The sequence below is a fragment of the Gavia stellata genome, chromosome 4 (assembly GCF_030936135.1).
Source record: "Gavia stellata isolate bGavSte3 chromosome 4, bGavSte3.hap2, whole genome shotgun sequence".
Classification (NCBI taxonomy): domain Eukaryota; kingdom Metazoa; phylum Chordata; class Aves; order Gaviiformes; family Gaviidae; genus Gavia; species Gavia stellata.
In genome coordinates, this window is record NC_082597.1 from 2992518 (window position 1) to 3272024 (window position 279507).

Sequence of the window (279507 nt, forward strand, 5' to 3'; positions counted from 1 at the left end):
GAGGGACGACACCTCCCCGCCCGCAGCGCGGTCCCGCAGCCAAAGCACAGCCCGGGGATGGAAAGAACTACACTACCCAGCGGGCACCGCGCAGGCGCACAGCTGACGCCCGCCCTCCTCCTGGCGCTAAGCCTTCTGGGACTTGTAGTCTGCACTCCCCATGAAGTTTAGACCGAAAAAGTTTCCGCACCCTTGCCGGGTACCTCGCCGCTCTTCAGCGGGAGGTGCGCGGTTTCCATGGCTACGGCCCCAGAACCAATAGGGAGCAGTGTTCTGCGCGCGGGGGGCGGGGTGGGGCGAGCGGCGGGCCAATGAGGGGCGGCGTTGTTGCAGGGCGCGCTGGCAGCGGGGGCAGCGAGTCTCCTTGGGGCCGTCCCTGGCCGCGGCCTGGTGGCGCCGGGCGAGGATGGGCGGCGGCGGGAGCACCACCCGGCGCGTCACCTTCGAGGCGGACGAGAATGAGAACATCACGGTGGTGAAGGGCGTGCGGGTGAGAGCGGGGCTCCCCCGGGGCTCGGGTTCTCGCCGGGACCCGCAGGGACACTCGGGGCCTGGCTCGCCCTGGGCTGCCCCGAGCTCGGCCCGCCCCGGTCCCTCTCTCCTCTTTTTGTGCCTCTGCGCTGCTGGCGCCCGTCCCTGTCCCTGCAGCTCCGTCCCCTCACGCCTCGCGGTTGCTCTCCTCTGTTTCCATCCCCTCTCCCGCAGTGACATCCACCCCTTTCCCGCCCCAGCTCTGCTTTTTCATTTGGGTCTCTCCGGGGACCGGCGAGCCGCGGTGCTCAGGGGCAGCCTAGAGACGTCTGTCTTGGCAAGAAGCACGCCGTGAATAGGAAGCTGCCATCGGGGAGCCTTGCCCTCAGCCTGGTTTCCAAAGACAGGCGGCAGAACAGTTGTAGGAGAGATGTGTAACTAGAAGAGCTTGTTTTGCCTTTCCCCGACCTCTACGTGTGAGAGCTCCTCCCTTTCCCGTATTCTGCTCTCTTACATGCGGCATAGCCGACTTCCTGTGTCCCTGCAGGAGCATTCCTGTTCTTTCCCTATTTATGGCATGCTGTTGCCTATAATATACCAGAAGATAGTTTGTGACACAAGACACTTTGAGAAATCTTGCAGCTTAGAAATTTTTCAATGGAAGACACCATGAAGTTCATACCAGGAATGATAATAAGTTGTCTTTTATTTTTCATTACTGCTTATAGGGAGGAGTGTTGCAGAATGAACCATGATAGTAACTGCTGCCTATTTCAACAGACTAATATTTTTCAGTTCTGGTCATTTAATGCTCTCACGCAAAAAGGTGACAGTAATGTAAGTGTTCACAGGAGAGTTCATCTGCTCTGAAACATGCTGAAATTTTGGGAAGGGCTATTGGAATTTCTCTAAAGTATCCTGGATCTGAAAATATTGGGAATAAAAACTGAATGATAACACACGTAATAGGAAGATCTAGCTTCACTAAATAATGTTAGTCACTGGGATATTCAAAAGTGGATCTGTTTACATATGTAGAACTAACTGAAGTTAAGTTGAGAGTTTTAGGGCTGGGTTAAGAAATATTATGCTGAAGGAATTTTACACTTTTGGTTGTGTTTTAGATTACAAATCACAGCAAAATCTTTGCAACACAGATTTCTACTGGCGAGAGATATCATGCTCCAGATTTAGTAAGAATTTGCTAATTAAAATTAATTCTCATGGGCAGTCAAAACAGTATTTTGATAAGTTGGTGTTCGAGGAAACCAATAGGAAGTTATAAGTTGGAAAACAAAAGCTTTCACGTTATTACTTCTTTAACTTCTGTTATTTTTTTTCTGTGGACTACAGTAGCTCTGAAAGTGGGCATTACTTTTATTCTCAGTTTGATTCTGCATAATTTGTGACAGTATTTTTGTGCGTGCATGTGTTAACGTTAGAATGAACTTAGTGGTTGACTACACGTGCTGTGACCACTTGTGTTGCACAAGTGTTTTGAGGGCTTTTTAAGAATGAAGTTCTTCCTGGGTTAAGTGCTGTGCACCTGCACAGTGTGATATTTGACTCTCATCCAAATAACTGAGAAAGGCAAAAAGGCTGATTAATTACAAGCAACGTGTCAAAGGATGTTGTTTCCTTTACTGTTCCCTGTGTCGTGTATTTTGTCATATCAGTTTCTCTTGGTCTGATAAAGCCGAAATGATGTTGTTCAGCCTGATTGTTTCCACTCAGAGATGAGTGCTCACCCCACAAAAAAGGGAAATGCAAAGTTTATTTTGCATTGTTGATAAAATTTTAGCAGCTGTCTTATCTTATTTTGGGGCTCTGTGCTTTTTTTTTGAAGTTTTACTTCATTTTGGGGGGGAAAGAGAGGGATGATGGGGAAAAAGAAGGAGATGCAGTCTGACTCTGTTTGGGTCATGGGTTTTATTTTTCAGCTGTCTGACAGTGTCATTGATCGTATGAAGGAACCGTCTTCACCCAGTGGAAGACCGCAGTCTCAGCACCGATCAGCATCTGGTGCAGGTACACCCACGTTTTCTGTTTTTTAATGAGAGGAAGAAAATCAAATGTGCCTTTCAGAGCGTTGTAATGAACTCGTTGCCATTTTGTAGAGGTGATTTTTTTGACCTTACCTTTTTTGCTCCTTTCCTTTTGAAGAAGGAAGTAGTTTGTAGGCTTTTAGAGGAGTTATATTGCTCTTTATTTTCTTCCGCCTGACATTAAAATGTAAACCGCAACTGTTTATTTGACTTGGTTTTCTAAGGTATTATCCATTGTTAAAGACTTTTTTTTTTTTAAAAAAAAAAAACAAACAGGAAAAGCAAATATCAGTTCCAAATATGTATTGAGTTCTGAAGTGAAAACTCTTGCATACTTAATCAACACTAATTTTTAGTATAGTCACCTTCTGTTGAAATACACATAAGCGAACATTAAAAGAATAATGCGCTATTTTCCTATCATGGAAGAGTGGAAATAAGTCGCATACAGTTTATACAGATCGATGGCTCAAAGTGATGGCTTCCTTCACATTTTATATTTCATTATTGAGGCCTGTTCAAATGCACCAAACGGGCTTCGTGCCAGGCAGCCTGTACTCTGATGTAAAATACTTCAGCACAATGAACACGACGTAGCTGCTGAAGGAGCGAAAATGAATGGCGGGGATCGGAGCATGTGATTTATGTTTGTCAACTGTGTGAAACCTGTAAGGTTTAAGTAAGGCTTCTTACCAGTGTTCCAGAAATATTAATGAGATCTGTATTCCCTAAGGGCCTTTTGCTTTGATACTTACGAAAAATCCCACCAAAACTCAACACCCTGATTAAAAACAATTCCTGTGGCAGTAGTGGGCCTTGCAGCAAGACCTGAATGAGGAGAGCATAGCATCTTTCATCTGAAGCATAGAAAGTTGATTTCCTGTTGCTTAATTGAAGGTGTCTATGGTGTAGGTGTCTATATCCAAGCTGGACTCCCTCTGTCATTAGTAGAAAGAAAAAAAACACTTTGAGGGACAATTCACCTGGCTTATTTGAGAATTCTCCTTCAGGATGAGATGAATTGCCCTTTAGGAATACCGGGGTGAAGGGGTCAGATGTAAGCATCCAACGGTCAGGCGAGTCCAACACAGGATGTTTTACAAATACTGGGGCTCCCCAGTGATGCTGTTTTAGAGGTTTGTTTTTCCACTTTATGAATAGGAAGACTGTGGCATAGTGAAGGCAAGGAAAATATCAGTGTTAAAAATTACTTAAACTGTCACCTGGCTTGTGAGATGTAGTTTGCCCAATAAAAACGCTTGGAATCTAATGCTTCCTTAAGTAAGGTTTGAATGGAGAAGGGCTGTAGTTTCATGCATAGACTGCCAATTTGTCCGCCTTTTTTTCCTTTTAAATAGTAGCCTTCTCATTATATATATGTATTTTACTGTGGTGAAGAAATTAATCTAGGTAAAGCATTTATATGAAATAATACTTGCACATCCTATCTACTTCCATGGCAGTGCTTGTTGCTTTTTCATCCTTAAACCTGGCTTATGGAAGTAGTTTTGTGAATAAGCATCTGTGATTTTTGGGATGCGGTGACTAGAGATGAAGGCTGTAATACCGCCGTAATTCTTTGCTAATTCACAGTATGTACATAGCTGATCCTTTATTTTGTTTCTCTTTGTGTGTTGGAAATAGTGCTCTTTTTTTTTTATTTATTGAAAGGCGTAATGAATTGCTTGACCCTTCGCAAGCTTGAAAAACCTTATGTGTATTTTTGCTTTAAGAACTAGTGATTTAGGTGAAGTGCTTGTATTTCCCCAGGAAGGCATAATCGGTGTTATACCTCAGTTGCTAGAATGATTTGTATTTAAGAGGATTAAATTATACTTAAGTACATGTTACCATACCATCCATTTCTCTTTCATTGAATGTTTTTTGATGAAGAATTACAAACTATTGAATTTCTTTGATGCTGTAAGAACAGTCAACCTATTTGTTTATTTTGTAGCTACATCTAACCTGTCAGAGTCTGTGTTTGTCTGATAAGGTGTCATTACTGGAAGGGCACTCGCTCCAAAGCTAGTGCTCTGATCACTTAATATTGAACTACTCTCTGTTGACGGCTGTGGGGGCTGGATCCCAAATCTGGAGATTTGCCTCCTGTGATGCAGCAGCGCTGGGGCTTGGTTTCTCGGCAAAGCCGCTTGCACAGTTAATGAGAGACCTCTCGCCAGGCAGCTTCTCCCCTCCTGTTCATGAATCTGGTGATAGTGACTTCTTTTTCACAGAATAATTAAGGTTGGAAAAGACCCGTAAGATCATCAAGTCCAACCATCAACCCAACACCACCGTGCCCACTTTTCTGACAGAGTGGATCACTCACTGCTTCTGAAGAGAGTTTTCCAAGGATGGTGGTGTTTGGAGGCTGGCTCCGGCTTTTGGATTACCAGCTGGGCAACTTTCGAACTTGACAGTTTGTTAGCCTGCATTTATATCTTTATATATTCTAGACAAATAACACTTTCCTACAAAAATAAAAAAGATGTCTAGAGGGAGAAACATTAGAGCTATTAAAAACAGCCCTTTCTTTAAGTCAAGTCTTTGATAGCTTTTGGTGGAGGAATAATGGATTACATTACATGAAGGAATGTGTATCTTGGTGCCTGCCAATATATGATACATTTATTGACTTCAGTTTGGGGTCGGAAAATGAAATTGCATACACTTACAATGAAATCCGACATCTAAATACTATGTCTTAAAGCATCCTAGCTTGCTTGGATCATTTTCTGACTTCTGAGTAATATTAAATGCACTAAAATATTTAACAAGTGTAAAATCTTTAAAGTATGTCTGTAATTCCTAAAGCAATATTGATGAAAAATAATTTGGTCAGACAACGAGTACTTTTTTTTTTCTGAGTGTGTATTATACCTAAAGCTTTAGTCATAACAGACAAAGGGAATGATTTAATTCATTTTAGCTTAGTGGATATCTGAAAAGCTAATAGTCTATTATGGAAAAAAAAGAACAACAAATGCTTAAATTATCAAGAGTCTCTGCATCTCAGACAGCCATTTTTTTTTCCCTTTGCAGAAACAGATTACACTGAGGATACAGAGGATTTTTGTCTGTCTTTTTTTTTTTTTAACTGTATTATTTGTTATTGTTACTATACTGTCCTCATGAAAACAAAGCAGTAAAGGACCCGTGGCATAAAGTACTATGTATTGTGTAGGTGTGTAATAAAGTGAGCACTGCTGAAGACTCTTCAGAAATTGGGTTAGACCTAGCATGTTTCCAATGGAGAAAAATATATTTCTTAGCCGTGCTCATTTGTGTGGAATGATGCCTTTTAATTGTGTACTCTGTTGTGTTGGTGTCCATGTATTTTGGTGGAGTTTCAGTGGCCCAGAGTATCTTGGCTCAATCAGAAACATACAAAGAAGCATTATTGAGATGTACAGGAACGAGTATTTGAATAATCGGGTTCTAATTTGAGATGCAAGCAGGATTTAACTGAACTTCAGGAGACCAAACTTCAGCTTATGAAGAGAGCTACTTGGTGGGATCCCATGGGAGGCAGCTCTGAGGGATAAGCTCAGGAAAGCTGTAAGGTCCTCAGGGACAACCTCTTCCTAGTGCAAGAACGGTCCATTGCAGTACTTGGGAAAATTAATAGATATATTGGGAGGCTGGTCTGGTTAAACAGGAAGCTCGTGATAGAGCTTCAGTGTATAAATGAGGTCATCAGGAGATGGAAGCAGAGAGAGAATGTGAAATGAGTGGATTTGTGGGTGAGGGGAAGGCAGTAGGTGTCATTTACCTCAACTTCAGCAAGGTGTTGGACACCATCTCTCCCAGTATTCTTGTATCTAAGTTAGGATGTTGCAGTGTGCGTAACTGGACAACAAGTTGGGTTAAAAAAACTGTTTTGGATGGTCAGGTTCAGAGGGTTGTGCTTAATGGGTCATACTCTACCTGGAGGCTGGTATCGTGTGGGGTTCTGCAGGAGTTTGTCCTATTTAACAGCTTTATTAATATCCAGGAGGAGGAGGTGGACTACATGCTCTTCAGTGCAGAGGACCACAAATTGGAGGCACGCAGTCAATATGCACGAGGGCAGGGTTGCTATCCAGAGAGACCTAGACCGGCTGGAGGAATGAGCCAACAGGAACCTCATGAAATTCAACAAGGGCAAATGCAAAGTCCTGCACCAGGGAAGAAGCAACCCCTTGCCACAGTGCAGGCTGGGGCCTGCCTGTCTGGGGTGTAACACTGCTGAAAGGAGATGAGCTGGGTGTGGGCCAGCTTTGTGCCCGGGTGGCAAAGAAGGCTGGGAGCATCCTGGGCTGCATGAACAGGAGCATGTCTAGGAGACAGAGGGAAGTGATTATCCTCTTCTATTCGGCACTTACAGATCACATCCCGAATACTGCATCCAGTTTTGGGTCCCCCAGTAGAAGCCATTGATCAGCTGGAACAAGTTCAGCAAAGGTCAGGGGCTGGAGTGCCTTCCCTGTGAGGAGAGGCTGAGGAAACTTGGCTTGTTCAAGGTTGAGCAGAGAAGGTTTTTAGGCGTCCCAATAGCGGCCTTCCCATACCTATGGGGCTTATTGAGAAGCTGGCAACAGGCTTTTCTTGGTGATGCATTGTGTGAGGGCAAGAGGCAGTGGACATTGAAGCAGGAGAAGTTCAGAGTGGCAATAAGGAAAAACTTTATCATGATGAGACCAGTCAGGTGTTGGTTTCCCAGTGAGGCTGTGCAGCCTCTGTCCTTGGAGGCTTTCAAGATGTGAGTGGATAAACCCTTGAGCAATCTGGTCTGATCTCAAGGCTGATCCTCCTTTGAGCAGAGAATTTGACTAAATGACTTCCTGAGGCCCCTTCTGACCTGAATGATTCTGTGATCCTGTGATTTGATGGTAGGGTGTGAAAATAAGTTTGCTCGGTGCAACAGAGCATTTTTAAAACTTACAATGTGAAAAGGGACTATTGTGACCACCTGGGCTGGTCTCTTGCAATGTGGAGCCCAAGAGAGTGTGGCTAAGAACTTTTACACCGGAGTCATTGCCCTTGTTCCTTGTCTGGCTGTTAGGAAGATATTTTTTTTTATTTTTTATTTAAAGAATTACAGCGTGTGCTGATGGCAGCAGTAATTGTGGATAGTCAGATGCTGCATGATAAAAAGTAAAACTCGAATACCTCATGATAAATGTTGTGGGAGGCTCTGCTTTATTGCTCGTAACTTTGAATTGTTTTGTATTTTCACTTTTTATGAGTATCTGGAAGTTTACAGATTTTGGCTAAATTTATGCCGGTTAAGCAAGAATTCTCTGCAAATAAATCCCGTTAGTTCTGTGCCCCTTAATGTATTAATTGTTTTCATCTACCTTCTTGTTGCAACAACACTTCTTCTCTGCAGAAACCTAAAGTAAACTGACATTTCTGTGATTTTATTTTGTAAAATTCCTCTTATTTTTAGAAAAGGAGAAAACCAGAGCTTTAGAAAGATGTTTTGGTGCATGAGTTTCCCTGCTGTTTATCTTGTTGTGAGACACCATAAATCTCAGGCAGTTCCTTTCAGCCACTGACACGGATTTGCAACCTTTCTTCCTGCAGCAGCAACCAGGAGAGCTTGGTGTCTCCATTTGGTAATGTTTATTTTGCCCTCCTCTAGGTACAGTTCTGTGTACTCTTTAGAAGGAGGTTTTAAAGTTACCTGGTACCAAAAACCTCTGTGAAATAATTCAAGTAGGAATCCCCAGTCAACAAACTGAGCTGGTCTGTGGATCACTGGTAGCCTGGAAGGCCATGGTTTGCATCTTATAGAATAATCACAGAATGATGGGGTTGGAAGGGACCTCTGGAGATCATCTAGTCCAACCCCCTGCCAGAGCAGGGTCACCTGGAGCAGCTTGCACAGGAATGCATCCAGGCGAGTTTTGAATATCTCCAGAGAAGGAGACTCCACAGCCTCTCTGGGCAGCTTGTTCCAGTGCTCTGCCACCCTCAAAGTAAAGAAGGTCCTCCTCATTGTTTAGGTGGAACTTCCTAATAATATTTGGTTTGTTTTTAATATTATACTTGTGGTTTTGTTTTGATTTCCCTCTGATGTCTGGGGAGGGAGGAAAGTAGTTTTTCAAAGGGATGCAGAGACATTTGTGAGAAATACTGATGACTTGTGATAGGCTTTTGGTCTGAAAATCTTGGAAGCCTCTAATGTAGCTGTCATGCCAAGAATATATTCCAAAGAATATTTGGCAGTTTTGTTGGGTAAGGTTCATCCTACTGTTCTTGATGAAGGAAGTAGATATATGGTGTAATACTTTGACATGTGGAGGAAGGGCAGCTTCATCAGAACATCATTGGTTCTGACACCAGGCAATAGTCTGCTCAGGGTATCTATTTTTTGATGCATGACCTAAATTTGAGCAAGCCATCTTAGGTATTCTTGCACATGTGATGCTGCAGTGCTTGCTTGCTATATTGCCACTTAGTTGTCACTGAGTTTCTTGGAGATAACTTTATTTTCAGTGATGTGTATTGATATTCTTTGGGTTAAAGGTTCAGTATTGATGGAAGTATTTTATTATCAAAAGGTGAAACGTCTTGTAACTCACTAGACTGCTAAAGACGCCAAACTTTTAATGCTGTCACTGTAACAGCAAATCTTTAGTTGAGCCTGACATTCATGTCACTAGATTGCAGGAGTATAGGGAAGATAGAATTATGCATGGGAGATGAAGCAAGTACTGCATAAATTAAAGTTCTCACTGTCTGTGTGACATGCAAGGTGTTCTGTGAATGCTTTCAGGTGGATGGGTATGTTCTTGTAAAATAGTACTGAAATTAGAAGGAAAAACTAGCAAATAATGCAACTTGTACAACTGGTTTTTTCTTTTAGTTCATAGTAATTTGGAGTTCAGGGCTGTGGAAGGGCTTAATTCACTCCATGTCCTCAAAGTACAGTATTGACCTCGCCAAAAAGATGGTGTGTAATTAATGGAGAGTTGGGTAGGCATGATGAGAATATTAGAGTAGGCAAAACGCCGTAATTTAATTGTTTAAAAGACTTGGATTGTTGAATATGGAAAAAGTACATCATTGTATAAGAGAACATGAAATGCTCATCTCGCTTATGAACAGAAATTTTTTAAGGTGCGAGTGAAAAAGCCTGGATGTGCCTGGGGTGCTCTCTTGTACTATATTCCCAATGTTTGTCCGATTCAAAAGTAGTGTTTTGATTCTTCATTGAAAAACTGTCTTTGAGATGTCATGAGGACTGCACCTTTGGGCTGCCCACTTTAATTGTATTTCGAGTGCTTATATATCTTGTGCAACAACAGACGTTTTAAACAAATGTCCAAAGATAGAACAAGAACAAAAGGCAAAAGGTGTTGGAACTTCTCATGCAAATGTCATATATTTAGGGCTATAGTCTGATGTTACAACTAATCTCATCTAACGGTCTCACATCTGATCATGTCTGTTGCTATAACAACTTGGTGTCCAGTGATCTAAACCATCCAGAAACGCCCCCCAAGACGACTTCTGTACCAGCTTAGCTCCCTCAGTTGAAACTTGTGTATTTAGAGGGGGGAAGCAAGGGGCAACGGCATCGCTTTTCCTTTTTCGTGATGACCACCTTTTGGAACAGCTTTGCAGATTATGTCAAACTTCAGTTTTTCTTTCCTGAATCAGCTGCTTAAGCAACTTCACCACTGATTGTCGAAGTGCCAGTGGAAGGGAGTAAGCCTGATCATGCAGTTAATGGAGCTGGAGAGCGCATGGCTCAAGCAGTCTGGAATACATCTTCAGAAGGAGAGTGTTGTGAGGTGAAACAATCCTCAAACTTTCGTAGACTAGAATTATTTTTTTTCTCCCTAATACTTACGCTGGTCAAGGAAGGATTTCCCCACCCCCCCCCACCCCTAAACAGAAAAGAACTTTTACAGGTAAATTAGTAATAACAATTAAAAAAATCCAACCCAACCAGCCCCCTGAAATACCTTATTTATATCTCAGTATAGTAGTGGACTGCATGAAATACATACACTTAAATACACTCCAAGAAATGACATTGTGTTAATGTTAATCCGGAGTTTGACATGATATAAATTTGGCTTAATTTTGATTGTGCTGTTGGAAGGATGGGCCAGATGTAGACGAGGTCTCTCTGTCTCTCATCTCCTCCTCTCTCTTTCTGTTTCTTTCTTTCATTGCAATGAAATGATCACGTTCAACTTTGTATGAAAAAAGTGGCCCGTGTGTGGGAGGCATTTAAGGCTAGAATTGCAGTAATTGATTCCCATCCCTCCTCCTGCTCCCACTATTGCTTTATTTGTTGTTATTCAGTGTTGTAAAGGGAACTAAAGAAACGAATTCCGAGGTTTTCAAGGGTTCTGCAAATGGAGGAATTAGATTTTAGAGAGCTTGTGGGATTGAGTTGTGGGGTTGGTTTTTTCCCCCCCTACGTGAGGGTTAGGGTGAGAAAGCCAATATATCCCATGAATATTGTCAAATACTGGGTGGACATTTGATTGATTTATTTAGGGGTTCTCATTTTATAACCGATAGAGAACTTGTGGTATTCCAAATGAAATTTAAAGAAAGACCACTTGATGTGTCAGGTCCTGTCCTCCTCGTATGCGTAAGTAACTAGGTCTCAAGTCGAGGTAGATTCATTGCCATGATAGTCAGCTTCTTTTATAGTTTTTTCTTTTACAAATGGTTTTCTGTGCGTGTGGCTTTTTGCAGATAGGCAGAATTTATCTTTCAGTGGGCATTCATTTAGAAGTGTCATTTTTGTTTCTATATATTCTTAGAAACAGGTAGTTCTTATGTACCGCATACTGTGTGCTTTTTGGTCTCTAGTGGATTTGTCGAAATTAAATTTCATGCTATTCTGCTTAAGGCTGTGTGTGCTCTATTAGGGTTTACTGAGTGCAGACGTTTGCTCTAAAAATCTTTCGGAGGAGTTGCATGGTACACATATAAAGCAACTTTTGTCATAGCTAGTATAACAAGCATATCCAAAGTACTTACTTAGAAATTGCTTGTGAGTTAGAGGTTAGAACCACCTGCTTTTTGATGTGGAAGCACAAGATTCATGCATGCTAAAACATAATCTTCCAGTAGTTAGCAGAAAATCATGTTGAAAAACAGCTGTTGGTGGCTGGTATGTGATTCTTGTATTAATTTCTAGTGCTGCAGTAAGCTTAATTAAGAAAGCCAGGGAAACTGTCTCTAAAAACAGAAAAAAATTAACCTGGGAAAAAGAGATTGTGCACAGTTCTTGGAGTCCTTTGCCAAACAGCATGTAATAATGAGTTTTAAGAACTAAATGGTTATGCATTTATGCATGGAATTGCTGCCATTGCCTTTTACTAGTTCCAAATACTGAACTGTTTTGTAGTTAAATCCTGGCAAAGTTTTAGACCTTTGAGCATAGACAGTCGGAGCCTCGCCTTAGGCTGAACTTTTTGAAAATGCAGCCAGAGTTTATCAAATGTTTATGAGGCAGACGCAGGGAAAGACAGTGTGGGGGGTTTTTTTTGAGTTTTGGTTTTGTTTTTTTTTTTTTCATGTTAGAATTAAATAAACATCTATCTGGCAACATGCTTCCCCCCTTTCATTTTTTTCTTAATTTCAGTTCCATTATCCATTAGAAATCTGAATTTGACAGAAGAAAATGCCTGTTGCTGAGACATATTTGTTGTGGTCCTTGTTAGAAATCTCCCATATATGTTCTTGCAGAAATCGGAGTTCATATGTGCTCAAGTTCTTGGTTCATATTGAGAGTTAAATATGCTGAAGATTGGCAGCAGTAGGCATTGAACTATTTAATATTTCCTCTGAAATTTCAGCCTTTGACTTCTCTAGTCCATGCTGCGTCTGGGCACCAGAATAAAACCCAGCTATTTCTCCTTTGTCCTTCGGAGACCTTCCTGGGATTATAGGTCAAAAAGACCAGATAGCTGGCTAAGATAAAAGGGTTTGTAATTGAAAGGATTGTTGGGATAGAAATCATTTGGAGCAGTTTGAGTGATTTTGCCATCTTAAAGAATAAAATAAAAAATATTGATAATTTTAATGAAATAAAACCAATGACTAAATTAGAACTGTTTGCTTTCACCAGTATTAGTCTTGACAGCACTGTGCAAGGAAATTGTCATTCTGCTATATAGCATCCTCTCTGGTTTTATAGTAAAATGCATTTTCATCCAAATTATCTCTCCACTGACTACAACTGTCAATGAAATGAAAAGAAGTGAGGGACTGCTATAAGGGGAGAATGTATCAAAATATGTCTAAACTAAGTCTCCACTGAACTGGTAAGAGATTGTTGTGCAGGACAAGGAGACCTCCAAGTAATAAAACCTTGTGGTTTTAATAGTAAATGCTACTTTCCATCACAATTTATTTATCTGTTAGAGAATCTTCAGTGTGATACTAAAGAATACTTTAAATGTATGGTTTATCGCATTAAGAGGAAAAGAAAAGCTTTGTTTTATTCTTTCATCTTCAGGCTGCAGCGAATTGTTACTAAAACTCTTCTTCACTTGTCAGATCAGGCAGGTTAAGTGTATTGTATAGTGTTGCTTCTTGAAAGCTTTGTACTAGTTGTTTTTTAGTTAAACAGGAGGTAACCACTCAGAGACTTTTTTTCTTCTGCCTCAGGGGAACAGTAAGCATTTTCAGCTACTGCTACGATTTTTTTTCTAAGACTGTTTTGCATGTGTACTAAACTCCTTGATTTTTCAATGATCTCATATTGAGATATATTACTAAATTTTTGGGGAACACCAGACTGAAAATTGCATTTTTCAGATATTACTACCTGTTTTTTGAAACCTAAATGTAAAAACTAGAGGGAGAACATTATTTCTTCCCTTGGATTGCAAGGTTTGTTGTGTACCTCTGTCAATGCTTCATGAAGCCAGTTTTTCTGATTCTCATTTTTAGCTTCATGAACCATGTTTGATTTCACCTAATGTTAATCATCTGAAAAATAAGCATCTAAACGAAGACAATCATTTAGGCCAGGGGTGAGATCATCATAGAATCATAGGATGGTTTTGGTTGGAAGGGACCTTAACGATCATCTAGTTCCAACCCCCTGCCATGGGCAAAGACACCTTCCACTAGACCAGGTTGCTCAAAGCCCCCTCCAACCTTGCCTTGAACAATTCCAGGGTTGGAGCATCCACAACTTCTCTGGGCAACCTGTTCCAGTGCCTCACCACCCTCATGGTGAAGAATTTCTTCCTAACATCTAATCTAAATCTACCTTCGTTCAGTTTAAAGCCGTTACCCCTTGTCCTATCACTACATGACCTTGTAAGAAGTCCCTCTCCAGCTTTCTTGTAGGCCCCTTTCGGGTACTGGAAGGCTGCCATAAGGTCTCCCCGGAGCCTTCTCTTCTCCAAGCTGAACAACTCCAATTCTCTCAGCTTGTCTTCATAGAAGAGGTGTTCCATCCCTCTGATAATTTTCATGGCCTGCCTCTGGACTCCCTCCAACAGGTCTGTGTCCTTCTTATGTTGGGGGCCCCAGAGCTGGTCGCAGTACTGCAGGTGGGGTCTCACCAGAGCGGCTTAGAGGGGCAGAATCCCCTCCCTCGACCTGCTGGCCACGCTGCTTGTGATGCAGCCCAGGATACGGTTGGTCTGCTGGGCTGCAAGAGTGCACTGCTGGCTCTTGGTGAGCTTCTCATCCACCAACACCCCCAAGTCCTTCTCCTCAGGGCTGCTCTCAATCCATTCTCCGCCCAGCCTGTATGTGTGCTTGGGATTGCCCCGACCCCCGTGCAGGACCTTGCACTTGGCCTTGCTGAGCTTCATGAGGTCTGCACAGGCCCACCTCTCAAGCCTGTCGAGGTCCTGCTGGATGGCATCCCTTCCCTCTAGCCTGTCGACCGCACCACGCAGCTTGGTGTTCGTCTCACACGGTGGTTTGTTCCATCCTGTGAAGGGCTTCTATTTCTCCTTAATCTCTGGAGCTTTATACAGAAAAAGTTGAGATGAGTGGTTCGTTGAAGATGCTTGACTTTTTTTTTTTTTTTCCTCTTCTTTTATTTTTTTTTGTTCTCTTTCTTTTTTGGCAAGAAGGAGGCAGCTTATCATGAGAAAGGACTGAATTATCCCTGATGTTACTAAGTGACATTTCTCTCTAGGGGGAGATGGCACTGAGTTGTCTGAAATTTAAGTAGAAAAAGTAGTGTCTGCAGAAATTGGTATAAAGAATTAATAAAGGCAGTGATTATATGGAAGACTGACTTCAATGCTAATCAGCAACCTAAGGTAACTAATTTTTGGAAAAGCAGCACTGGATATCACATCACTTTGGTCCTCAGTCAAAACTTAGTTGACAGTCTTCTGTTCTGTGCCAGTTTGTCTGTTGAAGAGATTGCTGAACACACTGGCTTCTTTTAATCTGCTCTGTCATTTGCAGAAGAGAGGAGAGAATGTTTTACTCAAAGAAAAAGTGAACCTCGTGTATTTCTGAATTAATTGGAAGCATCTTTGCTGACAGTCAGATTATTCTTTCTCCTTAGGATTTTCGTATTTGACCTCTTGCCCACTAGACCAGCCTCTTTCTTCTTCCCTGCACCTTTTAGTAAATTCCTGAATTCACTTTCTGGTATTTGAGACGCTACTAGCTCTTGCATTTGCTCGTTCATGCTGGGTTAACATGCGACTTGGTGACTGCTCAAGGCGGTTTATTCTCAGAATGGAATTTGATCTGCTTGGTTTTGGCAATACTGCTACTCACTGCATCCTTCTGTAGTATCTTGTTTTCCTTACTGCTGACAGCTTATAACACTAAAAAGATATCAGTGGTGGAGATGGTGTAAGTATTATATCAGTTTAGAGACCAGTCATTTGTAAAAGTTGTTTTTGTTAGCAGATCTCATTACCCGTTATTAAAAATGTAGGTGTTAAATTATTGTTGTTGCAGGAATTTTAAACATTTCATCATTTGTCCTTTATTTTTATACAATTTCTGAATAATGAAAATAGTCATAAACATCATAGTTCCATATTGTTTACAATCAGTTTTCAGTTTTTACTACAAGCAGTAATGGAGTGCTAAATATTGGGCTGAAAATACTTAAGTTACCGCATTTCACCGTTGACAATACTGTAGCTGTCTCCTGACAATTAAATACAAATAAATGCTGAAGTTGAAGGAAGATACGTTACAATGCTCTGTAAGTCACCTCCACTTTCCTCAACAGAAACATATCCTTGTTCCTGTGCAAGGAGTGCAAGTGCCCTTGATACTTTTGTGGTGCATATATTTGAAATGTATACATTGGCTATTTCTAATCTGACTTCTTGTGTCCTGCCATTAATATTACATGGAGAAAGTGTACTGTGACTTTGTTACTAGACTTTCAGATTGTTCTCTAGAATAAACATGTTGCTGTATGGAATGTAGGAAACTGGAAACGTTACCCTTGAGACATAAGAAAGTACTTAGAGATCCTCCTGCGCTTCCCTTTCTAACACTGATCCTGATTTACAGGACCTTGTTAGGAATGCTCTTTAAAGGTTCTTATACTTTTGACTTGCATTTAAATTCTTTTCCTTGTACCCTTCTCGAGTCAGCAGCAATGAGACCGAATGTGCCGAAGTTTGCATCTGAGCTGAAGAAACAAATTCTGGAATTACTGTTTTCTCTGCACTGATACAAAACATCCATGTATCAGCCTGTTGTTATAACTTGAATGAATGAACAGGAGATAAGATTTGAGTGCGCCACAACAGCTGTTAAAGATCCACTTATTTATCACCGCAGGCTTCTTTGTACCTAATTTTAGGTGAAGTGATTTCCTTCAGACTTTGTGCACAGTTTCAGTACCCATGTTATTGATAAATAAAATCATGACTTGATATGGAGATGGTTACACTTTTTTTTGCTGAATAGTCAGCCTCTACCGGAAAATTTTTACTCCCTTTAAAATTCAGGGCAAAGTTGTTAGATTGCTTTAAATGTACAAAGTAGAAGTTTGGCGTCTTGATTTATCTTTCCCTGCAACTCCAACCACTGAGAAATCTGGTTAATGGGATCAGCAGATGTATTGATGAGTGTTATCTTTGGGTGAAACACTTCTTATTTTGTCTTTCCTGAACTTTTGCCTGTAAAGGCACACTTTCACTGCTTGTTTTTTCACAGTGTCTTTTATAGAACTTGTTTTTATCTTCTATCTTTCCCAGAATAACTTTCAAAGTTAATAACCAGTTTTATCCATACAGGTCAGAGAGCTAGATTTCTCAAGGGTAATTAGTTTATTTACATGTTTTCTGAAAATTTGCAAATGGATTGGTGACACTGGTACTATGTCAATGTTTCCTGATATGATTATTGACCAGCGTTATATATCATAGATTATCTTCATACTGTTGAACTGATTTGCAAAGTGAAAATAACTACCTATGTATCCTGCAATGCATGTTGCAACCTACTTTATTTGAACATAGAGATTTTTGTTGCACTCCTAGAAATGTCCGCAAAAGGATGTGTCCAGGACAGAGGGGGGAAGCTCCTTGCTGGATGTGGATCTGCTGCCGAATGGTTACAAAGGTCTCTCTTTCCAGCAAACACCCGTACCTTTTCCATCGTTATTGTCCGTACTCTTTTTCCATCATTATTGTCTTATCCTAGTGTAATTGTAGATTAGCTTCTCTGGATCCCATATACTTCCCCTTCCACTTTATCAGTGCTTTGAAATTTCTGTATTCATCTTTCCATCCTCCTGCTTACTGGATTTCTTCACCAGTCCTTTCTTTTCTAAAGGGCTGGTCTCCTTGGCCAGGAGGGGAATGGTACCTCTTGCTGTGTTAGCCTGTGCAGAACCCTGTCTGGAAAAAATTCAGAGCATTACTGGTGAGAAAGGAAAGATGGTTTGATGATAGGGTTGAGCTTGGAGGAGATAATGATACATGGAGACTTGCAGCAAGAGCTTCTTGCAACCCTGCCTGATGCATATAGAATCATTTAGGTTGGAAAAGAGCCTTAAGATCGAGTCCAACCATAGAAAGGCAGAGGCGGGGGAATCCTGGAGAGTTACAAGACTGTGGAAAAGCCTGTGCATCAATCACAGAATCACAGAATCAGTACGGTTGGAAAAGACCTGTAAGATCATCGAGTCCAACCTGAAAAAAAAAAAGAAAAAAAAAAAACAAAAAACCCAACACCAAAAAACCCACAAAAAAAAAAAAAACCCCACAAAACCCACGCCACACAACAACAATAACAAGCCACAACCCACCCAACACCACACAGCACCATGTCCATCAAGCTACATCCCACAATGCCACATCCACACGCTCCTTGAATACCTCCAGGGAGGGTGACTCTACCACCTCCCTGGGCAGCCTATTCCAGTGTTTCACCACTCTCTCAGTAAAGAACTTTTTCCTAATGTCTAGCCTGAACCTCCCCTGTCGCAACTTGAGGCCATTTCCTCTAGTCCTGTCACTAGTCACTTGGGAGAAGAGACCAACACCCACCTCACCACAACCCCCTTTCAGGTAGTTGTAGAGAGCGATAAGGTCTCCCCTCACCTCCTCTTCTCCAGGCTAAACAACCCCAGCTCCCTCAGCCGCTCCTCATAAGACTTGTGTTCCAGACCCCTCACCAGCTTTGTCGCCCTTCTCTGGACACGCTCCAGCACCTCAATGAACCTGGGGGATTTGGGAGAGCTTGGGTCAATATTAGGGGGGGTGATGCTTTGGGGCAATGCATGCAAATAGGCCAGATTAGGTTTTGGAAGGCCCTGGGGCTAGTGGTTGTGCTGCTGTTCTTGGCATGCTTTCTAATGCTTGGCTGTTACACACATTTGAAATTCAGCAGCTGAAGGGAAGGAACTGGGTGCAGAAAGTCACCATTCTTTGAGAACAGCTGTGGGATAGGACAAACAAGCGGTTGCTCCCCTCTTCAGTAAAATTCAAAGACAGCTTCTTAAATTTGACATGTCTTGTGGTAGCCTTGAGTAGCAGAGTAGTTACAAGTTAGTGACTGATGCTAGTATCAGTGTGTGTTGATATCGGTACAGGATGGTGATTTGGAACCACAGTTTCACAGCGTTACCTATTGCGTGACCCCTCAGGAGGCTGGGAGCCCCACGAATTATGCCCTACTACAGGACAGGTAGGCAAAACTCTCCTGTAGTATGTTGTGCTACTGATCAGTCAATACAAGTGCGCTGGTGGGCAGTCGCTGCATGCGTACCTTTGGGCCAGCTGTAAAATTCACCTTCTTTGTTCAAATAGTACGGTGACATGAGAGAAGGTAGGGTTATTGTGTATACAAGAGGAATAGAACCTAACTCCACAAGAAGCCCGGTTATCATTAATTTAGTTGCTCATGGGAAGGAAAATACTGTTGGTTTTTAATTTCACAAAGCAGAGAGAGCATTTCCTTTGGCATTTGGAGTGGTGAGTACGCAGCTGGCTTTGGAAATCGTGTAAGCAGTAGCGAAGGGGTTGAATGTCAGGAGGCTGATGAAGCATCATCGTCATGAAGCTTTGTCCTCCAGCAAATACCAGTCTTTGGTTAGCTTTCTTTATGTTTATTTGCCTTGCCCTCTTTGTCCTGATCGATTGTTCAGATTGGTGTGCTACGAAAGCACAGGCTCTATCGTAGGGCATGATAAGATCATTTAAAGTTAACGATACGTGAGTGTGAATGGAACACAAAATTTCAGTTTAGGTTGAAAAGTTAGGTGAATAGAAATTTATATTTTGCAAACATTTATTTGTGAAAAAGAAAAAAAAGGAGGGGGGATTGTTCCTTATAAGTGTGTACAGTCATTTGCACTGTGTGTATAGATTGCATAATGTAAGAAAATAACATTATTCTTTATCCAGTTACCTATTCATGCTAACTCATCCCATTCAGTCACTTGTTGGAAGTCTTCGCTTACCTTCTTTGGGTAGCAAGGCCCGTACCCTGTGCTTTGAACCACATTTACGTAAAAGCAGAGCCTCCTGCCCCCCCTGCAGTAGGCACACGGACATTTGACAATAAAATTCAATGCTTAGAGCTACTCTGAGCTTGCATTCCCACCAACGGAAAGGTATGTGAAAATACCCTCAACAGAGGGCTTTCTGATTCCGAGTGAGGAGCAGCTTTGTGAAGCTTCTTATTCCTCTCCAAAGCGACTGCAACCCCGAGCTGTAATTGGGTAAAATTGACTTTTCAGTGCCACTGATAGCGTGCAATCACAGCTGGAGAATCCTCTTTAAAGATGATGGTAGTAGATGAACTGAACATCAAAATTTGCTATTTGTGTAGCCTTGACAGTACGGAGAGTCCCGTGTGGGAGTGCTGGCCTGTGCAATAGCAGTTAGTAATTCTTTGCAATTAGCGGTGTCTTCTAAATGTAAAACTAAAGAGATGTTTTAGTTTATAAACCCTTTTACCTAGCGATTATGTGCAGCAATACATGATTATTGTACTGTCCTCTTTAGTGATAGATGATGTTCATTGAAATTCATGTGGTGAAAGAATTTGGGAACTATTTTATCCAAGAGAATAAAAGGGGTACTAGTAAATTTCCCCATACTGTCAGATAAAATAGCTTTGCAGTAAACTTATGAACCATAAAGATCAGAAACTGGACAACTTAAATTGTTCTGAAAGAACACGGCATGCTTAATCCTGTTGAAAGCAGAATCATAAAATCCTTCCCATCATCGCTTACAATATGATTATTTTTTAAAAGTTGAATTACAGAATCCTGATGCTTTTATCCGTTGTATTCAGCAAGAAAAGCCTTACAGTGTATGTGTAGTAGGAATTACTAGCACAGACAGCTGAAATAGCAAGTCTCTCAACTGTTGTATCCAATCGAAGGGTATTCTGCCAGTGGTAGTCTTGTAAAGGTATGTGACACTCCCGTTTCATTTTTTTTTTTTCTGGTTATTTAAAACAAACAGGACAGTAAAAGACTTGTGGCTAAACAGCTGCTGAAATCAGTTATTTCATATATACACACAAATTACGGAGGGGGGTGAGCAGGATGGGTTATTAAGAAGGTTCGGTTGAAATGATTTACAACCTTGTGAGGCCACTGAGAACAATTTTAAAAGTCACAATAAAATGTGTAGTCATGTAGCTGGCAGAGCAGGAATTCCTAGAGAAAATAAGAATTGGGTACCTTTTTACGTTAACTGGCTTCTTTAACTCAATCCACTTACTGGTGGTAAGTGACTTATTTTATTAGCTGTCACAGGTTTCAAGATATATTGCCCATATTTCATGTTTCTTCTCTTGCAGTGCTTCCCTGTGTCTGTCCCATTAGTTCTAACTGAAGTCCTCTAAGACAGGATGCTGCTTCTGTGTCAAGCATGCATATTTTTTGTAACGAATTCTAATTTTCTGGAAGAAAATTCTTGACAGTCATTTTTGAGGTTTCACTATACTGCGTTGAAATTCCTGTAACTTTTTTTTTTTTGAATAATCATGAAGTCTGATGGAAGAATCACACAAACATACAATTTTAAATTTGTGGTGAGAACCTCCGTCTATTCTGCCACCGCGATTGTCGTGACTCCAGGACATTTCTGCCTGCCTGCATTCAGGGCTGACAGTCTGAGCTTAGCATGAATGAGGGAGAGGTTAAGGTGTTTTCTGGGCGATGTGAAAACCCAGACTGAGTGTCACATAAGGATTTTGTAGTGGAAGAGCTCACACACTTATTTTTAAGCGGTCAGTGACTGGAAGGGCTGGCTACTCAGGCTCTTTGGCACAGCAGGATGGCCTTGTCCTGCACAGAGCTTTGCTCATGTGTCCTTGCTTCTTAACTCCTACCACTTTATTCTTCCATGCTCCATTTCTCCTTTCTGTGTTGGTTAAAAGCACTGATTCTAAGTTTTAGCCTTGGGTTTTTGTATTTTTTTTGATTTTCTGTCTTTCTGCGGATTGTATACATCCATTTCTGTTTGTTTACTTACTTTTTTTTTTTTCTGTTAGCTTATTAGAATGTAACCTTGGACATGCTAGGGAGTAATGGAAATTCGTCTCTGCTTTTCTTGTTTAGTTGTGAATCTCAAAAATGAGTTATTCTTGTTAAATATAGCTGTTAAGCACAGGCAGATAGAACCCAAATCAAAGAATGGCAGGGGAAAACCTTGTAATCCTGCTCTCCCCTGTTTTTTCCAATCCCCCTCATAAGTTTGTTGTTGGGATTTACTGCTAAAGTCACAAAAATAATGGGATACTGAAAAGAGGATGTTGCAAATTTAATATGAACTAACTTTGCTTTGCTATTTCTAGATCATGTACCATCTTGTTTCTAATTTAAGTTAGTATAAATTGATTGATACCCACATTTACGTTGTAAAATAGGTAATGTAATATATGCAAGAGCACCTTTGGAAACTAAAATATTAAATATTTTCAGATTATGCACACTTAATTGCATTGTTTTCATATTTAATTATCTTATGAGCTTGTTTAAGTATTGCTGCACATTACCAATATTTAACAGTTGATAGAAATTTCTGTCCTTGGAGGCGCACTTTATGTTTGCACTGAATCCATGATCGCAGGAAGTGCCTGTAATTGTGAATTTAAATGGAAGAGTTGCTGTATGTGTTGGTAGCTAAATTTGTATGAGTCTGAAAATAGAATTTATTCTTAGGAATGCTAGTCTTTAAAAATAGTAATTAAATTAAAAAAACCCAAAAAACAACAGTTAAAATGCTGACTATGCCTTGATCCGTGGCTCATATGAAGAAATTTGAGAAATTTGTAATAAGGTCACTCATGAAAGCAACTGTTCTGGCATACGTAGGTACTTGTTTCTGATAGTTCACCTGTACATATATCAGAAAACTTCCCGAGGGTCTCTAAGGATTCCTTTGTTGTAGGGAGAGACAGGGAAAGAAACAGGTACTTTGGTCTTTAAGGCAAATAGCTTATTTCTGAAGTTTTTTCTTTAGTGCTGGTGGAATGAAGGGATGGTTCATTATTTCTTCCATTGAGTGTAAGGCTGTTTTGGACTATTTATAGGGTTAAAGACCAGCTACAACAGTGTTTGAAAATCATTAATTTTTTTAAAAAATGTATACCGGGAATACTGATGTACTAACAGTTGTAATACTTCCTTGTTTCCCTCTTGTATTGTGTTACCGGCAAATCCAGGCTCTTTCAAAAATAATAATTAGAGAAAGAAGAGTGTATTTAATGATGTCATTGACTTACCACCTAATTTAAGCACATGAAATACATTTGCTGCAGCTTTAATCAACATTGAAATCATACAGTTTGATTTCAAAACTAGTCTTAGTATTGAAAGTCTTAGTATTTTTTTTTTAGTGTGCAGTGAATATTTATATGGCTTTCTTAAAAACTCGTGGTTTTATGAGTCCAGGATAAGAGTTCCTTGACAGTGTTACTGCTCTCCAAAGCGAACTAAAGAATGTAATTCTACCAGCGAATTTTATGCTCGTAAGAGTGACCTGATTGACAGCTCTGATGAGCTGCAGCTTCTACGTATGCACAGACAGGTAGCGCAGCATGGGTACGTGTAGATGGACTGTCTCGCATTGATTTACCCGTGCACTTTAACCTGGACCTCAAGTAACCTATTTCAGGGGTGAGACAAATTGTGTTTCCATGGTTAGCCGCTTGAGACAACTTTGAGAATGTCCGGAAAGGTAACAACATTTTCTTGTTGCTTAATTGAATAAGAAATAAAGTATATACCTTTTTTCCCCTGGTCTAGTGGAAATTATTGTATGCTACTTGAGTGCCTGTCATTTGTATAGCCAGTTACTCTTTCTAAATTAATCTTAGTGGATTTGATCTTTTGTCTTTTCTCTGCTGTTCAATTTAAATGGCTACTGTTGATATTTGATGTTTTTTGTGTGATGTATGGAATTTAGATATGGAGCAAACCAGAGTGTTTATTAAGTAGAAAGAATAAATTGAGGGTATTTGCATGTTATAATATTTGTGTATTATGCATCTTAAATTGGAACGTGGGTGGGAAAAGTGTTTTAATTGTGAAAGACCCATAATGTGTTTATAAGCCCATAGTTCGATGTTGTGAAGGTACCGGGTTGCTGACCTGTGCTTTCTGATTCAGTGTTTATGACTGTTAGTGCGCAGTTAGGAATTTTACTTGTGACATCTTCATTAACTTCAATGTCTACAAAGCTGCAGTTGCCCTGCCAGCTACTGAGACAGATGATGGGTTTGAAGACAGCCCTAAGATATGTTGTCCCAAGTGAAGCTGGTTGATGTTCATGCTTAATGTGCACAGGGACATGAGAACTGCCTTGTTGGATCAGATCAATGGTTTGAATGCCCTGATGCTCTGTTGTCAATACCAGAGGCTACAGAGGTGAATGCAAGAAATTATGCAGTAAGTAATAGTGAAATAGTTTTTCCAGCAATAAAGAAGTCTTCCTGTTTCTGGCAATGGTTGGTACGTATCTTGAAGCAGTGTTCTCCAACTCTGCTTCATGTATTAAGTAGCCTCTTGGTGTTCTTTAGTCTTTTTTTTTTTTGTTCTCCCTTGATTTTTACTTACTTTTGGCTTCAGCAAAAAGAGTTGACAATATATTGTCCACTGTGCATTTCAAATACTACAAAAATAAAAAAGCTGCCCTATCAGCTTTTTTGTGAGCCTTTTTAACAATGTGTGACGGAAGAATGAATAAAAGCCCAGAGCTGCCTATTTTATGTTTTTATATTCTATACCATGTCTCTTCTGTGTTGAGCCATTTCAGGTTTTCTTTCCATTATTTCTATGTGCTTTCCCAAAGGAAGAGAGTTGTGTGGTAGTGCCATACATTCATCAGTTGCCTTCTGATGACTTCTGAATTTATTAATTGATTTCAGCCAGATCTGGCTAAGTGGGGGCTGAAAGACTCAAGGCCCTGATATTTCTATAGGTTTTGATAAATCAAGGGCTGGGTAGAAAAGAGACAGTAAGACAACTGCCTTTATGGAGAGAAGGTCTCCAGCTGCTGGGGCTGTTCTCTGAAGGTTTAGTGCTCCACACATACGCAACGGCTGGCAGATTGGCACGTGTTCCGTGAAAGCAACTACAGCCTGTGCTGTGTATCGCCAAGCCAAGCTAGAAGAGAGAGCTGAAGTGTAGAGACTAGAGAAGTGCTCAAGGAAGACAGTGTCGTAGGGATGAGAGAGACCAGCTTAACTTAATGTGAGGACAGAGAATGTGCAATGCGGATCTGTGAGAAACCAGTCTATGTTAGTGCTTCTGATGAAAAAACAAAACAAAAAAAAAAAGCCACCCCAAACTTCTCACTTTTTCTATGCTTTGTTTCAAAGACAAAAAATTTTGTAATGTTTCCCTTTTGCCTTGAGAGAAAGAAAATAATAACATAAGCTATTGGACAAAATAGTTTGGAGAACTTTTCAAAGTGATTATTGTGTTAAGCCCATAAATTTTGGTGGAACTGAAATAGATGTCGGCAAAGCTTAACCTTGGCTTTAACTGTTGTATGGAAAGACTGATAAAACAATGTGCTTGAGAAAGTGTGGAGGTGCATCATCTTATATCTATCTTTCATATTCTTTCTCTCTCATTCTTTACGTATTCTATACTTACGTTGGAACTTCTTTTCCCCTTCTACCTTCTTCCCTCTCATGCCCAGCTGGCCATTAAACAAATTTTCTTTCTGCAGTACTCAGGACTTACATGCGACAGTGGTTGATTTAAAAGCCAAGCAAAATGTGAGATAAAATCCCATTATGCTTTCCAGTGTGTGTGACTATTCGTTTTTCAAAACTGAATTTGTATACTATTGTGCTGCTCAGCTTGCTTGGCCTTATTTTCTCCCTTTTAAAGTTTTCCAGTCTTGCAAAGTCTTGATTAAATTGATTTTAGACTATTCACATGCAGAGTTTAAAGTCTCTGTCTAGCTTTCCCGTTGCTAGTGCTCTCTGTCCTCTGTTTTGTCTTAGCCTGTTTCTAATTCATGACAGTAACTTACCACTCATTTTATAACTACGCTTTCCTAGCGGCCTCTACTGAGTGCCCATGTAAAAGATGAACCGAATAGCATGTGTAGCTTCTTGTGTGCTGTCTTGTTGATGCATTCAGGGGCTAATTTGAAGATTGTGCATTCTGGTTTTGTGTATCTTACCCCTGTGTTAGTTCTCTGGATCGCAACCAAGCCATGTACTTAATTTAAACGGCACGAGTTGTCCTTCCTTGTGACTTATTTATCTGAAGGTAGAAGTAGCCAGTGTAGCACCAAACTCATTGCAGAGCTCCTTGGGTGAAGGAGTAGTGGTCTCAAACTTGAGAGGAGAGGCTCAGGGATCTGGACTTGTTAGGCTTGGAAGTACCCTTCCAGCAAGGAAGGTACTGAGAAGACAGAACTAGTCTCTTCATGGTGGTACATGGCATGAAGACGAGAAACAAGGGCAAACAAGAGTGCCTGTAAGGAGAAGCTTTTTTGCCATCGGGTCAGTCAGGCATTGAAACATATTACCCAGAGGCGTTGTGCTGTTCCCATTCTTTAAAGTATTTTTTGTAAAAGCAAACTTTTCTCTCTTTAAGGAAAATGGTCAAATGGCCTGGAGGACATCTGTGTGATTCTGTTCCGGCCTTTGAGAAGTTGCTCTCTGAAGGACATCCTGTTCACTGGACATAATTTTTTTTTTTTTTTTTTTTTTTTAATTAGCAAAGCTGAATGAAAAGGAAATGTGGAACCATTTTATTTTCCTTTTTTGGGGTAAATTCATTCTCTCAATGTTATTTACCTAAGTATTTTCTAAAAGACGTTTGATTGTATCAAACCTAAGTGTCTCTTCATTAATAACTTAATGCACCTGCCCTTTCAAGAGTGTTTAGTTAAGGTGCCTGATAATAAATGCTGTTTCCATTAATGATTTTCTTGAAAATGCAAGACTAATGGGTAGATTCCTAGCTCCGCAGGCTGGAGGCTATTTGATTAATTTGTCCATATTGTATTCCTGATTTCTTAGGCTAACCTTTTTGAGGCTGCGGGTGTCTGCTTTGCCTAACGTGTGTTGTTTGCAGCTTTGGATGCCGCTTTCTTGCTGTAATCTTAGTATCATGCTGAAGGTTTTTTCTATGAAGTGACTGCTTCAGAGTGAGAGGAAAAAGGTATGGAATTAGGGCTTTTGACTAGCAAGGGCAGAGGAGTTGGAGAAAAATACTATGAGAGTAGCTGAGTTGCACGTACCCTTATGCACCAACCTATAGTAGACCTAGGAGATAACATTGTGATTGCTTCTCAAGAATTGTTGTCATTGTGTGAAGCTCTTGGCTTTGCTCCAATACTGCTAGTGGATAGTCTTTGAAGTTTGAAGATGAAGTGCATATTATATATCTGAAACCTCAGTAACTGTTGGTAAGTGTGTAAGCTCTTCAGCACCCTTAGCTCCTCTGTCCTCATCAGTTGTCCCTGTAATTATTCAAAGCTTTTTGGACCCTGGGAAACATATCAGGTGTATGCTTTCTTATTAATTTGAATTAACTTTATTTTGAAGCACAAGTGGAGACTCAATTATAAGGGTTAAGCAGATGGCATTGCACACTTTTTTTTTTTTTTTTTTTTAAAACAGCAATCAGGTTAGTCTTTACCTGGGCTACAGAAAGCGGTATCATATCCTACGAAGAAAGGCTGAGAGAGTTGGGGTTGTTCAGCTTGGAGAAGAGAAAGCTCTGGGGAGGCCTTACAGCAGCCTTCCAGTACCTGAAGGGGGTCTACAAGAAAGCTGGAAAGGGAGTTCTTACAAGGACATGCAGGGATAGGGCAAGGGGTAATGGCTTTAAACTGAAAGAGGGTAGACTTAGATTAGATATTAGGAAGAAATTCTTCACCATGAGGGTGGTGAGGCACTGGAACAGGTTGCCCAGAGAAGCTGTGGATGCTCCAACCCTGGAATTGTTCAAGGCCAGGTTGGAGGGGGCTTTGAGCAACCTGGTCTAGTGGAGAATGTCCCTGCCCATGGCAGGGGGGTTAGAATGAGATGATCATTAAGGTCCTTTCCAACTGAAACCATTCTATGATCTCTACAAGTGGCTCCCAAAACCATTTTCATAGGTTTTGTGGCCTTTTTTAAAAGGTGGCAGAATAAGCCTTCTTCGGATTTGCCGAAGGGTGTTGGATGGATAGGAATCTCATAGTGTCTTCCTTGTTTTGAAAAGGCTGAACAGAAGCGTGTTGAAACACAGCTATGGGGAGAATGCTCTTACGCTTCCATAACTGCCAGCCTGCTTTGTGTGCTTTTCAAAATAAAACCCTGTCCTGGTGCGAGGTGCTGTCACACCCTTTCACTCTGCACATCTGTCTGATGGCATAAAGCCAACTAGAATGATTTGGTAGAAAACTTGAGTAAATGTGCTGTAACTTTTATTCTGGAAGTTGCCTCTCTTCTATTCGTTGGGCATGGTCACAGATTTTGGCCAATAAGATATGTATTGGATGTAACTTATAGTTTCTTCAGATGTCATCTTTGGCTGTCTTGTCCTCTTTCTTCCTGGCTTATAAAGTTCTGTTTTAAATGTGAAAGAAGCCAAATTTACCGTTCTGTGTGTGTACGGGGAGGGGAAGTTAACTGGACCAAATACCTATATTATCTTGTGCTTGCAGTACGTGAAAACAGTTTAAGTAATAACAATTGGTTAATTTATACGTACTTTTTTTTAATTTAGAATCTGTGCATGAAGGGGAGGAAATACATCATGCATTTGCACTATAATATTAGGCATAAATGACCGTGTCTTTCAAACTTTTCCAAAAGAGTAGGTGGACAAATAAGAAAGGTCAGGTTACTGCATCCCAGAGGCCATCAAAATGGCAAAGTGTCTGTGTCCGTTGATAGTCACGGCTTGGTCTGCCAATATGCAGGCAAGAGCTTTGTGTTTTGTATCATATACCAGTATTCTGTGTCTGTGGTGGTGTTAGATGGAACAGTCTGGTCACTCTTTTAAGCGTTGTGCAACCTGCTGCTAGATCTGAGCAAGGTAATGAGCCCATTGGCAATGCAGCTGGTGGTACTCCGTTTCCATTATCCTGAAGAGAATAATGCTTATCAGACACCTATCAGCATCCACCCTTCACATGCTAAGAGGACAGAGAAGAGTTATTTCTGGCTGTAGCTCTATGGCTTTTTGAATATAGTTCCCATTACTGACCATCTATCTAAATTGTCTTGTGATGTGAGCTGTGCATTAGCACATTCAGACTGGGGAAACAGTGGAGCTGCATTCATTTTATGCCCTTGTAGGAGCATGAGAAAGCACTGGGATTCACGTGTGACCTTTCTAAATGTACTTGACTGAAAATCTTCCAAGTTTGTCTGCTGTGGGATGCACTTACAATGAAGTTGACACTGATTTCAGTATCCTGAAGAACTTAAAATACTCAAGGGGGTGATGGTGGGAATGGCTGCATAATTTTTGGCAACTGCTGTATACGTATCATCTCCGGATCATGCTTATTTTAGCAGTCATGTGCCCACCAGGTTCTAATATTCGCCAATGGTCAGCCGTCCGTTTTTAATGCCGTGTAGTCTTAGCAGATTGCCATCGGAGAGAAATGTTACTGCTTTTATCCTTTTTTTTTTTCTGATCCTCTTTCTAATAAATTAACTTTTCTCTTCTTAAATGCTTCTTCCCCTAGAACAAATCCTTCCTACTTGTAGAACTGCAATTTTTTACTGAAACATCATAAAGTTCCCATTTGGGAGCTACCCAATTATATCTTACAATAATTCTATTGAATGATCTATAGCTCCACTTTTATTCCCTATTAGTATGTGGCTGATCGATGGGTAACCTAATTGATTGTTAAGGTCAAATGTCTTTATTGGCTGATGCTTGAATCTTTTCTCATTACGACTTAGAAGACTGTTCTATGGTCTGTTAGAGTTTTTGTACTCATATTTGCACACCAGAACAATAAACTTCGTTATGTAGATGTTGCGTACATATATTCTTCACCAGCATTTTGTGTATTATCAGGTGCAGTATTAGAAGGACATGAAATACTGAGGTATCTGGATTGAGCAGAACTGCAGTAAGAAACACTTGATCACAGGTTTTCAGATTGTTCTGTGAATGAGGTAGCTGTGATGTGAAATAAATTCTTTGCTTTTGTGACAGCTTAATCATTTCTAAGTGTACAAACGCAGAACCTTAACTGCTCTCGTTTTGGCTTGGCTTTGTGATGCTTACTGAGGTGTGGCGGAGATGAGTGTGTGCTGCAGTGCAGAAACGGGATCCTTGTGATTGCCTGATATTTGGCTAAACTTTTTTTTTCTTTTGGCAATACAGTTCACTGTGACGAAATGTACATTTGGAAATGTACGGGTGTGCTGTAACAACTCAGTACCTTCTCAAACAGAGTGTCCTTGCATAGTCTCAGAGGACAAAATCGTGGAGCAGTATCAATAGTCAGTAGAGATAGTCCCAATAAAATGGGTTTTTGCTTTTTTGTCCAGGGTTTGGGACAGTAGTCTGTTACAAGATTCATATTTACCTCTGGATTTTCATATGTGTTAATATGTTTTTAGGCTGGCGTCTTACTTGCCATTCACAAGTGTCCCCCCATTTTCCCCAATGCGACTGTGTGTCTGTCATCGAAGCATTTGCTGCGTCTGGCAGGATGGATATTGATTCATTCCACTTTATTTAAGATCCTTATAACTGAATTAGTTGGCTAAGACTCCCATATAGTTGATGAAGCCTCTTCATTCATTCATAAAATTCCCTATTTTAAAAGTCTAATTTAGAATGAGAAGAATTGCACGCTGGACTCTATTAACTATAATGGGAAAGTGGGCTAATGATATTGGATAATGTTTGCAGATAAAGCCAACTCCTGGAGACAAGTTCACTGAGATACACGGCTATTTGTCACTGTTTTTTTTATGTGACTTTTTTTTTTTAAAATCTGATTGCTGCCTAATGTAAAACAAATAACTGGTTTCACAAAGGGGGTACTAGAATTGGAGGCTGTCTCAGTTTTGCCTTCTAATCACTGGGCACCCTCTAAGGCACTTTTTCTTTAGCTTGATTTGTCAAAAAAAAAGAGAAAAAAAAAAAAAAAGGTGTATCTGCTTAAATTAGACGGTAGCTTCATGATGAGAGCACTTTCCTGGAGTGTATACGATGTGTGGACTCAAACTGGTCCATCTTAGGAGGATCTAAATTCCAGATGTTCCACTTTCTGGGCAAACTATCAGCTTGCTATGCAGAGGTGGCTGGTGGCTTTTCCCCCTCTGCCCCAGTATCTCCACAAGTTTCCGACTGCTCACAGTTGTTGAATGCTGTCTGTAGGCATAAATACTTAACACAAACGCAACCTCTAAAGAGACTGCTTGTCATCTCGCAATTGCTTCATGTCTTATATTGCCTGAAAATGTAGTTCTCCGGTTTTTAGCTACCTAAGCAAGTGTTCTTGTTACGGCTTCTGAGGGCACATGAGGGGGATCACATCACCTTCTTGAATTTAACGTCTATGTTATGTTCAAGTGTAGGCATTTTGCAGCGAGATTACATGGTGTTTTAGCTCTGTGGTTCCATAGAGTGGAATTTGAGCCAGATGCTTCATATAAGTAAGGGAATTATCTGTATGCCTATACTGGAATACTAGAGTATTGCAGAGTTAGAGGTACAGCTCAACTAGCGTAGGTGTACCCTTATTCCAGACAGGTGGGTCTAGATTAAGATTTATATTGGAATAAAGCTGGAAATAATTACTTGATTTTTAATCTCTTTCTACATCTGTACTTTACAGTTTTCCTCCTCTAGGAAAACTCACTCTTACTGACTGCTGCAAATCAACATTTTGTGCAAAGTTAACAGCAGTTCTACTGAAGTTGGCATAACTTTTGGTTAGCAAGCTACTACATTTTCCCAATGGAAAATGTTTCTCTTTCTTACTAAATGATGGGGCATTTTAATTTTTTTTTCTTTCTTTAATTCCTGCTCTGTATGTGTCAAGTTGTATTTGAATAGAGGTAAAACATACAAAATCATTTCCAAAGGTGTGTGTGTTTTGGTTTATCTTTGGTTAGGGTTGGGGTGTGGTGCTTTTTTTTTTTTTTTTTTTGTTTCTCCCAGGCTGAAACAACCTTTTCAGTATGGCTTCTATTAAAGGAAGTAACAACAAACTACTGATCTCCTTGGGTCAGCTTTTTCAGAAGCATGCAGTTGTCTATAGATGCGGATAGTTAATATTGAACGGTGTCAGTGTAGTAGCTTGGCATGACTGAGCCCTTGAATATCGGAGAGAGTTGGAAATGAACCTGTTTTGTGTTTCAAAACCTTATTGAATGGATTTTGGTACTCGTATAGATGTCTTTCAAGCTTGTAGGATTAGTGGCTCTCACACTTTCCAACTTTTATGTGGAAAGGTTTGTTCATAGACTTGAAGAAGTTGCTTCCCTGCTTTTTCATTTCTTAACCAGACTTTCAGCTCATTCATTTCACATAAGCTAAATGAAGAAAATATTCTTTCCACATCTGCTTGTTTAAAAAAAATTGGGAGAATTTGAGGCAAAATGTTTTTCTACCAATAGAAACTAGAAGTATGGATATCTAGGAAGTTGTAAGTGCTTTGTTGGGTAAAGTATGCATCTGAAAATACTTGATTCATTACACAGGAAGATCACAGAATCACTAAGGTTGGAAAAGACCTGTAAGATCATCAAGGCCAAGCATCAACCCAACACCACCATGCCCATTAAACCATGTCCCTCAGTGCCACGTCCACACATTCCTTGGAACACTTCCAGGGATGGTGACTCCATCACTGATGTTTCGCTTGGTTCTATATGAATAAAAAGCATTTTATGATGATTCTCAGTCCCATCCCACCCCCCCACCCCCTGATTTTACTTTATAAAATCATATTTCTTAAGAAAAATGTATTTAATTTAACATATATTGTATGTGTTTTTAATTTTCGAAAGATCCCACTAATTGGAAAGTTCTTTAATAAGAGTAATTTTTAAAGGCTCTCTAGTGTTGTATGCTAAAATTTGAAAGGTGTTTAAACCACAAGAAAGCACTCCGACCGCTTTATAGAAAAAAGAAAATAAATAAAATAGAGCACTGTATTATGCAGTTGTTTCTGTAAGTAGGAATATGTTGTGTTCTGTTAACATTTCATTTAATTTTCTTTTAATTGTAGTTAATGATGAAGAACTAAAGAAAAGAATAGCTGAAGAACTGGCATTGGAACGAGCCAGGAGAGACTCGGAAGCTCAAAAGAGAAGGTTGGTTTGTTAATAACAATATTTAAAACAAACATATACTTAATGCCTTTATTGCTGTTATTCATCTACTTAGGCTAAACAGTTGAATTTGGTACCCCAATACAAAATGGTAGGTAAGACCTTTGGGCTATATAGCAAGTTTTGATATTAAATACATGTTAAAACAACAAATTAACTGCAGTTTCCTTGTAAGAGCTGATACAAATAGTTGATCTAAATCCCTTTTGACCTCATAAGCCTGACTCTTTTTTGCAGTCTTTTAAGCTCAGTCTTCATTGATTTCTCCTGAGTCCAAATATTCACTTTGCAGTGTAGAGATAGAAATAGCTTGAGAGCAATGCAGAGGTGGGTTACTTATAACCCCTCTGTCTGATTGAAAGGTAAATTTAAACAGCAGTAGGAATGGTAATTCTCGTTATTTCTGTGAATTCTAGATATTTCTGTGAGCTGCAGTATGTTTTGAACTGCTTTAATGGTACAGCATAGTCCTTTGAAGATACAAGTACTGTATTAGAACAGTTTACTAGGAGAAACCCCTTTTGACATCCTTTTTCTATATTACATTGAAACATTACTTTCTTCTATCTGTCTTTTCAGAGATTGTAGTTATTGTGAAAGACTGGGTGGAATCATACAGAATGCAGCGGCAGGCTTTGGATGCAGTGTTTTTAAAATATACTCTGCAATGTTTAGTATGGTACTGTGGGTTTATTAGCAATTAAAAAAAATCCCGTTTGAATTTGAAATCGAGTTTGGCTGTATGGTGAGCTTGATGGACTTGTGTGTTAATTTGTACTTTCAGTGATTTTCCTAAATAGATAATATGATATACTGAATATAAATATTAACCTACACATTGTCCTCCATTCTGAGAATAGGAAGAAAGGCTCATTATGATGAATTAAAAGAATTAGAATGTAATTAGTACTGCTTAAACTGTCTGCATATATATCAGTTGTTTCCTACTCATCATTATATTAATTGAGTTAGGTTGATGGAGTATATAATTAGATAGGACTATATAAATGTCCCAGCAAAAAAAATCAGGCTTGTTTTTTTGAATCAGCAATAAAGGAAATCAATATGTTACAGTGAAATCTCTCCTCTTTTGAACTGGGCTTTGACAGGAAAACTTGCATTACATTTGGACTTAATGTTGATTGCTCAAGAGTTCACCTAAACATGATGATTTCAGTATGGAAATATTTGTTTTGTAACTTCAGTATTTAGTCATTTTACACTTTTCAGTAATTTTCATTAAGTATTCCATAATTCAGATTTCATGGGTTGTGCATTGATGTGTGAAAGGTAGGGAGCAGATTGGATTGTCGTATACCTGATTTTTATATTTTGTAGGGAATAATGCTGGCAGTCTTCCTTTTGTTTGACTAAGGATTAGTGAGGAAGATATTACCTATTAAAAGGATGCTGTAAAATCTTAGAATTGTTGTCTTAAAATTAGGTCTGTGCTTTTGAAATGTAAACTATAAAAATAAATTAAAAATATAAAAAGAATAAAATGACAAATATCAAGTCTTGTTAGCAGCTGTAATCCTTTTCTAGTTTTGATTTTTTTTTTTTTTTTTTAGCAATAAGCAAGGATTTCTTATGCTTTCTACAATCTGGTTAAAATATATATTTATACTGTGTAGAAGCTCTTTTCATGTTGGATGAAACAACTTTAAATGATGCAGATGTTTACTTAGCTATTACTTGAGGTCTTTATGGGCTGAATTCTGGTTGAGGTTTGTGTTTTAAAAACATTCAAGAAGCACTGTACCAAATGTGGAGCTGTTCTCCTCCGGATCATACTCTTCTGAGAACAAAGTGATCGCTGCTCTGGTGATTGCTTTAGGAACAGATTTATGTTGTTCAGGTTCAGCATACCTACCCCTCCTGTTTTCTTCTAGTTGAGAAAGCAATCTCTCCACAATGCAGGGGCATGAGAAATGTTTGTGCAATGTTCTTCTTCAAGTCAGGATCCATACTTTCAGGTGAAAAAAATACGCAGTCTTCTGTACAACCTCCTGTGCCAGTCTTCTGGATGCTCATGCACTTGGGTATAATTTTTCATCATTATCGGACTTCAATTTTCAAGTACCTACTTAAGAGCTAGATACACATTGTTCAGATAAAGTATTTTGTCTTGCGTGTCTGTCCAGTGCAGAGTGTTCTAGGTAATATAAACATGAAAAGATTACTGTCAGCTGTAGTTATTTGCAATAAACATACAAACACATTGATGCAGTGCTGGAAAACGGAACAAAACCTGAGTTTCCAGCTATACTCCACATAAAACATATAACGGAAGGAAACTGTTAACAGAGAACGGTTTATAGTATTCATATGTCAATAGTTGCACATGGAAAAAATGCAGGTTTCATAACCTGGAGGGATGCAGTGTACAAACGCACTGGTGCTGTCCAGGGCCCATTGGCCTGAAGCGTGATGGTGTCTCTGTGAAGAGTGACATGCAGAGCTGTGATCAGTGGCTCTCTCAGCGCCAATGTCAGGTTCTTTGATAGGGAAATGAGTATAATGAAGCCTGACCCGCTGAACGTAAGATTTGTGACTTGTATTTAGGAAAAACAAGTCAAAGTGCTGGACTTGCACAGTTTTTTTTTTTTTTTTTGGAAGAGGTATGGTAGGGGCATAAGTCTGTCATTAGTGAATTTAACTGGTATTCTGATATTAAAAACTACTTGACCTTGCACTTCTGATTTATTAACTGTTTAATTTGATAACCCACTACTTTTCTTTGTTGACAGTCTTTGAAGGAAAGATTTTTTGTTTCTGCATTCGTTTTATGAGATTTTTTTTTTACCATAGATGGTGTATTTTGCATGTGTACACTTTCATTCCTTTCTCAAGAACATTGTTTTTTCCAGTCTTTTAGTGAAACAGCACTTAAACATGTAAGTATCTGAAACTTGCAACTGTTTGTTGTGTTTGATTCCAACTGTCTAATAGCTAATTTCAGTACTGTTTCTGTATGCAGTGTATGACCACATTTCGATCTGATTGAGGTGTATTTTACTCATTTCAGACTGTGAAGGAAATTTTAATTTTAACTTGCTATATAATTTATTTATTCACACATACATGCACAGTACAGATGGACTACTCTTACTATATAAAGTGAAGATCTGTGCTTATTTCTGGAATTAGAGCTAAAGGCTGACTCTTCAAATTGTATTTTAATGCTGTCAATGCACTCACAATACATGAATTACACAGCTCTTGTTTAAAGTGACTTTGAACAGTTAAACATGAAGTAGTGATTTAGACGCAGTCTTAGAGCGTATGTCCAAAATGGTATGCCCATTGGTCTTTTGTATTATTTCTATATGCTTCTTCATGTATTTTCATCTCCTTTTTTGTGTGATGGAATATGGTTACAAACCCGTATGTTTCTTTGCTGAGAATATGAAGCTTGCCTAAGCTTTTGGCTATACGAGAGTAAGATGAAAACCAGGAGGCTCCTTGGGAACTTAAATTTCCCCACAAATAATGATGAACCTTTACGGGATTTTCTTCCCCCAGAATTTGAAGTCCATATAAAGGTTGTGGAAACGCTGTAAGCTGATGCGAAGATTAGTAGCTACCGTTATGGGAACACGTGTGGCTTCTAGTGTGTTGATGGATAATTTGAGCATTACCAATGGCTGAATTCCCCCATGTTTGACTGTCCTGGGCCAGGACACCGCCTCATCTCACTCACTGTTTTTGCAGTCCAGCTAATGGACAAACGTTCCTCGGAGTGCTTTAATAAAGCTGCCTTTCAGCTGATTGTCCGCTGGGAATATACCTGCTTGTTCGGAGGCTGGATGAATGCAATCACTGAGTTGTACATGAAGGAACGTAGTCTACTTGTCTTGTGTCTTACATTTTCTCATGTATCTGCTGGCTAGTGTTGGAGATGGGGTATATGAGTAGGTTGGACCTTTAGTCTGACTGATGTAGGTATTCTTATGCTCTCCAAACAATTGTGGGAAAGAGGAACGTGTTAACTCTGTCTCGCATTTCATAATAAAGTCATATTGACCACAAACCCTGCTGAAGAGCTTAAGTTGATTCTAGTTTATTCCTTCTTTTACTCAGCCCAACTATTGTTTCTCTTTGGTTTTTGAAATTTGAAATGTTTCTTCTTAAAAGTATTTTTGTTTAGAAAAGTTAAATTGATTATTATTTGATTGCAACAGAATTTGCAGTGACTGCATTAGCAGATGTGACCAGTTAATGTGCCAGAGCTACAATCTTATGATAATACTCAAGGTAGTGTACAGGTTGTAATACTATCAGTATTATAGCAATAATACTGTAATAATACTTTTATTATTACAGTTGGTGATACTAGAGAGCTTCTTCTACTTCTGTTCAGAACATAAAGGAAGGAGTAATGTGCCTTTTCCCCCTAGAGAAAATAGAGCTTTAGTATTCCTACAGTCTGTTTTCTGTTTCATGTCAGTACCTACCGGTACCTCCCCAAAATATTCCCTATTCTTGTAGTGTTACAGAGAGACTCCACTCACTATAAGGTGCTGGGGAAGATTATGGAGCAGATCATCTTAAATGACATCACGCGGTATGTACAGGTCAACCAGGCGATCAGGCCCAGTCAGCACGGGTTTATGAAAGGGAGGTCCTTCTTGACCAACCTGATCTCCTTTTGTGACAAGGTGACCCACGTAGTGGATGAGGGAGGGGCTGTGGATGCTGTCTATCTAGACTTTAGGAAAGCCTTTGACACCATTTCCCACAGCGTTCTCCTGGAGAAACTGGTTGCTCGTGGCTTGGACAGGCGCACTCTTCGCTGGATGGATGGCCGGGTCCAAAGGGTTGTGGTGAATGGAGTTAAATCCAGTTGGCGGCCGGTCACAAGCGGAGTCCCCCAGGGCTCATTTTTGGGACCGGTCTTCTTTAATATCTTTATCGATGATCTGGATGAGGCGACTGAGTGCTCCCTCAGCAAGTTTGCAGACGACAGCAAGTTGGGCGGGAGTGTTGATCTGCTGGAGGGTCGGAAGGCTCTGCAGATGGATCTGGACAGGCTGGATCGATGGGCCGAGGCCAATTGGATGAAGTTCAACAAGGCCAAGTGCCGGGTCCTGCACTTGGGTCACAACAACCCCATGAAATGCTACAGGCTTGGGGAGGAGTGGCTGGAAAGCTGCCCGGCGGAAAAGGACCTGGGGGTGTTGGTCGACAGCCGGCTGAATATGAGCCAGCAGTGTGCCCAGGTGGCCAAGAAGGCCAACGGCATCCTGGCCTGTATCAGAAATAGTGTGGCCAGCGGGAGTAGGGAGGTGATCGTGCCCCTGTACTCGGCGCTGGTGAGGCCACACCTCGAATGCTGTGTTCAGTTTTGGGCCCCTCACTCCAAGAAGGACATTGAGGTGCTGGAGCGTGTCCAGAGAAGGGCGACGAAGCTGGTGAGGGGTCTGGAGCACAAGTCTGATGAGGAGCGGCTGAGGGAGCTGGGGTTGTTCAGTCTGGAGAAGAGGAGGCTGAGGGGAGACCTTATCACTCTCTACAACTACCTGAAAGGAGGTTGCAGAGAGGTGGGTGTTGGTCTCTTCTCCCAAGTGATTAGCGACAGGACAAGAGGAAATGGCCTCAAGTTGTGCCAGGGGAGGTTAAGGCTGGATATTAGGAAAAATTTCTTCACTGAAAGGGTTGTCAGACACTGGAACAGGCTGCCCAGGGAGGTGGTGGAGTCACCATCCCTGGAGGTATTTAAAAGACGTGTAGATGAGGCGCTTCGTGACATGGTTTAGTGGTGGACTTGGCCATGTTAGGCTTATGGTTGGACTTGATGACCTTAAAGGTCTTTTCCAACCTAAACGGTTCTATGATTCTATTTACTGAAAATGGTGTAAGTTAGTACGTTAATAGTTCAGCAAACTGCACATGTATCATTACTTTGGGCATCTTTAAAAGGCTTTCTTGGTGTGTTTTCTTTTATTGCCTCTGGTATGTATGGTCCATTCAGACCCACTGAAGAAGCCGGCTTTTGCCCCCTGTGAAATATGTACCAAACCTGCTGTTACAGAACTCTGTAAGAAAAGACTCTTAAAAATGGGAGAATAGGCACAAGAACTTGAGTTTTACACTAGTGACAGGTAATAAATGATCATTGTTGACGTAGTTTCTTTTTTCACAATGTTGTTAATTTCATTTCCAGTGTCATAATAGAAAGAGACACAGAGTTCGTGAAACTAGTTATTTGCCATGACATGAGATGGTACAAAATATGTCAGTGAAACTTCTGAATCCTTTAGCTCTTTGGATTTTCTCCTGAGGTATAGTCTTACAAATGTAGATCACTACACTATGTCTTGTCACAGCTGTTGAACTCTTTTATTTTAATCATTTTGTTGATGTTGGTGATGAGAGTCTGAAATTGCTGTTCCTATTGAAATAATTGGAAGCATTTCTTCTGATAGCACAGAGGTGGCCCCGCACCATACCAGATGGTGCCATGGCTCATGAACTTCAGCGATGAGGAGCTGCTTCTGGTCAGCAAGATGCATCTGCTCCATCGAGTTCCGCAGAGAAATCTGCACAACTCAGTGGACTAGTAGGCATGTTCTGGGACAATACGACAGTAGTAAACTAGCACTAGGGATCACAAAATGCACATTCGGAGTAAAGAGGAGTGGTATTAGGCTAAAGGGGTTTATCGCCAAGAAATTAACTTTATCAGTTATGAGATTTTTCCGGTTTTAACTGTTGTGTCTCAATGTGTGTCTGGCTCGCTCGAGTTTGCCTCTTACTGCCAGAACGTGGTACTGGAACTGTTGTATTGTCCCTGTTAACCTGGATGTTTGAATCTAAATATGTAATAATAACTTAACTTTTGCCTTTTCTATGCTTATTCTGCACAAGCTCAGCAAATACTTATTATTTTTCCTAATTTCCCAAGAAGTCAATGAGTAAAAATTTTTAATGTTATGGCTCTGAAGAACAGGCATGGGGGCATTAGGTGATTTTCCTTCTCCTCCCATCTTTAATGTCTAAACTGAACGCAAGTTTATCTACTACATACACTAACTTCGTTCATGAGCATAAAACTATTCATTTATTAAGAGTCCACAATACTGTACTGATGGTGCTCGATAAATCTTTTCGTTTATAAAGAGTTTGCATTGTGAAAGGCATACACAGAAGAAAAGATTTTTTCAAAAAGCAAAAGTGAAGAACAACTTGGATCATCAGCATAATGGTAAAATTATAGCTACTGTCAACCCCATCAGACTGCTGGATTCCTCCACTAAAATATACACAAAACAATACTTAAGAGGCAAATGAAGGATGTGATTTCACACAGAAGTTGAACATTCATGAAGGATTACTTACCTTTTTTTTTTCCCCTTGAAAATGGGGGAAATTTCAGTCTTATTTATTTTGCTAATCATTTAGCTTAGCCTAACTATATTTGTGGGTTTTCAGTCTCTTGCTTGGCAAGTGTTTCCTAGCTTCCGCTTTTTTATATATGATTTCGTACATGGCAAATATTAATTATATTTAGAATGAGGTGTTTTGCAAAATGCAGTGCATGACAGTCCCTTCAAATTGCAGAAAGTTTATTTTGTTCAAGTCTTCAATACATACATGCATGTTTTTTTGTTAGCATGCCAAATATACATCCTTGTGCAGTTTGCTGATCTATGACTGTCCCAAGAGACCCAGATGATTGTTTTCCCTATGCTTAGGTGTACTTGGATTCTCCTATATCGGATCTCCTGTGATTCTGGCATTTGTTTGTTAAAGTACTACTGTAAGTAGGAATCTTACGGCAGGGAAAGGCTTAAAAGTAGCCTTTTGTTTGGTTTGGTGGCCCTTCAGTAACTCTGTTGCTAGGTCGGCTCTAAAATTGTTTAAGGCATGGCAAAGGTTAGAAAATTATCAGGACTAGTGCTGAGCATTGTGCAACTGTTGCTCAAAATCTTATTAAAAAGGATCTGACGTATGTAGAAGTTGCATAGTGTATCTTAAATCTTTTTTACAATGTCTGTTTAGACAGTCTTAACCTTGCAAGATTACTTCTGTTTAAATTAAGATCATGGACATGGGTTAACTTGATTTGATGAACATGCTTAAACTTCTCCAGCTGACTTCATCTGAAGCTGAATGGGACACATTCCTGGGATCCCTTGTGAAGGGAATTGAATGGGTGGCAGCTGTCAGTGGATGGGAAATGGTGGGTATCTGGAGATTAATGGTTTCAACCAGCAGATCCAGAAGAGAAGCGTTGCCTGCAGCTTCATGAGTGTTTCAGTGTCTCCTAACTACCTAGTACTATAGGTACAAGCCTGCATTTTCTTTTGTAGTCTTATTCAGTCCCTGTCCAGCTTTTGGGGCCTTCTAGTGGTTGCCTATTGGGATCCCTTTTATCCCTTCCCTGTATTGGCTTCTGCTGATTTCCCAGTATGGTCACCAAAAAGCCAATTAGCAGAACAAGAAAGACATGGACCTGTTAGAGCAGGTCCAGAGGAAGCCACAAAAATGGTCAGAGGGCTGGAGAACATCTCCTGTGAAGAAAGGCTGAGACAGTTGGGGTTGTTCAGCCTGGAGAAGAGAAGGCTCCGGGAAGACCTTATTGCAGCCTTTCAATATATAAAAGGGACTAATAAGAAAGATGGAGAGAGACTTTTTACCTGGGCCTATAGTGTCAGGACAAGGGATAATGGTTTTAAACTGAGAGAGGGAAGGTTTGGATTGGACAGAAGGAAGAAATGTTTTACGACAAGGGTGGTGAGGCACTGGAGCAGGTTGCCCAGAGAAGTTGTGGATGTGCCATCATTGGAAGTGTTCAGGGTCAGGTTGGAGGGGACTTTGAGCAACCTGGTCTAGTGTCCCTGCCTATGGCAGGGGGGTTGGAACTAGATGATCTTTAAAGGTCTTCTACCCCAAACCATTCTGCAATTCTGTGATGGCTTTTGATAACTCTTAGGTTTTGCTGTGTTTTGACTATCTAGTCTCCTATGACAACTTTGGTAACTTTCGTTTGGAAAGCCACATGAAAAATGCTTTTCTTGAGTAATATAGATGATAGATTTTCAAACATTCCCTGGTAATGAATTGCTGGAGTGTGTTCTACTTGGCTAGCTGGGCTCTATATGATGTGGCATTTTATCTGTCATTAGCTGGATAACTTATTGCAACCTGTGTATTTCTAAACATCCTCATCTGTTTAAAAAAAAATCTTTCTAAACTCTAAATCAGCTTTTAAAAATACGTACATGCTGGTGCACGAAGGTGGCTCTCAGTGGTAGGTTATTAGATTGCAGCCATTAGCTTCTTTATATTTTTTTTTGTTGCTGTTGTGCTTGTGGGAGGGTCCCTATATAACTGCAATTCACTTTACGGTTTAATTGATACTCTGATGCATCCTGAGTGCTTCCCCCTGACCTTGTTTTGTCATGTCTCAGCAGTACATTGCGTATGTGACAAGCTCTTAGTAAACTTCTTGGAGTAGACAGCTTTTGCAGAAGAGAACAACAAATTCACCAGTGAAAATGTAAAGTGAAAGAAGAATGAAGAACAATATTAGAGAAGAACCCTTTGGGAAACTACACACCAGAAATGTTATATTAAAATCAATACGGGGGCTTGACCTTTTTGTGCTACTGTATATTTTAAAGCTTACTATTGATTTCTGTTTTAATAACATGTTTATTCTAGTTTACTGGCATAGGTCTGAAGAACGTAAGGAAAAAATAAAATGATTATTTACAATATTCATTCAATATTTTACTCAAGTAAATTTATGAAGAGCATAGTACTATCTCTTCAGTTCATATGGCTAGTGCACTAAATGTGGTGTAAACTTTTTTGGAAGTAGATTTATTTTCCTCCTAAATGATTATGTTTTCCCGGGTAATTAGCTATGTTAAATTGGGAGACTGGCTTTTTCTTGCAGTAGTCTTCTCATGGGGCACAAGAAGCTACTTTGTTTGAAAACAGTTGTAATCTACTCTTCTGCCACGGGGACCTCTTGATAGGTACATAGCCACATTTATGTAGGCTATGGATAATTATTCTATCTTTGTTCATACACCTTTATACAGTATGACTTGTCTCCCACAAATGCTGGGAAGCTTAACCTTTTTCTAATATGACATTCAGTGTATCAGAAAAAAACCTGGTTATTGATTTGAGAGAGCAAAATTTGGATATTTTTTAGTGACAAACAGGTCTTTGAAAGATAAGTCATAAATTGCATATAAACTGGAAAGAAAGGCTAATGTGACATCTGATAAGGGCCTCCCATCTCTGAACGTGACATGTGCGTGTGCATGATGCTCCTTCCATATCTGAAGATGTAGAGTTGGTAGAGAGAGGACTTAAAATAGTAATTGGGTAAGATTGCAGAGTAGGCTTTTCTGGAGTGTAAAATCAGGTAATGCCGGGCAGTGGTGAGGGCTGTTCATTTACCGAAACAAAACATTCAAGTTTGCTGTGTATAACTGATTTTATAAAAATAAAAGTAAAACCTATTTCCTTTGGTGAGTGTCTAAGAGGCTGCTTCAGCCTCAGGGTGGCGAAAACACGCACGGAGAAAGTGGCAGGTTTTGGCATCACTTCCACAGGTTGTTTGTCCTATTCTCCCTTCCCAGTCATGTCATCTCACAGCAGAAGTTTCCCTCGTCCGATATCACACTCAGCAGAAGATTTAGAAGTGAATTTATTCTTTGACAGCTGTAATATTACTGAGGTCTGGAGGATTATAGGATAATACTGCTCTGTCACAGGAAAAGAAGGAATGAGGAGGGTCAGGCTGGGTCATGACTGTCCCTTTGCAGGCAAGGGAAGAGGCCAAGATTAAGTGTGAAGACATTACGGGTTCGAGCAGAGATTTACCTATAAAACAAGTTCTGTGATCAGGTGAGCTGTTGTAGCTGATGCCTCTTTGGAGAGCCCTCTGTTGAAAAGATAATTCTATTATGGAAGCTCAAGTCACCTTCTGGATGGGGTTGCTTTGTACCCTTTTTAAAACCATAAAAGTTTAGCACATGATCTTACCTACAAAATGCCAAGGAAGCATAAAAATGTTTGCAGCCATGCTGCTTAAGAGGTTGAGGGTTTGGAAATATCAAGCTATCTTAGAAGCCTGTTTTACTTCCCTTACTGTTTTCTGGGAAGAAAAAAAATAGTATTTGGCAATCGTTAAAGTTACTCTCCATGATTTCTGTTACTGGTCTGACTCTCCATTAATACCATTATGTCTAGTTCTCGGTATACATAGAGATGAATCTTGGAGACAGGAAGTGGAAATTGGAGAAAGCAGCGCTGTAATTCACTCCTACCTTTATAAACTCCAATTTTCAAGGGATTATTTTTCACTTTGATTTTAAAACTTGGCATCTCAACTGACAGTTTGTATACCAAGCTTTATCTTGATAAGCTTATTTCTAGGAGGGATGGGAAAATGACTTGAAGCCAGTGAGTTTATTTGAGAGAGCATCAACAAAAATAATATTGCTTCATAGTTTTAGATTCAAGTAGGGAGGAGAGAAATTATTCCCCCCGGCAATTTTAAATAAACCTTTGCTTTTAAACAGCTGAGCTCTTTATTTTGAAAAGTAGCAAATGAGTAGACATAGGAGGGAAACACTTAAAAATAATAATAATAAAAAAATTTTGTAACTGTCAGTTCATTTTAACGGATAATTAATGTTGTCGTAATTTCATGACTGCCTTTGTGGATCCCAAGGGGAGCGATATTAAGTTCGAAAGTAGTTTCAAGTGGAGCCATGTGGATATTGGGAAAAGTCTTATCTAAATACGTATACAAATAATGTAAACCAGTTTTATTATTCTGACTTAGGTTCTTTGCATGCCTCTGGCATAAAGGTAGAAATTTGTTCATCTATTCTGTCTTTTATATAATACTGATCCATGTGCACATATTTTAAAACCTGTGGCTTTATGAAGTGTAATTACAAAACCCCCTCAACCAACCTTCTTTCCCTCCTACTCACCCTCCTTCCTCTTAACACCCAACACCCCCTCTCCCCCCAAAAAGACCCCACAACCCAAGTATCTTAATAAAGAAAGTCAACTCAACTGTCTTCTGTAAGGTATGAGCAGCCTTCAGACTGACGAGAGTCAGTGTCCATATTGCGATACCTATTAACAAGCTGTCTGTGGAAGTTTTGTTGTTAAATTGAAGAGCTGTATATAATTACGAGTTTTGAAATGAGTGTCTTTGATCTTTTGATCAAGGACTGGCACATAAAATAACATGGCCATTAGCAAAGATTTTTCAATTGATGGGTGTTATGCTGAGGCTGGAAGGCAGCTGGAAAAAGGAAATGAATGAATATGTCAACTGAACGTTATTACTTGGACCTCATTGTTATGGGTGATTGGAGAAGTATAGCATTTGAAGTAGGGGGTAATTGAGAGAATGGAAAGAAATGGTTAAGTGGGGCAAGGTGGAACATAGTCTTAACCAAGATAATTTGTATGAAGTTCAGTGTTTTCTGGGTTTGGATAGCAGACTTCAGCCTAAAGAAAGAGTAAAGCAAAGCACTTGATACCTTGCCCTCCTTGTTATTGCTGCTGGACACGTCCGAAGGTAATGTGAGAATTGTAAGACAATTTGGGACTGACCAAAGAGAAGAGTGTAATGGGACCTATTGGAGGGAGGAGTTAACGTTATGGGAAAAGTTTACTTGCTGCTTAGGGATCAATTTTGGACCCAGTATCACTTTTATGTTTCCAGTAATATTGCTGATGACTGATGCACTAATTTATATGCGTGTATGACCAGCATTAAGGAGGGACAGGTCACCATGAGGAAGGAGTGGATACGCAATAAAGTAGTGGAGTTCTTCTTAAATTTAATAATATGAAGTGCAAGCATAGAGAAGTAACAGTAATATAGTGTAAGATTGTAGGAAAATCTCACTCGGATTGCTGTATGCTGTTTGAGGTAGGTAGTCCAAAAATCCCCCACATGAAACAGATACTGTTCATACTTGTTTTCCTTGCATTAATCGGCAAGTTCCAGAGATGCTGGTAGCTCCCATCAGAGGACAGAAAGACCTTCCCCACCCATATCCTCAGTGTGTAACTTGGCCTCTCTCTTTCCCTCCTCTTCCTTCTGATTTATTTCTTTATTTTAACTTTGCTCTGAGCTGTTGGAGGTTTCCTGACTTCTATGTTGTAGCTGTTTTAAGTCAGCTGGGATGATTGCAGCGGTACTGGCAAAGTGCCTGGTTGCGCTTTGCTTACGCAGTAAGGGGGGAAGCCAGTCGCCAGGTCTGGAGTACATCAGGTTAGAAGTGGAGGGCTCTCTTTTGCAGCCTGCCGGTGCGTAGAACAAGTTGTCTTACTCGGAGGCATTCAGTGGGACAGGGATTGCAAGCATTATTGGTCCCTCGATCTCTTCTCTCTTCCTGCGTGCACCATAATCATGAGAGCTCTTGATCGTTTGTAGTGAATTTGTCAAAGAATTTTGATTGTGCGTGTTGTGGTCTATAAAGTGGATAGCAATTTGGATCCATGTAGTCACGTTTGAATGGTTTTGGACTAAGCACTCATGAAATGATTGCAAATCTGGGTGTGATGACCTGCATCTTCCTTTTTTTTGACTTTATATTCCCACTTTTTTTAAAGCTTTAGCATTTTTGGTTTGCCTTGCTTCCTTTCGATTTTACCAGTCCTAATTCTCGTGTACTAAATGAATTTGTTCAGTACGTAGATGTCTCAAAGACCGCTTGGGTAGAACATAAGTTCAGGAAAGTTATATTCCAATCTTAAATTTAGAGGAGTTTTCTGCATTCCCATAGATGTTTTCTAGTAATGTTTTGGGTTCTCCCTCCAGCCCTCACCCAGGGCAATGCCTTATTTAAAACACAATTCACACAAAACTTTGCCAAAAGAGCAACATAAATTAGAGGAAAAAAAAAAAATATTTTCCTATTTGGGGCATGTGGGCAATATGAGTGCAAAAAAGTTGAAGGCAAAAAATGTCCTTTTTACACCATGGCATTACGGTGCAGAAGAATGACGTTTTCTGTGAACGTTTGCAAAATCTGAAATATGGGGTTTAGAAATGAAATTTTAGGACAGATGTTTCAAGAAAGTGGTTGCTACTAATGCTAGGAGTAGTCCCCTTCACCTGTAGTATGCAAAGTCTTATGTGAATAGAGAATAATTTTTTTAATGTGTAAATAGCGCAAGGAAATAACTTCAATTTAGAAGAACTTTTTTGTGTTGTCATTCTGAGAGTTTTGTGAAGAAAAAGACATTGCCTTTCAGATAATTTGTTTGCATATCTCAGTCCTTAACTATGTTTTGCAGAGGCAGATGAACTTTAGATAATTTATCTGACTTTGCAGTCAGGTGAATAATCGCTTGCTAGAAATTGAGTAGGAGAAATATCCATTTCACACTTCTCAGACCTCAGTTCAGGTTGAAGTTGTTTTTCTGGTGTCTCTTGCATCTTTTCAAATCCCTTGGCAGCTACAGTGATTTTCAACCACAGCTTTCTATGGCACGTTCAGCATGCGCTCATTAAATATTGAAACTCGGTACTCAGAAACATTATTCATTCATTAATATTGCATCATGGCCTAAACTGCATTGTTCAAAACATTTTTGGATGTTATGCAAGTCTGTCAGAATGCATTAACAAACTTGCTTGTGTCAAACTAAACAGAAAAACCTGATGAACAGTTTCCACTGTAAACACATTGTGCTTTTATTTTTAGTCAGTGTAAGCTTTTTGAGTTGAGGGGGTATCATATAGAAATGGAAGTGTTCGGAGATGAAAGATGAAGGAACCTGGATAAAATTAACATTGATAAAAAAACCCCAAAACCTCATCGTAAGAAAGCATACAGATATTTTCTTTTTCTTGATACTGAATTGTTTTAGTTTTATGTCTTCTTACATGGAGTTCATATTTAAGGATCATTTCCAACTTTGAAGCCTAATACCTCTTTATAGATTTTTCTGCTTTTTATAGAGAAGAGGAGAGGATCATTTTCCTGAGAGTAGACTTTGAAACAGGAAATGTTTCCATTTTGGTTGGTTGGAGGTAATGAAAAATGACACAGTTCATGCTTTGGACTTGAATGAGTTTATCTTGGATCACCACAGATCCATCAGATTGTGTAGCTTGGAGACTGTAATAAAGATATAACAACTGGCAAGTATTCATTTCCCTGAAAAGTAACAAAAAGAAAATGTTTAATCTTTGATAGCGTAATAAATTTTCAATATCCGGAATAAGGGCTGAAACTGATATATTGCTGTATTTGCGTTTAATATAGTATTGTTTACCAATATTAGATTTCCTATGGATTCTGGATTAATTTATAATAAAATCTGTAGTGGCCATCGAAGCACAAAACTAATGTTTTTTTTTAACATTTCTCAGTGTGTTGCTGTTGTCTGTGAATTAAAAGGTGCTTTTTCCGTAATGATAATCTTTAATACCTGCAGGTGTTTTTCAAGAATGACAGAAATGGATATTTTGAAGTAAACAATAGAGTGAATTCTTCTGGGTTGAGAATTAAATTATTCATCTTGTTAGTGGGGCTAACATGTTTCGTGCTGTGCAAGATTACAGTACCGTGTCATAAATTCACATGGTAAAATTAACAATTTTCTTCTCTTGAGCTCGTTTAAGAAATGGATCTGAAAAGGATGGGAATCTTTTTTTCGGTGTGCAGTGGAGTTTTATCACGTGTTTTTTAGAAAGTATTTTTGTGTTTCTTAAGAGATACAGAAAACAGATGAGTTGTCCCATCAGAGATGCTTGTTTGTTTGTTTCTTAAATTTCCAATGCTGCTGTACAGAAATTGGAGAGAGGAGCTAGCTGTGTATTTTGACTTCATTTATTTTGTTGGACCCTATACGATAGTTGCCAGTTATTCATTTTAAGTCCTTACATAATTGAGGAATTATTTTTGTTGTTACTATTTTATTTTGTATTATTTTATCTTGTTACTATTGAATACTAGTTTCATTTGAATAGAAATAGTGACTTTGTACTGATATATACAGAAAATACAAAATTCTGAAAATCTAAAGAGCAACTATCTGTGTAAGCTTTTAAATATAGATGTATTCAATCAATTTATTCCTTAACATGCATTAATTTAGGCACATTTACTTTTCCTCTACTCTCAACACTATTGAGATTATTATTATTTTTTTTCCATGGTGCTTGTGATGGTCAACCATAATTGATGAGACTGTTGTGTGCAAGCTGGGTGCTCTCACCTGTAGCCTGTTTGTTTGGTGGCAATGCATGGTACAGCGTCACTGCTATGAGATTCCAGCTGTTCTTCGTTCAAGTTGGGGCTAAATCAATACCACTAGCTTGGGGAAATGCCGTAATTGAATTAATCTGGGCTCTTCCATAGCTGCAGAGAAAGAGGTTTTGCTCCCAGAGATGCAGGGTAAGCATTTCAGGCTGTCTTAGATAATGCTCCGAAACGTTCGGTGTATTCACACGTAGATTCTCTCGTACTTCATCTTGCATGAAGTATGTTCATAGCTAGTTGAAAAACTGTATAATAACAAATACCACCTAGAATCTCACATTCACTGCTTTTATAGGAAAAAAAAATATGGATAAAAAAGAGGAATGCAGAAGCAGAAGGGTTATTCTGCTTAAATCGGGTATTCCTCATTTGGCTTTGGACTGAAGTTCTGCTTCAGGAGATGGTTGGGGCAGATGTTTTGTTCACGTGTATAAGTTATTTTGATTTTTGCCTCTGTCCCTCCTGCCCACCCCTCAGAAAATCTAGATCTAAGAACAAATTGGCTTATGTATGTGAGAGCATCTTTCAGAATTCTTTTCATCTGTCTGCTGGTGCAAGATTGTTCCTTGAGAATAATGTGGTAGGTTTTGTGTTCAGTTTTAATGGAATCTGATTTAGGTGGAGTGTACTGCAAACATTACTTTGATTAAAGTGACTTCAGGAATAAAACGGTCCAAAATTTGTCTTACAGAGGAATGTAAATATGATAATAAGGTAACAAAAGTATCCGAATTCTTATTATGCCTCTGTTTGTACTGAGATCCATAACTCTTTGGTGGTTGGTGTATTTTTTTTTTTTCCCCCTCTTGGTGACAGCAATGTTCAATCATACTTCTGGTTGTTTTTTTTTGTTTTGAGGAAAGTCCAGACTTTATATATTTAGGTCTGCTTCTTGAGTTCAGTAATTTTAATGCATGCAATGGTGTTCTGCTCTGAGTGACTCCAAGGGGCTGCTGCCTCCAATGAGATAAGAATTACTTGAATCTAGAAATTCTCTTGAGAGGAATCTGCGGTCAAGTTTTTCATTCAACTAGATAAGCTTCATAACTGTCACAGTATTCATTTACAAAGGAAATTAAATATGTTTGCAGTGCTGTGAAGGCTATCGGTACAAAGTGTGTCCAGTTTTAGCCAGTATAACTTCTTTTCTTCTGACAAAAGCTTCCCCCCCCCCCCCCCATTTTAATGCCCAAATATTGTCTATATGTATAATATCTATATTCAGGAGATGACCCAGTTCTCTACATGGAAAGCATGCTTTTATTAAAACATATATAACAAATGAATCTCTGCATCTTAGCACAAAAAAACCCCAGGAAGTTTTCGATCAGTTTTCCACTAATACATTTTTCAATTTTAATATTTGCAAGTTTGGGTTGTACTGAAAACAGATTTCCAGAACAAGGACAGGAGCTGATATGAGTATGTTGGTTTGAAGTATCATAGTTATAAGAAGTATGTCCAGTAGGTTAATTATGTCAGTCATTGACTGCAAGGATGTACTATTGCTTCCAAGATAAAAACAGGTTGAAGTACCACTGAACAAGCTAAAAATCGAACTTTGTGTGTACTTGATTGTTCAAAGAAAAATTTCAGGGTGGTATGCACACATTTTCCTGTCTTCAGTCTGTAAACTTTGTGTTCACATAAATGGCAAAATTGAAGATCTTGTTCATTATTTTTGCTATTGCTTTACTTAACTAAAAGTAATTAAGTCTTTACATTATCTACCAGCAGATAGATCTACGGATAGATGGAGATGTCTGTATTTAAATATGAATACCAGAATATAGTGTTAAAATCAACAACAGAAGTAAGAGTGGGTAAGTGTGGACACACTGCTAAACGGAGCAGGGTCGCTAGTGACAAAGGAAGTAGAGAAGGTGGAGATACTCTAAAGCCGCCTTTGCCTTATCTGCCTCTGTCTTTACTGTTAAGGCCAGCTTTCAGGAATCCCAGGACCCTGAGACCAGAGTGTCGGGCTGGAGCACAGATGAGTTAACCCATAGTGAAAGAGGATCAGGTTAGGAACACTTAAACAAACTGGATGTAGAGAAGTTCCATGGGGACTGATACGTTGCACCCATGAGTGCTGAGGGAGCTGGCTCATTTCATTGCGAGGCCACTCTTGATTGTCTTTGAAAGGTTGTGGTGATCAGAAGAGGTTCCTGGAGATGGTAAGAAAGCAAATATCATTCCCATCTACAAGAAGGGCAAGCAGGGAGATCTGGTGATTAGGACAAGAAGCAATGGAGACAAACTGAAACACATGAAATTCCACCTAAACACAAGAACACACTGTGAAGGTGGTCAAACACAGGATCAGGTTGCCCTAAGAGGTTGTGAAGTCTCCATCTGTGGAGATATTCAAACCCCAACTGGACACACTGCAGCCTGCTCCAGCTGACCCTGCCTGAGCAGGGAGTTTGAGCCTGATGATCACACGAGGTCCCTTCCAGCCTAAAGAATTACGTGATTCTGTGGGAGCTGTGGACTGCACTTTCTACTTTATAAAGTAAGCGGCAATCATCAAGCATTTGAAGGATGGGTGAAAGAAGTTACGTTGTAGAATTTACGAGTGCCAGAAGCTTTAGGGGTAATAAAAAGATAAATGAGTTAATCATTGGGTGTTTGTTTACTAAATTGCAAAAAGTACAAGTGTCACGCAAGAATAAATTTTCTTCACAGCTTCACAGAGCGCTGAAGTCCTAAAAGACAGTGCTGTAGAAAGGCAGGAGTTGTTGCTTTCTGTATATGATTGTATGCTATAAAACAGTTGAGAGCATGAAATACCGTGAAGTGTTAATCCAGACTTTAGTACATAGAGGTTCTTGTTAATGCTTTATGTGTATTTTCAAATGGCGCAATGGAAAAGTGATAGCTTTGCATACTTTATTTCATTAACTCAGCTACTGTAACTAAATAGCTGTACACTTCTTGAAACAGTATTTCATAATTATTTAGAAGTATTTTATTCAAACTATCAACTGTGTAGAAAAATGTATTAGCCAGCAGCCTTCTCTGCTGTTTCAGCACCTTTTTGTAAAGTACTTTCTTTCTGTATAAATGATCAGTGTAACGCATAATGTCTCTTGTCTGTTAACTGGAGCCTTGTGCTTAAACGTGAGAACCATTATATTGAGCCTTTATATTTGTTGTAATTAAAAATGTCATTTTAAGTGGTCTATTTATGTGGAATTTTTGGAGTAGTGGACTGTACTGACAAGTTGTGCTATTTAGCTCCTTATAAATTGCAGATGTGCATCCATCTATTTTTTTTACTTTTGGCTAGATAATACTATAATTTATTACTGTAGATTTAGCTGATGTTTGCCTTTATTCAGCAGCGGTACGTGCTGAATGCCAGTAAAATGAATTTGTAATGTCAAGGAAGAAAACTACTGTAAGTTGATGCAGGCAAATGTTTGAGATCAGCACGTATCTGCTTTGTGTTTGTTTCATTAAGCTCCTACAAGCCACCCAATTATGTAACTCAAATAAATGAAAATTACTTCAAAATCCTACTTCTTTTGTTAAAACTCCGGTGAATTTAAATCAGTTGAGATGAGTATTTAGGACTTTTTTGTGAATAAAACTTGCTCTAAGTGAGGAAGTCTAGTGGGTGCTTCAGGAAGTTACCTAGTTATATTTTTGTTCTGCAGGTATGATGAGATACATTCCTGATCACATGAATGAGGATTAGACTGGATAGGAAAGTCTTAAAATTTTTGCTTTAAGGTGCTGCTATGAGCAAGGCAGTCATGGATGTTTTTGAAGAACGTAAACCAAGTACCTTTTTGGCCTAAATTGTATAAAATTTGATCATGAAATGGTATACATTTCTTTTATGATAGAATGCCAGGCAAGGAAGGGGGGGGGCTCGGGAAATCATTAGAACGTTTGGTGTACAGCTTTCTTTGAGGTGACCTGAGTGTCTTGCTCTAGAAGTTTAATAAAACTACTCCTAAACACATCGGCAAAGCTGGATACACAGACGTCGCCAAGCCTTTGAGCTTGTAGACGCGGTAAGGTAGGGAACTACTTTGGCTTGCAGCTAGCCTCCTGTGAAGGACCAAGCTTTTGCGTCTTGAGAAGAGCACATAAATTGCAGAATTGCTTTGTGACATCAGCAAGTACGTCTTGATGGCAGGAGGCATCTAGGTAAGCTGGTTGAAATGGAGAGCTGATAAACTCTTCATGTAGAGGAGAGGAGGAGGAACGTAAAGGAGAGTTGGAAATTCAAAGACAAATTCAAAGAAGTGAAAAGACAAAGCTCTGAAAACTCTCTAGAATTTCAGGGCCAAACAAGAAGAAAAGTCATGTGGGAAAGAGCTCCAAATCTTGCTGGTTGAATAGCTGTCTTCTAAAAGGATTGCAGTTGAGCAAAAGGTCCACAAGACAGATGGATATGCAGACATATGGATCAGCAAAGAAAGCTTTATGGCAGCAGTCAAGGAGCCAAAGGAAGCCAAGAAGTCAAAATGAGAATTGCTAGAAGCGGAAGTTTTTGTTTTCTTTACTCCGGTATGTTTTAAACTAAATAGATGGTTTTTTGTGGTTTTCTTTTTGTTCACTTACCAAAGAAGGATGTTTTTGGGGGAGTAGAAGGAAATCCAGACAGCCCTGGAACTGTTGAAGTAAATTTAGTGGCAAAGATGTAACAAATCTTGAAGAGACGATCTGTTACTGACATAGAAGGGAATGGAAAATAAGAGACAAAATACACATTTACTAAAGGGAAGAAGCAGCAGAGAATAAATAATTTGATTCCCCAACATAAGAACATAGCTACTTGAAAACAACAGAAACACGGTAGGCCTAATCTTGTCAATGGCTACTAAAACACTTGGCATCCTTAGAAAATCACTGGTTAAACTGGAGAAGGTGGAGATTTGTCGCGAATGATAAATGGAGATTATTAGTCTGGAAGGTGGTTGGTAATGGGATTTCTCGGAAGGCAGTCTTGGAACTAATGTTAATAATATTTTTATTTCTGAAAGATGCATGTGGTACAAAATTTAGCGATACTATTGCAAAAGACAGGTTAAGGTGTCATATGCGAGGAAATAAATGACTGACTCCTACTATCTGGGAAGTGGTATGAAAGTGCAAGATACTTCTGCTAACAAACTAACGAATGTTTTGGCATTGTAAATCTTCGCTCTAGAAACAGCAGGGATTAAAAAAACTGGGAAGTATTAGTTAATCACCAAAGTAAAATCCTCTGGAAATACAACATGTAGTTGTTCAGCAGCTGCAGGGAAAAGCTGATGGGTTGATCAGAGAAGCAACATTTCTTATAAAAGGCTGAAAGAGTGGATTTTGTTTGCATGAAAAATGGAAGATGGAACAGGGCACAAGGCTGGTGTCTTAAAATGATCTTTGTTCCCAAAGTGAATGTGTTTAAATGGAGCAAGTATAAATTGAGTTTGGAGATTACAAGAGCATTCCTGAATCTCCAGAAGGTGAACTTCTGCCACAGCCTTGCAGGTGGAATAGGGACAGCGGTAGGGTTTGGGGTGGTTCGGTTTTTTTGTTTGGGTTTTTTTTTGTTTTTTTTTTTTTTGTTGTGGTGGTGGTTTTGGGGTTGGTTTTTTGGTGGTTGTTTTGGATGAAGTTGATCAATTTATGCAAGGCATTGCTGCTTAGTTGCAAAACTGTTAACTACCTGATGACCCGGTAAATGCTTTAACAGTTTTGTGTTTGGATATTTATGCTGACTTTTACGCCATTACAAGTGCATTTTTGAAGACATCAAGAAATCCCGCTTTAAGGAAGAAGGGCGGTCTGTAACTAAGAAAACTGAATTTGGATGAACAGTTATGAACAACATAGATAAAATCTTTCCATTTTTGATGTAAATATTTCACATCATTATTGGTATTGGTATCAATGAGCAAGCTTGTATTAAATACTGATTTTCATCTCCATATATTGGGAAAGAACACATCACTTAACTGTTTAGGAATATCATTTTACACACGGAGTGGGGGGAAAGAGGAGGCGGGCAGATAGTAATTTGTTAAAAATGTATAATGCATTATTACCAAAGGTGGGAGTTGGAAGTGAGGGACTTTCCCCCGTTCCTATCAGTTACTCCGTTGTGTTGGAAGTTCCTTGGGGGGGACCAGTTTGGCAACGACAGTGAGATGCGATTGCCAACAAAGGATGGCACAGAATCCTTTTTCTGGGATTTTTATCACATGGTGTACTCAGCAACCAGTAACTTACAGGGTTATACAACTTTGGCAGGGATTTTATAGGTGCCAATTTTGGGTGTCCTATCCCCATCCTTTCCTCTCTTCCTGTGGTAGGATACAGCTGTTCATGGCCAAGAATATATTCAAAACTGGAATGGCTACAAGGTAGTATTGAGACACCTGGACTAATTTTTAATGGACTGGTTAAGGTCGAAATAGTCTTGCCCTGAGTTCTCTGCTTGTGGGAAACCAGCGTTATACAGCCGTCCCTTCTGTCACTGGTGTGGCCGTACTCATAGCTCTGTCATTGTCTGCTAATTCTGTGGGATGTCAGAACTCCTGATGAAAAGCTTTTTAACGGCTCGCTGGAGGGCGGGGAGTCAGATGACTCGCAAATGTAGACGAGATTCTGGGTCATGGTCTTGTAGCAAGTTTGCAGCAAAGGACACACAGAGTTTTGGCAAAAGTAAAAAAGAACATCCCGTCCCTCTGTAGTGTGCTTAGCGGGGAAGCTGAATGTAACAGCAGTCAGGTTAAGCCATCAAAGGGTTTATCTTGACATTAGGAGCCCATTATTTTTAAGTGTTAGGAAAACTGACTTTCTTCTTTTTGCAAGAGAGGTTGAGAGGAGACCTCGCGAAGGCTTGTAATTCCAGGGGCAAGAAGGAGAAGACTTGAGAAGGCTAACTGAGCACGTGTCAAATATGGGAATAATTTGCTAAGAATTGGATATAAACATCTAAGTGTTTGTGTTTTGTTTTTTTTAATTTTGGAGAGTTTGTAATGTGGAAACCTCTGGCAGCCTTTTTCAGATATTATCTGATTTCATATACTTTAATTACTCTGCTAGGTACAGTATGCATCAAGAAGTGACATTTTTAGGGGAAAACCACTTGTGGGAAGTAAAATCCAGAAGGATGAGGAAGGATCTTACTTCAGTCTCTGGAAATGCTAAATGCTTTCTTTGCTGTCTCTCACAAGAAAAAGCTGCCGAGACTTCTATTTTGACACTTTTTTTCTTTTTAGACAAAACATGATTTCTCCAATCGAAAAGACAACCAGCGTGTTTTGACTGCACCCTTGATTGTGTGAAAGATTTGTTATATCAATGCTGCTGGAATAATTTGGGGGACCTTGGGAAATCACTTAATGGAATTTGGTCCATGTCTGCATAATCTGACTTTTTTGCTAGAGTAATTGAAGATGCTGCTTAATAAACTTTTTATAAAGATTCCCAGTTGGTTGCTGTGTTTCAGAGGGTTGCGTCTGAGCACAGAAGTAATACATCTTGTAATTGTCTTTTTTCCTCCCCTCCTCACTTAAATATTTTCCCTGGGGAAGAATCTAATGTACTGTAATGCTGGTACCTTTTACAAAGTGACCCTACTCGTTATGATTTGTTCTCTGAAGCTCCCTTGACAATGTATAAATGCACTGAGAATACTTAAGCTTCCTCTCCATCCCGCTTTCAAAAATCTATTTGAAAACCAGTGGTTGATACTGCCATTACTATTCTGAGTTCCCTAATGCTGACTCTGTGTTCAGTGTCAAAACATACATGCAACAGATAAGTTTTATTAGCTAAACCATTTATATCTATGTATTTTCATGAAAATTAGATGCGATGTGCTTATATCAAGTACTATAGTGAAGATTTCAAATATATTTATGGTTTGTGACATATAAATGTTGAGAATTTTCTGGGACTGGATTTGCCTTTATTAACTCTGTTGCAACAAGTTCAATAGCTTTTTTCATCTCATCCTCTCAAATCGCTGGGAAAGGTTTATTGTGGTTGTTCAGTCTTTTTGCAGCTTGGTAAATAGATGCAGTATTTGGGTTTATGTATGTCCAGAGATAGGAAAGCATTATCCCATTGCAGAAAAGAACAGAGCTTTGAGCTGGAAATTGGGTGCCCACTGGCTGGTAGGGAGAAGGGTTTTCCTGGAAAAAGCTTTCCTTAAAAACAGAACAAAACCAACCAACCAGCAGACAAACAAACAGAGCTTCTTGCATATTCTTACTCCTTAAAGATATATTTTCATAAAGCTCTTGAACGAATTGTATTTTGTGTGATTTAATAGTGTTACTAAGACTTGTTAAATTTGTGTATTCTGATTTTGACACTTTAATCTGAAATAGGCTTCTGGAATTTTTAGCAAATACTCATATTCAGGTGTCTTTAAGCCAATCGTAATTCATTACAGTGACTGCTTTTCACGTGACTGTGCCTATGTCCTTTTAAACTACATTTGGAAAATATCCCTTCAATCTAAATTTCCCTCCACCTTCTGTAGATTGAAACAAGAACAAATGTATGTACGGGATGAGTTTGGCAAACTTCTGGAACGAGAAAGGATTTCTTCAAATGAACATTTGACTCGAGCCATTCTGCGAGAGAGAGCTGCGACAGAAGAGGAGCGTCAGAAGGCACAGCGTTTTGTGAGTTCAGAAACTTTTATAGAAGTCTCAGATTTTTTCAAACAACCGTGTCTTCAGCCTTGTTTCAAACTATGGGTAGAGAAGGAAAGCAGATCTCTTCTTGTTATTTTTTTTTTCTTTGTTACTGGCTAATATTATGTCATTTTATTTTTTTTCCTTTTTTTGTCAAATATCCCTGTCTTAAGAATAGCTGATTAGAAGGAGCCTAACCTTTCTGAAGGTTGCAAATACAATATGTCTTCTTGTATGTGTGGATAATATTAAACATCTTTTTTTCAGAGGTTGGAAAAATACCGTGATAGTCCAAGTCTATTTACTACATTTGGTTGTTCTATGTTAAGAAGTTACAGAATACAAGAGAACTTTTCTAGAAATTAATTACTTCATATTTAAAGGAAATCCATAATATTTCTGGGCTAGAAATCTGGCTAACAATAAGAATTCAGAAAGTATCGCTTCTATGGGCTAGGAAACAATAACAAAAAGTCTAACTTTTGATGATTGTCTCAAACCTTGGAACCAGTTTAGTGAAAAATTCTGTATCAAAGAATCATATTTCATTAGAGCTGATGTATGGCTGGCTGTTTTCCTCTGGAAACTGACACTTTATATTTCAGTCCATTTCAAATGTCTGGCAGATTTATAACTTCTTATATATAGCGGTTGCTTGCTATATTGAGTCTGTATTGATGCTTCTTTGTAACAATAGTCATTATTCTCTGAGGTATGAATATGCCTTCTTTTTTTCTTTTATTTTTTTAAATTACTTGATTATAAATAGTGAATCAATTAGTATTTTCAAGAAAAAAGTTTAAAATACTTATGTGAGCATTTCTGTTAAAATAAATGGGATTACTTACGACAGCGACTATATAAATATTTGTTTGGCCCTCTGTATCTGAAATACAATCAAAGCTTTATAAGGTTTATTGGTTGGTAACATAGTAAACCAATCAATTTAATAAGCAATACCTTTATCTGTGCTGTGTAAGTAAAAAAAAATATTGCCCATGTTGTTTTTCCAAATCACAATTTAAAACCAAACAAATTTCACCTAAGTACACCTGAGTATTAGTATCTTTTGCAGTCGTTTCCCAATGCTTTTTCACCTCTATGGTAATGTTATTGTTGAATAATAACAACAGTGTGGTAAACAAATGTTTAATACTTCATCATTTTAAAATATGGGAACAAAGGAAAATTGAGAGGAATTATGACCAAGGTACAGCCTTAGTCTTATGCCTTAAACCCTTGGATTCTTAATACTGTGCAGGAGAGAAGAGGGTTTTGTGGCCTCAACCTAATGAGGAGCTGAAGATTTTTAATGGGGACTATTATTTGCATAATTACCAGGGGGTTTGCGTCTTTCACTTACTACTGTAGTTAGCACTGTGCTTTTGAGAAGCACGTGATACCTTTCTCATCAGCCAAATGCTTCAGAGATTTCTTATTACGGGTATCAAACTGGTTTATTTAGCCGTTATGTCAATTTTATTGTTAATTTTTACTTACTCTAGAATATTTAAGTTAGCACTGCCTATGTGAAGCAATCGGGAATTGCTGTTAACTAATTTTCAGCCTTACTATCCTGGGGAGTGGTGTTTCAAGGTGTGTGCTGTCGCTGCACGTTGAGTTGGAAGAACAACACACAAATGCTGCTAATGAAATGAAGGAAGCGCCTTAAAATCCTACACGATGTTCCCTCACGTGGAGGACAGCGTGACTTGCTGCCTTTTCGTGGTGACGGCATTGCTGCCTGGCATTTTAGAGCTGGCGACCAAAAATATGCTTTTGTGGAAGCATAGGCATGTCAGGGCATAGATACTGCGTGTCAGAAGAGAAGCAAGGTATCTGAGCTCTGCTAGTGACTTATGGATCCTGGCGTAGTCATCTCGTTTTTGATCCACTTACTGTTTTGATCCATGAAATTAAAATATCTTGAGGTTCTTTGGTAAAAAATTGCTATGCACATTTGCTATTACTACTGCAAATTTGTCATTTCCACTATAGTTTTTTCATTCTTTGAAGTGCATCGTAAGATAACAAAGTAGTAAGTAAGCTTTGTGTGTTTGTCTCTTTAAAATGAGTCTAAAACATTGAGTAGTTCTCACCTTCCTTGCAAGTCCTTCTTTAAGTGGCCGCCTTTTTTTCCTGTAACTGGTCAGTTTTTCAGTTTTTATTTCCTTGGCTTCATTGCTTATGCTAGCTGTTTATTTGTTTCGTGTGTCCAAGCTGAATTTATAAAATCTGTAACACGAGGGGAATATATCTGTGTGTACCATTTGTCACGTAGAATGAGTAATTCCATGTTCTAGTAAACTGCTACGGTAGGTTTGTATTTTATGTAGCCTGGGTTTGATCTGGCCTGTCAGATTCTTTTTGGAGAAAAAAAGAGTGTTTCTGAAATGTCAGTAGCATTATCTACAAAATTAATTCCTTTGCTGCAGCCAAATAGTTTAAATAGTAAACAGGAAAAGGAATTACGGTTAGAAAGGAAGAGTTTTATTTTTTCTTTATAAAAAGGCTGCTAATTCGGTTTTAATAAATAGACATAAAATTGTTAGACTGAAGTAAGATATCCCATTCTTAAACAATTTTAACACCAGTTGCTGCTTATAGTTTCAGAAAGAAGAAATTTTTAAGTGTTAACACCCCAAAAGTTAGCATTAATTCTTCATACAAATGAAAAAAATGGATAAAATGAAGTTCAACCGAACAGCTAAATGAGTAAAAGCTTTGCAGGTGACAAGAACTACAGAAAGACGTAATTTGTCTCTTCTAAGTGAAAGTATTCCACTTCTCAAAGAAAGAAACCTAAAAGAAGTCAGCAGAGCTTGGACAGCAAGGTAAGGTAAAGGAGGAGGGCATCCTTAAAAAGTATTGCAGATTTTTAAGTGAGCAGAATGAGGAGGATTATGACACTTGTTAGGCTAATTGTTAAAAAACCAACCCTCCCAAAACATCAAATATGACAAAAAGGATTTTAAAGAACAATTAACAGAAGGTATTTAAGCTAACACACACACACATGCATGTATGCACACTCACACCCACCCACCATGGATCCTACCAAAGACTGTAGACCCTGGAGAAGATCAGGGAATACGAGCAGCACGCAGAAGAGATGAGGCTGTTGCAGCAAAACACCCTTAATTATTTTTTTCACGTGTCTCTTCAGAGTGGAGGAACTCCTGAAAGTTCCCATGCCAAAACTTTGCAGAAATCTCCTCAAACAAGGTCTGAGATGTGAAGTTTCTGTAGAAAATGTTAAGGGAAATCGACAGTTTTACCAATAAAAGCTCTTCAAGCCTGGATGGTCTTCATAAAATCTCTGAAAGAAATTCAGAGGTGATAGATGAGCTAACGATAGCTGAACTGCTTATGTGCTGTGTAAGCTCTTAGAGAAAGCTCCCTCAGTACAAGTGGACTGGAAAGTGGCTGATGGGATGTCAACTTCTTCAAAAACAATTTTGGGGGAGATCCAGAGGTTTACAAACCAGTAATTCTGATGTTTGTACCAAGCAAGGTAGAAATTACAATTTAGAGTGGAATTTCCAGACCCTGACCAAAGCCCTAGAAATCCCTCGTGCAGTCAGTCTGAGGATTTGTTCAACTGTTGATGCTTAATTCCTCAGAAATAAATGCAGCTGCTGTTGATTCCTTTAGTAATGCCTTTAGATGTCATTGACTTCGAGGAGTATTTCAGACATAGCCTAACTTTCCTTATCCTGTGGCATTTGGTTCTAGCCTTTAAAATGCGATGCCAGTGACGCTCAATTCACTGAAGAGCTGGTGAGGTCTTGCTTCTCCTCTGGCTTCTCACCCGTCGCTGGCTGTGTGATCCTCCTGTCTACACGGCAGTGGGGCTGATATGGCTGAAACAAGCTGATGTGGTAGAAGTTAATTCTGTTTTGTTCCCCCCCCCCCCCCCCCCGGCAAGTGATGTGAACTAGCTTATTTTGAAGAGCCAGATGTACATCAGCGTTAGGTGTAAGGGATGCTTTGCTGATGAAGAATTTCTTTACCTCTTTTTCTACCCGTTTCCATCTCTGCACTGCAGTTCACCTCCTTTTCTGTTGTGTCAGTGTAGATGTTGTGGACTGAAACAAATGCATTACAAATCTGTCCTGGAGGCTTTTTTCAAATGCAGACGTGCCCACAATCTGCTTTATAGCTTGACTACAAAAATAGCTGAATTGAGGAAATTGCAAACTGTGTATGGAGCGCAAGTTGTTGGGGGAAGAAAATGAAAACTTCTTGAACTGGTCTTGCCACCAAAGAGAGTGTTTTTGTGCCTTTAGCTTTACTTACAGCTGGTTTTGAGATGTGGTATTTGCAAAGTATCTCTGAGTGTTTTCAGCGAAGGACAAAGTGCACTGTGTGCTTGAAGTCATACTTGTGAACTGCCTGTAGCAGTGCAGCTGGTAAAAAATGTTTCTTTCTTCCATACCCTTAGCATGTATATGATATATTTTTTTTTCCTGCCTATCTGTCTTGAAGGAGGACTTCATAATAAATGAAATCTTTTATTTCAGTCTAGCCATAAAGAATTTCGGTACTGGTGTGGTCCTCTTCAGCAAGACCGGTGCAGTTGAAGGCCCCATTCTTCTGACCGCTCCAAGAATACTTGTATTATGTTTTACTTGCATAGGGAGCAGACCTATCCTCCTTTGCAGTATTTGTTATTGGAGATCTTTGCTGCACATCTAAAAATTGTGGATAGTTGAGTTGGGCATAGTCTTGTTGAGTGGCTTTAAGTGTGGTAGCTTTGCCATAAATAGCTTATTGATGTTCCATCACTTGAGTCACTATGTGAGTCAGGGTGAGACGTAGAGAATATGGAGTAAAAAAATCAATAGTTATCCAAAGTGCAGAGGACCTGTTGTATTTCCATCTCCTTATAATGACCTGGAGTTTACTGTTAACATATGTGCTTCACTGTCTGGACTGAAACGAGCTGTCATTAAGACCCTGTATGTTAGAAAATGGTTTTATTGAGCTGCCAATGACATTAAAGTCTCATTTCCCTTTGAAGAGGCACAGAAATATTGTTCTGTTCATTTGCTGTAACCATAACATTAAAATTTGATTATTGCTATCATTAGAAATCTGTATCCATACTAATATAATTATATGTATTTCCCCATGTATTGTTCCAGGCTTTCATTGAAGTACCTGTTAGAGAATGAAATCTGTTGTTGCTGAGGTATTTTTTTGTTTTGCAAATTATTTTCTACACAAGAAGGTCTATTAATAAATTCTGTGTTCAAAAAATCAATTTGGTAGAAGTATCCTTATATTAAAAACCATTTTTTGCACCTTAGGTGAATGTGGTAATCAGATTATTGGATATATTTTCCTAGCAAAATCATATTTGAGATGTATAATTCTTCTTTTACTTTTCCGAGTACTGAAATCAATAGACAAAATACATTCCTCAATATATTAGAGCTGAAGCGTGTTGAGTTATGTCAGGAGTGAATTTGACCTATTGTCATAATTGAATACATATTGTTAAAACAGAGTGTTTCACTCTTCTGTGTCTCAACTGTTTAGATGTTTTCCCTATCATCCTTGGGTGGCTGGCCCAAGTCACTCCGTACACGTGCTGTGCCATGACCTTAGCTTTAGTGTTGCATTTATTTTTCCTGTCCTCAATTCATTAGCTTTGTCCAGAGGAGGTCCCCTATTTTCCATAAGCAGATTATATTCTGCCCCTTCCTGCTCCTTCCAAACAGTCCTGTGCTAACCATATTTTAAGGATGACTTCACTAGAAAATACCAGGGGGAAGAATTACTAAATGAGTTAAGGCATTAGTTCTCAAGAGAAAAGAAGTCTGTTTACAAACCTGCAGTATTTATTACATACCTCATTTAGCTCATTCATCATTTTAATAGAAAAATGAATCTTTTTAGATGATTCTGAAATAATTTGAGGTAAACTACATAGCCTGAGGCAAAACGTGATTGCTTACTGTCGGGAGGGCCAAGCTGTTTCTGAAGAGTACCGTGTGATTGGTGACTATAAGTCACAGTTTATGCTAGTAAAAATATTAAAGGCTCATATTTGAAAATTAGACTTAAGGTTTGGAAACTACATGGTACAAAATTAAATCTAGTGACAGTTGTTTTGTCTCTTGTTCTTCAGTTTGTAATTTAGGACGTAGAAATTTCTCTTGAAATCTCCTTGAAAGTAGGTAGTTCTGGAGATTTACTCAATTCATTCAGTTTACGTACATGGTTCTTTTTTGCCATTCACTGTTGTTACTGCTATTCAGAAATAGCAGTTTGGTTGCAGCAAATAGTCTTTTTGCATTAGTACTCTTGCGATATAGGCAACGGTAACTCGTTTGGGTTTGTTTCTTCCTGTTGTAGAAGACAAGGTAAAAGACAAGAATGGAGGAAGCAGTTATTTTTGAGTATTGAGGATGTGATCTGTCTTGTTTTGTTTTGAAGGAGAGAGGTTTGGTTGGTTTTTTTAGAGAAGGAAGTGGGATACAATGAAGAAGTAATTTGCATTTTGAAAATATTAAACTTCATTGCACTGTACATGCTCATCTTCGTTTGAATAAACATAATATCACGGATGTGGCTTATGTCTCTCCTGGCACACATTTCTTTTCTCACTGACTCCCTCTCCCTCTCTTTCTGGCATTTCTGCTGCAGTGGTAATGTGTTTGGGATAGGAATCAGGCTTTCTGTCTTTTCTGGGATGTTAAATAGATGATGTGAAACTCTACTGTATGAAAAAGAAGCTGTTGCTATGCAAATAGAGATTAATAATGTGTTTTTCCAGCAACGCAAGAAATAGGGCTTCCTACCAAATATTTGCGAATCATGAATGGTTTTCTTATCTGGACAAATATATGTGCCTTGAAGAAATGGTAAAGACCCACTTGCATGCCTAAAATTACTTCATTAATAGGAGTGAACAATTTCCTCCTTGCCCTTCCTTGATATAGTTAAACAGTAAAAATAATTTAAAATAGCCTGTGGGTGATAGTACTCTTCGTGCTGTAGGTTGTAATCCCAGTACTATCTCTGTCATATGAACTGTTAAGCAAATGTTTTATTTCCTCTCTGAAACTGCCATTAAGTGCCTGTGAACTAGAATAAGAAGTAGCTTACCTGTATCTCTCTTGTGTCCCTTTACAACGTCCATTCTGACATTTAAAATATTTGTTTCAGTGGAACAATACAAATAATCTTCTCCTTTCTTCAGTTTTTCACTTGGCAACATGTTATGGATGTATATTTTTAAAAATTTTTTATATTTAATGGTTAATTTGTTTGGTTTTTTTTTCCCCTCTGTCAGAGTTGGCAGGTAGGAAAAAAACAGTAAAAATAGAAAATTTTGAAGGCAAGTAAGGTACATACAGTGAGCATTTACTCTCTTTAAATATTTCTTTTTGAATGGTAAGAGGAATGTGTTTTGTTAGTCAAACAGCATTGCTATTTTTTTAATTCTTACATAGCAAACCCCAAGATATTTGACAGAAGCAAAATTAATCACTGTGTTATCTCAGCATCCAGATGAAGATCTAGTGCTTTACAAAGCCTGCTGCTCCATCAATTTGTTCTTTTGGTTGAATTCAAATTGAGTTCATTTTTATAGATTCACTGCATAATGCTCTCCTCTCTCCTCCCTCATTCATTAACCAATTTGTTCTTGCTACTCCCTTTTTATTGAATGGCTAACAAAATTGCCGTGCTATCTTTTCAAATGAATATCATCATTCCTTGTCATGCATGGGCAAAAAGTAAGCATATTAATTCTTTTTACGTATACCTTCCCTTCTTCCAGAGAGGAGACTCATTTCTGCCCTCAAGATATCTTGAAAAGAATGTTTTAAATAATGTTCTCCTTGAAGCTTTGAGCACAACGCTTGTTTATAAATATTCCTATCTAGACTCCTTTTGATTACTTCTGGGCCTTTGGAGCATGTACACCTTGCCAGTTGTATGACACAACAAAAGCCAAATCAAAGAGTTGTCAAGACTTGTCCTCGTACATGACATGGTACCAATACATGCAATGGATTAAAACCTGTTCATTTGACACAAGTCTTGAAACATAATACAGACACTCTCCTCCATTTCAACAAAACAATTTGCTGGGTCTTGAGACTCTCATTCTGACTTCATTTAATATTTGTTTACTCTCAGGTTAGGTTAATTTTGGCTGGGTAAATATTCCCCTTGTCTCTCCTTTGGAGTACTCAAGTTATCTTCCTTCCTTTGGGTTGAATTACAAGAGTTATGAGAAGAAAGGTTGTTTGGGAGGTAGGGGGGTGGAAATTACGAGCAATTTGTTTTGCTAATGACCGTCTGAACAATTAATGAAAATCCTTATTTCATGGTAGCTGTAACTTACCTGAGGACTCTTCACTGTGTAACGTGGGTATTTTGTTTAGGAAGCTGAAAGAAGGGGACCAAGCCATTGAAAGAGGACAGTTTGGAAAGGAATGAGCCACCTATATATATAAAAAAAAGTCACTATTTATTAAAAAGTCGCTGTATTGATTAGTGGTCTTGATGTCTTAGGATATTAACTCTGTGTATTGTTGTAGTATTTGCTGTAATCAGGGTTCTGTCTATTCTGTTGCAAGCAAGTTCTGAGATAAGTGCCCTTCCTTTTGAAATATTGAGCGGAAAAAAAAAAAAAAGAGGATTTGTTGTGAGTAGCAGTAAGGTGACAATGTGGTATGTATCATGTTCCTTATGGCTTAATTTGATAGTTTAATTTCGTAGACATCCCTTTTATTTTTGTGTAACTCCCCTTAATTTTGTATACCTCCCCTTTTATTGAGAGCAATTGAGAATCTGGATACTGAGTTTTGTTGACAGAGCCTGTTTAGGAGTGAGCGGGATATGTGCTTCCTACATCTCAGAAATCCTGAAATAATGGAAAATTTCTTTCCTCTGGGAGACATGTTGTCTCTTGTTTTCCAGGCAGTTTTGTTGTGACGGTATTTCTTGGGAACGGGAGGAAAGAAGGGAGGAGGAGGAGAGGAAGAAATCTTCAATTCTCTTGTAACTGAGAAGATGAACAGACTATGCCCCACCAACTTTTATACTCACAACTATGCCTAGCATTGGGTTTTAAACTTGAGGGTAATTAAGGGTGAGACTCTGGTGGGTAAATAGTTAATTACATGTACGTTGCCTCATTTAAGAGGAGCTGACTCTCCTGGCATTCTTGGGGAACTCGAAGTTTAGCAGTGGATGTCCGTTTGCATCTTCGATCTACTACTTGAAGCTCTTCTGCATTCAGGAGTCCCATTCCCACCCGATTTTTACATCTCCTTCCCATTTAGAAAATTATCTTCTTGATTCTAAGGACAAAAGCTTTTTACTTTTCTTTTTTTTTTTTTTTTTTCATTGAATGCTTATTTTGTAGTACCCTTAATTAGGGAATGGACCCTGTACCAGTTTCCTCTACCTCGAGTGCTATAAGGCATGGAAGTGACCTTCCAGCCATAGTACCACCAAGGCAATGTTAATAAGGTATTTTTCCTTATGGATTTCTGAAAGCTTAAGTCTGGTGCTGTGTTCGTATGAGGGAGAGAGAGAAAATATACTTTAGGAAAGCTCTGTTAGTATCTTCAAACAAAAAAGCACTTTGACTTTAATGTTGGTCAGGCCAAAGCAAGTGGCAGGACCATCTACATTATCAGCATTTGCAACAGTGGCATCATATTCTGCATTAACCAAAACAGAAATGTAAGTGATGCCTGAGACATTTTTATTGGTTTTGGTTTTTAATACTTTTTCTGCTCTATGTGCACTTTGACATATTCTTTATTTATTAGTATAAAATTGGATGACTTGTGTTTCTGCTATGAGTTATTGAAGTAGGGAAACTTCAGTGTCTCCATAGGAGAACTAAATGATGACTGTGAAATACTGTTGCATGCCATTTCTTTCTGTTGTGGTTTTTTATTTTATTTTTCCCCAGTTCAAATGCAGTTTATAAGATTGAAAAGTTCTGTTGCCTCTCCTTATCTGTCAGTTCTCGGTCTTACTTACCGTTTGGATAGCGAAAAGCGTACAACAGGTAATGGATGGTGTAACAGTCGCTTCAGGAAGATTGATTTAACCTTCACCAAAGACAGCAGTTCTTGAGAATTTGTGTAACACAAGTTAGAATGAAACGTGATCAAAAAGTGCCATCTTACACAATTACTATTAGTGTTCTCATAATCATTGCCATAGATTCACTTAGTGTCACAAAATATTCTGGATGGTTTAAGGTACGTTAAGTAGGCTGATACTGATGCTGCTGGAGTTGATGAGAACCTGAATTCTAGAAGAGGCATAGTGATAGGGAATGGTATTTGGGGAAAAAGGGAGAGAGGTGACAAATTAAAAAAAAAAAAAAAACTCCTCAGTTTTTGATGTAATTTTAAGTTTCCGTGTCTTTTCGTATCAGGGTCCCACTAGATGTCTGGAATATGTTGAGATGCTTAAGTATTATAGCAATAGGTGCCAATGTATCTAAAGCAGGTGTATACAATCTAATTAAAAAGGATATTTCAGAGAGAGGGTGAGGAAAGAATATCGAATGTCATGGTTAAGTCTGTGGGTTTGGTGTTTCTATATAGATGTTAAGAAATTTTTTGGTCCTGTTGTGTATTACTTGTATGATATATTCTGTGGTAGGCATGCCAGTGTGTGCATGGAGGAAAAAACAGTCTGCCTCCTTTTTTTAAGGAGGGAAGGGTTTAAAGCTTAAGGGTTAATAAATTGGAAATGTTAATATACCATTTTAGTTCAGTAATAAAAATTATTCTTTCGATAGTACAATCCTCTGAAGACTGAGGGCTGTTTAATTTCACTGTTCCCAATAGCACAGTATGTCATCTCTGTCCTGCAAAGTGCAGGGAGTTTGTAGCTGGAAGTTCAGTCTCCTTCCAAGAACTGTAGCTATGATAGCCTTTGTATGTACAATTGCACGTGTGCGTGCTGGTCTCTCTTTCTCTGAGGTTGTGTATTTGGGGAACCTGACATATGGGTGGCTCTGTTGCTCCTAATAAAAAAAAAATCAATACTTGATTTATACAAGTATTATACAAGTAATGTAGAGAATTGAAGCCAAGCCATTTTCTTTTCAGGAGGTACCACCCCCTTCAAAATACGCTGATTTCAATATGTCGCCTACAAAACTTTTTTTTTTTTTCTTCTTTATAATGGATTTTGAAAGCAGAAAATGGGTTTCATCTGTCAAGTCTGCTGTTTAAAAAATTTCATAGGAAGGCTATGGGAGAAGTTTGTCAACATTCATTTTTGGGAAGCCGTGGCAAAAGGAGGTGGTAATACATGCTTGCCACATTACTTCTGGGTTAATACGGCTGATACTTACAATTTAGTTGTGAGCTTGGAAGATCCACCAGTCTGTTAGCATGGTAAGATACTGCATTGTCTTTTTCATAGATGGTTGAATTCAAATCACGTTTGTAAATAAATAAATAAAAAAATTCATTACTTCTCATTTTCCTAATTATCATGCAGATAAACAGTGGGGATCGTGACATTAGGATAAGTAAGTGGCTTACGATTTTGCCTCGGAGAAAGAGACTCTTGCTGTTCCCCCTTTCCCCCCCTTGGGCTATGCAGCAGTAATAAATGAACAAGTCCAGAGTACTTTATGATAGATAGTTAATGGTGCTGTGCCTGAGCCAACAGGCTTGTTTCCGCAGCAGCTGTCACAATTCATAGTCGTTAGCATACCTTTAATGGTTGCATTTCAAAATAATTTCTACTAGGGCATTTAGCATACATGAGGGAAAAAAGGCATGACATTGAAAAAGGAGTTCTAGGTACAGGTGAATGTTTTTGGCCAAGTGTAATGTTGGAGTGTGTACACACGAATGCTGTAAGAATGAATTGAAAATTATTAAAGTAATTTTGGAGGGAAATACAGGTTGACTTTCAAGGTCTATTTGTGACCACATATCTGTCTTTTTAAGCCTGTGAATAACCCAAGAAAGATCCTTCTGCACAATTTTGTTGGGTGGTTTTTACATTTAGAGCAGCGAAAGACTGCTCTGAAATCTTCTCAAGAGGGAAGAGAATTACTGCATGCAACAGCGATAGCAGACTCATTTCTACCGCGTAAGGCAACTGAAGGGCTACCAAATAGTCAAGTCATGACAGCAGACTCATAGCGTTGGCTTAATGTACCTGCCATTTTGGTGCAAGAGAAGAAATACTTCTGTAGAATATCTATCAGATCTTCTTTTAATGCTTCTGAAGGTAGGCAGGAGGGATGTTGGAAGGAAGGATCATGAGTGGGTGTTGTTTCTGCCTTAGTAATGGGAGACCTTCTAAGAAGTACTCAGATAAATAGGTTAGTTGGATCTTTTGTTTTACATTGTAGTAACTCATGTAGTAACTCATGTAATATTTTAATTTTCCTTCTTACTTTTATCTGCCTGTTTGAAGTGCGGGGGAAAAAAAAAATCATAGTTATTTCTTTTGAAAGTAATGATGTTGGAAGAAGATACTGAACTTGAGAAAATCATTCTTTGAACATGCTACCTGCAAGTGAGCTATTCTACAGCAGAAAAATAGTGCATAGCATTTTCTCTTGCAGTTTGGTATGTCTTAAAAATTCATTTTAAACTTGTATATGAATGGACTTGACCTTAAGGAAAAGGGGGTATTAAGGCAAGCCTTCATTTATTTTAAACAGATTTTCTTGCTAGCCTATGTGGTTTTCCACTGCTGCCAGTTTTATTCCTATATTCCTGTTTGGTTTGGAGGCTCATGGAAAAATTAAGCTGTCTTTTCTAGAAGAGTAACTCAGCTTTCCTGCAGTGGACCAGTAGAAAACTGCTGACCAAGATCCATCAAGTATAAATGCAGTTAAGTAGTTTGTAACAAGCAAAGAGGGTGACCGCATAACTGCTGTCAGTCAGTATGGCAGGGGTGTGCGTTTGCCTTAAAGTGAGAGTAAGGTCACAACCCTTGAAGGATCTTTGAAAACCTGTCAAATGTTTGACATCCTTATTTTTTTGAGATTTTTTTTTTTTTTCCCCGATGGTCAGTCCTGGTATATTAGGAGAGCAGATCCATGTAGCCTTGAGGAGTAAGAGATTTTCTACTGGAAGATGGGCATGAAGTATTCTGATAAGATTGAAATCTGTGGTGATACAGATTGATAGTGTGCTAATGCTGATCAACATTTCCATCAACATTTTTTTGGACAAAGGAGATCCTGAAAAAAACTTCAGTGCCTTTTATGAACAGTAGCTAATATAGTTGTGGATATTATGAATTTCTGTCTTGTCATTATTGCAGAGTTTGAAAATTTGCTAGTTGCAACGTGCTCAGCCACGTGGTAACTTTCAACTATTTGAATTTTGCAGAACTAGTGTACAGTATATTTTTGTGTGTGCAACAGCACTTCTGGCTGCCCCAACAAGTAAATCTGTTAGTCTTTTAGGAGTATTAAGATTGCAAAATCTCTTAGAGGTGGTTAGTATCACAGAATCACTAAGGTTGGAAAAGACCTGTAAGATCATCAAGTCCAACCATCAACCCAACACCACCATGCCCATTAAACCATGTCCCACAGTGCCACGTCCACACGTTCCTTGAACACCTCCAGTGATGGTGACTCCACCACCTCCCTGGGCAGCCTGTTCCAGTGCTTCACCACTCTCTCAGTAGAGACATTTTTCCTAGTGTTACTTTTTATAGAGAGAAAAAAAAATTACATAGGTTTTCATGAAAAATTAGGCTCTAGTGATTTTTTTAGTTGGGTACCCAGATCTAGTGAACTCATTTGATTGCCTGTGGTCTTGATTTCTGTACTCTAAACTCGGTTTGTAAGGGATGTGATATGAAGCATTAATTTATCTGAAAGCACTATAATTTTTTTTTTTTTCATTCAGTATTTCATTTGAGTTGGTATGTTTCATTTTAGAGGCCTGTAGCATCTGTTGGACGTGGAATATAAGGGTAAAAGCTGTGTGCAATTATCTATTCAGAAAGTGCTGACAGTCTGGTGCCCGGAAAGCGTGAAGGTGATAAATACGTTAGATTTAAAGATTACATAAATACAGAGTTTGGAGCTGAAGTTCAACAGATAAGAGATATCAGATAAAATAACTTCTGAAATCGTGGTTTTGCTATGTTACTATTGCTTACTTGTTACTATAGCTTACTTGACTGCAATTTTCTCTGTTTTAAAAAACAAATCTTCTTCCTTCTCCTCTTCATCTTTCCAAAGCCCCATGAAAGGAAAGATGTTTACATTCATGTAAGTTTTTTAGATATTGGGGACAGTGATACAACTATTATTCCATGTGAACTATCGGAGAAACCCAGGATGTTCATCTTGTCATGTCTTCTGTAAGCTTTACAAGTTGTCCTGAAAACAAGAAGTAGTCTTGACAGTTGGGAATTCTGAGTCAATCCGTATTTGATATAGGATCTTATTTGGGTTTTATTTTTTTTTTTTTTTATGTGGATATTTTTTTCCCAAATTCTGTTCTTAAATTGTTTTCTTAGACATCGGTTTCTATCTAAACTTTTCCCAATACTCCAGTTCTTTCTCAAATCTTCTGCTTCTTTCCACCTCTGCCAACTGCTGTAGCTCCCTCCTGCCCTTAGTCACCCCGTTCTTCTTTTCGTTTTCTTTTTCTTTTTCTCCTACTTTCAACTCTTCATCTCTCCCTTTTTTCTCTCCCTGTAAAAGAACCACCAAGTCTTTCTGTTCATATCTTCAGGACAAACTACCGCTTCTTTGCCATGATGCCTTGGAGCTAATTGTCCTTTTCGCTTCTGTTGCCTGATGCTGCAGTGTCTTGGAGCTGGTGGAAGGAATAATTGCAGAAGGAATCGCCTCTAATCTCTGCAGTCCTGGGAGGATGCATGTTCAGCAAAGGTGTGGAGGTCGCTGGGCTGTATAAATTGGCCCGTGGGAGCTCTTGGCAAGGGAATGTGGATATGGCAGACGAAATTTATGCAGAACACTATTGCCAGGCTCTGACAAAAATGTATCAAATCTGATCTGTGTGTGGTTTTTTTTTCTTTTTTTTTTTTTTTTTTTTTTCCCCAGGCTTACGGACACGGCTAAGCTTAATTCGATTTTATTGGAGGTAGAAGGAGGAGGTGCCCTGAAATTGATGTGATGGGCACCATTCTCCTGGCAGGTATCAGATTCCTTGGAAACTACGTGAATGCTCAAACTTCTCAGCAGAACAAAATGAAATTTTTTTCATTAATGGAGGGTTTTCTCTCTTTTTTTTACGTGAATGAAATGAATTTGGCTTAGGCCCTCAGAAAAGCTGGAGATGAAGCATGTAGCATCTTTAACTCTTTTCTTTCTCTTGCTTTTGACACTCTGCGGCTTGAGGCTCTGTGGAGTGGAAAATGAATGGAAAGTAATTTTATTTTGTGGAGAGGATGACACAAAGCTTTTGTACAGATGGTGGAACAGTAAGGAGGCAACTGCTTCTTTTCCGGATAGCTTTCAGTGCAAGTCCGACCAATAAATTGGAGGAAAAATACAGGGGTTTGTTCACAATTATTCACAAAGTAAATTTTACTGTCAGTTCAGGTATGCTTTCAAGTGTGTGATGGTTAATTACGCAGAGGATGAACAAATCTAAATAGGGGAATCTTCAGTCTATGCTTCCTTAAAAGCTTAGTATTTAGGTTTTCTATGTGTAGTGATCTTGCTGTAAGCTTTGATCCAAAGTATAGCTGCACAGTCATTTGCAAGCAGAGGTACATTTTCTCTGCCCGCATTTTCAGCTAGTTACAGGTCTAATCAGCTGTGCCAGAACTTTCCACCCTAGGATCTCTTTATAACTGAAGAGCAATAGGTGCTTTTAGGATGTGATTCTGACCTGTTCCAGATGTCAACTTTATGATGAAGTGGATTGTCTTGTAGAAGTGTCCATTTCTCTGTGTATGACTGTCTGGGCTTGAGGGGCTCTAGCTGGAATGTGGTTGTCTTATTGTGTAGACATCTTATTCAATTAAGGTGATTTGCACCCAAACCATATAAGTATTATAACGGTACCCACATCCATGTCACACAAAATATGCTGATAATAAATTAGAAAACGAGTCACAATGAAAACAGCGTGTTTTGGTATGAGGGGTCTTCCTTCTCCTTAATTTTTTTTCTTGGAAAACTTTGCCTAATGCAAACATATAGAGAGTTGGGGTTGTTCAGCCCAAAGAGAAAGCTCTGGGGAGACCTTATTGCGGCCTTTCAATATATAAAGGGGGCTTATAAGAAAGACGGAGGAAGACTTTTCACCAAGGCCTGTGGTGACAGAGCAAGGAGCAATGGTTTTAAACTGAAAGGGGATAGATTTAGATTGGACAGAAGGAAGAAATTTTCTATGATGAGGGTGGTGAGGCACTGGAACAGGTTGCCCAGAGAAGTTGTGGATGCTCCAACCCTGGAATTGTTCAAGGCCAGGTTGGACGGGGCGTTGAGCAACCTGGTCTAGTGGAAGGTGTCCCTGCCCATGGCAGGGGGGTTGAATTAGATGATCTTCAAAGGTCCCTTCCAACCCAAACCATTCTATGATTCTAGATCAGAACACATTTATTCTTCATAATTTCTGAAGAATTGGTGGGAGTTAGTGGTTTTATACTGGCTTCCTTTCTTCCTTTGTGCTGTGTAGTACATTCTGTAGTTCTGGCTTTTTAAGGTTTTAACTCTTTGGTGTTAAAATCCCTTTGGTCCCATGGGGAATCACGGATTTCTACTCATTCACACATTCCCCGAGATTGGAGCATGTTCTGCAAGATTATGGAGTGAGTGATTGTTGCCACAGCGGGAAATGAAAGTTGATCGTAGTGCATCTTTCCACAATGGTGATTTTGATGATAGGATGTCAGGCTGTACGCAGGCTCGATACAAAGATTTTCCTAAATTTCTGGGGGAAGTGACAACAGTCCTGTGATGTACTTAAATTTCATGCAGTTCAACAGTTCTCTGCAGGATGCTATGATAGCACTTTAAGAAAATAATAAATAGGTGGTATAAGTAATTCCTTTAAGTTAGAGAGTTTATATAGAACAATTTTTAAAATTGTTGCATCTGTCATAATTGTAAATGGGTAGAGTACATTGCTGAGTGTGGAGCTGACAACAAAAAAAATCAGAACTTGTACTACTAGGAGGAAGAAAAAAAAGCTATTTTATACTCCATTAAACTGTTACACATCATAAATAATTTATGCTCAGCTTGCGCTGTTCTGTAGCAAAGATGATAAACTAGTCATTTTAGGAGCATTTTAATGAATATAATAGTTTTCCTGACTTTCTCTGTAACAGAAACCCCATTCCTCCAGTATTCCCCTGGTCATATATGTATGTAACTGGGTTAAGTTATAAGAATACATTTAAAAGTGAGTCCTTGAGTCTCACTCTATGAATGCCATAGGTATCTAGGAATGGATCAAAAATATATGTAGTTTTGTTCATTTTACTTACTATAGTAAGTTTATATTGGCTATTTCTGTCATTAACAAATGTGTGTAAGGACCTCATGTAATATTATGAGGAAGTCTGTATTCCCAGTCTGGAATATTCATAATTTTTCCTAGTTAATACTAAACATTTAGGTAATGCATGCATTTTCTCAGTCAAACTTACAGAGAGGTTTTTAGACTAATGAGTGGTTTATGTTTTTAAATATGTCCTTTGCTTTGTCAGTGAAAATTTCTTACTTCTTCATTAATTTAAAAAAACCCAAAGAAAATAGCATTGCAAAAATTGAAATTGCTGGCAGATTAAAAAAAAATAAAACCTTTCGGACTACAGCATTTTTAAAATACGGAATTTTAAAGTTGGGTTTGAGTCAGATTTTCAGAATTATAGCTACCTCTATATTCAGACATTTACGTTTATCTTGTATAGTGTTTGGTGCTTCTGAGCACATTACTTGTGTATTTTACTGATATGTGCTACGTGTTCTGAAAATCTGAATAGCTGAAATTGTACTTCACTTAGAGTTGCCTCATTTGCTTTTGATAATGAAAGTATAAAATGTGATATTCCTAACAGGTAACAGTCTGTTCAGATGAGTGATTCAGTAGAAGAGTCTAGGACTCATCTTTCACTTTCAGTAACACCGCGGGATTTAAGCATGAATCCAGAGAGTGCGGTTAATAGAAATTACAGTTCAGGTTCAAGTTTTGATAGTGTGAGTTCATCCTTAAACTGGTAATTGAAATACCATAAACTTTTTCTCCATTTTTGTGCGATGAACTGAAATATTTTCAGAAAGCATCTTCTTTCTGACAATTAATTTTTCGTGTTTATGCTTCTACACAAAATACAACGCCCCTTACTTCACTGATACTACTGACAGAACAATTGATACTTCTGTTTAATACCATTTTAGCGTATTTAGCGTTGAATTTAAAATGATGGCATAGATTTTTTGTTGTTTAAAATATTTTTGAATAGGGATTAGTGGGTCTTAGTATTATATCACCTTAAACTTATTTAACTTTAAAAGAATAATGAAGTAGTTTAGGTCTCTTTGGGAGAGAATGGATGTGTAATTATCTCTTAAAATTCTTTTTGTTATTACCTGCTCCTTTAAAACATTTTAAACTTTGCACATCGGATAAAATATTGCAGAAAATAATTTATAGAGAATGAAATTCATGGTACTCTGCCAGGAGATTACTTTGACGAGGAACTGTCCTCTGACAAATTAGTGATCGTTCCCTTTATGTAGTACATTGCAGAAACAGCAACCGCCATATTAAATCTTAATCAATAACAATGTTTCACTAATTACAGGAGCGAGTTTATATATTGGATAAATTGCTGTTTGTAAATGTTGTATTATATTAACTAAAACAGCTAATTACCAGCAGCAGAATAAACATAAGGTTTGCTAAAAGCTTCCATCCGTAGCTTGGAGCAGTCCCTGCTGCCTGATATTTCAGTCAATGTGGAAAATAAGGTAATGACATTATAAATACATTTATAATGCAGGACAATTTCTTCTGAAATGCATGTAAGTATTATTGCTTTACTATGAAATATGATTTATTTAATGCATTTCAGCCCCCATAATATTAAGATATAATTGAGATGGGGGAAAAAAAATTGCATGCAGTCAGAGTCTGCATGAAAGTGAATCATGGTCTAAATTGCTTGTAATTTTAAAGGCACTTAGGGGAATCATGAAATTTATATAATGCAGTCTTTGGTTTAAAAAATGTGAAGAAAACAATCGTCCAGTCTTTCACGTTTTATTTGACTTGAAATAATTTTTTGTATGCTAATGAAAGTCTGGCTCAGAATGAATAAACAGAAATGCTAAAATTTTATGTCCATATCATGATTAAGAAAGGGATCCAGATCTGTTGAGAGATGGACATTTATAGTGAAGACTCAGTAAAATAGCAGACAGTAGTGTGTAATTTGGGTAAAGCCACTGATGCAGCTGTAGGAAGGGAATGAATGATAACGCAAATGATGTCGGTGATCCTAGACAGGAATCATTTAAACGCTGCTGGGAATTCTGATGATTATTGCTTTCAGAAGACTGAAAATCACAGGTCTCGGCTGTGTGGTTTAATTACCTGCTAAACAATTGCTAGTGATTTCACTAAATCACAACGTTCCCAAACAAGTAACACCAGTAACTGCAGCTATGCCTGAGCAATTCCAATTTTCTTGATAATGGCCACCAAACTGTGTTTAGCCTAACGTAAACTGTCAGTTTGAAAGAAACTGGTAGTGTACGTTATCTTCAAGCATGTATTTTGGTCCAAAGATGTAATACAGAGTTCTTAGTAACCCATACTTCTGTGCAAGATTCACTATATCTCAGTAGATGAGAAAATCGGTGCTTGTAAAATAAAGCTTTTTTATGTTTTATGATATGTAATAATTAAACTTCTCTTGGAGAAATGACTTCATGCTTTTAGGACATCTGTAATTCTTTGTGTCAAATATATTAATAATCCCATAGAATATAAATATATACCATTGCACATAATTTCAGTTGGCAGCCAGAACATGACAGGGCTGAAGCCGAAATGGAAAGTCAGTCAGCGTCTCATCCCTATCATTTACTGCCTGGACAGACTCTGGTCTCTTTGGTGAGCATCTTCTTCTAGATCCGGTAATATTAGCGGAGAAAGTTAAAGGCTTCAGCAGCTCCTCATCGTTTCCCCTTGCCAGAGGTGAGCGTCCCTCACCAACTGACCTAGTAGCACGCGAACGCTTCCCTAATTTGCTTTGGGCAGCATCTCTTTGCTGAAATAGTTTAAAGGGATGGTGTGAGCTAAACGGATTCCCCCGCCGCTAGATTCACATGAACAGCTCCGTAGGCACGTCAGTGGGATCAGTAACCTTTTCAGTGGGAGCAGCTGCACCTGGAAGATGATGTTTGAGTCTCATTTGACCCAAATTAATTTAAATCTCTTTGAATGATTAGTTACTTTGTTAGTAGTATGGGCTGGAATATTCTATGAGTCTTTCTAATATTAACTCCAGATTACTGGATGTAATCGCTTTTTTAATAAAGGAGAACTTTGAGGCTGGCAGACCACATTGGTTTTATTTTGTTTGTTAAATTAAAAAGCATGGTAAGGCTGAATAATAAACATAAAGATTTGGTAGCTTGACTGAAACGCCACAACTCCCTTGCCTCTGTATACTTTCTGTACGCTGTTGCCAAGAGATTTTGTGAGGATTGATTAAAATAGTTTGAAATAAGGCACTGTCTATAGAAGTTCAAAGTAATTGGTATAAGTACATTTATTAATAAAGAGAGCTTCCATAGAATGAATTCTATCTTGGGGGCTCTCAAAGGGCTTTTTCAAGTTTAATATATAATTAAGTATATTATCTCACACTATTCACAGAAATATTTTTTTTTCTGTGGTAGCAATTTATGATGTGAAGATCTACTACATGAAATTTTGCTGTTAAATGAGAACAATTCAGTACTAGTATTGTTGAAATTCAGTGTACCAAGATGACATAGTGCAAGACAGAACAGAAAGACGAAGACCAGTATAAGCCCAGCCTAAAATGAATCAGCAGCATGAGTTTAGGCAGGCAAGGCAAGTATTGCTTTCAGAATAGAGGACGTTGAATTAACATCCATTATGTTCTGCAGTTATGTGTGGAGCTTTAATGACCTCTAGTCAGGGCCTTAACTATATCTAGAAGTAGTAATTGCAAGACTTTTTTTTTTTTTTAACATAGTGCTGCACTGGGTAACCATATTTTTGTGTTATGTCTGATCCAGTTTAGCAGTCAATATTTATTTGGGACCGGCTTTGTGTAGAAGCACTATACTGAGCAGAGTCGTTGCGTAGCCACAAAATTCTTCACTTTGAGTTAGTGGAAACAGCAGCAGCACGTGACGGAGGATGAAGTGGAAACTGGGGCTGCTTCTGGCAGGGAGCTGAGGTTGCATCAGAGGAACTGCAAAGTGATGTCCCCCTCAAAAACATTCTGCTCTGGCTTGAAATGTGCAAAAAAGGTAGGGTTGTTGTTCAGGGCTGTACCCATGCAAACGGGTGTTATGGTGTAGAAGCCCACAAAGATGCATGTTCTTTTAGTCCATGGGGGAAAAATAATTAAGTAAAAAAGAAATATTATCTTCAGTAGCCTTACACAAGTAATTTTTTGTTGACAGTAATAACAACAGGTTTTTTGAATAGACTGATTAGCTGCTTCTGTGGTCTCTCTTTGGTCTCATGTATCAGCGGCTTTTCCCTCTTTCGTCCACCCTGGCAATGCCAGATTCTTTGGTAGACACCAGAAGCGACGGCCCCTGGCTGCTCCTCTCCCTGCCCACCTTCCAGCCTTGCTAGGACCTGCCAGTCCTGCCTTATGTGTTACGCTTGATGACCTCGTTATTCTTGCCTGCCTGCTGGCCAGTCAGGCTGCTGTAATAGAAGTGACCTCACAGGTGATGTCACCTCTGTCTGCTTCCGCTCCCTCCTCCTCCCCACAAGCTGCTGTAGAACATGATGGGGACAGTCCAGGTATGGCAGCAGGAGGTTTCTTGCTCAGTGAGCAGCAAACGCTACAGGAGAAATACAGTTGATTGATGCCAAGGCTAATTTTCTTGGAAACCTCCACCTAATGAGCAAAGGTCTGTTTCAAAGAAAACAGAAGACTCTGTGTATTTCTACACTGAAACAAGTTTCTTAGAAATTATTTCTAATCTTAAAGCTTTTTTTCTGTAGCTCAAATATTTTTGGTGTTCTTCAAACCCTCAGCTGGTGGTTGTCGTGACTCCATGCGTAGCAGGAAAAGGGCTGCTTTTCTCACAACACCTCCTCGCTCAGTAGGAGTCTTGTTTTGCAACGTATGACCGTAGTTTGACGTGGTGTGTCTTAGTGTATGAGTGTCTATATTTGAGCTTCTCACTTTGTCATCATTGATGCGATACCCAAGTACATTGACTGGGGGAGAAAACAGATTTCTCTTTACTGGGTGAATTACGTTGTGCTGGATGAAATCAGTTTCTAAAAACAGGAGGTAGTTCTTACACTGTGTACCCAAGTGCTAGGTTGTTACTACAGATAATTTATTGTATTACGCTGAGGCTCGGATGTAAAATCCTGTTTAAAATAACGCAGAAGTGCATTTTTTAATCAAATAGTGGCCTTCAGAAAGATCCATTTCTGAATTGGTAGTACAGTGAAATAAATGGCCATTGATATATACAGAAAAAAAATAGTGGTTTTATCAATGTCTTCTATCACTTACCTTGTACAGTAAATGTTTTTGTACCTTGCCTTTTCATTTATTAGATGGTCTTTTTTTTTCTTTGTGAGAAGCTGACACCTGCATGCTGAGCACTGCTGAAGTTGCAATGGAAGGTGAAGGAATTGGGAATACAAAAAGTACAACTTAGTACCCAAATTATTGGCACTAATGGCAGTTACGGAAAAAGAACTGTTTCACCTTCCTGCTCTCACAGTCCCTAGCAGTATAGTGAAACAAAATTTAATTTGCTTAAAGAATGGGATTTCTGAAATGTAGTTTAGTTTAGACCTCAGACTTACTGCTAGGTGTGAATAAATCTGAGTTCCTGGAATAATGCTGAAAATACCAAGTATGGGATACAGATTTGAAATATGCGCTAACGTGCACGCATACATGTGTGTGTGTGTGTCTTTACATGTATAAAATTCTTTTCTAGTGCACATTTCTGCAAAATAGTAAAGATTCAAATACTGAAAATAGATAAAATTACGGATTTCTTTTTTTTTTTTTAATCTTTTTATGCTGCTAGAAGCAATATACAAATACAGGTCTTGCTTTTGGGGGGTGGAATCAGTATAGTTGTCTAGAGCAGGAGGTTAGTGAGAAATACGTAGGACATCTGTATAAATGCGTATAGTTTGACCTGTCATTTTAAAAATTAAAGACTGAGTTTTTTACCTTTTCCATGTTATGATCTCATGGTTTTTCCCCCCCCTTGTCTTTCTATGTAATTCCCATCAGTTTGGAATCCCCCATGTGGCAATTCCCTGCAGTGCAGCAACCTTGCTGCCTTAACTTTCAGGTTTCATCGTTAATATATTTTGTCAGAAATGGCAATGAGAAGGGATTGAGGGGGTATAAATGGACAGGCTTTACTTAGAGAGAAAAATATTTCAGAAAGCAAATAGAGAATGTTTTGTCTTTTTCCTGCTAGTAGTTGGGTTTTATTTCTTTTTCTGCTTAGGGGGAGAATAATTTTAAAGCTGGAGGGTGTGATAATATGCAAAATACAACCCCCCTATATTTAGCTATAATAAATATTTACAAAAAGAGGTATTTTAGCTTTTCTTTATTGTTTAAAATATTTTTTTTTCCTTTTGGAAATTCAAGCTGGGTGTAATAAAAACAGAGTGAAAGTGACCTAGACTAACAGTATCTCATACTTCAAAAGAAAAGAGTACTTTTTAACAATAAAAAGTATTTTTTGCCTAGCACTATGGAGAATCAAGGCACATGCATGACATTCAGCTTGGCAGTCTCAGTCCTGCACTAATATCTCTGGAGATTCACTTGCATCCCCAGCACAGGTATTTTATTTTTGTTTTATTTTTTAATGTACCCATGAAGAACTCTACATGCATGCAGGTTTATTTTGCGAGTCTGGAGGTTTTCTTTCGCACAGTTGCTTCTCCTACGGTACAGAAATGCGCAGAATTACCTGGAAGTGACTTTTTTCAGGCTTGTTGACTCAGTGGTTGGGGACGATGTATTGTACACAGAACTACTTCTATCATTTTCTTTTCTGTTTCAGTATTACATGTAATGGCAACTTAATTTTAAAAGATAGTTTTGATCAGCTGTTTTCACATCTTGTTTGTTAGCTCAGCAAAATTAATATTAAGGGCTGCACTTAATAACAAAAATTTCTTTGAGGAAACTAGACGTTTATCTTAAACTGGTGACTGCAGATGATAGCTCAGATAGTGAGTAATTTCAGAGACTAAGCTTCAGCAAACTGAACCTTCCTTCCATAATCATGTCTCCTGTATTTAATTTCCGTTTACGTGACCTTCCGTTATCATTTGGGTGTCATCTGTATGACAGTTGTCCATGTGGTAGGTAATCATCTAACACCAACTTCTGTATTTTGGAATAAAAAGAGATAAATTACCACATTCTAGACGTATGGGACTTGTCACGGACTCTTTTAAACCAGGTCCCCAATGCCTTCATAGGCAGAATGGCAAATGTAGTTGAAAGCTAGGAAGATTTTATCAATACTTGTTTGCATTTGGAGGGGAATCAAAGTGCTCAGAGGGTTTCTTAAGTAAGTGGCAAACTTCTGCTGTAGGGAAAGCTAGTCTTGCCCTCCCATATGTAGGCATCGTTGGCAGGGTCAGTAAAAGCTCTTCGCTAAATTGCGTTGCTAGAGCTACTTGTGTTAGTTCTTTGTGCCCTGAACTTCTCCCAGTACCTCCAGGCCATCAGCGAGTTGAGTTCACGTAAGGTTGAGCAGATGACAGAGATGCTTCTTTTTAGAAATGATGTGGTCTTTAATGGATAGCGGAATTATGCCCACAAAAGGTAATTAAAAAGCCCGTACAATGCGTAACCCTTGTGAAATGTCATTTCGTCTGGAAACCACCAGATTTCTGTCTCCTGCCTGCAACATACGTGTGAGAATTTTCTAATGTTACAGATGAAGAAAAGCTACCTTACAAGTAAACTCTACGCCACAGTTGAGGCCTCAAGTAATAGTATTTTGTTCTCCCTTTGGTTGTTTTGGGCTCTTGGTATATAAAAGTGATTTTTTTGATAGTGGAGCTAACGAAAGAACATATATTAGGAGCCTACCAAACGGATAATTTTGGACCTAATGCTAATGTTCTGTGGTCAGCTGTGGTTTGTTCACTAAGTTTATTTTAGTTCAACTGATTTGCTAACTTCTGCTTGCAAGTACGAGCTCATTTGTGATGTTTTCTGCTACAGAAGAAAGGTGTTCCAGAAGTAGGCAATAGTGGTGAGTTCCAGACGAAGATGTAGGCTTCCACAAATATTTTAAACCAAAACTTGATAGACTTACAAAAAAATCTTGAGCTCCTCTTGAAGATACTAATTTTTACCAGACCTGAGCTGAGGTCATTTCTCATAGTGTTTTGGGTTGCACTTGCGATTTTTGGGTTTCTGTTAGACTTGTAGGACTCGCCCCAAATGCTTACGTTGCATTTTGGTCTGGGTGGCGAAGCAGCTGGGGATTTTAGCGCCTCAGCATCTTGACTGCTCAGAGTGAATAATTTTTGAAGAGAGATACTTTTCCAGGGATGGCTACTGAAACAGGTAACCCCAAATTGCCAGTTACTTTGTTCCTCAATAAAAGAGCCATGTACTTGAGGTTCTAGGTGTTTAGCACAGCCTGAGGCATGCAGCCTCCTCCTAAATGTTACTGGAGCAAATAGAAGACTTGAGAATTCTGCAAAGATTTTGCAACATAATTTAAACACGTCTTTATATGTGCAATTATTAAGAATGAAATTATTATCTGGACTTTGCTGTAGCACATACGAGTTTTACGATTCTCTCCTGTTGGAGAAGCAGCCGATAAATCGCTGTGCTGCAGAACCGAGTGGTTTGGCAGCTAACAGTCACTGTACCCAAAGCTGGGCTGCTATTTCCGAAGGGTATATAGTTAAAGCAGTATATACAGTGCAGTCCTGACAACTTCGAATCTGCCAGAAATGAATAAAAATGTGAGTGGTAAGACTGCCAACTTTTAGCAGTTAATAGTTATTTGAAAAGAAAACAAAAAATATTTTCACAGAATAGCTGAGGCTGGATGGGATCTCCGAAGGTGATTCTGACCAGCCCCCCTTCTAAAAACAGTCTCAGCTAGAGCAGGTTGCTTTCTTGTCTCAAAATTTATTTTTAGCAATACTTCTAAGAAGATTAAAACAGTCAAAAGCTTAGTTCTGAAAAAAACCCACCCTACTGTATTTTGAATTACGATATTTTCATTGGCTTATGACGGAGATCTTAACGTAATCATCACTAAGACACTACTCGGAGCACACACAGCTGAGTGAAAAGGGGTTCTGAAAACACAAACTCTGTAAGGCACTCCGAGGTCAAATTATCAACATATTTTAATCTTAATGTGTGTCACATTACCTTGGTTGTATGTAAGAGTGAGCGTTGCTTTGCATTCATAGCATCTTTTTGTAGCAGCCTGTCAAATACTCTATTAAAAAAAGTCACATATCATTTTGTCTTTCTGGAAATAGAGACTGAAATACAGAGAAATGAGTTTAAGTTCACCCTGCAGTACTAATGGGTGGAAAAATGACACTCTTGTCCTTCCAATTTTTAATTTTACAACATAAAAATTCATGCTTCTGTTTCTAGTTTGATTTACTTGTTTAATCACAGTTGCATTTGAGTCAGCTACAGAATGACGTATTAGATGCAACCGATATTTTAATGTGCATTCCTCTTTTCACTGTGGTTTTCATATATGCAGTGATGAAAAGTAATTTTGGAAAGCAGGAGCTTGCATTTGAGAAAAGGATCTGAGATGGGGGAAGAAGGCTGGAGAAAATTGTAATTTTTATTTATTTTTCACCCTCTGACTCTCCTAACCCATTTAATCCATGGAGTGCTCTGCCCTGCTTTCATCTATTATAAATGATTTTCATTTGAGCATGTCATTTTGCTTTTTCTGTTACAATGAAGATCAAAGTGACACAGGTTCACTATGGGTGTTCAGCAGCTCTTTGCAGTCCTGGACCTTAAAGTAATAGGATTAAGTTAATTTGTTCCTGTCTTAGATCTCTCTCAAGGCATGTGACACTTGGATGCTTGGTTATTATTGCATGCCGAGTACTTTGCTTTGTTTTTTGTTATTTATAAATATAAATATACTCCATAGTTCTAAAAAAATATTTTTTTAAAGCGTAAAAAGAAGCTGCGCTAACAAGAATCACTCAAAACTATTACATAAGGAGTGTTTGTAACTCAGTTCTTAATTTTCTTTCTTTAATTTTCTTTCTCCATGAAGCGTTTCAGGAGTTTTGGGTTCACCACCGGTGATTTCAGAAGGGCAGATGCCTTCACAACTTCGTCTCTCAAGCCACAGGCCTGAAGCGATGTTGGAGGTCTCCTGTTCCCAAATGTAGGCGACGGTGGCATGTAGATTATTTTTTCCTGTGGGTTTATAAATAGATTAGCATTTTGTGGAGAAAGTAGTAGGGCAGAGTGGAGTCAGGTTTTATGATAATGAGTTTTATTGATTCACTGCCCTAATATGTTACTGCAAAGGGTGCTTGCATTAAGCCATGAGCACTAGTAGTGGGAATAGTTTAAAAATAAATGGGGAGATAGCCTCACTCTCTGCTGTGTTTCTGATACGATATTGTTAATAAGCAGATCATTAATTTTTTAAAAAATTAATATTTAGAACAGTGGGTAAGGTTCTAGACATAATTTCTCTTTTAAATCTAAATTTCCTTGCCATTATGGTTTTATAACTGTATAAACCTTAGTGATAAGATAATACAAATTATTAACCTATTCCATTTAACATAGTCTCTTAGATGTTTTTATTCCCTTTTATCCAGAGGGTTTTTTTAATACCAAGGCAATCTTTGAATTGCTTACAAGAGTAATTATGAATTTCTGAACATTTCATATCTTTTTTCTAGCACTGAAAATATTAGAAATAATTTTACTTCAGACATCATGAGGAAAATAGTAGCGTGATTCTGTCTTTCACTTCTTCATGCTGTGGGTGCATCTTAATTTAAGAAAATCCATCAAGATCTTACAAAAAAAAAAAATCTACCACAAAACAAGAAAACTTCCAAGAGGTCCACCTGCAATTGCAGTTCAGAATTATGCTTTCCCAAACTGACTTCTCAAGCCATGGTTTGGTATTCTGTTACCAATGTCCTTCAGCAGTGTCCAGCCTCATCTAGTGCTGCCAGGCACCCTCAGCTGAAACTTTTCTGCTGGCACTATCATCTTCCCTGCTTGATTTGCTCCTTTTTGGTAGTTTTCGCTGGTGGCGTATCATAAATCTCATTTGTAGAGCTTGTGTAGACTGAAAAAGTTTTTCTCATCTCCTGCCAGCAGTCTTTGAGGGGGTTAGTTGCTGGTGAAAAAGTGGAAGACGTCTTCTTCTGGCCCATCTCCTTACCTTGTCCAGTTCGCGAGCTGCATTACCATTCCCAATTTGTTTAATTTTACAAAATGACATCCCGCTTCTTTCCACTCGGTCTGCCCGTGTTCAGAGATGAGTATTTAGCCAAGCTAAGTCAGATACAGAGAAACCTCTTGCGACAGTGTGCCAGATCCCACCGTCCTGTATTGCTGCACAGCTTTGTTCTCTTTTTTACGTGATACTTGGTCTACCGGTAAGGCAGGGCTTGTTTTTCATGCCTATGAAATAGAAAATAATCTTCCTCACCTCTAGCACGAGTTTCCATTCCGCCAGTGGTGATGGCCAGCAGTAGTTGGACACTGGCCTCAGTTCTTTCTCTGACTTGCTTTGGGAGGAATCTGTCTTCTACCACCTCACCCACGTTCCCAGCTGTATCATGAAACTTTTAGATCTTTTCTAGCCTTCAGGGAGAGGATTATATCAGCCCTCTGCACTTAGCTGCAGGATCCTTCTGTTTTTTCCCATTTTGCCCTTAATAAATACTTCCATATTTCTTGCTTTTCTCTGTCTTCATAATTTATCACCGTCTTAATCTGAGAATAACATCTGAGGAGGTTCAGGTAGCCCGGAGTAGGAGATGAGCTGTGACTGCGGTTTTACCCAAGCCATCTCTGGTACTTGGCCTCGGATGAATGGCTTTTTGCTCATGGAGCCGTAAATGTCTACGAGCAGATGGAGGAATAAAATATTTGTCAGAATTATTCCTCCCATAAATATTAGACAGAAAAGCTAAGGTATATGCAGGGAATATGATGGTAAAAGCTATTGCTTTCACGTAGCTCAGAAGACCCTGGGTCTACCTGTGCTTGTACTCCCTGATCTGTTAATTTGTACTATTTCTGTGCCCGTTATCTTTTTGAGCCTGTAACTGCTAGGCCAGATCTTTGTCTATCTGTCTTTTTGGGTTTTTTTTGTTGTGCAAAAAGTGCATTTAAAATAGATACTGTTGCCACTTTTAGCAGTTTGGGAATGCTTGTGTTAATGCTTTGAAATTTTTTTGGGAGACGAACAAAGAGATTAGTCAAATATTTAGTGTCTTTGATACTCCCTATTATATTAAAAAACCAGAAGAAAAACTGCAGAAGTATCTAGGTCCTTGGTCCCACTAAATTCACTGGTAGATTTGTAATTAAGTATTTTCACAAAAATGCTGATGCTTTTGAAAATTTTGTCCCCTGTTAGTTACGTACACGATTCCTTCCCTACCAGCGCTCTTTCTGTAGTTTGATTCACGTACGATCCTGCTATAGTTTGGAAGCCTTATGCACAGGTGAGAATGAAAAATGGTTCAGGCTTCAAAAAGAAACCGCTTTCTAAGAAAGCGTCAATGAAAAGTTTTCACATGGTAGTTTGTAGCAACCTTTTACTTTTCTCTCAATACTTTACTTTTTGCGAATGAACATGTGAGGTCTTCACTGTATGTTGTAGTTCTTGAGGTCAAGGTATGAAGAAGAGGAAGGGTTTTTTATATATATGCATATATAAAAATGTATAAATACAGAGATATATAGATGCACATATACAAATTTGTATTAAGTAATATACTTGGGGTGGGGAAAACCCAAACCTGTGTGCCTAAAGCAGGTATATTTGCTTTCCAGCTGTAGCTTTTGATGTAATTAAGAAGTCCAAATCCCTGCCGGCATTTATTATGTCACGTAGCCACAACTACACTATTAGCACTACTTTAATGTGGGCATTCTGAATGTTAAATAATTCCAACATTCCCTGAAAATGTACTTGTTTGCTACTAGAATATTTATTTTGGAGTAAAAGTATGTTGTACAGAGTATTTCTCTGGTTCTTAGAGTAAGAGCCCCTTTGGCAGCAGGAAAACTCCTAAATGGCGAGACCTGTTTGCATAGGAAACTCTGGAATTTGGAGTAAGCAGCCTCTTTTGAGGATTTTTTTTTTTTTTTTTTCCTGAGGTCTGTATTCAGGAGCAAAACTGCAGTTCGGGAGAAAACACTTTGCCCCTGTACTCAGTGCTGGTGAGACCACACCTCGAATACGGTGTTCAATTTTGGGCCCCTCACTCCAAGAAGGACATTGAGGTGCTGGAGCGTGTCCAGAGAAGGGCAACGAAGCTGGTGAGGGGTCTGGAGCACAAGTCTGATGAGGAGCGGCTGAGGGAGCTGGGGTTGTTCAGTCTGGAGAAGAGGAGGCTGAGGGGAGACCTTATCGCTCTCTACAACTGCCTGAAAGGGGGTTGCAGAGAGGTGGGTGTTGGTCTCTTCTCCCAAGTGACAGGTGATAGGACAAGAGGAAATGGCCACAACTTGCGCCAGGGGAGGTTTAGGCTGGATATTTGGAAGAATTTCTTCACCGAAAGGGTTGTCAAGCATTGGAAGAGGCTGCCCAGGGAGGTGGTTGGAGTCACCATCCCTGGAGGTGTTCAAGGAATGTGTGGACCTGGCACTGCGGGACATGGTTTAATGGGCATGGTGGTGTTGGGTTGGTGGTTGGGCTTGATGATCTTACAGGTCTTTTCCAACCTTAATGATTCTGTGATTCTGTGACATTTTTATGGAGGCATTGGAAAGATAGCATCCAGTCTGTTCTTCCTCTAATGAGCTGGTGGTCAGGGGTGGGGGTAGTTACTGCTCTGACGCTGTGGTTCCATGGCAGGCCAGGCTGGAGAAGCACACCAGGCTGGAGGGGACCACCTACCCCGGTGCTGGTCCCATTCCCATCCCGGTGCCCACAGCGTGCCGAGCTGTTTGGGAGTCAGTGCAGGGGAGAAGGAGGAATGGTGACCACAAGTGCAGAAGACAAGACCAGCAGTAGAACGACCTGAAACTAGGATGGACCTGCAGCTTAGGTGGAAAAAAAAATTGTAAGGAATGAATCCAGAGGTCATCTGTCTGGTTTGAATAGGCAGATTCCAATTGGATAATAGCTGTCTTTATGTTATCTCTGATTTTTGGATATGTTTTTGTATTTTTAGGTTTTTAAGTCTTGACTGATGAAGCAGCTCTGTTTACATGGGCCATGGACGATGTGTGTTTTGGTCTTTTTGTTACAGATTTTTTAAAACATCCAGGTTTGTCTTAAAATTAGTTTTTTCTACCATAGTAAACCCTTACATCTCAAATTTCAGGGGAAGCTGCTTTGGCCTTTTTTATTGACTCCAGTTAAGTAAGAGGAGATATGAGGCTATTTCCCCATCATTAAAAAAAATACTGCTCGCTATGTGTTACAGATTAAGGTTTCATAAAAGCAAACAAGACTATCTTTAATTTTAGTTTATAGGAGCTGAATTTATGCATCTGTGGTGATATTATGTGTAATGTAGATTCATGCCTCCGTCTCTCCTTTGGAGTGTGTCTGAGCTGGGCTTGGACTGTATGTCACCGGCGGTAATAACGCTTGTGCTTCTACCACAGTTCCCTTGTCGGTATTTCAGTGCCCGAATACATTTTACCTTCTGCATGTAAATATATTGCTTCCTCCACCTATAAATTGAGGCTGTGAAAGAAAGAAGTGAAAAATAGTCATTGCCTGACACTGCCTATTGAATTTGGGAAGGTAGATTACACTTAACAAAGCTGCCGTTCAGTCAGGGGAATGGGGGACCCCAATTTTTACAGGAGGACTTTAGATGTTTTGCTGACATTTGGTTAGGACACCGGTATTATGTTCCGTTTGAAAACAGTCTTGCATTTCCTTAGCACCTTGTGAGGCACTGGTTCAGTACTATCCTAAATGAAACCATACCAGTTGCTGCAGTGGTCAATGTGGACTTCGCTGTGCTGCCTCACTCGATAACTAACTGAACCTCATCTCCTTAAGTCGTTGAAATCTAACAGGATCATACTACATGGTGGTAAATATCCCAGAAGAAGTCTGTGAGTATTTTCTCACATATAAATAATTTTTATGTAATCTTGAGTGGTCAGAGATTGCTACACAATGAGGTCTGTTCTGAGAAGGATGTGATTTCTGTTGGAAATTTGGTACTTTAGCCTCTCCATCCCTGGACATGTGTGTCAGTGTTAAATAAAGGTAGAATGCCACGTAAGCTTGAATAGCTGTGTTACCTTGCAGATAGATATGATATCTTGCAGATAGTAGCAAGACAATTAAATGTAATTATATATACATGTATTAAAATATATATTATTTCTTGTTTTCTGCGGTGCAATAATGTTTTTCTTTTTTTGAAATCTCTTAAGCTACATTGTATGTGTTACTCCGCTAGACCCAAAATTATAAAAAAGGAGAATCTCTTCAGAGTGGCTTTAGATGCTTGCACACGTGAATGAAGAAGAATTAAAAAAATATTCCAAGAAGAGCACATAGAAAGTCAATGATATATTTCTTTTCTGTTGTTTTGTCTCTGAAATCTGCCTTACCTTACCATTCCCAAGACAGTATGGGGGGGTAAAAAAGTGGGTAAAACAAGAGTTCATCCCTTTCCTGGCATTTTCAGTCAATGTTCCAGTCAACCTGCCTTGATCGTGTCCCTGTGACTTCTGTATTTATCTGACACCAGACCAAGGGCCTTGGAAGACAAAGGAGAGTCCTTCAATCCCTAGTCCAGGTTTTCTTCTTGTTTCATTGCAGATCCATATCTTGTTTAATAACCTGAAACCTCAACAGGGTGTCGTGTACTCTGTATTATGAGGGATGAATAAACATTTTATTAGGTCTTTTTGCCTATTTATGATCAGTCGCGTTTTGTTCTGCAAAATTATTTTTTTTCTTTCCTCTTTAAGGACAGAGAAAAGCTGTTACTGTTCTACCATTTCTGAATTAATCTCATTTTAACAATTCTTTGCTATTCGCAATTTCATGCAAATACAAGTGACATTACTTCTGCAAATAGTTGGTATGTCTCTCCACGTTTAGAAAATTAAGCACTAATTCTCACTGTGGGCTTGAACAGTCTGTATTGCATGACAAATAAGGTTTAAGCATGCATTAAAAAAAACCCACTTTACAAATTCAGAGAAGAGCTTTGCTTTCTAGCACTCAAAATGTTGGGCAGTACACAAAAGATTGTGTAAAATTGACATGTTTTAGCAACTCCCAAAACGTAAGAGCTTTTTTTTTTGCCGTTATTATAAAAGTACTTGGCAGCTCATGTTTTCCTGAAGCATTCTATTGACTGGGATGAAACTACTTTTCTATAAAGCACTTTTAAGTGCTTGCTTTCACTTGCAGACTTTCTCACCCACAACATAAAGTGGTCACGTAAAAATAATAATATTCCTTTATAAAATGTATGGATTGTAGATTCTCCAAGCACTGTACAGACAGCCCTCAGGCTCCCTGAAAACCTCACCGACGCCCTGAAAAAGGAAACGAAAAGGAAAGAAGTATTTTCTGAGGTTGCACAAGCAGTTGAACTGATGGCACAAATTGTGCTCCTGCACCCCGGGACGGTGCTTACTCCATTTTAGGGTCATGTTGCAGCAAGGGCACTATGTTGGACTTCATTGATAGGGAATGCCTTTGAGACAGAAGCTGTTCCCATTGGAATCCTAATTCTCATTTGCTTCAAACTATAAACAAACAAAAAATTAGTGAATATCAGGATAGTCCTGATGACCGATAACATTTACATCTCTGGAAGTTATAATAACCAGCAGCACAAGTTTAGCTTATTTGTTGTTGTGCCTTCTACCACTCATGCTAAGAACGGAAAAAATCCCGAAATATGGCTTATTGGATGTTAATTGTTGTCTGTGGTCTTTTTCTTACCTTCTTATCTCTTGAATATATATTGCATTACATCTCGCAGCTGTTCTTCCTTCCACTAATTGTCCATATTGCATTTGTGCAGTGCTGAACAGAGCTGAATCCTAATCGACGTCTAAGGTTGAGCTGCTCCTTTGTGATACAGCAATAAATAATAAGAAAAACCAACACAGTAATTAATAGTTTCTCTAGTGGTGGATCATAGTGGGACATTCTCATCCATTTCTGCCCAGCCCTTACAGTGGTAATATTTGATTTTCAAGTGATTGACTTCTTAATATTTACATAGAAATTACAGTCCGAATTTATACTCACCCTTGATAGTTATTTAAGTAGTTGCCGTGTCGAAGCAGAGTGTAAGTTATAGCTGTGACAATTCTTCTGGTTTTACGTGCATTTGGGAAGGTGAAGAGAAGAGGGAGAGTGGAAGTGGGAAGAGGCTGGAGCAGCCATCAGTGTTGGTTTGCTACGGTAAACCCAGAGCATGGATTCACTGTCCTTGTCTTCGATGTGCTTCTTGGCACTTTTTCTCTTCTTCAGGCTGGAAAATTGTGCTTTTTGCCGCACGGATTTCTGTGGCTTAAGAACAATAAGGCTAATGGTAGGAAATTTGCTGAGCAGAGAAACTCTGCAGTTTTTTCGTTCTGCAGAAGTCATTTGAACCGGTTTGGCATTCTGGTTTCTGTCTCAGCAGTATTTAAATTTACTTGTTAGCTATTTTTTTCCCTGCTGATTAGATATTTTGTTCCGTTTTATACCTTGAGTTTCATTTAATATCGGTTCCTTACACCGTTTAGCTGTTACCAACACACAAATGAGAGGCAGCTCTGCAAGAAGACTTCTTGAAGCTTTTGGTATGGATCTGTGTAATCCCTATATAAATTACCAACTTGATTGTGGGGGGGAAAAAAAAAAAGTTGGCAGGGCTTATTTAGGGCTTTTTTTTCATTCTTGGTTATGTAAATACAACATCACAGCAGCTGACTGAAAGCGGCTGAGATTTTTGACTCAAATAATGGTTTTTGTCATATGCCACAAGAAACAGAGTAGTTCTTTGGAGGCACTTTGTAACGTACAGGTGGTACAAAACGGACAGGGACTTTCCTCCTAATCTTTTATAATTCATGTGTGACAGATTTCAATAGTTTTAATTGTTGTCAGAACAATGAGGTTTATAGTCCTCAAAGGAATCCAGAGTCTCAGCTACCTTATAGGTATAAGTGCGGATGTTTTCAGAGTTAATACAAACATCTAAACTTTTTTGGATTTTGCTAAGCGATTGGCTTCACTGATAACTTGTGGCAACGAGTTCTGCAGGTTAATTATGCATTTAATTGGTTTCAAATTTGTTGCTTTTCAATTTCACTGTTCACTGAATATCTCCTCGGTCTTCTATTATGAGAAGGAGTAAATAAGAGAGCCTGACTCACCTTCTCTGAACATTTAATTATTCTGTATACCTCTATCACGTACCCTTCTACGTACACAAAGCACTTCTGATGGTTTTGGTCTTTATATATCTCCAGCTTCTTTCTTCTCTGAAGCTTTTGGCTTTAGTGACCAGAGCTCTGGGAGGATCTGGGAGTTCATTTAGTCCGTGTCAAATAATCCAATCTCGGTGTGGTGCTGTCTTCTCTTTTCCCTTTCCTTCATAAATATCTTTCTGGTTTTATTTGTCTGTTATTACGCATGGGACAAGTTTTTATGGGCTTGCCTGCAGGAATATAAAGTCTTTCTCTGGGGCTTTACAATCAGAATAAAAGTGCTTCCCGTGGCTGGTGCAGGCTTTTGCTTCCAAGCTGTAACATTTTCCATTCGTCCTCACTGGATCCTGCCTGTCTTCAGGCTGCCTGATCCTTGTACCTTAAATAGCTTCTTGTGATGTTCTACATGGTCTTCATGAGTTGAGATGATTTCCAGTTGCTATCATCTCAATGTATCCCTTTTTCAAGATGACTGAAGTCATCTCAGTTGTAAACTACCTGAAACATGGGACATTGACCACGGAATCTTCTCTGGTTTGATCCTTTTGGCCATTTCTATGCAGTAATTCTTATTAAACGTTTGAGCATTTCATTGGATTTTATGATTATTTGCTTTACATTTTTCTTTGTGTAAGATATTTTTGAATATCCCATTAGTTAACTGCTTTATTCTTTCCTATTGCGAGAAAAATTTATAGTAAAATGTAGAACCATGGTTTCGTAACAGCCAGTCTCTGCCCTGCGATGTTAATCACCATAAATGTTCTGTCAACAAATTTGCACGACAAGGAAGTTGGAATAAGGATAGAAATGTTAGCATCAGACCCTCTCTTAAATATATTTCCTGCCTCCAATTAGTAATTGACATTTATAAGTTTGGGGTTTTTTTAGTTGCTCAGTCCCAAATTACTAGCACACTCCAACATACACCATCTGAACTGGGCAGGGCTTTTAAAAAATCTTTTAAATTATTTTCATTTGTTTTTCCAGCATGGTCTTTACAAAAATCAGATGTTTGTCTCCATGATGGTCCTGTATTAAGTCTGCTTTTTCCATCAATTTTATATATTTTTCTATATTTTTTGTGCTTAGAATATTATTTATTTCTGTTAGAATGATATAAACACCAGCAGAGCTTGAAGTATAATTCTGTTAAACATTGCGCAGATGTGTAGTGAGTTCCAGGCGCTGCCCTAGAGACTCTGCAATCAAATGAGAAGAGAAATAAAAGTGCAGTGAATGGAAGTTGGATACAGAAATTCAATGACACGTGTTACAGAATTACACAAAAGGAAGATGCTCGCCAATAATCAATAGACAAATCAATCCTCGCTCCTTTCAGAGGTACTCTACTCAAGGCAGTAATTCTCTTGTGGGTTTATTTCAGAATAAGTTGCTAAAACTTTAAAGAGAATTCTGAAAGACCGGCATTGTCATTTGCTAATTAAAATAGAAAGAGCATTAAGTCTTGCGGTATCCCCACACACGCTTCCTGCCATTTCCCCCCACTTTCCCAAGGCTTTGCTTTCTCGTTTTGCTGAATGTTAGGTTGTAGTTAATAATTCAAACAGGTATAGTAACTTTTCTTATCACACGGGATTTTCACACTTGGTTAAATCCTCTAGATACGATGAAAAGAACTATGTAACTGTCCTGTTTGCTTGAACTGAGTTTTAAAAGTGCCGCAAAAAACGGAACAGAAGAACTAAAAAGCAATGACTTATTCAGTGGGATAACTTTGTATAGCCTTGATATATATGACATACCAATTAGCTGTAAATATTTTCTTTACCCTGTCAATTTTTTATGTATCTTGATGAGAGAAGGTCTTTTGTGAAAGATGTTGCGTTCGCAAAACTGACCAAGATGATGCTCCCTTGGCAATGCTGAGGTTAAATACCTAAATATTTTGATGTTAATTCATATGCCCCCTTTAAAAGATCAGCTTGTTGCTGAGCTACAACTTCTGCCTTAAATTATCTATTATTTGCAGGTTTTTTTTATCAGGCTGATTAGGAAAATCTCTCTGTTTTGGAATAACGGCAAACAGTATGGCTGCAGTATTTGAAAGAGAGTCAGTGAGTTTTGTTGGTTTGTTTATTACTAAAGCAAAGAGTTCAATTTAACAGGAGCTCATTTCCAAAAAAATACAGATAATCCATTGTCTTAAAAATATTTTTTAGTGGGGGCTTCTTGAATATCCAAAAATGAAGGTACTGCTTATATGGTATCTTCCAAATTGAGAAACACCTGATGTAGTTACAAGTGATTCACTTTTGTGTCTTAAGCAGAAATCAATAACTTGAATAGCTGAGAGGAAATAAATGTACTCTTATTTTGTATTCAAAAGTGGATTTACCCACTTGGGCATCTTCATTTTTTGTCTTTAGTGGAAATTGGTTACCAGGATAACAGATTGAGCAGCCAGTTCCAATGATGCAACTTCTGTTGGAAGGAAATTATATCAATTCATATATAGTTTTGATCATTTGATACAAGAAGTAGGGTATTGGCAGATGGAAAAAAACATTGGAGAACGTGTGGTCCCTGACGCTGCTAGACCTCTAATAAACAGAGGATGCAGTAAGTTTTCTATGGGATTTCAGATGAGATTGACTTTGAAGTGGGCTTCAATAAGATGTTGAGTTTTCATTGCTTATATTAGTGCAGCATCTATAAGAATTATTTCACTGTTTAGCTTCAGTCTACTGAATCTTCAGTTTACAAGGCAAGACAAAGAAGTTGTGGCTTTGAAAAATATAGTAATGTAATATCAAAGTGTTGACGAAAGATACTGGATTCCTGAAGCAAGGATAAAAGTTCCTAGATGGAAAGCTTAGAAGATTTCAAAATTCTCTTTAGTCGGAATATTTAGGTATTAGGCAACTGAGGTGCAAGTTTCTTCTTACTGACTCGTTTTTGGACTTCAGTGGTGATCTGGAGTGAGAATACCTCCTGGAAGGATGGTGGTTCCTTCTGTTTTCCTTTGTTTTACATGCTGTATTGTTTTAAAGTACATCAAATATTGGCTCACAGTGCTTACTAATTCCTTTTCTTTATCTTTCCATTGTTCATTTCATCCAGGAATTTCAAAGTACTTCTGTAAAATTATCATTAGATCAATACAGAACACAGTAAAAAAGGACACAAATATTTATGACTTACTACAATAGTGGTATAGCAACAAAGCTGGAAGTAGAACATAGTCCTAAATCTGTTTACTGGCAGTTGTTTTTCCTGAATTTTACAGGATAATAGTTCTCTTGCTCCATTTTTATATCGAGAAATCCACTTTGGCTCACATGGAGCAGTCTATGACTGCTTCTTTAAGATTAGTGGAAAACTGTACATATTTGACATACGACTGAAACATCAAAAGCTGTCAGAAATGGTTAGAGACTTTATTTGAATTGCTACAAACACCTGGCAGCAGTACAGATAGTCTTCAAAATGTTTGGTCTTTTTGGACTGCATTAGTTAAATGAAAAGCATGTATACAGTTTCAGAAATAAGTAATGCCTTTCTATTATTCCCGTTGACATGCATATATGTAATACAGATTTGTTTAGCATCTCTTTTTTTCTTTGAACTATGATTGGATGAAGACATGAGGCTTTTCTGCATATTGCTAATGAATCTAATAGTCATGAATATATTTTATGTTTTATTTTCAAGAGAATCTTCAAAATCTGTTGATTTCAAACTGAACAAACCAGATGGTTCACCCAGTGAGGAGCAGAGTTTCGTGACGAATGCAGCTTTTCTTCAGTATTTATATTGCTTATTTTGTAGTAGCTTGGTACAACTGTGTGATCATTCTGCCCTTTGTTTTGTGGATAGGATCATAGAATCATTTAGGTTGGAAAAGACCTTTAAGATCATCAAGGCCAACCGTAAACCTAACACTGCCAAGTCCACCACTAACCCATGTCCCGAAGCGCCTCATCCACATGTCTTTTAAATACCTCCAGGGATGGTGACTCAACCACCTCCCTGAGCAGCCTGTTCCAGTGTCTGACAACCCTTTCAGTGAAGAAGTTTTTCCCAATATCCAGTCTGAACCTCCCCTGGTGCAACTTGAGGACATTTCCTCTTGTCCTGTCACTTGTCACTTGGGAGAAGAGACCAGCACCTACCTCACCACAACCCCCTTTCAGGTAGTATTAGAGAGCGATGAGGTCTCCCCTCAGCCTCCTCTTCTCCAGACTGAACAACCCCAGCTCCCTCAGCCGCTCCTCATCAGACTTCTGCTCCAGACCCCTCACCAGCTTCAGGTGAAATAGTTCAGGCTGGAAGGAACCCAGAGTCCTCTCAAGTGTTTAGTGACTCAGTACTTATCTACTGCTGTTGCTACTTCTACTCCTTGAACCCTGTCTCTACCTAAGAGTCTGGGAGACCTTGCTGATGAAGAAGGCGTGGTAGAGGTTGGTCAGTCTCCATGCTTGGAGGTTTCAAAACCCAACTGGATACAGCCTTGAGGTACCAGGTCTGGCCTCTTAGTTGATCCTGTTTTGAGCAGGAACTACATGACCTCCTGAGGTCCCTTTGAGTACCTCAGATATATGTGTTGACTTTCCCTAAATCATCCACCTCATTGAGCAGGTGTCATGCATCTTCCTTGTTCTGCTTTTTACTGCTAACATGGTAACAGAAGCTCCTCTTCTTGGGACAAGAACATCAATGAACTTCTGCCTTGATGGAGAGCAATGTGCCTCTGTTCCTGTGGCTTACATTAGAAATTGGAATCCATAACTCTTTTGTTTGACACAGTGTTCATTTGTTTTTTTCTCCTTTGGTCTATAACTAGATTTACTAAATGAAGCTTGATGTCACATGTTCTGTATAGACTAGATCCTAACTTGTTCGTAAATTCAATTTTTTCATTTTCTCCATTAGCCTCCTTTTAATGTGATCTCTTTTATCTGCACCACTCATTCTTTTAGGACTTCATTATTTTTAGAAAATGTACTGTAGCACATTTACTGGTAATTGCAAAAGCTTGTTTTAATTACAGTTGTCAAAGAATATGTTTTATGATGCATTATTGTTGCTGCTGTTTCTAATTCACAACTATTCTCTACCTTTACAAGTGGGAATTAGCATAGTTTTTTCTAAGTGATGTGTCTGGATCATTTTTTGTGGTGAGAAATGATTTTGTGACTAGCGAGAGCTTCAAAAAGAAATTATTTTGGGGGGGAAAGGGAGAGGCGTATGTTCCTAAGAATATCCATAAGTTACTTCTATTCCCCATTCAAAATGATGTGTGTATATATGTTGAAATAGAAGGTTAAAATTGAAAACTGTTGTAATCCAACATATATTAAATGTGGAAACTGAGAATTGTTTTACTGGGACGCTATATGCAGTGAATGAAGATTGTAGTTTTGCTGACCGTAATAATGTATATGAGTTAAGAACCTTTTTCATCTTAGATTTTATCAACGTGCAAATGTGACTGCACAGAGCTATACGTGACGGGTGAGTGTAGTCTACTGCAAAAGGGCTTCTGAGCAGAGCGATATAGCGAACGTCAAAAGCTGAATAACAGTTCCGTAACGTGACAGTCATAGTCTGTACCTGAGTGACGATGGTGTCAACGAGCTTGTGAATTCACAGCCTGCTTTAACCTACAGATACGCTCATCCAGCAAACCTCAGGTTGTAAAACAAACAAAATCTCCAGCAACATAATGGTGAAAGAGCATTTTTTGAGATCTGCTCTCTTGCAGTACTGGCGCATCACATTCATCCTGACCTGTCAGCAGTCTTCCTGTGAGATGGTCGTGCTTCTGGAACTGCTGGAGGCCAGCCCTCTGCCACCGCTTTCTTTTACTTAATTAATTGGTTAACCTTTTCTTCAAAGCACATGGGCCCGCCTGAAGGCCTTTAGATATTTCATGTGACCTTTCCCATGAGAAAAGCCCTCATTGCTGTGGTTAGCATTTCATCGGGCAAATCCCCTTAGTCTTGTAAGTCCGTTGTGACAGGCTGCTCTTCCAGCCCCCCGACCCGATGCCTGGTCTGACTTGCAGCCTTGAATGTGGCTTGGGAGACCTCGTGCCTTGGTTGTCCACTTAGCTCGTCCTCTGACGTTCTTGGTGGGGTGTTGAGGAACTGACCACAAAGCGGCTCGGCAAGACCTATACAGAGCACTTTCAGATGACTGACGATACTTTATGAATTTAGTGTAAAACTAGACTCTTATTTTGCATTTTTCTGGCAGAGGAGAATAATCTGTTTCAAACTGAAGCCATCTCAGGGGTGTTCTTCTGTAAGCTCGGTGGATGTTAATGAATTCGGAGCTCAGAGTCTGCACTGAGGGGCAACTGTAAACCTGCGACTGCCGAGTGCTTGAAGACCTGATTTTGAAATCTGCCTACAACCTTCTCCTAAACTACGTGATAATGGTTTATCCCCTGCAACTCCTTAAAGAGTAGCAATTATGGACTGCATGTGCTTTGAACCTTGCTGTATCCGGCTAACTGGATTCCTTTATTTATTTTTTTAAAGATAACTGTTAAACATATGTTTTCAGTCGGCTGCTTATTTGCTCTGTTGTACCCTGGAAAGGACAAAATTAATGCGTATCTGTTGTATTCAGCATGAGAATCACAGAATGACAGGGGTTGGAAGGGACCTCTGGAGATCATCTAGTCCCACCCCCCCACCAGAGCAGGGTCACCTAGGGCAGGTTGCACAGGAATGCTTCCAGGTTAGTTTTGAATATCTCCAGAGAAGGAGACTCCACAGCCTCTCTGGGCAGCTTGTTCCAGTGCTCTGCCACCCTCAAAGGAAAGAAGGTCCTCCTCATGTTTGGATGGAGCTTCCGATGACCAAGTTTGTGCCCGTTACCTCTTGTCCTGTCACTGGGCACCACTGAAAAAAGACTGGCCCCATCCTCCTGGCACCCACCCCTTAAGTATTTAGAAGCATTGATAAGATCCCTCTCAGTCTTCTCTTCTCCAGACTAAAAAGACCCAAGTCCCGCAGCCTTTCCTCATAAGAAAGATGTTCCAGTCCCCTAATCCTCTTCGTAGCCCTTTGCTGTACCCTCTCCAGCAGCTCCCTGTCCTTCTTGAACCGGGGAGCCCAGAACTGGACACAGTACTCAGGTGCGTTCTGAGAAGGATTCGGCTTCATCATGGAACTGCTCTGCAAGTGTCCCTGCAGCCGTATAGGAGGCGATGTAGACATCCATTTCTCCGGTGATGGAAACTCGTACCAGTGCTGTGCTAAATCCAGGCACTGCTTTGGAAAATGAAACCTAGGCTGGCCTTTAAATCTTGGTCCAACTTCCTAGAGATTCTGAAGAACCTGTATTTACTATTAGTGATCTATTTTTGGATTTTAATTTTGGGTAGACTTGGGAAGATGGGCTGCCTCTCAAAGTTGACCTTCTGAAGCTGTTTTCTAAATAACACTCAAGCAAATGCTTTGTTTATTAGACTTACTTTGTGAAGAAGCAATGAACCTGTTCCGATATCTCATTTACAACTAAGGTGGAGCATTCAGCTAATTGAATACATGGCTACTGTTAATTATTTTGTAATGACTAATTGATATTCACTGGGATCATGTTGCTGTGGCCCCATAAATATAATATTACCTTACAGGTTTTTATTCTGCAGTAAATTCTCTTCTTTTGGCATATTTATATTGTCTCCTCTATAAATGAATAATATATATATTTTTTTAAAAACATTGCTCTGTCTGTGTTCCTGTATAAATGCCAGGGGTGGTAGCTATATGGAAGAAACTTTTTTTCTGAGTTTCTTAGTGGCCTGCCAAATCTTCCAGTCACTTTTGCAATATAGGGAATGAAACCTTGGGTTAAATCTATTATTTAGTATTCTTAGAATCTAATATTTCTACTTTATCAGTGATATAAAGGCTTTGATAGGATCAGGGCAATAAGCAGCGTGACTATAATTTGATTCTTGGCCCCCATATTTAGTGCAGTAAAATCCAGCTGTTTTGATCACTAATTGTCTTGGGGGGCACAGAAACAAACCCAAAAATCAACCCAAAAAACTAACGAACTTTCCAGGGCGAAAACTTGCATTCAGATGGATATCCTTGGAACAAATGTTACTTGCATTCCCCTGCTCATATTGTCTTGCATATATTTAAATTTAGCGATCAGATACCATTAAATCAATTCCTTTCTTTTGAATGGTATTTGCTCAGCAAGCAAGACACAGATGAAAAGAATTTAAACTCAGCTGGACCTGGAGGAGAGGATGGGTTTCATCTCCTCTGTCCTTAGTGTGCCCTTGACCTGTTGTGTTTTTACATCCTGAAAATTTCTGCCCCTGTGAGTCGTCAATAATGGGGCGAGTGAATTGTCATGATGCTCTTGCATGGGTTTTATTATATCTTACTGGCTCTCCGAAGTCAGATTTGCTGCTTGGTTTCAGGTCGTCGATAGAATTGTGTGAAACACTATTGAATTCCAAGAACTAAGACTTAACCGAGTTCTCATGAGCATTATAGAACATTAATTTTACGTTTTCTTTGTCACTGGCCTGTTTAACTCCACTTGCACAAAAGGAACGTTCCTGAGTTCACAAATATTTCAGGGATTGTGAGGTGGTTATACATAAAATAGTTGTGTATGGGTAACTGATAAGGCATTGAAGTATTGTATTAGATATTTGGGAGAGGACGGTGTGGGGAGGCACAACCTGCAATGAATTTTTAGCTGTTTCTATAACCACAGCAAGAGGCAGGTTTGAGAGGTGATACAGGGATTATCTCGAAAAAGCAAAACCACGATCAATACAAAGCATGATAGTTAGGCTGTAGAATATTTACTGTAATCAGCTTTGGAAAAACCTGTAATTAGTTCTCTGCAGTGAATAAAGGCTGATTTAAATGGTGGTGGACAGGGCTCTAGTGTGTGCTCCACGGCACTGTACTGAAGATGAGGTGGGTGGCAGGGGGCAAGGTTTGCTTCATTCAAGTAGAATTAAAATTTGGCTGTGCGCTTTTGGTAGAACAGGGATATTTTTGCTGAAGTTGCATTAAAAGAAAACACCTCCCAAGTAGTGTTCTGCATTGTTCTAAATTACAGATATGCCTGACATGCATGCATTTTTCTGCATTCTTTCTATCCACCATTATATTATAAATTTGATTTGACTTTTTGATTTTTTTACATGCTTCAGGACATAGAAAAAAAGGTAAGTAGTTAAGTAAGGCACAACCAAAAATCCAAAGTTATTATTTTATTCTTTGTCTGTCTGCAAAAAAAAGTGCAAATCTTGACAAAGAGATTTAAGACCTGTATCTATAGAACAAGTATAGCACAATGTATGGTTTAAGTAGGTTTTCTGACATGCTTCGATGAGCGTGACCTGGAGCTATCATCATAAGAGTACAAGAGTTTACTATTTTAGTAAAAAGTTCCTATTATAACAAGTTCCTATTTTAGCAGCATTTTACATGATGCTACTAAAATAGGAACTTTTTACAGTTGGCTTTGTAGTATCAGTACCTGGGTGAAAATAACACAGTAGAGGTGAATGACTTATGTTGAATGGGCAGTTGTGGTAATGACCACTGATAGTTAATTAGTAGTCACTAAAGATGTGTTGTTATTAAAACATTATGAGCCTGGAATTAATCTGCGCTGATAACGTAGGCGTTAAATCCTCCATAGCTTGTTAAAAATCACTCGTCTAGTTTTCCCTCTGGAGGACTTGTAGCTTTGTGTGTATTCTGTGTGCTTGTGTGCTCTTTTAATATATTTTAGAATTCTTAATGAGTCCCCTTAATACTACATATTAGAACGTACTACGGATGAAAAGCCAAAAAAATGTCAACTTGCTCAGTAGTGCTGGAAGCAGTGTCTCTTAAATGAATACTCAAGTCATATTAGTATTCAAAAGACAGACGTTCAAAATTCTTCTGTATTATTTTAAGTTACTGGACATGGGTGTGATCCTACAGTAAAGGGTTTCAGCTTACTTAGTTGGGTACTTCAACTGATCTAGGAGTTTCCAGAGGAATAATGACTAATTAAAAAGCACAGCAGAGTTTTAGATGTACTTTTCAGATCTGCTTTTGCAAAGAAATAAGCATTTGGTTCTTTCCAAACATTCATGTGTTTAGAATTAAGCACATGCTAAATACATTCCTGAACTGGGGTTTTAGAGAAAAAAACAGCTACTTCAAAAGAATTCTTTTTACCACTGCCTACAAATGTATGGATGCAAGTTCAGCTTTTCTCCTGTCAAAATGTCCACTTAGTTAACAAATGAAGTTAAATATTCAGGCTCTGCATGTATTTTGTTCACTAGCTTGAGCGAGTTTCCCTAAGTTCAGAAGTGATCTGCAAAGTTAATTTGAAAAAAAAAAAAGATTAATCTCAGCAGGATGTGCTTGGTTCCATCTTCGTGATGTTTCCAAATACATTTGGACAAACTATGGCACAGCTGTTGAGGAGGGAAGGAAAAAACCCAGTACAATAGACAATCTCTTTACATTTTCAATGCAGCAATCATCATCTTATTAATGTACTGTTTGGCAAAAACTAATAGGCTGCAGTTCTCAATCGCTGTATATTCCTTACTGGTACAATTTATAGTAGATGTTTTGCTTTGCAAGTGAGGCTCTTTCTTGATCCAGTTTTATCTTTCTATTTCTTTTTTTAGGCCAAGCAGCTGGAAGAGAAAGACAGAGAACTGAAGAAGCATGATGCCTACTACAAAGAGCAGCTGGCTCGACTGGAAGAAAGGGTAAGCCTTCTTTCCCTTTTAATGAAGAGTTCTCTGTTCCTTTCTGCTACTGACTTTCTGGTTATGTTTTCCCATTAAACAAGATGACTTTTCTAAGGAGATAAAGATTAAAACTCTGGCCAGAGGAGGTTTTTGCTTTTTTTTTTTGTATTGACTGCTACTGTTGCTGGCTTAATATTGCCAAGATGGAGGCTTTAATGTTGCGAATATTGTTTTCTTTACTGAGTTCTCACATTTGCAATGAGATTTCATCTGTGACAGTAATTGCATACAGAGAAGTAATCCAAACGAGATTACTTTCATACCAGCACTGATGAAGAGCCAGTGTAAGTGAATGAGTATCGCCAAGTAGTCTTAAAATCGCATGTGAGGTGTGAAGATACATACTGAATTTCTGCTTTCGTTGCAGTCCACAGTTGCTTTCGCTGGGTGGAGTTAATGCTTCCTCCAAAGCCGCCAGTACGCGGAGAGTTCAATGTTAATTGCAAGTTGTTTATGCCATGTTTAAAAAGCACTTCTGTGTCTTTTTTTCAGAGTAGACTTGAAACTAAAGTGTACAGAACAGTTTAGTAAGCTGTGTGACACGCTTACAATGTTTTAACATGTTGCTGTTAACATTCTTATTCTTCATAGGGTATAATTTTATAGGACGTTAATTTCAAATAATTACTGCTGTCGTCATTTTCTAGATCCCATGAAGGTTGTAACCTTCAGCCTGAATACATTTACCTCTTTTACCCCTCTGCCTTCTTCCTAAGCCTACCCATTGTTGTTGAATTTGAATTCTTTTTAGTTAGTTTTGAAAATGATATTAAGAAGATACTTATTCATTTTATGCAGCTTAGCAGGATAGAAGAAACCCCCTTGTTCTTATGGATTAGGAAGAAGAGCGCGTTGCATGAATTATCAGTGTGTGTAATTGGTCTTAATGAATATGTTAAATAGAGGGCATATCAGATACTCTCTCAGTGTTTTGTCCTGCCTTTTTGAAGATGACATTAATGAAGGCCATGTTCGTGGCAATGAAAAATAGTTTGAAAGGATGAAGGTAAATTAGTTTAATGGTTCTAAAATGGTGCATTATTTAAACAGTTAAAAATTAAGATCCTTCACAAAAAAACCCCCACAGAATACTTTCCTTATTCTCAAATAACTGGCTGGTGTTAGAGGAAAAAGCATCTGCAGTATCTCATCCAAATTGGCTTCTTATGGGGTGGTTGTACCTCTGCTCTTAGTTATCAGCCCTCCATTTTATCGTTCCCGTGCAAGTAGTACTAGAGTAATTAATGGCGATGGGTGTGTGATAAACAGTGATTCTTTGTTTGAAAGCTTTTCTTTTACCCTTTTAAGGTGCTATGCAGCAAAGAAAATTTTACTCTTAGTTATTTTTAATGTTAAAGTAGGTTGCCGATACAGTGCCTTCGCTTGTTCCTGTTAAGTGAAGACTTCCAAGGTGGAATCACACGTTAACATGCATGTGAATACATCATTGTTGTGTGCAAGTGAGGTAATGAACTTTAAATAACTGTATTTGAGTACTTCGGAAGTGTTGTCCCCCAGGTGATGTGAAATAGGTGAACTCTGCCATCTCTTGCTTTCTCTTCTTGGACTTGGAAGACTCCAGGACTATAGCAGGCAGTTCTGGATTGACGGTCTTACGCCGTGGACGATGTTTGCTCTGTCTTCAGAATGGAGCTGTCGTGATGTTAAGGCTTGTCTTTTCATTCTGACTTTTTATTTTTAAGCTAAGGATCGTTTGCTTTGCCAGGTTGTCATCCGTGTTGTTTTCAAAGTACATGTGCGTATCTCTTCTACACAAAAAGTGTTGTTCGAGCTCTGAAAGGAGGTGAGCTCCGTGCTCCAGATCTACTTTGAACTTTTGCAGGGATGTGGAGATTACAGAATGCAAACCTGCAAAAGCAGAGCGGTCGTGTCTCCTGCAATCCCAACTTCGCTAGGGCTGGTGCCTGCAGCCGGCACTGAGGTCGTTTGTGAGTTTGAGGATTGGTGATTTTTGAGCATTGGGATGGAAATAGAGTTTTAAGAAAAAAGGAAGGTCTGGCAAGGCCTAATGTTCTGGAAATTACAGAGCACAATAATAGGCTGCTTGTTTGTTCCTAAACTTGTCCTGATCTCAGTGAAAGGTACACAAAGTCAGAGTATGGGCTGTTCGGCAGAGAGAAGATCAGAACGGGAGGTAAGGTGGGGGCTCAGAGAAGTAATGTCAGTATGAAGAAATGTGCAATATGAGTCTGTCACCTGTGACAAAGAATGCTAATTACATTCTCAGATCATTCTTACATCAAATAAGCACACTTTAAAATTATTTCAGTTCTGCGTATGTGGTATTTCTGTCTGTTGCATCATGGAGTGTCAGAGCTCATCTGTATGATTAATTGGCTTTTTGATTACTTAGCTTTTTCAATTAGAAGCTTCATATTTGTGTTCTTCAATGCTGCTGAAAAAACAATGCAGACATTGATAATAAAGGGAGACGACAACAGAACAGATTAGTGTCAGCACAGTGTGCTCCTTATGGAGAAAATTATTATACATATTCAGTGCCAGATGAAGTCTGTCAATTGTAAAATATTTCAGTGACTGAGTGAAGATGCTCAACCTTTTCAGGGGATTAATACAGGACGAAATAACTGTGCACCAGTGACAGCTGTGATACTAAAACATAAACAATTCTATTCTCCAGGGCAATATCTGTTCATAAATTTGGTTTATGTGCTAAAAACCTTTTGATACTTTCCAAAAACCCAGCGATTCCCCTAACAGCTGCCAGTGTTTCTAGGTCAAAGATAGCACATAAGCTATGAGTTATTACATGCTCCACAGCAGCAAAGCAAAATGAGATAGTTTAACAAAGGAGTTAAAGAATAACCTTCTCATACTATATATCTGACTAGGGTGTAAAGCTGTTATTTAAGAGTTCGCATGTTAAGCTTTGAGAAAAATTTGTCAGTGTTTTTCGTTGTCTGGTTACAGGCTAATGGTGCTTCTTGATGACAGCAAAAAAAACCCCAGATAGCCATATTCAAATCATTGACATATATGTGCCCTACATTGTCTTAACTATTTACTATAATAAGGTGGGCTTAGTGGTATTTTAAACCATTTGATTTTTCTTTTAAAATAGCAGAGCAAGAAAAAGGAAAACGTAACATCTCAGGCAGATTGAGCGGCTTGCTGCCTGGAAGAACAATCCTATGGCCTCTTTCTCAAACATAGTCTCATGTGTGTATCCAGACACACAGAGTCACACGCTTCTGTCCTGTTGTATTCCTGATGGTTCTGTTCAGCTCCTCCACCTCCATCATCCTTCCTTTGTGCCACTGGTTTCACTGTCAATTCCAAGCCTCAGTGGCTATAGACTTCGTAAGTGGCTATAGACTTTGTAACCGTCTTTGTGTTTCCAGTATCGCCATGATGTGTAGGTTCCAGTCAACATCAACAGTTGCATTCATTTAGTGGTCAAGCGTTGGAACAGGCTGCCCAGGGAGGTGGTGGAGTCACCATCCCTGGAGGTGTTCAAGGGATGTGTAGACGTGACACTGTGGGACATGGTTTAGTAGGCATGGTGGTGTTGGGTTGATGGTTGGGCTCGACGATCTTACAGGTTTTTTCCAACCTTAATGATTCTGTGATTCTCTCTACAGAGCAGCTGGCACCCTGTCGTTCCTTCACCCAGTTGCTTTTGCCTTAGAATATTTTTGCTCCCTCTTCTGCCTTTAGTTTTGGCGTCACGCAGACATTCACGATGAGGTGTGTCTCTACGTGCTTCTGTCACTTCAAGAATGATGCAACTCTCCCTAGTTCCAATTTTCTTTGGCAAAATCAACTATTTTCATGTTACACTGCTTCATAATACTATTATGCATCATTAGGAGAATCGTGCCCCTAGTCATAGGAGCAGAAGGAAATTAATTTTAATACGCCGCTGTATGACACAACTACTTAGTTTATCAGTGTGAATGAGCAAGATATGTATCCCCATATTAATCAGGGTATTTCTCACTCGAGATAGGCTTCTATGCTTGTGAGTTTCCTAGAAATACTTCCAGTAAATATGGGGTAGTATGCATGTGAAGATGCATACGGCGTAAGGTAATAAAATTATTCTGTTAGCATTTGGAGGTTTCAGCATTATGTTAGGTACGCTACAGTTTTAGCCATCAACAAGGTACTGCCCTGATGGGTCTTCCTTGCCGATTCTATAACTTCTGCGCGTGTCCTTGCTGGCTTTAGTGGCCTTTGTGCAGGGAGACTCCTGCACTGTACAGGGCTTACTGCCAGATCAGAGCCTGAGAATATAGACGTAAGTTCGGGAAATGTGATCCTCTTATCTGCAGCCATTTTTTCATGACGTAAATTTTGAAGAAGGATTTGCAAATTGTAGGTTCGGCACTTAATTTGGGGATTCTACTTACCACGTAGGCTGTCAAGGAGCATTAACCTTAAGGTAAGATGAGAATGCAGAGCACAAAGCTGTGAGCTGATGGCACGTACTATACCAGGTGTTAAATAGTATTATCCATCCTGCTTGCTACAGTAAATAGGATTTCGTTATTATGATGTGTCAGGATTTTCAGAAAAATCAAATTTACTAGACACTAAACTGCCATCCTCGCTGCTGAGCAGCTTTATTCTGGGATCTTGCGTTCATACTAATCCTGTTGGTAGGAAACGCTTATACCAATTGTGTGGGGAAATTATAATTTAATGATCTCTTCCTTTTTTCTATTGAAGGCTTAGAATGGACCAACATGCTTTGCAGTGATAGCCCCAGTGCTCAGAAAAGGAGATAATATACAGTTCAGCTTCACAGCCAAGTGTTGGCTTTTTGTAGGTGTTTATAATGAACATAAGTGCTAAGATGCAAACAATGCCAGTTCCACATTCGCTCAGATGCTTCAGAGTCTTGTTTACCTTTTCAAATCTCAACAACTAAATAATCAGAATCTGTTTACTATGTTTTTTGTAAACTGTAGTTTGCAAGATGCAGATAACAGAGGGGGACTATTATAAAGCATCATAACTACAAACATTTTTATTCCCTACAACGTATTTCAGCAGTTTAAAGATTTTTGTTTCTATTTAAGTTATCGGCCTGTTTACTTTCTTCGATCTTGCATGACTCTATCAGCAAGAACTTCATAACCAGAGGATGATTCTGCTCTTGTGTTTAGAGGTTTGTATTCGCTAGAGCAAACATGTTTACTCTCCACACATTTGTACTGCATTCTTTCATTGCCTTTCAAAATCAAATAGCAGTGTTGTAGGTGCAGTGTTTTAAGACTTCAGGCTGGATCCAGCAAAGTAGGAAATGGTTTTGGTTGATGATACTGTGTACTGAGCACCTAGGGGAGGCACAGGGAAAGCTCAGCAACCCTTTTCTCGTTGTTCCCGTGAAGAAGTGGAGTTCGCTCTAGCAGAGAGCTGACAGACTTGCTAAGTTGTACTTGTTGATCAAGTGCAATGGGTGCTTTCCTTGTTGGACACGCATAGTACCGGTAGGTTTTTCCAAATTGTCCACTGCAATACAAAATACCACTCAAATAGATTTCTGTTCTAAACGTAAAGTATAGCAACAGGAATAATTACGGTGTTCTACGTTTGCTGTATATTTTGCATGTTTCCTACCATAGGTGAGTAAAGCAACCTTTCGGTGGCAGCTTTAATGTATACTGCCAACGTCTTTTTCGAGAACATGGTCTGTAAAGGAATCTGTTACAACTTCCCCAGCTTTCAGAGTTTCTCCAGATTGCCTCTGTGGAGATGCTTCGTAGTCCTCTGTCCGGAGAGATGAATTTGGTAAATGTGATACAGCTAAAATTGCTTGGTCTTTTTCTTTCTTCTGCTATTTAAACTGATGCTTTCAGTAATACCGGTGTTTTCTTTGACCTTACCAAACCCCTCTATTTCAGAAAAGACTTGCTAAAAGGCAGTTTGCAGACCTTCCTTCTCTTTAAATTCTATCTGGGTATGCCTATGTTATATCACTTAACAATAATTTTGCATTTTAACCAGTCATTATAGCATCAGTCTCTAAATATCCATGGCTTGAAACAAGAGAATTCATCGTTCTTACTTTCCATCCATTTTTATGAGATGTTCCCAGTGTTTTTTTTCTTGTTTCTGTCTATCTGTCTGGCTATCTATTTCTCTCTCTCCCTCCCTCCCATATCAAATATATATATAAAAAAACCCTCTATATCAATATATAACCCTATTTCCAAACATTTTTTCAGATAGAAGCAATAAAATATATTATGGCTTCCATTTGAAGAATACTACTGTATATCATATTATTAATGAATTTTATTATCTCTGTGAAGTTATTGGTGTCTTTTTTTATCTCTGTGAAGTTATTGGTGTCTTTTTTTTTTCTTAATGGATATTCAGCTGTGACAGCGGGTTCTTGCCATTTTCCCCAAATTGGTGCAGCAGGAGACCTGAGTATAAAATCAAGATGTATTAATTTTTCATTTTGTACTTGGGCCAGGAGACTTTTCTATGCCTGAGCTCATATGCTGCACCAATGAGATAAAAGTACGAGTTCATCAGAGTTTCCCAGTGCTTTGTATTTCCATACTGCTCATGAAAACCACCCTTTTTAGTACTGACCAGAGCGTAATGTTTTTGTCAGTTTAGCATAATAAAGCTGTCAACCCAACCTGTGATCTTGCTTCATGTTGCCAATATTAGAAAATTTCTCTCTTCAAATTTCATTATATTTTGGGGATAGAGCTTTTGTTGAACGCTTCTTGCCTGGCAGGTTGAGATTAGGAAACTTGCTACCAATTACAATATCTGAAACCTCAACCTGATTGACGAAGACAGACTGAGCTGTAGCCTTCTGACTGGAGTGCTGCATTAATGCACTACCTCCGTATCTTGCTGAGCCACAACCGTTATTCTGAGCAATTGTTTTTAAGCTTTGATTTTATATTTTTTCCTGCTCGTTATCTTTTATTTACCATTTTCTGAATAAATAGCTAATATGCTAGTTATTAAATACACACCTCACCCATATGGTTTTTTTTCCCTAAGCCCACCAAAAATGCATGGCATTCTCTTCCGAGACATTTTCCCGTTAAAAAACACCTGTTTCAGTCTCATCTTTCACTATCACATATCCAATCAATAGCAATACTGAAATGCCGCTTAATAACAAAATAAGGAGTTGTTCCACGCTGAATACTAGGTGTTGATGTTTCTCTCAATGTTTGTTTATAGATTATTTTTCCATTCTGTACGTGTGTCTTTATATAAATGGAGACTAAAAAGAAGTGTGGTAAACAATATTCCAGGCTTTTTTCCCCAGTGCAGAATGACGCTTGATAACTTTTAACGTGTAGTCAGTAGTTTCATATAGTTTGTTTGCAAACCTTTTTTTATTTACCCAATATGTGCAAAACCATGGTTTGGGATGGTCTTTGATTTTTTTGGTAGTTTTAGTTTGGGGCAAAAGATGGATAATTCTGTAATTTTGTTTTGTAAGAATTTGCAGAAGACCTGGGGATATAATGGTATACTGGATGCAAACTAATAACTAGTCCTGCAGCAGGGATGTGTTTATGTGGTCTTTCAAGACTTTTCAAATATGCTGTGCTTTTTGTTGTGGGGTTTTTTCCTTTACTTTATCTCCAGCAGTAGCTCTCTCTAACCCATCATCATTCTTACAATTTTGTTTTTCTGAGTAGCCTCTGCTTTACTGCATTTTTCTTACATCACTGGCCAGAACTGACTCTGATGTTTTCCCTCCTCTCTTCCTGCGATACGTCATTATGCTTTTTGGCCTGAAAAGCTGTTTTAAACTCATCCTGAATTCCCTTTCTTAGCCTATAGGATGCCCCAGTGTTGTTTCCGATAGGATTTTGGCATTGACATTTCCTCAGCTATGGGGGAAGGTGGATTTTTGAGGCTGCACTGTCTGCATTATGCAGAGATGCACTCAGGGAGGTGGGATAGACTTTGATTGGAAACGTGGATGCTCAAAACCTCCAAAATTCAAACTCTTAAGAGATTTTGGTAGTAAATAGGGGATTTACTGACCCAAGAAACAGGGAAATAATATTTGTGAGGAACTGGCAATTTATATAGTGCTTTGTGTTTATCCAACTATCACGTAGCTTTGTAAAGATGATTTCCTTCATAAACCCATTTCTGTTCCTGCAGCTTTTAAGTCCTCACTGCTTGAATTGCAATTTTTTTTTCCTAACTTTTCCTCAGTTATACCATTACCACTGCTCTGGATCTCAGCATTTACTGACCTCCTACTGTACTTTAGGAATAGCAATTTATTTATGGTCCCATGATAACTGGTCATCGCTAATCATTATTTTTCCCTGAGAGTGCTTCAGTTTGTGTTAAAGTCACTTGAATCTCGGTGCTTGTGAAGTCTGAACACATATGCATGTTCTTCCTACGATTAAAAAATACAAATGAGGACAAATGGTGATGGGAGTGGGAACATATGGGGCAATACTGAAAAATGAAGCAGCATATTGGGCAGCTCCTTCGGTCTCGCTCTTCTTTATTCCCGTGTCCGAAATCACGTTGTCAGGAGAGCTGGATAATGCCTTTCCCCTGCCACGCTGGCCTCGTCTGACGGAAGGGCTGGAAATCACAGCGAGCGGGACCTGACTGCGCGCGGGGCGTGGGAGCAAGCGCGTCTCTCCCGCGGGACGGCTGTCCTGCAAAAGAACGCGCGGATCCTGCTGAGGCTAAGCAGGTTGTTCATCCAGCACCGCTCCCTTTTATGAATGCAAACTAGCGGATGCGTACAGTTAAACATAAATGTGTCAGCGTTGCCCAAGTCACCCTTCGCGATTGGGGCTGCGTCTGTTTTCATTTATAGTTTCAGCTGTGCTTTGCCCCTTCCCCTTCTTGATGAGCAAAGAAAAGTATCATGAGAGAGAATTTTTTTTTAATAGGCAAAATGGAACAAACCGAAGAAATTTGTCATTTGAATGTTAAAAGGCAGTGTTTATCGCATTTCATAGGCTATGGCAAAATGTTTTAACATATGGGTAGTTAATGAATAAGCAGCTTTGATTTTACCCAGGTCTGTTCCCTCCTCCCACCCTCTGCTTTGCAGAAGTTGAAGTTTGGGAACAAACACGGTACTAAGTTAACACTATATTTAAAACAACACTCAGTGAGATAGTTTTCTTGGATTTCTTTGTCGAGGTAACGTATTTAGGAAATACTCCAACTCTAGATTGAACCACGTGACTGAATTTTTAGGATTCCTTTTAGAGATTTCACTGATTATATGATACTTGGAATAATTCCACAGGAATAATCCTTTCGGCTCTTTTAGTTTCCTGGGAATCTGATAGAAATATTGTCCCTTAAATATATTTATCTTTTTAATATATTGCATACTTTTTTGAATAGCCTGGTAATTTTACTTTTGGGCAAGCTGAACACTATGCAAAAAGGTGGAATACAGCCAAATCCCTGTTTTCACTTGTTTTCTGTTCTCTGTCCTTCATGCAATTGCATTTAAAACCAAGAAGTACCTAATTTAAGTGTACTTTCCATTTAAACAGGTATCAGTGACATTATGTGCGTTAAAGCATTCTCTAAGTGCCCTTTCTCTTTAAAACATTCCCTTTTCTGCCTAAGCAGTAGTTAGTAATTTTTCCCATTATAAAGCAATAATGTTTATGTGAACTGTTGCCACTTTTTTTTTGTAAATAGGCTTGTAAACCTAAAGGCTGAAATAGCCTTCCCAAGCATGTACCGGCTTCATTTTCACTGCTGTCAGTCTGAGTGATATTTTAATTTTTTTCTCCCCCTAAAAATACTTCAGTCCCGTAACCGACAGATAAATGAGAGAATCCCCAGGAAATGCTGCAGAATGTTTCTGTTTGCCAGCACAATAAATGCAGAAGCTAATAAATGTCCTCTTACATCAGGAGGAGGCGTATAATGAGTAAATGATGGGAAAAGGAATTTGGGAAATAAATGATCAATCCAATCTAAGTCGACAAACAATTTCTTAATAACTTGGCCTTCGGTGGGAGAGAGGGCTCCGTTCAGCCCGGAGGAGCTGCTGAACCGCAGCGCTGGAGCCAGGCGTTTACCTCTGGCAGCTGATGGATTTTGCGAGGCTGTTTTAGCTTCGCTGAACAATAAGCTGCCGTTCAGACACAGCCTTTTTCTTGTGTGGTTTTGATGGTTCACCGTTTGTGTATGTGTGCATATAGGGAAAAGGGCCAGCGGATTGAATCCTCCTTTCTGTTTCTATAGGGTAAGCACAGAGGATGCTGGTTTTTTGGGAAGGCTTTGCGTGAAGGACACGGTTCACACCGTGCTTGGGGAAATCAGTGCTCTGTGATGTGTCCTGGTACGGTCATATCGTCTTTCTCATCTCATTTTATTGTGCTCTTCATGTGCAAGATACCAAGTCCTGGCCAGGAGCATTTGTGTCTGGTGGTGGTATTTCTTATCGGCAGGGAGAGTCTGGCCGTGGTGAGAGTTAAAGCAACGTCTTAGGATATGACCACATTTTAAGCCCACTGCAGAGAGGGGAAGACAGATGTACCAGATTTTGTATAACATTAATTGTGGCACAGATCTTGCCTTTGGCCGCGGGAGCGAAAGGTTAAATGAAGTTTTTACTATACCGCGTTACCCGTGAAGCTCCCCAGAAACTAAAATACTAGCTTTAAAAGTGGGAGAAGGAACTCAGATTCAGGATGACCAGGAGGATTGAAGGAAGAGAACTGGGCAAAATAGGAGGGGAGAAAAATCAGAATAATGGACTTGGTGATAAGGCTAGGGACAACTCCTTTTCAGCCAAGTTTTTGCTCTGAAGAGAGCAAAACCAATTTGTCTTGGGCATTACCCAGATTCCTTTAAAATCCCTGACTCCCCATTCCTTCAAAAGGGGTGAAATAGATGGCATTGAGTTTCTGTATTTGTGAGATCCTTCCTGGAAAAACAACGTGTCATTTTTACGCTGCTATTTCCAAATTGAAGGTTTCTTCTCCGTCTTGTATTCTGTTTTAGCTGTTTTCCCGGCTGTTTCTGGTTTCGGTGTCGTTGATAACCCGCTCGGTATAAAATAGGTCCAGCACAGCTGCGGAGGGGCTCGTTTTTGCTCTTGTAGTTATTAATTGGGATATCGACACAGCTTAGCGAAAGCGGTAGTGAACCATCCGTAGCTGGGCGAGGGGACAGAAATGATAATGCCAGGCTGGTGGCGTGTTCAGCGCTCTTTAAGCGTGTCAGAGAGAATTGAAAGTTCCCCCATCTTATGCCTTTCTAACTGAAAAGCATTATACCTGAAAGCTGAGACTTTTCAATATGTTTCTATTCACATGCATATTTCTATGCCTCAAAAGGCCTTTCCTTTTGAAATATGGAAAGATAATCATGTGTTTGAAATGAGTAGATACTCTCCTGCCACTTTTGAAATCTTTATTTTTTTTTTCCCCGTGTCAGAGAGTTTAACCGTTTGCATTACTGTGGGCCGTAATCGCGTAGGAATATGTATTTATGCACGCTAAAACACAAAAACATAGCTGCAGTAATTAGGAAGCGAATTCAAACGAACCATAGCAGAGGAGTTCAAACATATGTCTAATTCTCAGAGAAGAATTATAATTTTTTAAAATGCCTCACCTTAAAAACATCTCAGTGTTCTCCATATCTGGTACCACTGTAATCCAGTTAGAGATTTTTTCCTGCAACAAAATTGATTGCTTGCTTGTCTATGTATTTATCAGACATAAAGCCCAAAGAAACTATTCCCGGTTCCCAATAGACTGCAACAATAATGCAGAATATTTTTTTGGTGTTTGAGACCATATGTATTTTTAAAAGCATTGCAGATAATTATTGCTGCGTGCCAGCTCAAATGTCTGTTGGTGCCAAGCTTGCTACTGATTTCAGTGGTTAATCCTCACTAGCCTACGGTTTTCAAAAGTAGAAGCATAGTAGTGCTTGGCAGTGGTTACCATGATATAAACTGTAATTACTGCTTTCTACAGGTATAAATACTTGCATTTTGACCCATGTTATAGAAAGTGCCGCTATTTTTTTAATAAATGGCAATTTTGCCTTTGAGTAGTGAATAAATGTTTGAACAGAAAGTCTGTTTGATGATCCTGTTTCTGTTTCATACATTGGAAAATTCACTGTTTCTTCATTGCCTCAGTTTCTCCAAGCAGGGGAAGAGCAATGTAATCATTGAAATACCATACTGGGAATGAATTCTCTGATGAATTAAACAGAAGACGATATCACGCAATTTATTCTAGAGAAGTAAGCGAGTTATGCAATCTTTTGTATTGACCGTTTTATTCAACGCAATGTCTAGAAACGTGAAGGCATGATTTTGAGTTACTGTTTCATCATTTCTTGCTTAACTTGTCTAACAGGCTTTTAAAGCATGCATCGTAGTTGCACTTTGGAACAGATTTCATTTTTAGGAGAGCAAATCGTTATTTCTCCTATCAGGTGGTTATAGTGTTGCGTGTGTATTGCTGTTTAGTGCATTGAAACAGCATAATGCAAGTTACAAAAGTAGGTATTAAAGACTTTTCTAGGCTGCAGTGAATGATACCTCATGCATTATTTTTCAGCAAACCCTACTTTGTGGGATTTACAGTAGAGTTAGGTGCTGGATGTATGCAAGGCTTTTGTGATTACAATAGTAATACGGAGATTTTCACTCTTTTTCTTATCCCCACCTCCCACTGGGTTTCAGTTTGCCCAAGCTTTGTATTCAGCAGGTAACACTGGAAGTGAACACAACATGCCTAAATGATCTTTTTTAGAAGCTACGTATTGTTCAGTAAAGCATAAAGAGAAAAGAAAAGGTGGTTTAGAGGAACAGAAGAGTCTCAGTCTTAAATCAGGACTCCAGGAGCCCCTTTTTCAGGGGGTGCCATTCCCACCCTGCGTGTCAGGCACTCAGGAGCTCTGTCTGTCCTTACCCAAGACACCTTGATATAGGTTCCTGTAGTTCAAGCTGTTCGATTTGGTGTGTTTATAAGAAAAGCTGTTCTGGACGCGGGAGTCGAATGTACATTAAGTAAGTTTGCTGATGATACTAAACTAGGAGGAGCTGTGGACTCCCTCGAGGGTAGAGAGGCCTTATAGAGAGATCTGGTTAGAGCTCGGCAGTCACCAACCGTATGAAATTTAACAAGAGCAAGTGCCGGGTTGTCCACCTGGGACGGGATAATCCTGGTTCTACATACAAACTGGGGAATGAGAGGCTGGAGAGTGGCCCCGTGGAAAATGATCTGAGGGTTTGGGTTGATGGCAAGTTGAATATGAGTCAACAGTGTGCCCTGGCAGCCCAAAGGGCCGACCCTGTCCTGGGGTGCATCAGGCATGGCCTAGCTAGCCGGTCGAGGGAGGTGATTGTCCCACTCTACGCTGCACTGGTGCGGCCCCACCTTGAGTACTGTGTGCCTCAATATAAGAAGGATGTCAGACTATTAAGAGTGTGTCCGGAGGAGGGCGACCAAGACGGTGAAAGGCCTCGAGGGCAAGAGGTCACTTGGTTTGTTCATCTTGGAGAAGAGAAGGCTGAGGGGTGACCTCGTTGTTGACAGGTGACCTCATCTCAGTCTACAACTTCTTCAAGGGGGGCAGCGAAGGGGGAAGTGCTGGTCTTCTCTCTCAGCGATAGGACACGAGGAAATGGAATGAAGCTACGTCAGGGGCAGTTCAGATCGAACATAAGGAAAAAGTTCTTCACTGAGAGGGTGATCGGTCACTGGAATAGGCTCCCCAGGGAAGTGGTCATGGCACCAAGCCTGTCAGAGGTCAAGGAGCATCTGGACAACTCTCTTAGTCATATGGTTTAGTTTCAGGTAGTCCTGCGAGGAGCAGGGAGTTGGACTCAATGATCCTTATGGGTCCCTTCCAGCTTGAGATATTCTGTGATTCTATGATATCTTTGCCATCTTGTCCCCTCTAATACCAGTGAATAGCTAAACTATTTTTTTGACTTAATGCTACCACATAATTCATTGCCAGTGTAACACTCCCCTTGAAATGAATACAGACCATACTGTATTCATTACACATTTCAAACAGCTTTCATGATCTTCCTTCTTAAGAATGTGCTGCTGCTACTGTCACTTAATTTTGTTGAAACTGTCTTTAATTATATGTTTAAAATAATGTGCGGAATGCTGAAGACTTGAGAGTCTCTTGCGGCTGAGCAGGCAGTAGTATTTCAGTAGGTTTTCAACGGAGCAAAACAAGATATTGCTGTGTGTAGGTAAGACGAATTACTGCGTAACAGTGGAGGTTGGACTTCCTTTTGTTAGGAAATATGAAGAAGTTTCTTTTTTCTAAAATGCTTTTTCAAAAGCAGAAAATGACCCTCTTCAAATTCAGAAAACTTCAGTGAATTTGTTTCTTTGAATTGTTGCCATGAACGGACAAGAGATGATTTCAGATACTTTTAAAATTGAAAGAACTTCATAAAAAAAAGAAAATCCTTACAAGACCTGTGCTTTTATATTGGAAAGCCAAGCGTAAAATTCTATGTGTGTTTGTACCATAGTACGTGTGGAATATTTTTGAAGTGGGAGTTTTACCAGTGGTTAACAGAAAAAGGATTTATGGACAACATTTGAGGGGATGGGTGATGTCTTTTTATTTGACCAGCTGATGTAATTAAAACAAGTTTTCAGACACAAAAACCCTATTTTTATGTGGCTCTGAGTTTAGTGGCAGTATTTTACTTCTCTTCTTGTTCAAGCTTTAAGAAATACTATGAAAGGAGAGCCAGAGTAAGTAGAAGTTTCCATGTGCGGGTAGTATAAATACAGTTCCCTGTGGCATGATCCATAGGACACAGATCTAATACAAATGGGGAATCATCCTTGGAGGTGTTCAAGACTCAACGGGACAAGGTCCTGAGCAACCTGGTCTAGCTGGACCTGCTTTGAGCCAGGGGCTTGGAATAGGTGACCTCTGAAGGTGCCTCCTAAGTTATTCTGAGTTGGCACTATAAAATGAAGCTTGCTGATTCAGAGAATTTACCTTGCCTGTTGCTACTTCTGGAGGATGAATAAATAATTACACTAATGCATGCAGCATTGCAAAGAGCTGCTGTAGTATTCAGTAAGCTTACAATGCTGTAGACCCAACAAGGCATTGCCAGATCTCATAATAACAAAATGGATGTTTTTCCCATAGTGGGTTTAAGATAGCTGACTAAATCAAAGATACGGGGGCTTTTGTTGAGTAGCTTTGGTACTATGGCGGAAAAAAAGAGGAGAAAAAAAATATTGACTATATAAAGTGCATTCTGAGTGCTCCCATGCATTACATAGATATAACGTGTTATGTAGAATAAACTGCAAAACTCAAAACTTGCAAATACTTCCATATATTTATCAGGCAACTGTGTTAATCAATGTAGAGGTATAATTTATCTAGCTAGACCAGTTGCTGTAAGGAATGAAGGAGAAATATAAATGATTGTAGTTGGATTTCTGGTATTTTGAAAAGAGCTGCTATGTGTACCTCTTCCCTCAGTTGTTATATATTATTTTGCTGTTGTATTGGCATAGCGCAAATGCGTAACAGAGTATTTGCCGCAGAGAAAAGTTGGTCTAAATTACAGTGTCTTTGTATATCCTCCTTGGTGAGATTCTGTAGCACTGATGCATTTTCTCTCGCTTAGCTTAAAGTGGAAACAGGTAGTCTGCATTAAGTACCTGGGTTCACTCAGTAGCTGCTGGTGAGAGATAGATGCCACTGAAAGTTGATCAAACCATCCCATCTCGTTGACTGTTGATTATGAGGAAGCGTAGTTTAAGCATCTGTCTATAGGTAGCCAAGGTTAGGCGTGATGAGTCCCATCCTGAGAGACAAATGCTGTGGACCATTGCCAGCACAGGTAGAAGGGTTAGCAGACCTGCTTTGTAATAACAGCAGTGACCTACACAGGCAAATTTTGAGTTCCCAACATTTGCCAATAAATGGACGTAATGGGGGGGGGGCTATGTATATAACACAGTGCATTCTCAAGAAGCAACTAAAAACCTGTTCAGACTAATGAGAAAGAGGTGTCTGCGAAAGGCTGTGGATGTCTGGGGAAATACAGGTGTGTAACACAAGTGATTACTTTGAATGGAAAGGAAAAACAAAGACACCAGTGGGAGAATATACATATGTAGGACAGAACATACACTAAATACCGTCAGGAAGGTTGAAAGGCAAAGTAACGAATCCAGCTTGAAATATGCACTGAGCACTGCGGGAGGGAGAATTGAAATGGATAGTAGGAATAAAGAGAACCTGCGAAGAATGCAGTAAAAAGAAGCCCAGTAAATAGTGAGAATCATCTTTAGAGGTCACAAACATAGTTATAAATGAAGAATGTTTTTAGATGTCTGCATTTGAATTATTTGGCCTAGCGTATCATCCAGCCGTAGGAATTTTGTGGCATGTTGCCTTACTATTTGAGAGGAACGGAACCACGTTTTTAACTTCCAAAGCAATGTATTTCATGCTAATGATTACACTGTGGCATGCTGAGACACTTAATCGGTCTCTTTTTCATAGGTCCTGGATTTTTTTGTTTAGCAGGTTTTTGAATGAGAAGGCCACCTGCCTTAGTTTTGGCTGCATTTCTTTCAGAAGGCTGTTTCCGAACAGAATGGGTCTGCTGGGATACACTGTTGTAAGAGCATTGAAAAATTTTCACATTAGTTTGATTTAAGCATGCTCGGAGCTCATTTTGTTTCTTGCTTCACTAAATATGAGCATAGTTCTCAATCTAGGCTGAGTGTAAGACGTAGTTTTCTTGGATTCAGGTACTTGTTAGTCATCCAAACAAATACATACAATGGTTTTCACCAAGCAGTTTTGTGTATCCTTAGCGTTCTTGTTGTACCAGTCCTGATATTTCCTCACTGCTCGCACATGGTGTTCAAAGCAGCTGCAAAAGACTGTCCTTGAAGTACTTCAGTCACTTCGTAATCACCAAAACCTGTTATTGATACTTAGTTTTTTACAGTTTTGCTTAGCTCTTCTTGTGCATTATCAGCTGTCGGTCAGTTGATATTTTGTGATTGAAAGACTTTCTGCCTTGATGTCTTGTAGATGGTTTGATGTGATCATGAACTTTGAACAGTGAAAGGATGGTCTCTCCTTATTCACCTCCTCTTTACTGACTTGCTGATCTTGACATCATCAAAATCTTTTCACCTGACAGTGATGTAAACAGCCAGATGCCAACATTTAGAATATTTGTGCCAGCAATATCCAAAAAAGTCTGTTGGTCTGACCAAATGCAAATGTTAAAGTAGTCCTGAATAATAAGCTCATCCTACTTGGATGCTGCAGCTTGTAATTCCACGATATGAGAGCTTTGGTAGTATCGATCAAACTTGTTCTTGAATCTCAGCGTAGTATTGGCCTTCGCTGTGCTGAGACAGTTATCCCAGGAAAGTTAGAACAACCTGATATCTGTTCAGAAGACCAAAGACAAAACTTCTTGAAGCTGTGATATAGGGACAGGAACAAGCCTGTGAGATGACACTGTTGCAGGGCTGTTGGATTGGGAGAGACGGAATATTTTAGAATTTCTTTCAAGAACTTTATTCTCTATCTCTTGAGGGTTGGCGCATAAGTGTTATTTGAGGCAGCATTGTGCTTTTCAAAAAATGGTAATCTTGCACTCATTATGCCCTTAGGCAACCAATCTCACTGAGCAGTGATGGTGGTAGATCTAATAAGCAAAGCTAAACCCAGCTACTTTCCATTTATTTGAAAGAAGATATAGCTAATCTGTGATTCTTTATGTTGGGCTTCTGCCGCAAGATGAATTTCACATACAGCTGCAGAGCAGATTGCACATCTACAAGCCAAAATATATTTTCATTCCGGTATCAGATATATCACTGAGTGTAAGCATACATATTCATAGAATTATTTGGATTGGAAAGGCCCTTGGGAGGTCCAACCTCCGGCTCAAAGTGGGACCAACATTGAGAACAGACAAGGTTGTTGAGTGCTTTGTCCAGTCGGATCTTTGACAACCTCCAAGGCTGGAGATACCACAACCTCTTTGGATTCCTGGCCCCCTGCTTAATTATCCTTGGAGGGAAATATTTTTCCTTCTATCTATTTGGAACCTCTATTGTTTCGATTTACAGCCATTGTCTCTTGTTCTCCCCCTGCACATCAGTAAAGAGCCTGCCTCTGTCTCAATAACCTTCTCTTAAGGCTTTTACAGCTGCTGTTAGGTCTCCCCAGATCTTCCTCTCTTCCTGGCTAAACAAGTGATGTTCCCTTGGCCTTTCTTCACAGGGCATGTTCCCCCGATTTGGTGTCACCTGCAAACTTGGTGAGCATGCACTCCATCTCTGAGTCATTGATGAAGATGTTAAACAGGGATGACTGTGGCATAGACCCCGCAGGAACTCTGTGTGTAGCTGGCCTCCAAGTAGATCCTGATAATCTGGCCAAATTTTCACCCATAATTCACAGAAGCAATTTTCTCTTATTCTTTCGACGACTTTAATGGGATATCTGTCTGCTTCTGAAAGCTGACCAAAATGAGTTTGAAACAGGTGGTGTTTAAAGTGATTTTCCCAGACCTTTGCTCTGACTGCAGAGGATGAGCAACATGCTCTTAAAATTACGGCTGCTGTGGTCCCCAGGAGAGCTACCTTGAACTCAAGAGCTGTCTCTGTTACAAGTTCGCAACAACAGCTTCGTGGGTAAGCTCAAATTGTCTTCCCTGGAGTGTCTAACACCACTGGACTTTGTAAAAGTTATTCATGCAGCAGATGAGCTGCAACTAGGCATGAATGTAACAGAAGGCTTAAGCTAAGTTGACTTTATGCTGCTGTAGCAAAAAAAATATATATCTTTTTTACTAGCCAGATACATACAGCCGAATACATTGAAATAAAATATTGGGGCATCCTTGTAAGCCGCGGACAGGCATCCAAGGCTCATGCTGATGCTGGTTTGCTTGTAAGCTGATGTAGTTCCCTCCAGTGTGGCTTTTGCTGTGCAAAAGTGGCCCGTTGGATCTGTATTTAAGAATTAATTCCATAAAGGCAACAAACAACGAGAATTTTAAATCCTGTATGAATGTGCTGTTCCTAGTGCTGCAGTCTGTACCTGATGCCACTGGGAGAAGGGATTCCTCAACTTATGTTTCCTGGGCATCACCCCTGGCAGCAGCAATACCCATTCCTCTATGCCTCAAAGACGGTGCTTGGCAACTTGTCATGTCCCTATGCTGTTTTGGGGGGGAAAGTCTGCTTTAGGACATGGAGAAATAATACCCATTGGTACCCTACGGAGAATGTAATTTATAATATGTAAGAGTGAAAGGAGTGAGACTGAGAAGGAAAGTTGTAAATAGGAATCATTTAGATGAGGCATCTTGTCATCAGCGGGAGACGTAAATATAGTTGTGCATTTACACATGCATCTCTAAGATTGAGAACATTTGTATTAAAGACTGTACTACAATTACATGCAGATTAGATGCTTGGCTGAATAGCTGTAAGAACTTTGAATAGATTTGTCCTTTTCACAAAGGTTTTCTTTTTCTTTGGCAGCTCTGAGTGTTAACAAATTAGAGATCAATGTTCTACTAGGGCAGAAAAGTGAAGTGAAGCATATCTTGGGAGAAACTTTAGAGACATTAATAGTTGCAGTTAAAGGTATTAGTTAGTGGTGCCTGAAAAACAGGATTGGAAATTCAAAAGAAAAGGTCAAAGAATATGCCGTTTTCCCCATTTTCTGCTGATAGCGGAGTTAAGTACTTTGCCCCACTTGCTGCACACTGAATGTATACTCTTCGACAAACACTCGTGTCGTGAAATCAAACAAATGATCTTGGGAAGTGAATTGTCTTCTGGCAGAACATTTGCCAAGGTGGAGCATGTGTTTCTCCTTTGTTTCCTTTGTTTGAGTGGGTTGTGGTACTGTCGCTTTCTCTGGCATCTTCAGCGCTATTTTGGATACCTGGTTGCTTCTTCATCCGATCTCTGTAGAAACAGGTATGGGGTGGCATGGGTGTCCAAAGCCCTCCCTTCTGTCCCAGATAGTTCAGACATCTGTTCTATCAGAGGGGCACTCTGGTCCAGAGCCAATTTCTTCCAGGACATAAGAGGAAGATGACCATAGAGGTTTTATAAAGGCTTGGGAGTAAAGGGCAGAGGAGAGGGAATTGCTCTTGAATTTGAGCCGACACAAGAAATACGCAGCTCTAGGCAAAGTCCACCAAAAACCTGAAAGTAGGTCTTAGCCTTAACTTCCTTACCATCCAGATGTCTTCTGTGGGCTTAGTCCAGGATCCAGATCATTACCTGAGCTTTTTTTTTTAATCATGAGGCTTCTCTTTCAGGTTGTCTCCTCTCTCCCTGCCTGGCAGCTACTTTTCCCCCTTCTTGCACATGAAAAATTCTCTTCTGCTATGAAAGCACGTCCCCAGATCTGTCCGTGCATCTTTACTCTCTGACTATTTCTGAGTTGTCCTGAGCATCCTTGTTATGTGGTCAAAGTCTCTCATCGAGGGATCTGTTGGGTGCTTCTCTGGAGGTTACCTTTGTTGCGGCAGTTCAGAGCTGGAAAACTGGTTTGCTTTGGGCAGCAGCCATTCTGTTATGGAAAGATGCTTCATTTGCATAGACTTTCATAAAAGCTGAATGCCATATTATTTTCGGCCTTATGCCAGGTACAGAGAACTTTCCGGTCCATCCAGTGAGTTCGTACCTTCTGATGAAGGCAAAAGAATACCAAAGGCAATCAGTCCCCTCATTCAAAAAGGAGTTCATAAGAGCATGTAAGAACCCCGACGAGAGCAGAAGTCATAAGTGGTAAATAGGTTCCCTAAGCGCGGAGTTGGACGTCTTTCGTTTCATCTCTGGAGTTGAAAAATGCAACAGTTGGCTGAATCGTGCAGCTGGACCAGATGAGAGAACTCGTAACTTGTATAAAAAATAACTTCCCTAAAAATTCGAGCAAAGGCCTGATCTGATGACATTTTGGAAGAAATTACTTTGTTCATATATCATTTGAATAGCATTTGAGGTAGAATAAAGATGCAGTAATACTGGGGAATCTGTGTGATGTTATACGCTTGGTTTTCCATAGCTTATTAAAACCAATTCAGAGACTATTAGAGGTTTTTAATTCAAATAAAGATGCCATAAAAATGGTCATATATCTATGAAGCTGTAATTTAATTTGGAACTGGGAGGTACACACACTACAGTAGGTAGTCGTATTCTCTTTTTGTTATTTCCCCTTCCCCAGTTCCTCCTCCTCTTGCTCACTTGTTGCTTTTAGTGGCAGCTTCACAGATCAAGCATGACGGGATGCTTTAAGGCTATTTCTTCTAACAGTTAATCTTGCCTTTTTCTTTGTAATCCGCATGGTCTACTTCATAGTTCACGTAACAGTGGGGCATGATTTTAGTGATTGTGCACCTTTCACGGTGTGTCCCCCCGCTACCCAAAACACGCTCCTGCGTGGTTTTCCTTTGCACAGCTGCTGTCACAGGTCTCTTTGGGCAGCGGTGGCCGTGCCTGGCTTCTTGTCCCTACTTCGCAGCACCGGGACAGAATGGGGGCTGTGGCAGTCTTGAGGCTGGATTCAAATCTGTGAAGCAATTCTATAGGCTTAAGAGCTATTCCTTCCTTCTGGCTTTGGAAATCTTCTCTTTTAAGGCCGTGTAGATCTCAGGCTGTGTGTCAACAGAATGAATAAGACAAAATGCTTCATATTATCCGCAAATGGGTTCGTAAGAGATACTGAGATGAAATGGCCAGAAGTTCAATTAAGGGATGAAAAAAAGCTTAACTTCGGCAGAAATGGATTAAAAAGAAGCAGAGAAAACTTTCCAATTTGCCATTCAGGGAACACGATAATCTTTGCCTGCCAATGCTTTGAGTCCTTCCGTGGGGGAGGATGACAAGGAAAAAGAAGTCTTTAAATTAAAAATTCTCCCCTGATTCTCAAAGGTGCCAAACAGCCCAAGCTCTTCGTTCCTTTGGTGGGTGGAGCAGGTGCTGAGCTGCTCTGAAGTCAAGCTGTGCTCATTTTTGTCTTTCACAGCACTAACTTGAAGCAAAGGCCAGATTTGTCTCTTTTGTGTGGAAGTCACACGTCTTTTTCTTTGTCAAATAAACTGTTAACTACATAACTATTAAATTAAAAAAACCACCACCTTAAAAAGGTTGCATGAATGTTACTCTCGTATTGAATCTGTTCAGGGTTTTAAGAGCCAAGGGGCTTAAAAGAAATTTCACTGCCAAAAAGAAGTCATGGTATGTCTGCAGTAAAAACAGTTTCAGCACATTTGTAATAAAATAGTGCAGCTAGGTGATGTATCTTTAGTGAAATTAAATGAGGGCTCTCAAGTTCTCCTGGTTCTTTGGTAACCTTTTATCAGCTTGGATGACACAAGATCTTTCAGAACTTTATCTGGCTGAACATCTGAAGATTTTCAGCAGAGACTAAACCATGCACTTCTGCTTTGAGGTCCCACATGCAGACAAAACAGCTGACCTTCTGAGGTTCTGTAGGAATTTATTTTCTTCAACAGATCTTTGAAATCAGCTCTGTCTAGCAAAATAATTCTTCTTCTATTACTCCACAATATGTTCCTTAAGAAGCTTCTGCTCCTACTTTTGTTTGGGGAAGATTATGTCAGTGGTCAGATCTCATTTTTCTCTACCTGAATTATAACATTATTCATACTTTCTATGGCTCTGTGTATTTCTCAGGGGAAATTGGATGGATTTAAAATTAAAATTCAAGTCCTCTTTTCTTTAGCTTCTCTTCCACAATGCCAGCCTATGCTTCTCTCTGTTCCCTTTTTTGAAGGTAGCTCTTAAAACCCCATTTCTTCCCCAAGAACAACAAATCCTAATCTTTCTTTTCAAAGAAGGGTACTAAATGAAAGGCATAGAAAACACTACTTGCCACTCCACTTGATTGCATCCTATGTGTTATCTTCAGGCCATAAACACTTAAGGAAGTAATTTAACATGTCGTGCTCCTATTCAGGTGAATTAGATTGATGTGAAATTAGTCACTTGACTAAACACTGTGAGTTTTTGCATTTTTTTCACAGAATCAGTACGATTGGAAAAGACCTGTAAGATCATCAAGTCCAACCATCACCCCAACACCACCATGCCCATTAAACCATGTCCTACAATGCCATGTCCACACGTTCCTTGAACACCTCCAGTGATGGTGACTCCACCACCTCCCCGGACAGCCTCTTCCAGTGCTTCACCACTGTCTCAGGAAAGAAATTTTTCCTAATATCCAGCCTGAATCCCCCCTGGCACAACGTGTGGCCATTTTTTCTTGTCCTGTCACTTGTCACTTGGGAGAAGAGACCAACACCCACCTCCCCACAACCCCCTTTCAGGTAGTTGTAGAGAGCGATGAGGTCTCCCCTCAGCCTCCTCTTCTCCAGACTGAACAACCCCAGCTCCCTCAGCCGCTCCTCATCACACTTGTGCTCCAGACCCCTCACCAGCTCCGTCGCCCTTCTCTGGACACGCTCCAGCACCTCAATGTCCTTCTTGGAGTGAGGGGCCCAAAACTGGACACTGTATTCGAGGTGCGGCCTCACCAGCGCCGAGTACAGGGGCACGATCACCTCCCTACTCCTGCTGGCCACACTATTTCAACGAAACTCCTCTGAATGGCTTACTGCCCATGTGGTAACTAACACAACATTACAATATTTTAAAAAATGTTGACTAGGTAATCTTGGAACCTCATTTTAAGAATTTTCTTTAAGGAAGCTAAAATTGGTCAGAGTTTGGATGCTTTCTGGGTTTTAGCTTTTGCCATTCCTGGGAAAATGTGCCTGAGCTTGTCCCACTTTAGCGGGATAGTTGATATTCCTATAAAAATATCAATTCATACATTTATTAAAACAGTGGTCTCTCTCCTCTGGCTCAGATTTTGCTTATCTTACCAAAACCTTCTGCCATACAGATTCAGGTGGGTAAGTACAGAAAAATAGTGTTTCCTACAGTGTATTTAACTGCTTGGTGCCACTGCCCACGTGCTAGCGAAGGTTGAGGATTACTCGCTCTTTGAGAACTTTCACTCTTGGACCGTCAAAATACATGTTGGCCAATGCAAAGCCCAGACGCCCAGAAGAACAGCCCAAGTACAACGTACTGTGCCGACGTCGTGAGACTGCGAGGGATAGGAGGCTTAAGCTGAGGACATCAGAGGCACGGCCTGAATGAGGGGAACTGGGTACAGAAATTTGAAGAGGATGTGAAAAGGCAGAAGTCGGTTATCAGGAGTCTTCTTCTTCGGAGGTACAGGGTAGGAAATAGAGTTAAGAGTAGCCTGATAGAAGAATAAGCTGTCTGGATTGAGGGAACAGAGCAGAGAGGCTGATAGCTGTTGGGAGTATCGGAATCTGTAAGAGAGCTTGGCCAGCAGAAGTCAATCCTACCTGCTGTTTTATTAGTTCAGGTAGAACAGGACTGTATTGAAGATCTTAAGCATCATCATTTTCCAGGTGATGCAAGCTCCATGTCATGATTTCACGTCATGGCATTTCTACCATTTGGTGTTTCTCTTTTTTCTCTTCCCCCAGCTTGCTCTTCACCATTTTATGATTTTTATTTTTTTTTAAGCTTTCCCTGCTGAAAGAATAGCCAAGTCCTAAAATCAAATAGTTGGAAGTTGGAAAATGTCAGCATAGAAGGCAGTGGGCTTCTTTAGATGATATGGACCTCTAACGTTTCGCCATACCTGCTCCTGTAATTGCTGGGGTTCCCCCGTATGACCCTACTTACTCAGTGTGCATGGCATCCGTTATTTATTTCACAGCATTGAAGCTTGGAAAAATTACTGGTTTCTGTGTTGCCATTCCCATAATATTAAGAAATGAAAATGAATTCCCTAATTCCTGTGGAAGATAATTAAGGCTAAAGTTCTTTATGCATGGAAAAAACATGGTGACTAACAGACGTGGCACTGCGGGACATGGTTCAGTGGGCATGGTGGTCTTGGGTTGGTGGTTGGACTTGGTGATCTTAAAGGTCTTTTCCAACCTTAATGATTCTGTGATTCTGTAATGATCACTAGTACCTTTTGTGCTCAGTAAGAGGTAGGTAAGGCATGATGTCTTGCACTCCTTAGCTTTTTCTGGCATTTTGTGTGGTGGAAATAGGACTTTCACTTATTGATTATGGCTGTGTTCAGCTGATCAAATCTGGCATGCTGCGTTCACCCCTGCTGATAGTCATGGTGCGGTTCGGGGCATACCCCTAGGACTAGATTTTAGTTGTCCTATGTGCTGGAGGATCACCCAGCATCACTGTGTGCTGTTAATACTTGCCAGAGTCCTGAGCTGGATGAGTGTTTGGTCTGGTCTAGTACATCAATTTTTATTGTAAAGGTGGGCAGTGTTTCTTCAGTCAGGCAGACAGAAAATGAGGAGCATGCACACAAGTGGGTTAGTTTCCCCCAACTTTAGCAGCTTTAAAGTTAATCACCTATTTTGAGTCCCTCTTTGTGTCAGCAGCGACAGAGTAATTCATGTCATTCTAAAATACTCTGTGAGACGGTGGGATCTGCTACCCAGCAACCTCTGTCATTCTGGAGCACACCTTGGTGATCAGTTTAGACTAGATACTTGACTTTGAAGAAGCTAAAGTTTAGTCATCAAGAACCAAATTTGCTTCTTTATTTTGATATTGAAGTCAAGCAACATGCCCACATTGTGCAAGAACTCTGTAACAGATACAGAAATAGCATCTCCTACATAATATGGGATGATGATTAATCGGCATAACCCTGACACTTCTGTTCCCTCTTGGAGGTTCCTAGTGTCTTTCATAACATGCTTCCTGCACTTTCATACTTCTTGCAGTAAAGCAGACTGTAAAGGTCTGCAGGAAACCATCTTTTTGTTAGAAAGCAACAGAGAAGATTTTAAAGAGGGGAAGATGCTGTGTAACTCTGTAAGTGAAGACTGTTTTATAACGCATGTGCCTGAGGGACCCAAATCATAGAGTCATAGAATCATTTAGGTTGGAAAAGACCTTTAAGATCATCAAGGCCAACCGTAAACCTAACACTGCCAAGTCCACCACTAAACCATGTCCCGAAGCGCCTCATCCACACGTCTTTTAACTAACATGTCGTGCTCCTATTCAGGTGAATTAGATTGATGTGAAATTAGTCACTTGACTAAACACTGTGAGTTTTTGCATTTTTTTCACAGAATCAGTACGGTTGGAAAAAACCTGTAAGATCATCAACCCAACACCACCATGCCCACTAAACCATGTCCCGCAATGCCATGTTCACACGTTCCTTGAACACCTCCAGTGATGGTGACTCCACCACCTCCCTGGGCAGCCTCTTCCAGTGTCTGACAACCCTTTTGGTGAAGAAATTTTTCCTAATATCAAGTCTAAACCTCCCCTGGCACAACTTGTGGCCGTTTCCTCTTGTCTTGTCACTTGGGAGAAGAGACCAGCACCCACCTCTCTGCATGCAACCCCCTTTCAGGTAGTTGTAGAGAGCGATGAGGTCTCCCCTCAGCCTCCTCTTCTCCAGACTGAACAACCCCAGCTCTCTCAATCGCTCCAAAGATACAAGGGAACTTGGTTGTAGTATTTCCTACCATTTTAGTGGCTTGCTTAGTTAAAAGAATCCTAGGAGTATATACGGAGTATCTGGAAGGTAATAAAAGTAGCTGAGGTTTGTATGTTCATGCACACAGTGCTCGATGCAAAACGGTAAGTGGTACTGCGTTTCCGTCCCCTTCCCTCCTGCCCTCCTGCGCACACTTTGGGGAGCAAACAGCTGCATTTGGAGTATCTGCTGGAACTCGTGAAGATCCCCAGGCCTGAAGCAGAGCTTCTCTCTGACAGCAGCAGTGGCAGACCAACCTGAGAATTGGATCATAGCTTTTTTCTTCTCCTTTGGGTTGAACAGTACATGAATATGCAGATTATATGGACAATGTAAATATATATATGTATTTATCTGGAGACTGAGGAGATTATTTATGTTAACAGTGCTATGTTGTAGCACCATTTTTTTCTGTGTTTAGAGAAATGACCACTGCACTCTTATCTTGAGGATTAGGGAGGACTTCTAAAATGAAACTTCATCCCTGGATTATAGACAGTATATCTCTAAAAGAGAACCTGGATGAGTCTCAAAGGAAGATCTGATCCAAGAAACACGGCACACTTTATCTGAGATAACAAATGATTTCTTGATAGCTTGAGTATACTGTAGGATTAAAACTTCTTGGCATATATAGCAGCTCAGTTGATCACTTAAACTGCAATTAGAAAGTAGAACAAGTACGCTCAGAATATTGTTTTTGTGTCAGAAATGCTCCTTCATGCTTGAAAATGATAAAAAATTGCAATCGATCCTTACAACTGTTGTGTTCATCTTTATTGATCAGGCAAAAGAAAGATAAATCGCAGCCCAAATAAGATTATAGTAAATGTTAGCATCGTAGGGGATTGTAGGATGATAGAGAGCTATTCATCATCTCAGATGGTGACCTGTCCGCACTCGCACCATAGTCAGTCTGCTGTCTAATCGCATACCTATTGATTTCATCTGCGTCCAAGGAACCTGGATGTGACTGTCATTGGGCAGCTGAGATTGCTAAACGCAACGGGGTCACTGGTGTGAGGAGGATTTCATTTTCATTTTCTTACTGGCCAATGATGATTTATGAAAAAATAAATGACCCCAAGTCACATGCGTGGATACCTTGATTCCAGTACAAATGAATTATTAGGTCTGAATCTCAGAAGCAGGAGTGCAGTAGACCACCGTGCTCTTTGTGATCTGTGTGTGACCTTTGACTGCAGTGGATGTTACACAATTTGTTATAATTTGTGGTAAAATATTGGACTTGCAATACAATTTTACCCATGTCCGGAGTTGGTATTCTTTTTCAGTGATTTCTGTACATTTCAAGATTATAATTCACAAGGAAGAACCTTGGAAGATGAGATCCTCAAATGGAAAGGAAAAATGTTTTTTCCTTTTATTTTTGTAGACAGCGCTGCCTTTTTCAGCGTTTCCATCGAGTGTTTTTGCTGTAGTGGGCTATCTTACCTGCGTTCCTCATAACATAATTTGGCACAGATAAATGTAGCTCAGGACATGTTTACTAACCCAATGATCAAGCAGACTATGTCATCTTTGACTTTTACAAAAGAATGATCTCTCCAGTTACAGGGGTTTATAATTTTTTTCCCTACCAATGTTTTAAGCATATTGGCTTTTCATACATCAATGTCTTAAAAAAATAAAACGGCGTACTTTACCCAAAATAGAATTGGAATGATGCTTTCCATGGATTGCATCATGCCATCCATGTATGTTAAATGTTTTAAAGATGCAAAATCAATTTTTGTGGCATGAATAACTTTAAGCCATGGTATAAATGGGTAGATTGTTAAAATACGGATTCAAAATGGTTTTTATGTAATCATGCAGCGTGTGTTTGTAAGAGTTTTGTTGCCATGTTAACGTGACTCCCTGGGATGCCAGATGACTCAAGAGCTGCAAAGCTACTGAAGAGTTCTTGCAAGTGCCAACAAAACCTTTCTACATCTCCAGGACCTGTTTGCCCCACCATTCAGAGAAAAATGGGTTTAGAGATCTTTTGAACTGCTTTAACTTTTCTTTATTCCTCCAACTGTGAAGCCAGGTGCCTTAGTTATTACATCTGCAGTCCAACTGTGCTAAGGCTATAAAAACCTCTTTAAAAATACCACATATTTATTATCTAGACATGAAGCATCACAACATCATAGTGATTTGTCTTTGAATATCCTACATCCCACTGGGAAACTTTGCCATTTTTAAGTATGGAAAAGTTTTATTGCTTGATGATTCAGTCTTGTCTTGCCTGCATTTTGGAAATTAATCATTGGGTGGAACTGAGTGAAAGGTATTCCTGGGTTTGGGGGAGATGAAAATATGTTCCGAAGCTGCCTGATTTTAAAATTAAAATTAGCAACTGATTGAAGCGACCTGGAAGTTTGGAAAATTAAAATAACTCACTGCAAGACACATTATCAAGGCAAGGAGCAAAAGAGAAAGTCAAGCCATAGTTAATTTATTGTGCAACTTTGAAGTTTGACTCGAGTATCACCTCCAAACTAGACGGGGATATATGTGTAAGTAACACAAACAGGGACGTGCAGAGAAGTAAGGATTCAGTATTTTGATTTATTTTTTTTTCTTCTCTTTTTTCTAATGGAGAAGCTTCAAAGGCTCCAGCAGCACCTAGTGCTAAATACATGATTCTTATCCCACATCTCTTTACAGTTTTCTCCTTAAGAGCCATCTCTTTTGCATAACCTTCCAGAACCAAGAGGACACACCTATTTAAAAAAACAACAACAAAAAGTTGTCTCTGAAACTTTGTAGCATACCTGATTTTTAAGGGTTAGGGTTTGGGGGGTTTTTTGGGCAACTTAAAAGGATAAAATATCCAAATTAGCGTTTCTAGATATTAGCGTGCATATAATTGATATTATATGAAATCTGAATTATTAATTTTTTTTTTTCAGAGTGCCCAGTTCTACAAAGTTACCACAGAGCAATACCAAAAAGCTGCCGATGAAGTGTCAGCTCGGTTCAAGTAAGTCTTTTCTATTGTTATTTCTGAGCCTGGCAGCTGGATGAGTTCTTACCCGCATTAAAATGCACAATAATTCCCCTTCCCCCAGTCATAGATCCTATCAGTCGGTGCTGGTTATTGAAAGGAGAGAATTTTGAAGAATTTGGAAGCCAGTACATAGTAACCATAAGCGGCATCGAAATTGGATGCGCGGTTAGGAATGTACTAATTAATTTATATTTGATAAGATGCATGAAATATTCAAAAAATATATTCCTTAACATTTTTTTTCTAATGGAGCACCAAAAATCTAGTTCCAACTTTGCATTACAATAGTATTCATCCTGTGCTTGCGTGATGTGAAAGGATTTAAATTAGCAACTTCACTTTGCCCTTAACAGTGAAGGTCAAATTAAATAATTTTTATTAGTTGTGAGGATGGTTAAATGAAGATACAGTAATTGATGGATCAAAGTGACTCTGACCCTTAGCCTTGGACTCTTCCCTTTCTGCTGGTTCATCCATTAGGCAGAAGGTTCCATTTATCATTTTAGTAAGGCTACAGAGAGAACTTTTTATAACCTTTTACTCTCAGCAGTACCCAAGAAATGCTGTATAAAATGAATTATTCTGTGATGATTTTTAGATTTGTGGAGGGATTTTCTTTTGTTTCGCATTTCGTTTTGTTTTTTGATGAGCAAGAAGAGAAAAGTCCTTTTTGAGCTGCTGATAATGATACAAATACGGTCCTTAGCTGTAAGATAAAAATCATTTTATCTCTTAATATCACGAATTGTTAAATATTCTCTAGTGTATATATAAAGTCTTTGTACTGGTTAATGGTGCAGAGTATATCGAGGACTGAATTAGTCTGTCCCTTAAACAGGAGGGACAGGATGACCATTGACTCAAGGTCTGATTTAAGCATAATTTGGAGGGTTTCCCGTTAAGGATGGGAAGCCTGGTATGTTGTTATTCATCGTAATTTTTTTCATCTGAGATAAGATTTCCGTCAAGGGGGTATTTCCCTTTCCTCTGTTACAGTGGGGTATTTTCAGGTTTTGAAATCTAATTATTGCCTAATCTGACTTTCATTCTTCCAAAACAAGTTTTTATTGTGATTTGAAGCAGTTGTTGATCGCTCGAGGTGGTTATTGTGGTCAGAGGTGGGAAGTGGTTTCGGGTTTGGGCTTTTTCCCCCTAATGTATAAATAATATATAAATAATATCCTAAGTAAATCGAATGTTTTTGGGTTCCTTTTTGCACAGACGGAGCTGGTAGGTAGAGCAGGGACCAGTCCTTAGCATCAGGCAATAGCTAAGAATTTTAAGAAAGCCATTTTGAAGGATGTTTCAGTCTCTGCAGAAACCAGAGAGTATTTAATGAAAGGGACTTGGAGAGGGAATCAGAGATTCCTAACACTTGATGAGATTGGTCTTTTCTTAATTTTCTAGAGACTAAAGGTATAAAGAGAAATCACCTATTTGACTAGTCTTCGCTGTAATGCCATTATGGAAATTGCTGTGCTGCTTTTGCACTTGAAGCCAAATTTTCTGAAAAATGATTTGGAGCTTTTTGATGAGTGGATCCAGTTTTGGTCCATTGCCTTAAAAGACAAAAAGAAAACATTATGAAAATAAAAAGACAGCTGAAGTATGCACCTAATTTGCAGTAGATTTGATAAAATGCATGAAATATCGATATTAGTTTATAGTTTAAAAGTTTTCCTTATATAAAATCCTTTTAAATGCCATGTCTTTTTATTGAAGGTTTCAATTCAGCAGATGTTATTTTATCACTGCCTTTTGTATGTAACTTGATGGATAAATGATGAATGATGTAGTGAAACCTAAAGATGCTTCTCTTTGGTGTCACCAGGCACTTCTCATGTTCAGTTTAATTGCATGTGAGGATTGAGGACAGGCTTCCAAGCAGCAGTGTTTAAAGAGCTTGTTTAATTGGCTGTAAAAGAAGAATTAAATAAGGTTGAACTGCTAAATTTTGTTAATGCATAAACCAATGTGCTGCATGTCAGCGTGATTTCAGGTTCTAAGTGCGAGATTAATAGATCTAATTGTGGTATTATTACGAAATAGTCTTACTTTATTTTAAGCATGCCTAGAATTAGTTACTAAGTTTTATTGAGATAACTTGCGTTTCTTCAACTTTTTAAGCGACATCTCTGTCAAGAGCGAAGAGGAGTGGATAATTACTTAAATATTTCCTGGATTTTCCTTTTCCTTCCTCCATTTAGTCCCTGAAATGACATCAACTGTGGCTTCATCAGTCTTCAGGGATAATTCGCCCCATTAAAAGGGGAAAACCAAACATCCCATCTCGACTTGTATCAGAGAACTGGCAGGTCTTCTGTACTTTGTCTGCAGTCCTTATTGATGCCTGCTTATTACCTTCTCCAGCGCTGCCTGGATTAGGCTGATATTCCAAATGTTCATGATAAATGTTTTATCTCGGTGAGGTCCTGATTCCCGTTGATCAAATTCTGAATTATCAAACGGTTCATCTCTTTAAGACACTAATTCACATTGATCAAATCCTAAATGACCAGGTTCAGTCAGTTCCTGCAGTACACAAATTACGTTAAAACAACATTACTAGAGCATGCTGCCTTTTCTAATGTAGGAGTTATGTTACCCGCAGTTACATTATAACCAGAATTATTATATTATGAAGATGTCTCTGTTATAATGAGAAGTTTACACAAGAAGAAAAGAATGCGGTATTACAGGAAGAGCCGGGCTTTGGGCAAAGATTTGAACTTTAACTAATGAAATTGTACGTTTGTATTGTGGGGTTTTTTCCTTAATTTGAAGGGCTGGTAGCGGGAAATTCGGCAGCTGCGGTGGTGACATTTTATTCCCCTGTGGTGTCTAGAGCCAACTAACATCTTGATTATTCTTTTAGGAGTAGAGTAAGCGGATAGGGCAAATTCTGCCTAAAATAAATGTTTTTGCTTTATCTTCTGTGGGTTTTGATTCCTTGTGGTAAAGAATAGACTTCATTGCTGTGCACTGGTGCTTTTTCCAATTTATTTTGCCATTCCTTTCCTGCTCCACCGCTCTCTCATAGGCAACATGGAGTCGCTTCTTGTTGCTGGTCTCTTGGCAAAAACATAGTCCCCAGCCGGCCGGATAGATAGAAAATCCAGGTCCGCTTTGGGGATCAGCTGTCCATTTTGGTTTCTGCTGCCCAGGTGGTGTTTGTGCGAAGCAAAGCAAGGGTGAGGTTTTCCCCGGTATCTCCATGTGTTGTGGCAGCGTCACTTTTAAACTCCAGTGTCTGCAACGAAGCCAAATTTTGGATCTTGTGCAACACGGCGCAGGGTTTGTATCTGTTCGTGTGTTGATAGACTCCTGGATGAAATTATCCAGTGCTAACAGTTTTAATCATGGAGGATTCTTTGCATCATCTGGACGCTTGGGTGTTTATTCTGAATTGCAGATTTTGATGGCTTTATTCCCTTACTATGAGACTTTGTTGATCATGAACCTTGCCATCAGGAGGAATGCCTCGTGGGAACTGGAGGAGCTCGTTTGATTAAACACGGAAAGGTTTGGGATTTACTCAGGCTGCTTCACACGGTACAATCTTCACACATTTGAGACATTTTAAAAACAGTTTTACAAACCAAATCAATACGTCTCACATGATCCTTGATCATTTCTATTGCTCTGATCGCTGATGGAAGTGAGGGCTCGGTGATAGCCAGGCAACAGGCTATTACAACCTTGAAAATACGTTCAGCAGGGGGGTTGATTCAGGATAGAGTGAAGAGGAATAAATGGCAAAACATCAATATCATGTCTTCTTTTAATTGGTGCCTTCAGTATCATGAGGCTTGCTTTATTAATGTTTACTGAAAATAAAATTTAAAGCACAGTTATGTTTGATGCCTATCTGTAAATACATAGAGACACGAAGAGTACTTCGTTTAAGTTGTGTTTTAGCGAATATTCTTTTGAACTGGGAAGTGAAGCTGAGAAAGTTTGTAATGAAGCCACATTAAGTGAATAGCAGTGACACTTCGATCTTCAAATATAATTGTCTCAGAAAGCAGTGATGCCAACCTTCTGGACATTGAGAAAAAAAAAGCAGCATAGAGAGAAAATAAGCTTTTTAATGACAACGTTAGGCTGAGACCAGGGAAGTGTGGGTTTATTTCACTGTTCTCATTATCCTTCTGATGTTGGGCACGTACGGTGACTTTTAAGGGATGCTTCTGCGCTATCAGTAAAATAGGAATATTGATAGTTCCTTAATGCAAGTATCTCCAGTAACTATCATGTTGTACTCACATACTGCTGTAACATAGAAATCCATGTTGGAGACACCCAAGCAAATAGTTTCTGGTTTGTCTCTGCTTGTGCAGATCCACTGGTGAGAAACTTTGTTTTCTAGCACTTCCTTTTGCTACCTTAATTAGCATTCGTTGCTTTTAAATCTAAAGTTTACAGTACAGATTTTAAATTATTTGTGAAATACTACATAGTATTTCATGAGAAAACTGCTCAGAAATCCTTGGACAAGCTGCAGGCTTGCCGCCTTCTAGTTGAGTTCCCTTTGCTCATCCAAAGACGATGGACTTTAAATAGAAACATCCTGAATTAATCTTTTATCTCACAAATATAGGACGTACGCACGTACATGTAGCGCTTTGTCATGAAGCGGTCGTTTCAGTATTGTTTGCCCTGATGATACTGTTGCTGGTAGTATTCTTGACTTCTTTTTTCACATGTTATGGCTGGGGACGATGGTCCTGACGTACCCACGACATCCCGCAGGTGAACGTAGGACTGGTGTGTTTGTAAGTTATGCTAGGAGGAGTGCATAGTGTTAAATACCATCAACTCAGCTTAAACCATGGAGCTTTTCTTAGCGGCAGAGGTATTTGAATGGTCTTATTTCTTTCTACTCTTCCACCCCATCCCCTTTTTCTTCCCCAAAGCTGCGTCGCTGTGTAGCTGCACACAGTTGTGCTCACACCGTGCAGAGAGTGGCATGGCAGTGAGAGTCGCTTACATTGTTTTAAGCAGTGCCGTTGTCTGCTACCTAACGGCATTACGCTTAATGAGCAAAGTCTAAATGGTGTTTTGCAGAGTGATGTGACATTGTCACCCTTCTTAGGTTTAAACCAGTCCGGATTCAGAATGCGTAGAGCTGCTTCAGTTGGGAAGAGAAATTGATAAAGAGACTACAAATCTTTTTGGTCTCTTGTTATTTATCTTGTACATCAAAAATCCTGCTCCTTTTGAATGCAAAAGGAATAAAACAGAATCTGGTTTCTTTGCTCACTCCTTTCAGCCAGTACTTGGTCCTGATAGACTTACCTGAGGGCTGCCGTGGCAGAGCTCATCTGAGCAACGTGTTTGACTTTCTGCTACTACTTTGTATACATGATTTTGCTTTGACCCAGCGTTCCCTTGGCTGGCGAAACCCTGTACACCGTGCGTGCCTTATGCATGCCTTTGAATCGGAGCGAGGAAGCAGGAATTACCTATTTCTGCCTTTCGGATTGCCTTGCCTGTTGCTTTGGCAGCTTGGCTTAATGACGGGACTTTGGTGGTCAGTAGTTACCCCTGTCTCAGTTGCTCTGCAACCTATAAATACAGATAAGAGGATATCCTTGGAACGGGTTTAGAACATCAAAACTCTATAAACCCATTATTCAGTACATTTACGTATGAAATTGTGATTACTTCATAAATGACAACTTCAGTTTTCCCTACAGCAACATAGATGTTTAACTTTCTTCCTTTGATCAATACAGTCCATTAGGAATGAGAGTACGCAACAGAGCTGGATGAAATATTAATTGTGCACTTTTTAGCTAGATGCAGATTCATTCTGAACGAAGTGGGAGCAGGGGATTCTGGCGTAATAGCTGTGTGTTTTTCTGTTAAGCCCAGAATCGTGAGTCTGTTTGCATGGGGATGTGTGCTTTCATTGAAATATTTGAGCTGTAATGTGAACTTTAAATATGCTTATTTGGTCAGGAGATAGGTTGGAAGCATTGAATGTGTTTTTTGAGAGTTATATTAACTTTTAAAATCCATTATTCAAAATTTAGATAGCACGGTAATTAGGAGGGCCAAGACAATTCTTTCTGTGTTTGCCATAATCCTTTTTTCCCTTTTGTTTCCTTTCTAGAAATCATGGGTACCTTCATTAAAGTTCCCCTCAGGCTGTCACCGGTTTTTCACACAGTTAGATACTTTACGGTCTGGAATGGAGAAAGCAATCTTAAAATTAATTTTAGTAAAGTACAAAGTCATGACTAGGAATTTTGTATTTGACATGTATTAGTACTTAAAATACCAAAAGATTTTCTGGCAGGTAGGATAGGTAGAGTAGGATAGTTATTGCAGGGTGTTGTTATAGTAGGATAACCATGTGGGCAAACATGCCTCTCTCTCGGACCATCCCTTTCCTTTTCAGATGTGTTCGAAGGGGAAAGCACGTGCTCATGTTTCAGCACACCGTAGGTTTTCTATATTTGCTTATATAGAAATGATAAGTAATTTTATAGACTTCCTTATGAAAGCAAGTGAGTGAATCTCTTCCTTCACGCATCAGTGGCCAACAGTTAAATTGGCGTGTTCCCGAGTTTTGTGTGCTGGTAATCAACCAAGTCCCCTGAAAATTGATGGATGTGCTCATTAAGGACAGTTCTTGCTGCTGGCTGCAGTTCCGTGAGCCACTCACGACCAACGAGGAGTGACTCTTCGTGGCGTGGTTGGCATGTAACGCTCTGCAGCGGTACATCTGGCTTCGTGCTCCCTTTCAAGGACTAAATCCTCTTGTTTTAATATGCTGAGCATCCTTTGTTGGGATTTTGTATAAACACGAGTAAATGATTTCCCAATTACAGTATTAAACCAAGGAAGGTTAAAACCCACAGTCCCTTCTTTTTATTATTAATTTGTTTTGTATTTCGTAATCTTCTGTTCCTGAGATTTACAAATACCTTTTCTCAGGATGTTTTTTATGAGTCCAAGCCATCTGTAGGATCAAAGCCTACAAATCTCACAGCCCCCACTTCGGCGCACGCAGCAGCAAGCCTCGCTTTCTGGAAGGGAGCATGTTTTGCAGAGTTGATGGTATGTTTTTTTCAAGAAGCGTACACCTGTTTCTGGTTACAGGGTGAAGAATGAATTGCCAATTACCCCTACATGTTAGAACATGACACTTCATATTGCGGGAGCTTGTGCTATCTGTTTCGTTAAGGCCCCCAACTATGTAACCATCCGTTCTGAAATCATGGGGTGGAAGGATAGCAATCCTTGATCAGTCGCTAATATTTGTGCGTGTGCAAGCTGCGGGAGGGGAGGTCAGTGCCACCAACCTTTGTTTTCCCATCAGAGCTCTTGAACAAGATGAAGTGATCAAAGCAGGATGCCAGTACATCAGGACGATCTCATTACATGCAAGCTGCATGCACAGATGCTGCTGTTGCTGCATCAGGCGTCACTGATTTACATTCACAACACCTCCATTATAGCTCATTTGCTGCTACTTGTAATTAACCAGTTCTTCCCTTTTTTTTTTCCTCCCTTTCAATAGTGTTGGGCTAAATCAGGGGAAAAAATAGACTGCAGTCATTCTGCGTAGACTCCATCTAAGTGAAATCACAGTTGTAAAGCCAAAGTATACATGAAACAGTTTAGGAAATAATATCAAATCATATGCTTTGTTGCAAAGTGCTGTCATACTCGGAAAGTAAGGTTTGTAATAATAGTATTAAGATGTCTTGTAAAGTAGTTAAGCTGTCTTCTTGCCTCTTAGTTCACATGAGATTAGTTCAAAAGTAACACTTTTTTCTTTAATTGCTGGTAGTAAAAATTATTGAAAATTGTGGCATCTGGCAGGTGTATTGCACCTACCTTACTCTGTAGCTAAAAGGTAAAATGGTATAAAAAGGCTAAACAATACAAAAATATTTTATTTATTTTGTCTACTATGGGAAAAATGGGTAAGACGTTAGCCATGCGGAGAACAGGTATGCTGTAACGGCTCCTTCTCTGAGCAAAGCCACACATTTAATTGCAGTATATCTTCCAGTATTGCTTCCTATCTTCCTGTTTGCTTAGGACAGTCCAAATTGAGATCAATCTCAGTCAGCTTTGGACCTTGATTAGCAGTCAGGGTTTCAGCGCAATGTGTCTGTCAGGCCTGGAGTGTTCAACAAGCATCTCCGTACCTTCCAACACTCGCCCAGCAACCTGTTGCTGTCTCATTTATATTTTAAAAATAAAATCCCTAGCCTCGAAACATCAGAACAGCAGAAATGCTGCTGGTACCGGAACCAGATTGCATTTATTTAATGCTGGTCCTCACGTGTTCGTGTCTCAGCCCATTGCAGATATTGGCAAGGCGGAGGGTAGAGCTGCAGCTGGCAACATCTGGAGAAGGGGCTGCTGCAGTAGTTGGCATCTGGGAGGGTGGTACCTGGGAGGTGGCTCGGGATTATCATGTCACGGGTGTCGCTTCTCTGTTTTGATAAAGGAGGAAGTTCATTCCTTTGCTGTCATTCTGTGCTGCTAGCAGGCTCAAACAAATAAATATATAAAATTGTGCCAGGCTGCATTTGAGTAACTATTTTTTTTGTTGAATAGAGCAAAATTGGGCAGCAGGCAGTTGGCAACACGTATGCTACATGGATGTTGGATCATGGAGAAGCCTTTATAGGTCTGCCTAGGAGTTATGCTTTTTTATGTATTAGAATGCGTAACAAATTGCCTGCCTAATGTAAATATAGCTTTAATTAGTCTGTCTACGTGCTACTGTAATAAAAATAATGAAAGGACCTGTATAAATGTGACATAAATGCATTCAGTTATCCCTTAAGGTTAGGGGACTTGACTGAGGTCAGTGGGGTAATATGTGCCGAATCTGAGTTTAAAATTAAGTGATTAATGACTGCCGTTTTATACATGAACTTTATAGGCCGTTCTTCCTAATACAGTATATATTTCTTCAGTGACCTGGTTGGTTTGGGTCTCATTTACAGATAAGAGGTTATAACAATCCCCAAACTTTTGTTTTCCATCTTAACTAGAATCAAACAGTGCTACTTTGGCTTTCTTTGTTGATCTTGTCAGTAGCACTTCCAGCATAAGAGAATTTTGTTTTTCAAAAATATAATTTTGTTTCTTAAGCAGTCCTTTTCTCTAGGAGTTGACCAGGGCACCAGAATGTACTTTTTCTTATAGCTTTGAACAGGGGAGCGGCACAAATCCTGCTTTCATGAGCATTACTACTTCTTTCCACCCCCAAACTTACACAGTTTATTAATTATTCTCCTTTGATCAGAGAAAATTTGACATTTTGATAACTGAATTTTAGACAGTAGTTGCCTTTTGTGAATATGACCATTTTGAAATTATTTCCCAGAAGATACAAGTCTTGAAAAAAATTTCTTTCTCTTTTTAGTTTGAAATTTCCAGCAAGCTTTCCCAATGGACGTCTTTCAACATAACTGTATAGATCAATTAATTGATCAGAAAGTGACCTTATCAATCTCTACAACTACCTGAAAGGAGGTTGCAGAGAGGTGGGTGTTGGTCTCTTCTCCCAAGTGACTAGTGACAGGACAAGAGGAAATGGACACAAGTTGCGCCAGGGGAGATTTAGACTAGATATTGGGAAAAATTTCTTTACGGAAAGAGAGGTGAAGCACTGGAAGAGGCTGCCCAGGGAGGTGGTGGAGTCACCATCCCTGGAGGTGTTCAAGGAACGTGTTGATGAGGCATTGCAGGACATAGTTTAGTGGTCATGGTGGTGGTGTGTTGATGGTTGGACTTGATGATCTTACAGGTCTTTTCCAACCTTAGTGATTCTGGGATTCTTCAGCTACTCATAGACCAACTAGTGGACCGTACACACACTTTGCACAGAGTATTATGCCTGCCTTGTTGAAGGAGACTGAAGCTCTGATCCATAGCCTACAAAACCTTAATTGTATCAGGGCTCTACATGCAATGGCTCGTAGGAAATGAGCTCGTTTCCTTTAGACATTTAATAGTGTGTTTCTGTGCCATGTTAGCAGTGGCGCTAAGGGTTAGCCATGTTAGTTGGAACTACTCAGGTCCAACAAGATAGTCTATCTCCCTAGCAGAAAATTCAAGTTTTATTTATTTCCCTTAAAATGCTATCCTGTTATTTAATGCATGTCCTTTACAGGAATTTTTTTCTAATGTTTTGCCTGTGTTTTCTTTAAATTTTGCCCTGTTATTCTCAGTATTCCTCAATGCAAAATGCTAAATTATTTTCTGAACGTGTTTTTTGATTCTTTCAGTGGTTGTCACTGCATTTTTAAAGCATGAGTCCTGACATCTGTAGGAGAAAATGCATGAAATGTCCTAACCAATTTTTTAAAGTTTTTTACAGTGTCTGATAAATGCGTTTTCAGATTTTCTTGAACATAAGCTTCATTCTTAAGCAAATCAAAACTCTTTTATCTGTTGTTTTTGAAGAGGGGATTTCCTAAATGTTTTTGGTTTGCTTTGGCATTTTAAAACATTTTGGCTTGTATAGATGTGATCTGATCATTATGTTCCGTGCTGCACACTTAGAAGCATGGAAAGCACACCCCCTTCTAACCCTAAAAGAACATGAGAAGACACAAAGGTGTTCAGTAGGAGAAATTTTTCCCCATTAGTGTTTGTGGAGCAGTTAAGTGTTAGTGATTTTTGTGAATTCAAGTGCTATGTGCCTCTATAGAGGATCTGTAACTGAAACTGGAAAACTTGTCAATGTTTTAAAAAAAAAAAAAACATATAGATGCCCTCTTGTCTCCCTGTCCTCTGCCTTTCCATTCATCTGCCTGCAATATAAAATCAAAGTATAGTCGTGAAACATTTAAAGCACGCATTTAAGCCTGGGCAAAGAAACTGAACAAAATAGATAAAACTAATATGTGTATCTTTAAGGAGACCACTCGAGTGCCATGTCTGTGGCTATAAGCTTTATAAAGATGGACTCCCCTGTCAAGGCTGTGTTAAGACGGATAATATTCCGTAGCAAATGCTGCACTGGGCCGTATGCATTACTGGGAGCATGAGAAGATCAGGATCGAAAGGTTTTGCGAGACAGGCTTTATAGATCCGTGTGTAATTGACTGCCTCTCTGTCTATACTGCTTTACTTTAGTGAAATCTTGCTCTTGCATGGGCTGATGAAATGCAGTCCCTTTTCTTCCATCACATATATTCTCCCTTTGCCATGACTAGACACAGTACTTTGGCCAAAAAAATGTTATAACCCTCTCAATAAAAAGATGCAGTCAACACAGTCAGTGTAGATTTTAAAAACAAATTCTTTATAGATAAATTCACTGTCAAATGAATCTAGTTCACCAACTTTTCTCTGCTAAATATTTTGGCTCCTTTAGGTAGAGAAATTGCAGATATTCTTCTGGACAGTCTACAAAAGAGGTTTTGGTGGGTTTTTGAGAGAATTGATTAAGGATAAAGCTAATCTACATAATGGCTCTGTCCCAAGTTCTCTTTATTTTAAACCTGGAGACTTGTTACTCCTCTCTGGTTGCATAGCATGCCACTGCATGGGGCAGAAGTTGTCTTCAAGTTCCTCAGTACCTGGTAAACCTCATGTTTAGGGAGATAAAGTTGTTGCTTTTTGGGTCCTTGCAGTACAGATATGTGAAGGTCAAACTCCACCATCAGCCTCTTGTTCTGGATATGCACTGTAAACTAGTTGTTTTCAGATAATCTCCAAATGAGTACAGATCAAGCATTATGCCGCCTTCTCCTCGAGAGGATGTCTGTACTACTGAAATAAGTTTGTTAATTCTTTCAGACTTCAAGTTCAGTGCTTGAATATAAAAATCCTTAATCACATAGGTCTCTGCTAAAAGGAACTAATGAAATACTGATAATTTGCACTTAGAATCATCATAGGGTCGGAAGGGACCTTCAAAGATCATCTAGTCCAACCCCCCTGCCATGAGCAGGGACATCGTCTACTAGACCAGGTTGCTCAGAGCCCCGTCCAACCTGACCTTGAATGTTTCCAGGGGTGGGGCATCTACCACCTCTCTGGGCAACCTGGGCCAGTGCCTCACCACCTTCATCATAAAAAATTTCTTCCTTATATCGAGTCTGAATCTACCCTCTTTCAGTTTAAAACCATTACCCATTGTCCTATCCACTTCTTACTGTAGTTTCTTGAACACAGTATCCATTTTCCTGAGGTCTCTAGTTTGTGCGTGAAAAGTCCTATTGTAGTACAATATACATTTCTCAAGCTAGACCCACTGTAAAGTGTAATCATTTTATTGTATATTGAAAGAAATGAGAAAAGCAGTTATTTCTTTAAAACTTGCCTTGCCGCTTAACACGGGTCCCAGTTTCAAGCCATTTAGGAGATCCATTAAGCCACTGGGTTGCTCCTATGCATGCGTTAGTAACAGACTTGGTATAATATGGAACAGGCTTGCTATATCATGGACACATTTATGAAGATTGATAACAGCCAGGGTTCAGTGTTAACTTTTATTGTCAAACAGGCTGCAGGAGAAACTGCCAAGTATTGCTTTTGCTTTGATTTATGAAAAGGTTGCTGCATGAAAAAGACATCACATAAAATAGCTCTGTTGGCAGTAGCATTCTAAAATCGGGCCGTAAGTACACCAAACAATAACCAGCTATAATTATGTTCATTATTGTCTCTCTCAGCTCTCTGTACCTTTGGTAGGGTGCTTGCACTCGCTACTGCGTTAGCTTTAAAGTGGACTCACCTTTCCCACGAAGTGGGATGAGCAAGATAAAATCCTGCAGTTTTAGATAGGCAGTACCCCCAAAGGAGACCTTTTTTGTTTGTGCTGTGAAATGAAAGAGGTCATTTAGATTTTACCTACTCGCAGAAGTGATACGAGGAGGAGGAGGAGGAAAGGTCTTCAGAAAAAATTGCTGTTTCTGTTACAATTTCCATCACTGAGGTATTTTGCCCGAAATTATTACTGTTCCCTGTAAGGGTTATTTCAGACCTTGTTATATTTAGACCCCTTAAAAACAAAACCAAAAAGCCCAGTGTAATGGCAAAGATCACCAGTTTTCAGCTGTAGATGGCAAGAAGAATTATTTTCTTTCTCTTAGCCTAGTACCATCCTTTCTAACGAGATGTGCTGCAGCAGGAGCAAGTTGAACTCTTCAGTTAGGGACAATTAGCAGTAAAACTTCAGCGAGAACCAGTTGAAATCAAGGGGCATGACCTAACTGGGAAAAATTTTAGTGGTTGATCTAAAGTTTGTTAAACTTGAGATACTTTAACTAAAAAGTGTTCCACTACCAAACTACCTGAAGACCTTGGCAAAAAAATAGCAACTTAAAAATCGTACGTGATAAGGTTATAAAACACAAGCCATAGGAATTACTTTCTTGGATCAGCCTGAAGTTCCATTAAATAATCCAGTGTCTGATTAACACTGCCAGCGCACAGCAAATGCATAAGGAGAAACCTTTATAAGATCTTTGTAAGGTGGCAACGATGTTTCTCTGCAATACCCTCTACCTTCTGGTCTTAAACTGCTTTCCAGGCACCATCGTGTCTTATAACAAGTCTCAGGGAAACATCCACCAGTAGGCAGTGAAAAATTATGAAGTGAAAAATAATTAAAAAATAATGAAAAATAATGAAAATAATAAAAAACCCGTGAATGTTGTGCTTTGCAACTCATCGCTCTAAGTTCAGTTCATGATTTGTTCATGGCGAGAGGTGCATTTTCTAGGATGCTAAAAGGGATATTGAGGGCATTATGTTTTAATGTTTCTGTAACACATTGTACAAGCGCATTAAAACTAAGATATATTCTAGCAAGGTCCAGTACCCACTTACTATCAGCATGTTCGCAGAGTGATTATTACTCTTTGTGTGTGTTTGCTAACACATTATTGTTGTTGCAGCCCAACTGATTATATTTTATGAAAAGGGTGGCTCGCCACAGCCCGCTGCAGGACCTGGGGAAGTGCATGTAGCCTTTGTAGCTTATCAGTGTAAATCCAAGCCTTTTTTGTTAAATAACTTCATGCCCAAATGAAAAATTGGTATTTATTCTATTATCTATCTCTTAAGATTGCAACCTTCAGTTCCCTCAAGTAATCACCACCCACGGGAGCAGTGATGCTTGAAGTGTTTAAGTGTTGATTGCTTTTTCTTTATGCTACTTCTACTCATAATATCTCTTATTTCTGTGGTCACTAACAGGCTTTTGGGCCTCTTATGGCTGAAGAAAATAGTTAAACATATATTGCTCTAGAGAGTAATATTTGGATAATAATGTGCCACAAGTTAGTGTCTTGTGCTTCGTATTGAGTGCAGTAGTTGACCTTTGCTACAGATGAGAAACATGTCTCCTTATTAGAACACATTATATAGCACCTATATAAAGAGAAAGCTGTTTTTTAGTGTAGCAGTATAAGGTGCTGTGAAGATTTTATTACCACGATTTTGGGATGATCATGTTACTCATGAGTTTACAAAGCTTAAAGTGAGTTGTGTAGCTCTTGGGAAGTAAGTGGCAGTAATAAATCTACAACGTGGTATGCTGTCCTGTATTTGGTTTATGCTGCTCGTTTGTGGTTTTGGTCTTTGTTTAGGTTTGTCTATATTCTTTTTGTGTGTGTGTGTGCTTTACACATGCAGTGATGTAACATGGCTGTAGAAAATTTAATGTAGGGACAGGAAGAAAATTAAAATAAAAAAAATATCCATTGGAGTGGATAAAATTATAATGGGCTTTTTTGGCCACCTTCATATAGAAACAGGTTTCAAACTGTTGCAAAATTAATTTTTCCTTTAAAAATTAGGAATATTACATTGTATTTTCACATAGCATGTAATGCTAGTTAATATTTCCAAGTAGTCATGGAACAGCAGTAGTTGCAAACCACTGGCATCAGCCACTTCTATGAGAAATCACAAAATCACTAAGGTTGGAAAAGACCTGTGAGATCATCAAGTCCAACCATCAACCCAACCCCACCATGCCCACTAAACCATGTCCCGCAGTGCCACGTCCACACGTTCCTTGAACACCTCCAGGGATGGTGACTCCACCACCTCCCTGGGCAGCCTCTTCCAGTGCTTCACCACTCTCTCAGTAAAGACATTTTTCCTAATATCCAGCCTAAACCTCCCCTGGTGCAACTTGAGGCCATTTCCTCTTGTCCTGTCACTTGTCACTTGGGAGAAGAGACCAACACCCACCTCACCACAACCCCCTTTCAGGCAGTTGTAGAGAGTGATAAGGTCTCCCCTCAGCCTCCTCTTCTCCAGACTGAACAACCCCAGCTCCCTCAGCCGCTCCTCATCAGACTTGTGCTCCAGACCCCTCACCAGCTTCATCGCCCTTCTCTGGACACGCTCCAGCACCTCAATGTCCTTCTTGGAGTGAGGGGCCCAAAACTGAACACAGTATTCGAGGTGCGGCCTCACCAGCGCCGAGTACAGGGGCACGATCACCTCCCTACTCCTGCTGGCCACACTCTTTCTGATCCAGGCCAGGATGCCGTTGGCCTTCTTGGCCACCTGGGCACACTGCTGGCTCATATTCAGCCGGCTGTCAACCAACACCCCCAGGTCCTTTTCTGCGGGGAGCTTTCCAGCCACTCGTCCCCAAGCCTGTAGCATTGCATGGGGTTGTTTTGGCCAATATGTAAAACAAAGCATCAATGAAATGTCCCAAAGACTACATCTTTCCTTACCATGAGGTGTAACTAGATCTGAAGAGAGCGGTAATTCCCTTGCTGCAGGCCAAACCTCCATAGTGCCAAAAAGCCCCCGAAAGTCCTAATAGTAAGAAATGGCACCACCTGAAGTTGTTTGCTGCGATGATCTTTGACTTCTCTGCTCATAAACAGCTGAGCGAGTGGAATCTTGCCAGCCTTCATTAAATAATTTTTGGGGTGGAGGAGTGAGACAGAGCTCAAGTGATGCCGTGTGCAAACTCTAAAAATAATTTGTCATCTGAATTTACATTATGAGGCTTGAAATGCAAGCGTTGATATGCTGATGACGTATGTATGAAAGCGGGGTGGGTTTGCTCAATTCAGACTGAGCAGATTTGACTCTTGTGGTGGAATTAGTTTGGTTTTTGTTCTGCCGAGTGGTTGGACAGACTTCTCTGTACCTGAGATGGTTGTTCTTTGCCTCTTATCTTGCTGAATTTAGGAACTGGTTTTGATCAGTGTAAGACCAAGAAGTTCTTTCTACATATGGATAACATATAGGTGCATTACGTGGATATAATATAGTCCATGTAGATAAAACTGCTCTTCCAGAGTTTCTTCTGATTAAAGACTGTAGTTGCTATGTTATCGTTTCTACACTGTAGAGGCATGCATGCCCCTGTTAGAAGTCTAAAATTTGTATCACTATCATCCATGTGGTTGTTTATTTTGGTATCCTGGTATTCAATAAAAACCGTTCCTTAAGCTAAAAAAAAATGTGCATCCTAAATTTGGGTAATTCCAACACGTGGTTCCCTTTGCAGCTGCAGGGACCAGCTGTGTGTAAGGTACATTTGTATAATAATATGTTGGTGTACTTTGTATTTTAAGGGGGCTTTTTGTTCTTTTTTTCATGGAGGGGAATTTTGTAAATGAATAGTGGTTTGGGGTAATAAAAGTCAATTAATATAAATTTAAATAAAAATATTCAATCTAATTTTGTCTGTTGGGGTTGATGGGAGTCTTGTATTCATTTCATGACTTGCTCGTCAAGCTCTTTGGAGTACAAGCAGTCACAGCAGGTCAGATCAGAGGTGCCCCTAGCTTGTTGGCACAAGCTGGGGGTGGGTATTACGGAACGCTGTAAAAAAAGGGGAAATACGCAGTGATACCATTTTACCTTCAAACAAGTAGTGGAGTGGGGCTTTCCTGAGCCAAATATTGTATTTTTGCTTATAATCTCTTGATGGAGTTCTGTTTCATTACTGTGTAATTATCTTTTGAACCCAAATGTCCTTGTGATAACCCCAGTATCATCTAGCAGTCAGTACCAGCTTTTCATTATGTGTTGTTTGGAAAAGGCTTGAATTATTTTTTCGTTGTAAATCTACTGCTAGAAATCCTCACTGGCTGCCTCTTTTCGTATGCCATTGATGGTTTCACAGATCCAGCTCACGTTCACTTGCAATTGTCTTTCTCTAGGCTGAAGAGATGTAGTCCTAATGTAATGTCCTCAGAGTCTGAAGACTTACCTTGGCAACTAGTTCATCAGTCTAATTAGGATTCACAACCAGGACATCTTTTCTGGTCCTCATCCTAATTTCTTCCTGTTGTAAGTCCCAGGCCAACAAGGGGTTTAAGAATGTGCATAACTTTGCACATGCAAATGTGGAATTACTCACTTCTTGCAGTTCTGCTCGTATTTGTGTGCTTTGCCAGATTTGAGATCATAAATTCTCTCTGTTAATCTTAGAGGTGCTCTTTCTTCCCGGTGTGTAATAAATAAGTTGTTGCAATACAAGGAACGGTTTCCACTTTGCTTATGCTGAAAGCTGAACCGGTATCCTACCAACATACCAGGTGTTTTATCAGGTGGGAAACATTCACTAGGTGAAAAAAAAGCATCTAAAAAGGTTAATCGTACTATCTGCCGGTCTTTGTTGTTAAATCAGGTTTTTGTCAACATATTGAACTTGACTTAGTACTCTCTAGACATAATTAAATGTCTCTTCAAGCAGTGCATGTGTGTGAATATGCTGGAATGAGTCTTTCCTCCTCTTCTCATCTCCGTCCCTAAATTTCAAAGGTCAGAATGGTCAAAATACATTTTTATTTGCTTTTAAGAAGTCTGGGTGAGAGATTAAATAAATGAGAGGATGGCAAACATTTGCCTGTGGTTTTGTCAGTGCCGGGATTTTAGGTGAAAGAATCTAAAAATAACATGGGCAATAGGAACACTGGAGCTGATCACCAGGGGTACAAAAGATATTCATGTGTCAGCAGGCAGAGTAAGTTGTATTCTGCCTTCTGCGTAAGTCATTTATTGAGTATTACTACACACATTTAGCATTCTCAATTGGAGAGCAGAAACGACTGTGGTTCTCTTCCACCATTTCATCATAGATTCGTTAGGCAAATTCTTTCTTTTACACCTTTTAGAAAACTCACACTATGTAGTCAAGTGTAAATAAAAGCAAGAATCAACTCTACAATACTTGATCTTTTGCTGGCGGCACTTCCCACACGGTAATTTTGAGGGCTCTGTGTGGGCACAGTTTGATTATGGACTGCTTCATAGCTTCCGTTGTAGTTACTCAGAAATCAGATCTGTGGTATTACTTCCAAATGATTTTTAGAAGAACATAACCATTTGGTTTGTGCTTTACATGTTTCATAATGCACTTTCAAGTCATCACCTACTTAAATGTGCGAAGACAATTTTTAAAAATAATTTAATATAAAGAGTAAATTAATTTAAAAACTAAAAATAATGGTGCAGCAGTAAGGACCTTCATTACCATATGCCCTTTTGTCTTTTTTCCCCTATTATTTGTTTTGCAACTATTTTCTATACTATAAACAAGTCCTGCAAATTCACTCAGCAGAGACGCTGTTGGAAGTGACTCTTTTTGGATGAGGTAATCTTAAAAAAAGAATAACCCCCTCACCACCACCTTTTTCTGTCATGATGGAAAATACCACTGTCTTGCTGGTGTTTGACTAATCGCTTACACGTCATCTTTGAGCTGACCTTCTCTCTAGGTCTTTTCAGCTGGGCTTACATTTCGCTCTCGCTGCCTCTACGCAAAATATCTCAGATGTGGCCTTTCTTGTCCATCTGCTCAGCAAAATCCATCACAACTCAGGCTACCAGTTACTGCAACAATTTTTTTCATTATTTTTTGTACGCCCCTCCCCGGCCCTGAGAAGTGAATTCTTGCCTTGACGATGTCTGTTGAAAGCAGTGCTGCAGGTAGTTTCCTACCCCATATTCACATCATCTCATTTCATCCTGCCACTGGCTTCCCCATCAATGTTATCCAGTGGAAGTCACACGCCTTCACTTTTGAAGCCCTGTATGTCCCATTTCTGCTTCCCTGCTGATTCCAGTTCCTCATATACTGTCTCTCTGATCCACTCATGATGCCACCTTCTATCCCTCACTCATCCAGTTTTCAAACAAGAACTGAGTTTCACTGTTTCTTGTTCTTAGAAGGAATTTCTGCTAGATGTAGACAACGCTAATGGATTAACTTCCCACAAATCCCTCTAAAAATCCGCTTGGTTGTTCCTAAAGCACTTGAAAACAATTAGGCCATCACTATGAGTCTTATGAGGAGCGGCTGAGGGAGCTGGGGTTGTTCAGTCTGGAGAAGAAGAGGCTGAGGGGAGACCTCATCGCTCTCTACAACTACCTGAAAGGGGGTTGTGGTGAGGTGGGTGTTGGTCTCTTCTGCCAAGTGACGAGTGACAGAACAAGAGCAAATGGCCTCAAGTTGCACCAGGGGAGGTTTAGGCTGGATATTAGGAAAAATTTGTTTACGGAGAGAGAGGTGAAGCATTGGAACCGGCTGCCCAGGGAAGTGGTGGAGTCACCATCCCTGGAGGTGTTCAAGGAACGTGTGGACGTGGCACTGCGGGACATGGTTTAGTGGGCATGGTGGTGTTGGGTTGATGGTTGGACTTGATGATCTTATAGGACTTTTCCAACCTTAATGATTCTGTGATTCTATACTTAGTGGGCTGCCTATTGCGAGAGTACAGATTGCCTCCGTTTCCTTTTGTTTCACCATCAATTTGTTGTTTCTTATCTTTGTGTGCATGATAAGCACGTTGAGAAAAGAAACATACTCCTGTTTTTTTTCTTTGTGCGTTACCTAGCGCAGTTGGGGTCTGGTCACAGCGTGGCTCCTCTCCTACATCGGTAGGAATAAATAGAACAGGTCAGGACATGGTCTCTAGCGCTCTCCCCTTGCTTGTGCTTTGGGTCTAATTGGTAGCATGTTCATTTACAGGGTTTTGTTTTGGAGCTAACGCTTCCCTGGACAACATTGGCCATGACTGGGGGAACAGCGCGTGCTGGGGACCGTCCCCAGTTTGCGGTTTGGATGTGGATGTGCTGAGCTGCTTGTTCGGAGGGGAAGGCAAGATTTTACACATAAGAGATGAGGGTTGTGTGGTATCGTGCTGCTTGGCCTCGGACCCAGAGGATCATCTCTGGTCTGTTTTATTTAGAAGTACAGAGGTAGGCTTAGATGCCAAGGGTTACACAAATAAAAACAGATGCTTTTGATAGGTGTCAGCATTTTAATGACGAATAAAATTAAGCCCTGGATACTTCTGGCCATCTAATGGCACCATTTTTTGTAATGCTTGCAGGTTTTTTGTTGCTGTTTTTCTTCCCGTATTTTATGACAATTGCCTGAAGTCCTGATCTGGTGGGATTATGCCAGATACCTGCACAGCTGGAAACTCATCAGCGATTCAGATTCCTTCAGTCAGAATGTCAGTTTTATCACAAAACTTGTAAAGCTTACAGTGGTGATTTCAAATTTCCTCTTTAGTAGACATTTTGTTTGAATGCCATGAAGGGGCTCCTTTCTCAGAGCCCCCAGGAGTACAATAAGCTATGCTCTTTGAGAGAGGCTAGATGAGTACAAAGTTACCTTCATTAAATTTTCTCTTCATGCTTTAGCATAGAATATTTCTTTTTAAAATGCTCTCTCATTTTCTTTTGTGTCTTCATCCTATTACCTTTATGAGATTGCGGTGCATCAGCTTGATGGAAAAGGTGGGTGCGCGCGTCCCTCGGAGGTTTATTCCAGCACGCAGAAATATTCTGCTAGTTTGTGAGGTGCTTGAGGAGCAGCTGGAAAAGCGAAAGCAGATCAAGTAATTGTAAACTTAATAAAAACACGTCGTTACTAGCATGCCATGTGGTGCACGGTGCAGATCAGACTGCTGTTCGTATTGACTTTTGCTAGGAAAGGCATTTTAGATTTCATGTGTGTTGATTCTGTAGTTATTGAGTTGCACTGAATGGAGATGGAGATCTGTCAGGGTTCCCTGGCAGTCCTTGTTCACTACTACATTGTGCTTTTTGCCTTCAGTTTAGTTGTGAAATTCCCAAGTGATTAAAAAAAACCAGTAGTAACGAGACAGTTCCCTGCCATGTGTCCCAAAATACAGATCTCTCTCAGGACACCGGATGGTTCAGGGAAGGGACCTCCTGCTCAAAGCAGGGTCAGCTCTGGTACCAGACCAGGTTGCTTTATCCATTCAAGTATTTAAACCTTCCTTGTTTTTACTAGATTCCACATAATTACTGATTTTGCACTATCTGCCTTTTCTTACAAGTTCTTTTCTTCAGTCAAGTCCCACAAACCCTTAAATGCTTCCGTGAAATTACCGTTATTTATAGAAACATTAGGGAAGTTCTCTTTTAGGGAGGTATTTCATTTCCCTTTTGAGGAGTTGCCTTGCTGTTGGCTGTTTCTGACCATCCGTCTGAGAGTCTTGTCATCCGTCACCAAACGGAAATCAATCGCAAACCCTTTGGTGGGGTTACCATAATGCGCATTGCAACCTTCTTTCCTGAACGGGAGATCCTGCAGCACATGGTTTATGGCCATCTAATGTTAGGCAGTAATCTCATTTAGTGTTTTCCCAAAAGTGCAAATAGTGCATTAGAGTAGCGTAACAAGCACAGCGGATCAATACGGAGACGGTGCTCTCCTTCAAGAGATTAATCCAAGAAAATGGACTTCGTTGACTTGAAGGAAGTGGCCCTGTTCGCGTTGACCTGCATCGGGTCTGCAGTGCCTAGAAGGACAGGCAGTGTTTTGAAAAATCACCAGCAAAGAGTCGTAGGATGAAAGCAAGTAACTGTGGGGCAGGGACAACGCGTCTTACAGGACTGCGGTATGGTTGGCAACGTCAAGAGTCCATTGAAGCGTTCAAATAAGGGATAATACGTGGACTTTGAATGGTCACTAATGGTATGGCTCAGGGAAAAAAGCAATCAAAAAAGCTCCTTGATGTGCGTTAGAGTACCCCCGTTGAAATGGCTTTAAATACATTTACAGAATTTATGTAGCAAGTGTACAGCAGCCCATTTCCTTCACACTTCGCTTTTATTTAAGAAGTCACTTTAAAATCACTGGTGAATAAAGGCACAGCTAGGTTTACCGTGTGTATTTTGTGTTAACTCATGGTCTGTTGTATCGGTTTATCAATCCAGACCAGGGTTTCAGGCATTTAAAACAAGCTCTGGTTTAATTAGACCTATATCATCACCGCTGTGAGTCTTAACGTCTGCAAAGAGCGTACATGGTGCTTCCTCTCGTACTCCATCCCGATACAGACCTTGCCATAATCAGTCAGTGTGCAGCAGTTTATGGTCATACGTTTTGATGCCTAACATGCCTTTGAAGTGCTTGCTGATATCAGCAGAGGGGGGATTAAGGGAAAATCCTCATCCGTAAGAGTCTACAGAAGTTTGAACTTTCAGATCATAAAGTGTCTAAGCACCTGGGACTGCATTTGAATTCTGTTTTAGGCATTTCACAGATGCGCGGTAATGAATGAAAAGAGTAAGAGGGATGTTTTATATAGGTATATACTCTAAAATCAAGGCGACTTAACATTTCTTTTTTTGGTACTACATCTTGAGTGATTGCCAAGAAGTCAGTTCCCCTAAGGAACAGCATTGTGTTTCACGTTTCACTTTCTTGCTGTAGTAAAATAGAGACCTGCCTCGACCAATCAGCAAAATAAGTAGGAACAGAATATTCATCTGAGTATACTGTGGCTGACGAGTCTCATTTTTTTTACAACCGTATTAAACTAAAAATAATCTGGGCTGGAATGGGTATTAGAGCAGATGCTGCCAGGCTTTCCTGGTAGGGTAAATGAGAAGGTTAAGTATACAGTTCGCACACATAAAGCAAATGGTTGTTTTCAAGGCATATGACCTGTAAATTTTCTAAATTTTCATATGTTTTTTTCTACCATTGAAATATTTTATCTTTGGTGTGAAAGGGTTTTAACTGTGATTTGATTGTCTCTCATAGAAATGAGTACCTTAAAAAGTATTTATAAAGTAGATGTCCAGTTAGCCAAAAAATTTCCATGGACATTTTGTCTCTGAAACACTTTGCCAACCCCCTTACTTTTGAAATAGGAAAGTATTGTATTCCCATTTTAATTCTGTGGCATTATCAGTGTGGATAACATTTTCTAGATTAATGCAAATGGCAAGATTTTTGTCCAAAAGACGTTGAATTTTACAGGACGAACTAAAGAAGCTTCCATTGAAGGCAAAAAGTGAATTGCATCAGCCGAAAAGATGGCAAGAGTAATGGATCTATACAGTAAAGAAAATAATAGACAAAATTCCTAAATAACTTGCACATCTGGTGTCAGGATTAGAATTGAGGTGATGGGAAGGAGGATGCGCCAAAAATAGAGCATATCATCAGATCAGCAGAAGTAGGTTGTGTAATTTGCTGATGGTAGCAGGATTTTTGTATTTTTGAGGTCAACCCAATGGGTGATTTCAGTTTTGTGCAACAGCAATATTTAATAAGTAGCAAGATGATATGGTCATAGGACCAAAGCGAGGAAGCTTTCCTGTGGTTCTGTGACTGTTTTTCTAATGTAGGTGAGATCAGATGTGCTTCGTCATTTCTGGGATCTTCAGTTAAAGACGTGTGCTCACGTGAAGTTGGATGTTACTTTTTTTCTGCCAGCTGGAACGCGAGTGCTGGATCAGGAGGACACTTGTGTCCCGAAGAGCCAAGCTTCTGCAGCTCACCTTGATGTTTGTGTCTGATGTTACCCACTTTATAACCCATCTAGCTCTAGAAACAGCCTTTCTTTACAACTTTCAAGTGTTTTCTTCACTTCTATTATTTAGTTTACTTCTTAAAAAAAATTAAGAGAGTTGCATCTTTCCTGAAATTTTTTTGAGAAGGAAACCAAAATGTTCTTTTCTCTTTCCCCAGGCGATATGAGTCTCATCCAGTCTGCGCTGATCTGCAGGATAAAATTCTACAATGTTATCAGCAACACGCTCAGGAGACCCTCAGCTGCTCTGCCCTGGCTAGCCAGTATCTGCGTTGTGTCAATCATGCCAAACAGGTGGGTGTAGAAATATTGCCAATGAATTAATGATGGAATGAAGAATCATAAAATCATAGAATGATTTAGATTGGAAGGGACCTTAAAGATCATCTAGTTCCAACCCCCCTGCCATGGGCAGAGACACCTTCCACTAGACCAGGTTGCTCAAAGCCCCGTCCAACCTGACCCTGAACACTTCCAGGGTTGGAGCATCCACAACTTCTCTGGGCAACCTGTTCCAGTGCTTCACCACCCTCATGGTGAAGAATTTCTTCCTTATATCTAATATCTATCTCTCTAAGAAGAGAGAAAGACTATTGGATTATCCAATTAGCCCTTCTCACATGCCAAAACAGTACTGTTCCCAGTATGTACATTCTCACAAGCTCTGTGGAGTCCACTTTCAATTTATTTAAATGCTAGGGTTTCCATCTCTTCCCTTGGGAAGCTCTTGTTTAGTGTAGTAGCTATCGCTGTTGGCAGATGTTTCCTGGCATCTGCAGTTCTAGCAGTAAAACAAAGGGATTAAACTACGTGGTACTATTTGTCATAAAGATGACCACTTTCAGTAAGAAATGAATGGATGTCTCAAACTAGGTTGCTCACCAGTTGGAAGTCTTGATTTCTTTTATGTTATGTACTCTGAGAGTCTAATACTACCATTTACCTGGTCTTGGCATCCTCTCATCCAATTTGCTAGGGTATGGATTGTTACTGTAGATTATAAACTTTAATGCTTTATTAGTGTAGCGTAAGGGAAAATCATGGTAATATATACATCTTTTGGTGAAAAGAAGTTAAAATTTATGAACATGATTCTTTTTCAACAGCTTACATCTTTCACATAGAGAGATGCATATGTTGACCTCGATTGTGTTCTTAAAGAAACGAGTTGCAAATGTGCTTATAGGCCACGTATGTAGTGTATGTCAAAAGTGCTTAAATAAGTCTGTTGATCCTTATTTCTGTTAAAATGTATGAGTTAATCTTGAACATGTGAAAACGTGTGCTCTAACGTGTTAGCAGAGACCCAGCAAGCACGTCTAGTATTTGATAACGATGATTTTCAGTCACGTTAGTTCTGCCCGTACAGAAAAGTAGTAAGACTTTGACTATAAGCATTCACCGTGACCTTTTTGCTGTTACACTGGTGCAGTCTTGCTCTGGTAGTACTGAAGATCTTGCTGGAGTTAACACTGCTCGTGGTCTAGTGCTATGTAAAACGTGGTAGGAGCCAGTGGTTGCGTGGCAGTGCTAAAGCTGTTCCTCAGCCCACAGCACTGCATACATTTGTGCGGTGCTGTTATTGTTAATTCTTTGTTTATACGGTTAGTTTGCTCCTTTTTGCAAGGGCAGCCTGGCTGGACTGGCAGTGCTGGAAGACAAACTCAGCTAACAGCTGTAGCGTGGTTGTTCTCTGAACAGTGCGGGATGAGGACAATTTGTGTGGCTGTCCGGGCAGCTCTAAAATCACTTTATGATATTAAACGTTGTTATCATCAGTGAAAACTTTAAAGAGGATCCGTGTGATGAAATACAGAAGTCAGTGAGATCACCCCGTCCTTTTCAAAATCACCTCCTTCAGTCTATCCTTTGGTGTTTCTCCTGCCCACTTCTTAATGCACCAAGCCACCAATGTGGCTTGCATCATCTGGAACACTAATTTACTCTATTTATAGTTCTATATTATTTTTTAAAGTAACTAGAAAATTTAGATTAATTACTTATACATGTATAAGCTATAACTAAAGTTTGTATCTGATAGGAGTTTCTTCAGAAGACTATGATGAGGATGAATTAATTCATGTTCAGAAGATGCAGGAAAAGAAAATTGCATAAATATGAGCATTAGGTTTTTGAACCCTTTTAAACACCTTTTTTGTTGAAGATCTTCAACCAAGCCTGTCAAGTAGTTAAAAGTGTTTCCTAAATGCTTCTTACTCTCTTTCACACATGCTTCAAGATGAGAATTCAGAGAGGTTTCTCTCTTATGATAACAGAGAAAGAGAAGCCTTTTATTATGGAAATATTTGCAAGCAGGAGCAATTGTTTTTCATAATGAACATCAGTCCTCTATAGCTCATCCTCCATGTGTTGCAGCTGTAATTGTAATTATTTTTACTCGCTGATTGCCCAGAAGTCCAGACAAACAGTTACTTTGAAATAATTGCTAGATGCTGTTACAAAATACTGCAAAATTACCTACTATGTGTGCTTGGTTAGAAGACAGAGGAGTGGGATAAATAGCAGATTCAGAAATGAAAAAGTTAACTGACACTGGCTACAAGAAACAAAGAAAGAGGAAAATTTGCTAGAGGGAATAGACGAAGATATTGAAAACCAAGTAAGTTAACTAATCCGATTTCCTGGCGGTGAGTCTGGGCACTTGTGCTCAGGCTGAGCACACTCTGTGCTTTTCATAAATTGAATTTATTGACTCCTCTTTCTTTCCTATCTTGCTTATAATTATCTCACCCTCTCTTCTGTATGCTCCTTATTTCTCATCCTGTCTGTAATCTCATGTCTCTATCTGTCCTTTTCTCCCCTTGTTAGAAAGGCCCAGAGAGCTGTTAATTCAGAGGAGTTTGACACATTGTTGTATCTTCACTTTAAATCTTTTCCCAAAGTCATGAGAAGCTAGTGAGATAAATTAAACTCTGTTATTAATGTTTGCATTTTATTATAATAGTAATGGAGAGAAGAAACTACTTAATGGAGCCATTAAGGGGAAGATACTAGGATTGTCTGTGGCATGTATTTGTGCTCCCACTGCTGAAGTAACTCCAGCCGGACAAGTCACTGCGCTAATACGGACCATCCAGTGGCATTTTTATGATTTATCCTAGTCTGCTGTCCACTGGTATGGACAAGGTGGCTGTTAAAATACCCTTTTTTTTCCTTTCTTTTTATCCACCCGCCCCGGGCTACGGGGAGTCCTAATTCCTATATGGAAACACAACTAGACTATAGCTTAATGAAGTCTATGCAATAGTTTCCTATTAGACTATTGAATTTCACAGGGATGCAAGTCTCTGCAGGCAGGTTAGATTTGAAAGTACTTCAAAGACTGATTCCAACAGCTGCTGGTGTCTGACAGCCTGGCTACAAAATGTTATCCTTCAGCCTCTTCAGCCTTGCTGTAACCGTTATCTTAATTTGTAGGATGGAGTGGTCCTTAATCATGTGTCCTACTTAGGATAAAACCATTTTTTTAAGCTTCATCCTCCAGTATTTTTACTAGATACCATCTTCCAATCTAATAGAAAAATATGTAAAATTAGTGTAGCTGGAAACACTGTGAACTGAAACGCAATAAAAAGTCATTGTCGTTTATGGCCACCATTTAACACCACCTTGATTGAAGGAAGTTTATTATGGAAGAGTCAGACCAGGTTCCCTTCACGCCTACACGGGTGTCATGAAAAAACAGAAGGAAAATATTTTAAATACGTAAAGTAAATTTGTAGGTGATATTAAATGGCAAGAGTCAGTAAAGAAGACTAAAAAAGCCCCCAAAAATATAGACAAAAGCAAAGCGAGCCCTGGAATACTCCCAATTGTCTGAAGATGAAATTTTGTGGGCAGAAATATGCGTGTGATGAACAAATATCTGCAATTTCTTTCCTTAGGACACTAAATAAAAGTAACACAATTTTTCTCAGATCTTATGGGAATTTCCTGCATTAACTTATGCAGTGTTAAATTTACGTAAAGTTAATATTCAGCCCAGCGATGCCTTTGAGCAAGTTTCTCTAATACCACTGCAAAAAGAGTCTTCCAGTTAAAGTAGCCTTCATCAGTTTTACAGAAATCTCCGTGGGGATGCTGTCAAACTGAGATTGGAGATTTTGTTAACTAATAAAAGTTTCCCTTATTTTTGTTCGTAATAGCACCTATGGAGCATAAACCCGACTCCTTTTGTTTTGTCGGTGTGTACTTCTCTACTATGGATTCTGGAGAATATTTGTGATCACAAGGACATTTACTGTCTTTTCATGTGCACACTGTCCTTCTCCTTGGTACACCTCTTAATCCTTGCAGAAACACTGATTGATTGAGTTGAATGGTTCACCAGGTTATTTTTAGAAATACCATGAGAATTTGGTTGAAGACATACATGACAAGAGGTTTTTCATTCCTTTTATTTTTAATTTTCCTGAGCTCTAACTTCTGTGACTCTGCCAATGCAGTCCAGACGCACAAGACAATGTGCCGTGTCTGGCCAGATACTGCAGCTCAAATACTTGAATCAGCTGTTTGTACGTCTCCTGTAAGATTTTGAGGTTTACATTTGGGCTTGCTCCTGACATAAACCCTAAAAGTTATCAAATCCCTTCCTACCATTTCTTACAAGGAGACTCATAATTACTGTCTTCCCCACTTTCTGAGTTTGGAAGGCAAGAACTTAGTCAACGTCGTCGTCGTGGTTTAACCCCAGTAGGCAACTAAGCACCACAGAGCTGCTCGCTCACTTCTCCCCTGCCCCATCGGGATGGGGGAGAGAATTGGAAAAGTAAAAGTGAGAAAGCTCATGGGTTGAGATAAGAACAATTTAATAAATGAATTGAAATAAAATAAAATTATAATGACAATAAAAATTGTAATGAAGAGGAAAATTACATCAACAACAAAATGAAACCCAAGAAAGGCAAGTGATGTAAATTAAAACAATTGCTCACCACCCTCCGACCGACCCCCAGCCTGTCCCCAAGCAGCAGTCTCCTGGCCAGCTTTCCCCCTAGTTTATATGCTGAGCATGACGTCGTATGGTATGGAATATCCCTTTGGTCAGGTGGGGTCAGCTGTCCCGGCTGTGTCCCCTCCCAACTTCTTGTGCACCCCCAGCCTACTCGCTGGTGGGGTGGGGAGCAGAGAAGGCCTTGACTCTGTGTGAGCACTGCTCAGCAGTAACTAACACATCCCTGTGCTATCAACACTGTTTCCAGCACGAATCCAAAACTCAGCCCCATAGTAGCTACTATGAAGAAAATTAACTCTACCCCAGCCAAAACCAGCATAGTTGTCATCCTCCAGTGAACACGGATGGCCTCCAGCATGCTTCTACTGCCTAGCCTGGCACTGTCCTATTAGATTCCACCTTTCTGTTCTCCTTACTGATCTAGACAAGTAGTAGCCATACATGTCCCTGTTTCTGCAGACCCTTTATTTCTAGATCATGGCAGTAGGAAGTTCTTAGTAGAGCCTTACAAGTCCTTGCAAGTCTGCATTTTCATGGTAGAGGGCAGGACCGCTCCGAAGAGTCCAGACCTTGATGGCAGAGCTCTCTGCTGTGGCAGGAGGAGTAACTCTTGACTACTTGACAGATCTATGCTTTTAGCTCTTGGTGGCCTGACAGTGCACAGGGGGTGAATAATGAAGCGCAAGGTCAGTGCAACATGTTCAGACTATCGAGATTTTGATTATGACTCAGAACACGGGAAGGAGGTAGGTAGGGGAGATACTTCGTGTTGTATGACTTCAGGATATATTGCCTCGAGTATGTAATTGCTGGGAACAGGATTTATCTTATTGTAAGGTCAGACGTTTTAATTTGCTTAATAGCCATAGCACCAGAGCCGTGATAGCATTAGGGTGGATGAGAAGGAATCATTACTGCAACCCTTCAGGCCTCCAAATGGCTGGCTTCTTGAGTCCTCAAATAGCTTCGTTCTGCTTCTGTGACTTGTCCCTGTGATGATGTGTATGTTGACAACGTTTCTTCTATATTTTTATTGAAAAAAGCGCAAATCCTAGGAAGGGATTATAGGCAAACTTCAGGGAGTCTCTGGAATAACTTTGAGTTACTGAAATATGTGTTTCTCCCTCTCTCTTCCCTTCCCCCCTGACCGTTTTCTTAGCAGAGCATGCTTGGGAGAGGAGGATAAAGGCATTGTCCAAATCAAGCACAAGACCATCAACTCTAATTTCAGCAGAAGAGCATTTTTTCCCCAAGAATGATACGACAGCCCATTTACAGGGCAGACCAATAAAGAGAAGAACTGGAAGAGCCATTTCAAGAGCAGCAGCCATCACAGCTCAATCAGTGTGACCGTTTGAAAAGCCAAGACCTGTATCTTATTACATCAGAAATCATACATCCGAAGATACTGTTCAGTCTCAGTAAAATCCACTTATTGGTGATTGAAGGAAGGAAAAGAAAAGAACCTTTCACTGACCTCAGAAAGGGGAAATATCCTTCAAATGCTGCTATTTCATTGTAGAATCTCCTCAAAAACTTCTCTGTGTCAAAGGCACGGGTATGTAACACTTGGTGTGCCGGGACGTGGCGGTGCTTTGTGAGCAAGTCAGCTGCTGCTCCTCGCTGTACAGCCGGTATTCCTTGCTCATATTAAAGTTTTCCTTACACTGTATAATGACGTAAATTGTGCTTTAACTTATTTCACAAATTATGTAACTTAATGAAGTCTCTCTCCAGGCCTTCTGCTGGAATGATGTTAATGATCTGACACTTAAGATATAACATGGCCTTTATTTACGTGAAATGATTCTGTTGTGCTCCTCACTCCTTATCAAGTACTGACGAATATGCCTCGCTCTGTTCCAACAATAAATATATTTTATGCACAAGATTGATGTTTCAGTCTGTCTCTCTTTCCACTTCTCAGAGGCGGATGGTGTTCCCTCTGCTGCGTCAATCATGTTTTCCCAGCAGATGTTATTGCTGAAGCTTTAAAGCATAGACTTCTATGCATAACCAACCCTGGTTTCAGGAACAGTACTTCCATATAACTGTTTTCCATCACAGCAACCTAAAAGGATCCCACGTGATGGTGGGCTGTGATTCATGCACCACCAGAGCTTCCTTTCTTGGAAAGTACTTGTGAATGAAAGGGCATACTGTGCCCAAAACTGCAAACCATCTTTATGCAAGTACCCAGTTTCATTTGGTTTTGTTCAGGTAACGACTGCCGCATTCATCCTACCGAGCAATCTTAGAGAAGATTTTTACGCTATAGTAATAGTAACAGTGTCAAATGAGCAACCTGTCTAGAGCTTTCTGCTATTTATTTACCTGTTCTGCTTCTCTAATTGGCTACGTTTGAACTGCATCCTACTGTACAACTGCGAGTGCACCTGCAGATCTCATTTATATTCAAAATATTGCCAGTGACTCTCCTATTCTAATTATCAAGATGCTTTGCGAGCACAGTTTAATTAAGGATTTTTTTTTTTTTAATGCTACAAAAAGAAGCTGGGCTGTTTTACCCGTGAAGCAACTGTAATATCAGTAGGAGAGGAAAATCCTGGAGTTCAACGTCAGGTGCCAGGTAAACTGCTTGACAGAAATAGCAGGGACATAAGCGACATGTTTACGTGGTGACTTGCTGTAGTGTTTACAAATCAGCTAACTCACAAATTCTCCTTTATAATGTTCTCTTTTGTAACAGAGAGCCAAGAAGTTGGCAGATCCATCCTTGCCAGACTTAGAATTGGCAGCAAAACGCAGCATAGAGGAAAAGCAGACGTTTTTAAGGCCAGATGATTCTGTAAAATCAGAAGAGCTATGCTGGGAAGGAAGGTCTCTGTTATTGCCAAATGTTTATTGGTTTCCCATCCTGACAGCCTTGAGCAATGGGAGTCAGTCTTGCTTGCTTTGTTCCAACTGTGTTTCGGGCTTCATTTGAGATGTTGTGTTCTTTAAACATCTTCTGTATCATCAGTAGCGGCGTCTCTAGCATGTGTTGCTTGAGCTTGGGGCATGCTGATAGCGGCAAACAGGGTGTAGACTTTAAATTGTCCACGTTGTGGACAACTTTTTTGAAGTAGAGGAGCAGTTCTGAACGTTTCTGGAGTGAGCTTCAGTTTGCCACCTCTTCTGCCTTTGCCACCCTGCATACCTGCATCCTAGTCCTTTTGTCGGTCTTTGTCTTCTTCCTTCTCCCCACTTGCTGGTAGGGACGTCAAGCAGGACACTGTTCTTTTGAAAACAGAGCTGAGAAATGATGTTGGGCATTTCTGCTCAAGGAAGCAGTAGGTCTGCCTAAAATAGAGACATTTGCCATCTTTCATTTTGAAACTGGACTAATGATATTTTTAGAAAAATAATAAAAAAGCAAGGTTCACAGGATCTGAAGAAGCACAAGCAAGAGGAGCGTGTGTCTGTAGCTTACTGTTTATGGTGCTGGGGGGAAGGAGAAAAAGTGCTGGGTCTAGTCTGTTCTGGACAGTGTCCTTCCACACAAGACTTACCTTGTCGCTACATTTCGAGATTGAAAATCTTTGAAGTTTCCCATTTTTCTCTTTTTTTAGAATGGAAAACCTGTGGGGAGGTCTCCCTCCTTCTCAGAAATAACCAGATCTCTCTAAGAATGCTCACTGCCAACTGAGAATTTGAACTCAGCTTAATGGATCCTGATCTTAGAAGGGATGACAGGGATGATGTTCTCTAGGGATGATAGGTGAAGGCATGACACTCTCCGCCCATGGTAGAGGATAATTTCAGATGTTCTTGTTGGTCATTCACAAGCTCTGATCAGCTGTAACCAAAGGTCAATTTTACCTCGGGTTTTAAATGGAAAAGCAGTATTGTAACAGCTAAATCAAAGCTTTTCATTGTTCTTTGCTCCGTGTCTATGGAACAAATCACAAGTCTTTCAATGGTGTCAAAATAATCACTGCTATCCTACTCTCATGTAATTTAGCAGTGTTAGACTCTTTCAGCTGCTAGACTTCCTTTCCTCAGGAGTCGTGTGTGTCTGAGACAGATCACATAACCTTGCAGCATTGGGGATTTTTTTTCACCTGTTAGGATATCCCTGCATTACAGTTTTAAGCAGATATTTGGAATTAGCTTTAATATGGAAATGGCTACGGGTTGGGATAAATTTCACAGCTGAAATGGCCACTGCTTTGTTCTTTTTTATATCCTGTGCCCTTTTTGAGAGAATCTAAAGAGGGTAACGGAGTTTCAGGTGGACTCCGTCTGGTGGAGTTACATGTCATCTCTCAAGCTGAAGAAGCGATAGGAGGGGGAGCCTTTCCCTTTTCTACCCTTTTTGTTCTCCTTTCCAAAATAACAGAATTCCTAGACAATATTCTTCTCTGCAAACCGTTGCAAGGTCTTCCCTCCAGCTGCGAATGCTGATCGGGTTTGGGCAAGGCAAACCGATTATGTCTAGTGTTTTCTTTATACGCATCTTTCTATTCTATGAGCACCTGGAGATCCCTAACCAAAACCAGCCATTGATCACAGTAGGTACCGCTGGACAGAGCGAGGCAGCCTTGCTTCCCAAATAGCAGGGACAGAGAAAACTGAAGGGTGCCAAGTCATTTGCCCAGGGTGCCGAATCTCATTTGCAGGACCCAGAAACCATCAGGTGATGACATCATTTGTCCCGTGCCAGTTGATAACACAGTGCAGCTCACCCGCCCATAGTAAATCCTATTTGATCAAGAGGTGGGTGTTGCCACTTAAAATCAGATAAGGATTTAGGTTTGGGTGTCTTCTCACCTGCGGGCAGATGGTTGCAGAAGTGAGTTTTGTAAGCTGGTCAGTTCACAATTTGCAAAGGTTTGTGTTGAGCTGAGACTGCGTTTTGGAAGTTGGCTGAAGACACGAGAGGGGAGCGTGGAAGGAGAGAGCGAGAGAGGGCATGTGCAGGGTGGGCATCCATTTTACAGCCATGAGAGCACTTTCTGTGTTCAGGCTCTAACATCTCTTCATATGAAATCATCTGCAGGTCATGATCAGCATTAATGAAACCGTTTGTGTTCATGCTTTAAGAACAATGATTCTTCCTTAAAGAGCTGGGGGCTGTTTTCAGGGCTAAGCACCCACTGTCACATTGAAGTTCAGGAGAGTGGCGAATGACTACCAGACCCTGGCTCTTTGGAGCCCAAGGCAAGATTCAGGCAGAGGTCTGGAAAACAAAGAGGGAGCTTGGGGAGGGAAGGTCAGTTGACAGCGATGTTCACGTTGGGTTTTGCTGGGTGAACACCCTGCTGTTTTCAACTCTCTGTTGGAGAGGAACGTCTGTCATCTCAAGTCACCTTCCTGTTTGCTCTCAGCTGCTGTTCTCGTCGGAGGGAGCCGTACCAAATAGGGCCTGGAGGCAAGTGTGTCTCTAGTTTGGTCATCAGTGTGGTGGTGATCCCACAGCGCTGTGCTAAGGATATTCCCGCCAGAGAAACCTTTGTGCAGCAAAGGTACTGTGCCCTTCCGTAATCTGCCTGGCAGCAAAACAGCCACTGCAGTGCAAACTTGCCTGCACCAGCCAAGGAGCTTGATCAGCATCTACCCCTCCCTGAGGAAGAGGGAGACATCCTGAATATGGTGTGAGGAGAACCGTGATGTGAAGAGGACCTGGGTCTTCAAGTCATTGTGAAAGAGCCAGGCAGAGAGTATGGGGCACTGAGCCAGGGCTCCTCTGCAAGAATGTCAGCTCCATGTGAACAAAGACGCTTGGTAATTAGAGAGGTAATTAGTTTGGTAATTACTAAGGTAATTAGTTTGATTCTCTCTCAAGCCAGTAACTGCTGGGAAGAGAACACTCAGCCGTTGTGCTGGAGGGAGCACCTTGAATTGCAGTGCTGCAGCAACCCCCCGCCGGGTTAACCCTTCTCCCTCCTGCGTGGGAAGTAGCATCTGACATTGCCAAGAATGGGATGGTTCAGAGGAAAAATAACCCTAAAAATTCTGCTTGTCAGAGGTCTTGTGCCCAAAAAACTTTTGAGCCACCTTCCAATGACATCCAAAAGCGCTTGTGCCATAGTCAGGAGAGGACCTAAGGCAGCAGGTAGCCCAGTGGTGGGGTGGTATTTCTTACAAAGATTTTACGTGCTGTTAAGGCTGCTGGGGGCACCTTTTGGGTAACCATTTCAAAGTGTCACCGTGGCATTGCTGCTCTTGGGAGAGAAAGGTTGTTCCGCCGCTCCTTACATTAGATCCTCCACATCCCTTCACCCGTGGGCTGCCTTGCTGCTTTAACGGAGGGCTTCCGACCAGCTTGGGGTGCAAGTCGGCAACCGGAGGTGAGTTTTTTCTGTTCAGCTGTCGTATGAAACCACAGTTATTTTCTGACCACCCTACGCAGGAAAACCGTCCCTCCTTCCTTTGCAAGTCCCGCAGGTGGATGGGGGTAGAGCAGCTGTCTCCGTTATCCCAAAGTGAGGGTGACTGTACGGATCAAACTGCAAGTGCTCGTTTGGGAGGTGGTGCTGGAGCCGGGAGAAGCGGATCAAATTCCCAAGTAAATTGCAAGCTAAGCAGGCTCTTCTCCGTGTTCATCCGTTGCTTATATAGAAATAGCCAGGCTGGAAGGGGCTTGGCAAGTGTTGATGTCCACTTCACTATTCCGTAAAACCTGCTATCAAGAAATTCTCACGTTCCTTATACCAGGTCATCTTCTCCTTGCAAAGCTGTTCTGCAAAGGGTTTAGTTCTGCAAAGGATTTAGTGGGTGACTTATAGGAGGGGGCAAGGAGGTGAGGTACTGAAGACCCATTAATGGACAGCAACCATTTTTGCTGGGCTGCCCGTGAGAATTTACTGGATCTCTCCCCTGTTTCTTACATCAGATAGTGAGGAATTTTTTCCCCTCTCAGTTTTAATATTATTAACACTCGGGCTGTTTTGAAAAGGTCAGCAAGCTTGAATGTCTTCTAATCTGGGTCTCTTAAAAAATAATCAAACAAGGAATCTATATTCTACTGTAGCTGCCTTTAAATAGCCGAACCTGATGTTTTATGAAGGAGGTATTTGCGGAGGTGAGGGGGGTCTGACTGATAGCAAGCGAGTGCTATGGGTAGGGAAAGGTCTCGTGATCGCTTTGTTTTTGCTTAAGGTTCCCGCTCCTGGAATGGAATCAGGCGGACAAATGAAAATCTCTGCTTTTGCCTGAAAAAAATTAACTTTGCAGGGAGAAGGATCCAAATACAGCTCCAGGAGCACAGAAGAGGCAAAAGGAACAGCACACATATATATTTGTGTTTTTACAACTTAGAAGCTGATCCTGTTGCTTTTATTTATTAGGACTAATGTGAAGTGCTGGCGAAATGCTGAGCATGGGATGGATGAGCTGAGGCCGGAGCAAATAGGTGATAACACACCGACTTAGTAGGCAAAATCCTTCTTTCTTTAGCACCAAATAGGAAGGAAATCTCCCAGCTCCTGTTCTTTGGTCCCAATTTGCCGTCTCGGAGGAGCAGCGAGGGAGCACCGCAGCGAATGTGTGCCTGCGTTGTTTGTTCTTGCAGGTTTGGGGGAAAGCTGCAGAAGAAAGAAGGCGGGGGAGAGGCAGGGTGTCAACAGCAAGAGAATATCAAATAGCCTCCAGTAAAATAAGAGGTGGTTGTGAATCCACTCCAAGCTCTCAGAATGGGTAATGTGCGGCTGCTGCTAATGTTACGGTAAGCGGGGCGCGTTCTGGGATCTGCCTATCGACCCGAGTGCGCTGCCTTTGTGGCACAGGGTCTAGCAAAATCATTCACTCAATGCGCCGTGCGTTTTCCTTGAATGGAGAGTGCACCCATTAGGGAGCCTGTAAAACAGCGTCATTATGAATCACTATCAAGTCTCGCCTTGTTGTTTTTCTTTTTTTTTTTTTCTTTAAATGGAAGCTTTTTAATCTGACGTCGTGGCACTTTTGGGGGTTTAGAACAAAGCTGATTGCTGCTGCTGCAGCTTGGTCTGCTGTTACCAAGAAACCAAATAGCGTAATAAACCCGTGTGTATCAAACCTTGGTGACTCAGGGCTCCCCGGAGAGACAGCGCTTTTTGTTGTATTGCACCTCCTGCTACCTGGGGTCAGCCTTTTGGAGCTAGTGGTCTTTTGTATCTTCTTCCTTGTGCTGTCCAGCTAGGTTTGAGGTTCCTACAGGTCCAAGGGGATCCTGTGCACAAGCTGAGATGGTGGGTCTCATGGCAAGGAATCCAGAAGATGGTCTCACTTGTCTTGCTTCCCCAGGAGACCATGAGTTGAACCAACCGGTTGAACCATTTTGGTCCGTGCAAAGGGTGCCAAGTGCTCCGTGGGGGTCACTGAGGCATCAGGGTATATGGTTTCTATTTTGAGTATTGCTGTGTGTATCATTCAGCTTTTCAATGCCTCTAGTTCCACAGCTTGGTGGAAATAACTCTGTTAGGCTGGAAAATGCTCTGTAGGCATTGGAGGAGAGAATGTGTGGGCATGCAATTTTTAATCTACCCACCAAGAACAGGCTCTGTGCGTGTGTGTTACTCTCCTCCTTTTTTTGAGTTTTGCTTTGGACAAGCTGAACTAAAGAATTGCGTTTGATCTGTCCTGGAGGCACAAGGTGTGTGGTCACCGTCTCCTCCCTGGGACACCCGTGGTTTGTTGGAAAACTGAAGCGGCTCAGCAGCTCCGCCCCTGAGCTCGGCCGGTGTGAAACAGCAGCGCCCGAATAACCACTTTCCCTGGCTTGATTTAAAAATACCAAAACCAAAAATATCTGTTGTCATTGCTGTCCCTGATGCCCTGGGGGACCGTGTGCTACTCGCTTTGTTTCCTTGGACCTCAGCCTGAAATAATGCAATGCACGTACTCAAGGCTACAAGGTGCTGAGGGCAGGCAAGGGGGTCCCCCAAAACTTGCCTGTGGGAAGTTCATGCCCATCAAGCAGAGCCAACCTTTTATTAAATGTGTTTAATGTGGTTGGGTTGGGGGGTGTTTTGTTCTTTTTTTATATACATATTTTTTTTTTTGGAGGGTGATGTACAACGTGGCAAGCTTTGACATCTGACTATTTAAAAACAAACAGCAGAAACGCAGAACTGATGTTCTGCCCCTCGAGGTATCTTCAGCCCCTCCGTGCTCTTCTGAATTTCGCCCATGGACTCTGCCTCCAATTCTTAAGCGATGCCTTCCTCCAGACAGAATTTACTCACCACTTGATTTACGGGATTACAGACACATTCATTTTGCCGAGGTCCATCTTGGCTGTCTCTGGGGAGGCTCATTTCCTCCCTGCCGCGGGAGAGGAGGGGGAAGGAGAGGGCTCTGACTCCACAGCAGGCTCGAAGTGGGCTCCTTCATTTTTAAATCAGGTTTCTGCTCAGAGGTTAATAATTTCAGCTCTTATCCTCCTTAAAAGTGGTGATTAATCCCCTCCACATATAGTAGGTGCATGTACAAAAAAATACCAACATGGCACTGGGCATTTTTCCCCCCAGTAATGAGAGCTATTCATAACCCAGCATTCTTTAAAGATTCCAGTTACTGTGCAGAAGACAGCATTGTTCATAAAAACAATTCAACGGTGTTTTGTTTCCCAGTTTCTGGTGGGGAAAAAGTCTTGAGAGAAAAGTAATTGTTGGCTTAAAACTTCAGCCTGCATTCAGCAGCAATCCATCACCTCCATGTGTGTTTTGAAGCTCGGGTTACTCAATATTCAGGCTGGGAATACTCAGTAGGAACGAAGGGACTAGGGGCAGCATGAAATAGTGCCAGCGAAATTCTCTCTAACCTGCTTTCCTTTCATGCCCTTCTCTTTGCTGAGGGACTCAGTAGAGGGAAAAGGAACAAAATCAAAATTCTTTGTTATGTTCCTGTCCTAGGAAAAGCGGTAGGAATGTGGGGATGTGGGGACCTGCAGTCTGGCTCCCCGATGCCCGTCTTGGCACGCTAAAATGTCCCCCATCCCTGCAGACTGTTTGTGATTCTGCAACAAGGACCAAAATGGCCTCGATGTTACTGCAGGAAGCATCAGTTTTTGAGGGAAAAGAGTTCTTCGTTCCCAGCCTTCTGGCAAAATACCATTTTTGTGCTCTGCCTTTGGGGCCACTGCTCGATCGGGAGATCGAGGCTCATTAGCCAAGTACGTAATTACAAGCTCTGTTGGTCTCAGCTGCCCTGGCCAAGGGCTCTCCCAGCCCTGTGTCCTGGTTGCCCAGGACCCTTTAGTTTGTACAAAGGTTTCTGGCGCTCCCGAAGGCATTTGCAAAAGCTGGGGTTGCCACTGCAGCGAACGCCCTGCAGAAAAGGGTGCCCGCATGGGAAGAGGGATGTGGACAGGAGGAGGAGGTCATGTCCTAGAACTCTGTCCCTAAACTTGTCTTTTTTGGTTTTTTTGTTCTGTAACTTAAAAAACCCACTATAAACCATGATGTTTTCCCACCTTGCAACTCGCCACACCTTTGCTGTGTGAAGGAATGAGCGTGCAGGACCAGGGCTGAGGGCTCTGCAGCACCATGCAGGCAGGAGCTGGCACTGCTGCAGGCAGCCCCTGTGGCTCTCCCTTCACTGAAGGGAAGGGGAGGTGATTCTACCCACAAAACCTTTCCCTTGGTTTCTCCACTGGTTAGACTGGACGAGACCTGCAATCCTTCTGGTCTGATCCCTTATCCAAGATGGGGGCTCATCGTGGCAATGTTGGGTATCTAAAGGTCCTGTATCTACGAGCTCCTAGTCCAAGGGAGTTTGTCTCTCTCTTTCTTTCTCCTGTTGATGAAAGAGGGTGTTTCATTGCGAGGGTGCTTCAGCCCACCTATGAGATTTATATGGACTCCTTCTGAATGTGCTTCCCTTCCCATTGATCTTGGAGAGAGCCTGGACGATCTTCTCTCATACAGGGAGCTGAGGTTAAGTGAATCCCACCCAATGGCAAAAGCTATTCAAGAAGAAGCAGTAACACAGTTCTAGGAGGGCTGGAAGGGACCTCAGCAGTCTGCAAAGTAAGTTGTCCTGTGCTGGACTATTTCTGAAAGAGTAGGGTCATCGTCCTCTTTGCAGATGGTGGAAGTTGAGCAGTAGACCCACTCTCAGTACAGTGCTCTCTGTCCTAGAAGGTAATTTTATAACGTCTTCTTTTTTTATAACTTTTTTTGTTTTTTAAAACCATTCCTGATCAACCTCTTTTCTCTTGGCTGTTCCTGCTGCGGGTTATCAAAGCATAGATCATTTTCCATCCTGGAGCTAAGGATGGAAAGCATGTCCAGAGGAGGGCGACAAAGCTGGTGAGGGGTCTGGAGGACAAGTCTGATGAGGAGCGGCTGAGGGAGCTGGGGTTGTTCAGTCTGGAGAAGAGGAGGCTGAGGGGAGACCTCATCGCTCTCTACAATTACCTGAAACGACCTTGTAGAGAGGTGGGTGCTGGTCTCTTTTCCCAAGTGACAAGTGACAGGACAAGAGGAAATGGCTTCAAGTTGTCCCAGGGTGGGTTTAGATGGGATATTAGGAAAAGTTTCTTCACTGAAAGGGTTGTCAGACACTGGAACAGGCTGCCCAGGGAAGTGGTGGACTCACCATCTCTGGAGGTATTTAAAAGACGTGTGGATGAGGCGCTTCAGGACATGGTTTAGTGGTGGACTTGGCAGGGTTAGGTTTACGGTTGGAGTTGATGATCTTAAAGGTCTTTTCCAACCTAAATGATTCTATGATTCTAAGCCTCCCAGATCCTAAAGCCCATGGGTAGCACAGTCATCCCCTTCTTACAGGAGCAGAGAACCTGACACAGCCATGCCCAGATCCTCAGAAAAGCTTTGGGTACGCTGTGCCACTGAAATCAATGGGCATTTGACGCCTCATTACCTTTGTGGATGGGGATCAGACCAATTCCTGATACAATTAATGGCCATCTTGCTATTTGTGCTTCCACAGCAAGAAGCAAGAGCACAAGCCAGGCATCCCAATCCGTAGCCCTCTGCATGGGCAGCATGATGTTCTTCCTCCTGGTAATGAAATTAAAACAAAGCTCTTTATTGTTCTGATGTAAAGCATGTGATTGGTAACAGGTCTGCAGCTCTTGGATTACTCCGTGGGGCTGGTCTTTGTCGTTGTGCATGTTTGAGTTTTGCTATAATAGACAGGGCAGAGCCGGCTGGTGGAGGAGAAGAGGTTTGGCCCAGGCCAAAGACCTTGCAGAGAGCACTTTGCTGCTGAAAAACTTAATTAGGGTTTGGTGCACAGCTGGTGACTGTGGGCTGGAAAAGAAAGCGCCTGCGCTCCTCGGACCAAGTCAGGGGTTACCCCATGACCACTTACATGGGCGTCTCGTTCCAGGGGCAATTAAGGTCTGGCTGTGATGTCTGGCTAATCCTGTACTGGTTTTAGACCTGTTTCAAATCTCTTTTTCATTGGTGGCTGTCTTCAGCGGTTACTTCCACCTGACCTTTGCAGGGAGCTGCTGGAGGGGTGGGGAAGTGAGGCTCATCACGGGGGTTATAGCAGGATGGAGCAAGGCTGGGAAACTGGGGCTGGAGTCCTTTTGCTTTCTCTGTCCCCATGTCGTCTTTCTGATGGGTGTGTTGTTTCATCAAGGCCATAAAAAGCAGCTGTTTAGGAACCAAAAAGCCCATCAGACCCCATCTGGCTCATGCCCACATGCTCCCAACAGGGACCGTGGTCCCCAGCCTAGGAAGTCGGAGCAGAGAGATTTCCAGCCCAATCCCTGAGCACACTCGCCTCTGTTAAATAGACCTAGTCTGTAGTTTCAGATGACCATCAGCATCCTCGGCAAGCGTAAATAGAAACGTGACTGACAGCAGCTTTGTCCCCACGTCTAGGAAATCTCTCATCAAAATAGACTCGGAAAGAAGCCAACTGAAAGTAAAATGCTAAAGAAGGAAACACAAAAGATTGCTGGCACTTAATATAAATTTACATCATAAAGGCCATTTCAGGCTCCAGCATCTCAGAGATGTGCCTTCATTTGGGACCGACTTCAGTTTCACGTTAATTTGCTGTAGTTACAGCTACCTAAGTGGATGTGCAATGCAAAGTCTTTCATTTCTTGATGATAATTTTTAAAAGCTATTATTGATCCATTTGGTTTGAAAGCTTGCTGTATCTCAAGGAAGCTGGGGAGATGTCTGCTCTGCAGCACGGACAGGATATAAGTGGTTTTTAAAACAATTTTGGCCTTTCCTAGCCAAGTAAGTGTGAGGATAACACGGGCAAATCTCATGCCATTTTGGGTCTGAAGCTTCATGTTACCTGAAAGTTGAGGACGACCGGTTTGTTCCTGGAGTTACGGCTGCTCTTCAGCAAAGGAACGCGCACGCACGGGCACACACAGGTGTACCAATCTCTCCTTAAACTCTACCTCTTTCTTGTTTGCTGTTTTCCATCCCGTGGGGGAAAACCAAACCAGGTCCTTGCTAAGGGAAAAGGCATATTTCTTTCTTTATTTTTATGCAGAGAAACTCTGAAATCTGTTTCTGTGCACCCTTATCTGTTTTTTCTGAGCTCAGGGTCTGGAGAGATGTGGAGATAAATGACTCGCTGGCTGGAAGAGGAGTATTCAGACTCTTTCAAAGTATGTGTTTGATGGGATGGAGGGGGAGTTGGAGGAATAAGCAGCATTGACTCAAGGGCTCCCAGCTATAGGTGATAAGAGAGGGTGGTACAACCATAAAATAAAGTTATCCTGAGGTTTTCTTTCCCTGGATTTGTCTCTGTGTCTCCACCATCTCTCAAAAGCCTAGTGTGACTACAGTAGCTGACAGAGGACGGCACCTTGGAGTTACTGAGCAATCTTCCCTCAAAACAAACAGCTTTATAATAACCATCGCAAGGAGAAACACCAAATAAAAGACTTTCTCCCGGATAAAGAAGTCCTCTGAGTCTTCTGCCACATGTCAGCAGCTGCACAAGAGCCAGCTTCAATGTATCTCAAAGCAGGAACATTTCTGACTGTGGGATGATGGAGCAGGAATGGTCAGTGGCTGGACAGTGGCCTCTCTCATCTTCATCTCACTCACACTTCTTGGTGGAAAAAGAGGTGGGAGAAAGGGAGAATTTCGTGGGCTGTATGTATTTCGCAGTGGCAGCCTTGTATTGCTGTCTCCAAAGAGGTGGCCAATGGCCAGGAAGGGATTGGTGGGGACTGTAACCAGCTCTTTAGCTCGCTGGTCCATCAAGGTGAACAGACCCTCTGTAGCTCCCAAGGTCAGGAGAAGATGTCCACTTGAGGGACCTTCCCAGGCTGTCCTGTGTGCAGCTCTACCTTTTGTTCAGCCAGGCTTGGCTAAAAGCAAATCCCATCTCTCCACCCCATGCCACAGAAGACTTCAAAAATCTTCACGTTCAGTGTGACAAAGGAAAGTGGGGGAGGTAAACCCCACGCCAGTTGAAGGGTGCTCTTGCCACAAGAGCTGGCCTGGGGCTCCTTGCCAACAGGAGCCACAAGGTCCTGATCCCTTCTCCTTCTGCCACGCGTGGCAATTGGAGCTGTAGACACCTCTGTGAGCATTCCAGGGACTGAATCCACAGCTTCGCCATGAGAACCAACTCTGATCCACAGCTGCTGGGACAGGCACAGACCAGCAGAGACGCCTGGGCATGGCAACCACCCCTTTTCCTCCTCTCTTTGTCTTAAATGCAGAAATGAGAAGCTTGGTCCATTTAATAAGACTTGAATCACTGTTTTGCCTCCAGTGTCTCATTCTGCAGCTGATTGATTGAAATGCAAACGGAGCCATCTCGTTTTTCTGCTTTGCTCCTTCTCTCCAGACAGCTTAGGCACCTCGCTCTTCTCTCTGCTGGCAGATGCTGACAGGGATGGGACCCCATCACTGCGGCCCTTGGGAATTGCATAAGCCTATGTATGGGTCCGCATATGTCCATGCTGTCCGGGAGGGGACTGCCAGCTCCTCTTTTCTTGCGGCCGAGCAGGGATTGGCATCACAGACTGCTGCAATCTGAGACAGATAATTGATCAATAATCTGTGGCATAAAGCTGGCCTGTAAATCTGAGTTATAGAGTGGATCACAGCACAGAGTGATTGAATGGGTTGTCACTCAGGGCATTATAACAGTTTATGTCTGGTAATATCTTGTAGAATAAAAATAAAATCTGACATAACATCCTGAATTATCATCTGATAGAGAACAGGATTCTTGGCTGGCTGCAGTCTGGCATGCAGTGATGTCCACGTCGTTATTATTGGCCGTAATTAGCTCCCTTTGTTGGCAGTCTCAGAAAAGAGGCTGAGCATTGAATTTGCTTTTGGATCCTTGACTACTCTTTTGCCTTAAGCAACAGGATCAAGACATACAGACGAGGATGTTTCCAGTGCAGGCAGAGAATTACCTTTTGGTGCTGTTAATTCAAAACCTCTTGCCAGGATTAAATAGCAGCAACAAAAGTTTTGCTCAGCTCTTTGCAATGGAAACGAAGGAACAAAGCAGCATTTCTTACACCCCCACAAATTGTTTATTGGATAAGATTGATGCTTCTGGGAACAACCTGTTTGCATGTCAGCTAAATTCTAGTCTTGCTAAACATCTTCATTAATTAACTCCATCTGGCTTGCCTGCTTTTAGATATAAAAGATATATTGCTTTGATCATTTGCTGTTTATGTATTTCTTGCAGTTTGGTAAAACTCAGCAGCAATCACACAATAAATACTGTGCAGAACAAAACAAACAAAAAACCTGAAACAATATTGAAAAGGCTGCCGAACACCTACAAAATGTGAATCCTAACCAAGTGTGGGCTCAGTTTGCCTTGAGGACTACTGAGTATCAATCTAAAACCATGTGCATGGTTTAAGATGGATTTTGCCACCTCCAAGCATTTCTCCAGCACCTCCAAGAGACAACAGTGTTGCCCCAAGACTCCTTTCCCTGCAGACTTGGTCTTGCAAAGACTTACATCAGCTGGCTGAGGTGGTGGAGGAGAGGGAGACTGTGAACATGGGATCCGGATGCCAGGTCCATCCTTCTTTCACCACCTTCCTGAGAGACAGAAGAAGGGGGTTTGTACCACTCTCTCTGAACAACCTTTGGGTTTGGGGTTTTTTCTGTGCCCAGGACAGTGTTGGCTCAAGTGTGGGGTGGGCAGAAGAGACCAGCTGCCCTCAGAAGGGCACCGTGACAGGCAGATGCATGAGGATGGCTGACATGGATATGCATGATGCAATGCTAAGCAAGATATTTTATCTGGGTATTATTTTAACTGCACTGCTCACCTTGCCTTCACCCCTGCTCTGGCTGACCTGAGCCAGCAGGACTCCTGGTCATCTGTCTCCAGGAGCAGATACTCCATGATGGGTGACTCCAGAATAAATGACCAAAGGGCGTTTTCTTCTGACCTTTTCAGTTGGCAGCATCCCCGGCTGACGCCCTTCCACCTCCTGTCTCCCAGGATGCCCTTGAAGGCTCTTCGGAGGCTGCCCAGCCTTCCCGCTTAGTGCCAGGGCTAACGCAGGGACCGGCTTGCGATTCCCTGTGGCTGAGGTGTGCAGAACCTGATCCTGTCCTGCAGAGCCCTGAAGGCCAGGGCCACCCTTCTCTGCTGCTCCTGCCCCATGCCCTCCCTAGGGGCTGGTCCTCTCCTGGGGCCCTACGGCCACCCCATAATTTGCAGAGACATCCCCCGGCCAGCTGGGATGCTGGGGAAGGGGTTTCCATGGTGACAGGCAGCTCAATGAAAATCTCTCAGCAGTCTCTTTTCCCCAGTCTGGCCAGCTTGGATGGCAGGAGGAGTTACAAGAGCCCCGATACCCCCCCAGCCTCCCCACACACATGCCCTGTCATCACATCTGCCCCATCCACCCCACTGTGAGGGCTGCTCGACAACTCTCCTCCCCAGAGATGACCCATGGTCCCCTGTCACCCTTCTTCCCCAGAAAGCATTGTACCAAAATCCCCTGTGTTCCTGCTTGCTGCTTGCCTTTCCACGTGCCAGCTTGCCCCCCTGCCAGGCTGCTTTCACACCATCTTATGGACACAACCCTCTTGGTTCATGTCTCCTCCATCCCACATCCATGGGCAGCATGCACATGGGGCCTCTTCTTCAACTCCTGCCCTCCTCTCCCCACTGCTTCTTCTCATGCCTTTGTGTGTTGTTCACGTCCCACAGGCCAACGCAGCTCGCCGGGGCTTTCCGAGTTCGGCAGTTGACAAAGATGCAACGAGGCGACTGTCAGAGGCAGGTACGAGGCTGTGTGTTGTATCACCCAGTCCCTTCAGTCCAGCGGGATGTTTGGTGACGTGGAGGATGGTAGCCAACCACAGACATGTGTCACACCAAGCTCTTTCCACTGTGCTTTTCCTTTTCTCCAGCCCCTGTGTGTCCACATCCCATGTGAGCTGTCACAGCAGCGATGCTCTCTGCTACTCCAGCCCATGAAGAGACATCCTCTTTCTTCCCAACACTACGAAGAGACTGTAAATGGTATGTAAAAACACATCAGGCACTGAAGATGACAAGGTGTTGGCTTGGCGTGCAGGGGGACAGGTGAGGGAGATTTGTTATAGCTCTTCCAAAACTGTCCTGAGGGTGAGCAAGGCTTTGCCCTCAGCCAGGAGCTGTGCAGCCACCAGCTGACCTCTGGTCAGAGCAGTAGGATGGCATTCAAGGGGCCACATTCTTGTCAGCTGCTACAGCTCACGGCGCACAGCCTGGGTGTCTGCTTTCCATACAGAAGGCAGATTCCTCCTTCAACCCTCTCTTCCCCCCTCTCTGTTTGTTACAAATGCGGTTGGGTGACTTCCACCCTTGGTGACACTCTGGTGCAGAGTGAACTCTGCAGCGAGGTGGCATTTTCAAAGGAGAGGTTGCAGAAGAGCCCACGGCTATTTGGCTGTGTCATTGTCATACGTAACATGGGACAAAGGTCATTCAACAGCCCTGAGACACAGCATGGCATAGTTGTGTCCACATCCCTAAATTTTCTTGTTCCCCTCAAACAGGGTGACCAAACCCAGCCTATATTCTGGGAAGGGTCCTTTGGCCCATGTAGACCTCCAAGGTCTGGCCAGTGTCTGGGAGGCTGCTCGTCGTGGTCTGAGACTGTGACAGATAGCCCGCCAGTAGCTTAAAAGTATGCGTAATTGTGTGCTGGAGTTTGATCCTGTGCCTTGACCTTGTCTAGTTTGCTATAATAGATGTAGCTTCGTACGTCTGCTCCTGTCAGGGTGGCGGCGGGTCGTGGTGGTGAATGACAATAGGGTTTGGATTGACCTAAGGACACATCTGTTCACAGGCGCTGGGCTCTCCCCAGCGGTGAATCCTCATGTGTCCTCTTATTAAAAAGGCAAACATTTATTCTAGTCATTTCCTAAGTATTCTGGAGGGTTGAAAAGGATTTAAGACTTTAAGATATATATAAAACATGATATTGAGGGTCTCCTATAATGAAGGTGTGGAGCAAGGGAAGGAAGGCTGAGATTATAGCGTCAGGGCATCAGGACTAAGATTTGGAGGTAGGGTGGGCAGCATGGGGTGCTCAGGGAGAGTTCTGAGGTAGCAGAGCCTGGTAGCTGGTGTGCACTGGCTTTCATCTCCTTCCTAATTGGCTCTGTGTTGGTGGAAAAAGAATATTAGCAGCTGAGCCTGGGCATGGCAGGGAGAGGTGCTACTTTGGGTGCATGTTTGTGTGAGAATTACATGGAATCAAAGCACCATTTTACATATTTCAATGCTTTCCGCAATTTCAAACAGTCTGGTAAAATAACAAAATAGTCTTTGCATCCAGAGCTGTTGGGCATTAATTTTTAATGCTTGGAGCATGGGTGCATTTTCTGTGGAGGAGGAAGCACTGTCAGTTCAGGCTGGACACAGAGACCCTTTGGCCTGGGAGGCTGGCGAGGGAGAGGTTTCAGGAGCTATCACAGAAAGGCTTTGGACTTTTTGGCTGAAGACTCTGTGTGCTTCCAGACAGGTCCACAAGGGATGCCACATCCTTTTCCTCCCTGGGGCCAGATGAACTCCACCTCACCCTTCCCTGACAGATGCTTGGCCACTGCACAAACTCTAATTTTGCCCATTAAAAGGGAATTATTTGTGATCATCAAAGTATCTCTGGTCACGCCTTTGTGGTTAGCACCACGTGGAGTGGCACAAAACGTGCTCCCTTTGTCCAAGAGTTTACAGTCCTCCCAGTGTCCTTGATGAGACCATCTTCCAAACCTGTTTTCCCATCAGCATTAGTTTAAAAATCCTGCACTAACATGCCAAATCTTGCTATGAATCAGACATAAAGGGGAAGTGCTCGAACTCGTTTTAGCACAGATGGACAGCCTCCCATCAGGACATGGGGTTCTCTCGTCTTGGAGAAAAAGTCCAGAAGAAGAGCTGCAGCCCCTGATGGAGACTGTTTCTATCCTTGCCCCTTTTTAGGAAAAGGGAGTGATTTAACCCTTCTGCTTGCAGGGAATGGGAAATGAATGCAACTGGTCCGTTGCCATGAACAGGCATCATCAGGAAGAGACTCACAAATTGTCGCCTTGATCCCAAACCGCCTTGTCTCCTCCTCTCCACCAGTGCCCTGAACACCCCCAGCCTCCGTTACTGACCTGCACTGTGGAGATGACAACTCTCCCCTTCCTCACAGCCTGGCAAGGGGGTTAATTAGTTAATGTTTGCACGGCACTTTGAACCTGTACCCTGTTGTAGAAGTGCGAAGTATTAATCGATGGGCCTCGAAGCACTCTGCATGGATAGATGGATGAGTGCATGAAAGACAGCCCATCCTCCTGTTTCTGTTTGCGGATGCTCTCCCTGACACCTGCCATCCTGCTAAAAGGAATGACTGTCTTCTTTGATGCCACTTGATTGCTACTGGTCCAGGACCTCGCAGTTGCTCAGAGTTGAAGGTGAATCAATGATGGGTTCCCCACCCAGAAGCAGAGGAGAAGGATGGGGAGGGCTTGAAATAACCTCATCCTGGCTGCAATACATGCTGTCAACTGCAAACAGAGTAATGCCTTCAGATTGCTCTGACATCTACAAGTTGCAGACAGCGGCAGCAGGGAGCCAGTGCTCCCCATAACATGTCTCCTGGCCCTTGTAGGGAACACAGGAGTGCCCATGGGGCTAACATCAAGTTTTTTCCTCTTGCTGGTTCTCACAGGCATTTGGAGGGCTCCTGCTCCAGCCCCTCTGTGCCTCGTGAGCTTGGGGAATGACCTGAAAGTGATGCAGGATTAGAAAGGAGTTTGTGGTTTTAAATCTGAGTTTAACTTTGAGCTCCTCCCGCTCTCCTCGTGTGACCCCGGTGAGCCTCGGGGATGCTCGGCAGCCTGTTTCTTACCAATTTCAGTGGATCTCTGCATTAGTGTTTCTGGTCAAGATTCAGAGCAACTAAACTGGGAGCTGGAGGCTGGTCCAGGTGCCTTTCTCTCCAGCATCACCCAAATCTGAACGCGTACTTCTGCATTATTCCAGGTAAAGACAGGTTGAAACCATGACGAAGTATGAGCAATTTGAAAGTAGCCACCGGGATCTGCAGCCAGCTTGAAACAAGTGCTCTTTGAGAGGTCAAATGCCTTCTTCAAGAAGGGAAAGTCTCGCTAGAGGACTCACACATCAGTGCATAGGGAGGTGTTTTGCAGGGTTAAGTACCTCCTCCTTAAATCCATTTTTTATAAATTTATTCCCTTTACTTATGCTCTTTCAAATGCTTAGAGCTGTCTTATAGTGATAGTCTTATTAAGCTTAATAAACTGGTGCAACAGTTGTTTCTCAGGATGGATTATTTGTGAATTTGCAGTAAGAAGAGGATGGCTAAGCCTGGATGAACTAGCAGGGTGTAAAACACCCTTGTTTTTCAGGCAGCTAGGCTGGGGAGAAGACAATCACCTCCCTCTGTGCTGAAGAAGTGCCCAGTATCAGGTAAAACTGAACGACCAGCCTCTGTCAAATCCAGCTAATGCTTCATTTGTATGCTCAAAAAAAACCCCCAAATGATGCTAATCACTTAACAGAACGACTCGGAAAAGAATCGATGTTAAACAGAGCTTAATAAACTTAAGACTGTCACCTTAATAGTCATACATGCACTTCAGTGCTGCTCACCTCCTTAATAAAGCAGTGACACAGAGAGATGGACAGAAGGTCCCTGAAAGTCTCTTCTCTACCCCATCAGAGCTAGTAAGAAAGCGAGGATATAAGGTTACCTGCGGGCAGGCTTACTACCTGCTCTTCATCCCCATCTATAAAGGAATATTTGGAGGCTGGGGGTGCCTGACTAATCATGGCCCCAGAAACGCCCCATTTCCTTCTCCAGTGTGACCAGTTTTGCCAGAACTGGATCCCAGGGAACATGCTGGGACAAGACCCCCCATAGCAGCCAAGAGCAGGGCTCATGTCAGGCAGCATTTGGTGTAACCTTTTGCTGTTTCATCTTTTCTGTAGCGTTGTTTCAATTTCTTTTTTCTCTCAAGCGCTCAGGTGTTTGCTTCAATAGTCTAACTTGGACTTAGTCTTCCTCCTCAAAGCTCAGCTGTGGGGTAATACTTATCCCTTCAGTGTCCCTTCCTTTAAGGAAGGACTAAAGTGGGGCTAAATCCTTCCCTTTAAGGTGCGTTGGGAGAATTTGTGTGTCCCAGTGATGATGCTGAAGGCAGCTGGGAAGTATTTGCCTCTTAGGGAAGGGAGAGGGACCTCATGTCCTGTTACATGTACATCCTAGTTTGTATTAATCCAGCTGCTGCCATTGATAACAAGCGCTGCCAGTGTTTGGACTCAAATGGACGTGTGTCTGAGTGTGATAGATGTGTTGATTTTTTCTTTCTTTCTGGAGTTCAAACACTTTGCATTGATTTGTGTCTTTGTTTGTATACTGTATGAGAGGCTGAGACTGAAGGCAGCTCTGCCTGTCGTCCATCAAAACCTCCAAGCGCTTTGTCTTCATTTCGACTTGGCTGCTCCTTCGTGGGCTTGTGGCCGGGCTTCTGCCAGACAGCGGTGGGTCTAAAGCTGCTGCTGGGAAGACTTCCCCGCAGGCTCACAAAACAGGGACAAACCCATGACATTACAACAAACCCTCTGCTTACTGCGCTGACTGCTGAGCACAGCTCATCGTCCGGGGGTCTGGGACTGCTCGTCTCCCGTGGAGGGTGGTGGGTGAGCTCCCTTGGGTGTGTGGATAGCACAATGCATCTGTGCTCAGATAAGTCCTTTGCATCCCGAACATGGAGAGAATATATCTCTTTCCTCTTAAGTTGTCTGTGTTGCTGCAACTTGTGATCCCTCTTTGTCCTCGTCTCCATTAAACATGGAGCAAAAGCAGGGAAGTCATCAGTGCTGGTGCCAAAGGTCCCTCTAATAATGTCCTGGAAAGAACAGCTACTGGGGTGGGAATTTGTTTAGGCAAACAAGCCTTGCTGATACCTGGTCTTTGATGAAGGCAGCAGTTTTCTTCCATGAGACTGGTTTTCTTTTTCTCTCTCTTCACAAGGAAGCTGGACAGGGAAAACCTGGAGTACTTGGTGCTCATTGGATGCTGCTTTTTTTTCTGTCCCAAAAACTTTCTGGGTTAGGTGACTATTTCAACCTAAAAAAAATACCCTTTTGCTCCAGAAATTGAAGATGTTATCCATTCTCCCTTCTTTGGTAGAAGGTGCATGGTGTCCATCACATGTCCCACAACCTCTGCAGACCCTGTGCCCAGGTTAGGACATGTATACCCAGTGCTGCCCTTATGTGAGCTAAGGACATTGTTGCCTTCTGCAGCCATTGCACGTAAAAACAGGCTTCATATTCAGCCCTGACACATTTCTCAAAAGCCCCCAGAGGTTGCTGTATCAGTAATACAAGAAGAGGTGCCCGGTACAGGAATGCCATAGGACAAGGTCTCCTGGGCACTCCCCGTAGCACCCAGTGCTATCTGGCAGGAGCAGAAGACTAGACCCCACCCCAGGCCAGTGATGCTGTATTGAAAAACTGTATTGAGAAACAAAGCTTGCTGCAGCCACGCCGGAGCGTGCGTGTTCACGTGCTTTGGCCAGCTCTCCACCACACAGCGCCTGTCCTCATCAAACACAGCAAGTGCTATTCAAATACCATCACTCATCTGGGTACAAAAGCCTGCAGACTTCTTCTGGTGCTATTCACTCTGGATTCAGCCGAGAGCGGTCTGTACAGAGGCTCTAATTGCTCCCAGTGTTGGTGGCCGTGGCAGAAGAGCCAGGAGCCCAGTTATCCAGGGAAGCTGGTTCTCCTTCCCCCGCGGTGATGCACCAAGGAACTGTGTGATCTGTGCTAATGTAGCAGTGTTGCTCTGGAGACAGAAAACACTTGCTGTAAAATCTTGTAACGTGAAAAGGATCTCCAATGAGAAATACCCCAAAAATCCCCTGTTTGGAAGCACTAAGATAAACCTGCCTCAGTCAGGCTAATACGACATCTCTTCCTCGGTCACAAGCCAGCCCAAGCCTCGGTCTTGAAAGCACCTACCAAGAGATGGTGTGGCTTTATGCACCATTAACACCACCAATTTCCAGGAAAACAAATTACATGGGGCACTGGGGTGATGGAGGGTCTTCTCAGGCTGCAGCCGGCAACATCTTGGGCTCTCCGCCTTGGTTCATGCCCTGCTAATGCCTGGAAGGTGTCTGCAGGATGGGTGATGTGACCTGGGAGGACACGTGTCCACGCTGGCAAGGCCATCACCAGCCCGAGCTAAACAAAAGGTCAGATCTGTGGGCTGAAGTCCGAGGCTCTCAGAGCTGAGTTACTGGAGGGAGAATCAATCCTCCCATTATAATGATAATTTTGAGATGCCTCTTTCCCTCCTGCTGCCTAGGAAGCTTTATTACAAGTATTGATTAAGCTCTATTCATTAAGTAGCAGTGGTGGGAAAAGAAAAAGTCAAGAAACAGCCCCCACTGCAACAAACTTGCAGGCAAAGCACCTGGGGCTCTGCCCCGACATCGGTGGGCTCCGAGCCATGACCTCTGGGGAGACACCAGTGAGGGTGGGAGGTGAAGGGTCCCAGCTCGGCTGTATTGCACGTTGTCTTTGTTCAGGGTGTGGTTTTAATCTGCTTTGCTTGAAATGTTGTTGTTTGTTAGGATGTTTTGGTTTGGGGTTTTTTTTAAGGTGAAATGCTTCCATGGTTGAAGGGTTTTCCAGATTAAAATCTTCCCTTTTTTTTTTAATTTTGAGGGATGTTTGAAGCTTTAGAGGGGTTAGGAGTTACATAACAGCATCTGATTTTGGTTTTACAGAGGGGCTAAGCCCTTTAAAGCCCTCCTCATCTTAAAAGACACATCTTCGAGCATCCTTGCCTGCTTTCTCATGCCGCCCATCCCCATGGCTTTTAAGCCCCAGCCGCGTGATGCAGCAGCCGGCGTTTGCAACCTCGACAGTGCTGCCAGCAGTGAGTCCCGGGGCTCGCCCGCTCGCAGGCAACCCCCTTTCCTCACCCCACGGATTAGGGACCGGAGCTTGCACAGCCCCGCATTCGCCGTTGCACCGATCAGCCCCATGTAGCTTAGCAACAGTCAAATCCTTCTTTGCCAACGTTTATGCTCCACAGAGGAGACGGGGATGTCTCAGCATCCCACTGACTCCGGTGAAGCTCCAGTGAGGGCGTGGGTGCTGAGCTGCCCTGGCCATGGCCATCCCCTGGAAATTTTGGGGTTTGCTGGATGGTTTGCAGCCAGCAGAGCAAATTCCAGCCCCTCCATCCCAAGTGATATAATTCTGGGGACAAGCAGCCCAGGTACACTGTCAGCCACAGGGAAGTGTGCAGGTGGATGCTCATCCTGCAGTACATGCAGGGAAATTCCAGGTTCAGCTTCCTGGGATACAATGGAGGGTTTTTTCACCACAAGGAGAAAAAAAAAATCCCAAAACCCTGGGGAGGAACAAAAACTGACCTATTTTTATCTCATGAACGGACTACAGATGAATACTTTCTTCCCCAGAGAAAAGCAAATTTTCCAGGCCAAATGTGACGTGCCACGTGGGGAGGGCTGTGTTTTTCCACCCTGAAGTGTAAAACTCGCATCTCCCTCTCGGACTGCATGCAGCTGACTTGGTAGTTGCAAAGATATAAAGATATTTATCTTTGAAATTCAGACTCAGGGCCAAACTGAGCAGACATGGACTGGTTTAGCCCGGCTTTAAATTGTCCTGCGCTGCCTAACGTGATGGATATCTGGGTGGGCAAGCCCAGTGCGTGGTGCCTGTATGCAGCACTGGGCAGTGAGCTAATGGCCATAAATGAATATAAAATGAAATGGAATACTGTCGTAATGTAACACAGGGGTGAACCAGAATAAGAAAATGGAAAGTGACTGTTAAAAGCAGGTAGTTCATCTGGAGTAACATCAGGGTGATCAATGCTCATGCGTCAGGGTCTCATCTAATCAGAGGGGCTGGAAGGAAATCATCCCTTCAGCCACGCATTGCAGCCCTGGTTGATCTTTGTCTTAGCCTTTTGGAGCACCATCAGCCCCAGCCTTGTCTGGGAGAGTGCTGCAGATGGAGGGGTTTGTGCTCAGCTCCCTAACTTGCCTTGGTGTTGATGCATGTTCACTGAGCCCCCGGCAAGGACCTGATCGGGTCCATCCTTGGCAGTTTGTCCGGGACCCTGATAGGGAGCTGCAGGATCAGAGCAGATCTCTTATTCCTGGAGCAAACTCATCCTCTTGCCAGCTGGAATGAGATCTGGTCATGATAAGCCTTGAACTTGAATCTTTCCAATCCCGCTTTCGCCAACATTCCTCCTTCTGGCCCTGAGGACATTCCAGGTGATGGCAGGTGCCTCTATTCCCCTGTGCGGGCTGCGAGCGAGCGGGTGCTGCTCGGTGATGGGTGAGTGAGCACTACGGATGTGGTATTTCCCATTATCACGTCATTACACTGCATTCACACTGCCGTGACAGTGGCTGTGATCATGTCTCACGGCTCTGCCTGTGCTCAGACTGGGGCTTGCTTTTGCCTTGGAAAAGGCTGCCTTTGGCTTTGCGGGGACCTGGCATGCTAAAATTTTCCCTGGGTTTCCTTTACCCAGGTAGGATGGGAAAAGCAGCAAAAATAGTGCAGAGGCCAAAGTTTATTATTTCCACCACTGCCCTGCAGCTCAGCCTCTCCTCCTCTCCCATGCTCCTGTAAGTCCACCCCGATGTCTGCTGCATCCCTACATCTACAATACTTCAGGGCTGCTGGGCATTTTCAGCAACAAGGGTTTGAGCAAGTGGCTCAATCAGAGTTTTATTTAGCCACAGGCTTAAATTTTTGTGAGCTGTTTTATCCTCGCAAGGACTGTACTCTGACCTCTAATGATCTTCCTAACGATATGAGAGAAAAGAAAGGAAGATGAGCTGCTGAGGCTTAGTCCATATTTCAGAGTTTTGGGGATTCCTGAGGAGGAAGAGGGTGAGCAAGGAGGAATGTGGATTTCTGGGTTTTTTTCTACTTTGTCTTTTCATTAAGCCTTTTTTTTTCTTTAAAAGCAAACAGACAAATGAGAGGTACCAGCATGCGCCTCAAGTACTCAAGTGCTCTACGCCAGGAAACAACAAAGATATTTATTACTTGCCTGGGTGCCCAAGTTTTTTAAGTGCACAGGGATTTGCTGGGCACATATCAAAGCAAAATAACACAAAGGAGTAGTAGGAAGGGCAAAGACGAACAGGGGAGGTAGGGAGGAGGGTATGGATTTCTTTCATGCCTTTCATCTGGGTCTCACAAGGGTTCTTTGGTCAACCAGAAATTACCCTGTGTGGCTTGAATATGCACCTTCTTTTAAATACCATGTCCCCTACTTGAGTTGACACACCTTTCGGGAGGGTTTTCTGACACAGCAGACCCCTCTTTGTAACCCGTAGCACTGCAGTTGGCCCTCCTCTTTAATGTGCATCTCACCACTCTTTGATGGACGCAACAAAATCCAGCCTACTGCGGACCTCTGGGATTGTGCTTTGATACCAGAGCAGGAGCTTGGAATAACTGGGCACGGCCAAAACACATGTAAAAACACTGCTCTCCGGAGGCTGCTTTCCTAACCATCGCTTGGGGTGGGGGGACCACAGCTTTAATTTCACGTAGGTTTTTGGGGTGGCTGATGCACCTTAATACTGTTCTTTCTGTTGTTCTGTAAGAGACAGTCAAAGGTCCAAGGGCATTTCTTTAATCCCTTTATTCCACTGTGGATGAGGTATTTGCTGGTAATTCTTTATCCCATTCGTGCCTCATTACACTCAGATTAACTCTTTGGTGGGTCATTAGGAAATCACACAGCAAAGCAAGTGATCTGGAATGGGAGAGATTCTGACTGTGAGCATTTCCTGGCTAAACTCTGGAGTCAAGAGATGAAGGCTTTGAATGCTCATTTTTTGGCAGCACTTCCTAATGTGTATTGCAGTTTGGCAGATGTAAATGCTAGGCTTTGTAATAACTGGATATATAAAAAACTGTATCATATTTAATCTTTTTTCTTTTTTCCAAGTTGTAGCCCAGGATTCCCATGAATGGAGAAGGCAGCAGAAGTTTGGGCTGGCAAAATAAACAGGTCAAGATGAGACAGCCTAGGTGGATAGCAGAGATTAGGTCTTCTGGGAACCACCTGTAGCCTGCACCTAAAAATGAGTGTGGGTGAAATAATATCCCTGTTACAGGTGTTTCCTCTGTGTTTGCTATCTGACGTCTTACATCCAGCCAGTGGCTTCAGTCGCCATAATGCTTTTGTGCTCTTTCCTCGGATTTGGAAAACTAAACTCCAGTAGTTCAACTGACAACTGAATTTGCTCAAGGAAGATACCAGGTGTTCTTTGTCTGCCACAATTTTCATTTAATTAATTAATTTAGAAAACTAGATCTGAGTATCTTGGGGCATGTAGCAAACATTTGCAAGTTCTTTTTCATTAGACCAAAACCAAAGTCTTTAATCACTTCCATTTATTTTTTTTTCTTTTTATAAATGGAATATCAGACTGTGACCAAGAGCAAGATGAAAAGGGGAGCGCAGGAAGATGGGACTGGAAATAACTAATTGCCCTCCAGTTAAAGTATTCAGCAGGAATGTGCCCAGCAATGGATAATTGGCTATTCTTGAGTGAATATAGCTTTGGATGCTGAACACAAAGCTAGGAAAGTTCCTGCTGAAAGTTTCAACAAAACCTTCCTCTGAAAACTGTTTGTTTTGAAATATTGGCATTTTGCAATGAATAACAATATCACTGAAAAAGTCCTATTGGAATATTTGCAATGAAGTCCCCTGAGCCTGTGTATTAATCCAGGTAGCATGTTAATTTTTATCAGGTTTATTCTTCCCTAGAGGCTGAGCCAAAGAACTTCCAATTTACCCAGGTCATTAGTGATTTATATGATAATTGGATCTAAGTTGATTTTAACTATTTGCTTTAAATCTCTGGGGATTTGTGTTCTTAGACATTTTAATGCCATTGGAAATTTCACTGATTAAGCAAAGCCAAGTATATGTACTTAATTAGTCCTGAAACCAATTAGTCCTTTGTCGGTCAAATTAATCTTGTATCTGGACCTTTAAATGCATTCTAATAATTCTGGCATTGACCTTTGTGGGCTTGAGAGTGGAGTCAGCCCGTTGCCTACATCCAGCCTGGGGGACAGCCCATCCACCCAGTCTGGGAGCGTGATCAACTTTGTCCTCCCTTGTTCTTTCTGCCAGTGTACGGTCTGAAACGTGGTTGTGGGTGATCATCAAAACGGAAAGGTAGATATGGAGCTGATGATGAAGCAACTGGCAAGCCCTGGTATCTTGAAGGCAGGAAGGCAATAATCACAGTAAACTGCACCATAGGGTCTTCCTGCCCTAACAGCAATGCCTAAGAGGGTCTTTCTAGTGCTAGGACAGATTGACAGGATCCATAGGTTCCCTGTGGTCGTCTGACTGAAGCCTGGATATAGTAAATGTGACTTTCATGCATAATGCAAGTTAACACCTTTTTCCAGTCTTCTACAGTAGGATTGGATGAATCATAGAATCACAGAATGGTTTGTGCTGGAAGGAACCTTTAAAGGTCATGAAGTCCAACCCCCCTGCCATAAGCAGGGACATCTTCAACTAGATCAGGTTGCTCAGAGCCTCGTCCAACCTGACCCTGAATGTTTCCAGGGATGGGGCATCTACAACCTCTCTGGGCAACCCGTTCCAGTGTCTCACCACTCTCATTGTAAAAAATTTCTGTGATGATGAAGAAGGTATGGCAGTAAAACTGCACAGTTCCTCTTGTTTCCTCCCAGTTCCCAGCCATCTGAGATTCTGGAAAGTCCAGAACTGGATTTTAGGCTCAAGCGCAGCGATACAGGCTCTAGCCAAAGTGCATCCTCCACCCTTTGATCCTCCTACTGCTATGAGCACTTCCAGTGGATATCCACCGCAGCAGGATATGACCCCGCGCAACCCGGGAATAGACAGAGTAAGTCATTTTGCTGAGGGTTGGGGAGGAAGTCTGCGATGGAGCCAAGAATAGAGCCCCGCTCCGTTCAGCTCCCAGTCGTGTGCCGCTTCCTCTCTCCTATTCTTCCTCCCAGCAAGCAGCAAGACAAATAGCTGGACACATCAAATCCACTGAGATCAGGAGCCGAGTCAAAGGTCAGTGCTTGGGCACAAAGATGCTTTTATTTACAAGGCACTAATCTGGGCTGCTGCTGAGCATAAAAGTTGGTTTCGCCGTACAGATGAGGTCTGGGGCGGGAGGTCGTGGCAGCGCAATGATTAGCTGCTTTGGGGAAAAGAAACTTAGAGGGATAGGAATATGCCAGGATGAATGGGTGGAGATGGGGCAAGTTACATCTCTGTCGGAGGGACAGCGCATCCCAGTGCCATGCTCACCAGAAGTGATGAGCGACTCAAGTCTCCCTTCTAACCCTGACTCTTGGTGTAACCTGAGTAATGTGGGCGTCCCGTTGGCCGTGCATCTCCACAATCTGAGCTTTCATCCTTGTAGATCTCTACACCACTATTCCCATCCTTTTCAGGAGGGGGCTTGCAGGGCTTTGCCATGTTGCAGCCTTGTGGAGGAACCCTGTGGTCTACTTGTCCTTGCTCATCCAGTACTACCATCCACCCTCACCCTTCCTTGGTAACTGGGAGTCTTTGTCTTTGAGGAGATGCGCAGGATTATCATTGTGACCAGGGAAGGTTTTAGGGGGTCCCCCACAGTTAGTATAATAATTTTTGAAAGGTGAAGGGGACAGCAGCCCGGTGTAGATCCACCAGAGGGAAAGGTAGGGAAGGCAGACAGGGGAAGGAAGCAGAACCAACTCCATTGGCTTTGAGGTTTAACTCAGGTTCTCTCTCTGTAGCATCTCTTTAGTTGGCCCATGCACTGGTGAAGCACTGCTTGCTGGCCTTTACACTGTGTTTTCACCATCTTGGTGTGCTACCTCCATAAAGGGCTTTGTGGGGGTTCTTGGAGGCCAGATTTACAGGCCTGTGCCGAGGGACTGTCTGCAGCAGTGTGGCTTTCTGAGCCCCTCTGCATCATTTGGAGCCTTTTACTCAGCACGCGGAGAATGACCTGGAGCTCCAAATCACACCTTCAGACTTTAGCAGTTGTTGCCTGCATGGGCTTAGCTAGCTTTTAATCACTGAAGGGCCTTAAAGGACATATGAATTAATGAATGACCCTTCTTATTCCTCCCCTGATAGCCATCCCCACCCTTCAGGTCAGGAGAACAGGGACCCTGCTTCCTTTCATTCTTGCAGCCTCATCTCCTTCCCCAACCTAATCACACGTCCTTCTGAATCGGTCATTGTCTCATCCTGCATGAGGCTGTGAACTCCATGTTAGAGGACAGAATCTGGCAGATACTCTCTGGTCAGGAGTTTCTGTAATGAAATGGGGACACCTTCCCCCTTAGGACAAGCCTTTTTCAGGCTTGGCACCAGCAGAGAAACAGCTCATGGTGATGGAGGAACGTGGACCAGTTGGCCGAAGAGCCACCTGCACCGTCCACAACATCTACACGTTGGAGGCATGTGTTGGGTGCACGCTTTGCAGACTGTGCCTGTCGTCAGTCAGTGTGCAAGGAGCCAAATTCTGAAGCGCAGCCTGCGAATACGCTACCCAGCGCGCAGCCTCTTGTCCTCCGTCCAGCTGGAGAGGAGCCGTCTGCAGAGAGCTCGGGTTTAATTCACTCCCGAGTCTGGATGTATCGTCTGCTCCTGCATGTCGGTTGCCATTAGAAGCCCTCTTCTAGGATGTCTGAGAGCTGTCGTTTATTATACATAGGGAACTATAAGATGAAATCTATAGCTGCAGCTTCAGTGAAGGATAATTCACAAGGGCTTGCCTGGTGGAGCCGGGAGCTAATGCTGTTAAAATGCGTCTCTTCCTGCAAAAAGCAACCCTTTAATGACTCTCAAATGCAGCTTATACAACAACCACACCACTTACATCCTCTCCAAAGATCCGGACTCGGCTAAATGGATTAACTGCTTAGTGAACTCTCCCAATGTGGTGGCCAAGCGCCGACCTTTATAATGGACCAATTAAAAGGTCATTGTTACTTACGGTTGCAGCTTCCTTACATGAGAGCTTCCACACTCCCATCTGGCACTGCAGGCCACCAAAGGCAAATATTGACATTTTAATGTGTTAATAATGGAGCAATAAATTAATCTTTTGGATTCCTCTCTTTGCTTTCTGGAAGGCACCGAAGAGTTAATACGAGAGATGCTTGCAAAGCTGGGAAGCACAGGCAGCAATAAAACCTTGTTGTCAAGGCTTTATCACTAACGAAACTCTTTCCGTGGGGGAGATGCCTTGTCACCTGGTCTGGCACTGAGCAGAGCCAGGCTGGATTCACACTAGGCAGCTCCTGCACCCACCAAGCTGGTGCCACCCTTTGGCTTGCAGCTAGAAAAGACGTTTCATGCAGTTCCAGAGCAGCACAAAGCAAACAAGCCACCATCAAGTCTTACCCAAGGAGATCATTACACCCTGGTGCTGACCCATCCCTCAATGGGAAGGTTCCGACGTCCTTGCATGTGCGGTACCCCTCAATCCATGGTTAGATCTTGATGTCTACTGGCAGGAGAGCCCAAGGCATTCTGCTGTGTTACAGCACTTTATACCGAGCCACCCAGATGGCTGATTTCAGGGATGCCTGTTTTCCTTCAGGGTGTTTAAAGAAACCCTGCTGAGGATGAGAGATGAAACCTTTCCCATCTTTGGAGGAATCTCCCATCCTCTTTTTTTTATTTCTTTGGCAAGCAGCGGGGGGGTTAATTCCTAGCAGAAACATCGCAATCCTTCTGCTGTCACCTGCCTGTCCGGTCCCTAACCTTGAATGATGCACCCTGGCATCCCAAGGGGCCTCCGCTGATTGATTGATCCCTATCTAAGTTGGCAGATGAGGGAGGATATTTACTACGCAGCGGAGAGCCCTTCAGAAAGATGTTTTATTAAGGCTGCTCACAAAACAGGAAATGCAATAAAGCACCAAGAGACAAATGAAGAGAGGTAAATGTACCGTCCTGCCTAACGGGCCAGCCTAACAGCTATAATATACCGGCCTGCACACTCACATAGGTCACTCTTTGGCCATCACCTGAAGAAAGGAATAGCTTCTGTTTTCCAGCTGATGTATTGACCCAATAAAAGGTATTATTACATTGCCTATCACCGCTGACTACAGGAGAGCGTTTTGAAGAGAGTGATGGCTCCCTTTGGAGAGTCACAGAGCAGGAATAAGCGTGTATGGATGTGAGCGTGTCAGCAAGAGAGATTCCTCTGTCTGGAGGGAGCAGGGCTCTCCAAAGACGTTCGACTGGGTTGCTTTTACTGCAGTGTTACAGGAACAGCTTCTCTTTTCTGGGGTGGATTTTGGGGAAAGGGGAACGAGGCCTTTTTAACTGAGGTGCAGTCTGTTAACAGCAGAGCAAGTTTAGAACCCAAGGACGGATGTTGGCTGCTCCTGAGCGTTTGGTACAGCAAGGCAGCTCTGAGCCTGTTTTTATCAGCAAATTTACTCCTGCAGATGATGCGGAGTGAGCCACTGGGTCAGAAACGTGCTCTTTGCCAACCACAGGCATGCATATGTGCACACTCACACACACGCGAGCACAAGCATGCTCCCGCTCACCTTTCCCCGCACGGTATACGCTTCTTCCATAGCAATGAGGAAGTAGGGGATTTAAGAGCTTCTGAGATCGCTCCTGGGTTTTGCTGTTTGTTTGATCCAGTGGCTCTGTATGTGAAATGCATGAGCAGCCCAAACCCCCGTACAGCTCCTTTCCCTCCCCTCGGGTACTCTGAGCACAAGGCTACAGCCTCAGCGGCCCCGTCTTTCCTTTCCCCCCTGGTCCCGCAACTCTCAGTGTAGCAGCCTGGCACTATTTATGGGCTGGAAAGTGATTTTACCTCCTAGCCAGCATATAAAGTGGTGGATAAGACATTTTCTCAAGTGATGGAGGAGATGGCAATCTCGGGGGTGAGCTGTACCGCCCACGTTGTCCCATCTGCAGGGTACAGGGCTCTGGGGCTTGGGGCAGTGGGTGCTTTCCCACATGGTTTCTGCATTGCTGGTCACTAGGGTCACCTCTGTACCATCAGTATAGGGACCCACGTGTGCCAAATGGCTCGCTGCCGCACAGCCGCACTCCTGGAGTTCATTACCTGGAATTATGCATAACGAGGTCCCAGTTGATGTAAGAGCATAGACGTATGTCTGCTCTTGACAGCATAATCCTTCCCACCTTCTCTCCTGCCATAGGGCCCATGAGACACGCTTCAAGGCATGACCCAAGGGGATTAGCTGGACGTGGCTTTGTTCCCTCCGCTGGAGGTGTATGGATTACATGGAGGGGCGCATGGCAGATTAGTCGGCGCTGATTATCTCATTCACAAAAATGTTCCTTTTGAAACTTCAAATGGTGCTTCTGAGCTTTGTGATACAAGGAAGAGTCACAGGGAGACAGAGGGGGATGCTAAGCAATTCAATTCAGAGCTTTTGTGGCCAAATGCACTGGAAATGCTATGGTAATTATAAAGCTTGCTGCACATTTCCAGCGCTTTGTGCCTGCAAGGCTTGCAAACACCCCTCCTCCTCCCCTTTTTATTATGTTTTATTTTTTATAAGGGTTTATATTATATATATATTTTATATACATGCAGACACATACACACTGAACGGAGCTAATCGCAGTTTTAAATTCCAAATGGATTTTCCCTTCCCATAAATCATAGAGTAAATTTGCTATAACAGCCCAAACCAACCTCCCCCTCCCCACACGACCACGTTGCTGGCTGGAGGGAGAAGCGGGCCAGGGTGCATGGCTCACACTCATCAGCCAGGACTCTACTGTCAGTCACTGTGCCCCAAAAACATTTGCAGCAGAGGTCAGAGCTGGTTCAGCAGCAGCCCGAGGTAATTCCAGTCGAGATGCTGGCCGTAACCTAGAGGTAAAATAAAGAAGAAAAGGAGAGGAACTGGCAGGGAGGGAGCCTTAACAGAAGAGTTTCTACTGTTTGAGCTCTGGATGAAGGCTCCTGGTGGTCTTTAGTTACCTCTAACAAGTCCTCGTGTTGCTGGATATAAAAGCAAGTGCCAAGTGTGTGTTACAAATGCATGGCCTGTGCTGGGGGCCTGATGCCCTCCCAACACATGCAATCATGCTGAGCGCTCTGTTTTCCTCCTTCCCCCCTTATTTTTTACTCTCATCCATTCTCACCTCATGCTGTCTCTCCAGCTCTGTCCCTCCTTTTACCATGGGAGCTGCGAAGAGGCAGAGCAGCACCCACTCACTCAGTGCTGGTCCGGGGCACGGTGGTACCAGGGCTGGGGCACAAGACAAGCCGGAGAAGAGCCGTCCCCTGCAAACCTCCTTGTGCAAAAGTCCTGTGGTGAAACCAACCCCTCGCTTCTTACCTCTCCAGCCTGCGGGAGCCAAGCTCTGCTTCACCAGTCTCCATCCAGGCTTCTCTCCGCCTGGGGGTCCTCCAGAATTTGCCTCTTAGTTCATTGTGAGACGCATCCTATTAGAGGGTTTTGGGTTTTGCTGCATTGGGACTCTACCTCTCCCCTCCATGCATCAAATGTGGAAGGATGGAAAGTAGCTGGCACATCAGGATATTCATCATGCTCCTTTCTGGCCATGTTAGGGTGGGTTATATATCTTAAGGACATGGCCACATGATGGATGCTGGTATGTCTAAGCTGATTTTCTGGGGTCCTCGGAGGCACAGCTTCATGCATGTTTGCCAGACAGGCTGAAGTCTGCTGAGCAATGCATGCGTCATAGTTTTGACACTGTGGACTGTCTGAAGGGAGTCTCCTTTCATTCAGGCTGTCGGTGACTTTCCACAAGAGCAAAAAGATCTGACGTCTGTTTCCATGCCCGCAGCCTCACGAGTATTCATGAGGGCAGCTGGGCTCTTCTGGGTAGCCATGGATTATCAACTAGAAATGAAGGATGCATACCCTAACGTCCAGACCCCTGGAACAGTTTGGGCTTGAAGGTTTTCTTTCTGTTTTGCTTTTCTCCTCTTCTCTTTGCTTCTGAACTGGGTTTCTGTAGTTTTGTTCTCTGCTCCCTGGTCTGACTTTCCTATCCGTGCATGACTTTCTCTGACCCGGGCCAGCTGGTGCAGAGCCCACAGCCCCAGCAGCAAGCGGTCAGAGTGGCTGGACGCCAAGAAGGAATCTGCTGCCGTGCCACTCCAAGAAGCCAGGGCAGTTTGCAAGTGGTGGGGAAATGTGGGCAGGGAGCACTGAGAGGAGACTTGCACTCTGCTTGGCTCATCCTCTGCCACCTCTCCTCCCTGCAAAATCCTTCCTTTCCCAAATTCCCCTGCAGACAGAGAGGGCAAAGATGATATGAAAGGCAAAGCTGTGAAATGGTAAAACTGTGGGAACAGGCTGGAATTAATTCGGTGGTTCAAGGGGTACAACTGAGAAGCTACCAGGACATCTCAGAAATTGCTGCCAGCGACTCCATTGTTGGTCTGTAGAAAGAGCAAGATATTGATCAGCTCTGGGCTGGCACCAGGGGTGTCTGTAAGAAAGGTCCTGAACTAGGGATTTTTCCCAGTGAGGAAGCTTGGTGGAAATGACAGGGAAGAGTTGGGAGGATGCACTTGGGTGGAAATGAGTCACAAGTCAGTTATGCTTGGGAGGGAGGGTTTGTCAAGTACCCCAACAAATGTCCCAGCAAAGGGGAGGGTGTTGGGTATGAGGAACTCAGAGCTACCTCTGTGCATCTCTGGCTCGTGTAGGCAGCAGTGAGACCCATGCTCTTGTGTAGACATTGTACTGCTAAATAGAGTATTGGACTGGGAGGAACAGGACGGACTTGGGAAACTGCAGGTCAACTTTTGGTTTAGCCACAGTTTTCTTTGAGCAAGGGATGTAGAGATGGGGGCTAGAATTAACATGGAAAACTCTTAGATGCTATTTTGATGACTACATGGAGTAGAAATTGGTAGAAATTGAAATGCAGCACTGAGCTGCAGAGTGCTGGAGCACCTTCGTGTATAAATGGGATGAGCATGCCACAAATTTCAGCCTGTGTTGCAAGCGCTGGGTTTACTGGAGGGTCACCTGCAATATCTTCTGGTGTGATGTATAATGAGCAGTGCTGGCCACAGATGAAAGAGGCTGTGTGGTAGGGCTTGGTGCTATGGGAACTCCCCAAGCTTTGCTGTCCAAGCCATCCAGGGATGGCCACATTAGCAGCTCTCTGCTCTCAGACCTCACTGAGCCAACTCACCATCACGGTGCTGCTGGAGCAGGCATCTTTCTGACAGTGAAGTGTCCCAACAGCACGTGGTTATTAAAGATCCCCTGCTACTGTCAAAAGGCACCTTTAAGTTTTACTCGTGGCTCACTTTCCTTTCCAGGATTTTTTTTTCTTAGAGGAAACCCCCCCATCTCCTCTAAACTATCACTTGAATCTGGCATTTTGTCTTAAACTTCTGCCACATTGTACCTCCAAGGAAGCTGTTTCAATAATGACATATCAGTGTCCATAAGTGCTCTAAAGTGTTTTAAAAACCAGCCCTAAGTGCTTGATTTACCTTAAAGCACCCCATGCATGCCCCCAACAGATTAGAGATTCTTGTCTTTCCCTTCTAGTTCCCCAACAATTAAAATTGTCCTGTACTTTTTGCCCATAATGCCCAGCATGATTAAAAAGCCATATTTTTTTTGTAGTGGCTTGATGATTTATAGACAATGAGATTTTATCAGTAGAGCACCACATTAAGAAAATGCTTGTTAATTATCTGCTGGTTAATATGATAATTTAGCAAAAAAACCAACATCTATTAAGAGCTTCTCATTAGGTGAAATGCTTCTCATTTTTAACACACAAAGTGTCCAAGTTAATGAGGTTCACCTTCAATTTGTAGCTTGCTCAGAGATTAAAAGCTCCCTCCATTTATAACTCTTCCCATCACTCCATTTGTAAAAGCCGACACAAGCCGAGCTTGAATACCTGACTGCTGCACTGCCTCTTCAAAGACGAGACGACAAAAACCCGTATTCCTTCATGAAAGCCTTTCCAGCCCAACGCACCTCTCCGTCCGTCCCCTGCTGTTTCTATTTTTGCAGACCTGACACTACTGAGGTGGAAGTTAGACAGAACCAGAAGTGAACCAGATGATGCCCATGGTGTTAGGGACAATTTGAGGACTACTCTGCCAGCTCTGTGTCACCGAGACCAACCTCTGATCTCACTGACATCAGTGGAAACCTAAGTCCACTGAAACTGGTGGAGCTTGTCACCTCCAGAAAGATCAAACTTTGGCTACATGGATCAGAATTCCTTCCTTTCATTCACCATTTGAGAATGAATTATTTTGGGGCATAAATCTGGTATACGCAACAGTTTGGGGCAGCTTTACCTTAAGGACTGTGGTGGGGAGGGGATTCTTAAGAGGAAGGGGTCTTTTGCATTCTAGAAAACTGGCTCCTTCATGAGATGCCTCCCATGAGTGTCGTATTTGCAAATCTCAGGCCCTACAGAACACGTTCAGATGCAGCTTCATCCTTTTCTCCCCTTTCTGGGCACCTTCTTCTGGATAAGGCTGTGTGGCTGGGTTGATGCTTGTTTTCCTGCCAGACCATATAGTTTCCATGGAGAGCCTGACCTTTACAGGTGGGGTTGGAGGCAGCTACTACTCTTCAGGAATCATTTTGCAGTTCAGAGGTACATCATATCCACTTTGTCCATTTGGAGAATGCTCTAAAACCCCAGTAAATACTCTTCAATTCCGCCTCTGTTTGTTCCTTTCTCATTTTGGAACAGATAGCAAAGTCCATCTGCATACTAAAAGCAAGTACCATCCGGCGTTAGCATGTGAACAATCATTAGAAATGTTTAGGGAAAATATTTGTGATCAGGCTTTTCTTCCCCAAATTAAAATTTCCTGTTGCTGTGGTTTTTTCCCCTCACCATTTCTTCCGAACTTTGCCACCCACAATGAATATTCAGGCTGACTTTGTATAAACCACATGATGAAAAGAAATTCCTTAATCGTCCCGTTTTACACCCTTCCTTTTCATCCTTCAGCTATTCAACCCTTGCCTCTATCAGAACAGATCGGCCAGTTTAATTTCATAGTGGCCCATGGATTAAAGATTGCATCAAGCCTGTGAAATGACTGTGATAATCAGATTGTGAGGGCCCACGTTTATCTCACTTGGCAAGTAGCAGCTTAGATAAGCTCCACGTTGAAGAGAAGGGCTCTTTTTGGTTGTGGGTTGTTTTGGTTTTTTTTTTTTCCTATCAGTCTTGCAAACTGATCCTGAAATCCAAGACGCAAGTTGGGTCCTCTCTGTCTTACAACACGTCACTAGTAATAAAGGTTCAGCAGCCCAAATGAAGAACTTCTTGACAGCTCTGTAAAATATACTGTCTTCAAATTATGCCTTTGGGGACCCGTCTCCCACCTCGCTGCTGTCAAGAGGCTGGTGAACATGTCTGCCTGGAAATGAGTCAACAATTTGAGCGGGCAACTGGAAGGAGTAAAACCCAGTGCATGCTGTATTTGATTAATGCCAAGGCGATGAGAAGGAAAAGAAAGAAGAACTTCCTTTTGTCACTGCAGTTAACAAATCTGTCTCTGAATACAGACAGCAGCTGCAGCATGCAGGAAGAGGGCACTTTACGCATTGCCCTTTTTTAGGACAGATCAGTTTAAACACTTTAGTCACGCCGCTTTAATCATCTTCTGCAAAGCCAGAGTAATCACAGTCTTCTCACGCAATCCTTGTAAGTGAGCCCCTCTAGGCTGCACGGTCATGTAAATAAATAATTACATCAAAAATTCTACATTAAAAGGACATTAAGGCTAGAAAGACAAGCTCTCAAAAGTTGGGAAAGGGCAGGATGTTGGTTGCCGGTGCCCACGTGGGTACATGCATTAGATGCATTAGGATAAAGGCTCTAATTGCACAACGGTAGGGGACAGGAGGCTATCATCTAGGCTGCCTCTCATGAGATGCTCCCATGGCCTGGCAAATCACCTTTCTCATACATCTGCCCGGTTACATGCTCTGTACTTGTTTTTTTTGGCATTACGTTATTTTGAGCATATTAGTGAATGCAATTAAACGGTTGTGTTTTAGACAAGATCTGTGAAGTTCTTCAGAGAGAGCAGGAAATGCAGTTTGCAGTTATCCCACTTGCAAAGTAAAGCAGGTTTGGTAACAGTTCATGAAGCTCTGCTATTTTTTAAATAGGGCAATGGGTGGCGACATGCACGTCTTACAGATGAGGTGTGGACAAGGCCCTTTATTGCTCTGTTGCAATAGGGCATACTTACTGTCAGGAACCTCCTGAGAAGAGGCAGCAGAGCCCCTGGAAAGAATTATCTGCCCATGGCTGGTGAGCCTTTCCAACGGAAATCCCTGGATTACTTCTCTGCTACAGACACAGCTCAAGGAGATGACCTTCAGCAACGTCATCTAAATTCAAAGCTGGATCGAACTTTGGAGTTAGCCCTGCTTTGAGTGGGGAGCTGGACCAGAGACCTCCAGAGGTCCCTTCCAGCCCAAGTTATTCTGTGATTCTGTACTGTTTCCTGATGACCGTGTTTCATTTTCACTTTAAACTTTAGGGTTTACCAAATCTCCAGTTTTCTTGACTTACGAAGGGAAGCAAAACTCTCATAAAGACCCGATTTTCTCAAACAGCTTCTGTCTTCTCTGCTGCAGAGGAGATGCAAAGGCTGCGGTTTGCAGCAGCAGTCCACTGCACAGCAGTGGCACCAGGTGGAAGCAATGAAGTGGGTGTGTGATACTGAAGGGGAGAAAAGCTGATGCCAAGATTTAGGCATGGAAATGTAGAGCTGGTTTTAAATTCTGTCCCAAAATGTTTTTCTGATGGAAAAGCATGATTGAGCAGGAAGGCTTATGACTATTAGCATAGGGTTTTAAGTGACAGATAGCTAAATTTGGACACTCATTTGAAGATGGGAAAACTCAGAAGTTCAAAAGTGTGTGACTGTCCCATTAGTGCGCCTCTTACCCTGTGAATATTTCAGTTATTTATCCTTTGCTAAAACTTAGAACAACTTCAGGAGAGCTTGATTCTGCTTGATTCAGAGCAGGGACTAAAGCTTGACCTAAACTCATTCCAGAAAATATAGCTTAACCACAACTCTACTTCTTTTTGCCCCCTCGTCCATTGCAGAAGATCTCAGATTCATTAAAATATTTTAAAAATGAAATCTTGATTATTCATTTCTCCTCATTCAAAAGAGATTTTTTGTTTTGCGGCCAGCCCTATTTCAGCCCTGACTCTACCACAAAAGTCCTTTCGTCATGCACACACAGAAAGTAATTTAGACTAAAATCTTCTTTGTTGACCATTCATTGAAACCAAGCAGTCTGCTTTGTAAAAATGTTGAATAGTTAAAATTGCAACTAAAACGAATGGCACCTTCAAGATCTAACAAAGAGAGCTCTAAAAAAGGCTAACCTTTTGGAAAAAAATGGGTCATGGCAAGCTCAAATCCAACAGTCATAATGGAGAAATGTTTTCTGTCTCTGTGTCTCAGCTCCTAGCATTTACTGTGATGATCATACTACAACTTCATCTCAGGAGAGTGTTTTGAAAGTAAATTCATTCATACTAGTGAAAATTCTGGCATGGGGGAACAGCAGAGAAAAGAATTTGAAATTTATAATGCTGCCTTTCAAGCAAGGCTCATATACTGTGCAGAAAAATAAGGGATGGGGTTATCCACTGAATGACAGGGAGAAACCTGGTGCCTGACTCAATAAGCATGTTGTATCCTGTGAGCCAAGTTCTGGAGACAAAACCCATGCAACCATGTAATTAAGATTATAATATAATGAATATATATGAAAGAGGTTGAATTAAAGTATGTATACTGGCAATTTTGGCATTTCCTATCTTTGATTTTAAACCTCAGGCTTGTAAATAACTTTCTCTTTTTTCTTTTCTCCTTTTTTTAAGAAAAAAGGCTACATTTCCATGAATTCCTCCTTCTTGCCCGCTCTGTATGTTGTCACTAGGATTTGTCTCTCAGATTCATCCTGCAGAGCTCCTTTGCTTGTACTAACCCTGATGGGATGACAGTGTGCTCTGTGTTGATCAGCATGCGAGGAGCATAAAAGTCTCCTTTATGTCTGCTGACAGCGGAGAAAGTGTGAGATGGGAGCACCAGGCTACGTCTGTGCTGGCAAACTAACACGGACTGGGGCTTGGGCTGGCAGCACCGACATGTGGTCATCGAAGCTGTGAGCATGCTTCTTTGTGAGGTTTTGGTCTAAGCCCACTAGCGCAGTCCCAAAACAATGCCTTGTCATGGTTTGGGTTCCAGCAAATGTCTGTCCATCACTCCAGATACTCTCAACCAACATCTGCATGTGTCAAGGTCTTCTTCTATCTCATTCCTTTTTTGTTCTTTACTCTTGCTGGTGAAAGGGCTGGAAGGAATGTCCTGTGAGAAGCAACTAAGGACTTTGGGTTGTCTGGTTTGGAGAAAGGAGGCTGAGGGGGGACCTCATTGTTCTCTACAGCTTCCTGAAGAGGGGAGGCAGAGGGGGAGGTGTTGATCTCTTCTCCCTGGGATCGACTGATAGGTTGTGTGGGAATGGTTCAAAGCTGCACCAAGGGAGCTTTAGACTGGACATTAGGAAGCATTTCTTTACTGAGAGAGTGGTCAGACAGTGGAACAGGCTTCCTAGAGAGGTGGTTGATGCCCCAAGCCTGTCAGCGTTTAAGGGGCATTTGGACAAAGCCCTTAACATGCTTTAACCTTTGGTCAGCCCTGAAGTGGTCAGGCAGATGAACTAGATGATTGTTGTAGGTCCCTTCCAACTGAAATGGTCTGTTCTGTTCTGTTCTATTCTATTCTCTCTTCAGTCATTGCTTGGGAAGGCAAAAGGGGCCCTAATGATTTTATGGAGAAAAGTTTCCTTACTCCAAGTTCTTGTCCTAAATAAGAGGGGACTGTGGCAAGGGAAGTCCCAAGTTGCTTTTGCTGTGGTGGGCTAGCATATCTTCAAGTGTCCCTGCTTTACCCCAGTGCTTTCCTGGATGGGTGAGGGGAAGGAGCATGGTCAGTGCAAACAAACGGCTCAGGGGATGTAGTCACCATGTACTAACAAACCTTTCTTGAGTAATTGGAAAGCTGAAGTTTCTGGAGGTTTTTTAACTTAGCAAATACATGACCCCCAGGGAGTGGGAAAAGCCATTCCCCAGACATCAGAATGACTCCGTCTCTTTTCTCATGTCAAATCCCTATTCCAAAGCAGGGAAGAGGCAGCGCTGCTCACCCTAGAATCTTTTTTAATGGTTTGTTCGATGCATTTTGACTTGGAATGAGTTGCACTAATTTCTTATTGAAACCCAGGTTTCCTCCCCTCCGCTCTGCTTCCACCTCCTCTGGCAAATAATAACACAAATAACTAACTAACCAGCCTGCAGCAGACACCCAGCTTGGGAAGCATCAGCTGGGCCAATTAAACTTTGGCAAAGTAATAAAGATCAGAAAACAGGGTGTGAGCAGCCCGAGTTCCCTGACAGCTTTAAGTAGCAGCTGAGAATGATGCTTGGCATCAGGAAAAGCTGAAGCAAATGACTCTCTCTCTAGCTACCTTAATGGTTGTTAGCTGAGCCCACTGTTGCCCTCACCTGCTTCTCCTGTTGACCTCCTGGGGAGGCCTGACCCTGAGACATTATCTTGCATCACTGTACAATGACAGTAAATGTTGATTTCATCAGCTAAGTCTAGATCTCACTCCATTGTGTTACTAAATCAGCGTCATTTAAAATGCACTTAGCTCAGAGACTTCTCTTAGCCCCATGCATTAATTCACACTTAGCCACATTAAATTTCATATTCTACTTCTGTGCCTATTCACCTTCTCTATTAAGATCAGCCTGCAAAATGGTTACGTCCTTCTGAGTCCTAACCACTGCCCTTATTTCATTATCTCCAGCAAATTCAATGATCGCCCATGTCTGAATCATTAATGAAAAACATTACAGGATACCAGCCCAAATGAAGATCTTTCTGAGATTTGATCCTTTTCCAGCTCTGCAGAACATACATGATTTCAAACCACCTTTCTACAAGACCAGATAAGAAAAAAAAAAAAAAAAAAGAAAAAAAAATACTGTCATGCCTCCGTTAGTTTCTTTCTATATAGATGGACAACACTGCACAAAAGGCTCTTCCCTTACTAGCCTAAAGAATGGTCTTCTCATCATGGGATGTTGCTGCCGAGGAGGGTTATTCAACCATGAGCTTTTATCTAGCAGTGACATATAGCTTTGGCCACAACTGTTCAGGCTGTTGAAGTGGTATCAGGTGTTACGGTTTCTGTTTACTGGTCCCAAATGAGGTCAGAGGTGTTGTTTTAACCCCTATAAAGCCAGACTGAGTGATCATCTGTATCCCAAAGAGAGACACTGCTGATCCCACCTTACTTGACGAGAAGTTGTCAGGCCAGTGCCTTGCTTTAAATTGACCCAACTTTGCCAAGGCTTGAGCTAGATGTGTGACAAGCTGGTGCTGTCTTATCAAGTATCTGCAAGGTGTCTGCATTGCAGGTCAGTAACTGGGAAAGTGGTGGCACATGTTCTGGGTAGAAAGCACTATTCTCTGCAATGATCTTCAAATAAGAGTAATTTTCTCTTGTGCAACTACCTCCAAAGGATTGCAGTGCCAGTATTGGTAATCTGGCACAGTATTAACCTGTATGACTTTGACAAACCAGAGGGATTCAGGAAAGAGCAGCAAGAGGGTCAAGGAGCAGATTTGCCATTTCTCTAGGCAATGACAAGTAGGAGCACATCCTAAGGGACTAAAGATCTCTGAAGTGTGTAAAAACCAGAGAGGGAGAGAAAACCATGTTGTGCAGTAAACTGGATTGTGACTAGAAGAGAATAGTACTTCAGGCTAAATATCAGAGATACCAGTTCCTGATGATCAGGACAGTCCCCAAGAAAAATGACAGACACTCCAGCACTTGGAGTATTTAAACTTATTACTAAAGGGACAGTCCCACCGTGCTGTAGCGATCCTGCCTCTGCCTGGAGGCCATGGTGGTATTCTCAGCCCTGAAACTAATTTCCAACATGATTTTGGAAAGTCAGCTCACCTCTCTATGTCTCTTGTTCCCTTTACACATTGTCTTGACTATTTGAATTTTAAGCTCTACAGAGCAGAGATGATCTACTTAATCGTGTTGTGTCTAGCATAAGAAGGCCTTGATTTTTGGCACTACTGAAATAAAAACTGTATTTTTAAAGATGCTCTGTGGAGCAGACCTGCCACAGGGAGACAGACTGCCTGAGAGGAAAGTTGATTTTATGAATACAATATAAAGTTTGCCCTTGGGATCCTTCTGTCTGTTGTTGCTAATGATCAGTGATTTTCCTGTTCATCCGGTATCGAAAGCAACAGGGAAAAGCAGTGAACGGCCCAGCTGCATTATGAATGAGACGGACACGCAGCTGGGATTGAGATGGGTTGCCCCATGTCACTAAGATGTCACCCTCTCTGCTCGCCCACCCTGGGAAGTCAGATCGGTCACTGCTCCCGCAGCAGCCATCCCTTCTTACTAATTGGCTCTGTAGATGTCATAGCTGTTTGTTGGCTTGAATACTGAATGTGCAGACCCTGGGTCCTCCTCTGATGGCAGACCCTCCGGGAGGGGTGGTGAAGCAGGGCTGGAAGAAAGGCTGCCCATCATCAGAAGGAGCAAAGGCAGCCTCAAGGCTTGGTTTGACTGCAGGGAGAGGCGTATTTGTGGAGGTTTGAAGCTTCATTATTGATCAGCAACTAAAAGGATCTAAGAAACAAAGGCTTCCTCCTCTTTAAAGTTCACTTGCAGAAAATGGTATCACTTGTTCCTTGGGAGTCTGCTTCCCAGGGAAAGGTTGATGTGCTGCGTGTTCCCACTTTGCACAGGCGATACGAGGGTGGGAACAACACTTTGTAGCATGGAGGAGGAAGCACTTGAAAAGGAGAAAGATATTTCTCTTCAGACCCTTTCTCCACCTGAATTGAGAGGGAGGGCCAGGGCTGGTCTGAGAGGGAGAGATTATTTCTGTTTAATCAACTCCACTGAGCATCTGCCATGGATATCCTTCACGGTGGTGAAGGCTTCCTTCACAGAGACTCCCTATGGGTAAGTCACTTGGCTGACTTGTGTTTAGTTTCTTCGCTGGTAAACCATCATTCCTTTGCCAGGCTGCTATCAAATTCTGCGTTCAATGTAGAAGTAAGGTTGCAAATGCAAATACTGCAATGGACAGAGCACACCTAGATTTTCTCTCTGTTATGACATGGGTTATTGGAGGCCAAGCCAGCTCTTGTCCAAACAGGAGACAGTGTCGGAGGTCCCCAAATCATGAGTGTTGCTACTCAAAGGGCAAGCAGGGGTGTGGTTAGAGTTGGATGGAAGGTGACAAAACTGTGGAGATATCATGCACCAAAATCAAGGAGCAGGGAAGGGGCAGAATTTAGCATCAGGCACGACGTCAGGGAAAGGATCTGGGAAAGCAGCAGACACAGCTGAATCAAGTTCAAGTGACTGGTCAGGGACAGAGACCAGTAGCAACGAAGTGTTGGCTCAGTGAGCAAGAGATATGGACTGGGGTGGATTCAGAGCAAGGATCCAGGGTACAGGACAGGGCTTCAAAGCTGTCCCCTACATCGCAGAGATGCGTTTCAGAAGCACTTGCTTGGTGGCTGGCTGCTGACTATAAATCTGGTGGGATCTGTTTTGGGTTTAGCTGGCAAGCAGTGGCAGCCTGCCTGCAAAAGGACTTGTCCCCATATCACAGTTTTTTATTATATTATTTATGCACCAACAAACTAGCCAGTGTGGTATGAGACAGATCCTGCCCCAGAAAGCTTTCAATACTGTTGTTTCTCTGCTGTGCACCGTAGCTGCTCACAGCTTGGCAGAGATGAAATTCCCAACCTTTCTACCCCAAAAGCTCTGCAATTTGAGCTGTAGGAAGGCTTGTTTCCTGATGGCTATACGGGTTGTGATAAAGTTGTATCGTTACACAGTTTGGATTCCATCTCCTAGTGGGGTTCTGGTGCGTATTTTTCAGAGCTGGTTTGTTACAGTGCTGTGGTCATTTCATTTTTAGAAGTTGTTGATAATTTTTCATAATTCACTGTGCCTCTGCTGAGCCTCTCTTTGAGATTTCTCTGTGGTTTAAGAGAGGATTTTTCTCCATAACAACCCCTTGTCCCCTTCTGCCACTGATCCTGGGGTTTCCCTCAATGGATTTAATAAAAATGCTCTTCAGGCTTTTTATCAACTGAGAAAAATGAGCCTGCCTGCCTTGCTGCGGCTCTGCAAACTTTCCAGCTGATTTCGTGACACTGTGACCAATTCTGTTCTAACGCCCTGTGATGTTGGAAGTGCAGCTTTGAATTCACTGCATGCTGAGAGCAAACAGGGGACGGAGAGAAAGTTCCCATGTAGATCCTCATAATTGCACCGAGGAGGCACAAATAAAATGCAAGCGTGGCATTGCGACAAGCTGGCTGGAGCAGATGGAATCCCCACCGGCTTCTGCTGGACTGAGCTGAAACTGCTCCAATGTGCACTGCGTACCCTATACCGATGACTTCTGATGGATTTTTTTTCCTTTAGCCCAGATAATAGGTCCATAATTCTGCGTCTGAGGCTCCAGCTTGAGGGAACAGCACAGGCTGAGCTGTGGATTTGCTGTTTTTTTCCCTAAATGGATCACGTTCCAGAATTTGCCCTTGCAGTGCACAGGTTTCCTGATAGCTGTCTTTTCTGGTTTGGCAGGTTTTAGAAGGGAATTTGATTATGTGGCTCCACTAGTTGAAGCCCAGTTGATGGTTTGGTGCCAGAAAGCATACTGGAGAAGCCAGTTCCCTCATATACCTTGTCCGTTGTCTTGGGGAGATGCCCCTTGGGTGGACAGAGATGCTCAGTTGCACGACCGCTAGCAGCCATAGCCTTTTTGGTGAGGTGGCTGCCTGGAGAAGAGATGGTTGATGTACCCACCTTACCCCCACCTAGACCTTTAACAGATTTCTGTTCTCTGCCAGTGTCCTGTAACTCCTCAGCTAAACTGGTTTCACTGCAGCTCAAGCTGCAGCATCCAGTATGTTGTCTCTGCCACGGTGTGTCAGCCAAGATGATGATGCTTAGGGTCTCCTTGCCCCATTTGCCACCAGGGCTCTGCAGGATCTCAAGGAAGTCAGCAATACTAACAAACCTGGTGGTCCTTGCATGGGGATTGGCATGAAGTGAAGGACTCGGGACTGATTCGGGGAACTTTCAGCCCTGGAGACATAACTATAGCTGCAGCAGACTTGCATGCTCATAGGCTGGTTGCCAGGGACGTGAAACACGCACTGAACAGCAGGTTACACCGGGACGGGGAATGGGAGTGCTAGTGGAGCAAGGACTGCAAGACTTGGTCGAGAGCCAAACCTATTTCTTCTTACCAGGTCTCCAGTCCCGTGCAGCTCTGGCTGTGACAGTGACGTGCAGTCATGACCACTGAATCCCCTCCGCTAATGACAGCCGCTCGGCAGTGTGTCTCACCCTGAGCTGAACTGAGTTAACAATCTGTTCCCAGTGAGCCAAGATGTGCCTGCTTATTTACCAGACTTCAAGCCTCTGGCAAGCTGCCTGCTCAACATGTAGATGGGAGATATATTAACTCCATCATTGCCATCAACGGGGTGCACAAGTAGTGCTAGGAAATGCCCTTGGTCCTCCTGTCACACTCTACAGCTATGGCTCTTTCTAAATGCTTGAGGTTTGTTCTGGAGGGTTGAGAAGTACTTTATGGCTCTGGAGTGGGGACAGCCAATTTTGTTTGTCCAGAATTCCCTCAAATGAAGGCCATATCCACATTATGATTTTCATGAAGGACTTAGGTACCAGCTGCAGTACACAGCAGGCTTCCCCGTAGTGAAGTGCAGCTAAGATCATGTGTTGCGTAGGACCACCACATCTAGGTTCCCCATGGTTGAAGGAGGGAGGTAGACTTCATGTCCGGAGCATGTGCAATAAAGGGGTTGCTCAGACAGCCTGCCCACCTCTCTACATTGACTGTAGGAGATGGCGGTCTGAAAGCCTTGGATAGCAGAAAGTCAGAATCACTCTTCTCTTGAAATAAAACACCATGGTACAGCCCTAAATTAAACCCACACACCAGGGTAGGCAGCTTAAATACAGTCTGGCATGTCTGTCACCTGGTTGCCTGTCCTTGTCGCTGAGTGGTCTCCACAACCAGGTGGTTGTCTCCAGACCTACCAAGGCAATAAATGGCAGCACTTCTGTACCTCCCAGATTAGAGGAACCAAGTTATTTTTGTACTTTGGTTGTTCCACCTTCCAAGGTGACTCCGTATCCCAATCACTTCTCACTCATAATTTCCTCTCTCTAAACTAGTTCTTCTACAATGCAAAGAAAATTTATTATTACATCTGAATTTCAGGCTGTATCTGTTTGATTCTTTCTCCTTGAATTTATGGTATCTTCTGCCTGTCCTGTGTTGCCATTTATGCAGTGCTTTCTTCCTATACCTCCTTCTCCTCCACTCTCTCCAGGTGACCTCTACCTCACCTATGACTGAAGGATTTAGCCTAACGGCTTCCCCCAAAGGTAATGGTGAGGCAGTCATGTTTGTGTTGATACTAAACAAGGACTTTTACAGCAGGGTGCCTTGTTTGCTTTCCTTAAAATGCACCCAGCTCCTAAGCAAATCAGTGTGGGCAACACTGGCAGGGCAGCACTGGCCCCAAGGCCCATGGAAATCCCACCCAGTCCAGGAAGAAATGATCTAGCAGGACCATGCAATGGATATATCTCAGTAAACCAGACCAAGGCCTTTGGTCATGAGACCAGGTGACCCAACACAGATCACATCCACATACCTAAATTATGTTCTCCTGTAAAACAGGATGGCTCCATCCAGACGGTCTGCTGGAGACATCCTTTGGCATGAACTTTCCTCCAAAATGAGCTTGGCTCTTGTCCTCACACACAAAGGACATAGTTCATTCTCTTGAAACTTGAGTCTAGTGTCTAAGCTTGAGGTTTCCAAAAGTACTGGACCAGTGCTGAAGGGCAGAGTCTTGGATTTCAGTCCTGTGCTCTTTGGTTGGGAAGATTAGCCAGGATTTGAATTGCCTGACCATGCTTTGCTCCTGGGAAAGTCACTAAGGCAAATGCTCTCTGCTGTCCATTTTTACAGCAGCAGTGGGCAGAACTGCTTGCAAACAGCACTTTGCCTGCCCCTCTGAGCTGGGAACTCAGGAGCAGCAGCAGCAGGGTGTTAAAGCTTTTGCAAATAGCAATTCCTCCCTGAGAGCCCAAGCCTGGGACAAGCTCTGACTGAAATTGTAATTAATGCAGTTCCACATCGCTTGACTCCACTCTCTGCAAGAGCGTGTTGCAAAAACTGATTCTTCTTCCCAGTAAGGAGTTACTTATTTGAAGATGCGTCATATGCATTTGTGTATGTACATATATATATTTTAGATATATAGTATATATATATATATTTTTAATATATACATATATTTGTTCTCTTCTGCTTTTTAAGGCTATGAACCAATGTATGAATGTCTGTCTTACGGTTTCTGGCCATATGAAGGTTTTGGTAGAAGCTTGAAAGATTTTATCTTTCCCTTTTAAGGCTGTGCAGACAATGTCTTTTGTATATACTTTAGCAATTCCCTGGTCAAAAGTGAATATAGCAATCCTAATATAAAAGTAAAGCCAAAAGTGGATCTTCTTTGATGGCTCATCCCTGAAAAATGAAAAGGAAGTGTACCTGGCACTCCCATTCTGTGCAAATCTTTCCTCATTTTTCTGTCTGTTTCTAAGAAATAAGTGTATTATTATGTAAAACCCACTTGAGACTAACAGCAGACCCTCCCATGGTCTGGTTGATTACTTTCCAGAGGGGAGCAGTATTTCGTATATGTATATCCACCCGATGAAGCTGGTTACAGCCCTCCTTCATTACAGGATCAAACCTGCTCTTCTCTGGCACAAGCTTCTTATTCCTCTGAGTATGCTGAATTTTGTCTTTCATCTCCTCTGTGCTTTCAAGAACTAAGACTAATGCTGTTCTTAGGCTTATGAAGCTCTGTCCATACAGCAAAGCATTAGCTAAAAGAGTGTGGATTTGCTGTACGACATACAGGTGATACCTACGCATATGCCTAAGACAATGACTGTCTGAAATGCACCACTGAAGCGTATTCATCCACAGAGGCAGAGCTCAGGGTAGGAAGTGAGAATGTCCCGTCAAAGCTGCAATATGAATTTGGGCAGTAGAATATGTAGTGGTTGCTTGGATAGGAGTCTGTCCAGCCTGGTACCCATACTTTTGCCATCCCCTTCAGTGATCATAGAATCATAGAATCATTGAGGTTGGAAAAGATCTTTAAGATCATTGAGTCCAACTGCAGACCTAACACTGCCAAGTCCACCACTAAACTATGTCACTAAGCACCACGTCTACACGTCTTTAAAATACCTCCAGGGATGGTGACTCAACCACCTCCCTGGGCAGCCTGTTCCAATGCCTGACAACCCTTTCGGTGAAGAAATTCTTCCTAATATCCAATCTAAACCTCCCCTGGTGCAACTTGAGACCATTTCCTCTTGTCCTGTCACTTGCCACCTCTCTGCAACCCCCTTTCAGGTAGTTGTAGAGAGCGTTGAGGTCTCCCCTCAGCCTCCTCTTCTCCAGACTGAACAACCCCAGCTCCCTCAGCCGCTCCTCATCAGATTTGTGTTCCAGACCCCTCACCAGCTTCGTCGCCCTTCTCTGGACACGCTCCAGCACCTCAGTGTCCTTCTTGTAATGAGGGGCCCAAAACTCAACACAGTACTGTCCAGCTGAAGGACGACCATGTAGTAAATGGATGGGGCCACCCTGATATCATCTGAATGCTGGTGCTAGACTGACAAGCCTACAGAGTTGAGTGTCAGCAGGACAGAACACCTCTGGCTTCACTCTGTGCTAGATGGATACAGGCCAGCTCTCACAAGCTGGTGGCCATTGGGGCATCGCTGCGCTGAGCTGGTATGGCCTACCTTCCTCATACAGTTGTTACGGTGGTGGAGCCAGAAAGGGTTTGTGTCTGGCCCGCTGGGGAGAGAGGTACTGGATCTCAGGTCTGTCTGCCTCCATTTGTGCCCTTGGAGGCTGAGCACTACCTGTGGAAAGACAATGCAACAAGAGAGAGGGGGATGCTTCTTATAATGGAAGCTCTTCTCCCCACCCCCTGGAAGAGCAACTATTTCCAGTAAGTGAGCAGGAAGACTAGCCCCTGCCACCAGAGAGTATTTAGAAGTAATTGAATTACTGGATTAGCTAATGCAGCATCCATTAGGAGCCCATGCCTTTCCCAGAGGACTCTGCAGCCATAAAGGAGCGCAAGGAAGCCCTGAGCATTTCGTGAATGTACATAAACCTCCTGCTTCCAGGCTATAACTCGCCTCCCAGGTGACATCATGAAGGTGCTGTTGGCCCTTCTCCATTTCCCTCAGCACGAGGTCTGAGGTTGTCCAGATGGCCCTGAAAGGTAAAGAGAAGCCAAAGCAGTTGCTCACTCCTGCTACAGCTGATGTGGGGGTAGGGGAAATGACAGCAGAGCTCCCAACTTGGCTCCTTTCTGGGTTGAGAAGAGCAGTTGGAGTGTGCAGAAGCACTTGGGCATATCTGGGCTGGGGAGGCTTGCGCGGGGAGAAGCAGCTGGCACCAGACTTGGCCCGGGGCATGGCGCGCCTGGCAGATGGCAGGAAGGAGTGGGTGTGCAATGTGATGAAAGATTTAAACACAGAAGGCCAAGTCCTCAGCCAGGGGAAATGTGGCTTGCCGAGGATCCACTGACAGCTATTTCCACTCAGTGGCCGAAGCTTGTGCTAGCCACGGTGTTATTTCAGCTGGTTTCTGGCACTAAATCCGTGGTGGGGATTTTCTGTGTTTTGAGTTGGTTCTCTTCCTTAAGGAGCAGCACCACCCTCCAGATGCTACAAACTTAGTCTGTGCTTCGAGTTCTGGTGGAGGAAAAAGGAGGCGCCAGCTTGGGTGATGGGGCAAAGATCTGAGTGCCGTAGGTGGGTCTGAGGCTTCACCTTCTTCCAGATGTATCCGCTGGGTTCAGACTGGGTAAAATTACTTTAAACAGTATAGATTTCATGCCAAGACCATGCTTTCCAAAAAGAGACATGCAACTCCAACTATGTGAGAGGCTTAAATCTCAGCAAAACAATACACGGGACTGCTAATCCTAATTCACTTACACGAGCTGCTCTATCCTTTCGTCCACTTTTAAGGGTCCTTATGTAACAAGCGAAATACTAGAAGTTTGCATGACCGAGTCTTTTCCAAACTGAAAGCTGGTGAGAGGTTTCTCTGTCTCTCTCTATCCCATGGTGACCAGTTCACACATGCAACGATGGGTTGTCTTGTGTTGCTGTGGGAAGGGGAGGCCCTATGGCAATCTAAATATAGATGCACATAAGGAAACAAATGCTACCCTTGTAAATTTTGCCATCAGCAGCTGTAGTGGGACATACTATTGCTTAGCAGGAGATTAGTTTTGTAGGCTCTGTGTGTCTAAAGGGAGAATCATCTATTGTTTGCCATTTGAGATTTATTGCATCTCCGTTTAGACTGAATAATTTATCCTGAATGAGCCCTGAAACTGTTTGCCAGTTAAAGGGAGAAAAACACTCCCCAGAAAAAAGCTTCACCCTAATAGGAAAAAATCAGCAGGCGACAGACAGAGCGGAGGGGGTGGGTGATGGGTGGCGGTTGGTTGCACTGTTGGAGACCTCAATGGTTATGTATCTTTTGTCATTACTTTATAAAGATGAACTCCATCGTTAGGAGCCATTCATTACCGCTTAGCCTGTGTGATCTGATGCTGATTTGATAGGATCCTATTTAGCATTTCACTCTGGGCTCCATTCCATAGCCATTTGGGTTTGGATGTAAAAGGCAGTTTGATGCCGCCTTGATAGTGTTTTAAACTGCTGTAAAAAATGCTGGCATGGCAGTTCAATAGTTATCTGACTAGGGGTGACATCGTGGGCTTGTACGTTGAGGCAGCTGCTTTTCTTCGTCCCAAAACTCAGGCTTACAGTGAGTGGGGGGTAGCTTGTGCCCCTTTTTGGGTCGTGTACATGGTGAAGCACTTGGGCAGGCAGTGCAAGGAAGAGGGTGACCCTGCACTGGTCCCTGAGGCTCACCCAAAGGGAGGAAACTTCAGAGGCAAAACCACAGGGCACTGTTCTCCACCACTGAGGTGTGTGTGTGGGCATAGCTTCTAGTTTCATCCCAGTTTAAGACAAGAGAAGTCTGAAATTTCCTGTGTTTTGGGGGAAAGAAAATTACAGGTTCAAGACCTATTTCAATTGTCTCCCATTTCTTGGTGACTCTTGAGATCAAGCTGCTTCCACTGCCAGATCACTGGGGCTGGGTGTATGGATTTTGAATAGAGCAAGACTTGCCCTAAACCTCATCATCAAACTGGTTTGGTTTGGTTTTTTTTTCCCCCTTTGATACCTGACTTTAATGCTGATTTTGAACTTTCTGGTTCTTGAATCAAATGCAGCAAAACACTCCTGTTTCCATTCAAGTAGAAGTGAGGATAGGAAAGATTCTCTTATGAACTCAGAGTTAGCAGACACATGGACCCAAATATTTGAGGGCAGCTTTTCTCTAGATCATCCCTTGAACCTTCTCTGGGTTACCTTAGTCCAAAAGCAGTGACTATAGATGACTGACCTTTCTAAATAAAGGGTCTTGCCCAAGACACTCACTCAATTTGAATAATTTTCACTTCTTCCAAGAAGGACACTCAATTTCATTAAGCCAATGCCATCAGTATCCTCCAGATTTTCTAGGCTGATGTGAAGCAGAGTTAGAATACAATACTTGAACATATACCTACCTTGAAGCTACCTACCATCCCATTGAAGAGGTGCAGCCATGATGGGAAGAAGAAAGGGTCTTGAATGAATAAGTTGGGGAATGGATCATTCTATAACTGCCCAGTTCTGTACACTTTCTCTCTAGTTATCTGCAGCTGCCCATTGTTGGAAGCAGGCTAGTGAGCTGGCGGGAGGATCTTTGGACAGACCCACTGCAGCCAGGTTTACTTTATGTTATTATGAGGGATAGTATGAAGAGCTGTGGATAAGAAAGACCAGTTTTGGGGCTTTTCATCTCCCTCTCTGTTGTCGTAAGCTGATCCTTCGGTCTTATATGGGATCAGACTGGAATCAGACATGCTCTGCATAGAGGTATGGGTAGGGGTATGCTTTCCTATTTGCTCCTACCAAATGCAGCATGCAAGACCTATGAAAGCTATGATGGGTCTACCAGCATCATGCACAGTAGACTGCAGATGAAGCTACTAGTTTGCTCACTTCTTTCTTGGTAACCATAGTAAGCATCTGCTATATAATGAAAGGCATGACCAAGTGGTAAGAAAATTAATGAGGGCATTAATGTTCACAGAATCACAGAATCGTTAAGGTTGGAAAAGACCTATAAGATCATCAAGTCCAACCATCAACCCAACACCACCATGCCCACTAAACCATGTCCTGCACTGCCATGTCCACACGTTCCTTGAACACCTCCAGTGATGGTGACTCCACCACCTCCCTAGGCAGCCTGTTCCAATGCTTCACCACTCTCTCAGTAAAGAAATTTTTCCTAATATCCAGCCTAAACCTCCCCTGGCACAACTTGAGGCCATTTCATCTTGTCCTATCACCTGTCACTTGGGGGAAGAGACCAACACCCACCTCTCTGCTCTGCAGATTAGAGAGGTGAGTCCACCTCAGATGAGAAATTAAGGCAATTGCACGGAAGCAATCAGATGCTCCAAGGGTCTAAGGGCTAGAAATGAGAGTCAGAAAGATCTGTTAGATCATCTCATGACCAGTACAAGATTGTTCCTGTACTTGCTGAGGGCAACCCAGTTTTAAATGATTCTAGTCACCAGGGTATTTACCCACCCTTTGGGGAGAGTGAGGCTCCATGGTGCCTGCCAAGAAATATGTCAGTATAAAGCTCTTATTTTCCTTTACTTAGTTCCATCCAAACACATTATCTCCAGAGCTATTCTCAATAGACTTAGTGGCTTCTCCATGTTCAGGACTCAAAATACTTGTGAATGTGCTTTGCTATCCACTAATATTTTTCCTGTAACTGTGTCCTACAAGTTTTTTTGGCTTGACCACCACCAATTAGTAAGGGAATACCAAAGGCTTTCACCTCCAGGTCACTGGCTCACAAGTCAGTCCAAACTAGATCAATGGCCAACTAAAGGATATTACCATTCGACAACTGTTGGATGGGTTACATGACAGGGACTGCTGTCCAGGTCAGATGGTGACTTGCCCAAGGCAGGTTGGATGTCTTTTCCACTGCTTGAGCAGAGATGAGCAGAAATCATAGAGCAAAAAGAGGAGAAATTGCATCACTGAAATAATCCAGTATCTTTTGTCATTCTAAGACGGGATCCCAAGTTCCCTTCATAAGAACTAACTTTAAATAAAGTGTGAAAAACAGTAGGAAACCCTTTTTGTTTTTATCATGGAATACCATTGCCGTTATAGCCAGATGGAGAAATTTCTATCTCTACCTCTTTAGATGCTTTCAGGAGGAGTTCAGTGAAAATATTAATTTGGGGAGAGAAAGGCCGGAAAATAAGAAATAGTGGTTCAAATGTACCACTCTGGTGCCTAAAGAGATTTGCTCCATTTTTTCTAGACTTTCTTGTTAGTCTGCACCTTCCTCTATCATCATAGTCTCCCTGAAAAAAGTCGGTAGTACACTGTTAAAGATTTGTTCCAGGCAGGGAATTCCACACTGTGGGAGAATGGGGCTAAAGGCAAGTGAGCAATACTCCCATCCAAACATTTCAGGTTTGGGGTGCTGAGCTGTTGGTTTTCATGTTGACGATACCGTTGGAAAAACAGTGTAGTTTAGGAAAAAAAAAAAAAATGATTGCTTTGAGAAATAATTTGTGATAGAAAATTTTCAATTACTCCGTAATGCACCACTGAGAAAGGAACATGTGGTATGTAACAGAAGAAGAGGCTGCAAAGGTATAGGTGGGGCTCAGAAGATGACAACCCAAGGGCTGGGTATGCCATAGGTCTCTGTAGCACTTTGACTAAATTATGGTACAAGATTTCCAAAGAATTCAGATTTTCAGAAGAGCATGACCCTTGAGAGCGCCCAGATTTTCAGACCAGCTCAGTGTCGTGTTAAAAGGAATGCAATTTTTAAATTTGTCTGTCAGAGTCCCAGGACTTTCACTGATTTGTTTATCAGAGCCCCAGCAAAAGGACTTGCACTGAGCAGATGCACAAAAATTGAAATTAGTTATTTTATTGAGAGCGACAGAAACAGATTCGAGATTGCCGTTGATAAATTCACTAACTACAATAGTGCTACTAATTAAGGTTAATATCGCTAGCAAACTTGATAGTAATACAAGAACCCGGGGATAACTTTCACCCAGAGGGTGAGAGGCGCAGCGCGTACCCCGAGAGGCGTCCCTGCCTGGGCTGGGGGAAGAGAACACAGCCCCTCGACTGCTCCGTCAGGTATCGAGGCTCTTCTCTCCCACTTTAACAATCATTTTCTCCATCTTTTATCCTCAGAACTACGAGGTTCCCTCCCCGTATGTGACGTGTAGCATGATTTGGGAGGAGAGACGAGTGCTATAGTCATATATGTTTAGCATGACCTGTATAATCTTCATGAGCATATGCAGGGGTGTGAGTTGTAATATGCATTTCACCGGTAATGAGGCAAAGGTCAGTTATCGGACATGAAGCCTTTCAAAGAAACAAAGAACCCCTCAGATTCCTCTTATTTTACTGTCTTTGCTGACCACAAGCAGAGCTGTCCTGCCTCCACAGGGCCCCCTCCTTATCTGCACCCTGTGTTAGCCAGGAGGGTCTCCACTCCCCCGGGTCACACAAGAGATAGTAAAGGCAGTCTCAACGGTCCTTGGTTCCACCTCGCTATCCAAATTCCACACTTAGTACCCAGCCTACTGAGCTGTCCTGGAAATTTGGCTCGCTTTCCAAAGCCTCTTTGGAAAATCTAGCGAGTCTCTTCCCAGATTGCGTGATGTGCTCTTATGTCAACAGTTTACCTAGGAAACGTGATAGCACAAATTTAATCCATAGTCAAGCACAAGAGAGCGTGGTGGAAGGAACGTGGTCCATGTAGTCCAATGCTCTGTAGGCACAAAGGGGATACTCCAGAGGCATGGGGGCGATGGCAACTGTAAGTTGATTCAGAAAGTGAGTTTTTGCTAGTTTTTGTTCCCACTTGAGGATAGCTTTTGTATGAAACAGTGAGGATGTGGTTATGACATATAACACATCAAATGTGGGAGGCCATTTTAACAAGTACACTGTGAATGACCTCATGGCCAAGAACTGCCAGCCTCCAGCCATACCCTACCTTCAAAACGACATGTTATTTTTGTTCCCAAACGTTGTCTGCTTTATTTACTTTATCAATGTTTTGGACACGTACAGCACCGTGCACTACAGAGTCTGCATGAAAGCTGACAGCAGTAGGGTGGCTTGCAGTACAAAGGAAAATCTGTGTGAAGGCACAGACTCCAGTTGGGGATAACAAAGCATTGCGCTGGGGCTGGAAAGAACAGTTGTGGTCTCTTGGAGGCCAAATCACAGCTATTTCAGTGTCAGAATGGCAACTTGTTGGAGTGCTTCAGAGTTGTCACATCACTGCTCTAACCTGGGGAAAGTGAGAGCATTTTGAAGGGCTGTGTAAGATGGTTATTTGTGGACTGCAATGACTGTCACCAGTGAAGGCTGCTTTGCAAGCAAAGGTGTTAGGGACTGAAATCAAACTCTACAGGGTTGAGGGAGAACACTGATGATTATTTGGACTTTTTACCTATCAATTTTACTGAGTGTTAGTTTAACCACTTGAGAAAAGCCTTTTCCCTCACTGTCCAGGCTGTGTCCCAGCTTCTGCAGGCTCTGGGACCATCAATGCAGGTGTGAGCCAACCCAGGGCATCCGCTGCTGGAATTTGCAGAGGAGAGATTTGTCCAGCAAAACAGTCCTGTTCCCGCCCAGGCATATAACTGTATGGACAAAAATGGGGAAGAAAAGATTCTTTTTGTTTGGTCGGCAGGGGATTTCTGTTTAATCAGCAGTTGTTTTCAAAACCAAACACTGGCTGCCATGAGCCAAGGCCCAGGAACATAAATATCCGGGCCCTCTTCCAGGGCCCTGGCTGAGCTCCAAACTGTTTGGGAGGAGGGAGGAGTTGGGAAAGTGGCTCCTGACGCTCCGCAGTTGGCAGGACTGGTGTTTGCAGCAGCACAGTGACAGTATTCATCTTCTCTGGCCCATGGTGTAGGATTGGGGTTGCTTTGGAAAGAAATGCAGTTATTCCTATGTGATGGAGCCCCTACGCTGGCCACCCAAAAGCAGACCACAGCACCTTACATCCTAAGGCGAGGACCAAGTGAGAAGACTCCAGAGAGTTTTGTTTGCGTCCCTACATAAAGCCAGAATAGTTTTTGAGGGACGTAGTTTTCCTGGTACAAACGGGGGCTCCTGCAGTCTGGGCGCTTTGAGAAATCCGATCTCCTCACTTGGATGCTTAGTCAGGAGCCCTAGAGCTTTTTCCGTATGAGGTTCTTGGATTTGTTTGCTTAATTTTTGTTGCTGCTGTTATTTAAAAAAAAAAAGGAAAGGACAAAAAGAAGGAAAAAAGAAAAAAGGGGGGGTTCTCTGAAAGTACACATTTTTCATCAAAAATTATTTGGAAGAAAAAGAAAGCATGAGTTTTCCTTAAAAACTCAGAATTACGCAGTTTCCAAGTGTCTGTTTTTTCAACAAAACTTCAACATGCTTTACAGGAGCAACAGATAAACAAATAAAATTGTTTTGCAGCTAGCTCAGGAGCTGGGTTCTTTGGGAAATCTAGCCATAAGCAAGCGGTCAGGTTAAAAAAAAAAACTAGTGGAGCTATGATTGACATCTATGCTTTCTGAGCTGCTGATGAGTGTTGTAACCAAAATACTCTCCCACCACTCATAGTTTTTCAGCTTCTGTCATGCTCTACATGTTCGTGTAACAGCAGAAATGAAGTAACTCCTCTGAAGTATTATAAAGTGTCTGTAACTGGATATCTTCAGGGGCTTACTCCATTCCACATCACATCCTAATGCCTTTTCTCCCATCTGTGCTTATTCTAATAGTCCAGACATCATCTTTCTCCCTCTTCCCATCCAGTCTTAGCACAAGTGACTTGAGCATCCACCAATTTTGGACGTCTGGTGTACTGTTGTTTCCTTTTACAGTTTTTTTAATAGGAAAAAACCATACTTTTCCCCCACTGTTTACGTTCTGCTCTTGGTCTTGTTGCTGTCTGCTGTCTCATACAGTACTTTTGTGCCTTTTCTCTATGCAGATGTTGCATTATAATAACAATTTGAGGCCCCAGCTGAAATCAAAGGCCAGTTGAGTTGGGAACTGCTGGGGACCCCAGGGAGAGACATCTCTACCTGGAAGGCTTTGGAGTATGTAAAGAGTAGAAGAGGTTACAGTGACAAAGTGGGTTGCTTGGGATTATACATAAGAGCTGAACGAAGCTGTGAGTGAAATGAGCTCCCAAAGCGCACCTTGAACCGTGTATACGCTGCTCTGCCTTCATCTCTGGAAAATACATGACACTGCCAGCATGGAAGGTCTTACCCGTCTAAACTGGTATCATATTTTTGCCTTTGTCAAATTCAAGCTGTAAAAAGTCCATCGCAGTCAAGTTGACAAAACAACAGCACAAACACTGCAGCACGTAGAGCAGGTAGGACCAGAATGAGAGTTACCATCAGCTGCAAGGAGATTGATCATCCAGAAGGTGGGCTTTTTTTCCTCCTTGTCTCCATTGAACATTTGATATTGCTTCAGCAGCTGATGCTCTAAGTGTGTGTCGCTTTCTGGTTTTTTGCAGGGTTTTTTTCATTGTTTGCAATTTCTTTGAAAGACTTGAAAAATGTCAAGTTTCCATCAGTTTACAAAGGAGGAGACTTGATGTGGCGGATTCAGATTCGGATGCCATGGTAGCCATTGTCCCAGGAGGCCAGAAAACACGACTGTAAGAGATGTAGGTTGACAAGTACATTTTAAATCTGACGGTACCTTTTCCCTATTAATAAATAAACAAACTAAAATCTTGAGAGTAACACTGATGAGAGAGGGTAGTTTAAGTGTATGAAGATATAAGCTTTTTCTTTGTAGCATTGAGGCAAGGCTATTGGGTACTGAGTAAGGGCCTACCCCAACCACTGATATTTTGAGTGATTTTGGGTGAATCTCTGTCCTTTTCTTCCTTTTTCTGTTTAGACCACACATTCTTCAAAGCTGGGGATGCATCTTTCTGTCTGGTGTGCACCTAGGCTGCAAACCAGCTTCATGTTGGACGAAAGTCCAGATTTCCCCATTCCTTCTCCAGCACCTCACCCTGGTCTTATTGGGAAGAAGGTCTGGCTGCGTTGGCCACAAGAGAGCAGCAATGAGGCCTGAGAGGTCCTTTTGTATCGACCCTAAAGGTATGGGACTGGCAATTCTTTTTATGCCAGCTGCAGAAAGGCAACTGAAGCATCAAGTGTGTTGGCCTGCCTTTTCCAGTCCAGTTACCTGCAGAATTTAGCACGGCTAATGGCAATGAAGCAAGCAGGCATATGTTTTGGGGAAAAAATTTCTGGTGGCTTACCCAAGGTTACTCAGAAAATCGATAGCAGAGGCAGTGATGAAACTGAAGTTCAGATAAGCTTTTTTTATGACATGCTCATCCCGTCCACACTTTGAGGCTGCATTTGTTCAGCCAGGTTGAGATTGCAAACAGATGAGGAAGGAGTTGAGGAACCACCATAGACAGTGCTAACAAGGAGCCAGCTGGGCAAACAGCCGTGTGAAAACTATTTGTAGGGCAAATGAAGGTGGGAGAGAGTAGGGAAGTTGCACTTGTGTATTCTTTGTCTTCCCCACCTTCATTTCTTTACATCTCAGCTAGAAGGAGAGGATCAAAGCCAGAGAAATTTGCTTTGGATCGACTGACACTTTATTTAAATTAAAATAAAAAATCTGTTCTGTTTTGGTTTTCCTCCAGATGAATATTAAAAGGTGGCATAGCTGACAATCCAGCCCACTACAACTTCAACGCTTGTTTGCAGCTAAAATGGAACAAATTTAAGTCATTTTCTTACTGTGGGCATAAAAGGGACTGTGGGCCTCTAATCACTGCCTGTGGGTTTGACTCAGCCATCCATAAACTGCAATATCCACTCATTTATTCCTTTTCATTCAATTGCCTCCAAATTGCTTCAAACAAGCTCCATGGCTGCTGGGGAAGGAGAAATTCTGCCTGCTTCTCATTAGAGTGGACAGGAGCAAGGAGGAGCGAAACGGGAGCTCTGTGCAGTCCGTCTGTCTCCTTCCTTCCTTCCTTTCCTTCGCTCTGCAGAGCAAGGGTGATTGAGGACACTTCCACCGAGCATGCAAAGCTGGCGATAACCCACCGTTTGCTGCTCTGGGCCTTGTACAACCCATTAAACACATTGCTGAGCACATCTGAGAGTTACGTGAGGTGTAAAGCTGCTTTCTGTGCCTTTGGACGAGGAGCAGAGCAGGAGCAGGGTACTGCTACTCTGGGACGAAGCTCTGTAGGTTTGGCTGGAAGGTGTGAGCAGTTGCAATGCGAGGGATGGAGGCAAGTTCCTCCTAAAGGCAGGAAACCACAGCACAGTTTATGCATTTTCCTAATTCCTATGCGTACAGAAAACATAGTAGGGCTGGGTTTCTGCCAGAAGTGGTTGCAACAGCAATCCATGGTTTTATTTCCAAAGGCGACCCAAGAATTTTGGGGTTGCAGCTTCTGCCTAGAAAGCCAAAGGGGTGCATCTACACCGTCAGCTCAGCTCCCTGGGTAGCTCCTATACCCCGGTCCCCACACTGCTCACGGTGCATGTCTATTACCTCACCTACCACTTCATAGTTGGTGTGATCCCCAAAGGCAGAAATCCCCTTGTGCTTTTGAGACAAAGCCTGAACACTTTCTTGGGGGATAGCTTTTACATTTCAGGCATTCTGGAGAATAAAATCCACCAAAATGTAATTATTATGTCTTAGGGCCATGGACAAGCCATGGCTCCAGTGCTCTGCAGTGTGGACATGGCCAATCCACCATAAAGGAGCTAGCCACGAGGCAGTGCATACAGACCTTTCCCTATCGTTGGGCAGCAAAGATCTGAATTTACCCAGCTGTTTTTTTCTCCATCCTAGATGTGACAAGATCTGCACTACTAGTGCCTTCTCTAATCCCTCTCCACATCAGCTGCTGACACAAGGAGAGACATCTTGAGATGTTTTCTGAGTTGCAGGCTGGTGCTCTGGACACAAACTCCCCAGAAACTGGGCTCCCCACTGGACATCTTCGCTGGTCCTTTCCCTTTGCTAAGAGCAGGCAGCAGAACTGGGGCATAAAAGGTCTTTTTCATGCTCCTGCTCGATCACTGGGCTAAGCATGGACCCACCAAAGATGGGAACGGTAGCTTCATGCAGAGAGGCTTTGCAAAGCAACCCTCTCGTTTTCTCCAGCACTCACAGGGCTCCAGTAAGCAAAGCAGCTAGAGCAGAAAATACTGCATTGCACCAAAGGCACAAAGACAGGGAGGGAGAGAGAGAGCAATCCTACAGTCTGACAGGCAAAGGCTGTGACTGTCCCACTCCTGACAGGCTGCTGTGCAGTGCTGTGGATGAAGGCGGAAAGCATGCACGGTGCTCAGAAAAGCACCGTTCTGGTGCTGTGAATGTTTGTTGTGGTGCATTTTGTGATGAGCTGCCCTGAAAGCTTCTGTCTCAGCTCAGGCACCTTTGGCATCCACAGACAGGGAAGGAAAGGTTTCCAGCTTGCTGCCTGGAAATGAAAACTGTGATATTGGCTCAGCAAAGGGAAGGGGTCAGCAGAGACAATGACAGCCCATTTTCTATAAGCAGTTTCTCCACTGAGCTTTTCCATTTCTGTCCCCTTGGCTCTACCATGGCTATGAGACCCCTTTGCTCTCTGCCCTTGGCACCCTGCAATGAGCTGGGTCAGTCGTGCTCCTTCCATCCACCACTGCAGAAAGTCTCTTTAGACAGGGATAACTGTAGCTAACCCAAAGTAGAGGCACTGAGGTAGTGGCAAACACTAGCAGCTGAGGCTGCTCTCCATCAGCCTTACCCAGCACCTGCAGACTGGGTCTGGGCTATGTGCACATCATCCCTACTGAAATCGGGGTGAGCTTCTTCTGGCACAGTGACAGCTGAATGCTGGAGGAGGAGGAGAACAGGCTGCTGCCCATCCTAATGGTCTTGGCCATGAACCCAGACTCTAGGACTGACCCTAGGAAACCTGCAAAGCCAGATGATGAATGCTTCCTAGCTGCAAGCACAGGGGAAAGAAAAAAAAAAAGCATTCCAGAAGTAAAATGCTCTTATATTATCAGTGATCGAGCTGATAACTGAAAGCTACAGCTTAACTGTTGTTTCAAAGTTAGCCATGCAGCCAATGATTTGATCTCCCAGCCTGGTCTCATGGCACTGCATCACTTATGCTGATGCATGAACATGCATGAGCCTCTTCCTTCTCACCCCAGCCACTTCTATGCAGTGAGGTCTCAACAGTACCTAGGAAGCTCTACCTTTTCCCGGGAAAGGCTACTGTGATCTTGCAGTTCCATAGTTGGAAGGGTGGAGCAAGAAATCCTACTTCCATTTTACACATGTGGAAAACCAACAAAGGCACATTAGTGCCCATGGAAATATATGAAGTGACTGTCAGGTCTTCCATCTAGTGTCCAGGGCAGCTGGCCATTCCCTCTCTGCTGAAAGACCATCCTGGTCTTATTAAAATCAATTACCACTGTCATTGGGAGACAAGTCAGGTCTCATATTCAGACCGGTGATTCAAATTGCAGGTGGTTAAATTTGGGGTTGCATCTTTTTCTCCTCTTGACCCCATGGGTTACAATGGAGGTGAGTCACTGAATAACCCTTGTCTGGTGATGCTTCATCATTGTGATACCAAAGCAAGGCACCCTGAGTAGGATATCTGAACATTACCCCTTGTCTTGCACACATGCTTAATATCCTTACACACTAAGGATAAGCAAAAAGGTTTGTCTCAAAAGTAGTTTGAATATCCGGGTCCTCTCCAATAAGGAAATGGAGACAAGAGGGAAGGTTGGAGATGGAAAAAGACAAACAAACAGAAAAAAATTTTCATGAATTTAAGCTGTGAGAGGCAATAATATCTCCTGCAGAGACAGTAAACAGAGATGAGCTGTTTCCAACGAGTACCCAGTAACAGATCCTTGAATCAGTGAAAGCTCAGAGTAAGAGGGAGGAGGGAGACAGGCGTACATAATGTATCTTACTAACAGAGACAATTAAATCAATCTTTTTCTTCTTATCTTCTTTATTGTCATTGTTCATCTGAAAATCAAAATCACACAATATTGTGTGTCTCAGGAAAGACAAATCGCAGTGCCAGCAGAAAACTGGGGTGGGGGGAGCATTCAAAACCTCCTTGTGGATGGATTCCTGAGGTAAGCAGCAAGGGTTCAATCCTGCACCTGTATGGCATGGCACCAAATCCATGGTACTCTGGATGGGTGCTGGGTGTGTGTACAACTGGCAGGCCCTGCCCAAAGTGCTCAGCACCCCAAGAGAGGTAGCAGTAGAGAGAGTACAGTGTAATAAGGAGTGGTCACAACATACCGGGAGACCGTATCAGCTGATGGCTGCCCACTGACTTTGGAGAAATGCTGGAGGAGCCCAGACAAAGGGCAGGAGAGCTGCCCCATTAAACCTGTAAGGCCATGATGCAGGAGACCGTTCTTGCTCTGTGCAAACTCTTTTGAGACACTCTCAGTCATTCTTTGCACTTTCCTCCTGCTTTCCCTTTGAAAACCAAGGTGCTAATTCCAGCCCACTTTGTGTAGGGATCGGAGACATTTGTCCTTAATCTGTTGCAAAACCTCCAGGTGAAACACAGTGGACAAATCTAAATAGGGTCAGGCCTTATAGATGATAGTACACATGGAAGAATCAAGTATAGACTGGAGCACGGAGACTGGAAATCAACTTTTGAGGGAATTTGAAGGACTTGGTATTTAGGTGGTCTGTGGGAAACACTTCCTAGGGAGCTGACATCCAGAGGGTTAGGCTTGTTCTTGCTGAAGCTCTATCCCCTTTAAGGTATATGAAACTGGCCCTGTGAAAAGGAAGCACCCAAAAATCTCTAGTTACTTTCAATAATTGGAGAACTCTTTTGTCAAGAAAAGGTCAAAGCCAGAAGCTGGAATGCATTACATTGTCCTGCCTAACAGAGTAATAAATTCTTGCTACTCGTCCTCCACTTGGGTGGAGACTTCACATTGCAATCAGTAGTGGGCTTCTCTTTCAGCACTGTTGGTACGTCTCTGCTTTATTGATCATCATATCATCATCTTGCTACCTCTATTACACGTTATTTCTAGACTGGGATTTTCTGAGACGTCGCGGCTTAGGACTCCCTTTTCGTGAGACGTGACTCCAGCATCACTTTTTAGGGTCTTCTGGTGAGGTGATACAGATATTGCATCAGAGCTAATGAGCCTTCTTTCCCTTTCTAGTCAATGAAGGAGGACAAGCTTTTCCAGGGTTCAGTTTGACTGATCTGTTTACTATCCTTATTTTAAGATGAGTTGCACTTACTTGTAGTTATTTGTCTTGAGGGAGCACCAGCTGATCAGTTTGAATGTGGCTGGTGGGATGGAAACCCACCCTTAGCATCTATGGATTGAAGCACAGCAACAAACAAGGGGCTATGCAAACTATGACTTTAAACTTGCTCAGCTTTTGAGGTGGTAAATGCTGTGTGGGGAAGCTCTCAGTTGCTCTTGGGCTTGTCCGAGGACAGACAATGATAACGGGTTAATATGGAGATGCTCTTGTGTGTGCATGTTGTTAATTGTGAATATCTGGCTGGAGACTTGAGGTTCGAACCTTGCCGTTGGCAGAAGGGATGGGTCAGCAGTGCAGCGATGTCCTTGCTCTTTCATGCAGACCCTGGAGATTTGTGCTTCCAGCATAAGAAGCACCAGGTTCAAATCCGTCCATCAGCCAGACAGGGGCAATTATATTTGAAAGGCAAGTGTCAGGTACCAGTAGCTTCCTCACATTTTCTGCCCCCTTCCCTTATGGCCCATTAATATCTGTGCCGTGTTATCCATCTTCCACAAACTTCCCAGGGCTGGGACCTTGCTTTTCTGTGTCAGTGCCTCTGGATAAATCAGCCAGAGGTGTCCAACCTTTCCAGCCTGAGGTCTGAGCACATTTTTTCACAAAGGCCACAGGGTCATCAACGATGCTGTAACTAAGCCAAGGCTCAGCCAGCTGAGCTCCAGCACTTCTCTCCCTGAGGTCTGTGAGCCCCACTGGGAAAGGAGACAGCCAAAGCTGCCCTCCTCCCCAGCATGTCACCGTGGGCTACCTGCAGAGGCATGGCTCAGGACTCCTCCCTGGACATATGAGGTCAGGCTCTCCTTTCCTCCTGGACCAGTGTGGGATGCTATGGTTCAAGCCTAGGTTCTGACTCCTGCAGTGCCCATAAATCAGATCAATACCATTAACGATGTGAGCGGAGATGCCTTGCGTAGCTCTCTCTCTGCTCTCGGCTCCTCCAAGGCCACCTCTACTTCCTGAGATGTTCAGAGCAGCTGAGCTGGGGGAGAGGGCGGGAGAAGTTTGGAGTCAGATGTGAGAAGGAAAACGCCTGCCAGCATCGTCAGCGCTGTTCGCTGAAGCTGAGCGTGTCTGAGCATCCGTCAGCATCTGAGCAGCTTATCTGACGCACCGCGCACCGCGCGGGTGGACCCTGCACTGCATATTCAGTGGGTTGGGCTGTGCATTCCCAGGGGTCGATGGTGAGAGGTTTCTAGATGCCAAGAAGGTTTTCTCTGTATCTGCTGAACTGCTCTGGGCTTGGCCACCATGCATCTACAAGCGTGGTGTTGCTGTGCTCACTGCTGTTTACAACTGCTCTGTGTGAGTTCACCCTGTTTTCCTGCAGGAATTAGTTGCCTTGGTAGTGAGTAAAGGAAACTCAAAATGTTTTGAAGAAAGATGAATGTGAATGTGTGATACAGTTACCATAAACCAGCCTTTAACTGACTCCCACTCAAATACATTCATTGAAGAGGCACTGTTCTCAGCTCCTTTTTTGCACCTTTCTCCCTACCCCCAATTCACCACCACCCTTTAAATCCCACGCCTGCAGTTTTCCACACAGCCAGAGGACAGATGTGTTTATTTGCACAGTGCCAGGCTGTGATTCCTGACTCCCTTGCTGACTTTTTGAAGCACTGGGCAAGTTATTTGCCCGACACCCTGTATGTCAAGTCCTGCTCCTGTAAAACAAGCAAGGAGTGATGCTGGGAAAATAAATATGGCACTGGCTGGCTGTACATAAAAATAGCGGTGATGGTAGGGAAATTTAAGCACCAAACTGTGTGCTTGTTTTGCTAAGGACTTGCAATGAATTGTGCTTATTTCATTCAGATTCTGTGAAGCTTTGTGGGAAATCATCCTGGGGCTATCGTCATCCATCCTGGCCTTTAGAAAAGCATTAAGTTATGCTAGTTTATACCAGCTGAGGAAATACTCCCCTGTTAAAACAGATTTTCTCTCTTTCACAAGCTACCCAGAGCTAGGACAACACAGGATATCCCCATCCTATGGACAGAGACTACTATTATCTAAAGTCTTTGCACATGATTTGTTTGAGAGCTATAATTGCAATTACTGGTCCCCTCTGCTCTGCAGAGGAAACCGGGCTTTCGTGTTTCTCTCCCAGGATGGTGAAAAATGAAGGGAGAAGAGGTGGAGGGTGCAGGAAGGATTGGCTTTAGGACCTGAAATAGCCTGGAAAACTGGGCAAGAAAAAAATCAGAGCTAGGGCTGCAGGGGGAAGGAGGGGGATGGCTGTGGCTGCCTTCTGTCACCCCGATGCCTCTTGACGTTATTTAAGAGGCAACCAAGGTAACGCCTCAGATGCGTATGAATGCTCTTGCATATATATATGTGCTCCCCCCTGGCCTTGCTTCTGACTACCACTATAAACAAGATTTTCTCCCCATTTCTCCCTCCCATTCATCTGAAGAGAGCAGTATGAGCCAGACTTAAATCAAGGCTCTCTCTGGGTGCTTAGGGGGACGTGGGTGCTTTCTCAGCAGGATGGGGATGGAAGGGATGCTCTCCTGAGGGCTCCTCCTGGCCTCATCAGCAACACCACTGGCGTTGCCCATAGGTTTTGGAGGGGGATATTGCATAGTCAGGGCAGATCCCTTCTTCTTGCTGTCACCATTAATTTTTATAACCTCTCTGGGACTGCAGGGGCTTATCTGGGAGTAAAAGAATAAGGAAGCACAGCTGCCTCCATCTTAGGAGGGAAGGGCAGATATTGCTCCATCATAAGCTTGATTTTTTGAGTAGGGATGATTTTGAAAAGCTGCTAAATAACCTTGGTTGAAAATAACCCTTAAATACCAAAACCCCCCTTCCAAAAAAGCACCCACAACCTCCAGAATATTCTCTTTTGCCCAGATGTTTCAGTGACATGGTTTTCGGTGTGGTCTCCTGGCCCACTTTATGGATGTGGGAAGAAGGAGCTGGACAGTGAGGCAGAGGTTTCCTAAGCTGATTTTGCAGCAGGAAAAGAGATTTTTGTCAAATTGCCCTGTAAGCATCATGCACAAACCAAGAGCTGCCACAGGGATAGGAGAGGAGATCCATGGATCTGAGATGCTGATATTGAGTATAGGAAAGCCCTGGAAAGCTGTAATCTTGAAACCTTTCATTGCAAGGAAATGCTTTGCATGAAATGAAACTTTGTCTTCTGCTTCAAAAGCATCCTCAAGATTCATGCATGCCCAGTATTTCTTCAAGAGAGTAAAAAGAATGAGCCTCATCCCAAAGCAAGGTGCTCCTTTAGGGTGTCCACAAACAGTAGTGTGTCTGCTGAGCACCAAAGAATGAGGAAGAGGTGGTTGGTGCTGGCGAAAAGCTGTACTCATGGGACAGCCTCCTTTGGGGAGCTAGGCCCATCTGTGGAGCAGCCATCATTTGGGATGGTGCCATTAGAGATCATAAATAAAAGGGGACATGTGGACCTCTAGGGAAATAAGCCCTGATTCCGAGCACAATGCAAAAAGACAGCCGCTTTCCTTTTATTTATAACAATGCTGAGTGCCCATCTGACCCCTGCTCACACATGCATACACACGCTGATGCATGTACACTGTTTCAGGGCAGATTTTCACCTCAAGCAATGGGAAATGTACAGCAAGTTCAATGCAGCAAGAACCAAACACATTTTTTTTTCTTGAGAAACCACTGACCTCAAGCCGTTTCAGACCTTATATATACGGAGAGATGTGGATCCATCCCTTTGCTCCAAAACTGGAGCTGTAGGTACTATAGCCAGGTATCTTTTGTAAGCAAAAGAGAATAACCCTCCTGACTTGGATACTTCTTCTAAGCAATTCCTTCAGAGAACCCAGGAAATCTGTTTTGCAGTCTACCAAAATCTGCAGGCAGCACAAGAGCAAAGTCATCTACTTTTTTTGTTTTCTTACAATGAAATGTAGATTTTCATTCCCAGCACTGCCAAGAGTCTTTGCAGCAACATCACTCTCTGTCTGTCTGTCTTAATCATTGCAGTGCCATTATTTCCCATCTTCTCTCTGCTCTGCTATTCTTGTGCCTTTAACATTTCAGTATTGATATTTCCTTTCTGCTGTTAGGTGGGATGATACTATAGCTGTTAACTGCCACCTTAACCAAGCTTATGGTCAATAGCAATAGATACAGCAGGCTCCAGCTGTCAGTCTCTCTGCTGTCTGCTCTATTTTGTTTTCCATATTTTTTATCCCCCAAGGAAGATTTCATTCCTCCCCTCCTCCCAAGCCCCAGCCCAAGCCCAAGCAGAATGGGCAGCACTTCATTGAAGCGGTTACTAGATGACCAGCAAAATGCTGGTATAAACCGTTCCCCAGTGTCGATGCCCCATCATTGCAAGAGGTGAGGTCCAAAGTGAGATTCATCTCACCACTGCACTGAGCTTCTCCCCCTGTGCTCCCTCCATGCACTACTGAGAGCCGTTCAGACATGAATCATCTCACCCTAAAGGAGACATCCATACTTGGGCAGATGAACTTTCTTCCATGAGTGCCTACTTCTGTCCCTTGGCTGTGAAAGTAGTCAGGGAGGAATTGGTCAGCTAGAAATGCCTTCATGGCTGATTCCTGATCATAGGTGGGATAGACCCCAGGTTGCTTTCAGTACCAGGTGGGAGTGCATCTTTTTGTCAGGAAGCTGCCCCTGGGTAAGCTATGGGCCATAAGCAACTGCTTACTGCTGGTGTCTACCTTAGCTATCCGCCCTTTACACAGGCTGGCTGTAGAGCCAAGGTCAGAAAGCTCTGGTTTAGATGCCAGGTTGGTTACAGAATCTAAATTAGGCATTTCTATGAAGAGGCTTGAAGGCAACCCTGCAACTCCGCATGAGACTGCACTCCCAAGAAAAACAGTGGCATTGGTAACCACATCTCTTCCCTGCCACTGCCAAGGCAGTTGCCTCTTGGAAGGACAGTATGGAAACGGAAGAGCTGGAAAATGGAGCTGCAAAGACCTAACTGAAGGGTGTCCATCACCTCATCGCTGAAGGGTGTCCATCTCATCACTGCAGGACATCCTGGTCTCACTTGTCCCTCATCTTCACTGGAGGCTCTTCATGAATGCGTTTCTCATGATCCCATACAGACTGTCATTGGTGACAGCAGGTACCTGTTTGTAGTCATGGGTGTGTAGCGCCCAGGAGTTGGGGGTTACATGGACAAGCAGAGCAGCTGAGCTTGGAGTCTGCCTGAGACCACGCACAGAATAAGTTCAAGAAGAGACTTGGAAGGATTTATTCGGTCAAAGCACCCACGTAAGGAGCCAAAGAAATACTTTTAGATATAAAAGTGCTGCAACCCAAGGAATCAGGAGCATAAAGTTTGCTTCTATCACCAAATAAATCAATAAAAAAATAAATACATCACCCTTCCCTTCTGTTTGGACTGGAGCTGTTTGTGAGAAAGCAAAAGAAAAATAGAGCACAGATATGTAACTCATCAAATGTAGGCCATCTAAAGTTTAGGTGTCCAGGCTGAGCAAACCTTAGGTCTCCCTCCAGAAAAGAAGAGTTTCATTCCAGCCTAAGCCTAGCATCTGGGATGAAACATCCCCTGGAGATGTCACTTTCTTTCCACCCTCTAGCTGAGAAATTGATTCGAGTTTTTATTCAAATAAAGCTGGGGGTTTCTGAGTTTAAAATCTTTTCAGTCTTTTTCTGGGAGCTCCCTGTAAAGGTTGTCTGAAAGCCATGGCTGAGCCAGAGTCTTGTGATAACCTCCGGTGTCAGGCAATATAAACCAGCTTAGATATCAGCCTAACACCTGAGGACCTGCCCAGAACCCAAGGGGGAATTCCACAGCCCACGTGCTTCAGGCTGTTGAGACACCAAGAGCAGTTAGATTAAAACTCAATATTCCTTTCAGCACCGTTATGCTGGTGGGGAAAAGCATCACACAGGCGAAGAAGCAGCATGCAGAAAAGCTTGATGAAAGAAAGTCTCAGGGCTCCTTGCTGAGAAAGGGTTTGTTCTCAGAGCAAGGGAACCCTCTCTGGTAGTTTGATTACTTTTGTAATCAGCAAAATAGGTTGAAGGAATTGTATTTCTTTAGCCAAGAAAAGAGAAGCCAAGTGGAGATAGGATAACAGTCTTCCAGGAGACTAAAGACACTTGAAAAAGTGATGAGAGTAATTCTTCTAGTCCACTGGGAGAAAAATAAGAAGAAATGAGCTTAATTTTCAGCAAAGAAGATTTAGTTTGGATACTAAGGGAGACTAGAAGTTGTGTTCGCAACAAAACGCTAAAATGGCTTAACAAGGGAGGCTGTAAAATGTCCTTGATTAAGGGTTTTCACATATAGTGTGGATATTTCACAAATAGTGTGGATAAATTTCTGTTGAGCATGGTTCCTTATTCAGCTTTGGTCCAAGGGACTCAACTGTATTTCTGTGATTCTGTGGCTCGATACACTCCTCGCAGAGAAAGATGGTTACCTTAAAAAAATACTAATTCCACAGTTAATCTCTCTTCTTAGTAGGAGCTTTCAGGTTTTTGGCTAGCTGCTCACAAGGGGTAACAGTAAAATGCTTCGTTCTTCCTTAGTGTAATTTATGATCTCTGCACATACAGACTGCAGGATGGTAAGGTTGACTTTAGGTGGAAACCCCCCAGTCTAGAGCTATACTCCAATTCTATCTAAATCTTTCTACATGTTACCTCCTATGGGCAAACTCAGGGTTATTCTCTGCACTTCTCTTTACCAGAGGTCTCTGAGTTGCTCTCCAAAGGCACTACCAGTCTCTGCTGGGAAAGGCTGTCAGATTTAGAAGCAATTCTACCCACCTTAACCTGCCCTTAAGTGCAAATAGTCTCTGAAGGGTAAAACTGGACTAGTCCTGCATGGGCTGACTTGATGGCAAAAGGTTCTGGAGTCTGTTACCAACCTTGTGGCTCCCACTTCCATAATCATGTGTCTTTTTAATGACTTGGCTAGAGGTGCTGCCTGGGAGGCAGCCTTCGGATTCTTCCCTTTTTGAAAGGCCAGGTTAGGAAGATATTCAATGATCAGTATATGCTAATGCTAAGCTATCATGTTACTGACAATTGTCAGGTTACCTCCCTTTAGACTGGTTGTATCTGGTGTTTCTGTACAGTGTATTATAGGCTAATTAATGCTGTTAATGATAATGGTTCTACTGCAAGAAGCCTGGAGTATTATCTCTATCTATCTTCTTGTCACCTTCCTTTTATCAAACCATTAAAGGAAAGCAGGCTATCTAATGGGGCTATCAGCCCCCAGCACACTAATTCACTTACATCCATATGGAAATAGAAAGCACTCTACAGATGTAGGACGGTTGCTTACGCTGATTGTGGAGTCTACGCATTGGTCTTCTGCCTTTCATTGTATGCCTTTCCCTTGCACTCTGAGCCGTGATCCAACTCTTCTCAAAGTTGGAGGGCAATTTATCATCTGCAGCGCACATCTTCAGTGGTTCAGATTTCAGTCTGTCATCTTTAATATCAGTTGGAGACACATATATTGTACATTCTTCTAAACCACAAATCAGCAAAGCTGCTCCTTCTTTTTTCAGTCTATTGCGAAGCAATTATAGTGGTTGGAGACCATTCATATTACTGGCACTGCAAAGAAGAGGGTAAGTGATATTTCATTTGGGGAAACTAATATTCAGTTGAGATGTTCTTTCCAGGTCAGTCACTACCCCCAAGTGAGACAGCAGGAAATTCTCGACATTGGCTTCTCGACAAAAGGAAAAGGGGTCTTTTGTGTTTCTGTGGTGGTGGAAAGAGCCACAGACACCTTTCCCAAGGGAGAAATGATCACAGCAACAGAAATCCATTGGACAGATAAAAGCAAACTATCCTTATGCTCAAAAGCAGCATAAATAGAAGCTGGGGAGGTCTGAGGCACATGCTGCAGAGACAGCCCCTTTCTGATATGTGTCTCTTCTCTGACAAAACAGCTTAATATTTTTCTCAAATACAGGGTTGAAAGCTGACTTTGTAAAGGAAATGTTTAAATAGAAAGAGTTTGAAGAAGATGTAGGGATAATCTTCAGGGATCAGACATTATCGCAAGAAACTTTGGAGAACACAGGTACAATCCAGCCATTAATCTTACCATTGCCAATCCTAAGTGCAAAAAGAAAACAGTTCAGGATTTGAAAAGCAGTGATATCTGGGGTCCTTCTACAGCCCTCTGGTTTCACACCCTTGAGGGCTCACGTGTCCTTGCTTTGCTCCTTAGCGACAACCGCACGGAGTTTGCTTTTTAACATATAATTCTTCCGCTGGTTCAAGACACCACTAGACATTGTGAGGCTGGCAATAAAATCACAAATGCTGGCAGAGCAGCACTAGTGTCTTCCACCAGTTCTCTGCAAACTGCGAGCCTGTTATTTTAATTTTTTTTCATACATTTACACCTGGGGAGCTGTGATTCCTGCAGATTTCCTTCTGGCTGCCGTGCAGGCGAGAGCCAAGTCTCATCTGTATGCAACATAGAGGACTCACTTTATGCGACAGCAGTGAAAGACAGATGCACAACCCTGGTTGTCATCAGCTGAGGACAGGGAGTCAGGAACAGCAAAGTGCTGTGATATGCGAATCAACAGTATAAAATAAAATAAGAAAAAAATCTAATTAAAGTTAGTCACCGAGAAGACACGCAGTGCACCGAGGCACCCTCTTTGGATGTGGTTTCCCCAGTTATGTACTGAGGATAGTTCCAGCCTATCTTGTGGAGGAGCTATAAAAGTCTCAAAGCTTTCCCATGGTACTGTGCAGGGATTGCAAAGTTACAGCAAATTAAGAAGATGCTTCTCCTTTCGCAGCACGACTCCTTGACTTGCCTTTTGCCTGTACCACCAGACTCAGCAGCAAGTAAAATAGCTTACACTTTTGCCCTGAGACCCCAAATCCATAAGAAATTAATGAAGTTTTTTTTTCCTCTCATCCAGCTGTCAGCTTGTGCACCATGGAAAAAATGGAATTTCCCAAAGAATCGCTTAGACTTGATCAAGCAAATAATATCGAAACTCATGGGAATATGAAAGGACCAAGGAAAGTGCACAGACAGTGTGTTTCTGCTGTCTCTAAAATATCCAGCTCACATGGTGACCCAATGTAAACCCTTCCCCTGGCACAAAAACCCCAGCCACTGATTATTTCTGGAAAATTCTCAGCAGGACATAACTGTGGTGATGCCCATCAGATCCCAAACTAACGCTCCTCTTAAGTAACAAAGCCCTGTTGAAGTTTTGTCTTACCTAAAGTCCTGATACCTGCTGTAACTCGAAGAGAGAAGAAAAATATGCTAAAAAACTACAGATAGCCTGAAAAACTTGAATTGAGAGCTCAAGTTTTTCATTGCTTGGCTATGTTTGGGTATGATTCAAGTCTAGTGCAAACAGCCTGGATGACAAAAAGGAGGACGTGGCTGGCAGGTAACTCTGCAGACCTGAAGCTGTGGGTCTGATTCAGACTCCAGTTGCTCCATCAGTTATTCTGGATGTGCACAGATGTAAACACGCTCATATCCAGCCCCATGGTTGAAGGGCTGCGATGCTGGTTTCCTATGTACACCGAGGATGTGAGAAATTGTTCTCATTAGTGAGCGGTTGTAAGACTATAGAAATAAAAAATATAAATCTGCACAGAACTTCCTACCCCTGAGGCACTGAAAATGCCAGACAAATGGTTCAGCTTCCTTCTAGATCTAGTTTTGGACGGCTGTAAATCATCTTGAGTAATGTTTAATCTTCATTTCACTCAGAACACCCCTGATCTGGACACGAGTTTTGATGCAATCTGATTGAAGTGTGCCCATGAAATGATATGAAACATAAACACTAGGGATGGAAAAAATAATCTGAACATGCCTAGTCATCTATTTACATCTGAAAACATCCCTGGAGATAACATCTGATTTTGTTCCACAAATGAGGAATAATGAGAAAGAGAACATTGACCAATGGCTGCCATTTTTGCAAACACCATCCACGGTCTCAACATTTGTCCCCATTTATTTCATGGAAGTATTTGTTTTTTTCAGACCTCACACAGCATATAACTCTATTAACTCTCTCTCTGCTTTTTTGGTTTTTGCTGGCGTTCTTGTTCCAGCTCTGAAATGCAACAGATTTTTCCTGTGGGTGAAATGGCCTCGTCCAAAGGCTGTTGAAAACAACAGAAGCCTCTGACTGGGGATCTCCAGCAGACTTTGAGGTCATGCAGGTAGGAAAGGGATTGATGTCAGCACTCAACGCTTAATTAATATTTATAATAATAATGATAACAGTCATAGTGTCAGGTTATAATTATAGCTCCTTCATACCACAGCTGGCCTTCCTAGCTTTCTTGGTGTAGCATCGCTGTCCTTGCCCTGGATGCAAGGAACAGAAAGGGGCCCTGTGTCCTGTGAACCATCAGCGCTTGTCACTCCTTTTATCCATCTTTATAACCATTTTATCCATTAGACCCTGTGCAATCTTATGTCTCTGCTTTTAATAGCTGTGATGTTGTATATTGGTACCAGTTTACTCCTGGACAAGTTAAGAGGTGTCATGATGTCCAAGCAAGTACACAAAGAAACCTTGATAAGTGTCCTGTGGCATATCCCTTGCTCACAATACCATCCAACAGTAGGGCAATGCACCCCTTGGCACTCTCTGATAAGGTGGATATGTAGCATATGGATGAGAAATGTCTAGCACAGTGGTGTTGTAAACTTGGTGGTGTATCCGGTCACAAGCGGAGTCCCCCAGGGCTCAGTTTTGGGACCGGTCTTATTTAATATCTTTATCGATGATCTGGATGAGGGGATCAAGTGCTCCCTCAGCAAGTTTGCAGATGACACCAGGTTGGGTGGGAGTGTTGATCTGCTGGAGGGTCGGAAGGCTCTGCAGAGGGATCTGGACAGGCTGGATCAATGGGCCGAGGCCAATTGTATGAGGTTCAACAAGGCCAAGTGCCGGGTCCTGCGCTTGGGTCACAACAACCCCAGGAAACGCTACAGGCTTGGGGACGAGTGGCTGGAAAGCTGCCCGGCGGAAAAGGACCTGGGGGTGTTGGTTGACAGCCGGCTGAATATGAGCCAGCAGTGTGCCCAGGTGGCCAAGAAGGCCAACGGCATCCTGGCTTGTATCAGAAACAGTGTGGCCAGCAGGAGTAGGGAGGTGATCGTGCCCCTGTACTCGGCGCTGGTGAGGCCGCACCTCGAATGCTGTGTTCAGTTTTGGGCCCCTCACTCCAAGAAGGACATTGAGGTGCTGGAGCGTGTCCAGAGAAGGGCGACGAAGCTGGTGAGGGGTCTGGAGCAGAAGTCTGATGAGGAGCGGCTGAGGGAGCTGGGGTTGTTCAGTCTGGAGAAGAGGAGGCTGAGGGGAGACCTCATCACTCTCTACAACTACCTGAAAGGGGGTTGTGGGGAGGTGGGTGTTGGCCTCTCCTCCCAAGTGACTAGTGATAGAACAAGGGAAATGGCCTCAAGTTGCGCCAAGGGAGGTTCAGGCTGGATATTAGGAAAAATGTCTTTACTGAGAGAGTGGTGAGACACTGGAATAAGCTGTCCAGGGAGGTGGTGGAGTCACCATCCCTGGAGGTGTTCATGGAACATGTTGACGAGGCATTGTGGGACATGGTTTAATGGGCATGGTGGTGTTAGTTGATGGTTGGACTTGATGATCTTTCCAACCTTAGTGATTCTGTGATTCTGTGATCTACCTACAACCCTGCACACAAGCCATAAAAATTAATAATTATTGCATATTTGTCCAGTGTTCTACAAATCCATAGAAACGTGTTTTCTGTATCAAAGATCTTTAAATCAGAACCTTGAGGCTTCTCAGAGGAACACCTATAGTCTTTAGGGACTGCGGAAATGGGGCAAATGCATGATGTAGGACCAGAGGGGAGCAGAGGGCACCACAGAAATTACTTAGTACAAGAACAAGTACAAGGAAGGATTTCAGAAGAGGTGAGCCCAGAGGAAGGACAGAAAGGTGGAAGAATCCTCTTTACTAAAACCACTTTTGCATATTTTGAAACATGCTTTGACATGAAACAGACTGAAGAAAGTTTCTTTGATGGGCTTATTTGTTTGTCTTTATGAACACACTGGATTCGATTCTTATTTGTACAAAGGTCTCATAACATCATTCACCCTGAACAAAGCGGTTTTATGGTGTGTTCACCTTTCCTTAAAGCACCCCCAAAAAGGCTTTGGTGTAATAATTGAGTCAATCTCTCCAGTTTGCCCACATTTTTAATTTCCCCTTTCACTCTCAAAAACATCTCCAAGTTAATTCATTGGGAAGAAAAATAAGAAAAAGAACTATTGTAATGGAACATTAAATTATGATTTAAATACACAAGAGCCAGAAAATGCAGAGTTAAAACTCCCAAAGCCCAATGTTATATTCTCAAGTAATGAAAGGCCCTATGTCCTAGCATAATGATTTGGAGAAGGGGTCAAAATTACAGTGGTCCAGGGAGCTTTAACGCTTCAGCCTTGAATCACAACCTAATCCTTCTGCTAATGCACTTCTCCCTCACTTTCCAACACATTTTAAGCATTGTAAAGAGAAAATGATCCCAATCTCTAATATTTTAAATATATGTCATGTGCTAAATACTACTCTGTTTAATACCACACACTTTGCTAATACCATACATTAGGTTTAATGGTCCAATTTGTGAAAAAATGTTCCAGAAAAACACTTTCAGTGGGCCTTGTCCATTCATCTGTAACTGATATAAACAGGTATATGAAGAAAGGGAGGGGGAGACAGACCTTAATGGAGGGGGTGGAAGGTCATCCTTGAACCATGTCTGGCTGCTTCCAGAAGGTTAGAGAAATTAGATTTTAAAAGGAAAAGGAGATGGGTGGGGAGAGACTGGGCATAAACTGGGAGCAGAAAGAACAGACCACATGCCTGTGGGTGTTTCAGTCTGTAAGATGTTTAGGTGTCTTTTAGGGTGACATGAGGTCCTTCCTCCTATCATCTGCTGCACTTTTTTTTTCCTTTCTTCTTCTAAGGTGAGCCTCCATCACATCAAACCTTCTTTAGCCTTTCACTTCTGCCATTTCCCAGGGTCCCATCAAGGCTTGGAAAGCTCCAGTGATTCCCCACAGAGGCTGTGGGATGCTGTGAATTGGGGCGGGAATGAGGGCATTAGGTGAGATGCAGGAATCAGCAGCACTGGTTGGTCATCAGGGCTGTACACTATTTATAGGAAGGATTTTCATGTAAGTCATAGAGGGGTTGAGCTGCTGGATGAGATCCTTCCTCTGGAGAAGACACTGGAGGTCCTGCCTGCCACTTCAGAGGAACCAGTTCCCTCCCACCCCTGTATTCACACACACACTCATATATGCACCACCCTCTTCCTAGATCTATTCCCAAATCTGCAGCTGATCCCATGTAGCCTGAGATGTGTTACGTCTCCACTGCCCTTGTCTTTCTCTCCATGCATGAAACCGAGCAAACATTATTCATCCATCCTCCCTGATGCGCTTTGAGATCCACCTCAACACCAAACTGCTGGTCCTGCATTCAGGGAGGTCCTGAGTGGCTCTGGAGGTTGCAGATGTTGGATCCTATTGAACTGAGCTTGCAAGGGGCCCCAAAATCGTGAGGTTTCCCTTTAGCCCCAGTAAAGTATCACCTGGAACTAGGTCCCTGTTCATGTGCATTTCATTGCAATGACAAATACAATGTGTAAATGATGGTTTCCCACTGAGATTCCTGAACTGGTGACCCCATGCCATCGGTGGCATTGCAGTGTTACTTGGCACCTTCTGGTGCATGACTGCAGCGATTGCTACCACGAGCCGCTTATGACCCTGATGCTTTAGATGCTGGACTGACACGAGGGATGTCTAGCTTCTTGGTGCACATAGAGTTTGTCACCTGTGTTGTACAAGGGGAAGTGCAGGACATACCACATAGTCAGGAGCTGGAGGAATAAGATGTCTCATGTCTGCCAGATGAAGGCTGAAGGCAACAATGACCTTGCTGGGGACACTGCTGACTGTGGCAGGTCCTCTCACTGCAGGACCAGTAGAACGACCGTTGTGAAGATGGAGAAACATAGGTTGGAGGGATGCTGGGTGTGGAGAAACCCACACTGCTTCTTCCACAAATCACAGCTGTGCTGGGCCTCAGTTTCCTCATCAAAGTAAAGGAGGATGCAAATATCAATTATCTTCCTGTCTCTGGGAGTGATGCTGCCATTAAACAGCCCTACAAAGTGGGGGGTGAAGTTTTCTGACTTTCATTTTGATGGAAGGAACTCCACCAGTGCAAGAATAGTGATAGTAGGTACATGGTTTAGTGGTGGACTTGGCAGTGTTAGGTCTGTGGTTGAACTCAGTGATCTGAAGGGTCTTTTCCAACCTAAATGATTCTATGATTCTGTATCTGTTCTGGCACGGCCCTTCTAGGGGAAGCACTGGTGCTACCTGTTTAGGGATAAAGGGCTTTGGAGCGGTGTTGGCCAGGGACACCAGAAAGGCACAGAAACAACCTGCATTTTTCCTAGAGCGCAGAGGAAAAAACCACTGTACAAATGCAAAAAGCAGAAGGACATGGGGCAGTATCACAGTGTAAGCAGACTCTTGCCTCCCAAATAAAAGCTTTTCCTCTCCATCTTGACCCACAAAACAGGTGTGATTTATTGATTTAGTCCAGTCTACATCTATCCAGCAAAAAAATCCCAGAATGGACAATACATACATGCAGTCTTTGGAGTCGCTGGAAGCCTTTTGACCTATCAATATCCGTGAAATCAGAATTAACCTATCTAGACTGCTCATTTAAAACCTTTGACCAATCCCATGCAGCACTATAATAGTCGCATTGACCTTCGGCCAAGCACAATCTTACATGCTGCTTCTGCATCCCACTGTGACACTTGTTGACTGGCCCCATAACGTGAAAATATCCGTGTGCCTGTCTCTCTCCCCTGTAAGAAAAGAGCTTGAATTACAGTACTGAGAAGGCAATGATCTTCATGAATCAATCCACCAACACATCACACAAATTTAGCCATGTCCATAAAATTGGATTTCCTGATAGCTGGGGGGATTTGCACTGTGCTCAGCCCTGACTCAGGTATTACAGACATTCAGCTGTGCAAACAGCGGAGATGACGGCAAGCAGCTGCCTGCAGAAAACGCTCGCAGAAGCCTTAAGTGCTGTGTACATTCGGCACTGGTTACTGACACCGGCCAGGCTTGCAGCAAGGGAAAGGGCCACGGGCCAAAAGCACAGCAAAAAATGTGTTGGAAAGAAGTATGCATCTTCCTGACTTGTTTTGACTCACAAAAGTACAGTAACAGGGTTAATGCCTCTTTCCACTTCTTTATGATATTAAAAAATAATCTGAGAAGGTCCTTTTCAGCTTCTTTTTTTTTTTCCCATGCCTGCTTTTTAACTTAGAAATAGTAAAAACGTGAAGAAGCAGCAATGTGAAGACAGAGGGGGGGTCTGAGTTGTGCACGGAAGGGTTTCTTGCCCTTCATCATAGACATTAGTAAGTCAGTAACAGAACTCCTTCCTCCCACCTTGTTCTTAAGCATTCAAGCCGAAGTGGAGATAAAAATGAAACAAATGCCAACTGGAAGATGAATTAGAATTCCCGTCCCCTTCTCAGTTATTCACTGTCCTTCTCTTCTGACATCCTGGCCCTTCTAGCCACAGATTTGTCAGGTGGCTTTATTTATTTTTTAAAAAAATAGTGGAAGTACTTCCCGAGAACAGTGTTTCTGTAGTGCTATCCATCTTACCAGCACTTTGCAGCCATTAACTAATTGAGCTTCTAAATAATGCCATGAGGTGGGGAAGCTGCCTGCGTTTATACAGACGGGCAAACAGAGGCGTGTGGGGAGGAGGCTGAGTTTACCACCCCTAACCCTACGGGTGGGATTCAGCCAGCTACGATATAGGTGCCTCTGCAAGAGCTGGTGGCTGAAGTCCTTTGACAGTCTACAGAAGGATTTATCTTCCCCTAAAGCAGGTATCTAGGTTTGGCTTGTAGAATGTCTCAAACTTAGACAGTCAGAGTTCGGAGAGGTGACTCCAACTCCTACTGGTTTGTACAGGGCTGAAAAACAAGTTGCCGTTGGAGGCAAGGGTGGGCTGTAGCAAGCCAGGAGCATGGGTGTTGCAAAGATGGTTTCTCTTATTTCCTTGCAAATCTTGCTCAGTTTGTGGCTTAGAGCCAGAAATGAGATTCTGGTAATGCAACGTAACTACTTTAAAGAAGAGATGGCTGAGAGTGGATGCAGAAGGCGTCTGTAAAACCGTAAGTGCCACTGAGGAATGAAGAGACAAAGCTCTTTCACCATCTCTTCTGATACAATAACAAGGAGGCATCAACTCTGCCAGGCAGACAGCACTTTGCAGAAAGCAAGCTGAAAATAAACACAAGGACATCCTTCAGAAGGCGAGTTGTTCTGCTGGCTGCCTTCTCGTGGCAGACATTTATACAGGTTCAAAAAGCTATTGGAGAGATTTCTGAAAGAAAAACAAAAATTCTGAATGCCTTCTAAATATAGAGGTCCCTTTCCCAGGCATCTGCAGTGGGGCCCTTGCTGGATAGGACCTTGTCATGGTAATTCTGGGGTTTAGGCAATGGCGAATGCTGGGTAGTATCTCCATCCATCCATTCATCCATCCATCTACGCACCCACCCACCCACCCAGGACTTCTGGTGCTTTCAGATCCCCTCTGAGGCTGGTGACCAGTTCTCAAACCCACTATGAGAGACCCAGATGGCACCATGGGACGCCTCTGAGCTGCACGCCTCCAGCACGAAGACTCCCTGCAGTAGATGCTCAGCTGGCTAGCAGAGGGGGAAAGGACTGGGCTTCACACTCCTGATCCTGCAGGGATGGGTTAACCTCACAGGCAGGCTGTGGGCATGCATGTGTGAGGGAAGACTGCAAAAAACACTTCCCAAAATGCACCTGCTATGTGACTAAATAAAGCTGCAATGGCCTGGCAGCTTTTGCAGCCACTTGCTTGTTATTTAGGTTTAATAGCAGAGGCAGAGCTGGGTATCAAACCACAGAGAATGGATTTGGGCTCAGTCCCATCCATGAACCACTGAGTGTGATGATCTGCCGGCGAGCCAAGCCCTTAGACTTAAATGTGCTATCTGGAGAGACCGGTGGTGAAAGGAGAGCAGAGAGAGCAGTGTGGGAGCCACCTCTGCCACCCAGATGCAGACGGAGCACCCCTTAAAATGTCTCACTGATGCAGAGGCAGGAATATACCAGGATTTCTCCCTTTTGAATATACCAGAATTTCTCTCTTTTGCTCTTGCGGACTGTACATTAGCAAACACATCCTGCCAAACTTCCACCAACCACTGTCTTTTTCTCTCAATGCACAGTTTTATGCAGGCATCAATTTGCCAAAAGGCTGCTTCAACATCTACCCTGCATTAACGGCTTCTCCCGTGTCCCTTATTTTCACTCCCCCATCATGATGCTGGTGGCTCTTGAGCTCCAGTTGCTGCATTTTGTTGTCATGTCCCTGCAGCTCCTGCAAAGCCACAGAGAGAAGCAGCAGTGCAACATTGCCCTTGGGCATGTGTGTTTGCTCTGCTGTCTTTTCTCTCCTCTTGTCTTTGCAGCCTCTTGCAAGAGGGCAACCTGCATCCTGTGAGCAAGATAGGAGGAAAGAGGAGAAGGATGAAGCCCCAAAGTGCTCCTGGTTTGGTGATTTGGGTTTGCTTTTTTGGATTTGTTTTGTTTTGGATTGGTTTGGTTTGGTTTTCTGTTTGTTTTTTTATTGGAAGTATTTCTAAAGACCCTATTCCTTGGGTAATTACTCTGTACCCTGTTAATTCCTACTGCAGATTGCCTTTGTTCCTTCCTGGGTACCTGGGCATCAGAGAGGACTAGAGGAGTCCAACAACCCTCTAAGAAGATGAAATTGTGCCTTTTATGGCTCCATTTCCATGGGAGCAAACCCCCAGATGGTTCATTTTTTTTTGAGTTGACATCAGGTGGTGCCTTTTGCAGAAGGTCTGAGTTGCACCCTTCTTTCTGCCGTCAGCGGACACAGCCCGGGACAGGAGGAGGCCATACGAGTGGCTGGCTGTGATTGCAGCTCATGATGCCACAAGGAACGGGTCTCAGGGAGTTGGTCAGTTCCCTGCTTCCCTTTGAAATTATATTTGGGGGGCAACTGCCCGTTTTGCAAAGCTGAAGCTGTCAGAGATAATTTTTACTTTTAATCTCGTCCGCGTTTCACTTTGTACCATCACATTAGGCATTGCCAGGGTAAGGGCTGCCGTTGTGCCCCAGAGGAATATCTCCTGAGGCTGGTGGGAGGGAAGGATGCTTCACACCTCCCTTCTCCAAGCTGGGCCCTTTGCTCCACGACATGTCCGGTGGCACGTCAACCTCCCATCTGCCCAAGCTGCTCGGGACACGGCAGGAGGTGTCTGACTACAAAGTGCCATCCCTGAGCAGAGCTGAATATGGGGCTGCAGAATATGCTCTTAGCCATGCCAGCCTCCAGCTATTTCAGGATTTGAAGGAAAATACCAAGGCTCTGACCTGACTAAAGAGCTAGAGCATTACATGAAATAAATAAAAATAATAGCAGAGTTATTCTTGTGTGACACATGCCCTTTTGGATCTGATTAATGCTTACCCAGGACATACAGCCTGGGGAAACTGTGTGTGAGGTTGCACACCCCTCCCTGCGCTCTCAAAGCAGACAATCCACTCCAGCATCACTCTCACGGTTACCATGATACTGTTATTGTTGCCTGCTTCTTCCCTCTCTGTCCCCGTTGACTTTAGGCAGATTAGAGCAGAGAGATGATGGACGGCTGGATTAGATCCTGCACACCTACTTCAGGTTTATAAAGCAATATTTTTATGTCCTATTTGGATGCATCTCTCCCATTGCGAACACAAAACAGAGAATAACAGGGAACTATTGTTGCAGGGCAGCGACTCTGATTTACACGTATGTGCAGCATGAATCCATTCATGGCATTTAAAAAAAAAAAAAAAAGTAAGCTGACAAATATAATCAATTACAGCAAGCCAGCTGCAAGGTGAAATGGAATAACCGTGTACTTCACCATTCAAGGTTCAGTGAAGGTCCCAGGCAGGGAAAAAGGAAAGATTGCTGTTGGCCTTTAAGGAGAAATACCTCTTCTCTTCTCAAAGGCTGAGTCCCACAAAATCCAATTTCACATCCTGCCTTTAAAATGTTATTGGATCTTCCTGGAATTGACAAATGTTGAAGCTCCTGGAGGGGGAACAGCATGAACTAGCCAGAAGCCCAGGTCTCCAATCTGTATTTACAGGGCTGGAGTAACACAGGTGAGCCTTTGAGCAAAGCTTGTGATTAAAACTGTCCTCTCTGGGGCTGGATCTGCTATTGAGGGGCTATATTACGCTGCTGAGTTTCAAAAAGAGCTCTTGGTTTCAGCACGGAGTTCTTCAGGAATCATTTGCTATCTGTATGTCCCTCAATGGCTGGAAGAGCCCGTATGGACACCATGCAGTGGGACTCTTCTGCCTGCATGGTCTCCTTGTTGTTTGCACACCAGCAGCCTCTATAGGCAAGCCTGGTGGTGACCCATACACCCATGGGAGTGTGATAGGCGTTATGGCAGTGTTTGGGTTTGCGAAGTTGTACATGGGGTAACTGGGATGCTTTCACTGCAGCTGGAACAGCAGCACTGGCTGAAAGCAGCCAAGCCCTGAGGTCCAGTTTGGACGGCCAGGCAGCTTCAAGAGTTGTAGCAACCATGTTCTTGCTCCCTGGCATGGTTGCCCCACTGACTTTCTCCTTTTCCTTGCTCCTGCTTCACCAGTCACTTCTGGAGAAGGCATGTCCTTGGGGCAAAAACGGTGTGGATGCTTAAGAGCACAAGGTGGTGGAGTCCTAACGTGACACTGATGGTGGGTGCCTAGACCGAGTTGTTCACCCAAGTATCCAAGGGGTCCTGAGGTGGTTCTGAGCCTTCCACAGGACTTTATTTGACTTATGTGGAAATGTTATGACTTAATGTTGGCAACGGTGTCCATAAATTTCATTCAGGGATCCTTCTTCCACAGCACTAAGACCTTCAGGGGGTCACATTGCCCTGGGGGTAATGCTACTTTCAGGGCATCACCTGGGTAATATGCAGAAAGCTGGAGGATCATATATACAGTGCAAATAATCGAGGTCTATGCTTAGCCACGGAACAGTGATTTCTAGCATCCGTGCATGTGCCAAGGATAGCATTGCCACAGAAGGAGGGGGACAGCTGGGTGACATACCAGAGTCACTTATTGCCACTGTCCTGCTTGGTGTAGGAGCTGAGGTGGTGATCACAATCCACATTGGGGCTGGGTCTAATGTCATTCTGGGACACAGAGCCCAGGGGAAAAATGCAAAATATAAAGAAGCCCCCCAAACTGGCATGAGTTTTGGGGGGACCAGTTTGGCACAGGAGGCGTCAGCTGTGCTGGAGCTTTGGAAAACTCTTGGTCGGGGCTGAAGCTGCAGGCAAACAGACATGCCTTGTAGCTCGCTGCTCCGCGGCATGCCCACCCTTCGGTCCAGCTTGAGTTACAGCACCTATAAACTGCTTATTTTATTGCTGAGGCTAATGAGCTCTGGGCTCTTTAGGTAGAGCCTTGTAATTACACTGCTTCTTGAGATGCTGATTTAGGAGTCGTACGGAGTCTCTCCTCTCACCAGCCACTGCCAGAGCGCCTTAGCTGATGAAGGCTGACCAAACCACCCAGGTGGGCTCTCAGTACAGAATCACAGAATCACTAAGGTTGGGAAAGACCTATAAGATCATCAAGTCCAACCCTCAACTAACACCACCATGCCCATTAAACCATGTCCCGCAATGCCACGTCCACACATTCCTTGAACACCTCCAGGGATGGTGACTCCACCACCTCCCTGGGCAGCCTGTTCCAGTGCTTCACCACTTTTTAGGAAAAAGAAATTTTTCCTAATATCCAGCCTAAACCTCCCCTGGCACAACCTGAGGCCATTTCCTCTTGTCCTGTCACTTGTCACTTGGGAAAAGAGACCAGCACCCACCTCCCCACAACCCCCTTTCAGGTAGTTGTAGAGAGCGATGAGGTCTCCCCTCAGCCTCCTCTTCTCCAGACTGAACAACCCCAGCTCCCTCAGCCGCTCCTCATCAGACTTGTGTTCCAGACCCCTCACCAGCTCCGTCGCCCTTCTCTGGACACGCTCCGGCACCTCAATGTCCTTCTTGTAGAGAGGGGCCCAAAACTGAACACAACATTCGAGGTGCGGCCTCACCAGCGCCGAGTACAGAGGCACGATCACCTCCCTACTCCTGCTGGCCACACTGTTTCTGATACAGGCCAGGATGCCGTTGGCCTTCTTGGCCACCTGGGCACACTGCTGGCTCATATTCAGCCGGCTGTCAACCAGAACTTACCAACCCCTCCCCTCCACCCAAAAATAAAAGACCACAAGTGACCGGAAAGACCTATATGAATCGTCAGACAGGCTAGGAGCCTGTTGGAGTGGCTGGTCCTTCCAGCACTGTTGTGACAGCAAAGAGAGGAGAGGGGGATGACTATTCTTGAATTCCCAGCTGTTGTAGCAGCAGGATTTTGGTGGGGAGCATTTATTTGGAAATCCTTCAGTGACTTCTTTTGCAAATATAGGCCCAGGATTTCAGGGAAGGATCTGTATTAGGAAAGATCTGGCACACCCTAAATAATAATCATTATTATTAGGATAATTATATTAATTACTGTAATTACAAGGAGGGCAAGACACTACAGGAATCACAGATGAGCAGGGTGCTATACGGATGCCAAGCGTTACCGGGTTTTCCCTTCCTCTCTGCAATCTGAAGGCAGCTGCATTGCTTGCAAAGCAGGATGAAACAGCTCCAGAAACACGCACACACATACACACACACACACATGCACGCACACACGCGCACATGCACACGCTTCTCTATGTGTGTGTCAAGATCAGAGTGTCAGGTAGGAAATGCTGCCAGAGCCTGGTAGGCAAAAATTGACAAGGGAATCCAGCGTTATCTGGAACTGCTCTCTCCAGAGAGGCTGAAAATCTTTGATAGGTTCACTCCAGGGAAAATAACTTCGGAGGATAAGAGGCATTGATGTGCGCCAAGCAAAAGGCAGCCCGTGTGCATGCCGGCGCGGCAGTGGGGTTGGAGCTGACATGCATTCTTTTCTTTCTCTCTCTCTTTTTTCCTCTGCTCCCTTTCCCTGTTTTTTTTTTTTTTAAATTTTTTTTTTATTATATTTTTCAAAGCAGCCCCAGGTCTCCCAGCAATGGTGAATGTTATAAAGAATCAAGTCGCGCCATTGCCTCCACGGAGTGGGGGAAGCAAAGAGCAGGAGACTGAGGGAAGGAGGGAGGGGGAATGTCAATAAGCAAATCTGAAAAGCAAACCTGGGGAATAACTGTGTACCTAGTGTGTGTGTATGTGCTGGTGGAGCCTCTGATGGAGCAGAGGAAATATTTTCAGAAATTTTCCCGTGTTTGGGAAGGAGGAAAAGGTGGAGCCTCTTGTCAGAAAAATCTGCAGCAATATTCTATTCCTTTTGCAATTCTGTCCTTGCATCTCCAGGAGTCAGATGCTGTTCCTGGCACGGCACAGCCCGCACCACCCTGGGAGGGTTTGCAGCCTCTTTTATGCTGTCCAACTTCTCCGCTGCTGCAAAACCCAAACCCAAGTGAGCGCAGTGCCTCTGCCGTACCGCAGCCCCAAATTCTGGTCCCAAATTCCGGTCCCAAATTCCAGCACAGTGCAGTAAAGCCAGGGTTTGGAGCAGGTCTTTTTCCAGGTCAGATAACTCAACTGTGGTCAGGGGCTTGTGCTAGTCTGAGGTTGGTGGGAAGCACGCTGCCGAGAGACGGTTCTCCGCTGGATGCTTTTATTGTGTTACACCATGGGAGCTGTTTAGGGAAGCTGGCAGTTGTTTGTGGGTTATTTTGAGTGGGACTTTCCTCAGCTAACTGCAGCTTGCAGAGAGGTAGGCGGTTATGTCTGAGCTGCTTTATCGCCGCGACTTCGCTTTACGGTCAGGAAAGAGAGATGGTTCCTTCTAGAGCACAATTCATCTCTCCCAGCTGGGCTGAATTGCACCCGGGAAGTTCTTCTTTCTCTCCGTCGACTATAAAAGGCGTCTAGACAACTCGCTCAGATTTATGCATCTGAACTGATGACACATAAAGTTAGACGGATGAAACCCATCCAGGCATCATTCCCTCCCTTTCACACTGTGAGGGTTTTTTCATCCCGCTCCGGCTTTTTCTGCTCCTGCTGGGCAGAAGGGGCTGGAGAAAATGGTGCCATGGGGATGCAAACACCGTGGGGAAATGGGAAACCCTTTGGAGGAGAGGTGGGTGGGTACAGCATGGTGTCTAAACGGTGCTGTAGATGTCCAAAGAAGCTGTGTGAAATGCTTGCAAACCTTCCCTTTTTGTATGAACCCCCACAACGCTGAACCCACAAATGGACAAACAAATAAAAAGGGGGAAAAATAAAGCAACACTTGAATATTACCTTTATTTTCAAACTCTTTTGTAGCACCATGACAGAAACAACTCCAGGAGGGGGAAAAATAAAGCAACACTTGAATATTACCTTTATTTTCAAATTCTTTTGCAGCACCATGACATAAGCAACTCCAGGAGGGGGTTATTAATATCTTTTCATGGGCCTTGATGAAAAAAGTTTGAGAAACACTTGTGTTGGGCTCTCTGACAGCCTGTCATGGTGCAGCTGCAGGTGGAGAGATGCAATCCCTGCTTTCGTCTCCGGATCGGGGCTGCTGCAAAATGTTGGGAACTGCTCAGTGTTTGTGGACTTTTAGGCAATAACTGATCACCTCATGTGAACGTGTTCCACTGCTGCCAGCAGACCAAGGTTGGTGCAGATGGAGGCTGGGCCATGATGAGCAGCACCAAGTCTTTTTGCAGGTATTGATATCCCCCTACCCTAATGATGGGATTGCTGCTCGGGGACTCTTCCCCAGGATGTAGAATCACAGAATCACTAAGGTTGGAAAAGACCTGTAAGATCATCAAGTGCAACCATTACAAAAAACCAAACCAAACCAAACAAAAACAAAACAAAACAAAAAAAAAACCACCACCCACAAAAACCAAAACACACACACACACAAACCACCACACAAAAAACCACCCACACCACACAGGACCATGCCCATCAAGCCACGTCCCACAATGCCTCGTCCACACGCTCCTTGAATACCTCCAGGGAGGGTGACTCCACTACCTCCCTGGGCAGTCTATTCCACTGTGTTACCACTCTCTCAGTAAAGAAATTTTTCCTAATATCCAGTCTGTAGCAAGGTGATGGCAGCTGTACTTGTGTTTTTTCAGGCTAATCCAGCCCACGCTTGCTCTGTGAGCAGGTAGGAGATGCCAAATGCTGTTTGGATAACTTCTACAGAAAATAGTCCTCCTCTCTCCGCATCTTTTCTGAACCACTGCCCCTAATAGAGTGCACCGAGAGGGGTGATGGGGGCAGAGCCTTTTGTGGCAATGCAATGAACTCAAAGCAATGCATGATCATTACAGCCTCTCCTCACACTCACCAACACCCTAATTTGTCTCAGCTGGAGGCATTGCATCCCCCACTGCCTTATCTCCTCTCTCTCAGTAGACCTACCCTGAAAGACAAGACAGCCTTGTTTAAACCCCTGCTTCAAATCCAATTAAGATGGTCCATGGATGCCCACATAGGATCTTTTTCTAACATCAAGGTGAGCAGCCTTACCTAGCTGAGCATGTACGAGTGCAAGGAGAGAGAATGGCATTTCTTTGTCAACCTCTTCTTTTCTTAAAGATGTTCAGATATGAAAGGGAAGAGATTGTTGTGATCAATGTGCACCTGGCTGGTTTCAGTTATTTCCAGTTCTTGGGAAGTTTGAGAAGAATGTGTTTTGGTGAAATCTACCCCCAACAATATTTCTTTGCTTTTTGTTGTATTTATTTCAGCCACAGAGCTTAAAAGACATCATTTCTTCCTGGGATCAGTCCTGACAGTATATCTGCAAATCCATTTGGGGAGTACTCAAAGCGGGTGGGTATTGCTTCTGTCGAAGAGAACGCTACAGATGCACACCACTATCGTGGATAGCATGGTCAGCCTCAGGAGACCCAGCCCCAAGGCACAAAGGTTCAGTCAGAGCAGAAACCCATGGCCTGTCTGAAATAACGAATAGGTCATGACTGTCAAAAGTCTGAAACAAACTATGTGGGTGGGTGGACTTAATAGGAGATGGCATGCAGTAACCTGTACCAAGGCAAACCCTCCTCCTTGCAGAGACTGGGAAGAGCACAATCCAAAACAAGGTGGCCTGGGGTTTGGGTTTTTGGGTCTTTTTTATTTGAATGTGTTTGCAAAGTGTCGTTAACATATTATCTGGCATTTATTAATATGCATCTGTGAGTTATTAGCTTCACCATAACGCTAGCTTGGCACAGGCAAGCAGCACATACAGGGAATGGAAAAGAGCATGAGACAGAGGGAAGTACAGACTTCCCTTGGGTGCTTATCTGCTCAGATGGGAGACAGCAGAGGGATCCATCCTGGTCATCTTTACCTCCCAGGAATAAGCTGAGAGAGATTCACTCAAGCAGGGAAAGACCTGATTGTCATGGGGACTCTCTGGTGTAGTACAAGGCAGGTACTTTGGTTCACAACAGGCTAAAATACAGGAAAAGACCATTCCCAGGTCCAAGGGGCTTGGATTTTTTAGTTCCCTGTTCTATTGCAAGCACCAAGTCCCAGGCAAACTAAAGGGCTTATTGCTTCATCTCTATCATGCGTTCCCAAGTCTATGCAGCATCCTCAGCCAGAGCCTGGCTAAATCAGTCCCCTGTGCTCTCTGTGTGTAAAACACCAGTTCTGCCAGAGATTTCCTGGTTTTACCAACCCCAGAAGGCTGAAGAAAGCAAATCATTGCTATTATTCATCATATTGCAGTAAATTTTACACGTGCCAAGCAGAATTGCCATTCCGTCCTTCTGGGAGGTGTGCAAACATGACTGCCCTCCCTGCTCTCCGGCAGTTCATAGTCCAAATGCACAAAAAATGTAATTTGATCTCCAGAGAGACTGCAATGGAAGATGTGGCAGGAATTGCTCTTCCAGTTGACATAAACCAGTGTTTTAACCACAAAACCATCTATCTGTTCTGTGCCTCTTCCAGTCTTCTAGGATCTAGCATGATTACTTGGTCAGTGTGGCTGATTTATCACTGTGAAGCTCTCATAAGGATAATGACTGCTGTATTTAAAGTCAAATGAATGACCCCGGAGAACCTCTGCTAAATGTCCCATCAACATTTTCATCCTGGATAAGTACAATAAGCATCTTCACTGGGAATTATGAATATTGACAACTGGGATGAGTATTCAAAATAGCTGCCTGTTGTTTGAAATTACCGTGGGTTTCAGTCCTAGTGTAACTTTGACTTTACTGAGCAGGATTCCCTGTTCCTCTAAGTAGCTCTGTTACTGTTCATGAGGTCTAGGTCTCCACAGGGCAGAAACCTTATTGCAAGAATTTGTTAATTTGGCCAATCTGTCAGCAGCATCTCTCCCGGGATGGTGGTCTCCTCATGTCAAAGTGGTGGAGCTCCCCAGCAAGAGATAATGGGCATTTGCTGCTTGGCTGAGTGGTGGTACCAGCTCTGCAGCATGTGCAGATATGTCCCAATTTCCTCAGCATGGCTAAATTGGTGGGATGTGAGTCTGCTGCTCCAGGATATGAGGAGCTCAGGCAGACCTGTGGGTTGCAGGTAATACAGCTCCTTTTGGCAAAGTGCCGGCAGCCTCAAAATTTGCAGGGAAGTCATCTGAAAGTGCATGAAGCACAATTGGTTGAAAAGCCGGCTTGGAAGTCATGTTGCTGTCCCAGGAGACGTCTTCCAGATTTAGAAAAAAAAAAAAAAATTAAAAAAATCCTGCCTTGCCTTTGGAAAACTATCAAAACCTCAAATATCTTCCTGGATTGACTTCTTAAAACAGTGTGGGTTGAGTTATGTGAAACGTTTCCTTCCAGCTATCGCAGAAGGAGGCAGGCTGGAGCTGGAAAAGCCTTTCCCAATATCACCCAGCAAACTTGTAGCTTCTGACTTCTTCCAGTACCCAGGAATATTGAAGGTCCTGGATTCATGTTCAGGAGGCTACCTTTCCTCTCTGGGTAAGGATGAGGGAAACCAGGCTACATGCACGCAAGTTTTCAGCCTGATATCAATTGCCACCTGGAAGATGTGGGATTTGGTTCAGAAAAATAGTTGGGCAAGTTATTTACAAGCAAATGATTCCCAGTGAGGGACTGCACTGACCTTATAAACTGTGCGAGTGAACTTGTGGGCTCTTTCCCTCCCTCGGTGGAATTAACTCCGTGCAATGCTTTGTAGTCCGTTTCTTGTGGTCTGCATTTATACATATTTTAGTACATAAACATGCATTTAATGTCCCCTTTGAAATTATTTCCTGCCCATATTTAAAACTCCACATCATCCTAGGGCAGCAACTGGATGAAAAATAGTTGAAACCATTAAGATCAGCTTTTCTTTCAAAGAAAAAAAAATAATCATTGTTGGAATGTGTCCTTTTCAATTACACAGTCCCTGGGAATCTTCTGCCACTGGTGTGTTTTAATGCTGTAACAAAATTACAACCCATTGAGGTTTTCTAATGGGTCTTAATATTACATTTCTGACCACGCGGGGCCACAGAGACCTGGCAACACCTGACTTGCTGGCTTTGGCTCCAAGGGGGGACTTACCTCCACAGGCTGCCTTTGGACATCAATTATGCTCCTACATTTCCCTTAGAATTGCAATTGGATCTGGGACTTTTTCTCTCCGGTTTTCATCTTACCCAAGTGCAGCAATTATAACCCGTTGTTGTTCCTGATTTAACATGAAAAAGGTAAAGTCAAGTTGGCACTGGATGGAGTGAGAGCTGCGCACTGATACCAAATAAATTTTGGCTAAGTCAGGTGATTTCTTTTCCCTTTTTTAATGATTTTGTGAATCACCTGCCCGATCTCAGGCAAGTCTGCGTGAGATTTAACATGTTTGTGTTGATATTTTCTATAGGTGGAACTAGTGTGATTAAATATGGGATTTTAAAACATAAATCAATAGTCCAGGTGGATCTCATATTTGCACATTCCCAAAGATTTTGAAATTACTAATTCTTCTGCTGGGGAATTAATTCCCTTGTACTTATATAGAGTACATTTATACTGGGTTAAATATCGTGGTTTTGGGAGGGCTAACTTCGTGTGTAAGCATGGTTTTTCCCTCCTTCCTCACTTTCCCCCTGAAAAATAGTGGTAGAATAATATCACAAAACTAAAGATGCTGAGCTTGGTGCTGGCTAGCAGTTTGGCTAAGCCCACGCATGAGACAGTACAGAAATCCTGGCTATGGCACCGCTAGCGACTCTGGGACCTCCCCTCCAGACCCTTCCCTTGGGCAACACTTTGGAAAGGAGTGCATGTCCCCATTGATGTGCATTTCTAGGACTCCCATCAGCTTTTTGTCCACGGTGAGAGACATGGTGGTCATTTCCCACCAAATTCCTGGCCTCCAGCCAAAAATTCCCACACTCAGCCGCATAAGTGAACTCTTCTCTACAGCTCAATCCTGGCACTGCAGTTTGGTTTAATTACAGATGCTCCTTGTGAGCACGGATCCTAATTAGATGTAAGTGGCAAAGAAAGAAAGCGTAAGAGCCGATATGAGCTGCTGCTTGAGAAATATAACCTGGAATAAAAGAAATTGGGGTCATCACCTGACTACACTTCTTTAATGCTAGTTGTTGATTAGCTTGTGTTTACATGAGTGGCTACAGCTCCTGCCTCCATGGGAGGTTTGCAGCTCCTCATCAACAACAAGCGGTGATGAGTGCCGGGCAGTGAGCATCTCCTGACATATTTATAAACTCACTGGTTTTAATTGTCTGGAGGAGCTTCAAGACTCTTGGTAGTGGCAGAAATATTGATGATTATAACATGCTCCCATATTACTACAACCCTATGGGGGAAACTGAGGCACGGCCAAGGTGAAGCAGTAGTAAAAGCAGAGCCTAAATCAAACAAATGTGTGCTTTGGGTATTGTGCATTGTCCCCAGAATGATGGAGAGATGGTTTTGATGCTCAACTCAACCTAATTCCTTCATACAACAGGGTAGTGCAAAAATGTTCTTTACCTCCTGCAGTCACGTAACCTGGTGGACATTTCAGAATTGTGTCCTGCCGCATTTTTGCAGAATCTGCTCACGAACTTGCTTCCCCCTGACTATTGCTGCTGCTGCTGCACTAGAGTGAGACACAAGGCTATGTCTAGTCTCCTTTAGCAGGTCGCTTCAGAAGACCATGGTTGCAGAATGGCATATGAGTAAAAATCACCCTTGGTGACCCAAGCGGAACATCTTCACTCTCTTCACTTGCACGGACCGTGAGCAGAGAAGCTCCTTTTCTCTGAGTGCATAATCTGAGGTATGGCATTGCAGGATATGCCTTGATGACACGCTTTGGTTCCCCCCAGCAAAGCAGAAACCAGTTGTGCTGTTACAACGCTTGAAAGCAAGGCTGTGGAAATCCGTACTAAGAACAGTGGAAATGCAAGAAGTTTGTGATGGCTCAGGGACAAGCTAGAACATTACAGGTTGGATGAGTAGACAACTGGATGGGTAAACGGCTGGTTAAATGGCTGGGCAAGGGCTACAAGGTTGCACTTTGCCTGGAAGCTGGTGACAAGCAGAGTACCAGGGATCCATACTGTTTAGCATCTTTATCAATGAGCTGGAGGAGATTGAGTGCATCAAGCCATGGGGAGACAGGAACTGTGCCTACATCGCAGAGTGAGCCCTGGTGCAGAAAGCCCTCAGCTAGTTCTGCCTAAGCTGGTATGTCTTCCAGTAGGTTCAGAGAAACTTAGGTTGGAAGGGATCTCTGGAGACTCGTAGTGTAGCCCCTGCTCAAAGCAGGGACAGCTCCGAACTTAGATCAGATTGCTCAGCACCTTGTCCAGTCAACTGTTAAAAAATTCCAGTGATGAACATTTGGGCACCTGCCGCATGCTCAGTCACTCTGTGAAGATTTTTTTCCTTACACACAACTGGACATTTCCTTGTTGCATTTGTGACCATTGCCTTTTGTTCTTTCACTGTGGATCCATGAAAAGAGACTGGTTCTGTTTTCCCTCCAACCTCCCTTTGGGTAGGGGGAGGCAGCAATTAGATCTGCCCTTGGCCTTCTCTTCTTATGGCAGAAGAAATGCAGCTCTCCAGCTCTTCTGGTATGGGGTGTGCTCCAGCACTCTGCAGTTTTGGTAGCCCTCCATTAGACTTGCTCCATTTATTTGTTATTTCTATCATACTGGGGGATTCAAAGCCGGGCACAGTGCTTCAGATGTTGTCTCATGGTGCTCAGTAGAGGGAATAACCACTTTCCTTGTCCAGCTGGCAATGCTCTTGCTAACACAGCCTGGAATGTTCTTAGCCTTCAACAGCTGAAGGTCACACAGCTCATGTAAGTTCAACATGCTGTCCAGATCTTTTTTCTGCAGATCCCCTAACCAGCCTGTTCTCAGCACGTCATGGTACAAAGAGTTGTCCCAGATTCAGGATTTCGCATATGTCTTTGTTGAACTTCATGAGGTTCCTGTAGGCCCATTCCTCCAGCCTGGCAAGGTCCCTCTAAATGACAGCCTTGTCCTTCAGTTTCCTCCACCAATTTGGTGTCACCTGCAGACTTGCTGGGTTGCTTTCTGTCCTGGGGTCCAGGCTGCTGCTGAACCCAGTATTGACCCTTGAGGAACGCTATATGTAACTAGCCACCAATTAGTCTTAATCATTGAGCCCAAAGGCTCAGTCAGTTTTTCAGCCACTTTCAGATAGTTCACCCAGCCCTTCTACATCTTCCCTGTTTCTCTATGGAGAGGCTGTAGGAAAGCCCATTAAAGACCTTACTAAAGCAAGGAGAACAACATGCCTTGCTCTCCCCTTGTCCACAGAGCCAGTCAAACCATCACAGAAAGCAATCGGATTAGTCAGGCATGGCTCGCCCTTGGTAAATCTGTGCTAACTATTCCCAACCGCCTCCTTTTCCTTTGCCTGTGGAAATGGCTTCCTGCTGTAGCCAGCCTGGAGCTGCTCAAGGTCTGGAAGTTATCACTGGCAATGCATCGCCACCAGAAGACACGAGCTTGTGGAAGAAAGAGCAAATGCAGCTGTAATGGAGCTACTGCATTCAGGACTTCTCTGTGGTGTAGGTGTGACTCAGGAGACTCCTGTGGCAGAGCTGGGGACTGAACCCACTTTTCCAAGCCTTGGCACCATTGGACAGTGACTATCACTGATCATGACTTTCACTGAAGTCAACAAACCTCCAGGGAGATGAGAGTCCGCCTGAGAAGAACAGCTTGCAAGAGGAAAGCTTTGATGAGCAATAGAGAATGAGCCAAGCTAACAAAGAATTAATTGCTACTATCACCAAAAAAAAACCAAACCCCAAACAAACTAAAAAAATCTGTTGATTCCTGAAGCTGAGGTTTGTGTACTGCCACAAGCACAAGATAAGAATCATTGTTGCATGCAGACATGGACGTTGTGTGGGTTTCTATCTATGCAATAGTCACAAGTTTAAAAAATTTATTGATTTTATAATTAAGGAACTCTGCAATACATAAAGTTAAAAGCCATGCAAACATATACACAGAGACCACATAAAGATAAACAAACATTTAGATTTAACACAGCGTAAGTGCAATAATCACCCATAAATGTAGTAATCACCAACTGTTTAATATAGATCAGTAGCAAACAAAAGAATAGATGGAATGGAAATTATTATTTGTACTAGAGGAGCTGGAGACACCACAACCAAGATCACATCTCTGTTATGCCAGGCAGCACCCACATACATAATGAGAAGCAGCCCTTGATGCAAACAGCTCCAAAACTAAGTCCAGACTCGAGAAGAGAAGTAGTGAAAGCAGAGATATGCTCCCATCTCAAGGTCACCAGCCTGGCAAGGCGAAGTTGAGCCCCCCTGATGCCCAGATCCATCTCCAGCACACAGCATATGAATGAGATTAAACTGGCAGATGGTTTTATTTCAGGTACATAATAAAATTGCCAGGAAAAATAATGCCATTTCTTCCTGGGCTGTTTTGGCAATGGTAGAAGTACTTTTCAGCCTGTGACTGTAGGAGACCTGATTTCATGGACTGCTCAGCCGCAGGGACACCGGTGTGTGGAGAGAGCCTCTCCATCTCTCCTTCGATGCTTTTCTGCTCTTTAGGAATCACAAAATGCTCACTGGGAAGGAACTGTGAACAAGGTGTCCCAGCAAGAACCTCACAGGGTCATTTTTCTTCTGCTACATCAGTCACAGAGTAGGATTCATCTTGTTTAACCAGGGATGGTTATGTTTAAGATACTCACCGCAGAGCTTCCTTCTATGCTAAACAAAAGAAAGTTAGTATTTTTCAGCCTTTCAGGGAATATTCAGACATTTTATCCAAAGCATGACAGCCCCTGAGTGTTGGTTGAGGGAACTCTGCAGCAGGGTGCCAGGGATGATCACCGTGTAGCTGAACAGCCCGAACTCAAATCCTCTCTCTTCCCAGCCCTGGCAGGGACTTGGGGAGCTCTCTCCCACCTGCCAGGGGAGCATCACAAGGGGCCGCAGGAAGGGTGGGGAGTGGGACAGACTTGGCCTTGGTCACCATCTTCTTCATTTGATCCTTCTTTCCGCTGCATGGTACATTTTCTCTGCAAGATGCTGCCTGTTGCATCTTTAGCATGATCCTCTGATGAGTCTTTCATGGTTTCTCAAGCTCCTCGAAAATAATGGAGGTTAATTTATCACCTTAAATTACTGCAGGATCTTAAAGCCATAAGAAAAACCTGTATTTTATTTCTCTTGCTGCCCATCCTCTCTGCCTCTGCTCTATAGAGGGCTCTGATCCCAGGACATGCAGAATATATCGAGTTTCATGTTGTCTAATTCCTCCAACCATAGATAGATTTTTCAGAAATAAAGTCAACTCCTGTAGCTTTTTAATTAAATGTTAAAAGCCCTTGATTAAAGAGCCATAAATCACTGAGAGGCCTTTAAATTTCTATAATGTCTTATGGCCTGGCACGTGCCATTTGCAATCGCACGCTCTTTTGGATGAAGTGGTAAGAGACAGGGAAACAGGTACCTCCTAATATTGGCCATCAACCGCTGAACTCCTACCAGGTAAAGGGTAATAGGGAGAGAGTGAAAGCAACACTTAAATGAGACTAATAAAAATGTACTGGCACGACAACCCCTGAGGATTAGGGCTTGTGTCCTGGAGGAAATTGTATTTCTTTAGATGTCCTGCTACAGCAAGTCCACAGGGGAAGCCGTAGACAGATTAAAATGTAATTTTAGCTGTGTGGCTTTATCCTGGTCCTTTCTATGACCCCTGTGTCGGGTGAAGGCAGGGCTGTGGTATCTGCAGGGCTGCTGTCCTAGAGAAGATCCTCATCAAATTGACTCTGCTGTGATGCAGCTGACCCTGGGCTGGAGCAGAGCATGGATGCAGAGCATCCAGGGTGGGTTCATATTCAATGAGGAACACACCTGAGGCTCCCCATGGCTTTGCCTCTTTCAACTAAGGGCCATCTGATGCTCTTGAACCTCTCCTGTTGATTTAGCCTGCCATGAATTTATTCCTGATGTTCTGGGCTGCAGGTGGGAGATGCCCAAACACACATACATCCTCTCTGGGCATGAAGACTTACACATCCAGGATCTGGTCGTGCTATGTGCATGCAGCGTCTCTAGCTTGTGCAAGAGCACTAGGTCAGCGACATGCCAGGAAAATGCTTGCAAAATATAACCCTGTTTTGGAAATTGCCAAAACCCTCATGCCTGGTCTATCAGAGCATGCAACTCTACTTCTTGCACCAGTCGAACGGATGAAGCAGGGCTCACCCCTTTCGTTGATCCTCTGCTGCTGGTGAATTTAATACAATGTCTCAAAATGTGGCAAGGAATTTAATTATTTGGAAATGATGTGAAGGAAGGGAGGGTCAAACCTGCTGGATAATTTATTCATTACTAATATTTCCAGAGGCTGTAATTGAGGTGCTCTTTTAATTGTCTGAGCCACTCCAAAAAACAGCTTTTCTAATAATGGCTTCGAAAAGTAACTGTCATTCAGCTGTATAAACCTCTATCAAAGTTGGCTTTTGACTGGCTGATGGTATCACCCACTGCCTTGACTTTATTTTAGCTTATTAAAATTGATCCTAAATAAACCTGATATGCCCCAAATTATTTTCCTTAAACTAATTTGAATGCAATTTGTTCTCAGCTAGATTTGCTGCCATGTTGAATCTCGCAGTGCAAACACAAGTTTGTTGGGTCACTCTAATTAATTTGATTTTGTATCTCAGCCCTCCTACCCATCACCAGCACTAAATAGAATTATTTAGAAATAACAGAGATAATGCTGCCAAAATAATATGCTGTGACAGGACCAAGGTTTGCTTCTTTAGGAAAAAAAATAAAATACGCAACATGTTGAGGTGGTTTATTTTTGATTAAATGCTTCTGCTTTGCCTCAGCATTTATCTTTCAGAGACAGCTCCAAATCAGACAAAACGCATCTCTCCGTTAACATTATCTCTCTGTACATTTGAGTGGGGTTCCCCAGATGATAAAGGGTTACAATGTGTGTGTCCGGCTTGCACCTCCAGCAGCATTTATTTCTTCGGCGGGGATTTGCACAAAAGGTGTTAAGAGGCAGAGAGGGAGGAGGGAGGGAAGGATGCTGCTGCCAAGTTGCTTGGGTGAGAAGTCAAATGGCTTCAAAGAGACGGAGTGGAGGTATTTAATTCAAAGGCCCTAACGCAGACATCGGTGCCAGGAGCTGTACAAAATGACCTGGGTTTAAAGAGATAATGTTGGGTCATTTTATTCAAAGGCCTTGACTGAAGTGCTGAGCAACTTCACAATGCGAGATAGCCCCTGCATCCGGAGAGCTTTGTCTTGGTGGAAACAGCAATGGGAAAGACGAAGGTGTTGCAGGTGATGAGAAACATGGGAGGAATTTGAGATGAACCGACTCCCTAAAGGAGCACGCGATGGTTTGGGAGAGCGGTGGGAGATAACTGAAATAATCAGGGGTGCAAGAAAGATCAGTTTTGCCCCTTTTTGCTGCACCTGAATGAAGGAGATCTCCCTGTGAAGTTGGGAGGGAGCAAACCTAAAAAGGTGTTTTCTTCCAGCTGATCTCCACGGAATCTCGACAGCCTGCAGAGCTTGTTGCTCGAGCGAGCAGAGAGGTGGAGTTCTCTCTGTGATTTGAAAACTAAATATTGGCGATGGGAACATCCATAGGAGTAACATGGAAAGTACGAGGGTGATCCCTTATAGAGGGGAAACCTCTTGCCCCAGGTTGTTTTGCTTATGTGAGTGTGGGTGGTGGCTCCAAGCACCCTCAGTGGCTACGGTCAAAGGCTGAACTTAGTCATCACAGACCGTTACCCTGATCTGCTGGGCAATTTGTGTACACTCAGAGGTGAAAGGAGGTCAAAAACCTTAGTTTTGGAAGAAAAAAGGTTAGAATTTACACTCTTGAGGTGTTGCACCACCAGTTTACAGCACTGCAAAGGGGTCACAGCTCTTCGAAGCTGCCCTCCAGCGTAGTCCATTTTCACCACAGATGAATCCACCTGGTGCAGGATAACAAGAAAGCAAGTCAGTGCTGTTTTGTATAGGTCCTACCAGTAAACAAAGCAGAGAAGGCAGCTGTCCTGTTTTCATGCATGCATATATATTTTTTGAAGCTTTTAGGAAGAGCTGGTTGAATAAGCCCCGCTTCAGCGTTACGGAGAGGACATGCTCTTGTGAATACAGGAGCATTTTAAGGGGTGCTGCATAAAGAGCCTAGCAGCATCATTCTGTCTGCAAACCCAGGGTATCGGAGTGACCGTGCACTAACTGTTTAGCAAATGATACTGTTCATCAGGGAAACAGCTTTGGCTTCCCCTTTCTGTTCCTCTTTCTTCAGTCACCCTGCTCCAGTCCCCCCGGTTTTCTGTCATTTCTCCTTCTGTTCTTCCTCTCTGATACCATGGTGATGAAGCTGACATATAAGAATAGCTATTCTTTACTGGGGTTCCCACAACATCCTTAGATGAGCTTATGCTTCTCCCCCTCTCTGTCTCCCACGTTCACTAAGTGGGTAACTCTACTTGTGCTGCCAATCCCACATGCTAAAAAATATGGGCTAGCCTTCCCCCTTCTCCCTCCCTCCTATTTCCATGCAATTGGCTTAAAAATCATGAGTTGCAACAAAAAAATCATAGATGTTGGGCTTGGTTTGCTTCTTTTTCTGGTTTTTCTTTTAGCCTGGTGTTCTAACAAAACAAACCTCTCGCCACCGTGCTATCTACCGGTGCCCACCGCTGATTTGGGGCAGTTTCAGCCACGTTTGACAGGCAGCGAGATGATCTTGTTCCTAAAAGTTTTGCAGAAGTAGGTGGCTGGGTAGATGTTCTCTGAGTGAGGAAAATGCCAAAGCTACGTAGGAAAGAGGCTTTATAAATACCCTCAGTTCAGAAGTAGCCACGATTGACATCCACAATTAGCTAAGAGGTTTGGTAGGCTGTAAAGTATATTTTACATTTCCTTTTCCAGCTATTCAAGGGAGGCAAACTTCCCAAAACACCCTTCCAGATTTATTACCAATTGCAAGGGCTGGGCAGTTCTGGGTCTTCATGGAAAAATCCCTGTAGGTCCAGCCTGGCTCCTATCCTCTCTCCTGCATTTGTGGTACCCACTGGAGCACTACCCAGGGGCTGCATCACAGCAGCGAGTCTGACCCAGGCTCTCAAATCCCAAATTAAAGCCCTAATCTCTGGATTAGGCCCTTCCCCTCTTTAGGCTGTCTTATTTTCCTTTGGATTTCTTCTGTTTTAAGTGCTGCTTCTCCCTGGCTGCCCCTTTCAATGCCATGTGCCTCGAGTGTCAGTGTCCAGCCTCCCCCTCTCTCCTTCCAGTCTCCAGCTCCTCCTGTGTGTCCCTGGCTTGCTTTCCTCTGCCTCTTTACCCATTCCTCCATCTCATCCCTCCACCTCTAAAACCTCCCTGCTCCTTATCTTCCCCCCAGCGCTCTCCAGCCCTCCCAAGCAGGGACTGATTGCTCTTCCCACTTGCATTGTCCTCCGAAATGAAAAAACAATGAATTTGTCTGACTTCTTCTGGTTGTATCTTATCGCTCCACCTGCCTGCTTCCATATTATTCCTTTTCGCTCGTCTCCTGCGGTTTGAAGTAGCCCCTCTCAGGCGTCCCCTCATTTAATTCGACAGCCCCAGCCTGTGTTTTATACTCTCCTTATCATTATGGCCTGACTGCTCCCCTGGCTCTCATTTCACCCTGCCTCCGTCCATCTGCCCCTCTTCTGCGGCCGTCCCCCTTCTGTTTTGTTTGGACAAATGACAGCCTGGGTGTGACCGGCGGCGATAATGGTCGACAAATATTTGAAGGGAGAAGGAGAAAAATTGTTCGTTGGGGAGTTTCAAGGGGGAGGGCAGGGGGTGAGCGGAGGGACGGCTCCTGATTTGGTGGGGGGAGGCTGGGACAGGGAGAGGGCGGATGGGTTGGGAAGATGTGCAGATGATGCTGTCAGCCTGAGTACATCGTAAATCCCCTCCGGGTGGACAGGGGATGTGGCAATGAGCATCTCTCTCATCCCTGGCTCTGATTGGAAGGACGGGCTCTACCTGGCACTGGCACCTTGCTGGCGAGGTAGAGATAGGGAGGGATGATTTGGAGCAGGGGGACAGAGAAGAAGGAATGGGAAGGTAGGCAAAGGTATTGAAATTGCAACAAAGAGGGGAAATTTGGGCTGAATAACTCTGGAAACCTTCCCGTAACTCAACTGGGGTGGATGATCCAGTGTCTGAATCCAGATGCTAACACAGACTGGAGTATATACCGATGGGGAGGAGCCCTGGGGATAAAGCCAAGGGAGGGGATCCTGCAGGTTTGTGGCTTCTGCCAGTTGCTGGTTTTGTTCCCTGGGGCAACGTGAAAGGCGATTTTGCTTCCTGAGAAAAACATCCAAACAAGTGGTAAAAAAAATGAAGGCAAACCTCACACTGCCTTGTAGCTGCTAAAGGGCTAGGAGAAGGGGGAGACTTTAAATAAACGGTGCAAATGTTATTTAATAAAGGTCCTACTAAGAAATCTACTGAAAAAAGTGCATCTGCAAGGCCTGGCGGGGAAGTTAAGGGAGTTGCCAGAAGTTGTGCAGCAAATCAGTGGCAGAGGAGAAAGGGCACCTTGCACAGCTCTGATCCATGCCAGGACACCCCGGGTGTCCCAGATAAACCAATATGCAAACCCCTGAGATACTATAGACATGCTGGACAAAGGAGAAATGGAGGATGGTTTGGATGGATCCTCTCAAAGGCTTTTTCTCCACCTGTCATTAGGAATTGGTTGCGGAGAGGCTCTGACCAAAGGGGAAGGCAGTGGCTGGTGATCAAGTGCCACAGCCCTGCTCTTCCCTGCAAGCTGCTTCTTCTCTTGAAGGCTTTTTTGTAGCACTTTTGTCTCGTTTTCTATCACCATGAGCCTTCCTGAAGCTGGTAAAACTGCCAAAAAGCTGATAGTCTGACAACCTCGGCTGCCAGCACCCAGACCGAAAACTGCCACTCAGGGCAGAACTCATCCCGTCCCTCCCCAGGGTGTCAGCGGTGGCAACGCAGACCCTTGGACCAGCTTTAAAACAGCTCGCAATGAATTTTTCCACCCTCCAAAAGCATGATAAAGACATCCTTTGTCAGCGGCGGGGATGGTGACAGCAACCCAGGAGCGGCCAATTTCCTTTCGGATCTCGGCAGAGAGGGGCAAGTTGTTTAAACCTCCAACACTTGAAAGACTGGAGGGCAGAAGGGGGTGAAAAAGAGACCTAGAGGAACAAGCTCATAAGCTAGCAGCCCTCTCCCTGGCCTTTTTTTTTTGCTTTTTCGAAGATTTCACCCAGTTTTAGGGGTTTCCAGAGCTGCCACCAAGCGCGGTCGCTGCAGGTGGCGCTGCGATGTCGGATTTGAGCGGTGCGGGCGCTCGGTGCAAGTCCGGGGCTGTAACAAGCAGCTCCGGCTTTTAGCAACTTAAAATACCAGGTTGGTTTAACAAACTTGTAAAAGGTCGGGGGAAAAAACATAACAAAAGAAAACCCCCCAGCTTCTTAGATTCCTCCTTCTCTTTTTCCTTTTTTTTTTTTTTTTTAATAATTTTAAACTGGCTCCCCTGCTTTGTTGTTGGAGTCTTAAAGCATACAGACGGACCTCCTCGGAAAAATGGGTGTTTTCTGTTCTTTGGGTGTTGTTGGAAGTGATCCCTGTGTGCGGCTCAGGTAACAAGGCACAAAATGAAAGGCTGCGTGAGCTGTTCGCCAGCGTCCCGCTCGCCGGCAGGGAAGGAACCGCCGAGGGCTGCGGCGATGCTGTTGGCATCCAGGACTTCACAAGCAATGGGGGCTGAAGGGGGTGTTTTGGGGTAGCGGGGGGAAATCAGGCATGGGAGGTTGTTCGGATGGAGCCAGCATGGTTTTCCCTCTTCCCAGATGATGCTGAAAGCAGCTTTGGTGCTGTTTGGTGCTGAGCCCTGGTGGGTTTTCCCCCGGGAGCGGGGAAGGTAGGGTGCCCAGCGCCTCTCCAGAGGGACCCATGATCTCTGCTGTCACCGCAGCTGGGGGCAAAATATCTGCTTGATGACAACAGGGTGAGCCTGAGCCCCCCTTGTCCTTGGGCCCTTTTACTGCAGCTATTCACAGGTCAGAGGAGGTCATTTGGGTTTTCCAGCCCTAACCCTTTTCCGCCCCCACTGCCTAGTTCATGAAAAGGCCTATAAATAAAGTCTCATTTGTCACTCACTCCTTTATGAACCCAAACAGCACAGGGATATATTGACTCATGTCATTGTCTTAAGCAGCAGAAAGAATTTGTATTAATTTCTTCCTCCCCGACGGATAGTGGGAAGTAATCTCAGCGTATCCAGATTATCCCTTTTTAGCAGAACAGCCCGGTTTTAAATGCAAGACCAAATTTCCCAGAGATTTTCATACGGTTTATTAAATGGAGCTGCAAGCCAGACTGGACATTAAATAATACTGTACTGCTCACAACAGCAGTGATCTTTAGAGGTTACTAACCTGCCATTGTATCTCTCAGATTTCCGTCTCGCTCTTCCGTTGTCATTTTGCTGTGTTATTACTCTTCAGGCTTCACATAGTATTCATTTCTCTGAATGAAAACAAATGGTTCCTTGCAAGAGGCAGGAGATAAAGAATAATAAATACATTTTATGCACCACCTTAAAAAAGGGCTCTGAATCCCCATCCATCCATCAGGAAATGTAAACCAGAGCTCAGGCAAAACACACACGCGCACGCAGGCACGCGCCGGGGAGATAAAACTTGTTTTAAGGAAAACATGATACTGTTTTAAAATAAATATCTTGGAGGATGCAAATAGACAGCCCCCAGCCCCCATGTTTTGTGGCATAAATTTAAGATAATTAGAAATACAAAGCTTGGATTAAGCCTGATTTTCTGTGAATGGTAGAGGCTGTGGGGAGGAGGGGGAGTCCTGCTGTGCTTGGTGCTGTACAACGTACCTCCTGAGAGGCAATCCGTGCCTCTGATCATGGCTATCGCTCGCCGCGAGCGGTGGGACCCCCTTTACCAGCCACCCCCTGCATCCCTGCCGGATGCCTTCATCTTGGATGGGGTAGGGGGAAGCTGCAAGATCATCCCCAGGGTTTTCCCCTCCCTGCCCTGATGTGAGCACAGCCAACACCCCTGGAAGCAGAGAAGGTCTCCCCAGTTGCTTCCCCTTTGCTTCCCCTCCTCCCCAGACCTCTGCGAGGAGCCCATCCTCACGGCATCAGGGCTCCCCCATCTCTGCAGGGAGGCAGCCCTCTTGCTACGTGCGGCTATCAGCTCCCCGAAAGCACTGCTTTCCTTCCCACCGTCTGCTGCCTGCTCTGCTTTCAGCTGGAGGAGAGCCCTGATATTACCTGCAGAGAGGAGTTCAGGTCTCTGCACAGGGGGGGACTGAAGTTGCAGAGCAGTGTCTGCTCCATGGGGCAGCTCGGCCAGCCAGGCCGGCAGCTTGCTGGACACGAAACTCAGGCAGTAAAGCACTAATAGCTTTTAAAAAATACTATTATTCCTGCGGCTGCCAGGAATTAAATGAAGACCCGGAGAGCAGAGCAGCTTGCAGCCGCTCTCTAGGATTACTGCTCACCCAAGCTGAGAGATTGATCTTCCTCTGAGCCTCCCCACGCCCGCTCTGACCGTCTCCCCTCCTCGGTTTGTCCCAGCCGGAGGAAAGCGGTGGGGCACACGCTGGAGAGGGAAGGGGGAGGCAGATGCCAGCCAGAGCCGCGATGCCGGGAAGGGCTTTTCTGGGGAGGTGATGGAGGGAGCCAGCAAGATGCCTTTGATTCCTTGAGGCTTTTTTATTTTTTTCCCTTTTTTTTTTTTTCTTTTTTTTTTTTGGGCAGAGACATTTCCCAATTAGCCCAATCAGGCAGGAGATCCTAGGTGTCAGTAGTGAGTAGGAGCGAGGGAAGGCACCCGGAGGAGAAATCAAGGCAGCCGGAGTTGCAGCCGTGGGAGAGCGGCGGCGGCGGCGCTCGCAGCCCCGGGCGCGCTCGGAGGCGGCGGCTCCGTCCCCGTCCCCATCCCCGTCCCCGTCCCCGTCCCCGTCCCCGTCTCCTGCAAACTTTGGGACGACGAAAAGCGGCTTGGGGGGGGTCCCCCTCCAGAGACAAGCTGCTCCCCTCCGCCTTCTCCCCTCTCCCAGAGGTGGGTGGGCTGGCGAAAGGAGGAGCAACTGGCCACTCTCTCTGCAAAAAAAAAAAAAAAAAAAAAAAAAAGGAAAGAAAGAGAAAAAGAACAGAAAGGGATTTTTTATGATCTTTTTTATTTTTTCAGTTATTATTATTATTATCCCTCCCTGGCGTGCGGGGCTCGCGTTGCCACCGCACTTCCACACCTCTCCGGCTTTTTTTTTTTTTTGGAAGAGGGGTGTGTGTCTGTGCGTGTGTCTGTGTTTGCAAAAGAGCCTGGGTGTCAAAGCCCGCTCCGCAGCCACCATTGGAGAGGAGGGCCGGGGAGGAAGGGCTGGCGAGACAGCCGCAGTGCGAGCCCTCCCCGGCGGGCAGGCAGCGGCGCGGCGGCCGCGGAGCCGGGCGCGGAGCGGGGCGCGGAGCCGGGCATGGCCCCGTAGCGCATCCCCTGCCCGCACCCCGCCTGCCAGCTCGGCTGCCTGTCTCCCCCCCTCCTTGCAGCTTTAGAGGCGGGGGGGGAAGGGCTGGGGGAGGGAGGGAAGGGGTGATTTGGGGGGGGAGTGAAAACTGGAGCTGCGTTCTCCCCCCCCCCCCCCGCCCCCCGGCTCTGGGCGAGCCAGACACGGTTTGCCCAGTGCAGAGAGAGGGGCTCCGTGTTCCGCCTCCGTGGAGTATTTGGGATTGGAGAGAGACACACACACGCGCACACACACACACACACACACAGAGACCATCTGCAGTGTCAATGCGGCGCCTGCTCTGAAGACTGAAGTGGGGGGAAAGGAAAGGAGAAAAAAAAATAATATATCTAGACCAAAACCCACCCAAAGCAAGCGAGGAGCCTTCCCAGGTAAGGAGCCCCCCGCCCCGCCCGGGCAGCGGGGGCTGGCGGGAGGATGCCCCGGAGGATGCCCCGGGAGGGCCGGCGGGGCTGCAGCGGTACCTGCCCTCCACACCTGGCAGGAGTGGGGGGGCTCTGGGAGGACCCCCCCCCGCCGCTTCTCCCCACCCCCGGGTCGTGGGGAGGGGGTCGGGGCTGGCGGGCAGGGACCCCCGCGGGCAGCGGGCTGAGCCGGGGGTGGTCGGGCACGGCCCCTCCGCCCCTCCCGGGCCGGCTTGGGAGGATGCTGGGGGGGGGTTCGCAGCGGGGACCCCCGGCATCCCCCCCTCCTCCACATCCCCAGCGTGGAGGGGACGCGGTGCCCGGTGTCGTGTGGTCCCCCCCCGGGTCCTCGGTGGCTTTTTCCCCATGCACAAGGCTCAACTTTTCTCCCCGGAGGCAGCGGCTCCAGCGTCGCAGCCTGTCCCTAATCAGCCCCGGCCATCCCCGGCTGCGGATTTTCCTCCCCTCGGGGAGGGTATTTTCCCTCCCTCCGTGCCCCAGAGCCTTCCCCGGGCGAGGGGTTGGAGGCATTTGCAAACTTTTCCTGCTCCCGACGAGGTTGCAGCTGGACGGGGCTGGAGGCAGAGCCCTTTTCCCGGGGAGGATCAGCGCCTCCCGGGTGACGGGTGGATGGGGAGAGGGGCCACCCCCGGCGGGGAACACCTAGGAGGGAAGGGGGGACCCCCCCGTCGTTTCCCTTCCTGCAAGGTGTTGGGAGAGTTGGACTGCCCAAATCCCGGCTGCGAAGTCGGCGCTGATAAACCAACCTCCCTCCGTGCGTGTGTGTGCTGCAACCGAAACCTGCGTATTGATGCTCTTCGTTTATCAAACATATGCCCTTAAATTATGTAGACAGGGAGAAGTGATCTAAACACCGAGCCGCACATGGTTTTGGTGGAAATATAATACTCCGGCAGCAGATGAGTTCCTCCCAGATAAACAAACCCACTGGCTCAGCCACAGCAGGGCTAAGTGCTGTTTGGGTTTGTAGCGGCTGCATGTGGCTGCTACATACCCAGCCCAGAGGAAACCCTCCTCCTGGGGCCCCATCTGCTCCCCGTGCTGGGAAGGGATGCAGCATTTTGCCCTGTGGGATTCGGGTGTAGGACCTGCAGGACTCGACTTCATGGAAAGGACCAGGTGGAAAGCGTGTGGCTGCGCTCCTCTCCCATAAAACTTCCACCCCGCGTCTGCTCCGCTTTGCTTTCCAGCCCCGCCGCCGGGCAGCAGTGCCAAAGAGCTCGCTGGAAACGCACCTGATTTTTCATGGCTTCCCTCCGCCACTGGGATATGATGCCTGAGATGCGAGGTTTTGGGGAAAGCGAAGGGGGTCTGAGGCTTTCCGGGTCATGGGGCTGAGCGGTGCGGAGAGGGAAGGTTTGGACCGGGACCCCTGGGACTGCCGGGGGATGCTCTTATTCCGGGGGAACAATGATGGTGTTAGGGGATTTTTACAGCCGATGCAACCGCTTGCAGCTTTCTAGGGACTTATCTTGAGCGTGCACCAGCCCTGCACAAATATTTTGGAAGGCATAAAGCGTGCTAACTTATTTTCTTTATCTGTCCTCTGTTTCACCCGGGTCTTGTTTATAGAAGCCGGTTAAATCCGCGAGCGGGTAGGACCAGTGAAGCATGGGGTTGCTGTGCCTTCGCCGTCTCTATGATTTTAATTACAGCGTGTGCCGCCCAGTGTGAGATTAGGTGCTTCCTCCCCCTGGCTAAACCACTGTCTTAAGTCTCAGGGATGCAAGCAGCCTTTCGTTTGTGGTTTAATTGCCTCGGGAAGCGTGTGTGTTTGTTTGCGTGTGGGACCCTTCACCAGAGCCGGGCTTCAAGCGGTGCAACAGATGTGTGTTTGCTTTTCGTGTGCGGCCAGGTTTAAACATGCAACCCCAGCCCCGTCACGAAAGCCTGGGATTTTCTTCCCTCCACTGCCCAGACCCATCCTCCATGGGGGTGTCTCCTTTCCCAAAGGACCACTCCAAGGCTTTTCCTTTCTGTCCCATCTTAAATGTGCGGCACTCGGTGATATCAATAGGATGCAAAATAAATGACAGCCGCATGATATAAGTGTTGTTTATGTCCAAGGCGGGTGTTTTAAAATACAGGCTGATGATCAATCACAGTGCTGTTGGGAAGCTTTTGCCTGATGATCGTAACTGCCTTGTAGGCGCTGCAGACTGGTGTTAAATCTGTTCAGCGTGCAATCCGGCACCTGGCTAGCGGAGGGAGGAGTGCTATTGCAAATCCTAAGAGAGATGCTGAACTTCTCCATGGGGAGAGGAGATATTCGAGCCTTTCCTCATGCATTCACCTGCCAGCATCCCTTCTCTGTACCCGCAGCGAGCCTGGTGCTAGACAGCCTGCAGATGTGGGAAAGCAAAGGGTTCAGCACAGGCATGAGAGCGGCTGAGATCTGCCGCCGGGGAGGCAGAAACCGTCTTTGGCAGCCAGATCCCGGGGGGCAATGGGTTGCCGGAGCCAGTTTCATGTTGACTCCTCCGTTTTTGCAGGGTGAGGAGGGATGCTGGAGCCCCTTTTGTGTTGCATCTTTTTCCTTTTACTGAATTGCTTTGTCTCTATCTCCCGATTTCCTCGATGTTGAGCGGTTGCAATAAAACCTACCTCCTTCCCGGAGTGCTGGGTTTTGATTTGCGCGCTTACACGCCCCAGGGTGAAAAGCCTTGCAAGCTCTTACGATACTCAGGTGTGCTGAGGGTTAACGCTGTGTAGGAATTAATTTCTTTTTTGGAAGGGAACCCTGAAAAGCTTCCTAAAAAGCTGAGAATGACGCTGGCAGAGTAGGCTCATGCTCCGCTCACTGTCACGTTGGGATCCTACATGGGGAGGGTGTTAGAGGTAGGGCTTTTGAGTTTTGGAGTTAACGGTGCCAAAGTTTGCCGCCTGGCATTGCCTACAGGTGTTTTTGAGCAAAATGGCATGCTGTCCTAGAGTGGCTTGGCTCGTCTTGATTTATTATTCATAATACTCTCTTAAAGTGAGGTCCCACTCAGCTGAGACTGAGACCTAATGCCACCCCTTTGCACCCGTGGCACTGGGACTCAAAAGTCTCATGTCCTGCCCATGAATCCCCCTCCCCAGCTAGGGATGCAATTTGGATTATGACTGTTTCCCATAGCAAAGCCCTCAAACCGCTTGATGCTCAAATAAAAACCCCTTTCTGGTCCCCACCAGTGTGACGAAAGGCTTCAGAGTGCTCTTTCTTACTCCTTCCTTCTTGCTTGTGAGACTCAGTTAATGGACACCAACTGCTCCAGGCACCCAAGGCAACGAGATTTCCCGTCTCTGCAGAGAGTCTGGGCAACCCACTGACTTGCGGCAGGATATCAGTGATGAGCGTGCTTCCCTGCATGACTGTCTTTGGGTGAAAAGCACTTTATATCCCTTAGGTTTGATCTCCCAAGGAGCCTGCGACCAAAAGTACAGAAGTAAATACATAGGGCTCCCCAGATGTTTTTCACTCAGTATTTTAAAACAGTGGGAAAGTATTCTCATTCCCCTGGTGCAGATCGGGAAACTGAGGCACGGTGAGGCAAAAGGCTCAGTCCGCATTTATTGATGGGAATCCTCACTCAGCACCATGAAATACAAACTGAACCCCAAGTGGTACTTGGAGATGAGAGCAGTGAGCGGTCCCCTGCCCTTGAGCCTGCGCTTCAACAGCCAAGAGCAGTGCTCGGTCAGACCAGGACACTTTCAGGACTGAAGTTTTTCCAGTTAAAATGACAGATGGGTGCTTGAAAATGAGAAAATATCATCTTGGGTTAGTGCATTGGCCAGGGGGCAGCTGTGCTCTCATGAACCTTGGTTCCTGTATCTTTAAAATTGGGTACAAAATGCTTTTAATCACCTTTGGAGATGGAGAGATCATTGCAAAAATGTGTTGTGATACTGACAGTCTGTGTGGCAATTTTCTGGAACTGGCATTCCTCTTTGTTGTTTTTTTTTTTTTTTTTGGATTCATCCTGCTGGAACTGTCTGGTTTTCTTTGTTCTTCGTTGGTGCATGTACTCTGCTAAGTTTGCCTCATCCTTGCTTGGTTGCATCTCATAAGGTGCTGAGCAGCCACCGAGGTAAGAGGTGCCAAGTCTTCGCCCTGCATCCCCTGCAACGGGAGCCAGTTTAGTGTGGCGTCTGTCCTGCAACCCTTTCCTTTGCAAAAAAACCCCGCCTCCGTCAGCCCTTAAAGATGGTCTGAAGGCTTTAAATGGGCACCCTTTGGTTTGGAAACCCAATGGTCATTTCATTTTAGACACCTCTAGCCCGCGCAGGTCAGTGCTTCAGCTAATGTGAAAGGTGATTTCGCTCTTCAAAGGTGATTCCTAGAGCCATGGAGGAAGCCAACTCTTTGCTGAAGTACAGTGTTCCCAGCTGTTTCTATCTCAAATACTACTGTTTGTAGAAGACACCAAGTACTCAGGGCTGGAGGAGACCCTGAAGACCTCAGCAGGATCAGTGACTGGGTTGAAACCTCTATCCCCACTATGCTGCCTATCAGCATGCGGCTTTGACCTTACTTCGGGGGGATATCACTAGAAAGAGGTCGGTCATTTGTAGACTCTGCGACTTGCTTTTACCCCAGGTTTTGCTGCCAAGAAGGCTTTCCAGTGTTTTTTAAATACTGCACGCCATGAAACAGAAATCCAGACCCAAAAGGCAAGAGGCTGAGATTCATGGGCTTTTTTTGCATAGGAATAAACAAAAACTGCCGCTGAGCGTGGCTGGACTCGCGTTGGTGACCCAGAAGGGAGACCTTGTGTCGCCGTCTCTCTCGGCTTTCACGCCTGATCTCTGAGTTTCCTTCCAGCTATATTAACCATACACAAGTGGTCTGCCAGGGCTTTCCCACCAAGCCATTGGCAATAAATTCATGGGAGCTGACTGGCACTTGAATTTGCCTTGTCCTTCTGACAGAACGAATGTGTGGATCTAATGCAGATAATATGGGATAGGTTTCCATTGCAGGCATTTGCATGATATATATTCACACACTTCCCCCTCCTCTGAGCTCATGCGAGGGCCCGAGAAATAAATCTTGATGCTTGGTGAACCCTCACAGCCAACGCCGCACCAAATGCATGTAAATGTTTGCGAAATGAGCCACCCCGACCCGCTCGTTATTTCTCCTTGAGCATAAAACACTACATGGGGGAGGAAAGGTGAGGGTGGTGGAGTTTTATTTTAATTCCAGGATTGTCTTCCTTTGAAATAGTGAAGTGATGCTGGACTCGGGGACCACGTATAGATGGTTAATATTTATATACTTGCTGTTTCTTCGGAAATGAGGAAGGTGCACTTGCCACCAGCAGCCCCCTGATGCTCATTCACGAAGAGCCTCGCTGGCGAGTGTCTCGGCGTTAAACTGTTTGGTGACTTCAGTTTAGAGTTATAGGAATCGGAGCGACGAATTAGCAGTAAATCAAAGCCCGGATGGCTTCGTACTCAACTGCGGCGAGATTTAAATTAAAAATATCTTGCCGAGATGAAGTACTCATAAGTCAAGCACTGGCGTTGTGTCAGTCTGGGCTTCGGCGGCGAGAGCTCAGCCCCTTTGAAACAGAAACCACGAGGAGCCCACGTATTGATCCCCAGCTGAACTGGGAAATTGCCACTTCATTTCTTCTGTTAAATGTTCTTTCTTTTCTTTCCTTTTTGCCTTTGCCCACCGCCCCCAAAGGGAAGATGGTCGTGCTGGGAAGTTGGGAAAAGGTTTGCAGATTCGCTGCACGTGCGTGTGGCCCTGTTTGACTTGGTTAGAGCATATTTGATTGTGAAAAGGGATTTATTTGTTTTTTGTGACCGGGGACTTGTCTATAATGTAGTGCTGGAAAGAAAACTCATTTAGAGACTAAGGAGGTGTATCCTGTTACAATTGCCTATTGATGGAATAGCAAGTGCTTGGTGTGGAACACAGCTTTATTTTACTTTAGGGAAACTTATACTGGGCTGCCAAAGGGAGACTTTGATTTCCCGGAGAGCTGCCTGCCCCATGGCCCTGAGCAAGTCCCTTGGCTTCTTGTTTCCCCATCTATCAAATGGGGTGGTCTTGTGGAAGTGCCTGTCCCTTTAGCCATCATCTAATAGTCATTTTGCTCTAATGACCTTTACAAATGACTCATTTTTCCTAAGTGAGATGATAAAACTAGGGAGGTTCTGGTTGGGAACTCACTCACCAGCCTGAGGAATAGCATCATGTACACAGCTAATAGTCACTAACGGCCACTGTCCCATCCCTGGGCAGTGTCACCTTCTTCTGCCGGCTGGGAAGAGGCTTTCAGAGGTGGTGAGGGGCAGGAGGCTGTTCTATACTGGAGGAGAAGGCTCTGTCACTACGGCCCTGCTGGGAAGAGGAGGTGAGCTGGGAATACGCCCACACCAATTGTGGAGCTAATCAAAGGCTTTTGCTTGGATTTTTCTTTAATGGGCAATTTAGGGGGAAAAAACCCCCACACTCAAATTACAATGGGCATGTCTGCTTGACTTGTTAGCTTAAAAAAAGGTGAGTTTCTGGGCTGTTTTGGGAAATCCCTTTTATTTGTCAGGGTTTTGGTGCAAATTTGCAGTTCTTGCTAAAATCAGAGCAACACACAGAGTTTTGTAAGCTGTTACCCTGGGTTGCGTATATGTTTGGGGAGGGATGTATTTGCACGGCTGATTTTGGGCATTTCCTCTTTTTGGTTGTGTTTCAGCCTTTGTACTCTCCCCTTCATGGTGTCCTCCTGGCTGGATGGGGGGGTTGTCCCCTGCCACAGTCCCCCACAGCCACCCTGGAGCCCCAGGACTCATTTGGAGGGTTGCAATGACCTTGATGCCTGCTGCTTTTGAGGCTGCATACCCCCCATCACCCCTTGGACCCCAGCTTCCACAGCTCCAGAGCATCCAGCCCCCTCCCAGACACTTTCCCCGGGGAGGGCAGAGCTCAGGGGCAACCTGGAGGGTGTCTTCTTGGTTTAAGTCCCAGCACTGCCACCACCGAAGCCACCTTGAGGAGGGCAATTGCCTCCTCACCCTGAAGACGGCAGGATGAGCTCTGAGTTTTCCTCCTGTGCTTAGCTGCTATGGTGATGAGTTGCTATAGAAACACATAGTTAGCATTATTATTTATTATTGAAAGGTGCTTCTTTTCATCTCTTAAACGCAGAGCCGTGCCAGGAAGAGCCCGATGCTGGGTGTGGGGTACTGCCCACGCTGTCCACACAGGTTGGTGGGTTACGCTTCCCGGCGAGCCAGGCTTTAGCCACGCTGGAGGCAAGCAACCGTGCTGCGCTGGCCCAGCGGGCTGATCTGGTTAGACAAATCCCTCCAGTATGTTCCCGTCACAGGTTCCTTCCTTCGTCAGATCCATCCTTTGGAGGGGGATTTGAGTGAAGCGTTTCATTATAATGAGCTTAGTTATTTCCAAACTAGTAATCGCATGTCACCATTTGGTGCAAAGGGTTTGCATTAAGTTCTGTAATAATATGTCTATTCATCCATCACAAATACTATATTCACAGGACCTTGTAGTGATTGCCTGGTAAATACCTTCTCTTATCTCTTTGCATGCGCTGCTCCTTGTTGTTTGCTGAAGTCCCCCCTTCTCTGCAAACCCATCCCTCCGCGCTGGGAGGCAGGGAAGCTCCTCCGGTGCTCCTGTCCCGGGCTCCTGCTCTGCCTGAGCCCCCCTGGAGCTGGGCACCCATCCAGGCTGCGCAGGGGAGGCCCCTCCAGGGCTGGCTGCAGCCTGCAAGATGCCAAGCAGAGCAAGCTGTGCTAAGGATATCGCTCTGCCTGCCCTAACTATCGCTTTCCAGCTGCTGCGGGTGGGACAAAGCCTGTCTTGAGGGCTCCTC

The 279507-nt window shown here is 42.7% G+C and overlaps 1 protein-coding gene across 3 annotated transcripts; it reads left to right on the forward strand.

Annotated features, from left to right (window-relative positions):
• Positions 1-387: 387 nt before the first annotated feature.
• CHCHD3 (coiled-coil-helix-coiled-coil-helix domain containing 3) lies at positions 388-164556 on the forward strand. 3 transcript variants are annotated; one of them, XM_059816777.1, is made up of 9 exons: positions 388-490; positions 2412-2499; positions 32630-32718; positions 57535-57645; positions 102662-102676; positions 104150-104233; positions 133813-133883; positions 157849-157984; positions 163825-164556. In XM_059816777.1, exons 1-9 carry the CDS (start codon positions 407-409, stop codon positions 163849-163851), a joined length of 705 nt encoding a protein of 234 aa, XP_059672760.1. In that variant the 5' UTR covers positions 388-406; the 3' UTR covers positions 163852-164556. The 3 variants fall into 3 exon arrangements, with proteins under 3 accessions (XP_059672760.1, XP_059672757.1, XP_059672758.1); XM_059816774.1 differs by lacking the exon at positions 102662-102676 and having other exon boundaries at positions 32630-32714; positions 57501-57645; XM_059816775.1 differs by lacking the exon at positions 102662-102676 and having other exon boundaries at positions 32630-32714; positions 57501-57645; positions 163828-164556.
• The last annotated feature ends 114951 nt before the right edge of the window (positions 164557-279507 follow it).

Excerpts from the sequence above, each read along its gene's own strand:
- CHCHD3 (XM_059816774.1), top strand. The coding sequence starts at position 407 with ATGGGCGGCGGCGGGAGCACCACCCGGCGCGTCACCTTCGAGGCGGAC. Across the intron at positions 57,646-104,149 it reads GTCAGAAGGCACAGCGTTTT|GCCAAGCAGCTGGAAGAGAA; the intron begins GTGAGTTCAGAA and ends TTCTTTTTTTAG. Across the intron at positions 133,884-157,848 it reads GAAGTGTCAGCTCGGTTCAA|GCGATATGAGTCTCATCCAG; the intron begins GTAAGTCTTTTC and ends CTCTTTCCCCAG.